The 239,417-nt window shown below is 43.2% G+C and overlaps 6 protein-coding genes across 8 annotated transcripts; 1 reads left to right on the top strand and 5 right to left on the bottom strand.

Annotated features, from left to right (window-relative positions):
- Window positions 1-13,650: 13,650 nt before the first annotated feature.
- POU6F1 (POU class 6 homeobox 1) lies at window positions 13,651-49,850 on the bottom strand. The gene is made up of 11 exons (XM_063119728.1): window positions 49,535-49,850; window positions 32,620-32,713; window positions 30,092-30,296; window positions 27,222-27,343; window positions 23,924-24,149; window positions 21,616-21,854; window positions 19,319-19,447; window positions 18,327-18,548; window positions 17,336-17,474; window positions 16,206-16,380; window positions 13,651-14,627 (listed from the first exon to the last, which is right to left on the bottom strand). The coding sequence occupies exons 2-11, from the start codon at window positions 32,665-32,667 to the stop codon at window positions 14,282-14,284; spliced, it is 1,851 nt and encodes a 616-aa protein (XP_062975798.1). The 5' UTR covers window positions 32,668-32,713; window positions 49,535-49,850; the 3' UTR covers window positions 13,651-14,281.
- Window positions 49,851-60,977: 11,127 nt separating this feature from the next.
- On the top strand, window positions 60,978-71,788 carry DAZAP2 (DAZ associated protein 2). Of its 2 annotated transcripts, none has more exons than XM_063119698.1 (4): window positions 60,978-61,176; window positions 64,874-64,995; window positions 66,700-66,942; window positions 70,275-71,788. In XM_063119698.1, the coding sequence occupies exons 1-4, from the start codon at window positions 61,164-61,166 to the stop codon at window positions 70,401-70,403; spliced, it is 507 nt and encodes a 168-aa protein (XP_062975768.1). In that variant the 5' UTR covers window positions 60,978-61,163; the 3' UTR covers window positions 70,404-71,788. The 2 variants fall into 2 exon arrangements, with proteins under 2 accessions (XP_062975768.1, XP_062975769.1); XM_063119699.1 differs by lacking the exon at window positions 70,275-71,788 and adding an exon at window positions 69,142-69,440 and having other exon boundaries at window positions 60,982-61,176.
- A 1,962-nt stretch (window positions 71,789-73,750) lies between these two features.
- Window positions 73,751-94,162, bottom strand: SMAGP (small cell adhesion glycoprotein). 2 transcript variants are annotated; one of them, XM_063119762.1, is made up of 5 exons: window positions 93,977-94,161; window positions 80,017-80,067; window positions 78,398-78,490; window positions 75,803-75,883; window positions 73,751-73,996 (listed from the first exon to the last, which is right to left on the bottom strand). In XM_063119762.1, the coding sequence occupies exons 3-5, from the start codon at window positions 78,423-78,425 to the stop codon at window positions 73,821-73,823; spliced, it is 285 nt and encodes a 94-aa protein (XP_062975832.1). In that variant the 5' UTR covers window positions 78,426-78,490; window positions 80,017-80,067; window positions 93,977-94,161; the 3' UTR covers window positions 73,751-73,820. The 2 variants fall into 2 exon arrangements, with proteins under 2 accessions (XP_062975832.1, XP_062975833.1); XM_063119763.1 differs by lacking the exon at window positions 80,017-80,067 and having other exon boundaries at window positions 93,977-94,162.
- Window positions 94,163-96,648: 2,486 nt separating this feature from the next.
- Window positions 96,649-134,106, bottom strand: BIN2 (bridging integrator 2). Its single transcript, XM_063123125.1, has 13 exons — window positions 134,016-134,106; window positions 125,495-125,575; window positions 123,614-123,668; window positions 122,321-122,415; window positions 120,336-120,431; window positions 118,967-119,074; window positions 115,887-115,972; window positions 113,645-113,720; window positions 111,593-111,675; window positions 110,420-111,299; window positions 104,283-104,354; window positions 103,888-103,983; window positions 96,649-98,336 (listed from the first exon to the last, which is right to left on the bottom strand). The coding sequence occupies exons 1-13, from the start codon at window positions 134,091-134,093 to the stop codon at window positions 98,226-98,228; spliced, it is 1,917 nt and encodes a 638-aa protein (XP_062979195.1). The 5' UTR covers window positions 134,094-134,106; the 3' UTR covers window positions 96,649-98,225.
- A 4,035-nt stretch (window positions 134,107-138,141) lies between these two features.
- CELA1 (chymotrypsin like elastase 1) lies at window positions 138,142-151,127 on the bottom strand. Its single transcript, XM_063123126.1, has 8 exons — window positions 151,088-151,127; window positions 148,894-148,976; window positions 147,030-147,130; window positions 145,287-145,412; window positions 142,474-142,610; window positions 141,856-142,001; window positions 140,193-140,342; window positions 138,142-138,213 (listed from the first exon to the last, which is right to left on the bottom strand). The coding sequence occupies exons 1-8, from the start codon at window positions 151,125-151,127 to the stop codon at window positions 138,196-138,198; spliced, it is 801 nt and encodes a 266-aa protein (XP_062979196.1). The 3' UTR covers window positions 138,142-138,195.
- Window positions 151,128-156,810: 5,683 nt separating this feature from the next.
- On the bottom strand, window positions 156,811-204,068 carry GALNT6 (polypeptide N-acetylgalactosaminyltransferase 6). Its single transcript, XM_063119700.1, has 11 exons — window positions 204,012-204,068; window positions 198,843-199,424; window positions 188,827-188,999; window positions 179,712-179,861; window positions 176,895-177,129; window positions 169,901-170,018; window positions 166,702-166,902; window positions 164,936-165,067; window positions 161,896-161,997; window positions 160,986-161,138; window positions 156,811-158,950 (listed from the first exon to the last, which is right to left on the bottom strand). The coding sequence occupies exons 2-11, from the start codon at window positions 199,328-199,330 to the stop codon at window positions 158,837-158,839; spliced, it is 1,866 nt and encodes a 621-aa protein (XP_062975770.1). The 5' UTR covers window positions 199,331-199,424; window positions 204,012-204,068; the 3' UTR covers window positions 156,811-158,836.
- Between the last annotated feature and the right edge of the window lie 35,349 nt (window positions 204,069-239,417).

A 239,417-nucleotide genomic window follows, 5' to 3' on the forward strand; every position in this document is an offset into this window, starting at 1 on the left:
TGCTAACCTGAATCCACAGGGGGCTCTGACTGTCCCCCAAGCCCACTGGGGCTCTCTGACTACCAACCCTCAAGTAGAATTCCCCGGGCCCCCAATCTCACCCCACTTCCCCAACAGCTCCCCTCAGAAGGGCCAGGCACCCTGGAAGGACCCTGGAGTCCCTCCTCCCGCAACCTAGCACCCCGCCTCCGGAGGGGGGCAGCCCAAGACCACTCGCCCTCCCGTCCCCCAGCAAAGAGAACTCCAGGAGGTGGGCTCTCTCAGCGCTCCCCAAGCAGCAGCGCCACAATGCCCAGCCCGGCCCCCGACCGTCCCTCCTAAGCACTATGCCCGACTCCAGCAGCCCGGCTTCCCTGCAGACCAGGAACCCCGCCGCCGCCCAGGCCACGTCCCTTGCGCCAAGCGCGTTGGGCGCCCTCACACCCACCCCAGCAGCCCCGAGGCCTCCTCAATATGGAGGCGGCAGAAAACAGAGAGAGGGAGAGAGAGAGAACTCCGCTACATGCAGCAGCCCGGCCGGACAAGCGCGCCGCGCCCCGCCCACTCCCCTGGTCCCCGAAGCCAATCGCGGCTCAGCTGCTCGCCCATTTTCCCAGCCGACCAGTCGGAATGCGAGAGTGCTGGCTCGCCGCCTGCCCCATAGGCTGAGCCTGAGCCCGCGGGGTGGGGGTAAGGAAAAGGGGTGGGGAATAGGAGGAGTCCTTGGGTGCCAGGCGCAGGAGCGTGGGCAAAGTTAGCCTTTTTCGTGGCGCCGGGATGGTTGAATGGGCGAGGGGTGGCGTGCGATGGCTTGCCTGCCTGCCTGCCTGATGTTCCCGGTGCTTTTTACGCTGGAGCACTAGTAGGCGGGGGTCGGTGAAGACCAAAATTGTGCAAATCGCTGCAGAGCGGCAGGGATGTGCCTATGCATGCTTATTCGGAAGTAAGCCCCACGGCTGAGACTTACTCCAGGGTAAGCGTGCATAGGATTGGAGCCTTACATTACTTGGATAGTGCGCATACATGTACATCACTTACAACCGGATCCTTCGCGTTATTACTCAAAAGTAAGCCCCACTGGTTTCAGATTTGTTCCTAAGGCTTCCATCCCCTTACACACTCACTTTGGAGTAAGTCTACTTGAAATTACCAGGACTTCTTAGTGAATGACATTGGACGAACTACTAGTGCGAGCAGTAGGGTTCGTTGCTCAGCATTTTCACTTGCATCTGAACATATGAACTGATTGTGAAGTGATAACGTTTTTTAAAAAGCATGATATAATGTATCAGAGATGATATGGAAGTTCTGCATATGCAACTGGAGTCTGCGTTGACTCATTGCAGCATGCAAATCGTCCCTGGATCCTGTAGTCAAGTGATACTCAATCCTATCCATGTTAGCTCAGAAGTGAGTCGCAATGTGTTCCAGGAAAGCTTATATGCTAGCATTGGAGCCTATAATGCTCTATGTGAAACAGCCATTGTTGACGAGTTTCCACGGAAGTGTGATTGGTTTCAGCTGAAAAGCATTGCGTTTCAGCATTACCTTCGGATCATATGTCTGTGGCTTATTCACGGTATTCACATGATTCGCATTCACCATGTCCAACATTCAGTTCTCATTGTTTGTTTTGCTGAGAAAGCTCTCTGCGTCCTTGCAGAACCACTGCTAATCAGGGTCAATACTGGGCTAGTTGAAACAATGGTCTGACTCAATATAAAGATACTTTCATATGTTCACATGCAAGTTCATGCTATAAGCCGTCCATCTAGCTCAATATTGTCAACGCTGACTGGTAGCAGCTTTTCAGAATTTTAGGCAGGAATTTTCCCTGCCCTACCTAGAAATGCCAGGAATTGAACCTGGGATCTTATGTATGCAAAGCAAGTACTCTACCACTGAGCTATAACCCATCCTCATTGCTAGTATGTGATTAACACATGTGCACTAGTCTTTTGGAGGTGGAGCTGATGTGAGGCTGTGTTCATCAGGGATGGCATCAAAAAGTAGGCATAGTTGGCACCTGCCAGGATCTACACCCCAGTCCCCAGCAGGGACACACTGGCTGAGTTCAGATGACATGCTAATCCACATGTGTGTGTGTAATAGGAACAGAATGGGAAACAACCGGTGATTAGCGTGTCGTCCAAACTCAGCCACTGATAACATACTCTTGGAGTTTCTCCTCCTCTTCCCCACTGCAACCTGCTTGTTCTCCTGCCTCTCCTTCTGGCTCAGACAATGATGGAGGTGAGAAGGAGGAGTAGGGGATGCCATGGCCTCTTTTGCTCACTGCTTCTTTGAGTGTTAAGCAAGAAAATAGTAGCAATGATGAGAAAGATGATTTCATTATGTTTTTAAAATGTATTTCAATGAATTTTAATCTTTTTTGTAGCCCTCTTACAGATCTTTTAAATATGTTAAATGGTATATTGTTGTTATTCCTTACAACAACCCTGTGTAAAGTGAGTCACGATTATTACCCCTTATGAGGCTGAAAGAACAGCTTGCCTAAGGCTACCCGGAGCTCCATCAGATGAGCATTTTATTGCATGCTCATTACTGGGCACTCTTGATGTTGTCTGCCTCCTGCCCTTTCTAGCCTTCTTTGTGGCACAAAAAAAACACCCCAGTAAGTCCGACGGAAGTTGCTGCTATCTCCTGCTGTGTGCAGAAGAAGCAGCGGGATCAAAACGGCCCACTAAATGGGCCATGTGGATGTTGTTTATTTCCTCTTTCAAAAGAGGAAGTAATGAGGGACAAACAGGTGGCAAAGCAATGGTAAGCAAACGTGATTTTCCCTGTGAGAGATTTCTTATAGTGGAGGTCAGTGGCTCCTATTTCAGTGATGTTGTGAATCCGCTCTGGGTTTCAGTCAGAACTCTAAAGGAGCTATCCAAGGTGCTGAAGGGTTCAGCACCTTGGATAGCTAATTTAAAGTTCTAAGTGAAACTCAGAGCAGATGCAGAGTTCAACAGAAATAGGCGCCACCACCTTCACTGACTCAAGCATAGTTCATTCTTTGAGCCCCCTAGTTGAGCGACATCAACTTTATTGATAACCCAGTTATCAAGGTGAGAATTAAAGATGTCTCACCCACTCACCTGCCTGCTGCTACTCTTTTTGGAATTTGCTTCTAAATATGGAATTCTTCTATGTTTTGGCATCTCCTTCCACAGCTTTGCAAGGGTAGATAGATCTTGCTGAACCACAATCGTTTGCACAATGCTGCCACCTATTGGATGTTGACCGCCTTGGATTCACATTCCCCAGTGGATGAAGTCAGAAAGAGAAGTACAATGTGTTAAGACGGACAAATTAAGGACACACTGAGCTTAAGCAGAAGCTCCCAAAAAGCAGATCCAAGAATGTTAAGAAAGTAGCACTCACGGCCCTCAGCTCTTCCTCAGTTATGAGAACACCATTAGCCTTCTCTGAGTTTCTGTGTCCTATGGATACAAGAACTGCTTTGCCAGATGAAACCAAAGAAAGCCAGCGTTCTTGTTTCACATAGCAGCCAGTGTTGGTAGGCTGCTTGGCATGAAAACCTGGGAGACACTCTGCCCAAGGATTTTGCATGACTTTAAGAAGTGTAGCCTGGGAACAGGCCTATGTGGCTGGAATGGGTCAAGAGGCCAAAGCAAGCAAGCATGCCGTGAGATTATTAGCATCTGGTCACATACTCTGGTCAAGATTTAGCTATGTGATTCAATCAACCACACTACGATTAAGGGCCTCACGAATAAATTAAGGCACATCAGGAACTAGGCATCAATACACCCCCACCGCAGAGGTGTTGCATGATTAGTGATAAGTCTAATGGTCCGGGGAAGATTCCCACTTTTGGGTGCAGCAGTCTTGGGAGATACTGGCTTGATTAGATTTAGACCATCCTGAATATGATTTGGGAAAAAGGATCTGCCTTATTTAGACTGTTGCTTGCTCTGGCCAGAGCTGTCTGTCCCCCTTTTGCCTGTTTTATTTGAGAGTCACCTTGGTTGGAGTGTTTATCGCTTTTATTTGATTTTGTTTAGAAACACTTTAAGAATTCCTGACTGTTAGAGCAGTACGACAATTGAACCAGTTACATTAAATTTGTAATTTTGCATTGCTGCTGTTTTTATCTGGTTGAGCTTTTATATTGTATTTTATATTATGGTTTTATACTGTTGTTTTATACTTTGAATGTTTTTAATTTTTGTGAACCGCCCAGAGAGCTCCGGCTATTGGGCGGTATAGAAATGTAATAAATAAATAAATAAATAAATACCTAGGGAGGTTGTGGGCTCTCCCACACTAGAGGCATTCAAGAGGCAGCTGGACAACCATCTGTCAGGGATGCTTTAGGGTGGATTCCTGCATTGAGCAGGAGGTTGGACTCGATGGCCTTGTAGGCCCCTTCCAACTCTACTATTCTATGATTCTATGATTCTAAGGGCTATGCTTGGGGCCTGACTGAAAACCTCTGGGGCAGGATTTGTGTTCCACGTCCCTAATTCCCTTAAGCAGTGATGCAGAACAGAGAATCTGGCAACTGCTGCTTCTTATACAAGAATAATAAAAACTGCAGTTGCTGAAAGTCGCTCTTCTGCGAAAGGATTAAAAGTACAGGAGTCTGCTAGGTGCGGTAATCTGCACATGCTCAGAGGCGCTCTCTTTTTCTGTACACTCTAGGGATCAGCCCTAGTATTGAAATATGGTCTGGAGAAATCCTGGTCTGGCGTCAACGCTAACCACTGGAACAGACTGTCTCGTGAATAGGGAAGAAAGGCGCGGGAGCCAAAAGTAACATTCTCGTGGAAGGGGGGAGCCAGATTCCAGCTGGACATCAGGAAAAACCTCCTGACTGTTAGAGCAGTATGACAATGGAATCAGTTACCTAGGGAGATTGTGGGCTCTCCCACACTAGAGACATTCAAGAGGCAGCTGGACAACCATCTGTCAGGGATGCTTTAGGGTGGATTCCTGCATTGAGCAGGGGGTTGGACTCGATGGCCTTGTAGGCAGGCCCCTTCCAACTCTGCTATTCTATGATTCTGTGAATTCTGGAACCAAGTACTCAGTGTTCCCATGATCCTCACCAGTCCCACTGGCTCTTGGACTTTTGCTAAAATCCTGATTCCTCACGCTAATATCTTTTCAGCCCTGCAAACAAACTATGGTGACCTCTCTATCCAACAAATAAGATGAAGGCTGCTCTTTGGGAGTTGTCCCCTTCCTAGAGGCTTCACAGACATTGGGAGCAAGTAATGTAGGCACATGTCCAATGCCACCCCCCAAAAAAAAGTAGATGCAGGGCAGCTTCACAAAGAAAAGGCAAATAAGCAACATGAGCAAGCACATGGATGGTCCCAGGGGTGATGGTGCAAAACTATGCTTAATTTTCAAGTTCTTTAAATGTTCACTGGAGAATCTTCTCCTACTTCTGTCAACATGTGTGAGCACCATTCACAATTTATGCTTCTCCTGCTTTAAACAACATGTTATTCTTCCAGCTAGTGTAGGAGAAGACCCTCTTGAATCTTGGCTCATGCTTCCTTTTGAATGGAGTCTTGGATACAATTCTGTCATGATATGTTTGGCAAAACACAGTATGTAAGTTCAATCTTCAAATGGAAGTCTGCCACCACCACGTCAGTGGACCTCTGTACCACTGCAATTCCCTTTGATTCTCCTAAATGAGGTTAGTCATTTTTGTAAAAAGTCAGTAAATTTATCTAATTACATTTCTGTGTGGCCTTAATCCTTAGAGCCCTCTTTGAGCACTACTATTAGATCTTGGCACACTGATTGTCTATTGCTTGATGACCCACAAAACCTAGAACCTAACTAGGACAGTGATGCGATTTAATGCATGACCACTAATTTAGTGGGGTCTTCTTAAAGCAGTTCTGTCCAATATTCATCTGAATATTTCCAGCATTCCGGAATAATAGTCTTTTAAAAACGGACATTGGTGACAGTTCTGTGATGGAAATGGAACCACTTTCCCCAGAAATAGTTATAGGACATAGCATCCACTGGATTCCTTCCTTCACTATGTAAGAATATGTAGCAATTGCCTTGGTAGATCAGAACATGTAACTCAGCCTTCCCCAAACTGATGCCCCCCAGGTGTTGGATTGCAACTCCCATCACCCCCTAGCCAGCATGACTGGGGACAATGGAGGCTGTAGTCTAACACATCTGAAGGTCAGATACCTCTGGGAAGCCCACAAGCAATATATGAAAGTGATTATCCTCACCAATTGTTTGTCCCCAGCATTGGGGATTCAGATGTATGCTACCAGCTCTGTAAATGTACTCTCCATTCAGCCATCACAGTTAATAGTTGTTTACAGACATATGCTCTCTTAATTGGTCTAATTCGTTTTAAACAGCCAGCTAAGTTAATGTGGCAGTGAACTCATCATGCTAAATGCCAGAAAGCAGTGAAAATAAACATGGTCATTCATGCAAGTTATCAGATCATATGAAATTACACACACACACACACACACACACACACACAGAGAGAGAGAGAGAGAGAGAGAGAGAGAGAGAGAGAGAAAGAGAAAGAGAGAGAGAGAGAGAGAGAGAAGAAAGTACAAAGGTCCACACGCTACTATAAAGAGGTCCCCACTGTGTTTGTCAGGAGATTCCCACTTCTGGGTGCAGCATTCTTGGGAGATACTGGTTTGATTAGATTTAGACCATCCTGAGTATGATTTGGGAAAAAGGATCTGCCTTATTTAGACTGTTGCTTGCTCTGGCCAGAGCCAGAGCCCTTTTGCCTGTTTTGTTTGAGAGTCACCTTGCTTGGAGTATTTATCTCTTTTATTTGGTTGTGTTTAGAAACATTTTAAGAATTCTGGAACCAGGTCCTCAGTGTTCCTGTGATCCTCACCAGTCTGTTTAAAACAAAACAGTTTTGTACAGTTCTTGCAACAAAAGAAATTCATAGCTTCCTTCTGGCCTCCAGCAACTGGCTTGCAACCAATGAGATGGGCAGAGTGTGTCCAGATGGTAAGATCCTGCACTCTGCATTTGTGAGCTAAACTAGAAGCAGGGAAAGCTGGCATAGTACTCACCTGCCAAATGTGAATACTTTGTGTGTGTGTGTGTGTGTGTGTGTGTGTGTGTGTGTGTGTGTGCATACTATAATTCTGCCCTGGCCATGAGGAATGCATGATTTACATTGGAAGGTTATAAACCTGCAATGGTGGACACCAGTTCATGCAGACCTCCAATGGTGGAGACGATTATCTGTCCTGTCCCATCCCCACCCCAAAGTTGCCAACCAAAATGCCATCAGACATGCATATTCTTTCCCCTCTTCTTTGTATCACAGAACACAACCTTTGAGGCTGTTCAGATGAGCAGCTCTGTGCAGTCTGCTCCACTGGTATGGATATTCAGACTAGTATGTTGTACTCTTACTTGTCCATGAACAGAGTTTTGTTTGTTTGTTTGCTTGTTTTAAATGATCAGTGAATTTGCACCATTGCACTAAACTAGGCTGCTTTACAAATGTGGCGTCTGGGGATTTCATGTTTCTTTTTCAAGATCCACTCCCACCTTTTGCAAACTATCAACATTTTAGTAAGGTCTGTATTGGTGTTTAGGTGCTTGGATGTAACTGTACAAATAGGGCATAAAAGCCCAAGCTTGCAATTCTGGGAAGCAGCAGCAAATATATAAAGGAACTGGTCAAGATTAATACAGGAGAGGCTAATGAGGTTCAAAGGGAAATGACATATGAGAAGTATTAGTCTGAAAACACTGCTAAGGCTTGTTTGCACAAGTGGCATTTCATGTAATCTGCTACTGATGATCACATGAAGTTTTCCCACACACTAAAACTATCACCATTTGCACTCTCTTTTTGGTTATGTAATCTTACTTTCATCTCTTTGAAACTGCCCTACTCATTTCACTCAAAAATCGGAATCTCCTTCATATTTGATTTTATCCCCACCCTCCCTGCCCAAATGAAGCTTCATCATCATATCTAGGTGAACAGATGCAATTATGGAAATCCATTATTATTATTATTTTTAAAAAACTTACGTATTCAATTTTGAAAACAAGAGAGGGAATAATGCTCATCAAAATATGCAAAAAATAAATAAAAAATGATACCAGAAGAGTGCTGCTGTGAACCCACACAGAAGTTGAGAGTGTGCATGAAAGCGGAAGTCAATGAAGGGCCCACTTAACATCCAACTAACCATGGTTGGTTGGCATCACACAGGAGTGCTGCCTCCTGCCCACTCACTTCATCTGCTTTGCATCCAACTTAGAAAACAACCCAGGAGTGCCGCTTTGGTATGATATGCAAACTTGGAATTCTGGGTTGTTGAGGGGGAAACAACACAGAGTTTTAACCCATGGTTTGTTGTTAGATTCAAACTCTGGATTGTTTTCCCCTCGACAACCTAGAGTTCTGGGTTCACACGTCATGTCAATTTTCTAAACCAATGCAGAGTGGCAGCGGGTGGGACTCAGTGCACTTGCTTGGTTCTGTGCAGCCCCCACAAGTTGCCATTACGTGCGAACCAGGTCAAGCTCTACCAGTGGCATCACGTTTCCCTAAGAAATACCTCTTCTAGAATTCCCTTCCATGAATAAAAGGACTATGCCTAGCAATTTTGGACCTCAATCCAATGCAAGCTTACCTAGGAAGACATCCTGTTGTATTCAGTGTAACTTATTTATGAATAAACACAGACAAAGCTTCGGCTAATACGCCAGCTACGCCCCTTCCTAGAGTTAGAAGACCTAAAGACGGTAGTGCATGCCCTGGTAACTTCAAGGCTCGACTTCTGCCATGCGCTCTACATAGGGCTACCTTTGTGCCTAGTCCGGAAACTTCAACTAGTTCAAAATATGGCAGCCAGGCTGGTCACCAGTACACCTAGGTGTGACCATATCACACCAGTTTTAAAATCTCTTCACTGGCTGCCAATTAGTTTCCGAGCGAAGTATAAGCATTGGTCATTACCTTTAAAGCCCTACATGGTTTGGGCCCAGGCTAACTGCAGGATCGCCTTCTCCCATACAATCCACCCCGTACACTCAGGTGCTCTGGGAAACAATTTACTTCAGCTAGCAAAAACTAGATTAACAACTGTTACCCAGAAGACCGTCTCTTCTGCTGCTCCCAGACTGTGGAATGGCCTGCCGGAGGAGACTCGTCAACTTAACAGTCTATTAGCATTCAAGAAAGCTATAAAGACTGATCTCTTCTGGCAGGCCTATCCAGTGGAATTTTAAGATGTTTTTAGAATGTTTTTAGGATGTTTTAAACAATGTATATTATGTTTTAATTCAGTTTTATGAATTTTATCATTTATTGTTGTTCCCCATCTCTATCAGAATGGAGAGACGGGTAACAAATAAAACGACAATGATGATGATGATGATGATGATGATGAGTGTGCATGCTATTTTCCAGGTATGGAAAACCAACTAAACATGTGTGGTTAACACTACTTATGATGCATCCCCTCTGCAACGGGGATAACCAGGCCTAAGGACTGTCCAGTCCAAGCTGGATCCAAAATCATCACCAAGACCAGAATGCATGGAAGAAAAGAACAGAACTAACTTAAGGGAAGGATGAAAAGTTTTGGCAATGAGGATTAGGACTAGTAGGATGTTGTTGTTTTTTAAAAAAAGAAGAGAGCAAAGACCTGTGTTTGTATCGAGCAGTGCTCGTTGCTTAGAAAGATAACCTGTAAAGGCAGAACCAATATACATAAGATATATATGTGTATATTAATTGGTATTTACAAAACAGCAAAACTACCCTGCATTTTTAGTCAAGTCAAAACACACATACACACAGCCTATACAAATAGTGGAATGGATGGACATCAATTTAAAAGCAAACACACATATCTCCTCTCCCTTCCTGGAGCTTGCAATGGCCTGAAAATTATTTGAGATTTATGTTGTTAAAAAGTACCTGTCAAGATTCCTGCATTGAGCAGGGGGTTGGACTCAATGGCCTTATAGGACCCTTCCAACTCTACTATTCTATGATTCTAAGATAAAGCAGTCCCAGTAGGAAAAAAAAAACACTGAGCACATTCTATCCTCTGCAATACAATGGGCTATTATGTTAAATGAGAGGCCCATCAATACCTTTCATAGGCCCCATTCAGAAGACACCTTAAACCATGGCTTTAACCATGGTGATTAAGCCAAAAAGCCAGGCTGTTTTCAGAAGACACCTTAAACCACGGCTTTAACCATGGTGAATAATGCAAAAAGCCTTATTCGCCATGGTTAAAGGTGTCTTCTGAACACAGCCTGGCTTTCTGGCTTAGCCACCATGGTTAAAGCCATGGTTTAAGGTGTCTTCTGAACGGGGCCATAGTATACTCTAGCAGGCCTCGCCAGGCACATGTATCCATCACAGGGCCAACCTGAAGTGTAGGCATAGTTGAGCATCTCCCAAGGGCCCATACTCTAGCAGGGCCCCACTGACAGGTGTCGGCCTGGAATTGCACCTGTTCTTCCATTACAGCTTGCTTGTTTACCTGCCTCTCGCTCTGGCTCAGACAACAGTGCTGATGAGAAAGACGAGCAATAGAAACCACTGCCTACTTTCTCACTGGCTCTCTATCTGTCAAGCAAGCATTAGCAATGATGAGAAAGGAGGAGTAATAGCAGCTGGTGACACAGGCGGTGAGAAGGTAGACTGAATGAGGGAGGAGGCCCATTCACAGTGTCTTGCCCAAGGTCCCTCAAAAACCGGGAGCCGGCAGTGACATAGTCAATAATATATGAGGATCTCTTGTCAGGACCATGGGAAAGGACAGATTGGGCCTCATTCTTTTTAAAAAATATATTTAATGAATTCTAACTGATTAAGCAGTTACATTTGCATATGAATAAAACAATTCTTATGAAGAAAAGGCTTATGAATTTGTTGTTAGATGAATGCAGACACCTTAGCAACCGGATTAATAAATATTTTATTTTAAAATGAGTTGTTTGATTAAAGGGAGTACCTTTCTAATTAATCAAGATGTTTTTGATTAATCTTAGCAATTGATGGATTAAATGTTACAGTGTCTCTCCACACACACACACACACACACACACTCCATTATACCTACAGGTTCAGTTCCAGGAGACATGACTGAAGAATGCCTTGGTTCCATTTCACCCAGGACAAAGAACGGGGCTTGTTTGAAAAGATGATCTCTAGCCCCCACCCATCTGTCTCAGGAGTCAATTCACATGAGCACTAGGTCCAGGATAGGCTGTGTGCAGCTGCCACATGCAAATTAAGCATGGTGCATGTTTTGGAAGATGATCAAAACATAACTTTTGTGTTGGCAGAATGAGGTTGACCATGCATGTGGTACTGGTGCTAGAGTGACCTTATGGAAAAGAGGACATGGCTCCTAGAAAAGGGGATTTCAGCAGGTGTCGTTTGTATGCATGCAGCACCTGGTGAAATTCCCTCTTCATCGCAACAGTTAAAACTGCAGGAGCCTTGCCCTCTTGAACAGATACAAAAGAGGGCAGGGCTCCTGCAGCTTTAACTGTTGTGACAAAGAGGAAATTTCACCAGGTGCTGCATGAGTACAAACATCACCTGCTGAAATTCCCTTTTCTCTACAACTGTTAAAGATACAGGAGCCCTGTCCTCCTTTCTGTAAGTGGTGCACACAACTGGCTGGCCATAGGCAGGGAATCATCTCATGCTTTTGGCACTCAGTGATCTCCTTTGGTGATGCAGCAGAGAGCGGGGAAGTGAAGTAGAGAAACTGGTAGTTTCTTCCCAAGAAAACGATCCTCATTATATTGTACAATTGAACCCATCAACATTTAAACAGCAGATGAACAGACATGGATTGTCTCAAAAGGCTTGGGCAGGGGAAGGTGGGAAGTTGAAATAAGTCTTAGGAATCCAAAATGAGATTAACACAGTGTGAGAGACTGGGCCTGAGTGGAAACTCTGCTAGGCTTGTTGTTCCAGCCGAAGACAATTGTGTCATTCCAGGAGGGACCCAGTGAGCCCAAGCCACAGATAATCAGATGCAAATGGTGTGGGAGAGAAAAAGGGGATGGAGAATAGCCAAGAAGATCTGTTGGTGAGGACGTCCAAGCAGTCAGGCAAGCATTGTTTCTTGTCAAATTGCTAGAAACAACAGGACTGAGGCTGCTATCTTGTTCATATTTAGATAAAAAAAAAAGAAGAAGTCCTACAACTCATAGAATTCTGGGAGTCAAAAGGCTTTTTTCTGTCTAAACGTGCATAGGATTGTACTGTAAGAGGTGGATCAATCGAGCTGGGGAAGGTCTATACTACAAAAGCTTCAACCTTTGCGAAGAGCTAGCTCTCCCTAGTCCAAAGTCAAGGCTGGAAAGTATTTGGAGGAATGCAGAGTCGTTGACTTATGCAGGGGAGATGATCACGGTCAGGTTCCAAATTGTGATTATTATTATTTTGCCAAAGCCCAATTGAGGATTTCGCCATACTCCCTCCAACCCTTTTAACTATTAGCACCACAACTTTCAATGCACCCTAGAACAAATGAGCATCTATGCACACACCCTGCTTTTTATATTGCACTGCTTGTGTTGCTGGAGGAAGGCACGGCAGCTGCAGACGGTCACTGTCTCCAGATCCCTCTGGCAGCAACTCTTCTGATATCGAGTCGGGATCATCTGCCCAGGACATTTAATAGCGGTACAATCTGCTGGACCTAGAAGTGCCCAAGTTTGGGAAAACCGTGGATTGCAAAGGCCTGCCTTTGCTAGGGTGACCATATGGAAAGGAGGACAGGGCTCCTGCATCTTTAACAGTTTATAGAAAAAGGAATTCCAGCTGGTGTCATTTGTATGTATGCAGCACCTGGCGAAATTCCCTCTTCAGCACAACAGTTAAAGATGCAGGAGCCCTGTCCTCCTTTGTATCTGTCCAGGAGGGCAGGGCTTCTGCAGCTTCAAATGTTGTGATGAAGAGGGAATTCCATCAGGTGCTGCATGCATGAAAATAATACCTGCTGGAATTCCCTTTTCTATACAACTGTTAAAGATGCAGGAGCCCTGTCCTCCTTTCCATATGGTCACCCTAGCCTTGGCTAGATTCCCCTTGCTTCTTCAACAGTAGGGTGACCATATGAAAAGGAGGACAGGGCTCCTGTATCTTTAACAGTTGTAGAGAAACGGGATTTTCAGCAGGTGTTATTTGTATGCATACAGTATCTGGTGAAATTCTCTCTCCATTGCAATAGTTAAAGGTGCAGGTGCCCTCCTCTCTTTTGTATCTGGTCAAGAGGGCAGGAGTCCTGCAGCTTTAACTGTTATGATGAAGACAAAGTATCACCTGGTGATATATGCATTCAAATGACACTTGCTGAAATTTCCTTTTCTATACAACTTTAAAGATACAGGGGCCCTGTCCTCCTTTTCATATGGCCACCCTAGGCTCTCATATCTGAAGCTGGCTCAGTGTTTTCACCACTACCATACTGACCTGCCGTTCCCAAGGAACAAAAGTTCAAAGGATCTTTTGTTCCTTGGGAACTGCGTCCTCTTTCCCAGCATACCTCTGGAGGAGAGATGTTAAACTATCCACCAAATCATGATCTCTAACCATCAAACTGATGCTTAAACAAGTACTGCAGTAAAGCCAACAATCCTAGCAATAAAAAAACTAGTAAGTTTTCTTCAGTGAATAAAAAGTCTTTTAGTTTAATAGTGCTCTGAATAATAATAATAATAATAATAATAATAATAATAACCACAAGAAAAAGGAGATATAAATTATGCCACTATTCTGCTTAGATACTGTTAACTGGGCCTATTACCGGGTATGAAGAGGTAAAAGTGTCTATGAAAAGAGGTTGAAATGAAATAGTTTCACAGATTTCTTCTTGAAATGAAACAGGATTTTCTGGTGGACGCTATTCCGGTGGCTGTCCTAATGCTACAGTTTTGTTTTTTTTGTTTTTTAAAAAACCAAACAACACTGGAAGTCCTTAAATAATAATAAAAAAAACCAGACGATGTTTTGTCTGACACAGAAAGAAGCTAAACGCATATGCATTCCTAATCCCTTCACAGCTCCAGTACGACACTCAGGGAGGAAGGACACAGCCGACACATACACGATCGGGTCACGTGAGGAAGAAAGGCCGGGACACATCAAAACGCGAGGAAACTCTCTCTCTCTCACTCCTTCCACACCGGTCATCACTGTAAAAGGGTCGGCAGGTGCAGGGGGAAATTAGCCACAAAGTGCTCACAGCAGCAATGCAGGGGACGCGAGTTGCTTGAGGCTCGCTCTGGCCCTTCAAGGGATCTGAAAGACATTGAGTTTGCTGGTGTTTTTGAGCGTCTGTCGCCGGTTGCAGAACCAGACCCGGACCACCTCGCGATCGTAATTGAGCTCCTTGGCAATCTCTGTGATCTCCTGGCCAGTGGGCAGGGCGTTCTTCTCAAAGTAGGCGTTCAGGGCCTCGATGGCCTGCGGCGTGAAGGACGTGCGGCGTTTGCGCTTCTTGGAGGGCTCGCCGCCCACAAACTCCATCAGGTTCTGCTGGCCCTCCTGGTTCCGCAGCTCAGCCTCGCTCAGCCACTTCTCCAACACGGGCTTCAGCTTCTGGGCGCTCTTGGGAGTGATGTCCAACTTTTCGAACCTGCAAAGTCAGCAGGGATCATTGAGGAGCGTTGGGGTAGGTGGGTGGCGGGCATCCGGGGCAGTATCCAACTGTGCCGTTCCGTTAGTGCAAATGAGGTTGTGTTAGAGGAAACTAGGTTCTGAACTATGTGCAAGAGAAGAATCCAACTGAAGTTACATTTGTGCAAGCACTTGTTGTGTGGCATGTTGTGTAACACGTTGCGCAATTGCTCACACAACAGGTTGCACAATGGAAAGATTCAGTGGGGTTCCACCAGCGCTATTTGGGTTGGCGGAATGTCACCATTGGATACTGCCTCCTCTTTCTACCTGATTAGGCCAAGCCCAGATGAAATAATGCCACCACACACCAGAGGGCAGCCAGGGATGGACCTCACAGCCCAGGGCCCCCCAAATTTATATTAATGTATTTATTTATTTATTTATTACATATCTATATTGCCCAACAGCCAAGGCTCTCTGGGCAGTTCACAATGAAAATCACAATACACAAAGGTTTTTGGTTTTTTTTAAATTAAATTTAAAAATATCATATAAAGCCAGAAAAAGTTACAATCCAGGGAAAGCGTGTCTAAAAAGATGTGTTTTCAGGAGCCGTTTGAAAGATGTTATATTTTCGGCCTCCCGAACCGCACGAGGGAGGGTTTTCCAGATGACCACCCAGAGAGTGGCGGATGATGGGGGCAGCAGCAAACAGGCCTGGTGACAGCACCTGGGACCCACTGGGGCTGATCCCCCTTGCCACAGCATCTTCTCTCTTTTATTATGGAATTTATTTCATAAATACATGTTATAACCTGGAGATAGCCAACTGGGGGCCCCCTGTAAGAAAATTAACTCCAGGAGCTAAAACTAGCTAGTCGCACCACTGCCATATACTTGCCCTCAGCTTTGGGGCACCAATCCTTTAGCCCAGAACAGAGCTCAAAATGGTTGTGCTCTCTATTGTTCTGTAAAAATTAATGTTAAGACCTTCTGTGGGCTGTCTTCACAGCGCCGGGTTGGCACCACCTCCCTCCTCAACCCTGCAGTTCCTGGGGAGGCGTCAGGTAAATCCGATGCTGAGGAGGGAGCGAGGGGTTTCTGGGCAGCCATACGGGTGCGAGAGCTGCCCCCGCCCTCGTGGAAGGTGACCAATTGCTGGTCGCCTTCTACCAGGCTCCACCTCTGGGCTGGCCCCGGATTGGCTACGGAACGATGTCACATGATGGAAGTGCCATGTTGATGTCGCTCTCTTTGACAAAGTCAGGGTAAATCCCCGACTTTTTCAAAATGCAGCATCATCACAGGGAAGCCTGAAGCTGCAAACCTGCGCCTATTTCGTCTAACTGATGGGGCGCAAATCCACAGCTTTCCCCGTGTGTAGACATCCCCCCCGGTGATAAAGTGAATTCAATGAATTATAGATCAACGCCCCGTTGTTCTGTTTTAATGGGCTTTTCAAAAGAACTGGCAAAGCGTTCATTTAAAATACTTCATTCTGGATTCCATGCCTGTGTAGCAACGACACAGACTCAATTCTAAGAAGTAAAATGTTGAAGGAACTCTAGAAAGACCTCTGCGTCTTCCGGCTTACCTGCATATAGCAGACTGGCTGTAAGCAGGTCCTTCCGTAGCAGTCAGCGCCTGCCCAACCTGTGTCTGTGTCAGACCCAGAGACAGGCGTCGGATCTTGAAGTTCTTGGCAAATTCTCTTATTTCCTCCAGGTTTATTCCATCTTCATCACTTCCACTGTTTGGAGGCTGAGGTTCTAATGCGAGAGAGGAAGGAAACGGCAACTCGTTAGATAATGCCACTGGCTCTCTATTACAGCAGCCAGCTAAATTACACGAAAAATCCTGACCCCTCTTCAGCAGTAGTTCCTGCAGTTGCACATGCAGTAAATACTGGCCATAACCATTGGGGGTGCGGGGAAGTAGGGCACGTACTTAAGCATCTAGCAACCTTTTCGGTCTCAAAGTCGGCATCCAGTGTTGGTGGGGGACTGTACATGTGTGTGCATGTAAATACACACTTTCCCCCCCACTCCCATCTCTGTATGTAGGGATAGGGAGGTTTAAAACTCCCCCTCCTTGCCCACTAAGATCTATGGATCATTGGGAATGGAAGTCCCAACCCCCAGTAATCCTGCTTCCAAGAAAGTTGGCACCAGGAAAGTTTCCCCCTGCAGTCCAGATGATCATGCAGCCTGCGCACTCCTGATCTAGTACCACTAAGCTGCAACGGCGGCGAAGAGCCCGATTCGTGTGGTTTGGGTACTATGGCGCTAGACCTCTGTTACTGCTTGTAAGCGGCCTGTTTGTCAGCATCCATGAACAGCATCTTCTGCCAGTGCAATGCCGACAGAGGCTTTTGTGCAGGTGTAGAGTAAAATGCTTTCCCACCTTAACAATCACGGCCTTTCTTTCATTGGTTTCTACTGGAATTCCGCTTTGCCCTCCCCCACCACAACTAGTCATGAGTTAAGATCATCAACCACTGCCCATTAGCAGAGACATGGCATCCACCCTCTTTCTAAGAAGTGCCCTGCTGGATCAGACCAAGGGTCCATCTAGTCCAGCACTCTGTTCACACAGTGGCCAACCAGCTGCCAAGTAGGGACCCACAACCACCCATGTCCCCCAGCAACTGGTGTATATAGGCTTACTGCCTCTGATAACTGGAGGCACCTGCCAGAAAACAGAAGTGATTGAAGAGATGCTTACTGGAAACCAGCTGGCTGACTGTCGGGGTCTCCGAGCAGGTGATGGGGACAGGAGCAGAAGCTAGTTTAGCTGCAGGGGGAGGGCTTGCAATGACCACAGTTGGCTGTGATAAAGCTGGGGCAGGTTGAATTGGCTGGACCTGACAATGTAGCAAAAGAGAGCAACATTCAGATGGAAACTGGGTGGGCTGTGGTTTGAAGAACGACCTCTGTAAAGTTGTGCGCCGTTAAGTGCAAGGAAGGGCGAATTACACAATCAGAACGATGGCAAATTAGCCACACAAGCCTAGATTTGTTTGTGTTGCCTGATTTATACTGTTTGAATGAAGCCCTGTCTCACGGCATGAATTAGGATGAACACAGATGAGCTATAAAGAGATGATATCACTGCATCCCCTGGAGCTGTGGGGTGCATCCCACAACCTTCCACTTCACGTTGGAAATGGCAGACATGCATATTAGCCAACTAAATACTAGCTCAGCCATCAGCCTTCCACCTTCCCCCATGATCTGTTTCAGGTGTTTGGAAGGGGGGATTTCTTGGGAGACATCACAGGTACTAGCCAATCAGTGCCATGCACAGTTAGCTTCTCCTGAAAAGCAGGGGGGCACGTTTGCCTCTGGACCGGAAAGGTACATTTGAATCAAAAGAAGTGAGGGCATATCCAAATTAGCCCTGAGGTTATTTGGGCCTGGTCCATTTCCATCAATTGATAACTACTGCACAGAGAGATGATTGGCAGGTGCATTTGAGATACCACTAATTAATTGATACAGACAGAACATTCGTATTATTTCAATCAACACTTTACAATGGATCCAGGCTGGCGCGAGACATTTTGTTGCCTGAGGTGGAGCGGCAAATGGTGACATATTATATGCACTTTTCTCTGTATATGGGGAGCCCCACACATGCATGTTGTGTATCCTGCTGCAGAGTCCAAGGATGGTTGTGCCCTGTGATGCCGCGGCCCTTGGCAGCCGAGTCTCACCTCACTCTTTGCTGGAGATTCTGGCGTGCTGGGTTTCCTGACAGCTGTTGCTGCCTGGATGGTGCTGCTAGCCAAGGTGGCAATGACCTGGCCTTGGGCATTCAGAAGCAGCTGTGGCGTCACCGCCTGCACCTGTAGACTCTGTGCTGGCAATGTGGCAGGGGCAGGGTTGGCCGTGGCAATTCCGGCTGGGTTCACCACCCAAGGGAGAGTCCCAATAACCTGGAAGAGAGGAGCAGGGAAAATGCACAGGTATGGAGCGTGTGTGTGGGGGGGGGGGAAGTCTTCTTCAATCTCCCCCTTTCCCCACTTCAACAGGGAGCAAGAATGAGTTGGTTGGACTAAAGTGAGAGATCTTGGAGGAACATTCACTCATTCATTCTCTTTTGATATTGCCCCATAGCCAAAGCTTTCTGGGTGGTTCATAGGGTGACATATGAAAAGAGGACAGGGCTCCTGTATCTTTAACAGTTGTGTAGAAAAGGGAATTTCAGCAGATGTCAACTGTATGCATGCAGCACCTGGTGAAATTCCCTCTTCATCAAAACAGTTAAAGCTGCAGGAGCCCTGCCTAGCGTGACCAGATACAAAAGAGGGCAGGGTTCCTGCAGCTTTAACTGTTGCGATGAAGAGGGAATTTCACCAGGGGCTGCATGCATACGAATGACCCCTGCTGAAATTCCCTTTTCTATACAACTGTTAAAGAGTCAGGTGCCCTGTCCTCCTTTCCATATGATCACCCTAACTTGCATGTATTTTTTAGTGTTCATAAGCTGTCTTGTTTATAATTCAAAGAAAGGTAGCACTCAAAATTACATAAAATGTAAAAATATGTAAATTATACAAATAAATAAAATATCCTTTTCTGTAAAAAACAAAACAAAAAAAACAAAGCCTGCTAACACCACCCATTCTTGTGCCCCTTATTAGTGGAAGAAGGCTGGGCCTGTTGTCATACTTTAACTGTTTTTCTGGAGTTGAGTGGCACTTACTTGTCCCTGAGCATTGGTCAGGATCTGTCCAGTTATCCCCTGCACGCTGGGAATGGTGTTTGCGATCACTGGCGTGGCAGCCAGGGAGCTGAGGAGCTGCGTTTGGGCTCCAAGAGAAGCCGCACTGATCTGCAGGAGAAAACAAAAGCCAACGATCAACCGCTAGGTGACTCTGCCTTCTCTTTTACAGTGGGATTTTTCCCTCTGCTTCAGCTGCCTTCCCCTCTTTTCTTCAAAATGGTGAATCATAATACCGGCCTACCTAACAGGGCTGAGATTATGTATGCCAAGTGTTATCAACACTCTAAAGCAAGGACAGCTGACTGATGACCCGCTGCCCATACACAACACTTTGAAGAAATTGCACCTGGCAATGATGATGGGAATGGCTTAATCAAGCTGTGATAAATTGCTTGTTTCTCATTCGTAATAACCAGGGCCGGATTAAGACTTGCTGAGGCCCTAAACCAGGTCAAGATTCAGAGGCCCCATGCCATAAAAATGAAGAGAGAAATTTTTTTTTATTACGTTATAATAGAAAGGGTAATGAAAGGGTACCACCTAGGGTTAGATAGCCTTCTCTGAAGATGGCCATAAAAGCATGAATAAAGTATGTTGGTTTGAACTGCTTTTAAACTTGCTCTAGTCTGTGTTTATTGCCTCCAATACTTAATGCTATGTTACCACACTTTCTCTATATAAGGCAACTCTGCTTCAAGTCACATCAGACTTTCCAACTTATTAAAGCCAAAGCAATTTCCATTTTAATGCCACTTAGTTATCTCCAACGTATTTAGAGGCCCCTCGTGACATGAGGCCCTAAGCCATGGCTTACTTGGCTTGTTCCTAAATCCGGCACTGATAAGAACCTTTTAAAAAATATCTTTATAAAGTATTAACTGTTCTCTTTCCTTTTTTGGTATTTTGTGTCTAATGCCCCAGCTTTCTGCTCCATAAATGAAGCCTTTATAGAGCAGCCTGACTACTCATGAGGTCAGTTTGTGTTGTAATTACCCCTGGTCTACCATCTGGAGAAGCCTTCCCCGACCTGGTACCCTCCAGATATTTGGAATCACACCTTCTAGCATTCCTGACCATTGGCCATGCTGGCTGGGGCTGATGGGAATTGTAATTTAAAACATCTGGAGAGCACTAGGTTTGGGAAGTCTGATCTGGAGAATACGAAAGCAGGCCATCCTTGCTCTAAAGCAGTACATAAACTGTGATAGTGGTGGTGGGCTGGTTCACACAATCACCATGGGTTAAAAAAGCCACAATAGCTTGTTTAAGCTGCAGCATGTGCCAGGTTCCATTTGTCTAAACATCCACCTGGGCATGGGTTGTCATGTCATTAGAACCTGGGCAGCATGGCTTATTGAAGGGGGAAACAGCCCTCAGATAATCATGGGGACCATTCAGACTATACGTTAACCTACATTCAATGGTTGAGTGTAGGTTGTAGTTGAGCCACAGATTATTTGTTAAACCGTGGGTTAACATGTTGTCTGAATGTTCTCAGGTGGCTTGTTAACCACCCTGAGCAACCCAATAAACCATGGGTTCTCAAGGTGGCTTGAGAAAATAAGTATGGGTTACTGTATTGTCTGAACAGGGATATTCTAGGGTTGTTTCCCCCTCCAACAAGCTATGCTGCTTGGGTTCAGACAACACATCAAGCCGCATCTGGGTGGGTATTTGGGCAAATGGCACCTGGCATGAGCCGTGGCTTAAATAAGCTACTGTGGATAGTTTAACCCATGGTGATCATGTGAAGTAGGTTGGCGATTGCTACTTAAGACAGAACGAAGTGACCTTAAAAAGTTGGCTAGCTGTAACTCTCCCTACAAATGTCTGTACAACATGGTTTGTTCAAGAGGAAAGCAGCTTTCTGGGTGCTAAAAGAAGGAGCTAGTCAAGTATCATTCAAATCACCCAGTCTGCAATGAACACAGAATGTGGGTTGTGATTAGGGGTTAATGCCAGAATTGCTACAATCAGTGTAAATGTATCACATAAACAGATATTCTTCACCATTGGAGTAGATTCTCTGATATTTATTCAATACGTAGCTAAACACCCCAGACGTTGCTGCTCACATTTATAACGGAAACCTATTGAAGAACTTCTTCTTTGAAAAGATCAGAAGACGAGTAGCCTTAGGGCCAAGCGACACAGGAGGCGGGAGACCAGACCAGAAATACATCCATTGAAATCTTGCCCGTCCACACCCACCCTCAATCCCTGAACTTCTGAACTAGCTAGCCATTTCTCTTCAATGGTGTTTTTCAGTTCCTTACTATTCCAGGGTTAAAGGCAAACCCGGCCGGTTGGACTGTGATCTGAGTTTGAGTTTCCAATGGCTTGGCCACAGGGGGCGTGGATGCCGTGGCAGGCTGCGGCAAAATGGCTGGCTGAGCTTGAGGCTGGAATGCAGTCTGTGTTTGGACTGGTGGTCGGGGCTGGACCGTTTGCTGTGCCTGGATAGGCTGGGCTGGCTGCAAAGGGGCTTGTATTGCTGTGTTCAGCACTGCAGCAGCTGTGGGAGCAAGACAAAAACAGAGACACTAAATATTCCCATCAGAGACAGTATGGTGCAATGGTTAGGACTTGGGAGATCCACATTCTAGCCCCTGCTTGGCCATGAAGCCCACTGGGTAGCTTTGGGCCAGTCACTGACTCTCAGCCTAACCAACCTCACAGGGTTGCTGTGAGGATAAAATGGGGAGGAGAAGGATTATTTTAAAAACACATTGGGTTCCTTGGAGGAAAAAAGTGGGGTATAAATGTAATAAAGAAATACAAATAAACAAAATAAATATAAATGTAATAATAAAAATTGAATAAAATGAGGCTATACTTTCCTTTCTCCTGTCCTGGAAATTAAAATGCCTGTATTGTTCCTTGTTTTGATCCAAGGAGTAGGGAACGTTATACCTGTACATTTGAGGCATGGTTGGGAATGTATGGTCTTCCAGATGCTGTTGCACTGCAACTCCCATCATTCCTCACCATTGACTATCCTAGCTAGGGCTGATGGGAGTTGAAGTCAGACAACAACTTGAGGCCCACATGTTCCCCATCCCTGAATTAGGGCATCTAATAGGCACGGAAGCATGCCTCAAGGCTAAAGTACAGAAGCTGATGCTTCATTATAAAGACAGCTGTTGCTTCACAAGATTGAGATAAAAGATATATAATGCACACTGTGGCAACTTTTTTATATACCAAATTATATTGGTGTAAGCATGTGAAAGCTTTTGCGTTACACAGAAATCTGTATCTCCTGCTGCAGATAAAGTCAGGTGCTGATGAAAGCCAGCAGGCAGCAGCACTGAGAAAGGACTGGACACAGATGGGCTCCATAGTTGCTGTAGCAGCTGTCACAGTCGACAGCAACTACAGTCACCAAGAGGCTTCACCTCACAGGCTCCGGTGTAAATTGACCCCTAGTGACAAAGTGAACCTGTAGAAGTAATTCTGTTGACTTGATGCAAGCCTTATTCAGGTGTTCTAAATATGGGTAAAGTAAATCACGAAGAGGGGAAGCAAGGAAAAGATTGCCAGCTCCATTGTTTTTATCTGGGTTTGAAATCATCCAGAGAGCTTGCACAGATAAAAGAGGCTCTCCCATTGAGAAAGTCACCCTCTGCATGTAGAGAGTGATGGAAATGCGTGATGAGGGGGTGAGGTAGGTAGGTAGGTAACCAAGTTTGGCTCTGATCCCCCTCCTCGCAAGTTTACTTTACCCATATTTAGAATGGCTGATTAGGACAGAAGTGTCCCTCTCTTAGTAACCACTTCTAAATTTAAGTTATTTGCAGCGATTACTGGCTGGAACAACAGGCTCTCTTAAAAAGTAGCCCAGTGAAATTAACAAGCGTGGACTCTTCCGCTGTGAAACTGACTAGAGACAATGCAACATCATCTATTAGATATGCTAATAGACTACCACTGAAGAATTTCCTCTGGTGCATGCAGGCACCTCTCATTCATTTCAGTGGAGTTGCAGATATAAGGGTGTAACCCTCTGTGCCAGTGGATCTGATCCCTCTAATAAACTGAATGAGGGACACTCATCCAGAGTACGCACAAGGCTAAGGATAAGAGCAATGGTCATTAATATAACTGATTGATTGATTTCTATACTACCTTTCTGGAACCTACCAACGCAGTTCAGAAAACAAAAGCCATTAGCAAATAAAGACATAGTAAAATATTTAAAATGTTATATGCTCTTTTAATTAATTTTACATATTTGATTTATATTGTATTGCTGTACTAATGTTGTTCCCCGTCTCAATCCAAAGGGAAAGGCAAATAAGAAATAAATATGTTCTTCTTATTATTGTTGTTGCTCTAAAAATTGCAACAATTTAAAAAGTCCAATTGAAAAGATGTGTCCTGAATGCAGAGAGCCTGGAAACCAGCAATACCCTGCTGCACTCTCTCCCTTTTCAGCTAAGGAAGCTACAAATATTGCCAGAAACTCTTTCAAATTAGTGCCTCCTTCTTAAATGTGTGCTTCTCAACTGGTATTGCATTGCACAGAGAACACAGAACATGTCGGGACCCACCCAAAGCAGTTCTGCACAAGCAATGGGTTACCTTGCAAATTGGCTATAGGTGATTTGAAAATTCCCCCAGTAGGAGAGGCAGCCGTCAGTCCTGGGAGGGCAGCGACCGTTGCTGCAGGAAATGTCCACACAGCCAGCCCCTGCTGACTTGCCACTTGACCTGCAATACTGATGGGGATAAGAAGAGGTTGAGTAACTGCCCCTGCTGGAACCATTACGCCTGTCACAACTGTTGCTAAGTTTTCCTGAGTCAAGACCTGCAAAAGTAAACGAGATTTAAAAAAGAAAAGGGAAAAAAGAAATCAACGCCACTGCAGACAGCATCAGCGCGGCAGCCACGTTAGCAAGCCCACGGGAGGCCCAGCCCAGCCAGGAGGCGCCTGCCTGAGATGTGCCAGGTGTGGCTTTGCGCCCCGTGCCAGCAGCTGGGCAGATCCAGCTCTGTAACACCCAAGTGGGGGCTGGTTGCAAAGTCAACAGTAAAGCGAGACTGGGACATTTTTGACAGCTCTGACAAATCACTCTAGGCTGCCTCTGTATTAAACCTTTCCCACCCCCAAAGCATGCTGCCTTGTAACAAATCACAGTAAACTCTAGTTGCCAAAGGGAATGTCTGCACCAGATTTTGTTTTCCCCTGGATTATGTTCTGGGGAAGGTTGGCACAGCTGTACCACATCCTTGGTGGAGTCATTGATCCCTGCTTCACCCGTCGGTGTGATTAAGAGGGAAGGAGACCTCGCTTGAAGAGGAACTCATTTCCCTGCAACATTCCACAAGGTGTCTGAAATATACATAGCAAGCAGTCTTGGGTTTGCTCCCAATGAAGCTCTGCAGAGCTTCATTTCAAGAAGGAGAGGGAAGCTTCTCCTCACCAGCGGATCTATTCATTGAGTATGTACCAGCAGGCTGAGAAGCTTATTCAATGAGTAAAAGAAAAAAGTCTGCTTCTCTGTGCAGGTGCAAACTGCACTGTAGAGTGAGAGCTTGTCTGTCCTCATCTTGAAAAAGAACGGGGTGATGTAAACACATCTAATGCAAAGCCATCTGCCTCATCTGGATGGAGAACCATCTAATTCGCAGTGCCTCTGTCTCACTTCTTATCTCCTTTGCTAACAAAATGTGCGATGGCTGGGAACATTGCTCTCTGGGTAGTGTAAGTGCCCTGAGCAGCGAAGAGGATGACTTAGCACTGAGATGGCTTACTGGGCTGACATAACAGCACTAAAGGCCTTTCTGCACAATCAAACCAATTGCATTTTATCCTGACTGTGATAATCCTACAAGTCCCATTAGTATGATATCTCATCCCAATATAACAAATTGGGACAATGCTTTGATGGGTGTGTGAGCTCAAGAACAAAACCAAAGGATGAGATCAAAAGATGCTATAGAATGCCAGTTTTATTCTTTTAAACACACACACACACACACACACACGTTCTTCCATTCTTTTGCAAGGATATTTTCCTTTTCCTGGAGTCACTCAGGATGGTTTGCAAGTAATGGTGGCAAACCATGGGTTAATCAAACACGGCTTGACACAGTGTGTGTTGGGCGGGTACCACAACCTTTTTGAATACTGAACCTCCAGTGGGGCCACTTGGGTGTTGCTATGTGACATCCAAACCCAGACACAGTAAGTTAATCATGGATTAAACAACCCACAGATAACCTAACTACTGATTGTAGGTTAACTATGGGTTGCTTAACCCACAATTTGCTGCCATTATGTGTGAACCAGGTTAGCAAGTGAAGAAAATGTGCTTTCCTTAAATCTTTAAATGCATACAGCCATTTTTGAGAATCAAACTAGTATTCTACAGCATCTTTGGATATTGTTCTTGCAGATTGGTGCAGCTCTATCCTTTCTGAACAGTGAGGTGCACAAGAAGCCATGCTGCTCTTCTCTTAAAAATGTGGAGATGTGAACTGAGGGCCCTCCCCCCAGATTAGAATAATCAAAGTAACAATTATTATTATTATTATTATTATTAATAATAATAATAATAATAATAATAATAATAATAATAATAATAATAAATTATTATTATTATTATTATTATTATTATTATTATTATTATTATTTAAAAATCAAGGAAGTTCACAAAATGGGCTGGAGACTGTAGCCTTGAGCGCCTTTGCATATTTTGTACAGGAAGGGTGTACACAACCACCAGAAGGAAGTACATTTTTCTTATTTCCTTAGGTACAAAATACTGCAGATCGAATGCTAAGAAAATGTGATATGCCCACAACAAAAGTGCAACTTTGAGGAAGGAATGTGTGGATCAAACTCAGTAACAAATGCCCATTTATTCATTAAAAAAAACCCTGATTGTGCAGAAAGGCCTGAGATATCTTTTTGTTTTCCTAAGCTTGGACATGAACAGCACTTTGGTTATTGCATAGGTTTGGGGAGCATGTGTCCTTAGACCAATTTACCTGCAAATGAGGCTCCGAAAGAGCTTGCAGTGAAAAGAAGATATAGGGGCATAGGAACCCAGTTTTTACAGTACAAGGAGAAGCTTCTCCTTACCAAATATGTGGCCTGGTTGGCATGTAACAATAAGCCAGGGGAACTTTGGCTCATCATTTATGAGTAGTGCATTCATAAACATTGCCCGATCCCTCCCACTGCTAGTGGGAAAGGTTCAACAAGCCATGGTCCGGTTAGCATTACATGCGAACTAGGAACTCTTGTCTCTCCCCCAACAAGTCAGAGCCATAAGCCAACAACAAACTGGAAGCCTGGCTTATTGTGATGTGTGAACCTGGTCGCTGAGAGCTCTGCTGTGTAAGGCTCTGAACAGAGTAGGACTCACTATATTTATTATATGCTGACAAGGGATGGCACACTTTTGCATATACCCTGCAACACTCCAGGCATACTAAAAAAAAAGATTAAAAAAATCAGACACCCGCCAAGAAACTCTGGAAGAGTGCATTTGATTTCTACAAAGTGTCATCAGATGAATATTTAAAAATACGAACACATTCGAGAGCACCAAAGCCCCAGATAACACAATGGCCTGGTTTAGACAACACGCAGGCCAAAGAAGTTTCCTGGATTCCAGGACCCTTGAGTGCCACAGTACCCTACGCAGATCATACAACACAATTCCAGACCATTTTGGAATTTTCTTCTGGAGCTCTAAAAATCCCACAAGAAAGGATCTCTTTGCTTCTGTGTAATTACGATGCCCAGCTCTGGCTGCTCCATTGCTGGAAACTCCCCACCCCACTGCAGAAATTGAATGCACTATTTCCTCTGTTTAGTGGCTGAGAGGCCACCTCCCACATGCCCAATACAGAACTGTAGGGTAGTTACCTGTGGTGCAGCTTGCACTGTGACAGGAGTTAGAGTTTGTGTTTGCTGGCTTGTCACTTGGCTGAAGGGGACGGCTCCTGGGATAGGTGCAGGAGGTAATTCAGGCAATGTCTTTACTTCACCTTGAGAAGGAGGAAACAAGCTATTTTATTTACCCATTCAGATTTAATCCAGAGAATGTCAAACCATGTTAGTACCAATGGGTGAAGATGGATGTATAACTGGTGGGCAGGGCTTGAAACCATCTTCCGTGGAAGGAAGAGCCAGTGTGGGGCATGGAAATACCACGCAGAGTAAAAGGGTAAACCCTCCACCCCACTTCTCCAATCCTGATTTGTCCCTCTGGAAGAAGATTTTCCTGTTTAAAAAGGACCGATGGGAAATCTGCATGTAATGTCAACTTTGGCTCTGAAGGTCTTGCATGTCGTAGTCTTTTGGGATGAAAAGAACTTCCTCAGTTTACCACCTGAAGCTCATAGATGTCCAAGATTTCCTTGCAAAATCTGAATCAGGTGAACTTCTTTATATAAATCTGGGTGACAGTTCTCTACTAACAACAAAGAGTCTTGTGGCACCTTAAAGACTAAAAATTTTATTCTGGCATAAGCTTTCGTGGATGAAGCCTTAATCTGAAATAGATAGATTTGTGTGTGTGTGTGTGTGTGTGTGTGTGTGTGTGTGTGTGTGTGTGTGTGTGTATTTGGTTTTGCTGCAATAGATTAACATGGCTACTTCTCTGGAAGTTCTCCATTACTAGATTTTGAACTGTTTTGAACATGATGTATTTTGGCACAAAGGACACATGATCACAGAACTTGCAAGACATTATTTATGTAGCAGGGTGCATACCTGTATAGTGAGTGTGGCACATGTCAGGACCACAGATCCTTGAATGTTAACAGGACACCCGGAACAGCTGAGGGCCCAATTTAATTGTGATGCCAGTTATAAGGAATCCCGTATGGACAAGCTACTACAGCCTATCCAGCATCACATTTAAATCAGACCTCAGAAAAGAGGACAACAAGGAACTTCAGGCCAGTTAGTTGAGCCTTCTAGATAGAATCTTTCTAGTTGGAGTCAGATGATCAGGAAGAAATAAATCATTTCCCATTTCCTCCTATATAACTTGCAGGGTCCATTTCTATTCTGCAATCTGAGCAACTTTTTCCCAAGGGAAGCTGTTTGACTTGTCCTTGGCACCTCTCAGGCCATGCCCCACTGCTAGCCAGCTGCCCCCATCTATCTGTTCTTCAGTGTGCCCTTCTTTGCCAAGCCTTGCCACGTCCCTTTGCCTACAAACAACTATTCTGGCTTTGACATTTTGCCACTAGGGTGACCATGTGAAAAGGAGGTCAGGGCTCCTGTATCTTGAACAGTTGCATAGAAAAGGGAATTTCAGCAGGTGTCATTTGTATATATGGAGAACCTGCGGAAATTCCCTTTTCAATACAACTGTTAAAGATGCAGGAGCCCTGTCCTCCTTTTCATATGGTCACCCTAATTTTGCGACCTGCAGACTTTGCAGCAACTTGCCCCCACCTACACAAGCTGGTTTGCAAAGGCACCTGACCACAGACTGTGGACGAGCACATTGGTAAGTGACTTTGGTTGATGAAACTACTCACCCTTTGTCTAAAACCCCTCTGACATCTGAGAGCATGGGAGTAAATGACAGGGTTTCCACCCCTCTCAAGTGTCCCTCGGCAGGCAGGACATCCCTCTTGTGTTTTCGTATGCTCTGTATTCCCTCACCAGCTAGGGAAATATTGTTTTCTCATACCTTAACCCAGGGGTGGAGATGTTCTAGCTGCCATACTCCATGGTCAGTTTTCTTACATGTGCCGTCTGCTTTCCTCTAAGGCCATGGCTAGACCTATGGGTCTAACATGACGGAGGAGGAAGAATCTCGTGATATGGTTATCGTGAGATCTCCCCGTCTACACATGGCACGCAACGTCCTAGGAGGAAGAGGACGCCACACCTGCCATTTTGGGTTTTTTTCTTAAAGGAGAAGGAACGAACGAGCACTTGATTGCAAAATGTAAGTTGTTGTTGTTGTTTTAAAAAATTCCCCGCTCCCCCTACCCCACCCCCGATGGGCACAGAGCTCCTGAGCCCGTGCCTGGCTCCTCACGGTTACTCACGAGGAGCCGGGACAACCTGCGACGCCTGCCCACACGTTCCGCGGTCTCAGGATCACAGAAAAAGTGAGGGGAAAGGCTATGCCGATATCCCGGGGGAAAAGAGGATCCCTCCCTGCTCCCGGGATCCCCTGTGTGTCATGTGAACCACCTAGAGAGCTCCGGCTATTGGGCGGTATAGAAATGTAATAAATAAATAAATAAATAAATAAATAAATAAATAAATAAATGTGAACGCACAAAGATGATCCCAGGGTGATCCCCGGGATATCGGCAAGTCTAGTCACAGCCTAAGTCAGCATCCCTGTTTCTCTCAAGAGGAACAAGACTATGAGAGATGCTGATTGGGAGCCAGGAAGGAAAATGCAGGACAGCCCATCATGGAGTCTCATTAGGTGGCAGTGTGGCATGAGGAGACCTTGGTGGTCTGGATTCTGAGGCCTTGAGGCCTGATTCTAGATCATGGTCTGCTGGTTCTCCAACCATGTTTTTAGCATCCCAAGAGAATATGGGCTTTTTCTGAAAGCAGAATATATCTTACTGCAAAGGAACACCCAAGAGGCCGATGGGTCTCATTGACTTATATCTGGTACATTTCTTTAGAAATAGTCGCTTGGTGCAATGCAGTCAATCCATTTCTTTTTCTTATTCTTTTTTGACAAAGTTCTTTGGGGCATCGGGGTAGATGGAGGGAAGAAAACCAATGGAGCACAAAATGCCACTTACCACCTGACTCTCCGCATGCCTTCTCTTGGGTTTGCTCTGCCTCTTCCCTTCTTGTTTCGCTGGACTCTGGGGGGCAGCTCACAGGCGCCTCTCCTCCAGTCGCTGTTGTTGTTTTCAGAGTTTTCCCTTCGTTATCCACTGGGAGTGGAGCATCCACCCCCACCTCCAGGACCCGAATTGTCTCATGACCTGACATCACAATCACCTGAGAAGAGACAGCAAAGAATAAGAGGGACACAAGTGGTCCCAAACCTTCAGCACAAGCTAATAGGATGATCTAGACAACAGATACTCAAACAAGAAATGAACAAGAAATGGTCATAGCTCAGTGACAGAGCACCTGCTTTGCATGCTAAAGGTCCCAGGTGCAATCCCTGGCATCTCCAGGTAGGGCCAGGAAAGATTCCTATTTTGAAACCCTGGAGAGGTGCTGCCAGTCTGTGTTGACAATACTGGGCTAGATGGATCAATTGGCTAGATGGACTCAGTATAAGGCAGCTTCCTACGTTGGGCCATAGAACGCGCATGGCGGCCACAGGTCAAACAGACCATACTATAATTATGTATATATTAAATTGGTGATCTGTAATCGAGCTCCTTGTTGTTGTTTATTCGTTCAGTCGCTTCTGACTCTTCGTGACTTCATGGACCAGCCCACGCCAGAGCTTTCTGTCGGCTGTCGCCACCCCTAGTTCCCCCAAGGTAAAGTCTGTCACCTCCAGAATATCATCCATCCATCTTGCCCTTGGTCGGCCCCTCTTCCTTTTGCCTTCCACTTTCCCTAGCATCAGCCTCTTCTCCAGGGTATCCTGTCTTCTCATTATGTGGCCAAAGTACTTCAGTTTTGCCTTTAATACAATTCCCTCAAGTGAGCAGTCTGGCTTTATTTCCTGGAGTATGGACTGGTTTGATCTTCTTGCAGTCCAAGGCACTCTCAGAATTTTTCTCCAACACCACAGTTCAAAAGCATCTATCTTCCTTTGCTCAGCCTTCCTTATGGTCCAGCTCTCGCAGCCATAGGTTACTACGGAGAATACCATTGCTTTAACTACGCAGACCTTTGTTGTCAGTGTGGTGTCTCTGCTCTTAACTATTTTATCAAGATTTGTCATTGCTCTCCTCCCAAGGAGCAATTGGTATGCATGAATTTGATAGGGATAGGGGAGTAACACCTGTCCCTCCCACTTGTTCATAAATGACCTAGAATTAGGAGTGAGCAGTGAAGTGGTCAAGTTTGCCGATAACACCAAATTATTTAAGGTTGTTAAAACACAAAGGGATTCTGAGGAGCTCCAAAGGGATCTCTCCAAGCTGGGAGAGTGGGCATCCAAATGGCAGATGCGGTTCAATGTAAGCAAGTGTAAGGTGATGCAATTTTATCTGTACGCCGCCATGAGATCTTAATGATATAGGGCAGGATACAAATGTTTTAAATTAATTAATTAATGAAAAAAAAAACTTCAAGGATAACCTAATGGGATCTGAGCTGGCAGTGACTGAACAAGAAAGAGATCTTGGGATTGTGTTGGACAGCTCAGTGAAATTGTCCACCCAGTGTGCGGCCACTGTAAAGAAGGCAAACTCCATGTTAGGCATTATACGAAAGGGAATTGAGAACAAAACTGCCAGTATCATACTGCCTTTATACAAATCTTTGGTGTAACCACACTTAGAATACTGTGTGCAGTTCTGGTCACCACACCTAAAAAGGATATTATGGAGCTGGAAAAAGTGCAGAAAAGGGCAACTAAAATGATTAAGGGGCTGGAGCATCTCCCTTATGGGGAAGGTTACATCAACTGGGATTGTTTAGCTTGGAAAAAAGGAGGCTAAGGGGAGACGTGATAGAGGTGTACAAAATTATGCATGGGATGGAGAATGTGGATAGGGAGACATGTTTCTCCCTCTCTCAAAATACTAGAACCAGGGGACATCCCATGAAGCTGATTGGTGGGAGACCCAGGACAAATAAAAGGAAGGACTTCTTCACACAACACATAGTTAAATTATGGAACTCATTACCACAGGATGTAGTGATGGCCACCCATTTGGATGGCTTTAAAAGGGAGTTGGATAAATTCCTGGAGGCAAAGGCTATAAATGGCTACTAGCCCTGATGATTGTGTGCACAGTATGCAAGGCAGTGAGCCTGTGTGCACCTGTTGCTGGGGAACATGGGTGGGAGGGCGTTGTTGCACCATGTCCTGCTTTGTTGGTCCCTGGCCGACAGCTGGTTGGCCACTGTGTGAACAGACTGCTGGACTAGATGAACCCTTGGTCTGATCCAGCAGGGCTCTTCTTATGTTCTGACCAAATTCCTTACAGCGGCATTCCTACGTACATATATCAGGAGATCAATCACTGATCTCCTGGATTACATATTGCTTGGTCCTCAGTGGTGCAAATCAATGTGGCCATGCTGATAGTGGCCATTTTTATGAAAACCTGCCTCCACAGCTCCACTGTGCCATCAGCAGCACCCCCAGCCCCGCAACCCTGGGATACAAAGGTGTGGAAAAGGCACATACTTGCTCATTGACTGTCAGGGAGGCTTCTTGTGGGGACACAGTGTCCATGATTGACTGGTGGAGGATGTGGGGGCAGCCTCTGATGTGTCACATACTGCAAAAGCAAGAGACACAAACGTCAACAGGGCAGCGGTTAGTAAACTGGGAACGTTCACTGGTCCCCATTGACACGGTTGAGGACTACACATCTTACTGCATGCGCTGTACCTCTAGACCTAGCAAAGCCTTTCTTAAATCACTGTACTTGGTTACTCCATTGCTATCAGACCCTGCCCTACCCGGACTCAAACTTTTGATAAACTTTTCAATCCCTGCAGGACTGAATCCCAACACTCATACTGCTTCAGCACGGTGGTGTATGATTATTCCTTCATTTGAAATGTACTAACTGTAACTAGGTGAAGGTTGAGGGTCAAGAAGAGGTGAGGTTATGGTTGGAAAAATCCCCGTGTCCATAAGAACAGAGAATTAAGTAGACAGTTGACCACATAAAAAGCAGAAGTAAGGTCCATCTTTGACGTCAGAAGGGATGGAATATTGTGGGGAAAGGATGATCTACATTTATGACGTGGACCAATAGATTTAGCCACTTCAGAATAAATTAATATGTATTAGGAGGGAGGTCTTTGTCTTTGAGAAGGGTATTTAAGTCTGAACACAGAGGACAAAGATGTCTTCCCTTCCCTCAGGCATGACTTGGTCTTGCCTGGGAGAGATGGGAGCCCCTCTGTGAAGAGCTCCTTTTGCAGAGTCAGTATGAGTGGTATTGTCACGTTGTCACTGGGGGTGTGTTTATCTGTGTTTGTCTTGTTCTTCAGAAATCTGCCAGAGTTGTACGTTCTTTTAATTTGCTTTGCTGAATTGAGGTCCATGTGTCTGTTTAACTTTAACTTTCTTAAATTGTTTCAATAAACGTTTTAAAGCTATAACAGTTTCACTAAAGTTTGTGAGTCTGAGTGAAGTCAATCATTCTGGGTGTCTTTCTCCGGTTCTTCCTTTTCACCTACTATAGTGGGGAAGTTGAGGAGTACTGATGCAAGGTACTGCAGGAACCTCATGCTTCCAAGCAGCTTATGTTCAGTGTCCCTTAAAATAAAAGTCATCTGAAAAATCTCCTTACAGTGGGCACCCTTTGACTTGGCCATCCCAGACGGCTGCCTTGTCTGTTTGAATGGCAGAGCCAGCCTTGAATCCCAGGTCTCCCTTTTCCATCCCTCATCTTCACCATCTGTTGCAGACTGTAAGCTCTCCGGGCAGAGACCTGTGTCACATTTCTATGTCTAGTATCTAAAATACAGCGAGTGCTTAATAGATGCTGAGCAGCATGGCACGGCAGAGCTAGCCCTACATTTACCAGGGAAATAAGAGCCTGGCTGGCTACTGAGTCACATTTATATATAGTTTGGGGAAGTGGCTATGACCTAACTTCCTCCCTGAACAAAGCACCAATGGGAAAGGCCCTAAGGCCTCTATCAGGAGGATTAGTAGTCCTCCAATGTGAACTGAGGTGAATGGGAAGTTTGGGGATAAAATTCTGACAGAGCTTTCCTTGCTTTTCAAGCTGGAGGGGAAACGGTGGGTACAAAAAGGGGGCGTCATTGGGATCAGGGACCATGTTTGGGCATACACAGAAAACCTCATAGAATCGTAAGGGTTAGAAGGGGCCTTGTAAGCCACCTAGTCCAACCTCTTGTTTGATGTAGGACATCCAGAGCTAGAATATTCTCAACAAGATGGCTTTGTTTCTCTTCTTGAAGACCCTCCAATGAGGAAACACTACCCCACCTGGTAATTGGTTCCATTGTCGAATTACACTTACCATTAAGAGATTTCTATTAATGTCCACCTGAAATCTACCCTCCTGTAACACATGCCTTCTGAGGCAGCAGAGAACAGGTTTTTGCCCTCTTATAAGTGTCTGCCCTTTGGGTATTTGAGGAACGCTATCCTCTTCCCCCTCAGTCTTCTTTTCTCCAGGCTAAACATAATGGCTTCCTTCCTTTCCTCACAGGACTTGTCTTCCATAACCCTGACTATTTTCACTGCCATCTTTTGGACCTATTCCAATGTGCCTACACCATTCCTGAAATGGAGTGCCCAGAATTGGACACAGTATTCCAGATGATGTCTGACTAGTAAAGAATAAAATGGAAGTATTATTTCCCATTGCTTGGAAATGAAGGCTCTAAAATCAGCCTAAAACCACATTAGTCTTTTTTGCAGCTACCATCAATCACACTGCTGACCAGTTTGTAAACATTTCATTATCCTTACTGAGCACCAGGCTGACCATTTCTTTCCTCTTCCTTTGAACATACCTGGAAATACCCGTTTTGTTGCTCTTAACGTCCCTCAACAGCCTCTGCTCATTCTGAGCTTTAGCTTTCCTGATACTATTCTTACAAGTCTGGGCTACTCATTTTTATTCATTTTTTATTGGTCCTACCATATCTTATGGTATTCGGGAGGAGCCAACTTTAGCATTCTCTGGACGCCTACTAAAGACCCACTTCTCTACCTGAGCCTTCCCTGAATGAGTGTGCTGCTCAATCCACTTGTAATTATAAATCGTAGCGGTTTTAATTAGTTGTAATGTTTTTATCAATGTTTTATATTAAAGTTTTAGCAATTACTATGTACTTTACTTGTATTTTAATGCAATCATAATTATTTTAATGTTTTTAATTTTCTTGTCAATAGCTTAGAGATATTATTAAATATGGACAGCGGTATATAAATCTACTAAATAAACAATAAATAAATCTTATGCCTTTTTTATTTTCAGATCCTCCCTAAGCTGAAAGTCACATTGTGCACTTTATGCAGTCACATTGTCTTTTTTTAAAAAGATATCTTGCATTTTCTCTCTCATTGGAATTGTTTGCGATTGTGCCTTTAGTAACTTTTCCATCTGAGTTGGGTTCTTTTCCCCATGAATATATCCAATGGCAGAATCCTAACTAGCATTTATTTGAGCTTATTAAAATTAGCTTTCCTGAAATCCAAGGTACATGTTTCACTATGCTCATCTTCGGCTTTCCATAACGTTATGAATTCCAGCATTACTTGGTCTCTCTCTCACAAAGTTCCTGTTACTTTAATTTCATTGTCCAATTCTCCGTATTGGTTAAGATCCAGTCAAAGATAGCTGATCCTATTGATCCTTCCTTTTTAAAGAGAAAGTTTGTTAGCAAAGCATGTCAGGATTTTTTTGGCAGATTTCATGCTCAACTGAGTTTGTTTCCCAGCAAATATCAGGGTAGTTGAAGTCCATTCTTGCTTCTGGAAATGGACTGGGCACCTATTGCCTCTTTACTACAGCATAGGATTAGGCAAAAGGGCCACTTTCCTGATTCAATGATGCTACAGGTGGCATTGTACTACTGGCTGGACTGAGTCAGAGTACTTCTGGGTGCTGTTGCACTTACACAAATCCCCAAGGTGGGAAATCATGCAGGCTGAGTAACGGCATCTGTCTTGCCCTACCTGAAGAAGGATTTGTCTGATGAAGAAGAGTGGGAGAGTCAGCAGAACAGGCCCCAGCCAGAGCCAGATGAGGAACTGGAAGCTTCAGCTGGCAACCCTCCCCTGGAACCATCAGAAGAGCAACCTGGCTCTTCCAGTGTCATTCCTGAACTCCCCCAAATTCAGGAATCAGAGCCTGACATCATTCACACCTCTGAACGACATAGGAACAAATGCGAGCAGCAAAAGACCAAAAAGAAGCCACAGCCTGGGGCCTCCCTTAAAAGCACATGTTGACATAATTGGCCAGCTGTGCTGTTTAATAAACAACTATAAATCTTCACAGCAGAAGCAAGCTCTCTGCTGCAAACAACAGTGACTTAACCTCCTTGTTTTGCTTTGTTATTCTGGACCTTGCAGATTCCTAGACCCTCGATGATCCACCTGGACCACTCTTTTGGACTGACTGGCCTTGACGCTTGGTATGACTGACTCTTGTGGACTGCCTTGAACTCAACTCTGCCCTCTCCTGCTAACCATACTTGCAATCTCTTGTATGGCCCTGTCCTGTTCTGTCTTTTTTATTCCTGGAACTATCTGAGCATTGACTGGGGCACTTGCCAGCCTCGAAGCATGACAGCACCAATCACTATGTTAAGGGTCTTTTTGGTCCCAGCAAAGCATGTTTTCAAAGGTTTGTCCAACAAATGGCCTACTAGGGACTGGATGCTGGCTGCCACCATAGGACTGGGGTGCCCACTACTGTGAATGAAGCTGAATAAGGTTTTTCCTCTCAGCTTGAAGAGGCTCACAAGATTTGAGAACTGATGTACAGGGACAAATTTATCCAGTGCCACATTTCTTGGAACATCAAGGCAACACAATAAAGGACTATATTCTACTAACATGTGCCTCAAGCAGCAAGTGTTGGTTAAGACGTAAGGATTATGAAATTCCCCAGAAAAGGGAATATGATAATGTAAGACTGATTTGGTACCTCATAGTCATGCTCAAAGCAGGCAAAAGCTGATCACGCAAACTGATACACAACAGTTTCTGCAGTGTTCTTAGATTTTTAATGAAGTCTTCCCACCTGGGACTCATAAAACACCAACTTAGGCAGTTCCTTCTTTTTTATCATCTGCATTTCTTTTTAAAACTCCGTTTTGGATTTCACCCCACTTTCTTGTCTGCTCCAATTCATTTGGGTGGTGGGTGGTGGAAATATCTCTGGTGTACTTGCTGAGAGAACTAACCCTGTTCCTCCTAAAGTTTTTCATTAGCTCATTGGGCCATGTATTGTCCCTTTGCTGCCCTGTAGAAAGGTAATTGCCTTTAAGAGTATTATGCATTTTTTATAAGGCATGTCTCTGTGATGCACTGAGCTGGCTTGCCTGGATGACATTCAAATCTACTTGATGCATGCAGAAAGGCATTCTTATTTATGCGATTACACAGGAGTCCACAAGTTCCAAACACTGAAATTGTTAAAATATTGAAGACATTACCTTGGGTTCATAAGGGCAGAGCTAGCTTTTAGTAAGGTTTGAGTTTCCTCTACCTTCCAAACCAAAACGGCTTTCGTTAGCCCTTTTTCCCATTTCCCCAAAGCGCATATTTTAGAAATATGTCTTGGCAAGATGTTGTGTCATTCTCCAGCTGGCCACTCTTTCCCCCATTACCTCTGTCCAGCTCAAGTTCATGCAGCCTTTGTACTTAGTACTTGTGCTTAGTACTTTTCTCAGATCACAATTCCTCTTCTGTGTATATGGCTGACATTCTTCCAGTTTTTGATGTGTAAAGAATTATTATCTTTAATATGGAGGAGTATTCCATTACGTGAGCCCTATCTGCAGTTTGAAGCAGCATAATGTAATAGAAACAATTATATCATCTCATCTGCTGTTTGTAAGAACTGGGATCTAGATGTGCAGCCCCTTATACAGTTTGAATCTATAAAACTGCAGTGCAATGCCCCTCAAGGCTCACTTAGTTCAACCTTCAGTCACTTGAGACAAGCGATTAAAAAAAATGCATGTCAGCTCTCTACCCCATTTTTACATCTTCCATTTCTTGCATGAAGGATATCTACCAACATTCAATGGCTTAAGCAGGGAAGCGTTTTTTATGAAACACCTTGCTACTGTCTCCCTTTGGAGTACCCACATGAGTTGATCTTCTTTAAGTGGCTTTGGGATGAAGAGGATGGATAGGAAAGCAATAGCACATAGAGATATCCTGTAACAGCTATAGTTAAGAAAGGAAAATTCAAATCAGCCATTAACTCAGAAGAACGCTCTTATTTTATTTTAATTAACTAGACTCTTCCATTACACATGAACACACACCATTATTACTAAGCATATGCATTATTATTATTATTATTATTATTATTATTATTATTACTATTTATTACATTTTTATACCGCCCAACAGCGGAAGCTCCCTGGGCGGTTCACAAAAACGAAAACCATTCAAAATATAAAACAAACAGTATAAAAACATGATATAAAATCATATCAGTTTGGGCTATTTCACAAGTTATAATATTATATGTACGGTCATCGTCACCATCATCATCATTGTGTACCCCACTTTTTATTTTAAAAGGAAGCCCAAAGCAGCTGGTAGTGGTAATATTATGCAAAAGCAATTAAAATGATATCAAAGTACAGTGTTATCAAATGCAATGCCTGATTGTATTGTGATTGTGTGTGATACAGGTGCTACAGATGTTATGCCTGTGGAGGCTTACAGAGGCTCACTGGTACAAATCTCACTTGTTCAGAAACTGGGTGGATGACGTATCAGCCTTTTCAACCAGCTATAAGCCTCTGCACAGATGCATTTCCTCAGTTCTTGAGACTGCACAAACATTAACACACACCCCTCTCTAGTGGTGGCAGCTGCATCACTGCAATGGCAGACAGGAAGTGCAGTGTGTGCCCAGTGAACACCCTCCAAGAATCCACCTTGCCAATTGTCAATGACCCAAGGTTCCCTTCTTTGGCCAAGATGCCAGCAGGACCACCAAGTGAATACAGACTGCCAGTATGAACTTTAAAGCCATCCATTTGTCAATGGAGTGGCGGTGCTTGAAGCAGTCTTCAAGGCCTGCACCACTACATAATGCTCATTTCTGCCACTTTGTTGGAACAAGTTATCTGCCTGGGAGCTGTCCAATTAGTTCAGACCTTGTGGTCGGCTGATGTGACTACCATATCTCGCCTTGCTTTACTGTTTGCTAGCTCTGGCAACTCTAACATGGACTTCTGTATTCACTTCTGCTGCTTGGCTCTTCATGGCTCTATGCCTTGCCTCAGAGGTGTCCATGGCCAAGTTCGGACACTGGGAACTGTAATTTGGTGAGAGTGCTGAGAATTCCATAGCCCTGCATAGTGCTATAGCTCCTAGGGTTCTCTTGGGAGAGGGAATGGTGATTAGATCTGTTTAAGTCTGTACTGTAGATATACCTTCACACGGGGGAGAGAAATAAAGCCATACCCTTGTCCTTTCAAAAGGAGGTTTCTCTTTACACAGAGCTGCAGTAACAAAGCCAGTGAAAGAGCTACGTTTAGAACCTCAAATTCTCGAATACGAAAGTGTTCTTGGAAGCCTGAAGATAGCCACAGTATGATAATGTTCGCACAAAGATATTTATCATTTGCAAAGAGCCTCAGATCTTTTCAGGCCCTCCCTGTGGGACAGAGTCAAGCAGAGAGCTATTTTTCGATGCTGTGCAGAGACCAATTAGCAAGAGAGGCTATTAAAATAGACATTTCATAATGTCAAGCTCTGTGCATGTTCTGCGGCTCGCAAGTGGGCTGGATCTCATTTAGCAGACATTCCGCTGGCTTGTAGTAGCATTTTTGTTTTGCTTCTTCACACATTTTTGCAATTAATGGGACAAATAATTTTGCCCAGATGGCAATGTTAAATGCGCACTGCAAGAAAAAACAGCCATTTCACAGCAGATGGTGACAAAGAAATGAAATGCGCAAAATAAAAAAGAAAAGAGGATGATTTGCAACACTTCAAGCCTCACGGTGAATATAATTACCAAGTTTAATTACAAGTGCCGATGAGTCAGAAATATAACTGTCCCAGATACCATTCCAGGGGGAATTTTATCTTGAACACGCCACAGGTGAGAAGCACATTGCCTGCAGAGATGCCCTTACATCATCAGATAACTGCCAGGAATTAAGCAGTGTCCCAGATCTCTAGTTTAAATCCCCAGTGAACTGGCCTGTACCTATGCAGAAATTCTTTTTAGGCTGGAGAAAGATGATAGTTTTCAAGACTGCTGAAAGTAGTTTGAGAGGCATTACTTCCTGCAACACAGTGCTTCTGGTGTAATGTGTGAAAAGGAAACTCTCCATGTGGGAAGAGTTTGCCTTGCTCCCCACAGAGAAGATGCAAAGATCCGACTTTGCAAGTCATACTGGAATGCAAAAAGAGGGTGCCCACTTGCAATTCTTTTCTTGTCCTGTCAGAGTAAGAAGCAATGCTGCTCTTAGTTGATACTATGTTGGAGTATTATCCCACAGCAACTCCCCACCAGGATTCAAGCATGCAGGAGTTCTTGAACTCGTTCATATTGGATGAGGACGGTGAAGCCAAAAAAAGGGGGAGAACTCCACAAGGAATGCCAGAAAAACCAAGGGCAAAGGATAGAAAAAAGGATACTTAATGCGTTTCGGACCCTCAGGTCTTTCTTCAGGGTGCTTTGCTATGGTAATCAGGTCTTTCTTCAGGGTGTGTGGAGTAAATGATATCCATTACATCCTAACAAATTACCCTAAAGAAGGACCTGAATGTGTCCGAGTTCTTTTATTGAATGAAACATCATTTTTTCTACCTGTTTGCTGTTGGATTTTCTGGCATATGAGATGTGGAGCCAACCTGTACGTCATTACCCAACTCTGGCTAAAGAAGAGAACTCCAGGGTAACTAGCCAGGCCAGGCTTCATCCTTTTAACTATTCTTTGGCATGCTTGCTTTTAGGACTGAGAAACAAGGAGAAACTGCTGGCTTTTGCCTTGCTCCCTGATACTTCTTCCTTTTTTTTGGCTTGGCAGGAGGAGTCAGATTTGCCACTGATGCTAGGTGGCACTTCTGACATGGCAAATGAGTTCAGTACTTTGAGAGTTCTCCAAGACTAAAACCCTTTCCAGATGCACTGGGCACTACAGGCTTGAAAGGAGAAGTCTCCCAAGTTCTTACTTGAAGAAGGCCCATTTCATAAAAAGCTGCATTGCAAGGCTCCCCTCCTACCCAGCAGTCTTGCAGTGGGCCAGACACTCTCTCCCATTTCCTTACCCAAAGCATAGTCTGCTCCATGCCGTAGATGGGAAGCAAGGCTACTGGAGGATATACCTGCAAAACATCTCTCTTCTCCAGAGCTTTTCAGGGGACAAGACACCATCTCTACATTTGGAGATATCAACACCAAAGTTATGGAACTCAAAAGCATGTATCTGCATTGTTACTGCCTTTTAGAGCCCTTTTAATCCGTTTTTAACTTGTTTGGGGCTGTAAATATTTGCAACTACTTTATTTTATTTTTGTGTGTTCCTATTTTTATTTTAAGAAACCTTGAATTTCTTTTAGAAAGGCAGGGTTTATATTTTTTGAAGAAGACAAAGTCAGTGCAATGAGCTGTAGCCCTTGGTTGTCATCTGCACCTGCTCTTTCTATCTCAGGCTGCTGGTTTTATGATCTTCTAGTGTTGCTGCTACAATTCTATTTCAAATTGGAGACGCTTGGTGAAGAGGAATCATGACACACTGCAGAAGAATGAGGCAAGATACAAGCAGAACTGACAACAATGTTGGGAGGAGAAGTCTCAAGAAAATTCTCTTAAAACAGACAGCAAAAAACGATTTCATAGTCTCTTAATGTGAATGCTATTAAATATTCCCACTGATAGTTGCTGCTGGATGTAGGAGATTGTTTTTTAAAGAATCCCTCAAAGTCAAATTTTGAAAAAGCAAAACTCTGATTATTATTATTTAATTCTAAACTTCATGTTCAGAAATGTGGGTGAAATTTAATTTCAACTCTCTGTATAATTAATTTTGATTCCACCCCATCATCCTGTCCTCTTCTGAAGACTGACCCTCTGTGGGGTCAGCATCACTGGGCAGTTACAGAGGCCCACACTGCTGCAGGGGTCTGATTGCCACCTCACAGGGCTTCTTCTATTTCTCCTCCTTGCTCCTGTGGCCTGTTCATCTGCTCATTCTGAGCAATCATCAAGCCATTCCAAAAGTGAGATGGACCACCACCCTCCATTTGCCTTTCTCTCTCTCTCTCTCTCTGGGAGGTCCTGTAGGTGGGCAGTCATGACAATAAAGAGGAAGAGGGGCAATCTATTTAGAGGAGGAGGCCCACTGAGGGCATCTTTCCTAAGAGCCCCCTAAACATGGATCTAGCATCACCTCTCCTGGATAAAACAAGAATTCCTGTGTGGATCCTTCCAGAAAAGTATTTGCAGCAGGGCTACAATCTTTAATCATTTTGATTGGTTTTGGTTGATGAATCACTGCCTTTAACTTTTAATCAGACAGACTGAGATCAAAAGGCACACCTGTCAATTTCTGAAAGTCTCCATCTGCAAGTGCCTGAAATCTCCTGCATTTTGAAATATTGGCATCTATTTGTGAATTGGTGTGGTAGGGATTATTTTAAAGTTAAATTTATCACATAGACATACTCTCTGTAGTACTAGCTGCATTTGGTGTTTGGAACCCAGAACGTGGCAGAATAAAAAACAAAAACAAAAAGGCTCAAGGTAGAACTATGTTATGGCTAGCTGTAAAAATAACCACAACAGATGGAAAACATGGTGAGTTCTGCTACTGCAGTCTTTGGATCATACCTGGCTACCCCCCAATATTCTCAGTTTCTAATCTTATTCAAGATGACTCATTCTCGTTCCTGGAAAGTGTGTGCTGGGATGGGCCAGCTAACAAAGGCCTTTGTTGGCTGATTCTCTAAAAACACATTTACAAAACATAAGGACAGATACTACAGCATTTGCTTAAAGCTGTTTGGGGTGAGAAAACCTGGCCCAAAGCTATAAAGAAAGCTGCCATCAGATCTAGCAACTTGGCTCAACTATTAGGCTGTTCCTAAAACAAAACTAAGTGGCTAATAATAGCTGCGCATTGCACCAGACATGCATAGCCGGTAAGAAAGCTGCAAGGAAACTGGGAGTGTTTCACTAGGCTTCTAGCTCAACATAAGCCAGGGGAGCAACATTCCATATTTACAATGAACGTGCAAAGCGCTGCTAAACATACTCCCCCACCCATCACCACCAAGAAATGGCAGCAGTCAAGGTATTCCTACATGCAAATGTATAATGGGGTTATAAGAAAGCTCACTCAATAACTCACATTCATACCTAGTTTCCAGTTTTGTTTTGTTTTAAATCCCACATCTATACAGTAACATCGCTTTCCATTCTAGCCATGACTTTTCCCACTCATATCACATCAGCAGCAATATTAAGGAAACAAGGAAGGAACCAAATAACTCAGTGAGACTTACTTCTGAGTAAAGAAGTTTAAGTCTAGAATTTAAAAGTCTAGAATTCTGTGCCAAATATCCCAGATTTTGTAGCTAGAAGACTCAAATCCTATACTAGAGATGCAAAAAATTGAATGCACAGTCTTCATTTTAATATATTTAGAAGAACTTAGACTTTGGGGCGGGGGGGGGGGTCATCATTACAATGATGATGACGATCAGAACTCATGAAAGTGGAGATGCAATTGACAACTAGAAATTTCACCAGTAAGCTACAAGGCTCAACTTAGCTAATGTGAATTTGGATCTCTCACATCCAATTTCAGCGCTATCCTTTGCCTCTCTCTGGAATCCAAAGTTTATAGCAGAAGCAGACTACAATTATTCAAGTTTCTCTTCTGTCCCCCTGCCCTGCCCCTATAAACATGAACCCTAGAAATGTGTTGTGTTTTTTTTAATGAAAGCTGGCACTCTTAGTGCTCCAATTTCTGCACTGGAAATGAAATTCTGTATTCTCAAGAAAATTAACCATCATGCTGATTCATAAACAGCCTGCTTATCTACATTTCATGTTCATGTCAAAATGTTAAATTAGTTTGTATCATCTCCATGACTCTTACCTTCGCTGAGTCTATTTAGGTGATAAACTCTTCAGAACTGGACTGTGTGTTACAGTGGTCAGTATATCATGGCCCTTTAACAAGCCAAACCAGGACACATTGGGCTTGTTCACACAATAAAATAGCCCATCGTGGTTTACTTAACCCATGGTGAGGATGCAGTGGGGGGAGCATGTGTGGACACATTTTGAGTATGCAATTCCTGCTTGGGGGTTGTTGTGTTTTGTGAACCTGATGAGTGTGAGTTATGCAAGGGTTATTTAATCCTTGTGTAACCCACGCTGACTGGATTCACACAACACGACAATCCCTGAGTGGGTGTTGGATATACAATATGGTGCCCATTGGCACCGCGGCTCATCCGAATCTAGTCATTATGTGGAATTGGGTTTCACTGAGTTTAGAATTGGGTACCTGATCTATTATACTGTAACAAGTTGTTACCTACCCTGAAACTGGGGGAGGTGCAGAAAATACAAACTGAAATTACATATTCCTATACAATGTAAAAACTAAGATAACAGATTATGGAAATATTGCAAGGAGAAAAGAATTATTTTCTACATCATAGACAAAATAAGGTTCTGTATTGAAACAATACTGAAATCTTTTGAATCCTACACTTGGTTATTTACAGCACTTGTCTACTTTGATGTTTATCCAGGTAAATATATATATATATAGTATTGCACCCTTCAGAAACACATGTCTCACATTTGGCCTATACTTTCAAGCAACTGAGGTTTCCTGGTGTGGATTTAAATAAAATGAAATACACCACCAAGTTGTGATTTCATTTAGTAGCACTTAACATCCTATTATTGCTGATATATATGAAAAAGAACATCTAGTTTTTAAAAGACATTTACCAGGCTCCTGCCTTCCAGCAAAGCACAGAATCACATCTCAGGTTTTTACTGTAATTATTGCAGAGGTGTTTTTTTTTTTTTTTTTAGTGGCAAGCAAAATTCTATGATTTCTGTTGTATAGCAAAAATGTAGTTATTTACCAGGCTTCTGTCTTTTAGTAAGACTGAAAACACTAAAATAAAATCTCGAGAGTCTTTACCAGCTTTTCCCAACTCTCAACAGGCACCTACTCTACAAAAGTGGTTAAAGAGGAGAATGAGACACATTTGTGATGGTAATTTTATGAAAATGTATCTGTTTTGTTCTGATTATTTCAGGCATAACGACATTTGTTCAATTTTGCAGCAAAACCTGAAAGGGGAATGGGGAGATAAAAGCTATTTCTTGATCTCTGGAGACAAGGCATGGGAAGAAGGGGAGAGAAAGAATGCTTGCAGCGCAGAATGGAAGGCAACACGCTAATACAACATAAAATTAAATGACGGTAATATATTCACGTTCCAGACTAGAGAAGAGAGAAGGTGGAGTCTATAACATTATGGTCTACTATCCATGATTAACAGGTTTTGAATGTCAGTATGCAAATCTGCTATAACTTTCATTTCCTCCCATGTAAATGAGGGGGCTGATCCAAATGTTACTGAACTGAAGTCCTGTTGCATTTAATAGTCTTTTGAATATACATTTTTCAAAAGGCAGATAGATTCCCACAGGGCTTTTTTTCAAAGGTACACAGGTTGGAGAATTATCACACTGAGTCATAGACCTGGGTATGTGGTGTTTTTTAAAAAGGTATTGCCCTAATATGGAATTAGCAATTAAAAGTTAATCCTAGTGACACAGGAATTGGTTTTAGATGGCAAATCCACCCCAAGGAAGTGTGTTTAATAAAACTTGATATAATATTACCCCCAATATCTCCATAAAAGAGGGAAATACATAGTGCTGGACTATATAGACCCTTGGTCTGATCCAGCATGGCTCTTCTTATGTTTTTAAGTAGCAACCTATCCACAGCCCAAGAATGTTTTGCCCAAGGTCACCCAAAAACTTGGAGCCAGAACTGAGTGCAGGTGCTGAGGACAGAGGGAGCAAAGAACGATCTCCACTACTACCAACCCCTGCAACGGTTCATTCTTCCTTTTCCTCCACTGATCATATTTAAAAGGGTGCAAGAGCTTGCTTTTGCATTTCTACTGTTACTAGTGGAAGGAAAGTCAGCAGAGCTGGATAAATCTAAAAAAAGTGGAGAAAGCAACTTCTTTACGTGGGAAGAACCTCACAAAACTGCAAGTGATTATTATTTATTTATAAGTGTATATCCTCCCATTCCTGCAAAGAGTCCAAGGGTATGTGTATAGTGATCAATCTCCACAGCCATTTTATCCTTACAATAATCTAGTGAGGTAAACTAAGCTTAGAAACAGTTATTGGTCCAAGGTCACATAGTGAGTATCATGGTTGTGGGGATTTGAACTCAGGTCTCCCCAGTCCTATTCCAATATGCTAACTACTACACTACACTAAGACTTCACAGGTGCCATAGGGAGGGGGATCCACCACCACCTATCTGACTGTGTGTGAAAATGTGTGACACAAGCACTTCCATTCAAACATAACCACCCAACTCAGTTCAGTTCACACAATCAACATGACGTAAATATAGACTGACTAGAGTTCAGCAAGCAGTGAAGAACTTCTCAGATTTCTTCATTTCATGCACACCTTGTCCATGTTTTTAGTGTTCATTCCAAATAACTATGGAATGAAATTTGTGCAGTACTGAATGGTACAAAAGGCTATATAGATTGCATTAAGCCCCCCCTCCCTACACAACACACACAAATGCACACATGCACAAGTGGTTGTCTCAGTGACTCTGAGCCAGTTCCTTGACTTTTAGACTAATCTACACCACAATGTTGTATGATAAATGACTATATATTACTAAATATACTGATGGACAATGATCTCCCAAGTCTCATGCACAGAATGCTCCCAGCTGTTTTACCTGGCATCATTTTAAAGCTTTTTTCATCTACGTACAACACCTCAAACTAAATCTAAGAGGTGTCAGGGATTGAACTTGAGTCATAATATATGCAAAACATGTGCTGACCAGCAAGTTCTTTCCAAATCCATGTATGTGTGGCAAAAAAAAAGAACACATATCCCCTCGTGCTGCACTCTGTAAGTAACAGTGTAGACACATTTACCCACACAGAGATTATATTTGTGCCCATATGAACCAATCCTAACAAAAAAAAGTGCAGAGTAGCAGTTCCCATATCCAGTCACATCAGTTCTGAGGAAAATTCAGCTCCCATCATCCAGTCAGGTTAGGGACCGCTTCTTCCTGTCTAAAGGCCCTCAATGAAGTGCCTCTCTTCCTACCAGTTTTCTGGCCTAGTTCTTCGTGCTGTGGTAAAGCCCTGTGGGAGGAGGGGGATTAAACATAACTGAAACATGAGAATTAGTAATTCAGGGGAGAGGCTAGGCTAGAATCCTCCTCTTTGACATCTAGTTTTCTATGTGGTGTGGGGGTTTTTTTTTTAGTACACATTCATTCATAAGAGCCTCCGCCTGCTATCTGAAGTGGTATAACCTCAACACAGTTACCAGCTCAGGCAGTTACCAGCTCAGGAAGAACCAGGTCATAGTTTGTCCATTTGTGGCTGAATTTGTAAAATGGAAGTGAGAAAGAGGAAGGAAGGACCAAAAGTGAACCCATCCTGAACTTCATATCCTCTGACCATGGGCCTTTCTACACCTAAGGAGTATTCCAGGTAAATGGATGGATCATCCCTGCCTGCTCCCGGGATCCCGTGTGTCATTTGGATGTACAGGGATGATCCTGGGGGGAAAAGGCAGGTGTAGAAACGGCCCTTGAATCCCCATTCCATAATATCAGATATGAGGGGAAATAAGCCAGTTTCAAGACCAAATATGGCATGGAAGATCTATAATTGGATAGATTTTTTTAAGACTTAAAGACAGATGTGGGGAGGGGGAAAACTGGATGGCAACCAGTGTTGGGAGAGTAGTGAGGCCTAACCCTTCCCTCCATGCCATTTCCACAAATTTAAACCATTTCATTGAAGCTCCTCTAAAATTTGTTAGCCTTTCAAGTGCCAGGAGACACCGGCTTTGTTACAGAAAGCAGCCATCCTTCTGGAATGCTCTCATTACTTATGTATTTAGGGCTGAGCTCCAGCATGGCTAAGAGGCTGCAGGGCTCAGCTCTGGCTCAAATTAAGCCCTGCCCAGTTTCCCGCGTCGAGGCACAGCCCGTTGCCCAAAGTTTCCTTCCCTGGGTATCCCCAGCAGCCCTCTTTAGAGTTGCCTTCAAACTCTGCTTCCCTTTCCCACACACTGCAGCCCTCTTGGCCTCCCTCGGCACTTGGGGTTTAGTTTTGTTCCAGCTGGCCTCCGAATTACTTCTCTGTCAGCCTCGCCATCGCCAATTTAATCCACCCTCCCTCCCAGTCTTGGACCCACCTCAGGCTGCCTCTCCACTGCGAACCTGGATTTCCCTCCCAGCCTCTTGTCCTGCACTCCTTTCGCTGCTCAGCCCAACCTCTCTGCAGCCTTCTTACCCATCCACGCCTCGGGTTCCCTTCCCCATGCCCGTCTCCTCAGCTCCAGATACTGCCCCGCAGGCTGTACCTCCTTGGCTCCCACACACCCTGCGCATCAGCCCTTTGCGAAGCTGGACTAAATATCCTTTCTAGCTGCTCCCCCAACCCAGACCATTTCACGGGGCTCCCCTACTCTCCTTTCCCCAGTAAAGCTGTAGCCCCCACCCCCACGTAAAAGCCTCTTGCAGCTCGCCCGCCTCCCCGCTAAGGTGCTAGCCCCATCCCATTCCTCCCTAACCTATTTCCCAGCACAATTCCCACCACCTTTTCCTCCCGCAGCCAACCCCAGCCCAGCCAGGTTCCGACTTCCAGCCGCCTAATCATCATCTTCCAAAACCTCCTGTCTAAACAAAACCCTTTTATTTTAGGGTCCCCCCCTCAAAGACCCGCTTCGTCTCTCCTACCAATCCCCCAAATTTGTCAGTTACTCGATCCAATTTTCTCCCCCAACCTTTCCCCCTATTCCTGTAACCCGCCTTCGCCCCCCAAACTGGCTCTCCTGGATCCCTCGATTCCTTCCCAGCGGCTCCGATCGGACGGTCCCCAACAGCAGATCGGATGCCTCCCCCAGATATGTTTGTGTCCCCAGCCCTGCTCTGACCGTCCAGGGCTTCTCCAGCCCCGTCTCCCCCGTTCCCGAGCGCCCCGGCCCCTGTTTTTTCCCCTTCTCTCTTTATCATAAATATATAAATTATGCTAATTAAGACCATTGCATATTCACTGAACCGGGTCCCCCCCGCCCCCCAGGTCCACACCACACCGGCCCCGCGCCGCACCCCCAACTCACCGCTGCGCAGCCGGGAGGGACCCGCTCGCCCCCTGCCCGGGCCGGGGCTCCTCGGAGCCGATCTTTTTCTTTTCTTTTTTTTCCCTGGGAATAATTAAAAATTCATCTCACAGCAGCAGGAGCGAAGGTTGCTGCACACACAAAAAGGGGGGGCCGGGGAGGCGGCGCTCCCCCTCCCCGGGCCCAGCAGGGCTCAAGCCCTTCTGCAACCACAGCCCCCGAGGTTTTGCACCGGGCATTTCCCCCAGCTACAGCCACCCAAGCCCCTGCCCCGCCTGGGGGAAGAACGAGGGGGCAGATTTCGAGACTCGGGAGTTTTTTAGCTGCTGCGTCATGAACATAATTTATGCAAAGGCCTTTGCCGCATCCTGCAAAGCCCCGAGAAGGCCACTAGGGGGAGCAGAGACAGCCCCTCCCCTCCCTAGTCTGCTTCCAACCCCCCGTCCCATTTCCCCACCCACAAAGTGCAAAGTATTTCTACTTGGGGCGCCCCTGTTCCTTTCTCATCGCAAGAGAGAAAATAAAACGAAATAATCTAAAACAGAAGAAGTTGCTGAAGACGTGTGTAAGCCCCTTCCCAGTCAGGTTCAAAGTCAAATACCCTTTAAAGGCAGATTTAGTTTCCTCTGTCCTGCAAAATGCCTTGGAGAACGTTTGGAACACAAGGCGTTCAAATACATTTCAGCAGTTCGTGTGGCAGCGGAAGGAAAGCGGAGCAATTGCAAGTCTGTATCTAGCGAAATAAGGCTGCAATCCTATACATTTACCTAGGACTAAGACCTTCTGAGTAAACACGCATAGGATCGGGCTGCACGTGTTTCTTCTCATGAAGATGTTCGTGCCACAGCTCAGAATAACCATCTGGCCCAACCCTTGAATTTATGTCCCTGCAACCACTTGGAATATAGATTTTGATAGGAGGGGACTCAGGGCAGAAGCTGTCTACATGTGCTTCTTGTTTGGCAAAAACGCCAGTGTTGCTATTTGTTTGATAAAATAAAGGGATAAGTCAGAAAAGTCGCCAGGGAAGTAGAAGACTAAATTTTTATTTTTTTAATCTCCAAATTTCTAGACAGGTTGTCACACCCAAAAGCCACTCTTGGGGCTTTTAATTGCTCTGTCAGTGGTTCCAAAATGTGTATTAAAGGGCTCCACAAATCAAACCAGAATAGTGTTTCTTTAGGACTGAGTTTCAGGAAGCTGAAAAGAGTTTGGTCCAGCACTGCCTCTCAATGAAAAGGGGTTGACACACTCTACTACTATTCTTCTCGGAGTGGCTGGAAATAGGGTGGTACTCTGCATCCTAAATATGCCTTGGGAAAGTGTCAGGGAGGATCCTGCATTTCCGTGCATGTGTGTGTGTGTGTGTGTGTTTACATTTTGAGAACCAATCTATTTGCAAACAAAGAATTCCAGATATGACATTAAATAAAACAGATGAGTGAGCCATTTCCATAAAGTCAGGTTAAATGCCATAGAAAATTGTCTTATATACCTTGGTCCATCTTGCTCAGTATTGTCTACTCTATACTAGTCACTGGCAGTGGCTATCCAAAATTTCAGATGGTGTTTTCCCAGTCCTACCTGGAGTTGACAGTAATTGAACCTGGGGCCTTTGCATGTGCCCTACGTACTGCTAAGCTATGCCCTGTTAAATAATTTGTTAAATATGAATTTCAGCAATATGTATTTTCCACCTGTACAAATCATAACACACTTTTTCGATGTCATAAAGTACCTGTCACCTTTGACCTCCTCAACCCAATGAGCTTGCTTCACATTTGGAGAACCACTTGACCCAAAGAATTTTCTAAGAAAATAAATGAGAGTGTGAAGGTTATACACAATTTACTGAACAAAAAGAACTGAAATTTGAACCCATTATGTTCACAAATGAAGCCAGGTCCCCAAGTGTAGTTACCACTCCTCTAAGTGTGAAAGTAGACCCACCTTTTCCATCTAAGCCTATGCTTAAATGTCTGCTTGGAGAAAAATGCTTGTCTGAATCAGGCTCCAAGAAGCAGATATTAATACCACGCGCGCACACACATGCTCACACTCTTAACATATACCCAGCTAACACTGTCAACGTTTTCATTAGCAACTGAATCCATTATGATAAAATGCCTTTGCTCTAGTACAGCTGGTTTTGAGACATCATACTGCAATTCGGCTGAGAACTTAGTTTGCATATGCTGCATGGTGATTATGAATATTTAAATACTTCCATCTTGTTGAATTTCAGGTTCATTTACATACATAGGCATACTATTAATATAATACATCTAGGAAAATGGAGCACATTCTTTTAAAGAATTCTTTTAAAGACATTGGTAGATTTTTCTTTCTTAGCAAATAGCTTGTGGAGGCGGGGAGGGAAAGGGGGAAGAATTATACTCAAATTAATGGCTGAAAGAAACAAAGCTCTTTTTCTCTGAGATTACTATCAAACACTTTCTGTAGAACTCCTTCATGGGTTTCATTACTCCTTTGTTGATAAATCAGTATTTCAACTTTTACATTTCCGCTCTCTTTTTTTGTTTTCCATTGTTGAGATGACTTTCCTTCTTATACTGTAGTCAAAGCCCACCCTTTGTATCAATTTTCTCTTTGTATTCGTTGACAGTTATCATTCTTTATAGCTATGTTTTTTCACACAAAATACATACACCCATTTTCAAAAATTCTAACATTATTACCAACCCACATGTGCATATGCACATTAGTCCCAAGATACACAGCTAAATTTGCACTAAAATGGCTTTTCATTTAAGTACTATTGCATGAGAGAGAAGCAAAAAAGCACAAATTAACAGATTGATTTTAAAACAACCACCCATGGTTAAATGGCACCAACTGGAAAGATAATAGTGAAAGTGTACAGAAGCCAAATGCATGAAAATAAGCTCTCCTGCCTGCTATTGCACACATCAAAACCTAAATCTACACCTGCAGAGATGTTTTTAAGGCCAGACTTCCTGTAATCTGAGAAAAGATGGAATAAGTGGGAGGGAAATACAGGAGGACAACACTTTGATGATGGTGCCATTATGTAGGTGCCCCACAAAATGTATGTGAACAAAGTGTGTCAATTCCACACTAAACATCAAGTTTGGAAACACCCTTAGTAAATGTGTAACTCTTTTAATAAGACATCCCTAAAGGCAAAGATTTTCCAAGGACAGGTACCAGAAAACAGGGACTCTCTTCCTTGTTAGTGAAATTGCAATTTACCTAAAGAGCTTTTAAGGATTTCCATTCACCATTGCCTGAACAACCAGGATATTGTAGTTGGATATGTACAGAGGAGTTACTGGAAAGTTGTTCTTAAAAGCTTGAGAGTGCTGGAAATTGATTTTGAAGCAGCAGTAACCATACAAAATCTACAGCCTGTGTCTACTGTAAAAGCTTAGAATAGTCAGTCAAAAAGATTTTGCTCTTTCAATTCCCATGCTCACTAGCATAGTTTAAAATAACTGTTCTTTACTGATTTAACTTGGTCTGGGTTGTTCTGAAATATGTTGTGTGCCTTACAAGTGCCTCTCCACTTTGGTTAAGATACACTCTCGGACGGCAAGAATGCTGCTTCAGGAAATAGGCCCTGATTCAGGGCCAGCTCAAGCCATTTTGCTGCCTGAGGCAAAAGACAAAATGGCACGCCACCCTTACAGAAGTTGAGTGGACTATTTCAATACTGGAATCCTCCACCTGAAGCAACAAGCTAGTTTAGTTAGCATCAGGGCATATGGTATACACACCTGTGTCCTCTGAGGGAGAGAGATAGCCAGGGGACCCACAAGTAATAGGGGAAGCTGTTGCTGCTCTTCAGCATGTGCTGCCTAAGGCAGTCGCCTCACTATGCCTAACGGTAGGGTCAGCCCTGATGACATTGATGAAATATCAGAGGATAAAATATCATCTTCAAAGTGGGGGTTCTAGGTTAGAGAATCTACTCTAAAAAGTACTCATAGTGGGTTCCACCCATGCCTGTGCCTTCCATACACACTTAATCACCTTACTTGCTATGGGATTTACCTGAAAACAGCGGCTGGGTGCAGGAAGCACCAGTTGCTGGGGAACATGGGTGGGAGGGTTCTGTTGTGTCCTGCTTGTCGGTCCCTGGCTGACAGCTGGTTGGCCACTGTGTGAACAGAGTGCTGGACTAGATGGACCCTCGCTCTGATCCAGCATGGCACTTCTTACGTTCTTAAGCCACCCACTATTTTTTGTGCCCATAGCAATGCTATGCCAGCCTAAAACACTGTGGGGGATTTTAAATGATGGACAGCTTTCTAGCCATTGCCGCTCATACCAGATAAGGCTATAGCCAGGGGACCAGGCAGGCAAATGATCCAAGCATCAGCACTAGTGGACCCTGCAGGAGTGCTTGTTCTTTAGCAGCTGCCTCAAGTTATCAGATGCTGTTACCGGCCCAGTTCAACACATTTCCCAAATTTACTTTTGCTTGGTTGTTACCAGACACCATTACCAGTCTGGGGGCTTTGCGGCACTTGCTTTGAAACTGTGTCTATTTTCAATTGGGCAGGTTTCGCTTTAGGACCTCTTTCCCACCTCTAAAAAAAAAAAGAAAAGATCGGGGACATTTTACACTCATGAATGATTTAAGTTTCATGCCTGCATAATAGCCTCATATGCATATTCATCAGTGCACTGTATGTACACAAGAGGTTAATTTAAACAGCAGGCAAAGGCAGCTGTTGATCAGGAGGCTTAAGAAAAAGAGATATTTTCAAATCCAGGAAAGTTTGTACACAATATGATTGCGGGGGGTGGGGGAACCTGGCAGTTCCTGAGTTTAGTACAATGTTTTCATGCATTTTCTTGAAGATTTGAACTGGCTTGAGAAAGATGTTTACTCAGAAATATGTTCTATGGTGTTCAATGGGGTCTACTACCAGTTAAGTGTGGACAGGACTATGTTGTAAGAGAGTGATAAGTTATAAGACCCCAGTTCATGCCTATTCAGGTGTGCCATTTAGGAGGAATAAAAGGTCACCGCTATACCAAATTTGACAATTAAAATAGCAAAATCTGATAGGTATAGTCAAATGTAGAGCAAAAACAAGCATACATTACAAGGACAAAAATACAAACAATTAGAACAACTTCTTTACGACAAAACAGCAATACAATATTAATAATACAATCCATCCAAACATAAACGTTTATTTGTACAATCTTTACAAGAAAATCCAAACAAGGGCAATGATGATTTATGCAAGTAGTTGTGTCAGAGGCTAACACATCGAACTCAATCCCATCTATGGTAATGCATGGAGATAGCTATATCAGAGGGCAAAACCCCTCACTCTTAAAGCACAAACTGCTCAGGTTCAGCTCAGCTTCACATTGCAAGTTCCCTCATCTATACAATTTTTTATTGTAATGATTAGACACACATACACACTCTTAATACACAAACAAGGCATACATGTGAATAAATTAATATGGCTGCCTGTTCCCATTACATCTACTTTAGCCTTTAAGTAGTATCATGCTCTAATTATATATGAACCACTCACGTACCTAATCTATCTTTAATGCACCACATGCAGCCCAATCTTACTGAGGTTTAGACAGAAGTCACACTGAGTGCTGGGCTTACTCCTAGGTGTGTATGGGATTGCAGCCTTAATAGTATCAAATACATACATTGGGGGTGGGGGATAGATTTATCTTTTATAATGTTGTTCAAATAAATTTACTCCAGGAAATCCCATTGTGTTATTATATTTTAAAAAAATCACCCACCTGTTTTCAACAATGAAACAGTGCATATTGCTAGACTCTAGCAGTTATATTAACTGCTATATTAAAAAGCAGTCATACTTTAACAAGATTAACTGAATGTCAATGCCAATGCTTAACCCACTCATATTCTAAGGGACAATAGCCTGAAAACATTTGTATACCAAGCTGCAGATCAAATAGACGCATTGCTTGACTACACTGATCTCACTATTATCCAAATTATAATTGTTACCAATATCAGAAAAGAATACATGCTGGTTTTTACTATTCAACAGGGGTGAGCAGAATGTAGATCTCTATCCACTAGAAGATTGCTGGATGATTTGAAATACATGGGCAAAGATTCTTGACTTCCAAATGTTTAACAAAATGACTTCTCACCCACCCAAAATTACATTGTTGAAATGATGAAAGGTTGGGGTTTTGTGTGGAAAGAATTAGAGCCCTGTTCTGGTACTCAAAATTGTGGGGCTTGGAATTTTTTACTTCTAAGTGTAAGGTTTTTGCATCAAGTTCTGGATAAGGGAATCTGAGGATTTTAGCAAAAAAACACAAGTTCCCACAAGCCGGAGGTATGTCCTTCCTTGCACTACTTTTATATATCCTTTTTATATTTTAAAAGAAATTGATCTAACATAAGCATGGGAACCAAAGATCCCTGGTGTGTTGCAAAGGTTTCCTGGACATCACATATGATACAAGCTTACTTCAAAATATAACTCCTGGCCATCCTCTTAAAAATTTAGATCTTAACTTTTTTGCATAGAGTATTGCTGTGCAAAAGAGATCATACTGGCTGTGATCTAAAATTTGCGTGTATCAACTAACCATTGGTCCTTTAACCCTTGGGTAGTCAGGGCTGTCTGGGAGCAAGTAAGTGTGCTGCCTCCTGACTATTTGCCTCTTCCATTTTGTTCCTGGTTTAGAAAACAGCCTAGGAATGCTCCATTCCTGGGTTGTACTCTGTGATGTGCAAACCCAGAACTTCAGATTGTTGTGGGAATAATAACCCAGAGATTTTATCCAGCAACAAATCATAGGTTGAAACTCTGAGTTATTTCTTCCTCAGTAACTCAGAGTTCTGGGTTCACACATCTAAACTGGAAACAAAAGAGAAGTAGTGGGCAGTCGAGGGTCACCGCGCTCACTCCTGTGCAGCCCCAGCTACCAATCAGTTAAACAACCATGGTTATGTTACATGCAAACCGGGTCAATGTATTCAACTTAAGGGTTCAAGGGGCTTTCCACTGTGATAAAACTGCATCTAAAACTATATAATTTGAACCCATACTTCTGCTTCTTTCTAAAGGAAAACACTTAATTTTTGAGTGTTGTTTTTCCTCAATGTATCAAGACTACAAAGCCCAGCACACCTTGCCAGTGACCTGAGGGAAACAAACGTTCACCATACGAGATGTCCCTCAAACATCTGCAACACACAGGGGTACCCCAGCCCAACTGATGTGGAAAGGATGTCACAAAGGTGAAAAGTTTGAAAAGACAGATACTTTTTCCTTGTTCTTGTAGTGAACACAGAATGCCAGTTATGGAAAACATATGACCTGTGTTAATCTGAAGTCTATACAACCTTACCTAGGAGTAATTCCTACTGAACTCAGACAGTGTGACTTACCTTCTGAGTGGACAATAATAGGATCAAGCTGTTAGTCCAGGTCTGCAGAAAGGACCAGTATGGGGTGAAGAAACCCACACATCTGGATTACAGGAAGTGGGAGTTCTTAGACAGCGTTAGTTATTTATTTGTGCTATTTTATTTAAAAGATTTTTAGGCTGCACTTCAGTAGAACTATCAGGTTAGCATAGAGCAAAAAAACAAAACAAAAACAAACCCCAACAACCCATGTTAATATAAAACCATACTTAAAATAAATACGCAGCAGTACAGCAGCATAAGCATTCCGCATCAAAAAGCAACTGAGTGGATCAAACCATTATTCAGTCAACTGGTATTACATACTAAAAATTGTGGTTGAACAAAGATGTCTTCTCCTGCTGGTGCTTGGGATGACATCACAGTTGGCACTAGGCAAGCTTCCCTGGGGAGGGCATTCCATTTGTGGGATGCTGTAACAGGAAAGGATCTCTTTCCGATCACTACCCGCCTGACTTCAGATAGCGGAAAGACCTGAAGGAAAGTCTCCCGTGGTGAACAAGATGTCTGGGCAGGCAAGTCCCAACCTGTCTAGGGCTTTATAGATAAACACCAGTGCTTTGAATTGTGACCTGAACTGACCAAGAGCCTATGTAGTTATTTGAGAACCGGTAACCTAGGAGCTGCATTTTGTACTAACTGAACTTTCTGAGAAGTCTTCAGAGGCAACTCTATGCAACGTGCTGCAGTAGTCTAACCCCTTGATCCCAGTGGCGATGAAAACATGTTTTCAAGAACTTACACCATATTTTTGATGTTCCTCCATCCCTGTCTATTCCTTCAACATTTCATCGTTGTGGATCTCTGAAATGAGAGCCTCTGGGTCCTAAATGTGAAGTTAGGCTTGTGTGGCCTGAATTTCCAGCACTTTAGGTTGGGAAATACAGTACAGCCATCTGCTGGATGATGGAGACTAAGCATAGTAACAGCTAATGTCAGTTGGATTTTTGAAAAATGTTAATATTTTAAGGACTGAAATCTGACCGGCTGCCTGATTTGAAGATCTGGTTCCTAGAGCATGGATAGACTGAATAAGCAATTGGAAATAAATTTTTGCAGGGTGGGAAGCATAAATCAGACTGCACTAAGAAAAAGGCAGCCTGAAGCATAGATCACCACACTCCCTTTCTCTTATGATAACATCTAAGAGGGCAGGCTTTAAAATAACTAACATAACCTAAAGCTGATTGTGAAATAACTAACAAAGCATTAGTTAAATGCTAATGAGCAGAGCTCTTTGACTGGTACAATTCTGACAGCCTTAAGGCCTAATTAAACTTAAACCATATTTGCAAGTTATCTGTTCTTTCCATTGATCTCTTATGCATGAATTTGGACGCTACTTATTTTTCCAAGGTGCAGCTCCTTGGCAGAGAAAAGTAATTCCTGGGAGATTAAAGATAGTCCCCTTAAACAATTTTTAAGTCACCGGAGAATTTTGGTTCATCACGATGAAACCAGATTTAAATGGCTATATCCATTATGCTATAGGGTAGGGGAGTGTGATATTGCGACAAAAGGACACATCACTTGAAGTAAATTAAGATTAATTAATATATATATAAAATATGTTAATATAGAATTTACGGACCACATTTGGCTGATAGAGGACCACTAGTTGGGTCACTAATTAACTAGACCAGATCCAATGTGATGCTATAACTTGGAGAAGGGAAGCCAATCCTTGCTCAAATATGAAACTCATCATTAGGGGTGGCCGTGAGCAAATTAACTCTCAGCTGGACCTCACTCAGCCCTCACAGAGGGCTGTTATGAGGATGAAATGTTGTACTGAGCTCCCTTATGGAAGGGGTGGGATACAATTGCAATATACTGTATAATAGGAGATTCTAATGACTAAAATATAAAAAGGAGCATTTGATAGTTCTTAATAGCTGGCACAAGGAAGGAAAATAAATTATTAGAAACAAATTTCCTGTGATCTCTGTAAATGCTAACCAGGAGAATCTTCATCCCCTATTGACTGGAATCATTAGTAACTTCAAGGAAAGAAGAGTGTTAGGTGATTGCAAGGCGGTGATTCCTTAGCTTCTGCTAAAAATATAAAAATGGAAAATCTGGATGCCCACTCCCAAGCAAGTTCCTAACCAGATTCCAACCTTCCCCCTTTGTTGACCAAGCTTTAGTTACATGAGGAAACACCACCTTTGTTATTGATCCTTGTTGGTTTGGCTCTTCTTCTGAATAAGGCACTGGAATTGCGCTTACAGCTTTGGGCTACTACAATATTGGCTCAGACAGTGAGTGATATGGATAATTGCTCAACTGAACCTATTAGATCTTTCTGTAGCCTTTGATACCATTGTCCATGAAACTTTGGTGACATTATGTCTGCCAGACTTGGCAAGTGCTTGTTGAATTGCTCTGGGATAGATTCGTTCAGTCTTAGTAGGGAGATATTGGAGGGTAGAAGTGAGCAGCTGTTCATCCTCTCCACTATGGGGTCCTTCAGGATTCTGACCTATCCTCATTCTTGTTCAAAGTGATATGAGGCCATATTTTATCACTGGTATACTTCTGATGAATGATTCTCCACTTCTGATTTTCTTTTTACTGAAATCGTGCAGTTCTGGGTTTACCCACTGAAATGCCAGATAGGCAACTCACTATGCAACCCTATGCACATTTTCTTGGGAACGAGTGCCACTAAACACAATGGAACTCACTTCTGAGTAAATATGACGATTGCATTGCATAGTATTTTGAAAAAAAATGAATTTAAAGCACTCTTACCTTTGTAATTTCTTTTGCATGTTTTGGCATTTGGGATTGCATGTTTTGAGTGTAATGTGCGTTTGATTGTTCATATACCAATTTACATAAAATACATAAATATGTAAAGGTATAAACCTATGCAAAATAGTTCTTCCTACTGTAATTATTGCATCAAAATGAGCCCAGATGCACACCTGGCTAGGAGTACTTTCCTAGAAGAAAAATAGCCAGAAATAAAACACATTCCCCTTCCTCAAGCCAACAAAACACCATTAGTATACAGAATTCACTGAGCCTTTGTTATACTTTGGGAATAGATTTGCGTTTTTATTCTATTTTTTTCTTATTCTAAGATGTTTTTGGGGTGTTGGCATCTTTTGTTAAAAAAGTTTAAGATGTTTAAGTTTCTTGGTTCTAGCATCCGAGGTGCACTCAGAAGTATACTGCCTCTGCCACATTAGGATGATATCTAAGGTGAAGCAAATGGCTTTTGGAAAAAGAGTCTTTTTAATGGTGGCATCCTGATTAATAGTTCCTGCTGTCTACTGTAAAATTATTTCAATTCCTGGGGGAAGAGCTTTTAAAAACATTTCCCCAAGCCTTTTATAATCTCATTTTATTTTAACCTTTGCTGAAGGTTTTAATGCTGTTTTTAGATCACAGAATGGAATCACAGAATCCTAGAGTTGGAAGGGTCCTATAAGGCCATCGAGTCCACCCCCACCCCCGCTCAATGCAGGAATCCACCCTAAAGCATACCTGATAGATGGCTGGCAGAGGCAGTTGGACAACCATCTGTCAGGTATGCTTTAGGGTGGATTCCTGCATTGAGCGGTGTGTGTGTGGACTCGACGGCCTTATAGGCCTCATTCAACTCTACTAGATGCGGATGCTATTTGGTTATTTGGATTCCACCCCCCCCCCCATCGTTTGTTATATTTTTTATTGTATTTTCTTCATTTTCCTCGCAAGTCATTTGAGCGTCAGGGTTAATAATAACAACAACAACCATCATATTAATTAATTAACGTAGCTATCACAGCCAGTAACCCCTGATATCCGCTCTATCCTCTACAAAGGTGCCCCATCTTTTTCGGGAAGAGGCAGCAGCGTCGTCTTGAAGCTCGCAGGCCCAGCGAGGCCTCCTTCTACCTGCTTAGGCTTCCTTGTAAACACCGACCGCAGCCTCAGAAGCAAGGGCCACGCCCCCTCGCCGTTATGGACACGCCCCCTGGCACTGCCGGTCCTTCTCTCGGCTCCATTCTTCGCGGCAACGCTGCGGAGTGACGTCACACGCTTCAACGTAACCCCTCTCATCAAGGCTGCAGCGACAACAACAAGGAAGTGATTGAGCGAGAACAGTCACCGCCGCCAAAGCCAGCAGTCACCGGAACCTTCCGTAGTCGAGTGAACCGTCCTTTCTCTTCGCTCCTTTTCGACGCCGCCATTATGAACAGCAAAGGCAAGAGACTGACTCCCCCTCCCCACCGTACACAAACCCCACCCAGTCGCCTCACCTTTCGCAGGGGCGCTGTCTCTTTAAGGCTGGCGCCGCAGTCCTGTTATCTGCGGGCCCAATCCCTAACTGGCGGGAGGCCTGACCAATGGGAGGCCTTGAAAAGTCGGGGTGAAGGGCGGATGTTAGGTTGCTATGACGCAACTCTCCTGGCCAGGGTGTTAACCCTTTGGCTGCCGTGGAAGCGGCAAAAGAAGCCGTCCTTCCCCTCTCCCCCCCCCCCTTCCCGGTTTCTCTTCCCCTAGAAATTAAGAAGGGCGCTGTGACACCTTCGCGATAATAGTTTGATTGTGGTATAAGCTCTTTTGGACTGGAGCCCACTCCGTCAGAGCCGTGTGAAAGCTTTGGATTTTGATACTGCAGACATAGATAAAGGGAGAAGGGTTGAGATTGGACGGCAGAGATTTGTGGGAGGATCGCACTTGCTAGTACTGGCTGGCGAGTAGGAAGTCTCTTGGGAGGCAGGTGACTGGGTGAGATCTTCCCTTTTTACAAAGTAGATCAGGACTGCAAGAGGGCAGAGGGCCTCTTTCCCCTACTCCCCTCCAAACATCCCCAAATGTCAGATTCCATCCTACTGTTCCAGAATTATTATTCTACCACTCTCTGGTTCTGTGTTTACTGTCGCTCACCTAGTGTTCAAATTGCCTCCATGCAAACCTACATTAAAAATGTGTAAGAATTTGCACTTGTCCTGCTTGCATGGAGCCTGTTGATATTGTATTCACATGCATGGGCCATTGGACATCTTTCTCCACTCAAACTCTGTTGGCTCAAAGAATGGTTATGGGCCTGATAGGATCATTAGTAATGAAAATAATAATATTCCTTGCATCTCCTATAAATATCAGGTCTGTAAGGCGAGATATGACAGTGAATTGAGGAAGGACTAAAAGGTAGAAGAAAAATTGCACCTGATTCTTAAGGAGAGGGGTGGTGGAAACAGTAGCACCTGTTATCAGGTTAAGATCAGATAAGAATTAACATCGGGAATGTAGAGTTAAACCCCCAAATCTAGGTACCTCCTGCCTAACACTAATACCTTTTCTTGCTTCCTGGTAGGTATAGCTCTGTATTTTGCCTTGCTTCCTGTATGACAGGTGTCATGCCAACAAAGTATCCCCTGACTTGCTTGACTGGAAGGGCAGATCCTGAATAGGAAGGAAGCAAAGTGTGTAGGAACAGAGGGTGATGCTTGGATAGTGACAGTGGGATTGTGCAGGGCCAGCCCAAGGCATTTTGCTACCTGAGCCAAAGAACAAAATGGTGCCCCCTCCCATACCATGGTCAAAAGCCAACTGGACTGGCAGATGAGTCTTCCTTGAAAACTGGCAATGGGACAGTGCTCTCCTTCCAACTAAGATTGTAGTGCCTGAATTTGCTTTCCTTTCCCCCCTCCTCCTCCTCCGTCTCAATCATCTTTCCTTTTGTGTCATGTCTTTTAGATTGTAAGCCTGTGGGCAGGGACTGTCAAGAAATACTTTTGTAAGCCGCCATGAGAGCCTTTTTTGGCTGAATGGCGGCATAAAAATCTGTAAATAAATAAATAAATAAAGCAGCTGGCCTGCTTAGGAAGTGTAGGGTAGACCAGGTGGCTCAGAGCTCTCTCCTACAATAGCTTGCTGATACCTCCCAACATCTGCCACCTTGTGACCGGCTCTCTCTGCCTATTAGTAGGGGTGGCTCTGTGATTGTGAGATTATAAGAACAGTACACTGTCCATTCCTGTGCTCATTTATCTGTAAGTAAGGCCAACCAAGTTCAAGGCAGCTTACAGTTGAGTGACAATATATAGAATTGTCACAAATCTAAGAACTGGAATTGGTGTGGTGCATCATGTAGTTCAAGTTCAAATGGGTTATCCTGTAATTGTACTTAAAGCTTTCCCTCACAATAATACCCGTTCAGTCTCTTTCTTTAAAAATATCCAAGAAATGAGAATCCACATTATTTACTTAGTACATTTATATATATATCTTTCCTCCAAGGTAGTTAAAAGACTAAGACAGAAAATATACAAAAGACTAAACAATAAACCAGAATAAACTTAGGGCTTTAGCGATCTTTTCAGGAGCTAGTAGCATAAGCTGTCTGTGCTTTTCTAATTCTGCCCCACTCTGCAGCAGAAAGTGTTTAAGTAGCCCCTGGGAAGGTAGAGGAGGAACTATCCCAACTGAATTCACAGGTTACTGGTGGTGTCTTCACGAGCTGGTGGTATGAACTCCCTGTCCTAGGCTTTTCCGTTTTTACTTCTCAGGCAGCTTATTTCAGGCATGAATTGATCTGCTGTAGCTAGAGAGCTTCCTAGCTAAAGGAGATCAATTCAACTCTTAAACTGCTGGAACAATTTGACTCTTGAGGACCCCATCCAAACTGAGGCCATTCCCTGCTACAAATACCTACTGAGTGAACAAATACAGAGTTCCAGCTATAGGAGGATGGAATTCAATGCCTAACTTAACTCTAGCTTCCAATAGTTGTCCTGCATATGCTTACCCACAAGGTATTTGAAGCAGTTTGAGTGGCCTCCATTTGAGATAGGGGTACTTGAGCTGTCAGATTGCTTTGGTGGTATAAAAGAGAAGACAGCCTTACTGGAAAAATAGGGATAATCTGGCCACTGTGATTCATGCAATCATAACCTCACAATTAGATTACTGTAAGGCACTGTATATGGGACAGAATGCTGTACTCTAGGTACTGAGTAGAGTGCCTAGTCACACAGATATTACACCTGTGCTGAAAGAACTGCACTGGCTGCCTAATAGCTACAGAGCCATGTTCAAGGTCTTGTTTCTAACATATAATGCCCTGAACAACTTGGTCCCAGATTACTTGAAGGACCATCTTCCCTTAAAGATCCATTGAATATCTCAGGTTGTCTTAGGGGGTCTTTTGACTGTGCCACAACCCATGGAATGTCATCTGGCAGCAATGTGGAAACAGACATTCTCTGCCCCATTATTTGTGAGGCGCTGAAAGCAATGTGCTTCCAATGACTATTTAAAAAAAAACACCTCTTTACTTGTGCACTCCCTGACCAGTAGCACTGATTCCAAAGCTATGTTTTGGTATATAGGTTTTATTGTTTTATGGGGTTTGTTTGTATTTTGGGATGTGGTTTTAATGTATGTTTTTAAGTCCCATTAAACTTGATGGGGCTTTCTTCTGAGTAGATATGCATAGGACTGTGCTATTAAGCTACTAATCACAAGCTTCAGTGTTTTTGCTTTCTTCACTGTTAAATCAGGAGGTTAGCAGATGAGAATGGATTTTATATCAGGCCATGGGAATAATGATTATTTTCTTGCGAGCTTCTGAAATATATTTGTAGTCCCCACGAGATGGCACTATGTTTTGTTTTTTGTTTTTATTACAAAAAGTCAAACCTAATCAATAATTTTATGATATCAACTGTGCCTCTTTCAATGAGTTTTCTGTGTTTTAGGTACCTTACTGCAGATGCAGGGTAGCAATGTTTTGTGGTCTTTGGACCCTCTACTCTTTAAATACTTCTCTTCTTGGAGATCTGTTTTCTTTCTTTCAGATAAGGCTCCTAAAGGAAGGAGTTTCCCAGATTGCACACACTTCCTGTGCCTTTGGAGCAAGGAGAATTGTACTAACGTTGATTAACTTTTCTTAGGTCAATATCCTACACAGCCGTCTTACCCAGTTCAGCCTCCTGGTAATCCATCGGTGTTTCCGCAGACCATACAGCTTCCTCAGGCTCCACCTTACACTGAGGCCCCTCCTGCTTACTCAGAGGTACATACTCTGCTCTCCTCCTGTTATAGCAACAAACTACAAACCCTGTTGAATCAGACTAGAGGCCCTTTCCCCCTACAAAAGATTACAATGATTAAAAATGATAATTATAAGGGGGGTGCTAGTTCCAGTAGAATATTATCAACGAACCCACCCAGTAACATTTTGCATGTCCAAAATCCTACCTTAGTGGTGCTCCTGTTAAATTTGTGCCAGATTTTGGTTGTGACTTCTGCCGCATGCAGAGAATATTTGCACATCCGAACGATTCATCATGATCCAGGGACTTGGGTGGCAACGGAGACATCTTGTGTTCAAAGTTTGTGCCAAAATCTGTTGATACTCTAAGGGTTGTTGTTGTTTTGAGAGGGATCAACTCAGCTAATTTATATGACAAACGACAGCTTCCCTGTTTCATGGCTTAAAGCTGAACAAAGCTGTGTTAGAGGTGACCCCTGATGACATGCTTATTTGTATATAACATCCCACTGTAGTAATAAACTGTTGATCTGGTATCTCTCATAAGGGTTTTGTTAAGTTATGGTTATTCGTTACAGACCGGGAAAGAAGGGGGGGACTTTTCCTCTTAGTGGACCCCTTCTTTATAAGTGTTCTTCACCAAGAATTTCTGATAGGCTGTCACCTGTCAGGATAAACCTCCTCACAACCCTAGTTTGTCCAGCTCATTGGGGAGTTTCTGAGTTCTTTTGCAAAGGACCTCCCTTTCAGCTCAGCCCTAGGGAAAAAAATAACATGAAAGGTGATTTGGATTTTCTTTTCCAAAGCCCAGAAACACAGAACTTAAAAAAACCCTTTAAAACGCCCCCAAGACACAAGCAGTAGCTTGTAACTATGTGGTCCTTCATGTGGGGAAGAGTTTAGTGAGAACTCCCTTTTAAAACTACACAGTCAAATGTTCAAATATGTAAAAGGAGTGCTCAGTGCCAGAACACCTGCTATGCACATATACGTTCTCTGGTTCAATCCTCAATTCAGATGACTGGTTCAGAGCAAGGATGAACTTTCGGACAGCATTCAGCCGTGTTATTCTGTTAGCGCCTACGATGTTGCACTAGCAGAAACCAGGTTCCGAACTATGCGCAGGAGGAGAATCCAACTAAAGGTACATTTGCGCAAGCACTTGTGCATTATGTTTCTGCAGCTCGTTGTGCTATTCTTTGCACCAAACTCTTCTGCAATCTGTTGTGCACAATTGGTTGTACAAGCATAATGGTCAACAGCTTGCACAATGGAAAGTTTTTGGCGAAGCTCCTCCAGCGCCATTTGAGTTTGCAGAATGACACCATTGGATACTGCCCTATGTCAAATCCTGAAGAGCTGCTGGTTCAGTATAAGGTAGCTCCGTCCACATCTTACAGCTAGGCCAAAGGCACCATAGGACAAGGAGAACAGGTGTTTAAGACAAACAGGAGAAGGCTTTCATCTTTGCATCTCCTGCTTGTGAGCTTCCCAGAAGCAAAAAAGTTGGCTACTGCTAAGAATAAAAATGCTGGATGAAAAGGATCTTGGTCTGTTTCACCTACTCAGTTCATATAGTCTTATGCTGCTAAAATGTATTTGTTGCCGGTGAGAATCAGCTAGGAGGAAATGTCTTCCTAAGTAGATCTAGATCCTTTCAGATGGAAGGTGTCTGAATATGTCACTTTGGAATATGTCACTTTTTCCTGTGCTGTCTCTCCTCAGCTCTACCGCCCAAGCTTTGTGCATCCTGGAGCCGCCACTGTACCCACCATGTCTGCTGCTTATCCTGGTGCTTCACTTTACCTTCCCATGGCTCAATCTGTTGCTATGGGTCCAATGGGTTCTTCAGTTCCAGTGGCTTTTTACCCCGTAGGCCCTGTCTATCCTCCTGGATCCACTGTTCTTGTTGAAGGTGGCTATGATGCTGGAGCAAGGTTTGCAGCTGGTGCCCCTGCTAATATTCCTGTAAGTAGGAGTGTAATGTAGTCCTTACTGCTTGTTTGTTTAAAAAAATAGTCTGAGAAAGGGTGATAGATAGGTATCCCCACCTCAAAAATATTTAAGGGTTTGCTTATTGCTGAGAATCCTGTGTATAAACTTTGTACAGTATCTAACCACGTATCTGCAGTGCTCACGCATTATTCAGCAGTTTCTCTTTGAAGAAAGTTATAAGCATGAAGCACTCTGTAGGGATAATAAGGTATTTCAGCTACAAGCTGAATATAAACTGGAGTAGAAAAGCCATGGGATTAGACAGGGAAAGGCCCACTAGCCTGATTCTCCTGGGCCTTTACATACATCCTCGGGAGTTGGTGAGAATGTTAAAATACTTATTTCCTTGAGTTCAGGCCAGCACTGGGCCTTTCTTAAGGATGGTTTGATCTCAGACAGGCTGCCAACTTCAACAGGAGATTACCTGCTTCTGAAATGGGGAGCCCCCCTTGTCTTCTGGAAATCTCAACTTTGTGCTGGCAGCAGAAACAGCTTAGGCGAGTGGGCAAGTTTACATTGCCACATGTACTGTTGGTGTGCATTTGTAATTCAGCTCCAGTATCTTGCCACATAAAGGCAGTCAGGGAGGAACTGCTGTGGGCAAGAATCTTGGAGAGGTGACACTTACATGTGTGCTTGACCCTTGCCCTTCCTGCCTGATGAAAGCAGTCAGGGGGCTGGCCAAGCGAGTAAGGGTAGTGGTGAATTCCATCATGCCTAAAAGAGGTGATGTTTTAACCTTGGTTTAAAAACCCCAACCCTCCCTGAATTTCACCACACTGGATAATTTCTGACCAGTCTCCCAATATTCCATTCTTTGACAAGGTGCTAGAGCATGTGGTGGCATCTCAGCTCCAAGGGTTTCTGGATGTGGTAGATTATCTAGATCCATTTCAGTCTGACTTCAGGCCTGGTTATGGGACAGACTGCTTTGGTTACCTTGCTGGAGGATCTATACCATGGGGTGTCACTGTTGATTTTGCTGGACTCCTTGGCAGCTTTCCATACCATCAACCATGATACCATTCTGAGGCTACTCCCTGGGGTGGGACTTGAAGACACTGGATTAAGGTGGCTCCAGTCCTTCTTGGAGGGGTAATCTCAGGAAGTGGTGCTGGGCAACTCCTGTTCAGCACCATGGCCATTGGCCTGTAGTGTTCCTCAGGATTCCATTTTGTCCCGCATGCTATTTAACTTCTAGATGTCACATTTGGGAGAGGTGGTCCAGAGTTTTGGAGTTCAGTGCCACCAGTATGCTTATTACACACATCTGTTTCCCCATCTACACTGAAGGAAGCTGTTCAAATTCTAAATCAGTGTCTGATGACAGTAATAGACTGGATAAGGGCAAACGAAACTTAATCAAAACAAGACAGAGGTGCTCCTAGTCAGGCAGATAAGGAAGCAGGGTTTCAACCTGTGCTGGATGGGGTTACACTCCTTTTGAAGACTCAGGTTCACAATTTGGGTGAACCTTACTGGATTCAGCCCTGAACTCCCAGGTTTCAGCAGTGGCCAGGAATTTGTTTGCACAGCTGAGACTAGTGAACTAACTGTGCCTGTTCTTGGAGATGTCGGATCTGCCCATGGTGGCACATGCCTTAATTACATCCCATTTGGAATACCGTAACGCACTACATGGAGCAGCCTTTGAAAAACTGTTCGGAAACTTCAGCTGGTCTGGGATGCCGCAGTTAAAACTGTTGACTGGGGTTAGTTACAAGCAGCATGTGACTCCTTTGTTACAACAGCTTTACTGGCTACCTGTTGTTTCTGAGCACAATTCAAAGTGCTGGTTATGACCTAGAAAGCTCTATACTGCTTGGGACCAGGCTACCTGAAAGACCACCTTTTCCCATGCAAGCCTGTCTGGGTTTAAAGTTCTTTGGGGCAGGTGCTTCTCTCAATCCCACCACCATTGGAAGCACAGTTTGTGGGGCCCCGAGAGTAGTTGCTCCTAGATTCTGGAACTCCCTGTAAAAGAAGGCCAGGTTGGCTTCCCTCTTTGTTGTCCTGCTGGCAGGTAAAAACATTTTTATTCTGGCAGACCTTTGGCGTATATGCTGGTTTGTTGCTGAAAGGGGTTTTAACTAGTTGAGTGCTATTTATTTCTTATTGTGTTTTAAACTGATTTGTATTTATGTTAAGTTTTAATTGAGATTCTGTTTTTAGGGATTTTTGGGGGGATCCCAACAATCCTAGGGGCAGCTGCAGGTCCAACCTGTAACCATCACATGCCCTGCAAAGCCTAATTTGAATGTCTGCAGACCCGTCCTCCCCCACTTCATCTTGGAACTCTGAACATGCAGACACTGCGACTTCACCATCGTCAGGTTCCCCCCCCTCCCCATACCCTCCAACCAAACCTGTTTTTTTGAAACATCTTATCTGATGATGAGATCTCACAGTCTCGGAACTTGCACATTTTTTTGTGATCTTTTGGTTGGCTTAATAAATGTATTACACCAATATGGATTTTGGAATTCTTTTTACTTTGTATTTGATTGTTAGCCACCTTGAGTGCCATTTTTGACAGAAAGACAAGATATAACTTGAGGGCAGTGTCCTTCTGTGCCTGTGTGTGAGCAGGAGCAACCGTTCTGTGGTTATGCAAGCCACCTGGAATGAATTAAAAACGCTCGTTACTGGAACAGGTCAGGTCAGCAGAGCTTGCAGAAGTGAGCTCTGCTAACCTGTCCCAATTTGGAAATGAGCACTTACGCTCATTTCTGGGATAATTTTTATAACCGCAAATCTCATTGCGCAAGCTGGTACAAAAGAAACAGCGGGAACGCAGCAGCCATACAGGATACTGCCCTAAATAAATAACTAAATAAATATCCAAGCAGGCAAGCTCAGTGGATGGAACACTGGCTTTGCATGAAAAAGTCTTAGGGTCAATCTGGCATTTCATTAAAAGGATTGCGGGCAACAGGCCTGGGAAATGGTCTGCACCTGAGACCCAGATGAGCTGTTGCTGGTTGGGAATAGACACACTGTTCTATGTGGATCGATGGCTTCAGTAGCTTTGTAAGTGCAGAATAGTCTCTGTGATTCACTTGTAATTTGCGATATCTTGCTGTCTATAAAATACCTTTGTCAAGCTTCTTAAACGCACTGCCCACAGACTGACTGTACACGGTCCAGAAGCCATGTAGCGCAACGCACCCAATGCTTGTTCAGCCGTTTTTGCCGCCCCACCTGACAACCCACATGCAGTCTGGGGGGCTGCACATTTGCCACACCTTCTGTAAGCATCCAGCATCCCTCCCCTCGCCTAACAGGTTGTTCTTGTTGTCTTCCAGCCCCCTCCTCCTGGCTGTCCTCCCAACGCGGCCCAGCTGGCTGTCATGCAGGGTGCCAACGTGTTAGTGACGCAACGGAAGGGCAACTTCTTCATGGGGGGCTCCGACGGCGGCTACACCATCTGGTGAAGGAAGGGGGGGGCTACATTGGTGTAAAGGAACGACATCACATACTGTCAGCACTTCTCACAATGTAACCGCTTTAGTCGTATTAACCTGGAGTTGCAGTTTAGACACATGACGATGCGGGGTGTCTTCCTGGTGCCCTGACCCTTCAGGCACTTTTTCTTTTAAAAATTAAACAAAACAAAAGAAGCAAACTTTAAATACAAAACCATGCAATGGTAGGAGTGCCTGTCTTAAACCTTGGGGGTTAAGTTGTGACATGAATGCGAGCTAAGCTGACCCACGAATTTCTCCTTTAATTCCACTGGAGAGTGCTTTCACCACAGCATTCTCTCTTTCTCTGTCTTTGGCTTTTATTAATCAACTATATATAAAACCAGGTGTTTGGGGTTGGGGGAGGGCAGAAGGGCAAGGGTGGGGGGCAGAAATGGAAGTTTGGAAGAAAGCTTGGCTTCCAAGAATCAAACATATAAAGCTTGCAGATATAACTGTTGCCAACAAATAGGACTAAGAGAATGCATCTTCTTTCCTCTTCCATAGAATCAATGGTGCTGGGGAGAAAGGTAGTCAGACATAATTTTGTTTCTTTGGGGGTGGGGTGGGGGCATCCATGGTGGATGCCTATTAGAGGAGAAGGCTGGGGGGCTCTGTTCTTGATTTCAGAACCCCTCAACCAGTTCCTTCTACTCACCTTTGCTCTCTATTCCTTTGCTAGGAAGGTATGCAGCTAGAGTGTTGTTCCAGGATGTTCTTTTTATACACTCTTAAGTGAACTTTGACTCCTTTGCACATTAAGAATCTAACTGAAGCCATGTTTTGGTGCCAGAAACACAACATTTCATTAAATGCTTCCTGTACGTTTCAGAAAAAAAAAAAAAAAAGCTTAAAGTGAAACCATTTTTTTAAGAGAAAAAAAAAAGCAACCCGGTGTCTTGATAACAAAACTCTGTGTGGAATGTTATTCAGGCTAGAGAGACAGGAACATCTGGTGGATATCAATCAGTGTGCAAGTTTGCTGAATTTGATGGTTCTTTTTGTTTTATGGGTGTTTTTTTGTTTTTGTTAAAGAAACAACTTTTAAAAAGCGGCTTGGGTACAATGAAGTCTTATTAGGATTAAGAAGAATATTTCAGGGATCCTCAATCTTTTTTGTTGTTGTTGCTTTTGTTTTTATGAATTAAAAAAAAACAGATTTGGTGAATATATATTATCTTAATTTTCTGTGTGTTGTATGTGTCATTGTCAACCATACAGCTGACTGTTAATGAAAGGTTGGGATTCTAGGTCTCTCTGTAAACACTGTGGTGCACTTAACTTGTGGACTTTTTATACTAAAAACAAGTAGAATAAAGGCTATTTTGAAAATTTGAATAAAGTGACAAACTTGAGTTTAGCCTCTTAAATTCCTGTCCATCATGCAGCTGTAAGTTTTTACAACGTGTTTTGTGTTTATATCCATTTCTCCGTTCACCTTGCTTCATCAGTATGAAATATTTTAGGTTATATGACTTTTAGGGGGAAACTATATCTGATGCTAAATGTATCATGAGGGAGTTATACAATTTAAAGTTAACAGCAGGAGCAGGTAGGATTAACCCTTTCCTCTGGTTTTCCTTACACTGCTATTACCCATTGGTGCTAATAAGAGATTTCTTCTCCTGGTGTAATAGCAGTGCAAGTATGATTTTGCTGGGATTGCAGAAGGGAGGAAAGGGTTAAAACTCCCTTTCCCCATGCACGGTACTGAAAGTCTGCTCCCCCTTGAAAACTGCTGTGAATTAAAAACAACAGCGGATGGGTTTCCTAATGATGCATTTAGCATCACATCTAGTTTGGCCCTTGTATTGTAGCCTTGAGCACATTTACTTGGAAGTAAATCCTGATTTCATTCCCCTTCTAAGTCAGTATGTTGAAGAGTGCAGTTTACCCCTTGGTTCTATTGAAGGCTGAACTAGGGGCCTGTCTTCCAAAATGGCATTCCCATGTCAAATTCTTCCTCTCCCCTTCCGTAACATGTGGCAGCATTCCCCGCCCTCACGTGCTGATGTCATCAGATGCTTTCCCATATAAAATGCTCAAAGCAAGGTGCAGAATTTAAGATAAAACTATTCAAAATACAAACAGCTTGTTTAAAACATACACATTCAAAAACATAAAACAGTGAAAACACGTGAAATTTACAATGTACTTGCCAGTGACTGTCAGTGATGTGGAGTCTGCAAATGTACACCATGATGCCAGGATGAGGATGGTGAACTTTGTGTTAATAGAGCTAAGGTAAAGAACTTCAACATGGGGCTGCTGTTTTCCACTGTTGCAGAGAACCTGAGTCCTCAAGATACTGCCTAATACTATGACACAGCGGCTCTTGAAGAGTGAAGCAGAATCCATCTATGTATCACAGGATCCCTGGCACATGTGTTTCGGAAAGGAGGAAACCAAACAGAAGCGATGTGAAAAATTCCATGTGTTTTGTCTTTGCACACTACAAATGTTGGCGTATGCCTCCAAAATGGGAATGGGGAATGTGTGGCATTTCACCTGTTGTTGGACTGCATGTTCACCACCCCTGATAAGCCATGAGTTTCACAAAGTGTCTGAACCTATAGGAATTATAGAAGGATGTTCTTCAGAACACCGAACTGGCTACACAAACTCTGGGTTTGTTGCTGTTGTAGAATTTGTGAAAGTATGGGCACCATTGATAATATAGTACTAAAGGATGCAGGCTAAAATAGAGATTGCTTTTTACTCTGGGCTTGTGATGTTACTGTTTGGAAAGTAGAAGTTGCTCTACAGAAGCCAACACAGGGAATGTTGACTCATAAGGCAGTTTCACCCAACACTAAAAGTATATTTAAACCTAACTTGCTTGTTTGTTACTGCAGTATAGAAAGTTACAGAGAAGCATTTTTAAATGTAAATATGCTACACGTTCTCGCCAATGTAGGTTTTACATCTGCTAGAAATGTAAAAATAACTAGCTGACATTTAGGTCAACCTTTCCCTCATATTTCCCTACCTACATCACAGGTATCCAAGTATAAAGGACTTAGGCCCTGCTACAGTAAGAAGGGGGGGAAAGGAGTAGTCAGTACTCTGATGATTACTTGCCTACTCTAATCCAGTTAAACAGAATCGAGACAGGGAGAATTCATAGAAGTATCTTTGTGTTGGAACATGACTATTGAACACCCCAGGGCCACACCTCCACAGTCTATAAGGGAGCAACCCCTTTGCGGTCAGAATCTGTAATTCATTTTACTGCACAGTATAAATGTGGACTTCTCAGATCTCAGGACAGGGTGTGATACAAAATTAAAATAAATAATGTAACTTTAATTCCTTGATTAAAAGTTTGTTAATAAGCTGTTTACTTAAGATCTTTGTGTCCAAAAGCTGACAGCAACATCATATCTTCTATATAAAATATTCCTCCTTTTCACCTTTACAGGGGAGGTCCTCCATCTGGACTGATCCCTCTCTATCTGCTGCAGGTTGTTCATAGGTGCGGTAGCTGCCTTTGTTCTTGTACAGGTAAATGACGATCAGCACGACAACTGAAAGGAGAGTGACGAGAACCACGGCAATGACAGCTTTAAAAAAGACGTAGAAGAAGAAAACGTTAGTGCACACAGGCTCGGAGCAGATGTAACACACCACTTCCTTAGCTGTGGTTACAAGTTTGGGAGCAGGCTGCCTACCTGCAAGCTCCCTTCTTTCACACAAATTCCTCCTCTTCCCTTTTCAACATGGTATACAGTGGTGCTTTCACTGGCATTAACTGGCTTTTAACCAAAGTTTGAAATTAGGGTTTGAAGTTGGCTTGTTAACCCTGGTGCTGTGGCCAAGTGAATGGTCTCAGAGCACCTGGTGTTGTAGACTGTTAAATTTAGCAGATGAGGATCTGGTTAGTCCCCTGGATGGGAGACCACAGGATATAAAATTACTTATCTTTAAGAACATAATAATTGATTGATGAGTAAGGGAGGGGAAGAATTTGTGGAGGAGCAGGGAGAGTGTACAGCCCATTCCTAATCGCTTAACCATAACTAAGAGACAAATAGCAAACATCAGAGTAAACATCTGGCATGCACTAGCTTTCTAGGCAGGATCGAATACCTTTTTGCACTGTACAGTACTCATTATGATCCACCTTGAGCTATTATTGGTGAAATAAATGCATAGCCAGTGGGTTTTTTAAAATGTAAACAGCAATGCTGTATCTTTAACATATTTGCACCAACACTGCTTTTGCCTATCCAGCATTTCCAAGTTACACAGTTGTAGGTTTTTTGTTTTTTTAATCTATGCCAGCTTTCACTTTCCAGTCTCATTTAGGGCAGCACTATATAGTTTCCATAACAGCATGATGCAAGACCGTGCTGAAATTGGCATTGAGCACAGAATTCTGTACCATGAGAAATACAACTTTAATTTTCAAAAATCAATTTTTAGCCCTTAAGAGTCAGAAGGTCTTGTCCCCAACTTTGGAGTTTAGGTCAATGGAGACTAGAAAGGGCCTCTAATGTAGTGGCACCACAACTGTAAAAACCCTGCCCAGAGTTGTGCACCTGATGCCTTCTAAGTATAGTAGGGCATAAATGTTTTAAATAAAATAAATGGGTCTTGAGAAATATGGTCTGATCAGTGCTTGGTGAAATGTCAGAAGTGGGATAAAAGAGGGGTTCTGTGCAAGATCTCCGCTGTTCAAGACATGGAGCTTCATTCCCTTGCACAGCTCTTTGCCATTCTCTATGACTTGCAGAGACAAAAAGCATTTTGTAAAAAATAAGCAAACGGAGACAAATTAGCTTGATATGCATAACAAACATGGGTTGCAGCAGTCTTTTTTGGCATAGGATGGGGGTGATGCTGGTTCAGAATCCTTTGGGTTTTTTTCGTGTAGAGCAGGGGTGTAGAACCCCTTTCAGCCCGAGGGCCGAATTCCATTTTGGAAATACTCTTGAGGGCTGCATTCCAGTGATGGGTGGGGCCACCCCCCTGCCCCAAATACCAACCTCATTTTATCTTAAAGCTCTTATTGCCACTAACTAAGCATTAGGAGAGGCATTGCAACCTTTTAGAATGGGGAAAAACTGCACAAAAGTTGGGAAACCACCAAGTTGGAGAAGGAGGTGGAACCAATGGAAGGGCCGTGGCCTTCTGGAGAACTCGAGGGCCAGATTGGGCCCCTAGGCCTGAGGTTCTGCACCCCTGGTGTAAAGCATTCACAGCCCTGATCTACAAGTTTGTCCAGAGGGCTTTATTTTAGAGGGTTACAGGTGCATTATTAGCATTGCTGCTACATGCATTCTGCACTGCAGGTGTCACATTGGAGCACTATGACTGGTTTGGAGTGCATTAGTTCTTTCTGCCTGCAGCTGTACTACCAATATTACCTCCTATGACAGCCACATTGGTATCCTCTTGCGATGTTGGTGTATTCATCTTCTTCATAAATGCACTGGTTAGTAGCTCTTCTTTATGGTTGAGAGAAAAAGAGCAAGGTGTCAAGGACATCTGAAGACAGTGTGGTGTAGTGTTGGAAAGAGCATTAAACTTGAACCAGGGAAATTCAGGTTCAAATCTGCAATATAATTAACTGGGGGTCCTTGGGCTAGTCACTTTCCCCCCAAACTTGCTTTACCTCACAGGGTTGTTAAGAAAATAAGAACAGGGAGGCACCATGTATTCCACCCTGAGCTCCTTGAACATATAGGCTTACAATGTAAAAAATAAAGAGTAGTTTCCAGAAAAGGGCATTTGCACTTCACACACTATGTGCTCCCCTTGCATACTGCAAAAAAAGAAAAAAGTATGCTGCACAAGATGAAGTAGTGGAGACTTAAAACCTGTTTGGGAGATTTACAGGAATTGCAGGGGAGGGGAGGGGATCTCCAGGATAGGCTGCCACCTTCATTAAAATGATTATGGCCAAGTAGTCTTGATGAAATAACTAGGCAATTGAGGCCAAAATGCTGGTGGAAGAAAAAGAGTCATTGAAGCTGATGGAAGATTTGCTCAATTAAAGACTTCAACGTTTGGCTCGGGCAGAAACGGGTCTAACAGTATCATTTCATAGTGTTTTCAAGGCTTAGGTAATCAGTCTCTCTCTCTCTCTCTCTCTGTGAGTATCTTATTATGAACAACAGTGGTGTTGCCAGCAGGAGCAAATGTTCTGCCAGCAACTCATTTCTAAAGATCTCCAAAACTTGCCAGTATTCAATACCTTTTTGGGCCAAACTCTTTACAGGAATGTATGAAGTTAAGGGATATTCTGTGCTTAAGAGCCTTAGGGCCAGCTCAAGGCTTTTCAGTGCCCTGGACAGAGGCCTGTGTCATCTGGGCTTGGATCCTTTCCCTGGGACCCAGCCACCTACCCAAACTTAAAGAAAAGTCCTCCAGCATTATATGAGTGGAGGTCAGCAGGCATTCATTTATACCAGTCTCCCCAAATCTGGTGCCCTCCAGATGTGTTGGACTACAACTCCCATTATCCCAGCCAGCAGGGCACGAGTTTGGGGATGGGAAACTTATACCCTGCTCATTCTATCAATGATTCAAAGGAGGTAAAAATAACATATCGTAGCAATTTATAAATGTGTCCAGTCAGTTGAAACCAATTCTGTGAAGTTCTGGCTCTACTTCATGCTGATTTATTTGTTCCCACCACTCCTGGAGGGTCTCTTCCCAATCATCTTTTCATGTTACTCATAATTCCTACCTCCATCTCTGCTTCCTGTCAACACAACACACAACACTTACAGGTCCTGTGGTGAGGTTTATCTCCCAGTAAACAGACCCCTCGCTCTGTGCACAACTTACACTTTTTGCCAATTTTCTATTGCTCCAAACTTTCTCCTGAGATGTTAGAATGATTGTTACCATTCTGTGACTTCACAGCAGCTCAGATAGTAAAGTTTTTAGCCATATAAAAGATGCATGTTTCCTGTGCCTGATTGGGCACACAACATAAGCTATGTATGTTCATAGAAAAACAACAGATAGCAAAATGGGAAGGTGTGAGCTTTTCTACATTAAAAGGAAACAAATGCTGCTTTCTGCTTCCCTTTTCATCCTGAGATTGCAATTGGCTCATTACACGAGCAGCCACATGGTTTGAATGGAATACTTCCTATCTCCGCCTTGAGTTTGAATTTCCATTCAAATCAATTAAACATCACCATCTAGTGATGGAATTATAGCGCCATACCTCTAATACATGGGGCAATAGGGTGGATTTATTTTCTAAAGCTGATTATCCTTGTGTTTTCTGACAGCAGAATAAGGTGGGAAATGTCCTGCCTAACGACGTCGTGAAATCAACCCACAAATTTCCATAAGTGGCCAGTCACAAACGTGCTATAAATCGCTCATTTAGATAGAGTAGCCATATAGAAAAGAGGACGGGGCTCCTGTATCTTTAACAGTTGGATAGAAAAGGGAATTTCAACAGGTGTCACTTGTATGCCTGCAGCACCTGGTGACAAACTAGCACAACAAGCAGAAGTGGTTCCAGGTTTGAGAAGGCCCATGGCAAAGTTGTCTCGTTAGCCACCTGATTGCTAGCAGCAAGAGGGAGCTGCAAACCCCTACTTTATATTTCCCACAAGGCCCTGGTGTGACATTATATCAGTGCATTTTGGGAAATTTAAAATAGTGGCTTGTAGACCCAGTTGCTCAGTGCAGGGGGGCTCAGTCAGGTGTCAGCACTTGTGGGTCCTCCTGGGGTGCTGCCAGTCTCGGCAGTAAGGGGCAGGCTGGGCTTAACCTCTTCTCCCTGGTTTGTGTTATTGTTTTTTCTTTAACATGGGAAAACAGGCTGAGAAAAAGCACACCTGTGATGTTTTTTTCTGTGCCCAATAACCAATTCTCTCCATCCATCATCCTGAAGATCAGCTAAATCTTCACCGCCTCCAGTGATCGATTAAGTGCAGGTCCTCTATGGCATATAATATTCCCTAGTCCCTCCCCTTACTCCTGAGTGCACTCACCTGTGGGTGGTGTTGGAACATCTGCCATGGCATCTATCACCTTTACCCGTCCCCTGGATTATCTGACTTTTAAAATGTCTGAATCTTTCAGAGCTGGGGGAGAAATAAATAAAAATAAGGTCTTTCCTGATAACACTGTTAACAAAAGTCTACCAGATTCCTCAGTGCTGATGTGGCTTCAAAGTTATCAGAGGGGTTTTTATATCTTACTTACAAAATCAGACTGATTAAGTCAAATGACTAATAGAGGCTGTAGTCCTACTAAGCACACTGTTTAGAGAGTAAGCCCAATGGAACTCAGCGAGACTTACTTCTCAATATACATTAACTAATTAATGTAAAATATTTACATATCAGTGATTTCAAGGCGACTTACCAAAATTACAACAAGAAGTAAAACAACAACAAGCGACATAAAATAAACAGCAGAGAAGAGCACAATTAATAGAGGGTTGGACAAAACAGGGATGGCAGTAGTGGATTTTCCTGCTCCATCCTCCCCACAGAAGCCCCTCCAGGCCCCTGAAAATGGTACATGGAAAGTCAGGGGATCCTGCTAAATGGAGTAAACTGTGATGTGTGGGGGAGGTAGGGATCCCCCAAAATGGGGCACAGGGACTTTTCATGAGCCCTTCATTTGGCAGAAGTCCCCTTCTTTTGATGGAAGGCAGATCCTGGATCCAATCCAGAGGGTTTAAAATATTTAAGATAGGAAACATTTTTAAAATGTCCATGTGGACTTTTTTTTTTTGGCCAGGTGCCCAAGAAACAATAAAGTTGATGCTAGGTGTATCTCCCCAGGGAGGGCACTCCGTAGCTGAAGCGTCGCACCAAAAAAGATCTCTCCCTCGCAGATGTAAGCCTCACCCCACAATAGCGATGGTAAGTGAAGAAGGGTATCAGTTGATTATGTTAGCATGCAGGCAGATCGGGATGAGAGAGACACTCCTTTAAGTACTTGGCTCTCAAGCCATTTAGGGCTGTAAGGGTTAGCACTAACTCTTTTGAATTGGGCCTGGAAGCAAATAGGCAACCAGTGTTCTTTTAAGACTAGTGAGATCCAAGCAAGCAGAGCCTGCTTTTGAACTCTTTTTAGAGGCAGCCGGAATGCATTGCAGTAACCCAGCTGGAATTTTGCTGGGCATGGATACCCATGGCCATACTTAACCAGCATAGAATCGGGCTGCACATCTGTATGTTAGTTGACACCTGATTTTTAATCACTAACTTGCTTCTGTTTGGGTCAGGGGACATGGCAGTACTCATGTTTTATGGCTGTAGCATTGTAGCAAGCACAATGGATGGAACACTTTGCAAGAGTTCAGCTCTCCTATCCTGGCTCACCACTCCTTGCCCCGCCCTGCCCTGCCCCAACTTTCAGCAATATAATTTGGCAGAGCAGGGAGGGAATCAGAAATCCTTACTTATCTACTGCAAATCACTCAGAGATATACCAGTAGTTCCAGATCTATCTTCTGCCAACCCTTGGTTTAAACACTAACTCACTATTCAAATGAAGGAAGCAAAGGGATAGATTACATACATCACCCACCACAGACTCAGGCTTCATCTGACAAATATAAAATACTTCTAACTCATTGAAATGCTTTTAAAATTACCTTATCATGCAATATTTCTGGAATGCTTCTGAAGGGGGCAGGATCTGTGGGCTGCAGGTAACACAGAGGAGCAAGAAGCACAGTGTGGGAGCGTATGTGGGAGCAATAGGAACCAGAGAAGATGATTGGTTGATAGAGGGAATTGCTCAGCAGACAGGTCAGAGACAAAGCAAATTCTTAGATAAGACAAGATCAAGAGCGTGGCAGTAAGTGACAGACAGTCCAAAGGCTGAGGTTGAAGGCGGAAGTTGGGAGACAGATGACAGAAACCGCCTGAGTAAAAAAATAACAATAGCATGAATGTTGAAATCCTCAGAATGAATTGTGGGAATAACGTAATAGGAGAAGGAAGGAAGCCAAGTATCGGTGTTCGACTTTAAAACAGAGAGTGAGTTGTGTTTAGCTATGATGCAACTGAACAAAGCAATATGGAGATGCAAAGTGGAATAGAGAGGTACAAATGGAACCTGTAATTAAATGTTGCGTTGTGGATCAGCTCCTGTTCGCTGTTCCAGCCATGCATGCTTTCATGGCACTCTCCTCACCACAAAACATGCTGGCTAGAGCTGATGAGAGAAGTCCAAAATGTGGAGGGCACCAGGTTGGGGAAGGCTGCTTTATTACATTCTCCCATTCTGCCCAGTTTTCTGGCCCCACCTCCAACTGTTAGCATTCTTAAGATACTGTACAAGCCCTGTTCCAATTGGGCTTTTTTTGGATCCCCCCTTCCACCTTATTTCATTTCCCCCTAAAGATTTTTGTACTTCTGCAAACCTTGGGGAACTCCTGAGCCTGATTTCTCATTTTTTGCACATGGGTGATGCCATTTTGCCTACAAAAGCAACAGCACTCACACCTGGACATCCGAAATAGAGGGAATGATGATGATATATTACACTTTGAAGGTAGAGGAGCAGTTGGATGGAGTTGTGTGTGTGTGGATGGCAGGAACTGGACTTGCACAGTTTGGCACAGAGCAAGCCAATGCTGCCACTTCAGCCTTCAGGGAAAGGTGGGTGAGAAAAGGAGCGATCACTAAAAGAGATGGGAGCCACAGTGGCAGTGTTAGGTAGGGTGACCATATGAAAAGGAGGACAGGGCTCCTGTATCTTTAACAAAAGGGAATTTCAGCAGGTGTCATTTGTATATATGGAGAACCTGGTGAAATTTCCTCTTCATCACAATAGTTAAAGCTGCAGGTGCCCTGCCCTCTTTTAAATCTGGTCACTCTAGTTTAGCTCCTGCAGCTTTAACTGTGATGATGAAGAGGGGATTTCCCCAGGTTCTCCATATATACAAATGACACTTGCTGAAATTCCCTTTTCTATGCAACTATTAAAGATACAGGAGCCCTGTCCTCCTTTCCATATGGTCATCCTATGTTAGGGCCAAGCAACACATTACACACAAATGTATGAGATGGCAAGAGGGAGCAAACTGGGATTGAAGAAGTAAGGGGGATGGGTGGGTGATATTTAAGTGCCCCAAATCACCCATCCATCTTAGGGTGACCATTTGAAAAGTAGGACAGGGCTCCTGTATCTTTAACAGCTGCATAGAAAAGGGAATTTCAGCAGGTGTCATTTGTATATATGGAGAACCTGCTGAAACTCCCTCTTCATCACAACATTTAAAGGTGCAGGAGCTATACTAGTGACCAGATTTAAAAGAGGGCAGGGCACCTGCAGATTTAACTGTGGTGATGAAGAGGAAATTTCACCAGGTTCCCCATATATACAAATGACACCTGCTGAAATTCCCTTCTCAATACAACTGTTAAAGATACAGGAGCCCTGTCCTCCTTTTCATATGGTCACCCTAATCCATCTTCCCCAGTGGCAGTGTGAGGGGAGCCATCTTTGAGTGAAGAAATCATGTTTGTTAAAGCTAACTGCTTTCTGGATGAGGAAGCTTCAATTGAAGCAGCAGCAAGAGAGGGGAAGAAATGGGAAGCGACTCCATAGAGAATAGGACTGACAAAACGAGGGCAGGGGGTTCCCAAGATAATATTAGAAATAAGCTCTGGAAAGATACGAGTCAGGGTGTGAAGTACCAGAGAACAAGACGGGCCCTGAGCCAGGAAGGAAAAAATGAACTAGGAAGAGAAGGAGAAGACATCTGCCTACCACAGCATTTTAGGCCTCTGCAGCGTCTGGTTGCTTCAGCAGTGCAGGAGAGCAGTTCGGTGGGGGCAGGGAGTGGGGAGGAAGGCATTAATCAATTGAGTGGGGCAACAGGTAGAAAACACCCACACACACAATACCTCCTAATTTGATGCCTTCTCGTTGTGGAGTCTCACAGTCCCAAATGGCCAGAAGTACCATCCAAGGCCTTAGCTGAGTCTGGCAATGTGTTAATGGAGTCTCTCCCTCCAGGCAGTGTAAAACAGGCCACACCCCTTAGCCTAGGCCCAGCAGGGAGGTGGGAAGGTTGTCAGGAGTAGCCAAGCAGTTCTTTGGTCAGGGAAGGGTATCTTCTTCAAGTGAATTAGAGTTGCTTGCGACTAGAGTTGCCAAGAGCTCCAAATTAAGAGCTCTGAAGTAAGGCCTAAAGCGCTCCAAAATGAGGAACAAGCTGTGAAACCATAAGAAAATGTAATATTGATGTCTGTCAGAACAGGGTTTTATTAGAATATATACCATCCTTATAATGCATTACATTAAAGTTGCTTTTTGCAGTTATGGAACAGCAAAAGTTGAAAAAACACTACGTATATACTAAATAAAGAACAGCAAGCCTAGTTGCCAGACATTCGTCATTCTCCCCTCCCACTCCAACTGTTTATACTTCAGGAGCATATGTCCATTTATAAAATTGTTGTGCTATATTATTAATAAGAATCAAAACCTCAACCACAGAAGTTTCACATGAATCGTGAATCTGCAGCAGGCTGAATTAGTAATAAGCACATTCTCTTACGATTTGCAACTGGTCTCATTATCACTTCATAGGTTGCGAGGCGAACTGCAGAAAGTGCTTAGAAAACGAATGTCGCAGCAACACACACATGGAACTATGTAATCCCTGCATTTTGTATGTGTAGGCAACCCCACCTCACCCCCACCCATAATCTTGGTTTAGAAGTTGTCTGCAAAATTTCCAGCAGTATTTTGATAGAACACATTTAAAGGAGTTGTGGTGTATGCTCTGTGGAGGGTTAAATGGAAATTAGCTGCAGCTACCATTCCTCTCATAACTCAGTGGGTGGGACACGTTCGAGGTTCTTCTCCCTTCAGTCAGTCCTGTGTTCGTGAGCCTCACAGCATTTTACACGAGGCATTTATCATGCGCTCATGATTGTTCACTCACAGAAGCTTGTTGTTTTCACAGCGTTGTTAACCTCCAGTGGCTCTCTTGCCATTGTTTAGGTTTATTCCGCCATTTTATAAATTTCTGAAAATGCAGTAACCCACCCACCCCACAAAAAAACGCCATCAAAGAGGTGGTGTAATTCACAAATCACACGATATTGTAGAAATCTTGCAGTGCCATCTACTAGCTGTATAAATGAAACATATGGAACATGCCCACAAAGAAACGGGAAAACAAAGGGAGAGGGAAACTGGTGTATTGTGCTCATCATAAACCCACAAAGACTCTGGAAGATAAAGCCCCAATAAGGCTGCAGGATTTTTCCTTAACGTAGAGAAGCCCTCAGGACCAGTTGTATTTCTTACCTGTTTAATAAAGCTGTTCAACTGTTCTCCAGAAGTCTGCTATGGTGCATTATCAACAGAGAGATGTGCAGTGGCACAAGGGATCCCTACAAGAATACTACATGATATCAGAATCGGGCCTGTTCTCCATTGATATCCCAGCAGTGTGGTGATGGCACAGTTAGTGCTTTAAGGGCACTGTGGCCAACAACTGGAGAAAGTGGAAGCAGGGCTTCCAGTTATACTGCATCATGTATGGTGCGGATACAGAGGATGAAAAAACAGACTGCTCTCTTTGGGCATGCTAGTGAAGAAAAGGCCAATGAGCTTTTCAATACCTTTCAGTTTACTGAAGAGACTGATAAGCAAAAGATCACAGTTGTTACGAGCAAATTTGAGGCCTACTGTTACTGTATGCTCCAAAACACTGTGATTTGTGAAAGACACAAATTCTTTATCAGAGCCCAGAAGGAAGGGAAAAGCATTGATCCCTATGTTAAACATTTGAAACTACTGGCACAGACATGTGAGTTTGGAGACTTGTATAAATTCCTCATTAAAGATCGTATTGTTTGTGGAGTGAGCTCAGCCAGGCTGAGGACACAGTTACTAAGAGAGCATGATCTGACCTTAACTCAAGGTCTAGACATTTGCAGAGCAGAAGCAGCAGAAGCACAGCACTTACAAGAACCTGGATTTGCAGAAAGACCCTTGTCATCATGCAAAAGAGGCATGGGTGAGTGAGACCCCAGTCTAGACCCCAATCACCTTAACAAGGCAGTCAAGAAGCAACATTTCTTCATCCCCAACAGTTGTTGATATGCAGACAAACCTGGCAGGGGAGAAAATCTTCATCATCCTTGATGAAAAAGATTGCTCCAGGCAAGTAGCACAGGACATTGAGTCAGCTGAATTATGAACATTCAACACCCCGTGGGGGTGATATCATTTCAACAGACTCCCTTTCAGCATCAAATCTGCCAGAGAGGTTTTACCAGCAGAACTATGAGTGTTTGGGAGACATCCCAGATGTCCACATCATAGCAGATATGATCATCGCTGCTGTAGATAAGGCAGAGCATGACACCATTCTGATGCAAGTCCTAGAAAGAGCCTGTGCCACAGGTATCAAGTTCAAAATAAACCAAAATATAATACTATATTTCTTCGATTCTAAGACACACTTCCCCCCCCATATAAACATCTCTAAAAATGGGGTGCGTCTTAGAATCGCGGGTGCGTTTATTATTTCTTAGAATCAAAGCTTTTTTTCTGTTGGTGGTACTGAAATTAGTGTACATCTTACAATCGATGGCGTCTTAGAATCGAAGAAATACGGTATATCTGGTTGATCTTGTCAGATATATGGGTTACATCCACTTGATCAAGGGAATGACACCAGATGATAGCAAAGTGGAGGTCATCAATAAAATGCCTACATCTGATGATATGCAAAGGCTCTCAGGGACAGTCCAGTTCATTTCATTCCTAATGAATCCAGCCTGGCAATGCCGCTTAGAACTGTGCTGTGCAAAGATATTGTATGCAATATCTTTGTATATATAAATTGTATATATAAATTTTATATTGCGTGCAAATAGCTTTAAACAAGTTCAACCAGGCCGTTATTTCAGTTCCAATGCTACACTATTATGACCCTACTCAACTGTTGGAAATTTAGGCTGATGTATCTAAAGCAGCCTACAAGTGTGTCTACTACAGCAGAATCAGCCAATTGCCTTCACTTCTAGGGCCTGATCAGATCAGAACAAAACTATATACAGATAAAGAGATGTGTTTTGGTCATTGTCTTTGCCACTACTAAGTTCCACCAGAATGTTTTTGGCAATAATGTCAAGGTTCAGTCAAACCACAAGCCAATGGAGGCAATCTTCTTGAAGTCCACAGGGAAAGCTCCTGCCAGACTTAAAAACATGCTTGTTGCTGTCACACTATCCTTTATGTATTTATTACTGATCTGGTTGCAAAATTCTCCTTAGCTGCAAGTAAGTTGAGAGCTAAGGCACCAAGACTCCCAACAAGTTTCATAATGGAGAGCTGAAGATTTCGTTCTGGTATATTAACTGATCTAGTTCCCCACTTGCGAGTTCTTAATGTATGTTAATGTGATTTTTATCTTTATATCCCAATTGTGTTCATTATTTTAATTTTACTTTATATTATCCATTTTAACATATTTAACTTATTTATTTTAGCTTATCTTTTTACTTGTTTTTATTATGACAAATTGTGATGGCTTATCGCTTTTAGCAATAAAGATTTCATTCGTTCACACTATCCAGAACAGTAGTATTCCCTGTGTCTGAATCAGAAGACTCTCTGCCTGAAGACAAAGTGGCATACAGCCCGACAAACACAGAATTATTGAATCCTCACCCACTTAAGCACCTACAAGAATACACCTAGGCAGACACAGAACTGCAAAAGCCAAAAGCCTTGCAAGAAACTGGATGACCTTGCTAGAGGAAGCAGGTACAGCTTGTTCTGCGTCCTTACTGGCCATAGAAAGTTCACATCAGAATTGAAGGAGGAGGCTTGGTCCTGGTGGGTCGCAGGATCATTGTTCCTTGTGGAGCCAGAAAGGTGTGTTAAAATCCTCCACACCAAGAAGTTCAGTGTTCCAAGATGCATGCCCTTATTGTGCTGTATTGGCCCACTATGAATGTCCCACATTGAACAATGGATTGATGACTGCAAACTGTGCCAAAAGTTCCAGCCTAGAAGTCATAGAGAGCCTATGATTTCCCATGCCATCCCAGTATTACCGTGGCTTAAAGTTGCAGCACATAGTTTTGAGTTTCGTGGACATTCATATCTCATCATTGTGGATTTTTCTCTAAATATCTAGAGGTTTTGCACCTTCAGAATAAGATGGCTGCATCTGTAATAGTCAAGATGAAGGCTACTTTTTCACACCATGGCATACCTAAGGCTTCTCCACATGGGACTTTTATGGCTTGGGACCGCAATACCTGATGGAACGCCTCTCCCGACATGAACCTACTCGTACACTGCGCTCAACATCTAAGGTCCTCCTCCGAGTGCCTACTCCGAGGGAAGCTCGGAGGATGGCAACAAGGGAGAGGGCCTTCTCAGTGGTTGCCCCCCGACTGTGGAATGATCTTCCTGATGAGGCTCGCCTGGCGCCAACGTTGTTATCTTTTCGGCGCCAGGTCAAGACTTTTCTCTTCTCCCAGGCATTTTAACAGCATTTAACGTTAAGTTTGTTTTTAATGAACCCCAGAATTGTTGTTTTTAAATGGCTACTGTTGTTTTTATACTGTTTTTATGTTTTTTTAATTTTTGTATACTTTTAATGTTTACTATTTTTAATTGTTGTAAACTGCCCAGAGAGCTTCGGCTGTGGGGCGGTATATAAATGTAATTAAATAAATAAATAAAAATAAATTATCCTGTGATTGATTATTTACAGAAATTTGCGGATCCTTTACATCACTTCATCAACTTCCAGTGCCTCTCCCATCATTTCCATGACTTTATTTGAAACAGAAATAATGAGATAATAAAAAGACCTAGTTTCAATTTGTGGGTATTAAGGTGAGTTATGCTACAACAGCACCGCCATCTAGTGGTTGTATAATGAAACATATAGAACTTGCAGATAAAGCTGATCACTACAAAAAAGCCAGGAAGTGTGTGTGTGTGACAGTAGTTGTTAAACCTGCAAAGAATTCAGAAGCAGAACCCCTGGTAAAGTTGCGAGATAATCATCATCATCATCATCATCATCGATGGGGAGAAGCCCAGTGTGTGATTACGTGCCTTTTTGAAAGCACACTCATGTTACAATTTTCAACTCACTGGGGCATTTAGTTGATCCACTCCAAACCAGGTTATCCACAGACCAATGAACCAGCTGTCAAGCTTTTGTTAAAAAAATCTGCATTGGAAGATTCTGATCCCTACTGTGCCCCATGGCCCAAAAAGATTGGCTACCCCTGCCAGAAACTATGCAACAATCAAGACACTGCATTATTGCTATATTTAAAATGCCCTATTAAAAAACACCTGCCTGCATAGCTATATTATATATGCTCAGCTGATCACATAGACACCTAGGGCACTCCAAGTAATTTGGAAATTATAGTTTTGTGAGGGTGCTAAGTGGGTTGCTGGAGATGGTGATAGCGCCTCACTTGTGGAATGCTCACCCCAAAGTCACTTGCCTGGCATCTAGTTTTTAAGTACAAGGTGAAGACTACATTATTACTCAGAATCTCTAGTGGATAATATTTTATTGCCTGTTTTACTGTTTTATTACTGGCCTAGTTTTACTGTTTTAGTTTTTATTGCCGTATTTGCTTTGAAGTCATTGTTTTATTTTTGTTGTTAGTCACTTTGGAGGTTGTTTTACTGAAAGGTGAAACAGACATGTTTTAAATCAAATTAAAGGAAAAATATTTAGTGATACCAGGCTATCCAGCTCATAAAATACAGTTTCCAAGGTTCTTTGCTTGGTGTTTGAGGTAGTATCAGGGAAACAAATCAAATTGAGGCTGTTCATACATAATGTTGGCAAATTGTGGGTTAATTAAGAGCACACCTTTTCCCAGGTGAAACACATTAAAGTTGAAACGTGAATGGGCCTGTTCAGACAACATGCTAAGCCATGGTTAGGCCGCTAACCCTTTTTGCAGCAAATGGTTAAGTGAGTGTGTTCAAACTGTGTTTATGTAGCCACCATGGTTAGGAATGGTTCACTTGACATGCTAAGTTATGGTTCACATGACACTAGGGTGACCATATGACCAGTTTTGCCCGGGTTTGTCCGGGCTTTTGATGACAAATCCGGGAGGGGAAATCCGGATTTTTCCGAAGAGCAGCTCTAATGGGAATTAACAAAAATGCTTAAAAAATGCATCATTTTTTAAGATAAAGGCATGAAACTTGGCATGATGGTAGCTCTTAGGAAGGGCTTTAGTCATACCAAATTGAAACAGATCCGTTCATCCATTGATTTTTTAGGTTTTTTTTTTTAAATTAAGGTTTTAAAATTATTATTTTTAAAATCGTCATTTTTAAAGATAAAAAGATGAAAGTTGGCACCATGATTGCTCTTAACAAGGACTTTAGCTATGCCATGTTTGAAACAGATCTGTCCATCCATTGAGTTTTAGGATTTTTTTTTTTTAAAGTTTGAGGTTTTAAAATAATTTTTTAAAAATAATTTTAACATGGCGACTATGTTGTCCTCCTTTTTTGGTTTCCAAAATATGGTCACCCTACATGACACACTAAACTGTAATGCTTAGCTCAAGATGCTTAACCATCGTGGCTTAGTGTGTCTCCTGAACAGGGTCATTGTTTCACTTCCCTTCACAGTTGTACATCAATTAACAACTGTGGCCTTAGCTAGATGGGGCTTTATCCTGGGGCGATCCCTAGGATCGTCTCTGTGTGTCCACAGGTTCCTCGTGAGGAGCTGGGACCCATGCACAGGGTGCAGAGCTCCTCAGGAGCTCTGCGGCCATCAGGGGTGGGGTGGGGTGAGTGACGATTTTTTTTAAAAAAAAGTCTTACCTTTTGCACACAAGCGCTCATGCACTGCTGCCTCTTTAAAAACAAAAAACAAAATGGCGGGTGTGACGCCTCTTCCTCTGAGGTCATCATGCACTGTGTGTGAACAGAGGGGGAGTTCTCGCAATAAAAATATTGCGGGATCTTCACCCCTCTGTCCCACTAGACTGTTAGGTCTAGCTGAGGCCTGAGTATTCAAAATCACAAAAGACACATTTACTTTGTGCGTGTGTGTGAAGAGGGAAATCACTTAAACTGATAGCATTTTCACACATGAGGCTTAAATTGGTCTAGCCTTAAATCAGTTTAGAATGTGAGCATAACATTGGCTAGTACATATATTTTATTTCCTTTACACATTCTATCCAGCATTAACAACCAGTTCTGGAATGCTCTCCCAGAGAGGTTCATCTGGCATCTACTTTAATTTCCTTTTGGTGCCAGGCTTTTGGTATCCAACTCTTTATATGCAATTTTAATCCTGACTGTTTTATGAAAATCATTTTTGTGCTTATTTTATTTTTTCTATTTGCATTTTTATTGTTCTCATTCTATTTTGTGAGCAGCTATGGAAATATGATTGGAGAGCAATATAAAAATACATCTAATTAAATAAATGAAGCATCCACATGTGGGAGAGCGAATGCAAAAGAGGCTCAAAAGTGCTTTTAGAAGAACATGTGAAGATTCTCTAAAACAAGTGTGGGGAACATGTGGCCCTCCAGATGTTGTTGCACTGTCTGTAACTCCCATCAGCACTAGCCAGCATAGTCAGAGCTAACTGAAGACATTTTGCTGCCTTAGGCAAAGGACAAGATGGCGGCCCTTCTACCATTCCACATACAGAAGCTGACTGGCTCCCAATAGAATCTTACTTCAACATTGGTAATGGATAGCTTTCTCCACCTCACCTGTGGGGCAGCAGGTCGGCAGGACAGGTTACACCAACACTGTTCTCCTACAGAAGGGAATGGTGATGGTGGCGGCGGTCTGTTATCCCCCCCCCCGCCCTTAATACCTGCTATCCTTGGGCTATCCAAAATTCCTAGTCAAACCTCAGGGTCCAATTAATGAGCTCTACTAAGAGTAAGGATAAAAGAGAAGGGAGAAATAGCTGGGCAGCAATAAAACAAGCAAAAACAAGTTGCTCACTGTACTATACAATGAGATTCCAAAACGTACAAGAAAAGTAACAGATCATCCAAGGTGTTTCAAGCTGACAATGGATGGCAGCATGCACTGGGAAAAGCCTTTCCCTGTCCCAGTAGTGATGCCACTCTTCCACCTGCCCACTATACCTGTATGTAGGTAACTAAGTACTGATTTCACACATACCAGTCCTATTGGACTCCTTAGCCCTCAAAGTTGAAACTGGTGGTTGTAGGGAGGTTGGCTGCTCTTGTGACCACAGCTCCCCCCATGACTGTTTCTGATACTGGCAATGTATATTGTGCTCATTTAGAGCTTCTCTACATATAGGGAAAAACCCACAGTCTTACCAGGGCTTTCATCTTCCACAGTCTTTCTCCGGTCACAATGTGCTTCTTTCCACATGACCAAGTGATTTTGAATTGAAAACTTCTCTTCTTGGCAAGGCTCCATTGTGTTTAATGAAGCACTGCCATCTAGTGGTAGAATTATAGTGCAACACCGACGTTGCACATGGGAGATTCCTCAATATCCCAGCGCTATCTTTAAATACTGCATTATGTCCGATCGTTTTTAAAAATGAGATTACCAAGGGGTAGCGCAGGAAACATCTTGGAAGTTGATGTTGTAGTGTAATGGCCCTGCAAACTTCTGTGAGTGGACAATCATGAACATGCAATAAATTGTTCGTTTTGAGAAGCCCTTAATCTTCACTTGCTTTCGTTCTATGAAGTCACAATGACACTTCACTGTTTAACATGAGATGATGTTCGGTTTTTGAGTCATATTCAAAATACACACAACTTTAACGGCATCTGATCGGTAAGAAATCACATATCAACCTGAGAAAAATATGACCAATCACAGTGCAAATTTGTGCTAGACTGCCCTTTTTTTGACCAAGTACACATTTCCCTTCCGCCTTAAGTGTTCCCCAAGACAGCTGTAATCACAAATCTTTGTATGTCTTTTTAATCTGCAAAATCATGCATACATGCATGCAATCACTTCATGCATATAAAGTATGAAATTTGGATTAGTAAAAGAAAGGATTAAATAGCCTGCAGTCAATGCTATAATTAAAAGGCTGAATGGTGGTGATGGGCTGAAGTGGAAATCGATGCCACAATATATTAAAAGAAATTTGAACAGCATTACTAACTACAGTTCAATATGTCCACAATTCATTGACATGCAGGTCATCGTCTGTCATCCAAATGCAGTTTAAATCCTTTCCATTTAGGATAGGGACTTACATCACCCTTCACACTGTTCTGAATAGCAGCTGATCTAACCCATGTTCGTTTGGTGCGGTTGTTTTGTAGTTGGACAACAGGTTGTGCATTTGGGCATGGGGCTGAAACCAGAAACAAAGGACTGATTGGTTCTGTCAGCCTAGAGTAAAAAGATGAAAGAAGGCTGTGATCTAAAAAGGGGCCAGAGGATATTACACTACACTAACCAAGAAAAAGTGGGTGGCGTGGAATCATAGAATAGCAGAGTTGGAAGGGGCCTACAAGGCCATCGAGTCTAACCCCCTGCTCAATGCAGGAATCCACCCTAAAGCATCCCTGACAGATGGTTGTCCAGCTGCCTCTTGAATGACTCTAGTGTGGGAGAGCCTACAACCTCCCTAGGTAACTGGTTCCATTGGCGTACTGCTCTAACAGTCAGGGAGTTTTTCCTGATGTCCAGCCGGAATCTGGCTTCCTGTAACTTGAGCCCATTATTCCTTGTCCTGCACTCTGGGAGGATCGAGAAGAGATCCTGGCCCTCCTCTGTGTGACAACCTTTCAAGTATTTGAAGAGTGCTACCACGTCTCCCCTCAATCTTCTCTTCTCCAGGCTAAACATGCCCAGTTCTTTCAGTCTCTCTTCATAGGGTTTTGTTTCCAGACCTCTGATTTATTTATTTATTACATTTATATACCGCCCCATAGCCGAAGCTCTTTGGGTGGTTTACAACAGTTATCTGATCATCCTGGTTGCCCTCCTCTGAACACGCTCCAGCTTGTTCTTCTTGAATTGTGGAGCCCAGAACTGGACACAATACTTTAGAAGAGGCTGACCAGGGTCGAATAGAGAGGAACCAGTACGTCCTGTGATTTGGAACCTATACTTCTATTAATGCAGCCCAAAATAGCATTTGCCTTTCTTGCAGCCATATCACACTGTTGGCTCATATTCAGCTTGTGATCTACAAGTTGCTTCCTGCATCCTGCCCTAAAGCCAGATACTCAACATCCCCCAGTTAAACACCTGCTTGGGAGTTTGGTGGCTTTGGGTGAAGAACCAAATTTGCCATTTATCAGCTTTTTCAACATAACAGCTAGGAGGCTTGTACACCTCACAACTAAGTATTACAGCCAAAGAACTGATTACTGATTAAATATTTATGGTTTTAAATTTTGTATATTGATTTTTAATGTCCAGTCTTTTAAACTTTGTAAACCACCCAGAGAGCTTCGGCTATGGGGTGGTATATAAATGCAACAAATAAAAAATAAATAAAAATACATCCACACAATTTTAACAGTAGACTGAGGGCCTCCCCACCATCAACCTTGAAAAACTGCTTCAAGGGTGTGATTTTGAGTTGAGAAGAGGCATGGGGAGGTGTTTAGCTCTTTCACTATCTGATGTTTACCTGTTTCCAAATGCCCTTCCCCAAAGTGGTTTTTCAAGAATGGGGGGAGTGTATTGGAGAGGGGGCTAACAGACTGCCACTGCACACATTTCCATGTAACTATAATTTGGCCAGCAATGTAAGGGACCTGTGGGGGAATGAAATTTTATTCAGTTAATTAGACACAAATACTAGAAACCTAGCTCAAATACAAATATTAGTTCTGCAGTCAGTCCTGATCTCATGATTGTATTGCTGAAAATATAGTCTGGGGCTGCTGTATAGTTTAGTATGGGGGTGGAGAAAATTGCTGACAGTGACCAATGCGAAATGAGCATATATGAAGAGCCTCCTTTGCTCTGGCCCATCCCCTTTTTGAATCTTGCAGAATAAAGTCATGAGAGATAGCCTCACGTGCTTTCAGTTTCCTCTTTTTGTGTTCTGTATGCTTTATGCTCCTCTTTCATTCTCAAAATGTCAGTTGAGGACTTGCAGCTTGCTTTTATAAATGTCAATTTGAAGAAGGGAGACAGATTGGCAAAAGGAATACCCATGATTTTCTAGAAACCCTTTCATAACACACACAGAGAAAGCCATTACAAAAATGTTTTACGTTGCATCTCAACCCTCAATTTTGTTTACACCCTGACAGCTTTTAAACCTTCTGGCTCATTTATTGGTGCATCAAAAGCCCTTATGAACCTTTTTACGAAAATTCTCTGTGGATGCCTTTAAGTGGCTGGGGTTGATGAGAACTGTAGTCCAAAACATCCGGATAGCACAAGATTGGAGAAGGCAAGCACAGAGTACATTGGATTTGCACTGGCCCTATCTATATGGTAGAATCATCCAGAACTTTTAAGGCTCTTATTTCGTATTCCCAGATGTAGGAATATGAAATAAGAGAAACAGACCTCCATTAATCCCAAGATTAGAAACTGGTTACCTACTGGTTACCTATCCCTCTTACCTGATTAAGACGACATTGGAGCAAAAATGTAATTCTCGATAGCTCCAACTTGCCTTGGTACTTCTCCCAGCTCCAGCTTCCTCCTGTAGCTGCCTAGCCTTCTGGTGACTAGGCTAAGGCGTTCCCTTACCCATCTCACCATTCCAGTTTCACTACATTGATACTAAACAGTGGAGTCATCAAAATGCTTACTGCTCATTAACTCTTTGTAATGCCGATGAAAAGCAGGCAGGCAGGCAGGCTGACAGTATTTTTTGTCTGTGTTCACAGACTGTGTACATCCGGGCTCGCTTTATTGAAAGATGGTTTTACAAAAAAAAAAAGAGAAGGGGAAAGAGAGAAAAAAGAGGGAGGTGTCAAAGCAAGCAAATACAATTCATGTGGTACGAAACCACCATCTTCCTGTTTATCTAATTTAGGTTCTAGTGAGTTACTAAACCTTGAGTCAAACCATGAGGCCGCTTAGTATGATACTAAACTCCTATGCTGCAAAAGCTTCTGTGAAGGACTTAGCATGATGGTCAGTAGGAACATCCAGAGCACAGGGGAAGACCTCCTCTTGTCTCTGCTGGAAATTTACAAACTGCACCAGAATAAGAGAGTGGAACGTGAGAGAGATTGGTGATTGCAGGGTGTAAGAAATCTGCAGTTTCCTTTTGTATGTGTGTGCTTTATTTGGCCTTTTGAGGGGAAGTGGTTATTGGGTGTGTGCTTGTTAATACCTTAATGCATTGGAAAGGTTGGGTGTATTTGTCTTTGGCTTATCTGTTACTGATTAATATAAATTAATACTGTCTTAATGGTTGATATTGCCTATTTTATAATTAGAAATGTTATGTTAGTATTAATGCAACGAATCGTTTGGGTTTCTATGGTAATGATATATTATTGCTACTGATGTATCAACATGCATTCTTGATTTTGCACTGCTGTACTTCTGTTGTGAGACGCTTTGGGCACAATGTGTGGGAAAGCGGCATACAAATTAATTGGTGGTGATGATGAAAACACATGTAGGTTTATTTTGTTAAAACGTATGTGCAAGTGGATACACACCAGGAAGTTATGACCAATCATGGCTTTCCACTATGTAAACAAACTGCAAAATACAAACATGACAAATGTTGCATGTTCATTCTTATCTGGAAGTGTTTCCTATGTACTCCTTGTATAATGTAAGGTGTGGCCTTTATATATAGGGGAGTAAGGAATGGACTCCCCATCACTACCAAATAGTGAGGAAAATCTCATGTGTGATCTTTGAGTTCCCAGTTTAATTTTTCATATTTTTATTTAAATGTTGAGCCTGCACCATCCCTAAACCTTTAGGGCAGGTGAGAACAAGGCCTTGTCTGAACAGTTCCTATTTCATAGAATCATAGAATAGCAGAGTTGGAAGGGGCCTACAAGGTCATTGAGTCCAACCCCCTGCTCAATGCAGGAATCCACCTTAAAGCATACCTGACAGATGGTTGTCCAGCTGCCTCTTGAATGACTCTAGTGTGGGAGAGCCTACAACCTCCCTAGGTAACTGGTTCCATTGGCGTACTGCTCTAACAGTCAGGAACCCCTCCTGGAAACTGCTGTCAACATGTTGCTTTGTCTATATTGGCAGAGTCAGCTTCCAGTACATGGATGGAAGGTCCAACAGAAAAGGTACCTCTGTGTGTGTGTGTGTACACACACACAAAATATGGATTTTCTTGCAACGTAACTGCCATGGCTTCTCCCTGAACAATCCTGGGTGTTGTTGTTTGGTAAGGATGCAGAAATTTCTGTTACTAGCTGTCCTCACAAAAGTCCTAGGGTTCTATGGAGAGAGGGAATGAAAGCAGTTTAGTTTGTAGTACAGATGTGTCCTACACTTCCCCAGGAGACTTCCTTTACTGTGGATTAACTGCATAACAGTGCCCAATCTATTCTCTGGATCAGCTGTCTGTCCCAAAATTTCAACATATATACAGGATTTAAAAATGTATAAAACAGAAGACCTCGGAAGTAAGCACAGGGCTGCAGAGCACTTCTTTCCAGTTTGCTGTTGTAGACTTAAAAAAGAAAAAAGCATCTGAGTGACCACACTATTAAAAGTCTGTTCTATATGTTTACGCAGAAGTAAGTCTCTCTCTGTTCAATGGGGTTTACTCAAAGGTAAGCATGCATCTGATTTTAGTATGACTTGTAAATGCAGTTGATATCAATGGGATTTACTCTTAAGTAAAGGAACCAGCAGATCTGTAGTTTATGAACTCGGAGATGCACTACTTTGCATGATCAAAGGAAAGGAAAAGTGGTGCTTCGTGCTGGTGGACTATGAGGAAAAAGGTTTAAGAGGGGGAAATTAAGAAATTCCTAAAAAATCAAGGGATGAACCAATCTGATTCAAACTTGACTTGCTGAAAGCCCACCTTAAGAGCTATCACTGTGCCAATTTTGATCTCTTTAGCTTTAAAAATGAGGGAGCTGCAGGCAAGAAGGGTGCATTTTCCACATTTCTTTTAAGGTGAAAATGCCTACTCAGGAGTAAGAACATAGAGTTAAATGGGACCTCTCTCCCTCCCCCTTCACGGTTGAGCAGAGAACCGCCCCACTCTCCTCTTTTGTTAGCGAGACTGCCCTTAGACACGCCCACCCCCAACAAAGAACGGGATGGTTGGATAGAATGCAACGACAGCAATACATGGGAGAGAGGAGCACATTTATTTTGCAGGGAGGGAAATTAATCCAGACTTTCCCTGCTCCAAAAAGAAACCAAACTTGGAGGGGAAGAGGTGAAATGAGTGCAGGACGTGGATGACATCATGTGAGTACGAGACTGCAAAACCACATACCAGGCATGGCGAGTGTGTGATAAATCACTGGTGTGATGGAGCTCTAAAACTCCTTCAACAGAGCACTTCAGACTACAAAAAGAAGAATGACATGGTTGAATGCTTCCCCGTGTGGGATAAAATAAGCTTCTGCACATACAAAACTATTGTTATCAGAGAGAAAAACTTGACCTCTTTTTCTTTAGTTTTCTTTTTGCAGGGAGTATCTACAAGCACTCAGTCACGATGAAGTTCTCCTATCTGTAGTCTGAAATGGGACAATCCAGCAACTATCACCTCATCTACTGTTAGACCTAAGCATCCTTAGGTATCTAGGGATTTCAAATCCTCTCTTTCACCTTCATAAAGCAGAGACAAATCCCCATTCTTCCCCTTTCCTCTGGCCTCTGGGCCAACATTCCATTTAAGCCAAGCAGAATCACCTCATTCTCCCGTAGGGCTTTTATAATAATTCATAACAAACCCTTAAGTACAATGTCACTGTTTGCAAAGCATTCTGTGGTTACAATTATTAATGTGATTGATTTTCAATAGATTCATACAATACCTCACATAAGAGTGCAATCTTATACATGCCTACTCAGAAGTAAGGCCTTCTGAGTTCAATGGGGGCTGCACACAGGTAAGTGTATATAGGATTGCAGTCTTAGCTGAACTGGCACATGGGGAGAGTCTTCACAGGACTGAATTGGTGCTGTTCCGCCATCAAATTCCACAGTTTTGCTGGTGTGGGGTGGCAGCAAGTTATCCAGACAGAGGAAGGCAGCGTGAGCATTTTGGTGGGCCTGTCCCCTCCTCCTACTGTGGCTTCCAGCAACTAATGGCAGGTCGCCTTCTGCCTGGGAACGCCCCCCCCCCGAGTGAAGACAGACGGGGAAGAGTTGCGCTGACCTCGCTCGGGCAGGAAAAGTCGGGGTAATTTCCCAACTTTTCTGTTCCGCATCTTCAGCTCTTTACCCCTGGTGGCTCTGAATTGGTAGCTGTGTCATATAACTGATGCAGTGCATATTCGAACCACCCCAGGGCAAAGACAATGTATAGACAGGTCAGCAAGTAGTTCTGACAGAGGCCAAAGACCCTCAACCCCATCCTGCAGCGTAGCCATTCCTGCAATCATAGGTCTGATTCCCTCCATACCCTTCTTTCACCTCAGAAAAGTACTGGAAGAGACCAACCTCAGCGCTGGATTTGGCACAAGGAGCTGCCAGTTGTTGACCTAGAATGGGGAATATCCAAACCATTCAGTGGTACACAGATACCAGAAATACTGAAATGTACATAGCATCACATTGGCAAGAGGTTTCATGAGCGAGGAAAAGGAGCTAATTAACAAGGAATTTTGGAAAACCAGTATTTGGACAATAGGAGATTCCCCGGTGTTGAGTTTTCCTTTCATTCCGCTTCTATCCTAACTTCTGAGTTTATTCCAAGGGGATAGATTTGATGAGGTCTTTGGGGAAAATGCCTTTCTGTAGCATGTCCTGGTTCTCCTTCCAGTCAGTCTCCTTTATACCCATCAGGAGTCCTTTTTCCTAGAAAGGAAACCACATCTTTAGTTAGTCACGGCTTTCCCATAACCACAGGCAGCAGGGATGGTCATTCTCAGCATATTGAATGTATTTAAAAGAGGTGACTCAATTTTTTGCTTGTGAATGGCGGATGAATCCACAGAGGTGCTGGTTGTATTGCATGTCTGCAAATTATACAGCAAATTGAACCATGTGGCTTCCAGAGAGGCATCTAAGGCTCACCATCTAAAATAAAAATCCAACTGATCCCCTACAATCACCCCAACAAATAGCATCTAACTTTTCCAACCTCAAGTGTGCATTTAGAACCTCACTCTAAACTGCAAAAAAAGAAAGAAAGAAAAGAAAGAAAGAAAAGGATTTCAAAATCTGATAATTTGAGCACTGTATTCTGTGAAAGAATATTTTTGCTGCCAGCTGTTGGAGGCAGAGTACTGGGCTAGACCAGTAGTGGGCAGAAGGTGAATTGGGATCTACTGGTAGATTTCTGGCTGATTTGCAGACTTACTAACTCCCAATGTTTCAAGGAGAGCATGTAAAATTATAAGGAAAAAATCTCTAGTAGGGGTGGCCTTGTGCTAATCTCTCAGCTTCAGTGTTTCTCATCTATAAAACAAAAGTACTAATTGGTTGCTTTACGCCAAGGTTTTGTTCAGTTCTGCTGGCCAATTTTAGAGGGTTGTGATAGAATGCCTGATCTCAATAACTCACATGAAGATGTGTATATGGGCTTCTCCGCACCAGGCTTTTTATCCTGCCATTTACCAGGGCTTCTGCTTCCAGATTCTTTACAAGATTAAGATTGGCTTAAGTGGATTTAAGTGGATTTACATTTATTACTCCATTATCCCTGATCTTTTAAAAACCAGGATAAAGGCCAGAAAGCACGGGAGATGCCCTGGAGGTTGACAACATCATGTAAAAGACCCGCAAACCTCTGTGAGTAACCAATCTCAATCACAGGATAAAAGCCTCATGTGGAGAATCTCCTTGGATATGCCATGGTTTGAAAAAGGAGCCTTCATCTTAGCTATTACAGATGCAGCCTCATGTAGAAATGCTCTATATCCCAGAGTATGGTTCATAGGGTCCAATAGATAACTGAATCTGTCCGTCCCCCCCACGAGCCCCCAATTCGTGTATGGCTCTGGATGGTAGTCCTTGGCAAAACAAAATAGATCCCATTAACCTGAAATCTGGCCAGTGCTGATCTAGACAGACCTTGGCCTGTTATAAAAATACACTTCTTATATTCATATATGGCTACAAGAAGGAACTCCAATTGCCAGAAATTTGCATTGCGACTCCCTACTGACAGATGACCACAAGCAGCAACTTTACTACTGTTTGTTGGATGGATTTGCTGCTGTCCAGGTCTGCTCCTCTAGGCTGTGTGCACTGAAAAAGGGAAAAAAGTGCCTCGCTCCCAGTATGTGTAAGTGGCTGACCTGAAGCTACAAGTGTGAAGGACAACAGCCAGGCTCCATCCTTAGCCAAATGCATGCTGGGAGTTCAGGGCTCCTCCCTTGCAATAAAGATTTCATCGGCAAAAACAAGATCAGCCTGCTCCCAGACAGTGTCTAACAGACCAAGAGCTAATGGTTGATTGCTCCCTCTTCTCCTTTGCATATTGTCTGTAGCCTGCAGTCAAAGGGCACTGACTGGCTGCTGTGGAGCTATTTAGGGAAACATTTTTCTCCTTTGCTCTTTTACTTTCCTGTTTACAATTGGGCATATTTGTATGTCACTCTGGGGCAGAGTGGGGAAGTATTGTCTTCTGAATCAGCTCCCTGTGAGTAGCCACGCGTGTCAACAAAAGAAACACTCCAGTGGTGGTTTGGAAGAAACTTGACTTTAGGAATAAGCAACTTTCCATCCTAGGGTAGGATGGCTCAGTTCAGCCATGTGGTCAGCAACCCCTTAGAGGCAGGGAACAACCAGAAGAAGGAAGTAGAGGGGAGGAGACAGGAAGGGGAAAAACAAACGTCCCAGCAATCCCCTCCCACCTTGTTCAGGTACACATTAACTCTTTAGCTCCAGGTTCAGTGACCTGTAGCCTGAGTTCTGCTAACAGGAGGAACAACGATATGTAATTTGCATGGAGCACTTCCAGGGATTCATAGTGGTAGGGTGACCGTATGAAGAGTACAACTGTATTAAAGATTCAATACAACTGTATCTTTAACAGTTGTACTGAAAGGGGAATTTCAGCAGGTGCCATTTGTATACATGCAGCACCTGGCAAAATTCCCTCTTTATCGCAACAGTTAAAGCTGCAGGAGCGCTGCCCTCTTTTGTATCTGATCACTCTAGTATAGCTCCTGCAGCTTTAACTGTTGCGATGAAGAGGGAATTTCACCAGGTGCTGCATGCATACAAATGACACCTGCTGAAATCCCCTTTTCTATGCAACTGTCTAAAAGATACAGGAGCCCTGTCCTTCTTTCCATATGGTCACCCTATTCATAGTGCAGTTACATTAATCATCTCTGTAATGCTTAGAGCAGTCTTAGGAAACTGACCAGTATTACACTCAAAGGCTATAATCCTATACCTATTTATCAGGGAGTAAGGCCAGTTGAAAACAGTGGGAAGTACATATGAGTAAACACGCATAGGATCACAGTGTGATTATGGCAGGTGGGTGAGGTGGGGAGGATGAGGGTAAATGCTGGGGGATTATGTTCACTGGGTCATGTATATAAGGTCTTCCTTATATCTAAAGATGTGGCATGTAGCGTGTTACTTTGCCTTTAAATTTTCTATTTTTGTAGGAAATGACTGGTCAGTGTGGTTAGTGTGGAGAGAAGGGTGTGAAGGAGAGAGTTAATGATTGATAGAAAGCTGTGGGCATATTTAAAAACAGACAGGGAGGCAAGTAAATAAACTTAACACATTGCAGCAACAGCTCTGCCTGCAGTTCCTGTTCTATGCTGAGAACAAAGACGGCAACAAGGTCAAATCATACTTTTTGTGAAACAAAAGGGTCGTGCACCACAGCGAACAAAACCCCCGAACAAAGCTATGTCGTTTACACACAACAAAAATTTCCAATCTATACCCCACCTGGCATGAACCAATCACTCAGCACTAAAAAATGTCAATATTTCTGCGCCAAAGGAACCCAAATTCTGAATGAAGGGAAGCTGAGTCCCAGGATGCATTATGAGCAATGCAAATTAAGAATGGAAGGTAGGCATACTCTGCGTTGCTGTTCAGTTTTATCCTGGGTGTGCTTTTATGTTGTATTTTTATATTGTGTTTTTGTTATGGTTTGTTTTATATCTTGGATTGTACTTGATGGTTTTAATTTTTGTGAACTGCCAGAGAGAGCTTTGGCTATTGGGCAGTATAGAAATGCAATAAATAAATAAATAAATAAATAAATAAATAAATAAATAAATAAATAATTTTTTTTTGCTAATGAGCTCTATCATACCTACTCCCCCCCCCCCGATAAGCACCCACCATTTTGACCTCCATTTCATTAGCACAACAAGCACCGATCACTTTCACATTGTGTGTGTTGCGCTATTTCATCTCTTTCATTCATTCATTCATTCATCTCGTGGCTTATTCGCTCTCCCACTCCACCCTACCCCTTCTCCTTCCCCCTGCATTTCATTGGTTCTTGTTCTTGATGGATGTTGTGAATGATGTGGCGTGGCATGGCTGCCTCCGTTCAGTTTTTGGATATCTGCTTCATTATAGCTATAAATGGTTTTATTTCTTTTCTTTTTGAGGGGTATGTGTGAAGGTGCAGTGAAAGCCCATTTGACCGGCTCAGTTCATTGGACATGGTGTGCTGGAGGAGAACCACCCCACCCTCCTCTTTTGTCAGTAAGCACACGTTCAAAGCACACACACACCCAAAAAGAAAAAACGTGAGGACAGCAATACACGGGGGCGGAAGGGCACTTTAATCCCGCATGGAGGAAATAAACCAGACTTTCCCTGCTCCAAAATAAGATGGAAAAGGGAGGGGAAGAGGCAAGATGAATGCAGGACAGTGATGATGTCATGTGAGTACCGTGTTGCTAAACTACAAACTAGACTTGACGGGAGTGTGATAAAATGCTTGTGTGATGGAGCCCTTGTTCTGATGTAGATGTTTGGGTAAATTTAAACATAAAAACGTAAGCGGAGCTGCGCCGGATCAGACCAGGCTCCATCTAGTCCAGCACTCTGTTCACACAGTGGCCAACCAGCTGTCAACCAGGATGCTCTTCACAATGCACCCATCCCTTGCTTTGTGGGGTGGTTTCCACTGCTCAGTGACATGTTTTTCCTCCCCTGGACTGGGAAGCGACAGGAGAGGGAGCAACAAAAGCAATTCCCTGTGTTGAACAATTAATTTCAAGAATTCTTCAAAGGGTCTGCCTCACCCCATATATCCCTGTTGCCTTTGCATCTAATAAAGAGAGAGCATTGAGCATGGTTGCACCAAGCTTATGAAACTCTTTACCGAATAATATTATGCAAGTATCCTCATTGTTGTTTCTGTGTTTTGCTCAAAACAATTCTTTTCATGCAAGGTTTCTCTGACCTGTCACCATTGTTTTTAAAGGTTGGTTTTAGCGTTGCCTTATCTGTATTGTACTGGACTTGTTTTTGTTCACAGTTCAGATATGGATTGAGCAGCATATGAATTTAAGAAAAGAAAAGAGAAGAGATAAAATGCAGGGACAGAGTTGCCCAATTTTTGTGACCTGGTATGGAAGCAGTCAGAATATGGTGGGTCAGAGAACAGCCTGCCAGAACATGGCAAGTCAGTGAAGGGAGATAGGGCAGAATGTGACGATTTATGGGCGGAGCTAGGGAAGAAGGTGGAGAGTCATGAGCGGAGCCAGGTGGAATCCAGCCTGGTGCAGTTGGTAACAAATAGTCCTTTAGAGCTGCCTCTGATATTTACTGCCTTTCCAGAGCCCAGTACTTTTGAAGTAGTGTTTTATCAGACACACCAGTTAAATAATGGACAGTTCCTGTCCAGTGCAGTGCAGTGGTTAGTGTTAGACTAGGACTGGGAAGACACGAGTTCAAATCCCAACTTGTTTATAAAGCTCATTGGGTGACCTTAAGCCAGTCCCTAGGTCTCAGCCTTAGGTACCTCACAGGGTTGTTGTGAGGATAAAATGGGAGTGAGGAACACCATGTACACTGTCTTGAGCTCCTCAGAGGACACATAGAGTATAAAGTGTAATATTGAGTTTGTTCTGACTCTATACTGTTAGCTTCACCCTACCCGGTGCCTGTTTACCCTACCCTGTGCCTGTTTGCATTCTCTTTCCCTCCTTATTGTTTACTACAACTTTATTAGCCTATGCGGCAGGGTCTTGCTATTTACTGTGTAATCTGTACAGCACCATGTACATTGATGGTGCTATATAAATAAATTATAATAATAATAATATCCAGGAGTTGCATGGGATTTATGCATGTGTACCACAAGCAAGCCATTTTTGCTATCTAGGGCATCCTGTATCACAACATATATTATCAGTATTTGCCATATTCATTTTGAATCAACAGTACCAAGCCAGTCCCCTGATGTTACCTCAGCCTGTGCATCCGAAAGCACCAGTATGATTGCCCCTTGTCCAAATTGAAGGTGATTCTCAACATCTGAGGCATGAGGTTGGATTGCCTGAGCCTGGAACATGAAGCACGATAGCAATAAATCAATGCATTTCTAGAATGGACAGCTGGGCTGCTCTTGGAATGTCAGCAGTCCTAGGTACTTGGGGTGGGGTGAAGCAGCATTCCCAGTTCAATAGTACAGAAAATGATGAACTTGTTATTTGAAGTTAAAAACAAATAAACTAATAGTCCATCTATCACTCAGCACAGGCCTAATTATCTAAAAGTTGTGGCTAATACACTCTTTCCTTAATCCAGACCTAGGTTTCATGAGTCATTTAAATCACCCAAAGCACAAGGTGACCTTCTTACCTTGAACATGAAGCCCAGGGGCCGCTTGCCAAAGTTCTCTTTATTGTCATCTGAGAAGAAGCTAGAGATGGTCTGAAACAAAAAGGTCTTTCAGTCATTCACAACAGAGTTACCCCACTCATGAACACACCTGACATTTGACTATAGATCTCCAGATGCCTATAGGAAACTGAAAGAGGATACAAATATGCATACAGCGGGAATTCCCTTTTATGAAGTGTTTTTCAGAAGAGATGTAAACATTTTTATTCAACTTGTCTTTTGGGGGGTGGTAGTGGCTAGGGATAGAGTGAAATGAAGGTTTAGGCAGGATCTACACGACTGCTTTAAAACCGTTTATAACAGCAGTGACAACTGTTGGGGCCCATGACACACTCCACACAGTTTTCAAAACGTTTTCAAATGGTTTCATCCTGCTTGGTGTAGATCTGGCCTTAGTACTTGTAACTGGAGCCTCCCATAAAAGGCCTTGTCTGTTATGAAACATTGGAAGACTGACTGGTATCCTTCAGCTTCACTGAGTTCCCCTCGTTTAAACTCCTTATGTTTTTGGCTGCCTAATTTGAATTTATAGTGAGACACGGCAGTATGTATATTAATTATACATGACTGAAGTGACAAATATCTTTTAGATCTGAGCCATAGGCAGGAGTTTACTTTCTCACACAATTAGAATCTCATGAGGGAAGTGCGCTAGCTAGAATCATAGAATAGCAGAGTTGGAAGGGGCCTACAAGGCCATCGAGTCCAACCCCCTGCTCAATGCAGGAATCCACCCTAAAGCATCCCTGACAGATGGTTGTCCAGCTGCCTCTTGAATGACTCTAGTGTGGGAGAGCCCACAACCTCCCTAGGTAGCTGATTCCACCGTCGCACTGCTCTAACAGTCAGGAAGTTTTTCCTGATGTCCAGCCGGAATCTGGCTTCCTTTAACTTGAGCCCGTTATTCCGTGTCCTGCACTCTGGGAGGATCGAGAAGAGATCCTGGCCCTCCTCTGTGTGACAACCTTTTAAGTATTTGAAGAGTGCTATCATGTAAATCAATGATAGCTAGCTCCATCTCCTCTTATGGACTCATCACCACGTTCCACATATTGGAGGAGAAACATCTGCAGAAACTTAAGTAGAGCAGGCTCCCTGCTACAGATGTTTGCCTTCCAGTATGTGGCTGGCAGGGAGGATACAAAGGAGAGGGTGGAGCTTGATGGCATGCTTTTGTACTCCCCTCATGTGAGGATGCAAATGCCTACCCAGGACTCCTGGGGCTTGTCTATACACTGTATATACTCCGTCATGTTGTGCAGTTGCACACCATTGTTTATTTGATGCAGTCACCAATTTGCAGCCACGTTGTCTCATTCCCTGTAAAGCTGTGCATTTACTGGGAGCTTTTACTTTGCTCTGATGTCAACACGATTGTTTGTGCATGTGTCAGTGGTGGCTTCATTTTGGATTAAGAGAATGGGCATAGTCTACGTGGGGCTGCCCTTGAAGATGACTCGGAAGTTGCAGCTAGTGCAAACTGCAGCAGCTAGACTGCTGGTGGGTACATCTTACAGAGACCACATAACACTGGTCTTAAAGGAATTGCACTGGCTGCCTATATGCTTCTGGTTGGAATTCAAGGTGTTGGTAATGACGTTTAAAGCCCTAAACGGCTTGGAATCTCGATACTTGAGGGAGCGCCTCTCCGTATATCTGCCTGCCCAAGACTTGAGATCTGTTGGAGAAGCGCTCCTCCGCATCCCACCAAAGCAACAGATACGCTATGGTGGGACATGGGAGAGGGCTTTCTCTGTTGTGGCACCCTGATTGTGGAATGCCCTCCCCTTGGACGCTCAACTGGCGCCAATGCTGACTTTATTCCAGCGTCAAGTAAAAACATGGCTTTTAAACAAAGCCTTTAATGGTTAAATTCACCAAGCTTGCACATTGTTTTAACTGTTTTAACTGCTTTTAAATTATAATTGTTTTTAACTTGATTAATGGTTTAATTTGTTTTTAGCTGTGTATATTTATTGTTTTATATTGTATGATTTTATCTGTATGCCGCCCTGAGATCCTAGTGATATAGGGTGGGATACAAATGTTTTAATAAATAAATAAATAAATAAATAGGGGGCGCATATCAGTGCAGGGTAGGTGCGATAATACAGGGCAGCGGGCAGACTTCAGGTGAGTGTTTAGTAATGGCTGCCAGGGCAACATTAAAGTCTCATTCTGGAATGAAAGTAAGGTCAGTTATTATGTATAACACACACATTCAACAAACTATATCTGCGCACCTGCGGGCTTTCAAAGTTAGAATCTTGCACAGAGTTGCCAGAAAACAATAAAAAAAACCTGCTTTTGGAGGTTTTCAGTCACTAGATATTTGCTGCCCATTACTGCTGTGTGACAACGGCGTTGTGAATTTTCCTGCCTGGATAGCCCGTTCTCACTCCTGCCATGTAACCCTATTGTTGTCACTTCACAGCAATGATGCTGCAGGGTTTTGGGGATTCATTAGCTAAAGCAACACCAGATAGACACTCCCCTAGGGCATGTCTAGACGGGGTGATAGCCTGGGGATCATCCCTGTGTGTCCACACGATGCACAGGGGATCCCAGGAGCAGGGAGAGAAGATCCTTGCATTTCCCCGAGATATTGCCCTACACTTTTGTCCCGGTTTTTCCCACAGTCCCGGGATGATCCTGAGACCATAGGACGTGTGGACGGCTGTCCTGGTTTGTCCCGGCTCCTCACGAGTAAATGCAAGGAGCCAGGAACTGGGGCTGGGAGGGGGGAGCGGTATTTCTTTATTTATTTTAAAAACCCTACCTTTTGCAATAAAGTCCTTGTGCTCTCATTTTCGATAAAAAACAACAACACCAAAATGGCAGGCACGACGTCCTCTTCCTCCCGGGACATCACATGCCATGTGTAGACTGAAGGGGAGGATCTCGTGATCACCATATTACAAGATCCTCCTCCCTCCGTTGGTAGGTCTAGACATGCCCCTAGTTTCTGGGATCCAGTATTGGTTCTTCTATGTGCCCTGGAGGCTCAAGGCCTAACTAATTTACTTGCATGTATTCTGGAAATCCTATCACCAGTGCTGGCTTCCGGTGTCCCTGTGTCTTAAAGACCCCTAATCATTATGGTGCCTATTCCTCTCTTCTTCTGCTAGTTGTTGGCTGCCACACCCACTTAGCTCCTCCTGCTGGTGCACAGGTAATGCTAAGGAACTCTGGGGGCCAAAACAGACATTACTTTCAATCTGTATATAGCAGGTATACCCTGTTCTCGTTTATACTCTAGAGTGGGTGCAGGGCCTCCTGACCCAGATCTTAAAAGCCGCCCAACCTCCATGCTAGTGTCCCAATTCAGATCAGCTCCTACTATTCTTACTATAAAGTAAAAAATGAAGAAAAAAAAAGGAGTCATGGCTGCTCGATACAGACTGAAAGTAAAAAGTAATTTCTGCTTTGGCCCTGGGACTTGATTAAAGCATTTTAAAATTTCATTATGACCTTTGTGCCGCCCTGAGATCCTTGTAATATAGGGCGGGATAGAAATGTCTTAATAAATAAATCAGGACATGGTCTACACCCCTGCTGATGCTGTTGCATCCTGCTAATTCAGTTGCACAAGCAATGGGTGCTGTTTGCGGAAAGGAATTGTTGGGGCACAACAGAATTGCTGGGTGTATAAGCACACGAAGAGTCCATTTCCACAGCATTGTTTATTTCAGCAAGTAGTGCGCAGGAATTACTGACACGTGCACATCTTCCACTCAGGGAAACAGTTCCCTTATGAAGAAATCTGCACCATCCCAGTGCTCAATGGGTGGGATATTGTGCCATGCTCCCCTCCCACTTAGGCCCATTCACTCAGTTGCCTTAGGCAAGTCACCATTCCTTAATCTCTCAGCTCTCCATCTGCAATATGAGGGTAAAATACCAACCTATCTACCCCACAGACTTGTCTTAAGGGTTACTGAGATCACATGCACCAAGCTCTCTGAACATTCTAATAACACAATGTATATACTAAGGTTGCTGTTACTGTTTCAAGCATTAGCATCCCCCAAGATTGTATCATTGCTTTTAGGAATCCACACTGGTTTTTCCAGCCTTGCAGGATTGCTGCTGCATTATTATTTTTTATGTCTGGCATCTGTGATATAAGCAAACCTTTCAAGTGAGAGGCTCTGGTTTTGGAAAACTTGTGCTGCTAAATAGCTTTTGCAGGTGTTGCCTCAGCAATTGTGCAATGCAAGGATGGCCTTGACAGGATAAGAGGTAAACCTTGCCTTAAAGCAGGAGTGGACAACTTGTGGCCCTCCAGATGTTTTGGCCTACAATGCCCATCATCCCACACCATTGACCATGCTGGCTAGGGCTGCAGGGAGTTGTAGTCTAAAACATCTGGAAAGCTACATGTTGCATACCCCTGCCTTAAAGGAAGGGACTCAGAATAATCTGTTGAACAGTAAAGACAGATTATGCTGGTCTGTTTCCTTCATAACCTGCTCATAAACTCTCTCCAAAACATCTTCTAGGTCAGCCTTCCCCAACCTGGTATCCTTCAAATGTTTTGGACTACAACTCCCAGAACATCTCACTATTGGCCATCCTGGAAGGGGCTGATGGAAGTTGAAGTCTAAAACACTGGATGCTTAGTTTAGATCAAGGGTAGGCAATCTGCTGCCCTCCAGATGATTTGGACTACAAGTCCCACAATCTTTGACTATTGACCACGTTAGAAGGGGCTTATGGAAGTTGTTGGCCCAAACATCTGGAGGGGACCAGGTTGGCTACCTCTGCTTTAGATGGTCAGCGCTGGACAGAAAATGTTGGATTAGATGGGCCTTTGGTCTGACAGAGCTGTTCTTATACTTGCCCTATATAGATTATGGTCACCCCCTCCCCGCCCCAAACACACAGTCGATTTCATGCTGTATGTATCCATCACTAACTAGAAAGACAATTAAAAGAGCCATCAGGTAGGCCCAGTATCATCAGATAGCCACTTTGACTTGCTATGGCCCACATGGCTAGCAAACATAATGTGGAACATGAGGCAGATTTGGGAAATGCAGAAGGATACAGCATGTGACAACCTAGAAGAGCCTGAGCACTGGTGACTCAAGGGTCTTCTAAAGTAGCAGCCCTTCTTGTTCAAGGCAAACATGCCTTCAGACATCACTGAGGTAGCCCAGTGCAGTCCCAAGTTTTTGAAAAGAAAGTGATTTATTTTCCATATCTCTCTCCCACCTCTCTTCTTTTGAAAGCAAAAGTTAAGAGAACTCACACAAGTTGTATCAAATATACGAGGAGGTCAGAAGCTGGTAAATTGACTCCTTCATTTTACTAGCTGCAGTGAGTGTTCTGTGAAGAGAACGGCCAAGTCAACAGTTGGTCCCAGCAGGCCGAGGGAAGGGGCTTCACTGCCTTACCCTCGCCTCCTGCCACCTACAGTATGACAGGCTGCGGTTGTGTCCCTGTCACAGGAAATTGCTGAGTCATTAGTAGTTGACTCAAACAGTAACAAACACCACAACTCTCCTCCTCTTCCTCTGCCATGCCATTAAATGTGTCCCATTTAATAGTTCTCACACAAGAGTCATCATCTGTTTGCTTTTTGAGAAACAATATTTTTTTTTAAAAAGTTTGCTTTTTAAGAGAGTATATAAAGTAATTTTGATTGTAAGCTTTCTCTTATTAATTACTATGTAAAATACATCAATAGCATTATATACATAACGGAAATAAAATAACAATAATAATGTCACCTCAGGTATAACAACATCAACAATATTAATGTTGTCCAAGGTTTCCCATTCTGCCAAGAAGTTTTATTGTTTGCTGCAGGTAGGTAGACCTGAGCGGAACAGCCAACTGCAACGGCCTTGTCCGAATTTCCCCAGTGGCTATCTCCATTCCCTGTTCCTGGATGCCCTTTTTCAACCATACTATTAAGAATTTGTATTAAAATACAAAACCACAAGAGAGGCATCCTTCCATGGCATCAATACAATCATTTTGCTTGTCTGTGAGAAGATTAAGGCTACAAAAGGCTTCATTAATTCTACATGCATAGTGTGTAATTGGCAAGTGGGGAGAGGGGGGCAGAGCTCCTTGATGCCTTTTACCTGAGTGTTGGTGACCTTTGGGGAAAGGTCTATTTCTTCAATGCTTCCATCACTGCTGCTGGCATCTTCCGCATCCCTGTGGTCCTCCTGACAACTCGCTCCCCCTGCCTCTGGCTGCTGCTGTTCGATGGCCTCTGTTTTGGGTAGTGCAGAAGTAATGCAGCCATTGGTGGTATCGGGTGCTCCTACTTGGACTACTTCAGCTTGGGTGGAAGATGGATGATCTTGGGGATTTCCTTCAGGGAGAACTGAACTCCCATTGAGTGACAAGCTGTTGCCCTGGTGATCGGATTCTTCAATACGAGCTTCATCCTGGGTGTTTGGGGGTGGTTCAACTTCCTGTTCCATCACCAGTGGAATTTTCTCACTTGTCTGGGGTAGAGAACCTTGCTCTTTCTCGCAAGGACCACTGATTTCAGCAATATTAACCGAAAGGAGCTGTGCGGTGTCTTCTGAGTCTTTGGAAACATTTGGGCCTTTGCCAGTAGCTTCAAGCATTGCCTCTGATAAAATCTCTACTGCTATATTATTTGCAACCTCCTCAACTTTCTGTGGGGTGCCTCTGGAAGCACTGATGGGCTGTTCCTGTTCTGCTGCTTGGCTGTCATCTTTGGGTGTGCTAATAGCTGACGAGTTGGACTCAGCTACATCTGCTGTCTCACTTTGCAATTCTGTGGCCAAAGATGCCGGGATCTCTTCCTGTGTTTCGCTGGCACCACTGGATGTGGATGCGACCTCAGTTGCCGAAACAACATCTCTTTCTTGGTTTGAGGAAGTGGCAGGGGGAGATGCTAGTGTCTCGCTTATGCTGTTCCCTGCGTGCATGAAAGAGGCACTGGTAGGACTAACTGGAGATGAGATGACCAAGGAGCCTCTGTTACTGCATTAGGAGAAACATAAACAGTCTTAGAAGGTTTGAATTGCACAGCCTCCAAAGTCCGTATGTCTGTTTAGCCTCTATATATGGAAATGGAACCTCCATTTTCAGAAGTAGAATACCACTTGAGTCCCAAATAAGAGGGGCCTCCTGTCTTATATCCAGTAATGCACCATGCACACTGGAGGGCCTATGTAAATAATAATGAATTATATATATATATGCTGGGGACAAACCACAGGGATGCTGCTTAGAGCCCAGGAAAAAATGCCTAAAGGAAAGAGGAAATAATTTACCTTGATATCCCTTTAATAATAAAAACTTTGTTGGAGTGTTGCTTTTCTAGTTTGCTCATCACATCATATAGGTCATGGTTCAGCTGGAAGCAACAACAATGGGAAAAAGAATTTATCATTCCCAACAACAACAACAACAACAACAACTAACCACCACCACTACAACAGATGCTGCTGCTGCTGCTGCTACTACTATGGTTACTACAGTTTTCACTTCTTCACATCAAATAATTAATTCTGGCTACCTGTGCTATTCCTCACAAGTGTTTGGGGTTGTCATTAACTACCTTACATCCCCTTACTCTTTAATTTTTCTTCCTTTCCTGTTTTTATTAATCTTTTCCTCCCAGTAATAATGAGACATGGTAATGGACAACTACCATCACTATGCTACTGAGATAAAATTCAATGAAATAACTGGTGGATGTGTAAAGCCTTCCATATGACCAGTAGAAAAAAGGTGATATGTGTAGTTTTTATCTAGAGCTTGTAAGACTACTTAGTCTTCAGGTATAATTCGATGTTATGTGTTAAATCATCAAAAATTTAAATTAAGAGGAATGCCAATAGAAACATTATTCCCAAAGCCTTGGTCACCCATTTGCTGGTTACAGCCAGGTGGGAAATTGCCCAATTCTGGAAAAGCGGCAGACCTTTTGACCATCAACGCTGGTTTGATAAGATTTGGAAACTAGCTTTAAATGATAAATTGACACAACATAGCAGGTTAGCAAGAGGAGAAATAACATCAGACACATTTGTGGAAAACTGGTTGGACTTTTTCACATTTATTAATATGAATCCTAGTGAACCTAGACCCCCAATGACTCAGGAATCCTTTTGGTCAGAGGTTCTAACTTAACCTGCATCTTTTTCTGTACCAAGTGCTTATTGAAGGAATGAACACCCATGCTTTTTTATAGTGGTGCTGTGGGAACATCTATATTGTTGTTGAGTGTTTTCTTTTACTCTGTGTGTTTATTGTATTTGTCCTTACTTGAAAATCAATAAAAATAGTATTAAAAAAATTAAATTAAGTTTTTTTTATGCTTTAACGGTATGGATCAGTTATTTCATTCAATTTTATCTCAGTGTGCATCGTGGTAGCTCCATTTGAACCTTGTATTGCACTAATTTTCTTAAACCCATTTTGTTGTGAGCATTGACTTTGCTTTAAGACACCACCTTTATAATATTGTAATAGACAACTATCATTTCATTTCTTTCTGAGATATAATCATCATCATCATCATCCCCTATATGTAGCACCAAAGGCAGTTTACCAATACATGCAAAATTGGTGTGTGTGTGTGTGTGTGTGTGAATAATACACACACAATGCAACTCAGCTAGCTATTGCAGTGAAAAGAAGGCCCATGTGCTCCTCCCACAGAAGAATCTAGTTGGTCCACTTCTTCTCTGGGCCCATGTTCACAGAGCGCAGGAGGGAGAAAATGGGTTATGCCCTTCTACGTTCAGAGATGGATGTAAAGGTAGGCAGCCCAGGTGACCATGTGGAACACCAGATCTGGGAGATGCCAGGCTCAGGGCAGGGGGCTATCAGGGACTAACAATTCAACTATCTACTCTACACCCAAAGCAAATACAAACTGCTCATCTTGATTTATAATGCTGGCAATAACTTCCTTTGTTAACACTTAAAAAAATATTTACAAGAATTTTTCACCAAACGGAATGTCTGTGCATGCAAGTCACTGTGAGCAATTGTGGTCAGATCCGTATGCATTTCTAGCCACTGGCATTGCAAGATATACCTCTGAGTTTGCTGGCTTGCAGTATGGATAGCCTTGCTGCGGGCTGCAGCAAATTTTTCTTGCTCCTAACTAAACATTTTAATTCATTCCCACAGGATTACAAGTGCTATACAAAATAGCATATAAGTAATATTTTTCTTGCCTAGAACATTCAGATATATGTGAAATTATCCTTGTAGAAATTCTAAACAAACAGAGTTTTGGAGTCGGGGGTGGGTGGGGAAGGGATCAGAATCATGTTAAGATCCTGGCTTGCCTGCCACAGTTGTTTGTGTACCTTGCTCATTTCCTTGTAGAAGATGTCTCGCAGATTGGAAATATTCTGAAATATTGTCACATAGCAAGCAATTCGACTGGGGATGAAAGGAACAAAAGAAATAAAATGAAACCAACCAACCCCAAATGTTAACTGAGCTGAGCCATGAAATAAGGAAGAACACTATAAGACACAAACCAAGATTGGTGGGACTCTCTAAGAACCTTTCTACACATACATCAGAATCACAAGACACTGCTTTTCCTGCACTGCACCACTTTAGAGTGCGGGTAAGTTTGGCTGCTCCACCATGAAAAAAAAACCACATTTCACTAAGAAAAGTAGAATACCAGGGTGAAGGTTAGGATAGAACATTTTGCCCTGATTTACTAGCTTTCTAGGTAAAGGGAGCTTCCTCCCCACTGCTCCCCATGGGAGAGTGTTTAAACACACAGTCCTTAATTTGAAGTTATACATTCCAGGAAGAGCTGCACCTTGTGATTCTGCTGCATTTGTAAATTGCTCTCAGAACCAATCTACACAGATAGATGATGTAAGATGCTGCAGTGCTCTCCCACAATCTCCCCACCCATGGAAATCCAAAATACTAGAGAGGGGTGGTGGTGGGTGGTGGTTAAAGGCTTCCTCTTGATAGGCTTGTTTGTTATGTGCATGTTCTTTGTTTACATGTGGGAGCAGCTGCGACTGGAAATGGTATAGTTTAAGGAGTGTTATACCTCATGATTGATGCAGATCAATCATGTGGCATAAAATTGTAGTCATTTCAATTTCTTCAATGGAAAAACATTTCTTGGGAGTTGCAGGACTTTCTTCAGTCTAAACTTGCATAAGATTGCACCCTTAATAAAGCATCTCCTAGCATTTTCCTTGCCAGCATAAATAAATAAATAAATAAATAAATAAATAAATAAATAAATAGTAACTGTGTAGTTGCATGAGGATTTGAACCTGAATCTTCCCGATTTAAGACTGATCCCTGAACCACTAGACTGGAATCTCTCAGAATTTGAGACTTTAATCTGATGAGCCATAACATTGATTACTTATGGGAGGAGGCCGTGAAGTGCGCAACGAGATGACATCACGCGAATCAGGAATGAAGTGTTACAAGGAGAGTAGTGGGGAACGGGAAGCAGGGTTGCTGTTTTCGGCAGCAAACCTGCATTTGGTGTCAGGTCTAATTCCACCAAAATCACCATTCATTCTCTAAAGGACAGAGAAGTCAAAATTCTGTTCCCTGTATTCTGCTGCCATCCTGTGGTCACCAACTCACAGTTCTTTTCCAGCACCATTACTGAAAAACCCTCTGGGCACAACTTAACAGTTATTATTTAACTCTGCTGAAATCTTGGCAGGCACCAAGGCTGTGCCTATATGCTGCAGCTTTGTGTCCTGATTCCCCCTAAACTCTGTGGCATTGCTGCCATGAAGTTGCATTGATTTATTTAAATGGTAGGGCTAAGCATGGGCTAACTGGATAGGGAAAACCTTAGAGCTGTAGTCGGACGGCAGGAATGGGCAGCAGATCGAAAACCACCATTTTTGTTTCGTTTTCTGGGAACTCTGCACAACTTTGAAAGCCTGTAGCAGAGCATCTCCACTCCTGCAGTTTATTGAATTGATGTGTTAGACACCACTATGGTCCTTACTTTATTCCCCAGACTGTAATACGGCCATCGTGGCCATTACTCGGCTTGTCCAGCCCACTCCCTGCCCTGGTCCCTGTGCCTACTCTGCCCTGGGAAGTGCCCCTAGCTATGCCTACTTTCCTAATCCAAAGTGAAGGCACCAGTGACAGACAGAAGAAACAACATGGTGACATCGGGGCAATTGAAAAAGTTGCTGTAAAACAGCATCGCAAAAAAGCGCAGTTTCGGGAGGAAAAGCCTGATGTGGCTGCGAATTGGTTACACATCATGCTGCGTCATATAAATAATACAGCACAACTGCTGCATAGACTCCCCCAGGTGCCTTTTTGCTTCTCCTGAGATATGCTCTGGTTTTGGTTTTGAAATAATCTGTAAACTGGACTTTAGCTCTAATGCTTGTATGTTTCTACACCCCATTTTTACCTTTGCTAACAAGCCCAGAAAGGTAGTCCCAGAGTTTAATGATGAAAATCCTCTCTTTGGTATACTGTGGATATATCTGTGGATATATTTAGTCAAAAGCATGCTCCTTAGATTCAGTGTTCTTATCTAAGTTCCTCTGTATTTGCAGCTTGGGTTTTTGCCCATGTTACCTGTTGTAAAGGTCCGGCAACTCTTCTCTTAATTCTTTGTTGAGTTCCTCAAATACAGCTTGAGCTTTATAGAACTCCTCTTCAGCCTGCAGTACCCAAGAGTTTTATTAGAGGAGTAGAAAATTAAGCATTAACAATGCAGTCAAACGAATGGAATCTTAGCTCAAATCCTGGTTACACATCATGCTCTTCATGATATGTTAGCAACATATAAGCCATGCTCCAACTGTTGAGAATCTGGAAGGTTCCTTAATGGGCATCTCTATGTGAATGATTTATTGCACGCTCATGATTGACTACTCATGGAAGTTTGTGGGTTCTTTAGGTAACATTGTTAACCTTCAAGACTTCTCCCGCACTCCCCCCTTATTCCACTTTAAAAAACACAGAAAAATAATCCGCTATTTTTTTAAAAAAAAATGCTCAAAATCAGCCATGTGTAAAGTTAGCAGTGTGCTGTAATTCCACCACTAGATGGCAATGTTTCAATAAAGTGAATGGAGCACACAAAGAGAGGAAGTATTCAATTCAAACCATGTGGCTGCCCCTGTAATTGAGCCAATCGTAATTGCAGAAAGAAAGTGAAGTAGAAAGCCTCGGTACGGCAGCAGGATTTTTCTAAAATGCGGAGAAGTTCATAGAGATAGGAAGGGAAAAATTGAAGGGATCACAGAGCCCCTGGTCACCTTTCTCCACTAGTCATTTATCTATAGTTATATCTCAAGCAGTTAATTTTTCCTGCTCCTCTCCCTTCCAACTTGTGGGTAAATTAACTGCTAAAGAAGATAAGCATGGGTAAACAATGGAGAAAGGTAGCCAGCAGCTCTACAATCTCCTCCATTTTTCTATACTTGTCTCCACGAGGAGCCTTTTGGATTTTCCATAGTCAGAGCCTGGCTTACATATTGCTACTTTTCACAAGCTACACAGGGAAGCTGTTGTTTACATCTGCTTATCTTATTGCTCCTTTAGCAGCTAATTGTCCCTGCTCTTCTCCCTCTCTATGCCTAGAAACAGTTCACCTCTTTGATGAGAGTTACCTCAAATTATGCAGTTCCAAAAGGTATGGAGCTAAAGACATTTGTCTGTTGCGAAAATAGTTTAGGGCAGGTTGGATTAACTTTATTTTTAGAACAGGTTGCGGTTTTAAGGGCTTGAATACCGTAGATATGGCTGTGATATTAGCACCACCTGTATGCTTACTTCTGCATCTGCTTAACACCTGGTCACACTGTACGTTTGTAATTATAGACACTGTAGATTCCCCTTGTGCCCTCCCTCTCCTCTCCAGTAAGTTTACCCTGGACTGAGGAAATGTGATAAACAATAGCTTCTTGCATTCACAGCTGCAGCCCAGACAACTTGGAATGACCTTGCCTTGGGCAAGTGATTGTTCTGAATCAGTGCCTGAGTGTAGTAATGGCCTGGATGAAGGCTAATAAATTGAGACTCAAGCTGGGTGAGACAGAGGTACTGTTAGTGGGTGGTTCATCTGCCTGGCTGAGTGGCGTTCAACCTGTTTTGGTGTCGGTTGCACTCCCCCTAAAGGATCAGGTTCATAGTTCTGGGATCCAGCATTGTCACTGGATCCCAATGGAGCACCTTTTATCAACCAGCTAAAGCTCTATCTGGATAGTGATAGCCTAGCTACAGTTATCCATACTCCGGTAACTTCTCATTTGGACTACTGCAATGCACTACATGTAGGGCTGCCTTTGAAAACGGGCCAGAAACTTTAGCTGGTCCAAAATAGGGGAGTGAAAATGTTAATAGGGACCAGCCAATTTGATCATATTATGCCAGTCTGTTGTGTTCTGCACTAGTTTCCAGTCTGTTTTCAGACCCTGTTCACAGTGCAGGTATTAACATTTAAAGCCCTAAACATAGGGTGACCCTATGAAAAGGAGGACAGGGCTCCTGTATCTTTAACAGTTGCATAGAAAAGGGAATTTCAGCAGGTGTCATTGGTATATAAGGAGAACCTGGTGAAATTCCCTTTTCATCACAACAGTTAAAGCTGCAGGAGCTATACTAGAGTGACCAGATTTAAAAGAGGGCAGGGCACCTGCAGCTTTAACTGTTGTGATGAAGAGGAAATTTCACCAGGTTCTCCATATATACAAATGACACCTGCAGAAATTCCCTTTTCAATACAACTGTTAAAGATACAGGATCCCTGTCCTCCTTTCCATATGGCCACCCTACTAAACATCTGCTCCTATCTCTCTCTCTCTGGACCATAATGTCAAGGCCCTCCTCCAGTGACTCCTGCCAAATGTGATGAGGTGGGTGGCTATTAAGGCGAAGGCATTTTCAATGGTGGCACCCCAGTTGTGGAATGCCCTTCCCACAAAAGCTCACCTGGCACCTACATTGCGATCTTTTCGGCATCAGGTGAAGACCTTTTTATTTTCCCAGGCATTTTAGTTCTTCAGGTTTTTTTTTTTTAAAGTATGTTTTTAAATCTTGGCAGAGCTGCTGGCTTTTACTACAGTTTTTACTTTGGCATTATTCTGCTATAAACTTGTAAAATTTTTTATATTATGTTTTATTATATTGTTGTATTTTATGGTTTTAAGTTTGGTGAACTGCCCAGAAAGCTTTGGCTCTTGAGAGGCTTAGAAATACAATAAATAAAGAGCTCAGCTTTTATTTATTTTTAATAACATTAAAAGAGGGGAAGGAGGATGAAACAGGATTAGGAGTAAAAAAAATAACCAAGACAGTGTGATACAGGAAGGAAAGGAACAGGGATTGGGACCTCTGCTTCCTATATACCTATTATAATTATTTTAAGTAAAATTATACCTCTCTCCCAAGTACTGAGCAATTTTAGTTTCGGTGCATTTCATATAATCTGCTCATATGATTTTGGGTTTTCCTCAAATGAGAATTAGAAACATGAGCCTCTCTCTCTAATTTGGACTCTCAAGGTCTGAAGACCGTCTAATTGTAGGGCAAGGTGGCACTAGCCAGAAGCTAGAATCTAAGAATAATCAAAGATGTAATGGGAATTACATTCCTGGTTGTAAGAATAATCCTCGGTTTGAGTCTAGGGCTCTCTAAGGCAGCCTTTATACCTTTACAATTTTAGCTTCATCTTTCTTCTTGGCATTCTGCAGGGCTTCCAAGTGATGCCTGTTGCTATCATAATCTACTAGTTTCCGTCCCCTTTTAGCAATTCGCTCCTGTGAAGAAAGACAGCATATAAAAGGTAAACTGGAGCCAACACTTCCTCTTTCTCCATTTTGGCTTTGAAGTGCCGGAATCTTTGAAAAGGAAACACCACTCCAATCCAGAGACTACTAAGCAGCACGGTCACACATAAGAATTTGTTAGGAGTGCAAGGTGACAATGACGTGAGGATAAGAACATAGGAAACTGCTTTATACTGAGTCACACCTTTGGTCCATCAAGCCCAGAATTGTTGACACTGACTGGCAGCAATGGTTCTCCAGGGTTTGAGGCAGAATGCTTTCCTTGCCCTACCTGGAGATGCTGGCGTTCGAACCTGGAACCTTCTGCCTGCAAAGCATGTGCACTATCACACTGAGTTATGGTCCATTTTCTTGTACAATCCATTTTAAGATAATTTGGAGAGTTCTTGCTGAAGGTTCTTTCAATTTGTGAGGTAAGAAAGCAGGGTCTTTTTAGTTGTGGCCTCAATGCTATGGAATACCTTTCTAAGAGAAGCCTGCATAAGCCCCTGTCTGCAGAACTGGTTTGGATTTATTCATTTCATGATGTAGTTTTATTTGCAGGTCATGTAGTCTTTTGAATCTGGAATTCTGGTAATTTATTTATTTATTTTATATACTGCCCCATAGCTGAAACTCTCTGGGTGGTTTACAAAAGTTAATTTGTAATTTGTAGCTTAGCTTTCTGTATACTTACACTGTGAAAATGCATAAAGGGACTAGCATATTTTTATTTGAGTACAGTTGCTAGCATATTATAGGGACTTTTATAAATAATAACTGTTGACAATGGTAGCTAGAATTTTGCACTTGACCTGCAGGGATTGGGATTGAAATCTTTCTACTCTCATTGTTCATTGGAAGACCTCCTTCCCTGAAAACACTCATCTTATATTGTATCATCATCATCATCATCATCATCATCATCATCATCATGCATATTCTCAGCACTTTAGAAATAAGTACTGTATAATACAGACAAAAAAGACACAAATCTGTTGCAATCTAATAAGATATGAAATACTAAGAAAGAGTTGTAGAGGGATAGGGTGAAATTTTGCCAGATGGTGGAAAGAAGACACTATATTTTTTCATGTAAAAACGAGAATGGTGTGTAGGAAAGGTGCAGAAAGAAATACTTTCTCCCTTAAAGCAGGAAGGCTAAAGAGATGTTTGTGAGTATTAAAAAATATATGAAGATGAAGAGAAAGAGAATACTGGATATCACATAGCAAAACCTGAAAATGCATACCTTAATTTCATTGAACTGAGTCAAGTAGTTCTCCATGGTCCTGACTGCCTGGTCTGCCAACTTCTCCTCATAATCTTCCCATAGGAGGTCATTACTCTGCATGTAAAAACAAATGGAGACATTTCAAAATAGTGCTGGAATATAGGATCCTACCCCATGAGGTCACCATTTTCCCATGGAGCCCCAGGGGTTTAGGATCATCATTCTTTCTTTTCTAGAAGCTGTGAATAAACAAAACAGGATGAACCAGTCTAAATTAATCTTGCAGCTTCTTCAGATGCACCTGATGTTGTCTGCTGCTGAAAAGGCAATGGGGTAGATAGGTTTCACCTAAACATGCTGTTTTGATGGAGCGTGTTCAGAGGAGGGCAACCAGGATGATCAGGGGTCTGGAAACAAAGCCCTATGAAGAGAGACTGAAACAACTGGGCATGTTTAGCCTGGAGAAGAGGAGATTGAGGGGAGACGTGATAGCACTCTTCAAATACTTGAAAGGTGGTCACACAGAGGAGGGCCAGGATCTCTTCTTGATCCTCCCAGAGTGCAGGACACGGAATAACGGGCTCAAGTTAAAAGAAGCCAGATTCCAGCTGGACATCAGGAAAAACTTCTTCACTGTTAGAGCAGTGCAACAATGGAATCAGTTACCTAGGGAGGTTGTAGGCTCTCCCACACTAGAGGCCTTCAAGAGGCAGCTGGACAGCCATCTGTGAGGTATGCTTTAGGGTGGGTTCCTGCATTGAGTAGGGGGTTGGACTCGATGGCCTTATATGCCCCTTCCAACTCTACTATTCTGTGATTGTATGATTGTATGATGAAAATGAGGTGAACATATTTGGCCTACTGGTCAGCTTCTCTCTCTCTCTCTCTCTCTCTCTCTCTCTCCCCTTTTTCACTGGGGATAGTAAGGTTCATACAAATGGGCTTCATTATTCAGTGACTACAAAATCAAGTGGTGACTTGCATATGTGAAATAGGCACAGAGGCACATTCAGAAGAACAAAAACACATGATAACAATCAGAGGCCCCAGGGCACACACACAGGGCCAAAGCAGACATGATGTGGGAGATTTGTAATGGAATCACTCTTTATTTATTATAAGTTTTATTAGTACTTGAATTTAATATGCTGCCGACTGATTAATTAGAAGTACCAGCTTAACTGATTAAAAAGTTTAATTGATTAATCTAATAATTGGCTAAATACTGAAATTGTACTTAAAAGAAATTGCAGGGGTCTCCAAATTAATCAAAGCAGTGGCACGGGGGAGGGGAGTATTTAATCCCCTCCCTCCCATACCATTTTCTCAATCTAAATCCCTCTCCCAAAAAACTTCTCTTAGTCCTACTGGTGAACAATGTAACAGTAACTTGTATTGTGCTTTCCCCAGCTGTGTGTGTGTATGATTTTGATTGGAAAAACTGTACAGAGTTGACAGAACTACTGTTAAAGTATGGATATGCCTAGAATCTTTGCAGGAGCAACGAGGGAAGATTGGATAGTTTAAGGAAGTCAATCTCAAATCTTGAGAGCTGGTGTCTTGTAATAGGTGAGTCTGTGGGCTAGGGAAAGCTCAAATGTTACCTCATGATAAAAACAAACAAACAAACAAACACAAGATAGCACCATGAACAGGTAAAAGGGGTGTGTGTGTGGGGGTGGGGATTTATGTGTGTGTGTGAAAACTCTAGATGCTGAGAGAAGATTTATTGGTAGGCCTACCAATAAATCTTCCTTCAGCATCTGGAGCTTCCTCCAACTTCCTCCCCTCCAATTTTACTTCAGCCCAGAGCTCACTAAGTCACCAGGGCCAAGCTATCATTGCCTCAGCCCACATCTGTAAGTGGAGATGATAATTCTGGCCTATTTTACAAGGTTGTTGTAAGTATTATTTGGACAAATATGAAGTGCTGCATAAATGCTCAGTCCCTCAATAACTAAAAGCCCCCTGATAACTAGGTATAAGAGATATATGACACTCACATGCACTATGGCTTTCAAGTCTTCATACCCTTCCCACTCCTCACAGTAAATTTCTTGCAGGGTTTCGGACAGTTTCTTGGAGCTTTCGTGCATCACTGCGAAAGGCAATCGAGAGAACATAGCAAAAGTTATACCACCTCTCATTTATCATCATCATCATCATCATCATCATCATCCCTGCCCACATCCCCACTGAGTCAGTGGCCCAGTTTGCATGTCACAACCACTTAGGTTTTGTTGTTAAAATAAACCCAGGTGGTTTGTTTTAATACTGGCTTGTTATTATATGTATTTATATCCTGCCTTTTGCCCAATGCAAACAGCGGCATTACAAGATTTAAAACACATACATTTAAGACCTATAAATAAATATAATAAAAAATAATCCTGGGTTGTTGTGAATGAGCAAGCTTGTTGATGTATGCTGCCTGATCGCTCCGCTGTTTGTCATGACATGTGAACTAGGAATTCTGTTTTTTCTCTCCACTGACAAACAAGAGAATTAACCCATAGTTTGTGGTTACATTTGCACATCATGACAAACAATGTAAGGACAGAGCATTAGCATGCTTACTCATTCACAATGGTTGTTGTGATGTGTGAACAGGACCATTGATTGGAGTTATTTGAACTCTTTAGTCTTTAAGGCTGTTCCATTGTGTAAGTTCTTTGTCTGATCAGTTCCTCCATGCTCTTGTAACTATTTTAAACCAAGCTACTGGCACTTCCCTTCTTTTGGGCAGTTTGTGATTGCATGGTGAAAAAAATCTACCTATCAGTTGTGATAAAAATGGAAACTAGGTAAATAACTTCTGGGACAAGCAGAGTTTCTTAAACTCTTAGATGCCTCATTCCCATCCTCTTAAAAAAGAGAATTCTGGAAAAGAGGTGCATAAATTGTGGTAGAGGAGGACTCTTGGGATCATCAGTGTGGTGTGGTGTAGTGGCTATAGTGTTGGATTTAGACCAAGGAGACCCAAAAACAAATCCCCTCTCACCGAGAAACTTTCAGCCTGTCACCATCTCTCAGCCTAACCTACTTTGCAGGGTTGTTGTATAAAGATAAAGAGGATCATATATGCTGCCATGAGCTTCTCGGAGAAGAGGTGGGATATTTTTTTTAATGGTCCCGAATAAGCTTGGAGCAAAAAGATGGCAGAACAGATGGATTTTGAGCAGATAGGAGAAGCTCTTGCCCATCTTGGTCTTCTGCATTACACAATTGCACCAGGAAAGAAACCGCCTTAAGATTGCCTGGGACTGAAAATATGGGAGTTCTGTGGCTTTCTGTACCTTTCACAGCACTGAGGAAAACCTTAAGCTCCTTGTAGAGTTTGTGACCTTCAACCTGGAAAAAAAATAGTAATAAGAGGAAAGGCAGAAAGTAATAGTGTCTGTACATGTCTGCATACTGTTCCCATTAGTCTCTCTAGGGCACAAACGCAGAACCTCTTTTAGCCCAAAGGCAAAGCTCACAAGGGCTCCACTTCAGTAGTGGGATGGGCTCAAGGCAAAAGGGGGTTGGGCCAAAATACCAGCATATTTTATCGTAAATCCTTGACTGCTGTTGGTAACTAGCCTTAGCAAAGACACTTCAACGTTTAAAAATGGGAGACAAAACTGTGGAAAAGCCAGGAAACCACTAAACTTGGGGGAAAGGGGGCAGGACCAAGGAAAAGGGGCATGGCCATCTAGGGAGTCCCAGAGGGCTGGATTTTGACCTCCAGGTTACCAGATTTGGTCCCCAGGCCTGAAGTGTTGCATTCGTGTTTTAGGGGATTCAGACAAACCACACAGCCACTCACGTTGAAGATAGTTGGTGAGCCAGTTGTAAAGTTGTGTGGGTTAGCCCTGCCCCATATGTGTGCTGCAGCCATGCCCCCATGTGTTTGACTGCTATGTGAAGGGGCTGTATACATGTAGACCTGCTCCCCACAACTGGAACCCTAATTGGGCCTCCTGGATGTACATCACATTCACACAGAAGCCAAATGTCTGGATAGTAGGGGATGTCTGTCTGTTGTGCGCAACAGTGGAAGGAGGCAGGGCTAGCCTCACTTGCTCCCCTCACATATTCTTTTAACATGTGGGGAGGTGGCTGCACCCCCTTTGGACATTCTGGACAAGGAGGGGAAGAGGAAGAACAAAGGATGAAGTCTGGGCCCTCACAGATCTCTATTGCTGGGGCCACGTAACGTATATCCTCACTGTGCCTCCATTCAAGATAATGCATCAACCCTCTTCTTCAATGCCTATTAAAGAACCCCAAAGACCTTAAGTTGCTTTACCCTGCTTCCCCAGATGTACATATCAGGAGACTGTACACATTCTCTCCATCGAGAATTAGGGGATTCAAATGCCCCACACAGAAGACGTTAGGGGGATTGTCCATGCTCCACTCCTGCTGATGCTCAGAGCAGCCACAGCCCTCGCTGTTCATGTTCAGCTGGCACACAAAGAAGTTCTGTACGTGCAGAGCTCCTCCATGTGATGGAAGACTTTTGCCCAAACAGGATCCCGTCTTACATAGAGGAGCTCTATGCATATCAGTACGGACATAGAGCCCCTTTGTGGTCACTGCATGCTGCAGAAATAGGTCTAATCAGGGCTGGCCCTACCATGAGGCAAAGTGAGGCACTCGCCTCAGGCAAAAGATCTTGGAAGGTGGCAGCAAGGTGTGGTAGGAAAAACCTGTGTGCCATGCCTGCTTTGTCCCCCCTAAGTTAGACTGCTGCCTTCAGTTGCAGTAGAAGATGCTGTTCCATCGTCAGCGCTGAAGTCAGATTCATCTGGCAGGCAAGTTGGCTTTCATACATGTAATGGGAATGAGAGCCATCTTGTACTTCGCTTCAGACAACAAAAGGTCTTGGGATGGCCCTGGGTTACAATACCCCATATGTGTTCTTTCAGCACATGTAGAGAAGTAATCTGAAATCCCTTTTTTCAATAACTCCTTCTTTTACCTTTTTCTCCTCTTCCTCTTTAGACTACTTGAATCTTTTAAGGCTGCCTAACTAGGGCTCACTTGTATAAAGAGAGTCCTCAATTAAACCTGGGTCAGGGATACTTCAGATTCTAGTATGCTAGGAAAACATGGAGTGGACCTCTAGATGTGACAGCCCTCACTACACCAAAATTTGCCAAAAGCGGAAAAAGTATTCTATGAAATACAACCTGCTGCTGTTGGAAATTGTATGCACTTTGTTCAAACTGTTCATCTTTTGTCTCCACGGTTTTCCCCAGTTTCTGCAAAACCTGGGGAGACAAGGAAATAAATAAAGTTAATACAGCATTATCACCTTGGCCCCTAAATATACAGTGAATAGGTTATATATTCCACAGTTGAGTATGTAAGCAGCTACGGGTGCTCTGACCTTAGCTGCAGTCCTCACAGTAGCTCAGAGAAAATGAATTTTCCCAGCAACAATATATTGTTACAAGCTATCCCTGTTGTAATGCAAACTATTTTGAGGTGGCTTGGTCTTGAATTGGCAATTAACACCCATTAGCTTTACATTGACCTTGGCCAGCTTACTATTCTATGACTATCAGAGGTTCTTAATACAGTAAATTGGGTATTATGCTATGTACTGCTGCTCTTTGTGTAGGCAATTTGGTGCCCACAGACACCAATGTGCCCCTGGACACCATTCTTGGTGCCCACCAAGGTGCCCCGCCTCTCCCACTTATTTTTTTTTTTTTAATTAACACATTTTCGTACTGGCAGATGGGATAGCTGTGAATTGGTTTCTGTTGTTGCTGAAAACTGTGGGTACAATTGAGCTGTTTGGTGTGATGGGACTTGGACCTCACCTCTGCTCTGTAATGAAGTCTTTTGGCAGTTTACTTGTCCTTTGCAGCACCTCCCATTGCAGCCATTTTGTAGTGGTGGTCAGAACAGTTTCTCAAAGGTTGTTGCCTGCATTTTTGGACTCTTCCGGGATACTAGAGCTACAGGGATTGTCATGATAAATGCCTGCACTTCAAAAATTTTCACAGGTTCTAAACCTTCCACATGATGACGAAGAAAAGGTTATAAATCATGTAGGAAGCCTACATGAGCGGAAGCTGACAGGGGAGTGGAGCTAGCACACAGTGCCTGTTTTTAGTCCTCCTCATTGTCTGGGGAATTTAGAATAACCGAATAATGGATCCACCAGCTCATGGGGAGAGCCTACACATGTTTGGCAGTCTTCTCCAGTATAGACGTTTGCCCCATCCGTGGACTGTGTGTGGGATGTGACGGTGGGTGGGGCACAGCTCTCTCTCGCTCTCTTATGATGCAATACCCTGTGTATGCTGAGAGTTGTAGGATTTCTTTCTCTCTAAACATACATAGGATTGCCCCTGTAATCACATTGACACTAAGAGCTTTATCACACCAGCAGACTGGGCTTAAAGGAGCAGAAGGCGGCTAGTGGTGCGGGGCGGGGGGAAGCTGATGGGCGCCACAATAGGCTCCTCCGGCAGTGCCGAGGCTGACGGACAACATTGCAGGCACATTTGAGGGAGTCATCAGAGTGAGGAGGCTGAGGGCATCCGTCACAGGCGACGGGCGCCTCTCCTGCTGAGGGAAGGGACAACGGAGGGAAAAGTGGCGGCGGTGGCAGCAAGCATGTCCTCCAGCTTCGACTAAGGCAGGATAAGGAGGCGCCCGTTGCAATATTCTATTTAAAACTAAACTAACAAAACCACAACCACAAACCCTAAAAAACCTGAACACACCCTTCCTCATGTCCAGAAGCAAAAACCAATCAGCAAACACAGGATAACAGCAACATGCTACAGGAGAGGTGTAAAGAGGTTTGGAATGTACAAGCGCTCAGTCTGGTCTGTAAGTGTCAGTTAAGCTTGCCCACCTGACATGACTCCAAAACACTTCTGCCTGGAAATAAAGTCAGCTTTTCAGCTGTAGTTGTGTCAGCAACTCCATCTGCAGGTGGTGATGCTTATCTCAATTCTGTGAAAAGCTTCTGTTGCTATTTCCTTCATATCAAGCCACTGCCATCAGCACTGCTATAGAAAGCAGCTGAAAAGTTGGAAGAACCCTTAAAAATGATGGTCAAGAAGCTCATGATGGGTGTTGGGTTCCTCCTGCAGGTGCTAACGGCTGCATGACAAGTAGGAATTTGACCACAGAAGCCCTTCTCAGATTCGCAGCAAAATGTCACGGGAAGCTTCAACTCCAGAATTACTGCTTGTCATGCAGCTATTAAAAGCACAGGAGCCGTGCTAGGAAAAAAAGGCAATTCTAATAATTGCACTGGGATGAGGCTGAAGAATGTGCTGTGACATCTATGGCACCAGGTGAAAATTACAAACCAGTTCTCAAATGTTGCCAAAAAGTTCTGGATTTGCCAAACCAGCCAGCAGTTGCCAGGATAATCACTGTGGAAAATAACCCACACATAATGCAAAATAAGGACTTCTGAGCAATACATTTGGAAAGGGCCAAAATTTAGTGGTACAGTGCATGCTTTGCATGCAGAACATTCCAGATTCAGTCCCTGGCATCTCCAGGTAGGGCTGGAATAGACTTCAGTCTGAAACCCTGTTCAGAGTTGACGGAATGGGCATCGTTCATCGAAGACAACTCCCACTATTGCAGCTAAATAGGAGCATGGAAAGTATGTTGGGTGGGAGGCAGGGCTGGGATGGGGAAGAGAAGAAGCTAATTTTTGCCCAACTCGTTCCACCACTATCTCCAGATAAAAAGCATTTAGGACTGCAAGGTTTGATTGCATGGAAATAATATGCCCGATCTCCCAAATTAAAAGGAGAAGTGGAACACATAACAATACCATGATATTTTGTTGGCTCAGCTACCATTTCCTTGTTTCTTCAGGCTTGAGTTCTGGGAAGGGGAATGAATCTTTATAGTACTTCAGTTTTTTAAAGTTACTGCAACAATGAAGGAGCCTGCCTTTCATGTCATGTCAACAACAGCCTCCACACCCTAAACGAGAGACATGCTGCCCCTTCAGGAACATCCCTTTTTGTGGTTTCCTTCTCCTCTCCCTACCCCATTTGGTATTCTCAATAATAGTTACATAGAAACCAAACCAAACCAAAAAAATAAACAAAAAACACCATAAAAGGGTTTCCTTTAATACTTATCAGGACCAACAGATTGGTTTCTGGAAGGTTAAAGGAAACCAAAATGTTAACTTGTCAAATTCATCCTATCCGTATGGCTCACTGAGGGCATGGTTGTAGAGCAGCCTGGTGACATCGTAAGAGCTGCCTTTTTAGATCAAACTAATGACTGGTTTGGACAGTGAAGCAACCCACTGTGAGTTGCTTAAACCATGGTAAGCTGCAGCACATGTTGGTGCATGTGGGCCAGCAGTTTGCACGTTAAACCCCAGAATGGGGTTGTTATGCCATCTCAACCGACCATGGAAGAGTTATTCAAGGGTTAAACAAACCTTGCATAGCCCAGGGTCTGTTGTCAGGCTATGCGAGGTTTGTTTAACCTTTGAATAACCCACCCCACTGGGTTCGGATGACACGACAACCCCTGGTTGGGTGTTGAATATGCAAAATGTCAGCCAGAATGCACTGTGGCTCACTGTGGTTTAAACAAGTAACATTGGGCTGTTTAATCATCCAAACCAGATATAAGAGACCATTTAGTTCAGAATCCTGTTTCCATCATCGGGGCAGACACATCCGTCTGCCTGCTCACAAGTAAGGCACGAAGTTTGTAGCCTTTCCTGTGATCTGTTCCCAACCTGAGTTTCAGGTTGTCCTGCTTCTGAACATGTTGGAGGTTTTATTGTGCTAACATGGCTATAAATGGGCAGAATAGACACGAGGGAGAAGGAAGAGGAAGAGGGAGGAGCCCCCTATAATAAATCCGGTAGTCTTTATGGGGCCACAAACATTATTTATTTATTTATTTATTTATTACACTTATATACCGCTCCCATAGCCAGGTCTCTCTGGACGGTTCACAGAAATTCTAAAATTAAGATAAAACCGAGTATACAAAATTTTAAATTCTAAAACACAGAACATACACACATAAAGCATTAAAAACTGCTAAAAAACAACAACACTAAACATGTGGGTGATTAAGATGTGCCGCCATATGCCTGGGCAAAGAGGAAAGTCTTAACCTGGCGCCGGAAAGATAGCAGCGTTGGTGCCATGCATAGTATTTGCATGCAACATCAATCTGGTGTTGCCCTCTGAAATTAGCTATCTGAAACAGACAAGAAGGCAGCCTCATGGCTCTCCAGTCCTGAAGTCCCACATCCTCGGTGCTGCCACTGAAACAGCTGTCTCTCGTGCCCCCTGTCTGACCTCACGAGCGGACAGGAAGACGAGACTACTGAGGCCATGCTGTTTAAATGGGATGTTATTAATGAACACTATTAATTTTGTGACATTAGTCACAATATGTCTCTTAGCAGTCAAGTGAGGAGTGTTCAAAAATACCAGAGGTAGAACAGGGAGGAGAAATTGCAGGAGCTGCGTTTCTGCAGCTGCACTGGGGAATTTAAAATTAGAGCTTGGATCTCCGGCTTGCCACCTGGCAAACTTATTCACAAACTGTGCAGCTGTGTAAGTGCTGCTCTTTAGCCCTCTGAACAAAATGTCACCTGTTTTTGTGGCTGAGAATAAAACAAGTCGCTTTCTGCAGTTTCCCACATCCTAACTCTGTAGGCGGAGAACAATACTAGCTAGATGCACACGGGCTGGGAAACACACACACACAAAAGCCAGAGGTAGCCAGCATAAATATGTGTGAACAACTCTCTAAATTAATTCTGTCTTGGTTTACAACCCCAACAATTCTTATTTTCAATGTAGCAAACTTTGTGGCTCTTAATAAGCTACACCCATTATTTGGCTGAAATAAGCCACTCTGATAATCCATGATCTGCAGAGTGGGTTATTTAAACTGTCATGGGTTATTGTGTGGCGGGTTATTTTGGCTGCTCGCATAGCCACTCAGTAAGAGCAGTCAAAGTTGCTCCTGCTGATCTCCTCAAGGTGGCAGCTCTCTGTTCCAAGCTGTGCCTAGCAACTAATTACCTGAAAACAGCAAACAGTTCTAGAGCTGGCTGCACACAGCCCTGATTGGCTAACTACTTTGATGTCACCAAGAAACCTTGCCTCAAGGCTGGCCCTTGATTAAATACTGTGGCAGGTTGAAGACATCTTCAGCGCTCCCCCCCCCTTTTGTTCAATTTTTAAATAAACTGATATTTTCATTGCATTTGTAGCCAATGTCCCAGTTATTCATAGGTTTCAAGAAAAGCAGACCAGGGATCTACACTACTGCTTTAAAGCGCTTTAAAGCGCTTTATAACAGTTTTGAGAACTGTTTGGGCCCAGGACACACTGCATATACAGTTTTCAAAATGTTTTCAAAGTGCTTTAAAGCACTTTAAAAGCAGTAGTGTAGATCCCCCCAAATATCCATGTATTTATCCATGCAAGTGGTGTCTATATACCACCTGTTCAAATGTTGATAGCTTTGTTAAATCCTCAGTCTATTGCATTATGAGAGGTGAACATTTATCCTTCCAACGTAATAATATCAGTCTTTTAGATGTCATAGTAGTCTTTCTTAATTTAAAAATCTATAAAGACGGCTCTCTTCCGGCAGGCCTACCCAGTCGAATTTTAAGATGTCTTAAAGGACTTTAAGATTTTAATAATGTATTGGTTTTATATTTTAAATCAGTTTTATGTATTTTAGATTTTTGTATTCAATGTTGTTCCCCGCCTTAATCGAGCTGGAGAGGTGGTTAAGATGATGATGATGATATTATTATTATTATTATTATTATTATTATTATTGGAAAATCCATTTGCACTGACCATGTGTTAACTCCCAAGAAACCAGTAAGTAATTTAGGACATGCACATCATTCCATATTAAAGACAGTTTCAATACAAAGTTTATCCTTATTATGACCTCCTCCCAAAAGGAGGCAACTATTGGGCATTGCCAAAACATATGGATAAAAGAAGCATTAAGTGTGTTACAGCTCCAGTAATTATGCAAATTAGACAAACACTTATTAAAGAGGTGTTGTGGAGTCCAATAAACCTGAAACCTTTGTTTTTGCTGAATAAGGCATAGCCTAAGATCATTGGAAACTTCAGATACAGACGCTAAGACAACAATCCATTGATTAGGCAAAATAGGACACTCAAATTCTCTATTCCATTCCTGTCTTAGACCTTGGGTATCATATTTAATTACTATTACTAAGTACTTATATATGTGGATCGTAGGTTGACATGCCATTTAAACTGCTATAAATGCTTCCAACAGTAATGTAGGCTCTGAAGCTGTAAAAGTGGCTGCACCAGACCTAGGGCTTATCTATATGGCTTGTTTTTATCTATACGGCTTGCGCATATTTGCATTTTAGGTTACATGATGCACCCGTCCATTTGCTGCAGCGCCGGGTTTTTAACTTGATAATGCACATCTTTGCATTTGCGATTCATCCCAACTTTTAGATCACGTCTGAGTTTGCACTGCATTATGGCTATGTGTCTTTGGGGGAGTTAAATCAGATTTTGGCATGTGGGCAGAGCTTTGAGGGTAGGACAATGTGATTGGCCGATTTCCCGATTTCACTCCTTAACTACATTCGAATCAACAAAAAATTGGGTTTATATTTAATGAGGAGCTATCCCATTGTCGAATAGACAGGGGCCTAGATTCCAGCAACTGTTGCAGTTGCAAGTATTGCCCTTCAGCCATAGTAGGTAAATTAACGTGTAAATTAGAAAAAGACAAAAACTCATCATCAGGACCTTTTAATTGATTCAAAGTAAAAAACATCCTATCCGTCCATGTTCTCCACAAGTACACTTTCTTTCCAATTCTTAAATCTGGATTTCCCCATAAAGTCTATTTTGCGTGAGAGAATGGATCAAAGTGTAATTGATGTGATACTAACAGCCAAAATGGTTTCCTGTCCTGTTTTGTTAAATTCACAATAAAAAATAAAAAGCAAATGTCTCATTAGACTGTGTCGCAACAGACTAAATACAGCTACAATTTGGAAACTGATTCAAAGAATGAGCTCACTATTAGTATTCAGAATTAGCTGGCTTTTGGGATGGATGGGTAGGATCCAAATTTTATTGGTTGTAATCTGGCTTGAACGCCTCTCATCTGTGCTTTAATCTCAAGCCTTAAGGATGAAGTGACCAAGACATTTAAGCAGGATCAAAAACAGGGGGAGGAAAGCACTCAAATCAGGTGAAAAAAGGGAGAAGCAAATTCTCAGGATGCTGAGCTTTTTATTTGTAGGTTGAAGAGTCCAACATGTTTCAACCTATATCTTTTCTAGGCCTTCTTCAGGGGGCTTATTATTTAAGTGAAATAAGGACTCAACAGCCATCATCGGCCAGCTTGGACATGAACAAGAGTCAGGAAGGAAAATTCAGGAGAGGAAACAGATGCTGTGGGCTTTGCAGCAATTGGGCTACAAGATGTCAGATGGCCCACTCTCGGTTGCTCTACTCTGCCCTGCCCTTTCATGGATCCTACGCTTGTGGGGCAAACGTGACTGAAGGAAGCAGGGTATCTCTTCATTCTGTTTCCCGAGCTCCTTCCTGATAGGGTACAACCAATTTTGTCTGATTCAGCTTGACTGAATTTACTCCTTTCCAAGTTAGTTTAATATTAACTGATCTCGTCTCTAGAAATCTTTATTTAGTAGTGCCTAGAGAGACCGGGACGGGGAAGCAATATAAATTTGGCCCTTGTTCTGGGGGATGGCGTTTTGTTTTTGTTTTCCCCCATGAAATTTAATTTTATTTGGAAATAAAATTTAAAAACATAAAGGAAACAAAAAGAACATACATAATAATAGAACAAGACCAAACAAGTTAAAATGTCCTTATATGTTGAACTGTGGGCAAATGTTTTACCAAACCTTAATTAAATTTGATATGGCTGCTAGGGGTCAAATAAAACGTGTGTGTGTGTGCGTGAGAGAGAGAGAGAGTGAGAGAGAGATCCCAGGCATTATCTATTGCCTCTTTGTGTCCTCTGAAACTGAAGATAGCAAAGTTTAGCACAAACGTTCTTCCTTGCAATTATAACTTCAGAGAGTTGACCTGCCTTCCCTAAGACATCTCCCTGCAATCTTTGTTCATTTGAACAATTAGCCTCCTGACTCATACCAAACATCTCCAGATAGAACAGACTTCTGACCTCCTTCACAAATGGGTAGTTACCAAAATCTCCTGGAGCCATAAAATGACTATTTAAACAGTAGTACTAAGTTTTCTGTGGATTAATCTGTTTAGACAAAGCCACCACTGATTAAATAGTCACAATTACAAACATCGGTTAGACTCACCATGTCATATGCATTGACTGACCCAGTGGGAAACCTAGCTTTTAACCAATATTGATATAATTCAGAGCAAGAAGACACGAGGCAGGCTAAAGTCTGCAATGGGATAACTCATCCACACTAACCAATTTTTAATACCTACAGCACAGACCAACATGGAAGGCCTTCAGAACAATATGGACGCGATCCAGGCGAATGGGTGAATCACTTCTCCTTCCCTTCCAGCTTTGCCTAACCACTCATTATGGTGGGGCATTTTCTAAGAACTGAAAGGACAGGCTGTGTGTGTACATCCCATCCTGGACACAATAAAGCTGATACATTGAAAGAAAGATCGTTCTTAGCACCAGTACCTTCTCTTGGGCTCGGCTGAGTTGCTTTTGGACCCGCTTTGCGAATAGCCCAGCGCCTCCGGTCTTGCCCTCTGCCATGGCTGCGTCTTGTTTTGCAATTTCTCTTTTCAGCATCAAGTTGTGGTTTTAATTTTTTTTCACTTCTGTGGAAGGAAGTTAAAGAAAGGAGTGTCAGCTGTCACTGGGTTTGGTATCCGCTTCATCATTGCATTGGGGGCGTGTTTGCGTCCTCGGCTGAATGCTGGGTAAGCTTGACTTTCTTGAGAGAGACTATAAAGGAGAAAGAAACGATTTGTTAGATCAGAACAAAGCCAATCTAGTGCAACGTTCTGGAGAAGGTTTTGTGCCTAGAAATGCCTTTCTGTAGTATCTGCATGCAATGCCTCCAAAACTGGATTTATCATTATATTGCAGGAGCTATAGAATAGGGCTATGGGACATTTTCTACTTAAATGTAGCATTTTGCACTGTTTTTGAGTGTTCAAAGCACTTGACATATGTTATTTCAGTAATGCTTACAACAAACCTGCAAGGTATTTTGATTCTCATGTGATGGACAACTTAGGCTGCATGATAATCACTTGCTTGAGGATCACTGCTGAGCCCATGTTGAATGCAGGATTTCCATTGGGAACTTTCTTGTTCAAAGCTCAGTTTCTTAACCATGGTTTTAAATTTTGTATATTTGTCTTTAATGTTCACTGCTTTTAACTTTTGTAAACCACCCAGAGAGCTTTGGCGATGGGGCGGTATATAGATGATGATGATGATGATGATAATAATAACAACAACAACCAGTAAAGCAATTGTTTAGTGTTGTTGCTTTCTGAAATACATGAGAATTTGACTGCTTCAGTCTTCACAGCTGCTTTATTGCTCATGCAGCAATTTTATTAATTTACCATGATCAAACATGCTACATCCCAAACCACTTTTACTTTACTAAAAGCTTTACTTCTATATTATTTTACTTTCTTTACATTTCTATGTGCTTTACTGCTATATCTGTTTTAGCAGACTCAATATAATAGAACTTCACAGAGTAACATAAATTTTAAAAGACAGGTCTGTCTCCCAAGGGCCCATACAGTCTCTATCAGGGGTGAAGAATCTGGCCCTCCAAAGTCCCCAGTCCGGCCCACCAGGTATTCCCCCAAAGACCATGCCCCCTTTTCCCCAACCACCAACCATTTGCTGACTTCCCACATGTTGTGCAGTTTCCCCATTCTAAAAGGTTGAAATGCCTCTAAGGCTTAGGATGTCTCTACATTAAGCACTCCCCAACACAAAATTCCACATCCTTACCATGGCTTTCTGTTTTCAGGTTCTTTGCAGGATTAGGATGGGCTTCTTTATACAGCAGACACCTCTCTCCCTGTCTAAACTTGTGCTGCACTGTTTCCTCACAGCCAGGACTTACTTCTGAATAAGATTGTGCTGTAAGTCTATAACCCACAGCACACTTACTTGAGAGTAAGCCTCACTGAACTTAAAGGAATGCTCTTGGTGGGGTGAAGGATCAGATTTGCCTCCCTTTGTTGCATTTTACCCTCTTCTCCCCCGATTGCAGACAGGGCTGGCCCTACAATTAAGCAGGAGGCAGTGGGCACAGCAGGCGGTGTGGGCTGGAAAGAGTGGCAAATTTTTCTGCCCTCCCCACCCAAAGGGCCTGGTGCTGCTTGGTGGACCACTCTCTCCCTCCCACTGCTGCTGCTTCCCTTCCTAGCTGCCTGCTTGCTTGCCAGCTGGCCAACAGCTTCTCCTTCCCCACCTTCTTCCTACTTCTCCTTCCCCACCTTCTGCCTAGCGGCAACTTCAGTTGGGCTGGGCCTGATTGCAGATAGGGAAAGTCCTTTGGCAAGTTCATAGTGCAATGCCAGCTTTACACAGCACCAATTTTGTGTCATTAAGGGTTTATTCCAGCTTATTGCTGATCTTTTTGAAAATGGGATAAGGAGGGGAAAGCTTGGGGGATGTCCTGTCCATTGACGATGTCATGGAATTGACCCACAAACTTCCTTGAGTGACCTGTCACGAGCATGCTATAAATTGCTCATTTTGAGAAGCCCTTCATTCCTGGCAGTACAGCCTTTAAAATAGGCTAGTAGTTTTGGTATTTGCCCCATCCCTTCAGCCCTGCCCACTACTCAAAGATTCTCTGAAATGGAATTTGGGCCCTTGGACTGAAGAGCATCTTAGCCCCTGGTCTATATTTGACAGTGACAGTGACATCAAAGGGAAGGAAGGGAAACAAGGGATGCATGGGAGCAGAATCACTTACACATATTCAAGATTTGTTTGAGTTGGGATGAAGACTAAAAGTGTTCAGATTTATGGAAAAGATGAAGAGGAGGATTTGGAGGGAGAGAGGAGGTCTGTGTGAGGTTTCAGTCTCAGGCAAACTGGCAAGTGATCCTCTGTCTCCCAGCATTCAAAACAACTCCACTGGCTCTCAGCAATTTTCAGCTCAGTTCAAAATGCTGGTGCTTAACTTTAAAGCCCTACATGGCCTAGGGCCCAAGTATGTGTAGCACCACCTTCCCCTGGACCTCTCTGCGGAAACACCCAAAGCCACCATTTTGGATGCCCCCACTTTCGCTTCAGCGGGTAGCAGCCCCTTGATCATTTTAGTTGCCCATTTCTTCACCTTTTCCAACCCTGAAATAGCCTTTGTTAGATGTGGTGACCAGAATTGTTCAAAGTATTCCAAGTGTGGTCACACCTAGATTTGTAGAAGGGCAATATTTTTTATTTATTTATTTATTAAAACATTTATATCCTGCTCTATTATCACAGGGATCTCAGGATGGCGTATAGATAAAATCAGAACAATATGAACACAGATAATTTACACAGCTAAAAATGTAAACCACCCAGAGAGCCCCAGCTATGGGAGCGGTATATAAGTGCAATAAATAAATAAATATAAATAAATAAATAAATAAATAAAAATTTATTAAATTGTTAACAAATTAAACCAGTAGAATCTTTTAAAAAGCAATAAAACAATTAAAACTACATGTAACCATGGAGAATTTAGTGTGTAACTGTGATAAAAAGCCATGTTTTAACTTGGTGTTGAAATGAAGCCAGTGTTGGCGCGAGTTGGGCCTCCAAGGGGAGGGTATTCCACAAGCAGGGTGCTACAACAGAGAAAGCCCTCTCTCATGTCCCATCGTAATATATGTCTCATGTTTGTGGGACACAGAGGAGGGCTCCTCCAACAGATCTCAAACCTCGGGCAGGCATATATAGGAAGAGGTATTCCCTCAAGTACTGACGTCCCAAGCTGTTTAGGGCTTTGAATGTCATTGCCAACACCTTGAATTCTGACAGGAAGCGTATAGGCAGCCTATGCAATTCTTTTAAGACCGGTGTTATATAGTCTTTATATGATGTTCCGGTGAGCAGTCTAGCTACTGCATTTTGGATCAGCTGGAACTTCCGAGTCATCAATCCCCCTCTGCTAGATCGTATTAGCCAAGATGGGCTAGGGTCAAGCTTACATGTGGTGGGATGGACTGATCCAAGCGTCTTGTCCACATCATCAGGCTGCAACAACTGGAACTGATTCCAGGAAACATGACCAAACATGATGTTGCCACTTTTATTTTCAATTCCTTTTCTAATTATGCCTAATATGGAATTTGCCTTTTTCACAGCAGTCACACACTGAGTTGACATTTTCATCATGTTGTCCACCACAGCCCCAAGATCTGTTTCTTGGTCAGTCACCATCAGCTCAAATCCCATCAGCTTATATGTGAAGTTGGTATCTTTTGCCCTACCTGTAGCCCTCCCATTGCTAAAGGACTACCCATAATCTCTGACCATTAGCCATACTGGTTGGGGCTAATGGGTATTTGAGTCCAGCAACTTTTGATGGGCTACAGTAAATTCCAGTATTCTGGGAAAGGAGAAGGCAAGACAAAACTCACCATAAAGTACATACGGATAACTTCATAATTACTTTTTGTTATTGATTTCTTGGTCTTGTATACTAAATAAAACCCAATCAATTATATATAAAAAAGAAAGAACCAAGTAGTATAATGTATAGCTTTATTTTCTCTAAGGAATGCAGACACCACAACATTTGACTAACAGAAAATATGCAGCATGTTCTGACCAGGCAATGACATTCCCATCTGAGGTAATTAATTTCTCCTTTCTAGCTCATTCAGTTGGAGGAAATTATCTGAAAAAAGAGTTTAAAAAGGGGGAAGTGGGGAAAAAGTTAGTCTTATGAGAACGAACATTCTTTTAAAATAAGAAATAAAAAGAGTTCTTCTAGGCAAAGTCATATGTGAATGCAGTGTCCAAGAAGGGAAAGTTACAGCTGAAGAGCCTTGGTAGGGTTCCAGCTCCTATTATTATTATTATTATTATTATTATTATTATTATTATTAGGTTGCTAGTACACAAATTCAGTTTCCAACTAACTATCCATCACAGTCTAGTATAAGGAAAAGAATGGAGAATGAGGCCAAGGAGACATTAGCAGACTTCTTTGCCAATAGCTGAAGTTACTTGAATTAGGTTTACCTTTTCCCAGTGGTGTCCTCTAGTCTCCATCTTTGTTTGCTTGTTTACATTTGTTTATGACATTGACATCTGCCTTTCTTTCATGATGAAATTCAAAGAGACATACAATGGATACCCAGTGGAATCTCCCATCCAGGCCTGACCTGCTGAACTTCAACCAGGAGGCTGTGTCTCATGCCTTTAGAACATGCCCTGGGACCATATACTTTTCTTTCTTCCATACCAGTAAATGGTTACCATTCATGGCTACAGGGAAAAGTAAAAGGCTACACTCGGGCACACTTTTTGGGGCCAGGCCAACACCTGCACTCCACCCCTGCAAGTGGGTGGCCAGCAGATCCTACAGGGATGCTGTGTGCCTTTGTGCACAAGGCAAACAAAGACGTGCTCTTTTCCCTGGTGGTTCTTGTACTATATAAGCCTCACACGCCTATCCCATGAGAATTTTGATAGTAACTTATAATTTTGATTTATTCATTGTGATGAGGAGCATATATGAATTGATTTATTAGTCATAACTTATCCCCAAATGGAACTCTAAAATTTTAGCTTTGCAAGAACACATTTACAGGGGTTGGGATGGGGGGTCAACAGAGAGTTTCCCAAGGGTCAGATGAGCCAATTTAATAAGCACCCACTGGTCAACCTAGGACCGTGCCAATCCCATGGCACGTAGAGGACTGGAGGATCAGTGTGGATAGCAGAGCCCCAAAGAACATCCTTGCGCAACTTTTGTACAAGAGTTTATAATTTAAAGACCTTCTCTTCTTTGGGATACTAGTTGAGCCTTTCTTAAAAAGGCTGTTCACACAACACATTTAAACCATGGATCATTTGTTACAACCATAGGTTATTGTGCTGTCTGAACGCAGCCAGGGTGACTTCACTGGCTTGTTATCTATGCAATGTGGCCTATTTTTCTCGATCAAGCCACCTTGAGAACCCATGATTTGTTGTTGGGTTGTGTTTAGGGTGACTAACAAGCCCCCCTGGCTGCATTCAGACAACACAATAACCCACCCTGCAGAAAATGTGCTGCAGTTAGACAACACACTAACCCACAGTTCAACAAACAACCCAGAGTTCAAAACAACCCACACTCAACCATTGAATGTAGGTTAGCAGGTTGTGTGAACAGCCTCAGAAGGCCTAAGGTCACATGGGGCTGTGGGAACACAGAAAGGCCTGGAAGTTCTGCTGTACAAACTGTTGACTGAGTCTGGAGATTAAAATGGTATTTTATACCAGTAGCCACTCAGTAGTTTATATTATTGGATTTAATAGCATTACAACACCACACAACTCTTTCTGGTGGTACTTTCCTCCTTCATTTCTGGGGAAATGCTGTGCGGAAAGACACCAGCCAGACAACTTTTCAGCACAACATAGTGCATTCATAAAATTGGTTATGCGAGGATAAATCATAGGTACAGCTATGAGCCCTATTTTTAGTTGAAAGGCAGGATATATATATATAATAAAATAAAATAAAATAAATAGGTAAACGGGGCTAAGTGTGTAGTTCAGAGACACTCTGTGACAAAGCAAACCCAAACATCAGCTGTGCAAACTCTCCTATGTGTCTTGTCTCATTCCTTAGTGCAGTCCCCTCAGGAGTATACATACACTTACATTATTGATCCAGGAAATATAGGCAGAGACACGGGTGAACACCGTGGGTTTCCGATAGACATTGCACCCAGAACTGGAAACAAAGCTAGTGACTCCATGTACATAGTATTTGCCGTTCACCAGGCAATGCAACGGCCCTCCGGAATCACCCTGGAATACAAAGCAGAGATGGAAAACATGCATCACCAGCATTTCTGATGCATTTTTTGTGTGTGCTTTTTTTCTACAAAGAATGAAATATCTGTTTAAGTGAATGTGTGGCTAAGGCCAAACCAGCTGATAGGTGAAACACATGATTGCATTTTATGTTTGTTTTAAACTGCGGGGGAGGGTTCAGTAGCAGAACTGCAGGGTGTGAGGATGGAGATTTAACATCCACCCCGCCCCATACTGTAGCCCTCACAAAATCCAGCCCCAAGCTTCTGTTCTCTGCAAGAGGGAAGCTGCCATAGTATCAAAGCAACTTTCCCAATGAAGACTCTCTTCTTTTTCTTCGTTTTTTTTTTAAATGCCATTCAAGGAATGGATGGATGGTGATGGCCCTTGTGAATCTATACCCAACCAACTGAAAAATCTAGGAGTATACAAGGAAAGGAACTGTTCACCAAATTCCAAATGAAAATTGAATTGACTTTTTAAATGAGTTGGAATTTCTTTTGGAATTAAACAGGAAGGATGCAAATTCAGCAATATTTGAGTATCTAGGCCATATCTTCTGTCGATACATATGTTGGGAATATTGCACCCTTGGAGGCTATTTGGGATTTAGCTAGTTAATGCATGGGCATAGCTAGCCTTAGGAAATCTCTCCTTCCTGCTCCGCCATTCCCTCTCTGTCTTCACTAAAAAGGGTGTGTTTTGTTTCTTTTTCTAAGATAGCCAGTGTGCTTGTGGGACTGGTAAATGCTCATTCCATTTTGCCTCGTTTTTCTCTCTGCTAAATCGCCGTTCTAATGAGAAACAGCAATACCATATTAAACCTGTCAACATATTATCTTGGTGACCGAGAGAGCATATGCCCTCTTTATATTAGTGTTTTTATGACAGCTTTTGACAATATGGTTAAGGAAAGATGCATTCTTGGTGTCGGTTTCTCATTTAAGGAAAGGGAAATCACAGAACAATATCCTACATTTGTATGCCTTTTGTTTAGGATGGGTGCAGAACTACTTTTGGTCCAAGGGCCAAATTCTATTTTGAAGGAATTCTCACATTCCAGTGTTGGGTGGAGCTGAAGGCAAAATGGGCGCACCCAAAATGTCACCCTATTTTGACTTAGAGCTCCTATTGCCAGTTAACTAAGTCTTAGGGGAGGTATTTCGACCTTTTAGAACAAGGAAGTAACAGCACAAAAGCTAGGAAATAGGTGGGTGGGGCGAAGGGGGGTGGGGCCTTCTGGAGAACACTGGATGCCCAACTCGGGAACCCCATTTTAATAATTTCTTTCTTTATTACACTTCTATGCCACCCAACAGCTGAAGCTCTCTGGGTGGTTCAACAGCAGCAGAATGCACAGCACTGCATACAATTCAGATCACAGTTTGGGAATCTGTCTGAGAGGTTTCACTTACACACTTGAGGGGGAAGCCTCTCCCCTGAACTAGCTTCCACTCAAAAGCACTTGTGATTTGCACAACATGTTTTTCTAGCACGGGGTTATTACCTGGCATCCTGAACGTGTCCCATCACCTCCTGCACACACCATGGTGTTCTTGACTGTGCTGCCCCAATAGGATGGATTGGAGCAGGTTGCATAATCCACGACAGGGAGGTAGGCTTCCTGAAGGACTGATGCCAGCTGCCCATTAGCTGTGCAAAAATATGCCGAAGACTAGGATTCAGTTTATCCAAGGAAGTAACCGTAGATTTTCAACACCACTAGGAGCAGCCCGTCTGGCATAACTTCTGAGGTCCCATCATGGGGCAAAACAAGATGGCAGGCCTACATTGGTGAGCATAACACCAATTGTTTGGATAAGGCCCTTGGCATGCTAAGCCTTGAGAGTTGTTAGACTTCATCAGATTCTAACCCCCTCTGTTTGCAAATACTCAGTCCAATTCTCATGACATTTGTCTGCTATGCAATGGCTATGATATTCGTCGTCATCATTTATATATACAGTCTGCTAAAAAGCCATGAAGGCAGTGTATCTGATGTAGCCAGGTTTGAATTCGGGACCAATGAAATTAAAAATGGGAGCATATACAGCTTGAGCTCAGTTAGCCAGAGAGGCAGCATTGATAACAGGTACACTGCGGGAGCTATAATAACACCACTCACTTCGTGTCATGCCCCAGCCACTGATATAGCACGGATAATTGTTGGCCAGAATCTGACCAGATGGTGGCAAAGCACCGAGCTGCACATAGGTGTTCAGGGTTGCACTTTGAGAAAGACGGAGCAAGGCAATGTCATAGCTGTCAAGGAACGGAGGCACAATGAGGAGAAGAGGGGGGGAAAAGAAAAAGAATCAGTTGAGCTCTCCAACAGTGCAAGAGTTCTGCTGTCCACTGGGCCCTCCCTGACATCGGCACATTAAGCACTGACTCCTGTAAAGGGGAACCCATGGCTCAGTTCAGACAACACGTTAGTCAACGCAGCGTGAAAACTCCATTAAACGGTTGAGTTTTTAGAAGGTACTCACCACACAACATGTTCTAACTCCCCTATTGTGTGACTGTGGGCTACCATGGAGTTGAGTAAAATTCATTGCGACGTTTGATTGATCGTTGCTCCACCCTTTCTCCTCCCCTGGTCCTCCTGATGGTATCCCATCAGCCATTGCTGCAAAAAAACAATCCCGGCAGCTCTCCTAGAGCAGCACGCCCTCCTTTCGCTGCTCTTGCCAGGGAGCTCTGTAGCCAGTGGGAAAAGTCAACTCAACATAATGGAAACCTCCACAGAGCCCTCCACACAACACACAACACACAACACAAATGTTGCGCAGGAACTATCCTCTGCACAATGTGGATATTCTCTGTGGAGAATTTCCCCCCCAAAAAACCCTCCACTGTTGTGTGGAGTTTTCCCACCAGACAAGACATTTCTCAAAGGTTGTGTAAAAACTCCACTATGGAGTTCTAAAACCACCATTGAGAAACATTGTCTGAACTGAGCTACAGATGTCTGTTGGGTATGGTGCCAATGATCTGTGTAACTTTGGGGGCCAGGGCCAAGAGGGCTGGTCCCACAACCACTCCATGTGGAGGGCAAACTTCTGAACAGGGCTAAAGTCTGGCGCTCAACTGGGGCCCTTTATCCTTCTTCAACCACACTCTTCCTCCCAGATGAGCTTCTGAATAGGTGTGGATCTACACTTCTGCTTATATCGATTTTTTGAGCCTTTGTAACATTGTAACTTGTATCGCTACCTTGTATGCTGTTGCTCAGTAGCGTTACTTACTGTTCGTTGCCCCATTGTCTGTGTTGTTTCTTCTTCTCGTTTCTGTGATCCTTGCAATTCCCAGACTGTCCTTTCTCTGCACCTCCCACTTCCTTGTTTTTGTATTTTCTGTGCCTCTCTAGCTAACATTCCTTTATGTGCATGCTCTTAATTTCAAATCTTTGTGGCGGGAGTTCTTCAGAGAGAGTGGTTTGTGGATTGTCGGAGTTGTCTGTCTCTTGAGGAAAGTGTAGGGATGTCTGGTGAATGGAATGTGTTAGATCTTTCTCATTTTAAAAACATGTTTTCCGTGGCATTGCTGCAACCTACCTCAGGTAAAAACTTTTTTAAAAAAATTATTAAAGGATGCACATATGCACATCTTTAATTTATTTATTTTTAAAATAAATTAAATTAGAAATTGGCTACGTGCATATGCACATCCTTTAATATATATATATATATATATATTTTAAAAAAGTTTTTAGCCGAGGTAGGTTGCATGTAATGCCACGGGAATAATGTTTAAAAAATGAGAAAGATTTAACACATTCCCATTCACCAGTTCGAACAACGGTTACTGAAGGCGCATAGAGGAAGTTACATCAGACAGGAAGCCTGGTGAGGGATCATGTGACATTAGTTTCGCAATGCGACACAGAAGACATCGTAACAATGGAGCACATTGAAAGAAGTCTAATGATGCAGAAGTGTTACAATGAAAGGTAAAACGGTACAAAACCTTTCTGTATAACGTTATAAGGAACACATCACATGATCACTGACGTCATCCAGAGCTATCTATAATGTTACAGCTACAGTAATGTAGATTCTTGTCAGGGCAAGTGGTCTGCTTGGAGCTATCCAAGGTCCTGAAATCCCAGCTTGACCCCACCTGCTACCTGACCACAGGTGCTTTCAGATAGAGCAGTCAGAAGGCACTGTGCAGCTATTCTTATTTTTCTCCTTAATGGATTGGTTTGTAGGAAGAAAAAAGCAAGGGAGAAGTGGTGGGAAAACATAGGGGGGGTATGATGTGGTCATTCCCTTTCCCCCCCTCCTGTCAAATTCTGTGAATGAGGCAGGGCAATGGCGTGATCAAACCCTTGACTGGAAACACCCCTAAGCCACCATCAGATGTCCATTTCCCCAGTGGGCTCCTGCTCATGGCCAGACCCAAAGAACATGGCAAACTGGTTTTGGAACTGAAGGAAAGGAAAGGAACCTCTCGTGCAAGCACTTGAGTCATTGCTGACTCCTAGAGAGACGCCTGCTTTTGCTGACGTTTTCTTTCTTTGTAGCGGGGTGGTTTGCCATTGCCTTCCCCAGTCGCAGTTACCTTTCCCCCAGCTATCTGGGTACTCATTTTACCGACCTCGGAAGGATGGAAGGCTGAGTCGACCTGAGCCGGCTGCCTGAGAACCAGCTTCCGCTGGGATCGAACTCAGGCCGTTGGGAGAGTTTCGGCTGCAGTAATTGCTGCTTACCACTCTGCGCCACACGAGGCTCCTGTGCCACACAAGGAACTGAGCAGACTTCTAAAAGCAGGTTGGAACATGGAATTGCGGTTTGCTGTTCAAAGTCCAAAACCTTACTGGACCTTCTCAAACTCTTACCTAAAGTAGCTTTTTGGATCTCAGACATATTGCGAACCCTGTTTAAATGGTACAGCTTTTTGCAGTTGGGTAATTTTTTTCAGAACCATACTTACCCTCCAGCAACATTGTTGCTGTTCCAATATTCATGCACAAAGATGCGCCCCACACTTATGACCTGTTCCGGGCCTTCATACTGATAAATGTCGTGGTCACCAAGAACCACACGAAAATTCATGTTTCTGTAGATAAGAGAGCAGGAAAATGGAACTGAGTTATATTGCCAATGTGAAGTCTCTCCACAAGCCCTGATGGCTTCATGAATAAATATCCTCCCACATTGGACAGAAGATACAAACTATTCAGAAACAAACATGAACTTCATTGTTGTGTACTAAGAGACCCCATCCTCCCACATTTCCACGGGGTCTGCTAGACAATGGATATTCTCTACCAATGGTTCTTTTGAAGTGCAAAATAATCATTTTCACTTTGGAGATCAATGATTAAGGAGCTTATACTGAAGTAAAACATTATAAACATAAGGACCATTAAGAAGGGAAGCTCTGCAAGCCATCTTTTTCTCAGACAGATTCAGGACATGGACACTTTAATATTTTGCACTGGAACATGAAGGTTTTCATCAAGAGAACTCAAGAATTAAATCAAGCCATTGCACAAGCCAATGTTGGAATATTCGATATGAAGAGTTCTCATGTTTTTCATAGAATTTAGGCTCCTACCATAACCTTCCATGGAATAGCATCTGGCAAGAGGAGAGGTATGGGTAAGGGACGAACCAACAGAGGGAGAAATGACTGGATGCAGCAAGGGACAGCCAGTGTGGTGTAGTAGCTAAGGTGTTGGACTGGGAGCCAGGAGATCCAGGTTCTAGTCCCCACTCAGCCATGGAAACCCACTGGGTGGCTTTGGGCCAGTCACAGACTCTCAGCCCAATCCACCTCACAGGGTTGTTGTTGTTGTAAGGATAACATGGAGAGGAGGAGGATTATGTACGTTGCCTTGGGTTCCTTGGAGGAAAAAAGGTGGGATATAAATGTAATAAATAAATAAATTAATAAATAAGGGAGAGACAAATACTTAATGCAGGACAAAGCAGCTCCACCTTCTTCAGAGGGTGGAACTTTCTGCAGAGCCTTCTGCATGTTTCCAGGCAACTCCCCAAACAATGAGGTCTAGAAACTTGCTTTAAAAATGAACAAGAATTAATATTCTCAGGAGTGTATAGCAGGTATTAAATTATTATGGTGTTGGGTTATTTTTCTCATAAAGAAGATTCCCCATGGTCCATACAGCCAGAAAAGACATAGCCAATATCTTTTTATGAAATCCCACATGACATGCATGCTACTCTCTCTGTGATTCAGAAAACATAATGTGTTTCAGTGCAGCCAATAATACATGCCATAGCATAAAGAAGATTTTTTCATTATGGCACATGATGAGATGATGTAATTGGAGGAGCTATCCAATTCAAACAATTTATGAACAGAGACTAAAAAGAGGAAATTTTGGAAAAAGCAAAGCAAACAACGTTAGTTTAGCATTGCTCTTGTATTCTAGGACCATCATGAGCTGTTACCTCCTTTCTCAAGTGCAGCTCATTCAATTTGATTCATTCCATTCTATCCCAGAGGCTCAGCCTGGCTTTCAACTTCAAGAGAGAATCCCGAAAAAGAAAAGATACAATTCCCCAGTGCTTTATATCCCAAGAGAAAGAAGATGAAAGATTTCTGCACAAAACTTCTCTAGCATTAAACCTTTCATCCCATTCTTTCTCTTCACCTGATTAAAAGCACATGAGCTCCCAAGGTAGTGAAGATATAGCTCGCTGTTACCTGTCTACGCAATGAGCCGCTGTCATCACCCAGTTTTGTTTCACCAATGTCCCGCCACAAGTGTGATACCAGCCGCCATTTGCATAGTACTGGAGGGAGATCTAGATGGGGAGGTAAGAGAGAGAGAGTTGCATTTCTTGCCACCAAAAGAAGCACCAAAGGCATCTATAGCCAGATTAATTGCAGTAGGCGGTGGTGGTTCCAGGTTTCTGTGGTGCGCAGCTCTTCATTTCCCAAAATAATGTAGAATTCACATTATGAGTTGAGAATTAGCTCTGATGTTAAAAAATAAAAATGGTTGTGGATGAGAGTATGTTAGCAACAGAGCTCCTAAATTTAGCTTCCCCCCAATACCAAAAAAACAACCAAAAACCGTTTGGGGGGGATTTTTCAAGGTGCTGGTTTTAACCTATAAAGCCTTACACGGTTTGGGACCACAGTACCTGACGGAACACCTCTCCCGACATGGACCTACCTGTACACTGCGCTCAACATCTAAGGTCCTCCTCTGAGTGCCTACTCCGAGGGAAGCTTTGAGGATGGCAACAAGGGCCTTTTCAGTAGTGGCCCCCCAATTATGGAATGATCTCCCTGATGAGGCTCACCTGGCGCCAACATTGTTATCCTTTCGGCGCCAGGTCAAGACCTTTCTCTTCTCCCAGGCATTTAACAGCATTTAACAACAAATGCTATGTTTGTTTTTTAATGGACCCCAGAACTGTTGTTGTTTAAAATGGATACTGTATACTGTTGTGTTTATATTTTTTGATGGTTTTAAATTTTGTATACTTTTTAATGTCCACTGTTTTTTAACTTTTGTAAACCGCCCAGAGAGCTTCAGCTATGGGGCAGTATATAAATTTAATAAATAAATAAATAAATAAATAAATAAATAAATAAATAAATTTAATAAATAAATAAATATTTTTGGGGGGGCATGAAGGAGGGGGGAAGCGTTAAAGTCCCCCTCAACCCCTTCTGTGGTCCTGATGCTGCCCATCTCCCTGCATGGCTGCTCTTCACATTTTCCCAAAACATGTGCTTTCATTGCGCTCATTCAATTCATGTCACATTTAGTTTGGCTCTCAATGAAAGGCTCTGAGAAAACAAATGCTACCTCTTATACTTGAATACTATGACCTCAGAGGCCCAGCATTCTGCATTGTTTTCTTCACCCAGATGCCAAAAAGAAAATGATAATCTTCCAGTCAGGTCTGGAATATTTTTTCATTTGGCAGCAGCACAAACCCTGCGTGCACCAGGCTTCCTGGTTTCTTCTTAGGCCCTCTCTCTGTTTTGGTACCTCGCGGGTCTCCTCTGCTGTGCTCTGGCTCAAATGAAGCTGTGTGGATGGGGTAGACCTGTAGGTGGAGGGGGGCACCAAACAGCTGCTTGCATTGCTGCAGTGGAGAGAGAACCCTGCATCTCAGATCATCTATACTCTAGAATTTGCCTGCTAATCATCTTCTTGCCAGTAAGGGCAAAGCCTTGCAATTAGTTTTCTGACTGGTATGTACATAGTAAGCCGTTTTACTGCCATTTTTCAGAATTCTGGCCACTCAGATTTCCCCGTTTCCTTTGCAGCACCGTTTGCTAGAATGAAGTGGCCCAAATTAAACATTATAGGCACAGCCTTAACATTAATAAAAGAAATAGCTACCAGGGGAAGGTGCAGCATTGAGCAGAGGACTAGAAGTGGGAGAGGGAAGAGGAAAAATGGAGGCTGCCAACCTTTTTCTCCTTGTCTCATTCCCCCACCCCCATCCATTCAGAACAGCACTCCAATTACTTCCCTCATCCTGTTGAAATGCAAAAGAGAGGAAGAAACTTCATTTTCTGGAAAGAAATCATGGTATGTATGTACCTGGCTTGGCCACCCATGCTTCCTTGCCTCATAGCCCCCAACGACGCGCCCATTTTCCTTCAGTGACTCCTCTGAACAATGTCCTTCAAAAGATAAAACGGTGTCAACAGCACAATCTCAAGGGAACATGGCCATCAGATACAAGAGGAACATCTTTCAGTGGCTACTGAAAGAACCCAAGAACTGGTTATTTTTTACCACTTCCTATGTGCATCGCGGGAGGCAAATTTTAACTGGGACCCATGTAATGTATTTGGGTGGGAAGACATTTGGTTTGCATTACATTACTTTCAGTGGGATATGGCCCCATTCAATCGTCAGCTGCTTTCGAGAACTTTCTTTGCTTTCTTAGGAAGGGAAATACAAATGGACGAACAATGTAATCTTGGCAGGATCTACACTACTGCTTTAAAATGGTTTATAACTAGGGCTGTGCACCAGCCCATCGAACTGCTTCATGGCCCGATCCAAAACTTTCAGATTGGGTCCGAACCACTTTGGGTTGATTTGACCCTCCCCCGACCTGCTCCAGAACTGGATCTGGAGCGAGATCCAAGGGGTCAGATCGAGATTCGCCCCCTTCCCCACTTACTTGCCTCTGCGGCGGAGGCAGGTAAGTGGGGAAGGGGGGACAAAATGGGGGGCGAACAAGCCCCCTCCGCCTTACCTGGCTCCGCCATCTGCTGCTACACGGAATGCGGCGGGCGGCGGAGCCAGGTAAGTCCCCCTCCTCCCCACTTACCTGTGTTTGGAGCTCCGGATTGAGGTGAAGCGATCCGCAGTGGAGCGATCCGCTTTGCCTTGATCCACAGCTCCCCCGACCCAATGCGGATTGGGTCGCTCCGCTCCCGATTTGGGGATCCGAATCGGAGCAGAGCACAGCCCTATTTATAACAGCAGTGACAACTGTTGGGGCCCAGGACACACTCCAGATACAGTTTTCAAAATGTTTTCAAAGTGTCATATCCTGCTTGGTGTAGATATGGCCCTTGTCCAGACAGGGACTGTATCCCTAATATGGGAAATGACTCTGTCCCAATGCTAACACACAGTGAGAGTCTGGCCCTGGACTGCTTGTAGCTGTAAAGAGGGGCTTGTGTGCGTGTGTGTGCGTGCGTGCATGTGTGTGTGAGAAAGAGAGAGAGAGAGAGACCCTTGTCTATATGACGCCACTTTGCCTTTTGATTTCCCCAAAACCCTGCAGCATAGCTTCTGTGAAGCAGCAACAATAGTGAGGTGGACTATCCAGGCAGTAAAAATTGCAGCACCATTGTCAGACAGTGGTAATAGATACCAAATCATAGGCATGTGCAAGGGGTGTGCTTGGTGTGCCCAGGCACACCCTAATACCTTGAGTAATAAGCGCCAAATTAAGTGGGCCATTGAGTAGGGATCCAGAGGGGGATCCAGATGCAGTGAGAATGGTTCTCTGTCTGCTCTCCAGCGTCTCAGCCTCTGCACTGACGATCTGCTGCCCCTGAGAGATCACCATTGCTCCCGGCAGAAGGAGCAAAAAGGAATCTCTCTGCCGGGAGCCACACCCCCTCAGCCACTAGGTCTCTGCTAACGCTTATGATACTTATGACAGAGTATTCAATAAATGTTCACCTTTTAAAAAGAAATAATTCCCTGGGAGCACACCCTAATGAAATGTGCTGTGCATGCTTATGAACCAAATATTGGGGGATTGAAAACTGTGAAAACTTTTTGTTTTCTTTTGTTTTCTGGAAACTCTTTGCAGCTTTGTATTTATGTGATATTCATCATACCTGCCCCTACTTTCCTTTCCCAGACCTTAATATTGCCATGACGGCCATTACTAGTCCTGACGTGCCCACCCGCTGCTTCCTGCTTGCACCAACCCTGCACTGCAATCCATCCCTAACTATGCCCACTCAGGGAGACGAGTTCCAATTTTACTTTCTCCCCAGTATGGTCATTTTCTATGTATAGGAAGATTTTTTTTTAATGGGGAGTGGCATTCCTTCACATTAATCCTCATCTGCAATTTGAAACGGTGAAGCCCAGACAAATCTATCTCTTCACTTGTAAACACGACCATCTGTAAAGCAGCATCATATATGATTTTTTTTTTTTGCAGAGCAGCTAAAAACACTTTTGTATGTAATATGGTGGGGTTGGGAACGCCTCTCATTTCAGCCCCACAAGAATGTTCTAGCTCAGAAATACTTACCATAGAGGACCGTTGTGGCAAAGATGAGAAACGTCAGCATGGTGAATGAATGGTTGGGATTTAGTTGCATGAGAGCTTTTTTATATTCTAGCTTATCATCACAGAGATAGCAGAATTTAATACTGCCAATCTTGGCGGGTGGGGGGAATGGGAAAAAGCACAGATGACTTGGAAACACAAATACAAAGGACCTTCTCCTTTTACTGGTTGGCACTTTTTTTCCATTCTACATTCTGTCGAAGGACAAGGGTGAAAATATCTACTACATTGATTAAAATTGCACGCTGTTGTTTTCTTTTAAAGTGAAGATATAGTATTTCCTGCGAAGCTGCGACTTTAAAAAGTTGGGGACTTCCCCCGACATTTACCCCTTAAAAATAATAATCCCTGGGTGCACACCCTTATGAAATATGCTGCAGATTTCTCCCCAGAGCGAAGCGAGTATGGCACATCCGTTGTCTATCCTCACTCCAGAGTCATGGGGGAGGTGCTCCCGGGCGGATGGCGACCCCTGACTGGTCACTGTCCATCTGGGCAGAAGGCATGCCCAGTGTGCCAATGGCCACCAGAGTCCCTCTGTGTTGGGATTAACCGCCACCCCCCCACACCGCCCGCTGCAGAGGTGTTTTGCTTAAGGCAGCCACAACCCCACACCGTATAGGCAGCCCCATAATCATCTGGCTGGGGAATGCTAGGTCTTGTAGGATTCTTTCCTTTCTAACCATGCATAGGATTGCACTCTGTGCTCGGTCTAAAATTCCCTGCTGCACCACAATATGGCTGTCATGCACACGCACACACCTGTGCTTTGTTATTGTGAACCGCCCAGAGAGCTTCAGCCTATCCAGTGAAATTTTAGAGTGTTTTTAGGATGTTTTAAGGATGTTTTAATCAGGTATGGTATGGTTTTAATCAGTTTTAATGTGTATTTTATATCATGTTTTTATAATGTTTGTTTTATACGTTGAATGGTTTTAGTTTTTGTGAACCGCCCAGGGAACTTCGGCTATTGGGCGGTATAAAAATACAATAAATAATAATAATAATAATAATAATAATAATAATAATAATAATAATAATAAAAATAGTTTAGTTTTTTAAGAAATGACTGGCAACCCCCCAGAATCCTCTGAAATATCACATAGATCACAAGTATATGCAGAGAGCTGCTGGAACATTGTAAAGGATTCTGGGGTGGACTTCTTAGAAGACATATTGCTTCTTCAGCAGTTATCTCAAATGACCGCTGAAGTTAAAGAAGGGGCCATAGCCTTGAGGCAGTCACAGCACTGCTTTGCTTGCAGAAAGCCCCAGTGCCGATGCCTGGTGTCTCTATTTAAAAGGATCATACGCCAGCTGATGAGAAAGAGCTCTATCTGCTGCCCTGTGAGCATGGAAAGTTGCTGCCAGTCATAGCCGACAATACTGGATTAGGCAAACAATGGTCCGAGATGGTATTCGACAGCTCCCAAGCCAGCCTTTTCCACATCCAGCTGTTTTTATTTTGTAATCTAATGATGTCGGCTGTACTTTTAATTTATAAATCTTAACGTATTCTTATAAGACGTTGGCTTCTCATCCGGCTTAGTTAAACATGAGATAATGGTTACACATCCATGGAATAGGCCCAGAACTGGCCTCTTGTACTTCCGTCTTTGTAACTGGAGTAGTGCACAAGAGAAGCAGAATGATCAAGCTTTGACATGTTTTAATTTAAAAGCCAAGTTCCTATAGGATGCACACACTACAGCTCACTGAAGCTGGAGCACTTAGTCAATTTGAAAAGTCTGCTTCTGCAAAACTGCTTCCCCACACCAGCTGTATTTCTTCTGTTATCTTTCATGGTCTCTTTCCCTCAAGCATGCCAGGATTTCCCCCCCTCTCCCCAAGAACAAACACCACTTGGCTCTTTTTGCCAAGCATCAACCCAGAGTCTTTTACATAATCTTCTCCGTGTGTGGGGTGGCGTGGGTGGGGTTAGGCTGCTAACCCTTTTGCAGCAAATGGTTAGTGAGCATGTTGAAACCATGGTTATGTAGCCCCCATGGTTAGGAATGGCTCACATTACATAATAATGTTTAGCTCAAAATGCTTAACCACCATGGCTTAGCGTGTCATCTGAACAGGTTCTGTGTGTGCACAAAAGCAAAACTAGTTTCCTCTTTGTTGAGAAATCCATTTATGGTATTCCACAAACTTAAGATGGCTTTAAAAGGGGATTAGACACATTAATATGAGGATAAGGCCACTAGTCATGATGGCTATATGGATCCCCCATGTTCAGAAGCAATATATGTCCCTAAATATAAGCAGATGGCTCTTGCCTTCCAGCCATGCCTGCTGCAGGCTTCCTACGCCCATCCTTTGGAAGCCAGATGCTGGACATTTGCTCTGCAACTACACAGGAGTCCATATTTTACAAGATTGTAAAATTATATAGATTATAGCTTCTTTTAAGGTAGAACTGAAATTGCAATTTGCTTCATTTTCTAAGCATTGTTAGAATGTTATCTCACCTTTCCTTTCCTCCAAGGAACTCAAGCTGGCACCCAGTTGATTATCCTCACAAACTTAGGCCAAGAGTCAATGGCTGGCCCAAGGTTACCCCTGTCCAGGTTAAAGCAGGAGTAGGGAATGTGGCTCCTTTGGGCTCCAGTGTGCCATCAGATATCTTTCTTGATGCCTACCAAGATGCCCTCCTTCTCCCACTTTTTAATTTTTAATTAACCCATTTTCTTACCAGCAGATGGAATTGCTGTTTCTGTTGTTGCTGAAAACTGGGTTCAAAGAAATTATTTAGTTTGCTGGACCCCACCTCTGCCTTGTACTCCATCTTTCGGGCAGGTTACTTGTCCTTTGCCACATCTCCTGTGGCAGCCATTTTGTGGTGGTGCCTTGGACAGTTCCTCAAATGGCCAAATGTACTTGTGGCCCAAAGAGGTTGCTTATCCCTGGGTTATAGCTCCCCCGCCTCCTGCGATCAAGATTACTGCTCCCCGCTGCTAATACCAGCGTGGGGACTTTGATCTGTTCTCCATCACCCAGCTGATGGCTGGGCAGTGGGGAAAGTGAGCTGAGTCTGGCTGTAATCTTAAAGCACACGTATGAGGGAGCAATCCCCTTTCAGTACAGTGGGGCTGACTTCTGAGTACACATGCATAGGATTGCACCATGAGTGAAGCTTAAACCTCACTGAACTCGATATTTGAAGTCTCATTAATTTAAATGACACTTGGAAACAAAACTAATTTTCTTTGGATCGGGGGTATGTTTTTCATCGAGCAGTCTGATACTCTGCTTTTTATTCTACGTTTGCATTCTACTAAATGTCACTCTGGCTCATTACTAATACAAAAATATAAAAAATGTGGAACAAATACAAAAGTGGAATGAAATGGGCGCTCCAAAATATATTGGAAAAGGGGGTATAGTATAAACTAGAGATGGTCCATCTCTATATTCTGAGGGGGTTCTGTATCCTTCAGACTGCGGTCTTGGAACTAGAGATATATTATGCAAACTGACCCACTTCTGCCCGAAATGAATGGTTCAGCTCCATAACATAAGGATAAGGGTCATTTAGCAATAAGATCTTTCTAGTTTTGGAACACAACTACTCAGACATAAGTGTGTTTGTGTGTGTATGTATGAAGCTATTGCACATGCAACGTACATTTAAAAAGCAATAAAAACATAATATTAAAGTATGGAATATGTCTATTTCTTACAACTTGAAAATGTGGTTTTATTTTCCCCTTATGTGTTATAGAAAATGGAGATAAATTTAATTGAAATTTGGCAGGGCCACTTAAAATTGCCCCAGGGCCTGGATCTGCCCTCTGGCTCTCTCTTGTATAAACATTGCATCTTCATGCACATTCATTGCTCATTAATTTAATTTTGCCTCTGCTGAAAATTGGGATTTTACTTTCAAAGTAAATTAAGGCTGCAGTCCTTTTGCCTGTGAATAAACCCTCTTGATGGTGATTCCGCCTTTTAGTCAAATGGGGCTTACTTCTGAGTTAACATGCATAGGATTGCAGCGTAAGATCTTTAAAAGTCCTGTTTTATTATTTAGCGAGTGCATTTATATCCTGCCTTTCTTCCATTATGGAACTCAAGGCAATGTTCATAGGGTTCCCAGGGGGTCTCCCATCCAGGCACCAACCAGACCCAGATCTACTTCAGCAAGTTTGTTGCATTATGTACCCTCAGACATACCCTGGGATTTATGCTCCAGAATTGCAAAGGGATATGAAGGATTAAGCCTCCAGCTACTGCAAGAAAATGGGAGACTGGCTTGATGGGATGTACTGGGCAGGCTTGGGGGAGGGGCCACAGTTCAGCAACAGAGAACCAGCTTTGCATGCAGAAAGTCCCAGGTATCTTTGTTAAAAAGAAGGATCTTTTAACCTGCTGGTGTTTTATTATGGTTTTAATTTTTGTGATCCGCCCAGAGAGCTTCAGCTATTGGGCAGTATAAAAATGTAATAAATAAATAAATAAATCAGGTAGTAAAGGATGTGAGAAAGACCCTCCCTTGACAACAGGCTGCCAGTCCGATAGTGCTGAGCTGGCTGGGCCAATAGTCTGGCTAAGGAGCTTCCTTTGCTTCTACCATTTGTCCATCTCTGATTTGTGGTGGGCCCATTTGAACAGGAGATGAGGCTCGTATGTTGGCCTGCCAGCAAATCATTCACAGAGCAGGCAAGCAAATGAGGACAGCCAGGACTGCAGGGGAAGGATTTGTGGGGGATTTGTCCTAAGGATTGCTGGCTCCCGCATTCCATACATTAGCCATGGTTTATATATAGTTTATTTCTAGGGCCCCAAACATGTTGGCCATAGGCCTTTCGTTGTGGCCAGCAGGCTCCCTGCCCTTCCTGATTTTAAGTTGGTTGGTTGTTTTTTTTAAGGTGTTAAAGACAACTGGGAGTATGCTGCAAAATAATGTCAGCCGCCAGTATGTGGGAACCAGAGGCATCCTTAGAAAATAAAAATGGTAGGCAGCTGCAGCCCAGTATGTTAATTTTGAAGTGCACCCAGATGCCCAGGAAAAAAGAAAAGGAAAAAAAAAGATCAAGGGTAATTTGGGGGAATATGCTGCATGGCTAGGGATTGGGGGAGAGCATTCTGGAGTGGGGAATGTGGTACATGTGTGTGTGATTTTTCTCTGTGTGTGCATGTGTGTATTTTTGACTGTTTTAAAGGTGTTTGTTAGCTGATTTATTTTGGTGTGGTTTTCTGCCTAGGTGTATTTGATGTGTGCGCGTGTGTACGCACACGCTTTGCCTGTTAGTGTTTGTGTTTTGGAGCTCAGCCCCCTGCTATGCCTTGCTTTCAGGTTCTTGGTCAAGTACTTTTTGTTTTAGTGTCATCAGTTTATCTTCTGGGAAATGGATATTTTGTGATTGGCTACACCCATCGCAGTAGCTATTTTTTGGGAGGGCCCACAACAACTAATTGTTGTGAACTGCCCTAAGAGCTTCAGCTATTGTGTAGGATTGAAATGTAGTAAATAAATAAACCTTGCAAAATTCCAGATGGGGGCCCACTGTCCCCAAAAGGTTGGGGATACTTTATTTGATTGCCATTCCTTTGTACTAAATATTATGCCAATGCAGGGACTGAAAAAGTAGCAAAAGAGAGAGGCGTGTTTTTAAAAAGAGTTCTACTGTTGAAAAGCAAATTTAAAAGAACCAGAGACAGGCATAATTCTCTTGTAAAATAATTTCAGTTTTATTGTTTCTAATCAAGTTCACAAGGGCAGACCTTTCCAACTTAACTGAAGCCTTCCTGGAAATGAACACAATCACTTGGGAATAGGAATGCCAGCTTTCGCATTCAAAATCTAGGAAGAGTCCACATCTCTGCTCTTTTGCCAGTCATCTTTCTTCAAAGATGCTAAAAATGGTACAGAAACCAGCAGTGCACTTTAAGAAGGGAAAGTAGGAGCAACCTCCCATGGTCAGACAATTTTGCCTCCTATGTCAACCAAACAGCTTTTAAAGTGTAGTGTGCTCCTAAACACCCAGTTCTTACATATCCAGGAATCCCCCCCCCCTTTGGATTCATCTATGTTTTACATTAAACTGACAGTGCAATTGCTAATCAGCTACAGGTAACAAGAGGTACTAAGGTTCACGGTCAGTCACAAGGAAGGTGCTACTTTGTGGATGAGAACAACATATCAACCTTGTCTTTAAAAAAAATTACTCCCTTCCATTGAAATCCAAGGATAAAGAATATCTATTTTTTTTCCTAACGGCGTACAAAACAAAAAATGGGAACAAAGATTTGCTCCGGCAGGCAAGTGTAACTAACAATATCCAGTGACAATATACTCCACCACTACTCTTGGTGGGTGTTTGTGCGCACAAACACACTCACTCACTCTCAATTTTTCTCCCCCTTGGCTTTGCATTGTCTTAACTCCTATTCACCGAGGTGATTGTGCAGGTTTGTACACAGCACCCATTTCCTAAAAGGAGGCAGCTTCCTATGGTCGTCTCTCGTTTTTATTTATTTAAGAAAAAGGCACATTAGCAGCATGCCTGGTTCTTGGCATTGCAATGAGGCTACAAAAGTATCCAGGGGAAAGGCAAAGGCCTTCTTCCAGTACAGAAAGCCAATCCATGCTGAATACGAAACCTGGGCTGGCCCCCATGAATCACACAGACAGGTGAGGAATCAGGCCAGGTTGAAGCCTTCTAGACGTCTGGACTGCAGGGTGTAGAAGGGCTGAAGTGGCACAGCCAATCCCTGGCATCGGGGTCATAGATGTCGTCCAGCAAATCACCAGCCTACATTATTCCTTTGCATGAATCCAAGAACTGACCTCCCTTCCCAAGTCCATGTTTCTTTGGTAGAGGGTGAAGCTGCCTAGAGGACGCGGGTTTTCTTCTTCAGTGGAATTAGTATTTCTTTGCAGGGTGCTGGTGAGAGTTCCCACAGCTTGAGGTAAGGCGCTGGCCGCAGCCTGTGCAAAGAGCTGAGGGTTTCAGTCACGCAGCAATACCGCACTCCAGTGTTTGCTATTTTAAATGCAGGCTAACTTAGTGAACCTTTGGGAGCAGCTGTTATTCACAACCCACCAGCATCTCTGTGCAAAGACCTTTAAAAGAACTGCAAAAGCACGAAGAGTCATCTTCCAGGCCTTTGCGATGCAGTTTCTCCCAAAGCCCAGTGCTGTCCAATTATGCATTTCCTATGTAACAGAGATTAAAGTCGTTATCTTTGGCATCGGATGTTTTCTAAACTACCCTGAGGACAGGCTCTGTAGCTGGTTTCTTCATCAAGGTGCTACTTTCCTACACTGCTCACCGCATACGAATTAGGGGATTTGCTTTCATGTCGCATTGTACCAACGTCCACTTTCTATTTACCGCAGAATAAAATCACCAATGTTCATCTCGCAATATGGACCTTTGATTAACAATTCTTACGGTACTAAAAAGAACAAACGTACCAGCTTGCAACTTTTACTAAAAAAAAGAAAAAGAAAAGAAAAGAAAAGAAAAAGTAGATGCACCAATGTTTGCTGGGTCTGTTTAACCACTGCATCGCAAAAGGCACGTGAGTGTTACAGGCATGCGTGTGATTATGCAGCCTATTTGAAGGAGTCCTTTTCTCTTCTCCTTGAATCTATCCTCTGATTTTTGGATAGCAGCGTTAAGAAAACAGAAGCCTCCACAGGAGGTCCCTGCAAACAGGCTTTGCTCCTGCTGCTTTGACCTTTGGTGGGATTGCTTAGCTGAAGTACCAAAGTTGAAAGGGATCTATAGGACTGCAGGAAGCCATGGAGGGATGCTCGCCTCTTGCGGACAGACACTTGTTAGAGGCCATATTTTTAAGCAGGTGATCCTAAAAAAAAGAAGAAGGTAAGAACATAAAGAACTGGTTCGCTAGATCATGCCAAAGTCTCCATCCAGTCCAGCCACCAGTCATCATACCCCCAGGGTCTAACAAGGAGGACATGGAATTGATTGTCTTCCCCTATTGTTTCCTCCCGGAGTGTGGTATACAGAGACACTGTACTTGGGAGGTTCCATTAAGCTCACCAGGTTCCTTACTCCTAGTGGGAATATGCATTTCTTTAGGCTGAGCCAAACAGCCCTTCTGAAATTCACCTTCCGTTTGCAGGAGTTAAATTTGGGACATCCATTTGATTGATTTTGGGGTTGGGGAGAACGTATTTGCAATGTTAGGGCAGCAAGGAGGCACACTTATCATGGGGGCCGCTTCCTTAACACCCCCTTTTTTATCTGGGGAGGGGAACATTATTTCATTGACAAGAGAGGAGCCTTTTTGGGTGGCCACCATTTCTCCACTGCCCTTCTGAAGAACTGCATCATGACGAGGACATTAAGGGCAGGGGGCAGGAATGGTGGCTGATTTGACATTTGCCCCCAAATCTGGACAAGGGATGTTATTTTTTTAAAAAAAGAAGTCTCCATTCAGCCTCAGCACATGGTAAGCATCCTCACCACTGCCAAAACATGACAAATACACATTGCCCCATTTCCCATCCCCCACTGAATTAAAACCATTATGATTTTTTTTAATGATGATTTCTTAAGTCACCTACGGTAGTGGTCAAGATCACCCCTTGTGTTAGTAAAAGAGGAACTCCCAACTCTGCTGCCAACAAGCAATGAGCATTGTAGAAATACACAGCCCTCTTCTCCTCTCACATTTTTCCTTTAAGGTAGTAAGGCCAAGGGCGCCTTCAATGCCAAAAAGGTATTCTCGGAGCTTCCACAGGAACAGACTCAGCTGTTGCTGCTGCAACCTTTTATGCAGCTGCTTGGTTTGCTAATAGATCCCAGGCCCACCCGCAGGTGCTGTCATCAGAAGGAACACTCGGTTCTCCAACAGAAACAGCAGAATGGTACTGTCGTATGGGCACTTTGGCTAAGCTAGTCTATAGCCATAGCAGGAGGAAGAAATATCCGGCTGCTAAATAAATATCCTCCCTCTTGAAGGCTCTTCCTTCCTTAATTATCACTACCCAGAGCCATTCCAGCAGACCATAACAAAGGGAAATGAGTGAGAAGTAGGACAAAGCCTCCTTTACATTGGCTGCATTCAGACAACACAATAGACAATGGTGGGCTAATAATCAACTCTACAGTTATCTAGGGGGTACTACCCACACAACATGATAATAATCAACCGTGGTGTGGATTAGGATCAGTGTTGAGTTGACTATTAGTCCATGCGGAGTTGGCTCACTCACACCTTCCACTCACCCCTTTAGCCCTCCTGCTAGTATCCCATCAGCCATTGCTACCAAAAAATATATCCTGCTAGCTGGATTAGAGTGGCAGCCACCGCTTTGACCTATCTTGCCTTGCGACTCTGTGGCTGACAAAACAACCAATGTTGGCTGAGGAAATAACCAATGGTGCCCTCCACACAACCAACAGTGGTTCAAATAGCCAACTCTGCACAGCATTGGTTATTTGCGTTGGTTATTTTAGTTAAAGAATACCCTCCACACAACAGAAAAGAATTCCCTCCACACAACAGAAAAGAATTCCCTCCACACAACAGAAAAGAATTCCCTCCACACAACAGAAAAAACTATGGTGGGTTAAATAACCAACCATTGACTATTTAAACCATCGTTGGTTATCGTGTTGTCTGAACCCAGTCATTCTCTTTTTCCCTTGTGTGTCATGTCTTTTTAGATTATAAGCCTCTGGGCAGGGACTTGCTTTTTTTTTTTTTAACTGATTCACATGTAAATTGCTCTGTGAGGAAAATTGACTGAGGAGTGGGATAAAATTATTTAAATAAATAGAGGAAATCTGGTGGCTGATAGAAGAGGTGTTCTGAAAGCAGGCAAGTTAAGAAGAGAAACGCATCACTCCAAAACCAATATATTAAAACTCACACTAGTTAGTTCCCATTCTTCATTTTCCGGCACACGGGAGTGTTTCCCTGTATAGTGACATTCTCCCAACTCAACGGGCCCCGTCTTGGATCGGAGGCACAGTTGCTTGCCAATGTTGTGCCGTAGGTCTCGTTGGGATGTGTATTCAAAGTACTGGGAGTAAAAAAAAGGAAGAAGAACAAACAGGGTCTAAGAGGTCTTCCATAGCGGAGGAATCAAGATTTTTATTTTTTAAAGGGGATATTTTTGTACTTCAAGAAATATCTATACTTAACAGCATTCCACGAAAGTTGCATATAATGCACACCATTTGGAATAAACTCTACAGGAACACTTGTTTGGCCTTTGTCCATGTGAACACAATGAAAGCTATGTAGTGGCTGTCGGAACTATGAGATATCACCGTAACTTCTGTAGTAGGAGCAGGGCCAGTGCCAGACTATTTTGCACCGTAGGCAACGCAAGCTACTTGCACCCCACCCCCCAAATTGCCAACTTTGATTCAGCTGTTCAAGAAGAGTTTCTGAACTATTATATTTTCCTTTTATTATGTTTTTTTTTCTTAAAACAGCTAATTTGTATAAAACTGTGACCCTTAAAGGGCATTACTGCGCCCCTCTGAGGTCTGCGCCCTAGGCGGCTGCCTAGTTGGCTTAATGGTAGCGCCGGCCCTAAGTAGAACTACACATACATAATGTTAGCTTTGGTAATTTACTGCTGGCATAACATATGGACAACACTTCTGATGGGGAGGGAGGGGGGAGAGAGAGAGATGCATCTTGGCCTTCATTTCCAAGTCTCCACTTCTTAAATTTGGACTTTTTAGCCCTTTTCAATGGGTAGGACCCAGGGTGTGCATATGCACGCACCAGGAAAGATTCGGACTACAAAATTCTCAAGAATTCAGTACCTGATTGCCTCCCATCCCATGGCAGGGGTACATAATCAGTGGCTTCCCTCCATGGTTGTTCTCTCCAACATCCAGACAGTGTTTGACACCTTCATTTCTAATCTGCAACCAAATGAACCCAACACAATTAGAGTCGCATCTCCAGTTCATCTTTTCTGTCGGACGTTGGAATGCTTGTGAACATTCGGTCATCAAAGCAACTCAATCAACGGCAGTGGCATCTTAAAGGTGAAGAGTGGAGGCAGGCAAACATACATTTATTTTATTTATGTTTGAAGTATTAGTTTTACTTTCATCCTGTTTGGAATTCATTTTATGTGGGCTATAATTTTTTTAAAATGTTTTTAAACATATATAATATGTATTTTAATTTGGTTTTTGATGTAAAGTACCCTCAGAATGTAGTTATAGGGAAGCATATAAAACTTTTTAAATAAGGGAAGCATATAAATCTTCTTAAATAAATAAATAAACAAACGAATGAATGCCGTCCACTGCATTTCATATTGCCACTCTTCCTGATTCTGGATGGAATGTTATTGCATCATAAATCATGCTGGGAAACAGAAGCTGCTCCTCATCAAGGTCACCTTTGCTACCACGCTTGATGTGGACACAAGCAAGGCATGCAGTTCGAGTGTTTCAGTTTCAACAAGTTCACCTGGAATGGAATTCTCCCGACTTTGCTATAAATGTATTTCAATCTTTGCCCCACCTCTTGGAATTTTCTTGAATCTTTATTTATTGCATTTCTAAAATCAGCAGCAGTGCAGAAATACAAATTTAAAATACAAATTTAAACCAGCAAAGATAAAATAAAATCTGTAGATTGTTAAAATGCTGAGAGAATAAAAAGGTCTTCACCTGGTGTCTGAAAGAATATAGTGTAGGTGCCAGATGAACCTCTTTAGGGAGCTCATTCCACAGCTGGGGTGCCACAGCTGAAAAGGCCCTCCTCCTGGTAGCCACCTGCCTTAGTTCCTTTGGCAGGGACTCATGGAGAAGGACCCCTGAGGAAGATTTTAGGACCCGGGCAGGTACATATGGGAGGAGGTGTTCCTTCAGATAGCCTGGCCCCAAGCCGTTTAGGGCTTTAAATGTTAATACCAGCACTTTGAATCGGGCCCGGACCTGGACTAGCCTAGTCCTGTGTCTAAGCAGTGGCAAACTAAATGACCCAAGAACTCTTATTGTGAAGTGCAATAGGTGGCTGTTGTTTCATCCCAACACGGAAAGAAATATTCCAAGATTTCCATTTGAAACTTCCGCTCATTGTTTGATTGAAAATATATTCTGGAGTGATGACTGAAAATCACTCCCTTAGAATGCCAGGATCTGGATTGTTTAGATATTAGTCATGTATGATCCAAATCTGGATCATAGGCATGTAAAATGTACATGTACAAATGTTTTCATCGTTCATATGTTCTTGGAATTTTCTTGAGCTGGAATGTCAACCACACACACAGAGTACACCTGTTCCTTTAGAGCATAGAAAGGAAGAAACCCATGGGATGTGTGCACATGCACACACTTGTGCGTGTGCAAAAAAGCCCCACTAGATTTCTAAACAGAATTCTAAGCTCTGAAGATAGTGAGAACGATTAGACTGATTCCATAGAAGAACTGAGATGGAGCAGGGAGGAGGGGAAGAAACACAGAACCAGAAGTCCACAAGCTGAGAAGTAAATATTGACAAAGCAGCCACCAGTGCTTTTGCTCTGGTTGTGCATGAAGTGCTTCTGCAGAACCAAAGTCACCTAGCGAAGCTAAGAGACACACGACTTCCCGTACGGTAGAGAAGTCTGGTTAGCACACTGAATTGGAGTCAGAAGGCTGGAGTTCTTACTCCATAGTTATAATTGATTACTAACTTTTGGGTTGCCCCCTCTCTGGATAGCTGGGCTGTTTGTTCCATTCTTTCTGTCAAGCATATCCCTTCATTCTACTCCTTTTCCTTTCATCTCGCCCTGCCTCCTGGAATGTTTGGGAGGGAAGCTTCAAAAATATATTGCCCCCTTCCTTACAGCCCATGAGCAGCCTTCAGAAAAGGGAATGTGAACATTGCTGCTTCCCCCTGGTTTATTCATATAACTCTTTCTTGCAGTCAGTGCACTCAAAGTGGGTTCACAACAGATATAGATACAACGATATAACAAATTCATTACAAAATAAAGAGGTCATCAAAACTAACGCCTTCTTTTACGGGGGCTACACTGTACAGTGTTCAAGGGTTGTGGTCAAGGTTTTCCCTCACTGTAACCTTGCTCCCAAGCACAACACTTTACTTTTCACTATAGGAACGAGTGACAGCTTAGATGGAAGGAAGAAAAGGAATACTTGTAGTGGGGGATCAAACCTGATCCCTGTCCTTGGGTGATTGAAAAAGGAAGTAAACAATGTGCACGTGGCCCATTCAGTGGGCTGTTTTTATCATGGTGCTTCTCCTGCAGAGCAGGACATAGTGGCACATTCCATTTTTTTTTTAAAAAAAGTCATATTTTGGGGGATCTATTTTGCAACGGAAAATCTAGTGGAAGAAGCGGAGGCATGTGGGAGGAGGATGTTGTTGGCAAAAGGATGCATGCACACCTGTAAGTGGGCAGTAGAGAGTGAGCGATAAAATGCTCATCCGATGAACCTCTTAGTCACGCCAGACTGGGGTGGAATGTTGGAAATGTACATTTATATAAGAAAAATGAAAACATTTATACATGCACATTTTACATGCCTATGATCCAGATTTGGATCATACATGACTAATATCCTGGCATTCTAAGGGAGTGATTTTCAGTCATCCCTCCAGAATATATGATCAATCAAACGATGAGGGGAAGTTTCAAATGGAAATCTTGGAATATTTCTTTCCGTGTTGGGATGAAACAACAGCCACCCAATTGCACTTTACAATAAGAGTTCTTGGGTCATTTGGTTGGCCACTGCTTAGACACAGGACTAGATTAGATGGTTCTTTGCTTTGACCTAACAAGATAGTACTTATGTATGAGAAAAGCAAGGAACAAAACGCATGTGCACTTACAGCTCCAAAGAAAGCTGGTGTAAGGTCTGGGATGAAGATCTCTGGATAAACGCTTTGTAGATACCAGGTGAAGTTTTTGCAATGTAACCGCTCCTTCAGCTCAAGACGCTCAGTGAGTTCTCCGTACGTTTTCTAACGAAGCCACAGCATGTGCATGTTAAAAAAATAAATCCCTAAAAGGCGACAGTACCACACCCAAAACCCACTGATTCATGGAACCCACCTAATCCCTAAAGGGAGGGTTACTTAATCCCTGGGAGGAATTACTTAATCCCTATGGATGGATGACTTTGAAACAGATCCTTAACTTTCTTCATTCCTGGATTAGTTTAATCCAGGGATTAAATCCAAGACAGATCCTGCCAAGACCCGTCCACTAGAACTGGCTTCCAAGGATGGCCCAACCTTGAAGTCTTGGACCCTCCAGACTGCTCTCCCTTCTAGAACGTTAGTGGTGCTTGAGGGGAGGTCCAACACACCCCATGGCAAACCTCCAGCAGATCTCCCCTGCTGCGTGCTCTGGGTACTAGAAATGCGGAAACTCTCAGTGTTTAAAGCCCCCTACCCTAATGTTGGAACAGTGGCTGGGAATTCTAAATATAAGGCAATAGGAACTTTTAATCCTTCGGAGACAACTTTCAAGGAAAGTTGGTCTAATACACATATCAGTCCTTGATTACTCTCTGTGTGGCCCATGGAGCCCCACCCAATTTTCTATTCTACCCGGCTGGTCAGATAGGTAGTGGGGAATGGATCACCATTTCCCCATTGCCTTTATTTATTTACAATATTTCTGTACCGCTGAATATCTATAACAGATGCTGGAGTGGTGAACATAGGTATAAGCAGTAAAAAGAAAGAAGAGTGAAAAAGCAAATTAAAATTGTCCAATTTAAAACAAAGGAACAGATGAGTAAGGCTTCTCGAAACACAGTTGTCTTTAGCTGGCGCCGGAAGCAGCCTAGCTTTGGCGCCTGCCTGACCTCCAGGGGCAGGGAGTTCCATAGAAAAGGGGCCACTCTACTAAGGTCCATGTGGAACCACCAGGAGCATACCCTCCAATGACCTCAGTGATCAGGGAGGTTGGTGAGGGAGAAGGCGTTCTCTCAGGTCTTCTGGTCCCATTAGCGGGGGGGGGGGGGGGTGCAACAGTGATCTTTATCCAGATTTCTAGTGGGGGAAAGGTTAATAGCTCTAACCTTTCCCCTCTCAGCAATCCTCATTAAGATTGGTGTTTCTGTGCTGCTAATTGCATCCCAATGGGTGTATGTTCATTCCCATACAGTCCGCCCCGCACACTCAGGTTCTCTGGGGTGAACTTTCTTCAGTCAGCTAAAACTAGGCTGACATCAGTTTCCCAGAGGACCTTTTCTTCTGTCTCCCCCAGTTTGTGGAATGGCCTGCCGGAGGAGATTCGTAAAATTAACTCTCTGTGTGATTTTAAGGCAGCTTTAAAGACTAGCCTTTTCCGGCAGGTCTATCCAGATCAATGTAAAATCAAGAATTTTTAAGATGTATTGATTCCTGTACTAATGTTGTTCCCCGCCTCGATCCAAAGGGAGAGGCAGGTAAGAAATAAATTTATGATGATGATGATGATGATTGGGTGAGAGAGAATGTACATGTTATGGCTAGTTTCCTGGCCGCACCCACTGCTGTGCCACTCGCCACCAGCAGTGCCTATTCATGCAGTCCCCAATTGGTTGGGCAGGGGCCAACCTGACCTCTGACTCCAAAAAAGTCCCCCCCACCCCCCGGCTTAATACCTCTCTAGCCATCTGCGAGGCCTGCTGGTTCCTCCTGTAGAAGATTTCCTTGTAGTCGTCCATCCAGACTTCTGCCAGGCGCACCTGGTTCCTGGAGATCACTTGAGTCCCTTTCGGGAAGGTGTGGGGGCTTTTGGAACGGAACACGTGGCCAACGACTGAGCAAGGAATGATCTCCAGCTGACCCCCACACTGCCAAACCTGTGGGAAAAGAGTTCCATCCGTGCCAAGAGAGAATGACAAAACTTGAAGCGAAAGGTTACAGCCCATCTAGGTCAACTAAAAAAAAAATCTGTGAAATGTGCGGCTACAATTCTCACCTCTCTCTTTAAAAACAAACAAACAAACCAGCAAGCAGTGGGGAAGGAATCAGAACCATGGTAGAAAGGGAAGATTTTTAACCTTCTTCTGCCTCAGAAAATCACCTTTCTCCACCTGGATTGGAGCTGTCGTAGATTGATATTGTGTGTGTGTTTCTGTGTGTGCTCCTATGAAGCTGAAATCCTTAATTGGAGATCCTTGGAGCTCCATCAGAGTGCAGGGCACTCACGGATTTTCGCTGATCCCTCTCACGTCGTCTGCCTCCCGTGCAACGAAAAAACCCACCCCAATAAGTCCAACTTATTTTTAAAGACGGAAGTTGCCGCTATCTCCTGCTGTGTGCAGGAGAAGCAGCGGGATCAAAATGGTCCACTGAATGAGCCACACGGACGTTGTTTACTTCCTCTTTCAAAAGAGGAAGTAATGAGGGACAAATGCGCAGGTGGAGAAGTGACAGTAAGCAAACGCGATTTCCCCCTGTGTGATGATGCTCTTGTTCTCGCTTAGGAACTCTTACTCTAGCCTCATCCTTTTCCTCACAGCCACATGGTGGCACTGCACGCAGCACTTAGCATGTGAAAGCTGCTTTTCTCATATTAGTGAGACCTATATAAAAATACACACACACACACACACACACACACACACACAGGGTCCACATGATCATCATCAAAGTTTTTCATTGCAGTTACTAACACACATACCTCCCCCACCTGATATGTATTTCAGTTAATTCCTTTCCTTCACGTAGTGTGTTAATTTTAATGTTTGCAGGAACTCAGATTCTCTTACACCTTTCCAATAATTATATCTATCTACTTAAATTTATTAAATCCTCATAAAATAATTTCTCTAGGCATGTTACAATCTTAAAACGAAAAATAAATTATCATCATCATTATTAATTAATAATATTAATAATACTACAAATAAAACCCCAAGATTTTGCAATAATGTGTAGTTGACATGCTTGCCATGATAAAATTTAGTACACATTCTTTGTAAAAAGAGAGATTCAGATTATAACCAGTTAATTTTAATGTCAATTAAAATTACTTCACACAGTTGTCAATCCAGCATTGGTAGCCACACCAGGGCCGATGCTACCATAGAGGCCACTCAGGTGGCCGCCTAGAGCGCCAAGCTAAGAGGGACACGAGGCACAGCACAGCACTCACGCGCGTTGGCTGTGAGGTGGCCCGGCTCAAGGATTCAGCTGGGCCTGGGCGGGCGAGATGAATGCATGTGTTCATGCGTGTGTTTCTTTGGAGTGAGTGATGCTGAGTGTGTGTGCGCGTGTGTGTGTGAGTTGGGAGGGATGATTTGGAGGTGATATTCCTATTAAATAATGCATTTTAGACCCATAGACGTTCCTTTCCAATTTCTTTGCTATAATTGGCATGATGTATTTCTTGCACTGTAAAATAAATTTAGCAGTTTCAAGTTTTGTGCTTCTTATTTTTTCCAAGAAACATATGTTCTTAAAAATCAAAGTTGGCATTTTTGGGTGTGTGTGTGTGTGTGTGTGTGTGTGTGAAAGTAGCTCACCTTGCCTAGGGCGCAAAATAGTCTGGCACTGGCCCTGGTCACCACAACTGGATAGTGCTGCATATGGAGACTCTACTCATAATCAGGGACAAGCAGTTTACAGATTTTGCAGCAGCTTTGTGGAGAAGCCCAGTACATGCAAGCAATTGGTTAGTAAGAGTGGCCCACGGGGACTTGTATTTTACCACAGCAAATGGCTTCTCTGTGGCTTCTTTTCCATGCAACCCCATTCCTATTTGGTAGCTTGGAACCAGAGGGCAAATTGTGCATGGTCTTTCTCCCTGGACAATGAGCATGGCAAGGACCTCTGTGATGAGCCCTACCCTTGTAGGGAGTCATGGAAGAATTCAAAATGTAATGTGCCCTTGCAATAAGTTAAGTTTGTATCACTCTACATCTACATTACTGCCATTCAAGCATAAACAGCTTAAAACAGTGTAAGCACAATATAAATCACAACAAAACAAACTAATCACAGCAATATTTGAAACAGATTTTTTTTTTAAAAAAAAACACCCCTTATTAAATCATATTTATTTAAATATGTCCATCTGGTTGAAACTTGCAGTAACATCTCCAGCGCCTAGGGGAGACTTCCCTAACCAGCACATAGCTTTGCAGTCCATATAGTTTGAAGCTGCGGAGATTAGTAGGCTGAGAGATAGAGTTATACGCCTGCTCTTTCCCCACTGCTGTGGGGCAGCTTTCCTCAGCGGAATGGAGTGGATAGACGCCTGGCTCAGAGGCTACAGAGGTGCGCCATGGCAGGAGCTGTGCCTATGGGTAAGAACGAACGTGGCTTCACTCAGACGGGGCAGGTGCAATGTGTCCAACTCGGACGACTGTGTAAATTTGCTTAAAGGCTTTGCGGAATCAAGCACTAATAAGGGCCTTCTCTGTTGTGGAATGCCCTTCCCTTAGAGGCCCGATCGGCACTGAGGCTGGCTTTGTTTCAGTGCCAAGTTAAAACGTGGCTTTTTATCATAACCTTTGAGAGCTAAATTTACCAAGGCTGCACACTGTTTTAATTGTTTTTATTGCTTTTAAATTTTACACTGGTTTTAATTTGATTAATGTTTTAGTATGTTGTTTAGCTGTGTATATTATTTATTGCTTTATGCTATTGAATTGATATGATCTGTACGCTGCCCCCTGAGATCTTAATGAAATAGGGTGGGATGCAAATGTTTTAATAAATAAATAAAATGGTGGCCCTATACTATTAATACTGGTACAGTTGAGAGATATGTGGCCCTGTTCAGAGAGTTGAGAGGCACGGGGCCCATCCGTAGCTCTACTGCAAGGGGTATATTGTACCTTTCCTTCTTACCCGAAAGGACATCTCCACATTTTCCCCTCCCCAGATCTCCATCTGGTTGTCGTATGAGCCGATGTGTTCAAAATAGGACTTGGAGATGGCAAAGAGGCCACCAGCAAATGTGGGGGTCCTGCAAAAAGTGAGAATCACAAGAACGTTACATAAAGCCCAGCAAATCCAGTACTCACTGAGCAGGAAACTGATTGGTCAATCACCTCTCTTCCTCATTTCTGAAATTCCCAGTGGTTTGCTCAGAACCGTGTATCCATATAGGTCCAAGGCTTGTCCCTTCACAGCCTGGGACACACATCTATCAGGGGAAGCTTCTCTCTTTATGATCCCTACACACACACACACTGATTACAATCAACACATAAACAATGGCAACCTGGACTGGGTTCTCCCCAACCAGGTGTCCTCCAGAGGTTTTAGGCTTTGGCACAGTCAATGGTCAGGAATTCTGGGAGTTGTAGTCCAAAATAAATGGAGGAAACCAGGTTGTGGAAGGCTGGTCTAAGGAAATCAGATCTGTGGAAAGGAACAAGGCTTTTTCTCCAATATCTCCAAGGCTTTGAGGGAAGGTTTATGCAGTTCTGCAAGACCCAGCTGTCTAAGCGAGCTTTCGAGAAGTGCCATGCTGGTGTTTGTTTGTTTTTTGCTGTTCAGTTGCTTTAATCTTTTAAAAAGAAATTTATGGCTGCTGATTTTAAAATGGATTTGAGAACTGTGTTTGTCTGCTTTTGGGTATTTATATCCTACCCTTACGTGGGGGAGGGAGCTTCCATCCAATAAACGAATCCGGTTGCAAGCTGCTTCAGGGTACGGGAGAGGCAGAATAAACCATTATTAAATAAATAAAACTAAAGGGGTGAACAATTAACACTGCCATCCCTGCTCTTCTTCAGTCACTGTTGCTGCTGGAAAGAATCAGGAGCCACAGACTATCCTCCTGTCCAAGAGGAGGTTCTCCAGTCATGGGGAGCAGAGAGATTATTTTCACAATTCTCACAAGATCTCTGCAGAACCTTTAACAGAACCTTTAACAGTTGGCGCACAGAACTTTTTTCAGTCATCACCGCCTTGAAAAAACCCCGTATGTTTTCCATAAGTCAATTTTCTTTTATTGTAAGTTATCTTAAACAAACAGGAGGAGAAGCAGGTGCGTGTGTGTGCATCGCAGACAGGCATGCACACAAAATGCCAAACTCTTTGTTGAAACTAAAACTACAAACACAGTAAGCTGCATAAATTTATTTTGCTTTTAAGCCTCAGAGGGTGGGGCAGACATGGCTGGGAAGTTTTGTCCCTTGTTTTTCACTTCTGTGGTTGACAGGTAGCTGGATCTCTTACCTGAAGGAAGATAAGCAGCTGGGCCCAGAATTGTTGGGGGTGGGTGGGGAAAGAGCCAAGGTAGAGAATTTGAGGCATGCCTTGGCTGATCACATCAAAAGCTGTAGAAACAGCCACCGTGCTTAAGGTAGACCTCCTTCATTGGGAGCTTTAAGGAGAGCTGTTTAGAAGCAGACAGGGCCTTTATTCAGCCATGGGTATCATTACTGTAAATGCATATAGCTGAGCCAGAAATAAGAGCACTTGGAGATGGAGCTTTTCAATCTGCCCTGCTTTCATAAATCGGTTACCTCAGAGCTTTTTGTTTTTTAAGAGGAGAGAAGTGGAGATCAGAGCTGAAAACTTGCTTCGACAAGGCTTTCTCTGAAACACAGTTCTTTTCTTACCGAGGGGGCCAGTGGAGATTAGGAGCTGCTGACAGGCCAAATTTTCAGCCTCGCTCCCTCCCTCCCTCAAAATAAGCAACAAAAAAAGAATCCCCACCCCCTTTTCATTGGGGCAGAACAGTCTCCTGTCTGACCTTAGCACAAAGAGGAGCTGTACTTGAGGCCAAAGGAACGGGATTTTGTCTCTCTATCGCAATGACGAGGGCCAAAGGGCTGGTATTAAATGTCTTCCACTTTATGAATTCAAGGTCATTTCAAGCTTTAAGAGGTTGGGATACTGGTTACCTTAATGACTCTGCAGCTGCCCACTGCCAAAACAGACAAGAGGCTGGCAGGGTTTGAAAGAGAAAGGAACAAACCCTGGTTCTTTCATGTCATGGCCCTCATTATCCTGCTTTTGTACAGCAAAAAAAACAAAACAAAAAATCCCGCCATTGTGTGTCTAAGAACTTTGGGCATACAAAGTGCTTTACAATCTTTATATCGCAACAACACACTAGGAGGTAGATCACCTCCGTTCTTGTTTTTCCTGAAGTGGAGATGGGGAATAGAGAAAGAATGCGGTGGACTAAGGCGATATCTACACAGCAAATACATATTGGTTTTATGCAAGTTTAACCGTCACGGCTCTCTACAAAAGTCTGAGGATTCTTCGTACAGATTTCCAGCTCTGGCCCTCACAGAATTATAGTTATCAGGGCTTCTTGGGGAGAAGGAATATTATCCCAAATCGAAATATGTTTGGTGTTATATACTGCATGGCAGTTGCTGCATAAATAGATGGGTTGTTTTCCACATTCAAGACTCAGGACTGGGATACACATGTACATTCATTACTTGATGACTGCACCAAGAAGGGATGACATAAACGCAAGACCATAATAGCTCAGTGACAGAGCACATGCTTTGAATTTAAAAGGACCCGGGTTTGATCACCAGTATCTCCAGGTAGGGCTGGGAAAGACTCCTGTCTAAAAACCTGGAGACACACTGAGGGTCTCTACATTAAGGGGAAAGACACATCCCTACCAGGCTTTCTTTTTCTGGGGTCTTTTCCACATTTACTACAGCTCCTTTAGATGGCAACCAATGGCGAATATCATGATTTGTAATTGAAAATTTCCCCTCTTGGCAATGCTCCATAAAGTTCAATAAAACACTGCCGTCTAGTGGCTGTATTATGCTGACTTTACACATTGGGAATATCCAGCGATAATCTTAAATAGTGCTTTATCTTTTATCTTTCTTAAAGCGAGATTACTAGGGAAAGGTGTGGGAGACGTCCCGGATGTTGATAGCATTGTGTAAAAGACCCGTAAACTTCCACAAGTGGCCAGTTATGCGCATGCAATATATCACTCTGTAAACCACCCAGAGAGCCCTGGCCATGGGAGTGGTATATAAGTGTAATAAAATAAATAAATAAATAAATCACTCATGTAGCGAAACTCACTGTCAGTCTGTGTAGACCAGGGATGCAGAACTCTTTTTGGGAGGGGGAGCCGAAGTTCAGTCCCACTTGACCCTCTGCGGGCCGGACAATGTCAGTGCCATGCCCATGCTCATTGACATCTTTGCTTTGCCTCCCCACCCATTTTGCCTTTCTCTGTGCTGAAAGAGACACAGGGTCTCAGCAGAAAGAAAGTGACTCATTCCCTGGGAGGAGCACTTGCTCCTTCTAGCACCGGATGAATCCCTGATTCAGTTTGAAGCACTATGGATATTGGTAACCATTGCAGGTTAGGGGAAAAAATATAGTCAATGCCTGCAGTATACAATATAACCCTCCAAATTTTTCAAAGGTGGTTATCTGTCGACTGTCAGGGAGGGGAAACTTTTATTGGACTACAGCTCCCATAACCCCTATTAGCCATGCTGGCTGCGGCTGAAGGGAGTTGAAGCCCAACTTCATCAGCAGACAGCCTAAGACAACAAGGTTCTGGCCCTTTCCGGACTTGGCGTCAAACTATGGCTTAGCATTACACACACATTCAGCAGTCCTCTCTTCCTTCTCCTCTGGGGCAACTGTGAAGAGGAGAATGGAAGCTTCCACATACATTTTTAAATGCATAGAGTTCCTTGTTATGTCCAAAATCTGAGTAACTCTGGATAGTTTATAGAGTTCCCTGGAATTTGAAGCAAGAAGGAACTCAAATTAATTTAAAAGCAGAAGCAGGGGCCATGTTGGAAGAGGAGGAGGAAGAGCCAAGGCTTGCCGGCATTCATACATGTAACGCTAAATCATGGTTTAGCATTATTATTATTATTATTATTATTATTATTATTATTATTATTAATTTATTTATTTATATAGCACCATCAATGTACATGGTGCTGTACAGAGTAAAACAGTAAATAGCAAGACTTTGCATCTGAAATGGGCTTCAGCTGAATGTGTCAGCTGTTCCGATTCCCCTCACACCTTCTGTTACAATATAAGGAGTCTTCTTTGTTAAGTTTTGTTAAAACCGAACATAATGGCCAGTTTTTAAAAACCAGAACAGGCATCTGGATTGTATTGGAACGACTGAATTTAAGATAAAGAGCAAAAGATGAAAGGAAACAACTGACTTCTTAATGAGAAGCTTCACAAAATAACACAACCTGCCTGGAGCCTGAGGAGATGTAATAACTCCTTTCATTCGTAGGAATGGAGTTCATAATGACCCCCCTTCACTCAAAACTGAAGGAGGATACATCCATCCCTTCGGCATCCTATTCCCTCTTCCAGCCTTGGGAGCCGGCCTAAGCTGCAAAAAGCGTGTTCACCTAGCCACGGACCCAATGAGCAAGATGAATTCAGACGGTGTGATTTCATGAACTCTAGCTGAGGAACTTCATGCCAGGTACACCTCCAAATCCATCCATGGTCTTAGAAACATGGGCATCCTATGCAGAGCACAGAGGCAATCTTTGCCTCCACACTTCTCCCGCTCTGCATTTTGGCTAGATTGGCATTTTTGCCTGTCTAGCTATTGCTCTGTGGAGAGGGAGGGAAGGAGGCTGAGGATAGCTCGTATCCCTGCTCCCCCAGTCTCCTCCCCTCCCCACAGGACTACCCCCTTTCCCTGCTCTGAGGTCACGTTTGTGAGCTCACAGACGCAAGTGGCCTGGTTCTCTCTGTGCCAGCTATGAGCGGGGAGAAGACACCTTGGTCCGAGTGCTGCCACCAACTTTGGATCCAGAAATCTCTTAATATATTTTGCATTAAAGAAAATGGCAATTTGTATGACGGAATCCTCATTTGTTCATTTTTCATCAAAAAGTCACAGTCCTATGAAACAGAAAGTGATAATTCAGCCATTGGGGCAAATAGGACTTGTCCTCCAGGCCTGCATAGCCTCCCCCATACCCTACTCAAATAGCGGCTTTCAAATGGGAGCAGGAAGTACAGGCCATCATCACTCTAACCTTTCCCTTATCTGTCTGTCTATTAATTGTATTTCTTTACTGCTTTTCCGAAACCAACCAAGGTGATTTAGAAAGGTTTCAGAAAATAAAAAACACAATTAAAAAAAACACCAGAAAACATTAAAAAAAACAGCCTTAAATAGTCACAATGAACAACAATGTAAAAAGCCAAGTTAAAAAACACACGTTTCGATCCCGTTCCTGAGCGCAAAGAGAACAGGTTGAGAGTGGACATCAATTTTGCAGCCCAGCCTTGGGAACCAAAATGATAACAGCATAATCCATAGTGACCTAGTCATAGAGGCAAATGAACACGAAACCCAAGCATGTGATGGCTGACTTTAAGCTTTTTCAATCAGCAACTCCTAGCTCGTGGAGAGCAGTTTGTGCAAGAGAGCTAGGGCCTTGCTAGACCTACCTGAAAATCGGTGCTTCAGGCGCAGCGAGACCGCGCTAGAATTAGCACAGGCCTCCACCCCTATCTACATGTCAGACGCGACGAAGCCCCATCGCATCCGCCATTTTTTTTTTGTTAAAGGGGCCGCGTATGCAGGAGCATACCACTGGAAAGGTAAGGTTGTGGCAGCGGGACAGAGCGGCTTGGGACATCGGCGGTGGGACAGAGTGGCTGGGGACATCAGCGGCAGCAGGACACAGAAGGTGGGGACAGGGAGGGATCGGAGGCCAGGGGAGGTCATGGGGGGGGAATCGGCGGACAGGGAGGCAGGAGCGCTGTGGCCTGTCCGCCGCTTTTCCTGGCTACTCATGTGTAAGTGCAGTAGATGGGAAAAGTTGCAGAATGGTCCACACGCCCACGGTCCCAGCCTCAGCCCGCCCTGACACTGGGACTGCGGGAAGAACCGCGCTACAAGCGGTTCTGGTTAGCTCGGTGCCAGGGTGGCTCGAGCCCTGGCTGAGGCCGGGATCCCCTATGCGTCATTTGGACGCCCAGGGACAAGCACGGGCCTCGCACCACGCTAACCCCGGTCTAGCAAGGCCCCTAGTGGTGGGGTAAGAGAGTGATCACTTCTGCTGCCTCACTGGGATTAGATGATTGAAATTAAAGGCACAATTGTGCATCATTTGCCTACTGAGGACACCTCAGCCCAAACCTGCAGATGACCACTTCCCAGCAATTTTATGTAGATATTTAATAACATGAGGGCCAAAACAGACATTATTTTCAAGTGGCTACATCTTTTTCACTTTTATTCTAGTGTAAAACACAGGGCCCAATCCAGAATTTAAACCCCCCTCCCCATGCATCGTAATCCAGATTAAGCTCCCTGCACCTACTCTAGAATAAAAATGAAAAAGACATAGATGCTGAACACATATTTAAAGAAATGCCTGTTTTGCTTCTGAGACAAGATGGAACCTTGAGGCACCCACAAGCTAAAGGTCATAGCAGTCTCCCAGCAACACTTTCTGGGAATGACCCTCCAGGAATGAATGGAACCACTGAAGAATAGTATCCCATAAATCTATCCCTCTCAGGTGACCCAGCAGGATGCCATGGTCAATGGTACTGAGTGCTGCTAAGAGGCCTGGGAGAATCAAAAGGGTTGCTCTTGGAACAATTAGGCAATCTATATCCAGACAAAATTCATTGCTTCATACTTGTAGCAAATGCTGAAATATGATCCAGTTGTTTTTTTAATTAAAGTGATCAAAATTCTACTATGGCTTTTAAAAGGGGAGTGACGTTAATCGACCTCAGGATTTTAGTTATTAAAACGGATGTTTTTGGAAAACATGCAGTATTTCAGATTAATACAATTCCTTCGCTCCCACCCATTCTCTCCCTCGAATCTAGGGAAAGAAAGGGGTATCAAAAGGTGCTTTCATCGTGTACCTACTTGATAGGATAAGTCTCATCTTTCCTCCTCTGCCTCTCATGTTGAGGGATGGACTCCCATCCAAAAGTCAGACTCCAGTCAAAGTTCCCCCGACTATGCACCTTGCCATATTGAGTTGGCTTGGAGAACTCAAAGGTGTTCAAGTCGATTGTGGTGATATCTGGACTGACCACGGCTGTGGGCTCTTCAGCAATTCGTGATAAGAGAGGCTCTAACCACCCATGGAAACATTCACCTAAGGAAAGAGGTGAACAGCCATGTCAACTGATGTGGTCAATACACACACGTTTTCCTGTTTCCAAAATGCTGCTGGTCCGAACATTTTCTTGGGTCATTACTGGCTCCTCTGTCCTTTCACAGATGCTTTCCTCCTTGGCAACTTCCTCCCAGCAAATAGAGATTGATGCACACAACCACTTCTCTTTCCCCAATCCCCGTTAAGCAGAGCAACTGCATCCACAGAACAGGATTTTCATATCTGCACTCCCCTCATGGTTCCAATTTACCTGGAAAATAGTAGTATCTGAAGTTTTAACTCCCAAGACCTAAAATAGGGCCTAATTACTACTAGGCCTCATTGCAGATGCGCAGTGGCCTCTAGTGGTGGCATCAAGGAATAACTATGCAATGCATCGGAGATCATATTATACAGTAGCACACCAAGGGTGGGCAACATATGCCCACCCCCAGCCTTAAGTGTATCCCCTAGACATCCACCCACCCAAATTTGTCACTGTGGTAGCAGCGGCAAATCGGTAGTTTGCTGCCAAATTTCAACAGCAAACCACTGCTGCCGAAATTCAGCAGCATGTAGCAGCAGATGTGCACCCCCAGTGGAAACTGGTCCCCAGAGCCCTGAAGATGCCCACCTCTGGTATACGTAATCACAGCAGCCTCTGTGAGATCATGACACATGCTGAGGTGATTGTGCTTTAACTGTATGGAGGTCTTCTTGAGCTCCAGTTGTAAGGTGTAGTAAGGTTTAACACAACCTGGAAGCATCTAGAACCATTATAGAACTACGACAGGTACTGTTGTGCATTTCACCATGGTTCCGCCATTTGTAAAATCATGTTTGTGGCCAAATCCCACCTGCAGCTGCTTGGACACCAATTGAAGGACCAATTCTACCAGCCATTATGCACTGTGGGATAATCATGACAATTACATCCTCTTTTCTTTTCTTTTTTAAACCACTTTTTAGCCTGCTTCAAAAGGTCCTCTCCTACCAACACTCTGCAGCTGTTGTTATTATAACCAGGGCAGGCATGATCACATTGTGTACCTAAGAGAGTCAAATTTTACATATATATACACTAAATTAAGAAAAACCAAAACCAAAATATGTATGTAATTTTCATAATTAAGAACAGAGTATCTTAAATTTATCACATTGCAATAGTGAGTTACTTTTTCTTGGCAGAATTCATAACATGGGGAGAGATTGTATGGGACGTGGTGGAGGAATGGAGGGTCGGAAAGAATGGGCAGAAGTAGAATGGAATTAGTTGTACACCGAAAATTTCTGGCAATCAAGTGAATCTGACTTGTGTTGTTTGCATATTATTTTTTATTTATTATAAATTTTTGATTGATTGATTTATTACATTTAAATACCGCCCCATAGCCAAAGCTCTCTGGGCGGTTTACAAAAGTTTAAAACAGTGAACATTAAAAAGTATACAAATTTAAAACCATTAAAAACAAACAGTATAAAAACAACAGTATCCATTTAAAAACAACAGTTCTTGGGTCCATGAAAAAACAAACAAACTTAGTGTTGTTAAATGCTGTTAAACGCCTGGGAAAAGGGAAAAGTCTTGACCTGGCACCAAAAAGATAACTATGTTGGTGCCAGGCGAACCTCATCGGGGAGATCATTCCATAATTGGGAGGCCACCACTGAAAAGGCCCTCTCCCTTGTTGCCATCCTCCAAGCTTCCCTTGGAGTAGGCACTTGGAGGAGGACCTTAGATGTTGAGCACAGTGTATGGTAGGTTCATGTTGGGAGAGCCGTTCCATCAGGTATTGTGGTCCCAAGCCGTATAGGGCTTTATAGGTTAAAACCAGCACCTTAAATTGGGCTCGGAAGCGTATAGGTAGCCAATGCAAGCGGGCCAGAATCGGTGTTATATGTTCAAACCTCCTTGTTCCAATTATCAATCTGGCCGCTGCGTTTTGCATAAGCTGCAGCTTATTATTTATTATTTATAATAAATAAATATATTTATTATATTTTTTTAATCTGCCCAATAACTAGAGGATTGAAAAATCAGGACATAAAAGAGCATGTTCAAATATGCATGTACAGCCCTTGATTACTCTACATTCTATCATCAAATGATGAATATGCACATGTAAGCATGCCATTTCAGACAGGTCTATTGCCTTGCAACTCAATGCACACACATACTTTTCAGTGGAGACCAGTCGTACATCCAGGTGCCAGCCACCAAGGGCTGGTTCACATATGCAAGTAAATCACTTGGTTCCTCTACATTTGATCAGTGGCAAGTGAATTTGTGAACTGACTTTATCTATGGCATTAGATCTGCTACAGTCCATTCACACATGCAGTTCATTATTGGGCACTGCAGTCATCAAGTGGTGAATATGTATAAGCCAAATGCAATAATACCGCTATCAGTTAGCACGTGTGCATGTGTGAACTCGCCCCTTTGCGTCAAGGAAAAAATGCCAGTCTTGGAAATATCAGCATCTTGAAGTCCAACATCAAAGTCTGTACTTAACAGCAAGCAGAGAGAGAGAGAGAGAGAGAGAGAGAGAGAGAGAGAGAGAGAGAGAGTTATTACTTACAGTGAGCATCCAGGAACGTGAGTACATCTCCTGTAGCAACGCTGGCACCGAGCAATCGGGCTGTTATTAAACCCTTCCTTTCCAGCTGCCGGACGACCTTCACTATCTGCAATTGCTTCACATAGTTGTCTAACTCGTCTTTCAAGTAGTCTGGAACAGAATATATGGAATTGGTGAGTGGGGAGGGTGTCAGACTCTGGCAACTGTGTGGAACAGCAATAATACTAAAGTTGAGATTTAAATATTTCTTTAAATATTTAAATCCCAGCTTTATACAAATATTTAAATTTGTTTTATTAAACAAATTTAAATATTTGTTTAATAAAGTAGTTAACAAATTTTCCTTTTTGCTAGAAAACAGTACAAATAAAAACATGGTTATGGACTCGGTCTATGACAGCCAGGAGAAGGGGTGGCGAGGAGAGGGCAGAAGAAAGGAAAAAGTTCCAATGTTTGTAAGTCAGTCAAACTCAGATTTGCTGAGAAGTCCCACTGAGTTTGATGAAGCTTACTCTCGAGTATGCATAGTGACTTGGGAGCAAGATGCACTGAACTCAATTGAACTGACTTCAAATAGACATAAACAAGATCATGCTGTATAAGCGAGGTTTACCCAAAATTTTGAAAACAAATACAAAACACTCTGAGAGCAGGTTACTTGAAAAGGCCCTGTGTTTAACCAAGAGGTTCAAATCTGGGGTATCTCTCCCACAACAACACGGAGTTCTGTGTTCGAACAGCATGTTAAACAACCCAGGAACAGAGAGTCCCTGAATTGTTTACCTCCACTCATTTGCAGCGGGAGCGATCGGGCATCTGGGAGCCAGCATGCTTACTTGCTCCCGCTTGTTCATGACTTAAAAACCCCGGGAAGTCGTGATGGGCGAACTTGTGAACTGGCAGGTGTAGACAGCGAATTGCATAGAGTAAAGAGCAGGAAATCCTGAGAGGGCAGGCAGAGGAGGGATGGAGCGCTGACCAGGTCCCTCCCCTGTATCCAGCAAAGAAACCAAATGGGTTGCCAGAGGACAGAAGCCTTCTCCGTGCTCAGCATGGACATGCAGCAGGCTGATGCAAGAGGGGTGAGCTCTCCGCCTCCCCTTTGCCAGCCCTGAGCAGGCTAATGAACATTTTTGCAGGCCAGTAACTTGTGTGGGCTTATTTGCAAGGCTAGATTAACCCAAGGCTAACCATGTCAGCTAATTAAAAAGGGAAACTTTGCAATTACGCTTGCAAAACTATTGGGAGCCAGAAAACCTTGCCAAAATACAGTAGATATCACACAGAGGACCACTAGCAATCTACCTTCTGTCTGCCTCCTCCCTATTTCACTTCTCTCAATAATTGTGCAATCAGGCTTAAATATAGATATTAATGCATGGTGAGGAGCAGTAGACCAGGCAAATCAGGAAGTGGGGGCAGAAACCAGTGCATGTAGCTAGGCCAAATTGAGCCATAAGTAGTTGTGAAAGCTATGTAGTGTTGCCAAGTGGCTATTGGGTGAAGATCAAATTTCTGATTCAGGGCAAGAAAAGGCAGAAGTTGCATGCTGGCATCTACTGATTGAACCAGCATTAGTATGTTTTCCAGAGAAGTCAAGAAGCTGCTACTTTGAATCAGTGTTGACCCATGGCATCAATGTAAAACCAAGAAAGGGATAGCATGGCCCAGAGCTTATCAGGTGTCTTGACACCAGGGGCCACTTTATACTCAGTGATTGCCTCATGGGTACTGCTCAAGAGCACTGACATATACCAATGTACCACGTGGTCAGTTTCATGTTTCAAAAGAGCTCTTAATTTCTTTTTAAAAAAACAAGTTCTCTCTCAGGATTCCACCTGGCCAGTGTCAGCATGCTGGGCACACTCTGGGCTGATATCCACATGACAGCCAGTGAATGGGTCTCTTAGGCTGTAGTCTTAGTTAAAACACACGTGCAGTGCAATTCTAGACACATCTACTCTGTCAGAATTAAGTCTTATTATTTTCATTAGAGCTTATTCCCAGGTCAATGTGAACGGGACTGCAGCCTTAGTAAGGAACAGGCTCCCTTGAGCACAACGGGATTTACATCTGAATAAACATGTATAAGAACCACTAGTCTATACTAGCTGTAATGTGTCGTGGTCACTCGAGAACAATCCTGCTTGTTTCCAGGGAGTAAAGGAGGGAAATGGTTAGTTTTTCACTCTACATCTTTCAGCCTCTGAGCCTTTATTTAGCATGTGCGGTGAACGCACAGTACACAGATGTAAAGCATAGCAGGAAGTCTCTGCGGTAAGAGACTGATAGCTTTTACACTTTAGGAGCACTGAGTTTGGCTGCAAACATGAAGGGCAGTTCTCCTGAAGAGGCCACTGGCAGGAAGTGACAGCACAGTACTGAGAAAGTGCCAATTACGAAAAGGAAGCAACCTCTTTATCAGGTAGCTGTGCTAGCCTGTTCCAGTTACACACTGAGCATTTGGGGACATTTGAAAGACTAATCATTTTAATGTGCTATAAGTGCAATATATTATTACTATTATTATTATTATTGCTATTATTATTTATTACATTTCTATATTGCCCCATAGCCGAAGCTCTCTGGGCAGTTTACAAAAGTTAAAAACAGTTAAAAACAAATATACAAAATTTAAAAGCATAAAATACAAACAAAAACAGATAATATCTGTTTAAAACAACTATTCTGGGGTCGGTTAAAAAACTCAGCATATGCTGTTTAAATGCCCGGGAGAAGAGAAAAGTCTTGACCTGGCGCCGAAAAGATAACAATGTTGGTGCCAGGATAGCATCAGGGAGATTATTCCATAATTGCGGGACCACCACTGAAAATGCCCTCTCCCTTGTTGTGAGGAAAAGGGTTTTTGTGTAACTGTGCATGCCACTTTGAGCTCCTTGGAGAAAGGGCGGAATAAAAATCTGATTGATACTAGCAGGTCATATATTTTCTAGTGAGGGGACCAAACCAGGGGCAGGTGTGCGTGCAGAGAATCAATGCAGAAGAGCAAGCAAGAATCTAACTACAGATAGTCTAATATGTTTAAGCAATTATTATTTATTATTATTATTATTTATTGCATTTATATACTGTCCCATAGCTGAAGCTCTCTGGGCGGTTTACAAAATTGCATTCATACCATGATAAAATTGCTTTATAATGCATGCCAATTATCCCATTACCTTTGGACTCATTGGGCAGAACATGAGATGGTTAAATACTTACTGAGCAATTCGTACAATGCTGCCTGCACACTTTGTCCTTACATAACCACAAATAACTTTTTAAAAAAATTAGAAAGAGACTTGAAAATGCATAGGAAGGGCCCTGGATTCACCACAAGGGGTATAGGCCATTATAGACCCACTGAATATTAATAAGCAAAAAAGGCTGAATATTATTGGGCAAAGAAGTTAATACCTGCTGCTTTCTCTTGCATTTTCTTGGCCATTTGGCTTTACTGTTCAAAAAATGCCCCTTATTTCTATACCCATGACAGTGTTGTAAGACTAAGTGGGGGCAGGAAAAGATTAATGGATCAGAAGGACTGCTTAAAGTTTGCTTGAGAGCCAGTGTGGCGCTGTGACTAGAGTGTTGGACTGGGGGTCGGGAGATCTGGGTTCTAGTCCCCATTCAGCTATGGAAGCTCACTGGGTGATTTTGGGCCAGTCACAGACTCTCAGCTCAACCTACCTTACAGGGTTGTTGTTGTGAGGATAAAATGGAGAGGAAGAGGATTATGTATGCTGCCTTGTTTTTTTTTGGTGGAAAAAAGGCAGGATAAAAATGCAATACATAAATCAACAAATAAAGTTGGTCAAAGCTGCTGGCCAAGCACTTTTGTTAGGTAAACAACCAGCAACGTGTTGCCATGGAAACTAAATGGTTAGACAATTGCTTCTCAATATTGGATAGTTTTGGGGTGTTCTGAACAGAAAAAAACTCATCAGGGAAGGGGATATACATTCCCCTCCTTTGAGCTAAGGAGAAAGTAATCTAGGCATCTGTGTGCTCAGTATCGTGAGGTGTTTTTTTTCTGCCTCAGGTGCCAAAATAACTTAGCCAGCATTGGGTACTATGTACCTTGACAGGGACACCATTTGCTGTTCCACCTCCGGCAGCAAAAGGTCTTGAGCCAGCATTGGCTCTGGGATACATATTAAATTGCCTTCAGACTCATTTTATTTGTTCCTTTTAGGAATTTATACCCAATCCTTCAATCCAATTTGCAGGGTAGCTATTTTAAATCAGTCTTGCAGGGCAGCCTACCGCCCCAATTATTTCCCTCCATCCCACAAAAATAAGCAGGGCATGTTAGTAGAATACACACAAGTGACCCTTACGGTATCAGTGTTATTTATTGTCACAATATTGTGTGCTAGAATTTCTCTAAAGTTCAAGTTCAAGTTATACCAAATCGGCTAGAAAGCATACTTTTCAAACGCAGCGTTTCAAAAGCCACAATTGCTTTGCACAAGCTGCTTGTTATTGCTGGAAGTGAGATCTACTTAATCTAACAAAACAAGCAAGAAACTTTAGCACCGGCTATTCTAAAGGCCTTTCTAGTGCCTGATGTGGAACTGACACATTCCACACAAGCAAGATTTACTTGACTGGGCTAATCTCAGTTTTGAAAAGGACAAGCAGCATTAGTGGTGAGAAAAGTGGCAAGGGTGGAGATTCATGTTTGACACATGCAAAAGGCAGTGTAGTGTACTGGGTAGAGCATCAGACTAGGAGCAGGCTGACCCAGCTTCAAATCATCACTCAGCCATGAAGCTCACTGGTTGGTCTTCACCAAATAATTCTCTCTCTCAGCCTATCCTACCTCACTGGGTTGTTGTGAGGTTAAGATGGGAGGGTCCACGACACTCTTCAGAGGAAAGTTGGAAAAAATATACCCCTCCAGACAAGAGGGTTTTATTTCTGCCGGTTTCTTTTCCTCATGTATCACATATAGGTAGGGGTGGGCATTTCACGGGACAGATAAACGGCCCAGCGTTTTAAAGCACTAACTTTACTAGAACATCCCAAAAAGAAAAAGATACTTCAATCATAATCAGGTTTGATACTTAGCTAAGGTTGGTTTTGTAATCAGCATAGCTATTACTGTGAAGCAATGATTAAAACAAAACAAAATATTGCAACAGGGGATAAAACCAAGGCCCTTATGTAGGAAAGGGTCCACCTGAAGACACTGTGCTTAACCAACCCCCTCCCCAATATAGAGCTGTCCCTGGGCAGGGGGGGAAAAGGCTTGATGAAAAAGATTGAGGGGTTTGAAGTTTTCTAAAAGACAGAAGGGAAAACGTGCATTAGCGGGGGAGAGAACACCAAGCACAAGGAGAGACCAGGAAGAATGGACAAAGATGAGAAATAGCATACACAGCTGCAATTAAATAATTTCCTACACCAAACACATTGGTATGTTCAAAAAAAGTTCAGAAAATCTTTCACTGATGACTTGAACAGCGTTTAGGGAACTTTGAGCAGCTGAGGGAGTCAGAGAAGCAGACTTCCCTCCTCACTCTCCCCTACCCTCAGGAAGCCCTGATGTTTGAACTATGTCATTATCTTAACCTCGGCCATAACCAAATGACAGCTTGCGGATTCTAAACTTGCCCAAGTGAGCAATTTATTCTTGGGCGAAGGCTAAATATGGCTTGCTGCAACTGCAGATCATGAGAAATCTGCCTCCATCATTGCCCTGGGGCAGGTATAGGCAACACCCCCCTGCGCGCACACAAATACAGAGGGTGAAAAGAAAGCCAGCAGCAGACAGCCAAGAACATCATGAATGAAGATCAAGGAAGTGCCCTAAAAGTACATCTGAAGGGACAAGGCATCAGAAGCGACAGCCTGAGAGTTTTTAGCTTCCCTGGGAATCCAGAATAGCCTACAGCTTGACATCACCAGGTTTGCAGGTATGTGGCTTCGAAGGGAGGCCCTCTTTCAAAGCTGCAAGTAAGGACATGCTATGTATTTCTCTTCCGACAGCCAGCCCAAAAGCTGTGGGAAGGATTAAAGGGGCTGCAGAAACAGCAGGGCTAGCCATAGTTGGAGACACATTTCAATAATGGTCTGAAGGCCTCATTACGTATTGGCCCCGTTCAGACAACACTCTGAACCATAGGCATGCACAGCACATTTTATTGGGGTGTGCACCCAGGGAATTTTTATTTTTAAAGGCAATCATTTATTGAATACTCAGTCATAAAGGACATTAGTCATTTATTTATTAAACACTGTAGACACTGATGCCCTACTCTGCATTTGGCTTGCCTGGAGGGCCATTGTAGGTGAGGGAGGGGGGATGAGGAGATGCTCCTCAAGCCCCAATATTGGGGGGCTTTGTGGTGACACTGGCTGAAGGAGGGGCTTACAAGGTGATATTAGCCTTCAGGACTCTCCTCCTGGTCTCTTTGAAGTGTGGCTCCCGTCAGAGCGATTCCTTCTTGCTCCTGCTGCCAGGAGCAACAATATGCTCTCAGGGTGGTGGCAGTGGAGCCCCCTCTATGGCCCACTCAGTTCAGTGCTTATTGCTTGGGACATTAGGGTGTGCCTGGGCACACCCAGCACAGCCCTTGCACAAACCTATGCTCTGAGCTTTGTGGTTAGCTTAACCATGTTCAGTTGTGGTTAACGCTAATCACATGCGGAACACTAGCAGATGACACAGTTAACCCTTTTTGGTTAGGTTTTCCTTAACCACATGATAACCACGTACTGGTTAGTTGAGCACCTGAGTCCTCCAAATGATCCACCCTGTATCTCAGAAGCCCTAGCACTAAGAGCCGTGGCAGTTGCGCCCGCCATTTTAGAGCAGGCAGCAATTTCACCAGCCATTACTTACATGCCTTGGCCCATTTGGTGAGCGATTCCTGTGCTTTCTGCCTCACCATCCGAGTGCACTGAAGTAAATAAAATCCGCTGCTGTTTCAAAACGCAGGAGTTGTGTGGAGTCTATTCACCCCACCCCCCGCCCAACAACACGACAGTGCTGTTCCGCTCCCACGGCCATTTTGAGAGGGGTCAGAACGGGGCCATTATCTATACACATTGACCCTGTTCAGACGACACGCTAACCCACAGTGGTTAAGCATTTTGAGCTAAACATTATGGCTTAGTGTGTCATGTGAACCATGACTTAGCATGCCGTGTGAACGATTCCTAACCATAACTACGGTTTAAGCACACTCACTAACCATTTTCTGAAAAAGGATTAGCAGCGTTACCATGGGTTATTGTGTTTTCTGAACAGGCCCATTGTCACAAACATACACAGTGTTTTAAGAGAATATGCAAAAAAGGTCAGGTTCCCACTCCAAAGTTTTTGTGAACCGCCCGGAGAGCTTCGGCTATTGGGCGGTATAAAAATGTAATAAATAAATAAATAAATAAATAAATAAGTGCTTACAGTATGAAGGTGGACAGCGGCAAGTACAGAGAGAAGAGAGAGGCAAAAGATATCTAGGTAGGGATGGGAGCAAATTGAGTTAACTGTACTTAGATTTTCTTGCAGTCAGATATAAGAATGTACAAATATGAGAGACACACACTCTGTCATTTCTGTACTGTGAACCTCGTAGGCAGGCTATAGTGACTTAGGTCTGTAGCTGCTCAGCACTAAAGAGCCCGAAAAGCATAGAAAGAAATAGTAGTATGAACATTGGCTCCTATGATTGGTAGTCAGTATCAAACCACCAGACTGGCCAGTCCCGGAACCTGGCCTTCTGCCCTCACTTATAAAAGCAAAAGCTCAGACTTCTGATTCAAATCTCCAGTTCCAGTTAACTTAAACCCATCTAGGCCACTTATGCATTGCCCCCAAAAGAGGAAATGCATCACACACACACACAAAAAGGAGGGGGGGGGGAAGGACACAGATTTGCATAACATTTGCATATACTAATTTACATGCCTAGGTGCAGATTTGGAAATTATGCTATAATTTAAATAGAAACAACAATACATCTCGCCATAGTGAGGAAGACTGTAACCAGGTGAGCTGTATGCCTGCTCATTCAGCGGTTGTCCAGGTGCTCACTGAGGATGGGCCCCTCAAGGCCCCTCTTTCTGTTCTCCCTTTTTAGGGGTCTTTATTTTTAAATTGGACTTGGACTCCACAGCTCTTCAAATGGAGGACAGTCCTCTGTGAAGTTAGGCACACGGTCGCCCTATTCTCATCCCAGGACCAAATGTGGGCATTGGTTCCTATGTCCCCAACCAGCCTCTGCTGTGGGAGGAGGGTTCCATGTGATGTATTCTTAGGATGGGGTTAGGTAACCTTTCTGGGCCTGTGGCTGTTGGGAATATTGCAACCTCATCCTCAAGTTATAGGAAGGGGGCAATATTGCCGTTAGCTAGTTAATGCATGGGGATTTGATGCATAGCTACCCCTAGGAACTCTATAGCCTGCAGTGTGGCTTCCTGCTCCTCTGCTTCCTCCTTCCTGGGAGCACATGGCTTGCTCTCTCATTCCTGCCTGTGCCTGCATTTGAATGTGCAAGGATGCTTGTGAGTAAAGTTGTTTTTCTTTCTTCACTATAGAAAGATGTCTTATTTTCTTTTAAGTTGGCTTTTGTGTGCACGTGAGACTGGTAAATGCTCATTCTGTTTTGTCTTTTGATTTTCCTCTCCTGCCTTTTTAACAGGAGGCAGCAATATCAAATAATCCCATCAGTGGGCATATTTGGCAATTTGAGAAACTGTCCTGGACACCACCACAAAACGGCTTCTATAGGAGGCATGGCAAAGGACAAATAATCTGCTCAAAGGACTGAGAACAAGGCAGAGGTAGGGCAAAATCTCCAAAGCACTAAACTCACCCTTTGAACTTACAGTTTTCAGCACCAAATGAAAACTGTTCCACAGCAATCCCAGCTGCCAGTAAGAAAATGGGTTAATTTTTAAAAACAACAACTGGGAGAGGGAAGGCACTTTAGTGGGCACTAAGGAAAGTGTCCAGGGGTGCATTGGTGCCTGCGGGTACCATGTTGCCTACCCTGTCTTAGGACATATTAGTATGATTGAAATATCTGAACATACCCAATAAGTAAAACTCACGTCTTCCAGGGCAAAACCACACACGCAGCACCAAAGAGGCTGTACTTACCATCTGTACTGGCATCGTCCACAAGAATGATTTCTTTTAGCAATATAGCTGGGGAGGCATACAGAACACTGTACACAGTGCGAAGCAAAGTCGACCAGGCCTCATTATGGAAAACGATGACGACGCTGGTGGTCGGGAGGGGAGGGCATCGTTTGAATTTTTGGTCGATACACCTACGAAATGAACATCGTGCATAAGAGGAGGCAAGTGCTTCTATGCTCACCCTGCTAACTAAAGAGCCAACAGGTTTCTATTTAAACTACAGGGACTGGATACATGCTGGTATACACAGGGATTATTTTAATACACAACTATTATTTCAGTACATTATGACTTATTTATTGGAAAACTCCTATTGTAGATAGGCCCTTACTATTTCTGTAACACATAGGGCAGTATCCAATGCGGCACGAGCACTCATGAAAATTACTTTGCACTCGCATAAGGGGTCTTAGTGCAACACTAAAGCGTCAGCTGCTATGACAGGTTTTCCGGAGAAACCAGTTGTGTCAGCTAACACTGTTGGTGTTCTGCTAGAAATCCTTTGCTCTTGGCCAATGTAATTTGAGTTAGAGCTAGTGTTGCATTGGATATTGACTAAAGAAAACTATGGCTGAGAAAGTGACCATGTCTCAGCACAAGCTTAAGCAAATTTTGCCACCCAAGGCAAAATTCGTTTACAAAACTTATAAACCACTTCCCCCAAAGCAGTGTACAATTCAGACTTAACACAAAGTAAAAATCAAAATCCAACAGCAATTTTTTCTCCTAAATGCCCAACAGAAGAAGGCACTCTTGCTAACAGACAAGCAATCATCCTTAGAGGAGGAGATCCCTGGAGCAATGACAGACAAGGCCATGCTGTGTGTGGAAACTAACTTGGCATCCATAAAACATGGTGCCTGCAGCAGGGCCTTGTTAGCTGATCTCAGTGGGCTTACATGGGAAGTGGCACTCTGATTTTGTGCCACTCGACAATAGTTTCAGTATACCTTTCAAGCTTCCCCTCAGCTGTTTTCGCAACTGCAACCCCTTTTCAATACAAATGAAGGAAGGAAGGGATTTCCACCCTATTTACTTGTAAGGTGAATGCAGCTATAACCAGGGAGAAAGGGAACGGAGGGAATATTTATTCTCGTATTATGTTGTCCTACAGGTATGGGAGAAGACATTTGTGCCCCTCTTGCAAGAGAGTTTTCCTAATTAGCCAACAGTCTCTGGAATTCAGGGAGCTGCTTGTACTGTCTACTATGTACCCTAGAAGATGACAGCCAAGCTAGGACATGGGTATGGATTTTCTGGTTATAACATTTCTCATCTGCCAAATAATACTGGTTCCCAACTTAAAGACCTAGCAGCCCAATGCCATAAACCACTAAGATAATGGCTGCATTTGGACATAACGTTAAAAGACAAAGTTTAGGGCTAGTGGAAGGAGCTTGGTGAGACTCGGGCCTGCATTTCCCCCTCTGTCCCTGTGTGGCCAGAGATTGTAAACCAGAGATTGAAAGTTGGCTTGCTTCCCTAAACCAGGGGTGGGGAATCGTTTTGGTTCTACAGGCTGAATTGTACCCACCACACACACAGTTGTCAGTGGGAAGGCCCTCATCTGTGAATCAGAGGCGGGGCTCTTCCTCCTGACGTCAGCGGGGCCCTGGCCAAAGCATCGGCTGGAACTGCTCCAGTCGGCACCTCAGTTGGAGAGCCTACTTTGTTCTGTGTGAGCTTTTCCAAGCCAAGAAAAACCTGGGCAGAACAAAGCCCACCAAGCCATTGCCTCCGCCATGGCTCAGTTATTCTCCCACCCCTTCTCCGTACTGAAGAGGTGCGCCTTCAGGGAGTGTTGTGTGCCGCCTTGGGAGTGCTCCTGACCTGAAAAGCATCCAGGACATATTTTAAATCAACCAGTAACATTTTTGGGGTAACCTTATCAGCTGAGAGGCTTATAGCTTGTATTTCTGTGCTTCTCCTCCACCATAGTCAGCATGGAAATGCAGGCTATTAGACTTTTAGCAAGATGGTAAAATTTGGGATGCTACCAACTTCTGTGAGCTTATTTACAAGGCTGACATACAGAGAAGCATCAACACCTTGGGGGGAATCTACACTACTGCTTTTAAAGTGCTTTGAAAATGTTTTGAAACCTGTATATGCAGTGTGTCCTGGGCCCCAACAGTTGTCAAAACTGTTATAAAGCGCTTTAAAGCAGTAGTGTAGATCCCCCCCTTGAACCTGCTAATTGGATGACCAGAGGCAACCACACTTAGTGAGCCCTACATACCCCTATTCAGAAGGAAATCCCATTGACATTGATAGGACTGCGTCCCAAAGAAGTGCAAAGGGATTGCAGCCTTAGCACTGGTAGTAGTACCTTGAGTGCTCAAACAGGATTGCATAAATCATCTCAATAATCCTAAAACACAACCTGCTTTGGTGTGCAGCTTTGGTTTGCAGCTGTGAGCTAGACCGTAAATACATGTGGAAGAAGGAGTTTCAGCAGTTGCAGCTTACAGTGTAGCAGCACAGGAATGAGAAAAGCTACAGCTGCTAAAATCCCCTCTTCGCCCTTGCTTTTGAAAGACACAGGAGACCTAGGAGCTCTCTCTATTGCATCTAGTCACCCACCCTTCCTCCCCCCTACCTGACCTTGCCTCAAGTGCCTGTAGGTCACAGAAGGTGGTCACGGATTACATCCCCAAGCAGGGGGCCACAACAATGGTACTCTGAACTGGTTCCCTGCTACACGCCTGTGAATGGAAACACAGTCGTGCACGGAGTATAGGTTTACTAAGGGGTGGGGGAAGGTGGTGGTGGGGAGATAATTTATTCTCCTGAGGTTCAGGAACAAAGTGGCATTGCTTTCTGGCTTTGTTCACAAGATCAAGTGGGAGAAAGAACACAGTGAAGGTTTTTTTGTTCTGAGTGTATGCACATTCCTTTTGGACTGCTCAGGTCCTGCACAGAACAATCCATTCTTTGCAGCCAACATATACTGTGCCCCGCACCATCAAATCCAGGACTGTGTGCATATGTTCTTTTGTCAAGTATGTACGTCTGTACCCTGGCGCAAACACAACACTGAAACATAGTTTAGCACTGTGTGAATGAGCTTCAGGCTTGTGCGCCCTCTCGTCCCCGAGCACAACTATGGAGGAAGAGATTACAAGCATCTGCTTCCAGTTTTTAACTAACCGTGGTTAATCATTACTTCTGAAAAGGAGAAACTGTGGTTAGTTTAGACGATGGTTTACTGAAACAAGCCAGGCCCAAACTATGACCCTGGCTTGTTTCAACAAACCATGGTTTAAGCCAGATGTGGTCCACATGCAGACCTCATGGCTTGACCACCATGGTTAAAGCCATGGTTTGAGGTGTCTTCTGAATGGGCCCTGAATGTAATGCCCAACATCAATCATAATTGCTGACTATGTCCACTGCCTTGGGATCCTTGGAGAAAAAGTTGGATATAAATGTAAGAAATGATAGGTAGGCAGATGGATAGATAGAATACTGGCAGTGGATAAAAGAAAGCATTTGAGCCTGTCCCAGAGGCAACACTATCAACTTAACTTACATCCTCTGGTGTCAACAAGAAATGTGTAAAATAGTTCTCACAGTTTGTTCCCACACTCAAAACTCTCTCCCTCTTAAAGGTTGCCAAAGCCTCAGCCACAACTGCCCCCACCCTCAATTTACCACCTCGTTCAAAGTACAGAGCATAGGGGAGACCATTTCAGTGATTTTTCTACATGGCTAAGTAGGGGGGAAAAGCCATGGTGGTTCCCAACCAACAGTGCTGGGTCAAGATATTTTGGTTTCTGAAACCGAGCCCAAATAGCAATTCTCCCTTGGCCACTTTAAACTGTCTTGCTGCACCTTCAGCCACAAATACTTGCCTTCATCAAGGTGCCCCTCATGGTGTTGCCTGGGGGGGCTTCACTGGGCTGGCAAGGCAAGACCTCACTGCCAACCAACTACTTCATGCATGAATCCTGTACGGAATTGAACACTTTTACTACACATAACAAGCCTTGGTCTAGTATTTCCTGTACTTACACAACATTTCTAGGACCTACAAGCCACAACGGCTAGGAAAACATGACAGAGAGTCAAGAGGACTGAAATAATTTTGGTAGAGGAAGCTTCCACAGCCTCTTTGCCTTCCCACCGCTCTCTTTTGATTTCACTGTCCATACCCCTCTGTAAACTTTTCAGCAGGGAGGCAGACGGGTCCCTTACATGCCGCATACCTCTGGAGCACATCAAAAGGGGGAAAACGTTCCACATGGTAGGTCCCCCTTCTCCCCCGCAAAGCATTCAACAATAAGAGTTTCATTCATGGGCTCCCTCCATCTGAGCCAATTTCCCCAGCGCTCCGATTTATGGTTTCGGTTCTGGGAGGGCTTTGCACTTTAATTTAAATTGGTTTATGCCTCCTTGGTTGACTGAATAACATTCTTGCGCTCCCTGCCTAGAACACTACATTCTTCTATTGTGATATCTACACCTGCTAGGCAGAAATAATCGGTTGTGGGGAGGGCAGGAGGTAAGTAGAAGAGCGAGACTGTCTGCAAACCCAGCCTAGTCCTGAACTATTATTCAAGCCGCCTTTGTTGGCTGCCTTCTCCCCTCCCACCCGCCACAAGGCCTTGACTGACTTATCTTCCTTATGAAAAGCAGCAGTAGCCTCAGAAAGCCTTTGGAAACTACAGGGAAGGGGTGGGGAGAGAAACAAGGGTCACGTTTGACTCCTTCCTCTCCTCCCCTGCTGTACTGTAAGCCATGTCTGTTCCAGTTGGCGAGCAAAGTGAAAAATTAAGGGGGCAACGGAGCTCTTCGAAGCGGGAGGAAATGGACCAAAACCAAGGGCAGGCGGCAGATGGAATCAAGAAAGTTTTTGAACTTGGGTGACCTTTATTTTTATATATATAAAAAGAGGGCTGCAATTGTAAATGTTTATTGCTTTACAAATGGGGCATTAATGGGGCATAAAGGTAAGAGAATGTGAGACGAGGGAGGAGGGGGAAAGCAGACGATAATTAAAAACGAGAACTGCGGCCCAGGCCTTTTCTTCACCACAGATGAAAGGAAAGCAGCAAGATTTCATCATTGGCAGAATAAGTTCTTGTGAACTCCCCACCCCCTGACGGTGCTCACTAATCTGTGCAGGCAGCTAGAATCGGGAGTCTCTTGGCTGGTCTCACTTTAGGTCTTCCAAATGCAGCTAGGGAGTTATTCTAATCTGTACATTTCAACTAGACGGTCATTACTTCACAGTTGCTATCTTTTGAATACGTTTTACTTTAAATTATAGCTAAAATGAATTATTTGCAAAACTACCCAAAATTCTGAAAACTTTCCAGTTTTGAATACCAACTTCATATTTTCAAAGTGCACTTTTTAAACTCAACTTTTGAAAGCTGTAGACTTGGTGGAATCTCTGATTTTTTAAATTTTGGATATGAAATCTCTTGTTTGTCAGCTATCAAATATTATTATTACAAAACATTTCCTCTGAGGAGGCTTAGCCAGTGTACATAGTTCTACCTCTTGTGTTTCATCCTCACAGCAACCCTCTGGGGTAGGTTAAGCTGTGTGAGTGAGATAGAAGGAGAGAAACAGAGATTGGCTTAATATCACCCAATAAGCTTGATGGGGTGAGTGGGGATTTGAACTCAGATCTCCTTGGCCCTTTCCCAATACTCTAACCATTACACCACCCTAGTTCTCCAATACTAATGAATTGCATGTTGTCTATCAAATATATTATACCAACTATCTTCTAAGGAACTTGGGATTCTTTGGAAGGTTCCTCAACCAAAACACCTTCCTGATTGTCTACCAGGACAGATCTTCTGCAAAATGTACAAATATAGGACAATATAGAGAGCATTGCAGAGCACTTTCTAAGCTTACAATGGGCAAAGGTTTGGCCTCATGTAAATAAGGTGTCTGTACATGCATTAAGCACAGGTTGTATGGAAGAGGTACAAGAGTTCCTTGGCAGGCAATGCCAATGTGGAAAGTGTTCCTAGAAGAAATAAAGCGATCTACCATTGCATATATCCATTATGATTTCTCTCAGATGCTAAATAGCATTGCATATCGGATATCAAATGCGGTCCAATATCAACAGGCATATCAAATTCTGAAATCAAAAGCATCACTGGGTGACAGCTCTACTTTTAATGCTAACCTCCCTAAACTAGCTAGAATTGCCCAATCCTGCTAAGATTTGTAAAGCTAGAACTGTGTTCAATGTGCATCTGGATCCAAAGATTATATCAGCGGAAATTAGATGCATGAGAGACTAATATTTCTATCCTTGATCCTGGGCAACTTCAAGTCACCCTCTCTCAGCCCAACCTATTTAGGAAATGCAATATCTGTCAAGCTTTGTCTACCGATTCGAGCTGCAGGTAGGTGTTGGTAACTTTAACTGCTTTATTAACAGGTTCTTTATAGCAACCTGACAAGACCCTTTATGCCGGGGATGCAGCAGCAGGGTTCCTCCTAGGCAGAGGGAAGGGTCTGGAGGCTGGGCAGTGATGCTTAAGAGGATATGCCTGGACATAAGGCAAGAGGGTGGTGGGAGGTCTTTGGATAGGCTGCAATTAGATTGTAAGCCTATGCGGCAGAGTCTTGCTATTTACTGTTTTACTCTGTACAGCACCATGTACATTGATGGTGCTATATAAATAAATAAATAAATAAATAAATAAATAATAATAATAATAATAACAAAAGCAGCCTAAATCAACAGGGAAGCCATTTTAAAAGAGCTGCTCCTCTGCCATTATGGAGTATGTGTGACTGTTTCTGAGGAGAACTGATGATTCTTGCCAGTCTGCAGGATCTACACCCAATTAAGTGAGTGATATAGGAGGCAGGCTGCTGGTATTTTGGTGTACAACTCCCACCATCCTTGACCATTGTGGGACTGATGAGAGTTGTAGTCGAAGGGCACCAGGTTGGAAAAGTCTGGGTATGTCAAAGGCATACAACTTTTTGTTTAGAAAAAAGTGGGCAAGCAGGGGTGTGACTGTATGACCAGCACTGATCACGCTATTATTATTATTATTATTATTATTATTATTATTATTATTATTTATTGCATTTCTATACTGCCCAACAGCCGAAGCTCCCTGGGCGGTTCATAGCTATAGCTATGACAAGGTATTTTTAAGAAGTAAGCCCAACAAATACTTCTAAAATATATTGGGGTTTGCAATTTAATCTTTTTTTTTAAAAAAAAAAACAACAACATTGTTTCCAAACACCAATAAATAATAGACACTACAGAGCAAAATATAATACATAAAGGCAAACAAGACACGCAACCCCCCCAAAAAAACCGAAATAAAAACAAAAATAAAATGTGCTTCCAATTTTCTCCCCAGCTATAGTATGTGACAATATTTTTTTTCTTACTCTATAACTATCAAATCCAAATCTCTAATTTCTCTCTTAACATTTTCTACATTATTGATTGAATCCACAGATGTACAAGTCAACTTTTTCTTGTCCCTTCATAAAGATTATAAAAGGTGGTTTTGCAATTTAATCTTGAGGATATCCAAGAGAAGGTCTGTAAATCTTTCTGAGAATCTTGCCTCTCTGCCCCCACTTAAATCCAAAATGACACTCCTGAGAGGATTCGACTTCCGACAATAAAACCAGTGTTTCAATAAAGGCTGGCTCCGTATCCCTGCCCCTCCTCTTCCAGGGACAAGATGTTTTGCAAGAGCACTGCTCCACGGCAAACATTTCATTCACACAGTCAATACCAGTAGCTTAGATGGTTTTAAAAAGGATTAGACATATCCTCCATGGATTTGTCTATCAACAGCTGTTAGCCGTAATAGCTAAATGTAGCATTCATGTTTAAGGACAAACAGGGGAAGTTCTCCACTTTTATGTCCTCCTTGCTAGCTTCCAGAGCAGCTGTCCTCAACCAGTTGCCTTCCACATGTTCTGACCTACAACTCTCATATGCCCCAGCTAGCATGGACAAGAGTCACAGATGATGGGTGTGGAAGTTCAAAACACCTGGAAGGCAACAGGTTGAGGAAGGCTGTCCTGGAGGCATCTGGCTGGGCATTGCTGGACACTGAATGCTGGACAAGATGGATCTTCAAAGGATCCAGCAAAGCAATGCAAATGCTATTAAAACTTAAGGAAGGAATGGGGGCTGTTCCCCCATCTTCCTGTTAATAACAGAGTTGGGCTGTGTTCATGTGGCACCTTCTTACTATAGCACACATTTAACAAAAATGCAGGAAATGAATTAGGAAAAGGCAGAAACTTGCTCCATGGAACACACCTTCACTAAACCAGGAAGCCAGCCTCATAGACTGCATAGATACTGGTTCAGGCTATGAGCTAGGATGGTTGGTGGGAGACCAGCACAGTTTGAAGCACCTTATGCGTCGCGTTTGAAGGGATCAATAGCACTACAGCAGCTGTTCTCCAGAATTAGATCTGTCTGGGGACCAATACAGTTGACCACTAGAACATAGGCAGCTGCCTTCTATTAGGTCAGGGAATCCCAGGACTACCTATTCTGACTAGCAGTGGCTCTTCAGGGTCATGGCCAGGAAGGGGTGTTCCCCATCATTTGCTACCAGATCCTTTTAACTGGAGATGCCAAGGACTGAACTAGGACCTTCTGCAGGCAAAGCTTGTGGCCTACCACCGAGGTATGGTCCTTCCCTGCCTTTTGGTCCTCACTATACAGCTCGAGGTGCGCCACATTACAGTGCTGCAGTGATGGTAAAAGCCACAAACAGTAGAGTTCTCCTTTCTACGCTGTTCTTAAAAAGGACAACCATCTGTCAGGTATGCTTTAGGGTGGATTCCTGCATTGAGCAGGGGGTTGGACTCGATGGCCTTGTAGGCCTCTACCAACTCTGCTATTCTATGATTCTAGGATCCCTCTCAGGAGCAAGGTTTAACAACCTTATGCCCCCTAGCCTACATTCCCCCAAGCATTTCCCTCCAGCCCGTGTTCCGCCTGCCTTTCCATCAATTTCCTGTATCCACTCACTTATTCTGCGCCTTTGCTTCAACCACCCTTCCTCTAGGCCCCCTGATCATCCACCTGGTGCTCTGGCTGTTAGCTTCTGCCAAGCGCTGGCTGAGTGCGCATGCAACTTTGCTTGTTCTTTGCATGGAGACCGAGAGTCAGGAGGTGGTTCCAGAAGCTCTTGTAAGTGCTGGCTAAGTGCACCATGGCCCATCCCAACTGGAATCCCCTTGTTATTTACAATCTGTGGTTGGAGATAACAAGCGGATCCCCCTTCAAGCCACTTGTGGAGGGGGGCAGAAATAAAGTGATCAAAGATAATAAGGGAATTCCTCTCCTTGCCTCCTCTCCAAGCCTGCAGAGGGAGCCAAACCTGACATAGGCCAGATGGGGAACTCCATGGGCCAAGTGAGGCCCATAGACTGAAGACTCTCCACCACTGCTCTATGTGACTTTTAGGGTCTCTACCTTCTGGGAGTTCCTCCATCCCACTTTCAGACCCACTGCATTCCCCACATAGCCTCTGCTTCCACAGGACTTGTGCAAGATTTTAATCCTGGCCTAGCAGCCATCCCCCAGAGAAGCTGAACCACAATCATGATGCTGTGAACACTGAGCAATTAGAATGTTTGCAGACACCAGCTCAACCAATCAATGTCCTAGGACACCTCACTGCCACAAGTGCAAAACAATGTAGATAGCTTACTCCGGTGGGCCTGCAAACATGTGGGTAGTAGCCACTGTCAGCACTGCTAGCACCCACCAACACAAAGACTGGAATTTTACCATGCAGCTGCACCTAAATTAGAAACCCAGGTAAACAGGGGAGCAATAAAGTTCTCCACACCATGCGAGTAGACCCTGTAGATGATCCCTGTAATTGTATCCCCACTGTGGCAAGCTACTACTAGGCACATAGTCCCCGGTATTCATCCCGGATTTGCCCTCAATCAGTACTTGTTACAGTGAGTGGAGAGGAGGAAGATCTTACTCTGGAGGCCGGCTGTCTGGTCCTAAGGCCCTTTGGAGAGAGATCCGGTCACTGGCATAGGCATTGAAACAGTGCTTGTCGTAGCCACGTTCTTTCTCTTTCGTCTCCTCTGGTGTCCACTGGTCCTTCTTGAAAGGTTTGCCATCAGCGCCTGGGCTATTGGGGTCTTGAGGTGGACGTTCCATGAAGGGTTTCAGTTCTGCTGGTGTGTAATATCCCGGCAGGCAGGACTTGCTGTCCCGGACAGGCACCTCTTGCTGAACCGGAGCTCCAATCTGCAGCTTTGGCATGGAGTCCCGGATGTTGTTGACGGCTCCCATCATTATGTCAATCATTTGGTCTTTCTTGACCACAATGTTCTTTAGCCAAGGCTCCTCCCTTTGGTCCCCATTGCCCACATCCCTTTGCATGATGAAGAGAAAGATCACAAAGGCAATGCCCACCAAAGCCAGCTTCAGTGGGCCGTAATGTCTTCGGAGCAGCCTCATCGTGAGCGTGGCTTCGGCGACTGCTCCTACATCAAAGACGCAGCCTCTTCAAACCTCTGCTTATTCTGTGGAATCTCACCATCTTTCTCCAAACCTAAGGAACACATAAAGAAACAATTAGAAGTCTCAGGGCAATTAGAAGGATGATTTTTTCTTTGGAGGCACATCCATCTCTGTTGTCATCCTCTTCATTGTGCCAGGCTCAGCCACTGACGCACAGTTCAAAATGGCAAATGAGGCAAAGAGGTGGGCAAAGGCCACTGTTTTCTAGGGCTGTGCAAGCCTCGGGCCTTGGATTCTGAAATCCGAATCACCGAGGCCATTTCATGGCGGATACGCTATTTTCTTCCACAGCCCTAGGCCCCCCCATACAGCCTAAAACTCCCAGCATCCAGTGCCTGGGAGGGCTGTACTTACCAGGGCCCAGGAGCAGAGGGAATACAGGAAGTAACTGCCACCATCGCCAGGTCCTCTGTGCTATCACTGGTTTCCCTGCACAATCGCCGGCTTCCCAGGGCGATCGGCTGCTGCTGCTTCAATCCAGAAGTCTCCATTGACCCTGGATGGGTCCATGTGACTTCTGCAGGTACCCTACAACTGCCCGCTTCAGTTTAACCACTGTGGATTACCGTGTCGTCTGAACAGGGTCACATTTAGGGTGGGGACAATATACAACCTCATTTACTGATTCCTTGGCAGATAGATAACCTACATTCATATTTCTTGTAAATGTAACAAAGCCGTGTAAACACTGGGGAAATATCTTAATGGGCTCTGAGAGTTTCAAGATTTCTAGTGTTAGACCTTTAACAGACATATAGCAATAATACACTCGCCAGCTATGGATTCTCCATGTCACAGAACTTACATCTGCCAGACTTCACTGCTTCAGGAGTTACCTCTTTCTGGCTTCACCCTGGCTGCAGTCCTATGCACTTACTTGGAAGTAAAGTGCTGCTGAAGCCAGTAGGATCTCTGATTAAACATGCTCAGAACCGGGCTATCTGACAGGTTAGTGCACGCACACACACAAATCTGTCTTCTGCATTGTCGTAGAATTAACCGTTGCTCACCACTGTGCAAACTTACAAACAAGAAGAACAAACTGATAAAGACACAGTAAATAAGGAAGTACAGTGATATTCTCTAGAGTTCAACAAAACAGCAGTTTTGGAAGGGATGGCAACTTTCAAAAGGCGAAAGAAGCAGCTTTAAGAAAAGGGAGTTTCCTATTTTACTTTCTTTGCATACTTTGTACAATCAATCCTTTCTGGAACCAAGCAATAGAGCCAGGCAAAAACCATTACTGAAGTCACAGTGGCATGGTCTCTGAATCAAGTGTGTGCGTGATCCCCAGGAAATTGTTGGAATTCTGAGAATCTCATATTTCAGAAATTAGAAAGAAAAGTTTCTTGCCTTCATGCCCACATAAATCAATGTGGAAATAGGATATAAAGAATCTCCAAAGGATCAGAAAATGAAACAAATAATGGAATTTCTCCAGTTTCAGACAGAAATACTTCTTTCCAGAATGTCATCTAGAATACCATCATTACTGGGAGAAACTTGCAGAGGGACTGCAGACTATATGCTGTGTATATGTGCGTACAAGCGGTCATCATAAGGTGGACCATATGTGCAGGAGAACCCAAGCAAATCCAGGATGACCATCATTTGTATTTGCAATTGTTGAACATACAATCATTGCACATACTTTGAACAAAGTGGGCTTCTAGACCATAAACACAGCAATGAAAAGTAGTACAATTGATTATTCAATTGCTGTGGCACCCCAGTTGTGGAATGAGCTCCCCAGAGAGGTCCGTCTGGCGCCTACACTGTACTCTTTTCGTCCTTTTTATTCTCTCAGTATTTTAACACTTAATTTTAACTTAAATTTAAATTTTAATGTTCTAACTCTGTATTTTAATCTTATATCAATTTTGCTGCGTGGTTTTATCCTGGTTGTGCTTTTTATACTGCATTTTGTATTTGTGCTTTTAACCTGTTGGTTGTTTTATTAAGGTTTTAATTTTTGTGAACCGCCCAGAGAGCTTCGGCTTTTGGGTGGTATAAAAATGTAATAAATAAATAAATAAATAAAATTCAGCAGATATTATGCATTCCTGCAACAATTGCATTTCCTACCTCAACCCCACAGGGATGCGAACAAGGATAGCAGCCAGGAAATTGCTTACTTCAGTACACATAATCAGGGCCTAATCTACACCAAGCAGGATATTGCACAATGAAAGTGGCATGAAAGCGGTATATAAAAGGCAGGAGCCAAACTACTGCTTTATAGCAGTACTGAAGTGCACTGACAACTGTTGGGGCCCATGACACATGCCATATAACACTTTCATAATGCTGTATCCAGCTTGATGTGGCCCCTGCCTTTTATATACCATGTTCATAGTGCAATATCCTGCTTGGTGTTGATTATGACCAGGTGAACTGAACACATGAACAAATAAAGTGAATGTGTACACTACACAGTAAAGCCCTATTAGGGATGTACGGCTTTAAAAAAAAATCTGTCTGCATTTTGCGGATTGTCAGGTGCCTTTTGTTTTCCTGGTTCACCTTTTGTTCTGCCATCTGTTCGTTGGTGGAATTAGATTTTTTTCAATTTCCCGCACTTGTTCTATAAATAAATTGCATACAATTCCAGACACCCCCCTGCAAGTCTGCAGAATCTATGTGACTTGGGAAAGGTCAGTCCACTGTGTAATCGGTGGGTTGGATTCATAGAAATCTGAACTACATGGTAACACTACTCTTCATAGGAACATAGGAAGATGCCTTATACTGAATCAGACCATTGATTTATCCAGCCCAGAATTGTCAACACTGATTGCCAGCAATGGCTCTCCAGAGTTTCAGGGCTTTTCTACATGAGGCTTTTAACCTGCACCTTTATCAAAGTTTCTTTGCTTCTAGAATCTTAACGTGATTAAGATCGGCTCGGTCACACATGTTTTTCCCCCAGGGCTTTTCTTTGTCTGCCTTTCTATATGTTCTATTATACAACCATTAGGTGGCGTTTTGGTGTAGCAGAATTGCGCAATTACACAAGGGCTCTATAACGCAGTTCAGAAAAAAAATTCACACTTTCCTCGCTGGAGGGGAAAGTCCTGATAATGGTCACAAAGCATGGGAGAGGCCCTGGAGGAGGATGACGTCATGTAAAGACCCCCCAACTACCATGAGTGAGCAATTACAAGCAGACAATAAATGTGACAGAGGTCTTTCTCAGTTCTACCTGGAGTTGCTCGGGATTGAATCTGGGTCCTTCTGCATGCAAAATATGTGCTCCACCCATCTTGCCATAATGACTTTGATGTGTCATGGGCCCCAACAGCTGTCATTGCACTTCAGTACCACTATAAAGCAGTGGTGTGGCTCCTGCAGTGCACTTCAATACCACTATAAAGCAATGGTGTGGCTCCTGCCTTTTATATACCACTTTCATAGTGGAATATCCTGCTTGGTGTAGATGAGCCCGTAAGCTCTTCTAATCACATGAAGGTTTCCTTGCCAGTGCTCGATGTAGAACATTCCTCCTACCTCATCCCATTCTTATAGAGGCAGTGTTGCAGCAAAGTAATTTTACTTCCTGGACTTAATAGTCTTATGGGTGTGTGTGTCTCTTTTAGATAGCCATGGGTACTAATTCAGCTGTGAGGCACGCAACTAACATTTCTCTTTTCCACACCATGCTTTGCAACTGCTTCTTCATTTCTGATAAAGCAAAAAACAACAACCAAGCAAACACAAAACAGAGTATTTGCTAACCCTGTTTTAAAAAGAAGACATACTAAGCAGGTGCAGTTCCAGATGTTAAGGTCATTTAAAGCCTCATCATGATGACAGAGTTTGCTTCTGCTGCCCTAATGTGAGCACGTTTACTTGTGAATAAGTACCACTTTGTTGCAGAAAAGAATAATATATTAAAATGCTCCTGGCGGTTTCACGTGGGCCTATGGCCCGCTTGGAATCCACCTGGAGAAGAGCCTTCAGTGTGGGGGCCCCCTTTCTCTTGAGGTCAGGCAGGTGCCAACACTGTGTTGTTTGCAGTGCCTCCTGAAAACATATTTATTTCGGGAAGCCCTGCTTGACTGACCAGCCATGGTATTCTGTTTTTTTTTTAAATAGTAATTTTTAATATGGAGTTTTATTCTTTTATCTTCTTAGCTTTTATTCTTTTATTGTTTACCACCCCTCTGTCTAGATGTGGTGGGGTATATAAATGTTGTAAATAAAATAAAAATAATAAAACAAGCATCTGTAATCATGGGCATGTTCAGCCAGGTGCCCCCTGACTATAAACCTTTTTTAAAAAACGGCCATGCCAGCCCAAGGCGCTCATATAAGCCCTGCTTGCTGCTGCCCTGATCACTTGCCATTCTCTGGGTGGACATTTGGGGGGCCCTGGACCAGGCAGCCCTAGCTGCTCCACTGGAGGATAGGGCATTAAGGGAGATACAGAAGAATGACAGAGAAAGTCCTCCCAAGAACAGAAAAAATACTGTTTGTAACTGAGTGGCCACAATGACCATGGCAAGGAATAAGGAGAAACCAGCATCTGCCTTTCCTTCCCCTTGGCAGAGAACTCTCTTTATCTAAGCAACGCCAAAGCCCGGCAGCGTTAACATTTGGTTAAGCTGAAATTACCTACCCCACCTATTCCAAACAGGATGTCCTTTTCTGTTCTTAGATGGGAAGAGGAGATACACTGTCAAGGAGAATGACTTGCACGATTTGTAGATTGCTCTTCTAAAAATAAAAGCAAAAGATGCACCCGAGTAACACGCAAGGGGTAAGATGGGGTGAGGGTGGGGGGAACCAGTCCCTGCTGAGAGGAAGGCTGCTGACATCTTTCTTCCTGTTTGAAAAAAAATTACCTCTTAGAGACACTTTTGAGACTTGAGTCATTAGTTCCAAACTAAAAGGCAGAGATGCAAAAGGCTGATTTGCTCCTATGGAATTTACAGCCAGGAATTGATGCGTGCCGTTTCCTGGCTCAGCACTTTTCCCACGCCTTTTGAATGGAAGAGGACTGAACCAGTGTGCACGTGTGTGCACACATGTAAGATGTGATATTGCCATGTACTACCTGACCATTTTTAAAAACAGAATCCTACCAAAAAAATCCACACCAATTTTAAAAGGCACGATAATTCCAAACAAATACACATTCTGCTAAATTAAGAACACTGAACTCAGGTCCAAAAAGAAATCTATAGAGGGAGGCACACACAGGCCTCCCCTTCACTCTCTCAATGCCACTTGAAAATGTGCTCTTGTAATATTTCTTAAGTGGGGACCTCCTAGATAGCTTATGCCGTACAAGTTGACATAGCTCTGCAGGGTTGCCTTTAAGAATCAAGGGGGGGGGGGAAGCAACAGCTACAAAGAAAGTCTTTAAACCTCTACATGGCGAGCAGGATGTCAGCATGCTTTTCTACAACCGTGTTTGCACAGTCATATGAAGATAAGCGCTTTGCATGCCTCTGAGATCTAGCAGGAAATATCAGGGTAGGAGCTTTTCAAGGGGAGGAAATGCAGAGAGGCACAGCGAAAGACGGGTTGAGTGGACAGGCATGAATAAACATGATGTATGCTCTCCAATACTGTTTTGTAGCTGAGGCTAATATTGTGGTCGGTGGTGTTTTTTTTAAAAAAAAATTTGATCCATCAAGAACACAATAGGGCCCATTATAACTTTTCATCAAGTATGACTAGCTGCTTTCTTTCCCTTCCTGGATTGCAATTTGGTTGTGGTGCGCAGATCGTGTGACAGCTCCTCCGGGGACTCCAATCCCTGATGCCCTGTAGCAGATTTTCCAAGAGGTAGGTTGAGTGGAATTGCATGAGCAACCCTGATTTGTGGCTTCAGTGAAACTGTCACACAACCCATTTGCTGTTGCTTCTCTGCAATCCTAGCCAGAATATACACCCACACGGGGCAAATTATTCTAACATGTTCATTCTCACCTACGGTAATTAAAGCAATCTTAGACCAATGAGTGCAAAGAAGGAAATGTTTGCTCCTAAGATAATGACTGCCACCTGCAGGCTTTAAAAAAATAACTACTGATTAAAAACTACATTTTGCTTTTTTAAAACACACACACACACGTTGCCCGAAAGATAATTTAAAAGATTTTAAAAGCTGATTAATTTAACCAATTGGAGCTCACGGCCCTAATTTGTGCAGCACCTTACTGGCAATATGGGCTTAAAAGGTTGCTAGCAAATAATTCAAAGCAGCCTAATTTAGTTTCTTAAATTATCCAGTTTCAAGCGAGCACTTCAGTCTCATTGGTGGATCCCTTCGCAAAAATGCTAGGGCAAGGCATTTGCTGGACCCAGGAGATCTAATTAAAAAAGGCCTTATGTTAGGAGACTTCTTCCTCCACTGGGGAGGATGCAGGGCAGGCAAAGCACTTAATGAGCTGTTCCTTCTTCTAATTGGGAGAACAAGCAACATGCTAAGGGGAATCCCCTTATTCCATCAGAGAAGACAGGATACCCTGGAGAAGAGGCTGATGCTAGGGAAAGTGGAAGGGAAAAGGAAGAGGGGCCGACCAAGGGCAAGATGGATGGATGATATTTTGGAGGTGACAGACTTGACCTTGGGGGAGCTAGGGGTGGCGACAGCCGACAGAAAGCTCTGGCGTGGGCTGGTCCATGAAGTCACGAAGAGTCGGAAACGACTGAACGAATAAACAACAACAAAAAGGAAGTAAGAGGAGCATTCCATCCCTGGCCCCCTTCCCCAAGACCCCAGTAACCCCCTGGGGCTGGAGTTTGGAGAGAGGAGGGGCCCACAGAGGAGCCAAAACCTCTGTGGGGCAGATGTGGAACCTTCATAGGCCAGAAGAACACCATCCAAACATTTTGTATATTTTTAACGTTTACTGTTTTAAACTTTTGTGACTCGCCCAGAGAGCTTCGGCTATGGGGCGGTATATAAATGTAATAAATAAATAAATAAATAAATGGTACCCCCAAAACAAGGCCTTTTAAAAATTAGATTTCTTTGGCCCAACAAATGCTTTCACCAAACATTTTACCAAGGGATCCACTAAGGACGTTTTATTCTCCCAACATTTGACCTTTTTATTCATAAGACCTTTTTATTCTCCCAACATTTTAACAATCTATAAATTTTAAATAACATGGTTTTAAATTTGTAATTTTGCATTGCTGCTGTTTTTATCTGGTTGAGCTTTTATATTGTATTTTATATTATGGTTTTATACTGTTGTTTTATACTTTGAATGGTTTTAATTTTTGTGAACCGCCCAGAGAGCTCCGGCTATTGGGCGGTATAGAAATGTAATAAATAAATAAATAAATAAATAAATTTATCTTTGCTTTGAGAGCCCTCACCTTTAGTTCTGCACATTCAAGGTAAAACACATTTCACATTTGATGAAGGTCAAAGAGCAATCAGCAACAAGATGGCTCTCCCTCCCACAATCTCAGGGTGTGTCTTTCCCTCAAGTAATCTTACCTTTCTACAGCTCAGAGCATTCGACCAGGGAGACAATCCTTGTTGTCCTTTGTTTGCTGAACAGAAACAGCCTTGCCGTTACGCAGAAAAGCATGTCGGTACATGTAAAGCGCATGTTGCAATTCTACTCAGGACAAGTGGTGTTAGGGACCAAGGGCAGGTTCCAGCACCTATTTTGTCTGCGCGCATTCAGAGAATGGTCACTGTAGTTGCCGAGGGGAAAGGAATTCTCCCCCAGGCCTGATGGGCTCATGACCCTTGTGGGAGAGGAGCAAAACCAAGCCTCTGAGCATTGCAATCTCTTTGCAGATGCTGCTTGATAGAACCCACATGCATGAGGACCAGAAACATGATTTTCTAAATAAAAATGACAGCCAGGATTTTTAAGAGCCCATGCAGAATTCCACACACTAATAATAATAATAATAATAATAATAATAATAATAATAATAATAATTTCTTACCCACCTCTCCCTCTGGATCGAGGCAGGGAACACCATTTAATACAATGTAATACATATAACTAATTAAAAGAGCATATAAAACCAATACAATATTAAAATAACAATCACAACATCTTAAAATACTTAGGTTTAAAATTCATCTGGGTAGACCTGCCAGAACCGCACATGACCAAGAACAAAACTCCATCAGAAAGGATACCTCCCATTTATTTCAGTGGGATTTACACAGAAGAGCCCTAATTATCTTAGCAGCAGCAACCACCATTATCAAACATGTTCCAGGTTAAGGGGTCAAGAGAAAGTATGTCCCCCCCCGCCCTAGCATGTTGCTCAGTTCATTTGTTTGGGCCGAGTTAACTTATTTGACTGAGCAACACCCTTCTCCACAGAAACCTTTTGACATGACACATTACATTTGCACCTGTTATCATCTGAATAATATGTCAAAAACTGAAAGAATAGCTTGTTACATAAAGGCTGAGTTGTGGAAGACAACGTTCAGAGCTCCGATTTCTAGGTCCCTCCAAGGATGGTTTTTCTCCATATGTTCTAGTGCTATGGGTAATAATCGCATGTTGATGTAGAGACCGCTCCAATCTCCACTTGCAAAGTACACACTGAAGGTAGTAAAAGGGTATTTACATTCCAATTGGTGCTAGTCCACATGGGACTGGCAGGATCAGCATTAGGGGAAGAAAGGATTACTGTGCCACAATTGCTCAAAAAGCCCTATAAAAGGAAGCGACGGGTTGTTTGGGAGACTGTTCTGCCACCACTGTTCCTAGCACGAACGTCAAGCAGGTGAGGACATACGCAATGGTAGACAACCGCACAACTCTTTTGGATAAGGTGCTGATGTGACTAATGGTGACCAACGTTAAGTCAGGGTGTTTGTTTTGTTGAATTGTAAGTTCTTTTAGCTTTTAAGCCATTTCGCTCTTTTTATTGATGCCTTTGCTATGGGTGATGTTCTTAATGTTAATCACCCTAAGTTATCTTGAGTGCCCAATTAAGCATACAGGGGGGATTTAAGTGTTCTCTCAGGCTTATCGACTGGACTAGAATATATATGTGCACATGTTGTCTGGATGAGGCACATGTGCATCTCATTCTTAGGGTGGCAGGGTGTCCCCTTTTACAGAGGGCAGTCCTCTATTTGAAGGACTGCCAGGGGAACATCCTCTGTCTAAAGGCATCCTCTATTCGATGGCTGCCTGGTCCAAAAGCCAGTTTAAAGGTAAAGAACCATGAGAATCCGAGCCTGTCAACACTTGGCATCAGACTGAGCAAAGCACAGCCTTCCACACTATAGTGAGATGTACTGTATTTCTATTTAAGTTATATTAATTATTTCTATATTTGCCTCTATACATATTCCTTAGCACATGCAAATTTTATGCAAACCAGGGACCTCTTCTGTCCTCCATTTTCATGAGGCATGTCTTTTTTATTTTGGAGATTTTACAAGTAGAATAAGGAAGCACCTCATTCTGATCTGCCTAGCAACCCTCAGTCTTCAAAGTACTTTTATAGCCAAGGGCCAGTGTCAGGGGTCAGCATCACCGGGCACCTGCCAAGGCCCATACTCTGGCAGTGGGGCCACTTCCGACCATACCAGAGCCCCTTGACCTGCTGCTGCTCATCTTGCCATTGTGATTTAAAATGGTTGTATATAGTTTTTAAGTGTTTTTATCCTGTGTAAACCTCCCAGAAAGCTTCGGCTATGGGGCGATATACAAACGTAAGAAATAAATAATAATAACAATAACAATAATAATTGCTTCCCCGCTATGTCCCTCTGGGTCAGGGAGAAAGTACAAGCAAACAATGGGAGTGAGGACAAAGCATGGCTGATCACTCAACTGCCCTATTCTGGGGCAGCAGTAGTTATGGGCCCAGAGGTAGAAGGAGAACAAGTGGGCAAGTGTGAGAGGAGGTGAGGGGCCTCTAAAATCTGGAGCTGGCCTCCCAATACTATACAGATTTGGATGGGCTAAGCCCATTTCTTTTAGTGGGATTCAGTATAGCTAACCAGTGCATAGAATCAGGTTGCACTACTTCCTTGTTTGAAATCCGTTTTAAGGGCTGGACGCTGTGGGCCCAAGAAATGAGCTGACATATCTACATGCACACCGAAAAGTCAGAAGTAATACAACAAGACGCAATAGACAAGCTACAACCTAGCACCTTATATCCTGGGTTTTTCCATCATCTCTATTTCTGACGTTCATCAGAGAATCACCTAGTGGAGGATGATTCTTCACAAAGGTCAGGATTCATACTAATCTGCAATGTAGATCTGGATTCTGCTGATAAAACACAGCTCTTTAATTCTAACTGCCAATTACTCTAAGGAAATTACCACTAACACAAATGGTGAAAAAAAATCACTGCTACAAAAATACACACAAAGTGAGAATCTTCATCAGGTTTCTTTTAAATTTAAGTACCACAATTCAACTTGGCTGGTCTAAAAAAACACCCCTGAAGACTTGCAGACAGGCTGGCGTCAAGGGTGGGCATAGTTGGGTATCTGTTGAGGGCCTACACACCCCAACAGGAGCCCAGTGACAACAGCCTCTGGACTTGCTCCTGCTCTTCATCATTGCAACCTACTTGTTCACCTGCCTCTCGCTCTGGCCCAGACAACAGAGGTGGCGAGAAGGAAAAGCAGCAGATGCCACGGCCCGCTTTCTCCCTGGCTCTCTGCCTATCAAGCCAGCAAGTCGTAGCAATGATGATGAAGAAGAGGTTGAGGAGCAAGTACAGCTGGTGACACTGGTGGTGAGAAGACAGACTCACTGAGGGAGGGGGGCATTAAGAGTGTTTTGCCCAAAGACCCTGAAAAACCTGGAGCTGGCATTGCCTGCAAAGAGCCAATACAACTGCCAGAAAGCTCAGCATATCGGCTTCCCATCGCTCTCCCTTTCTCTGCGCGCATGTGTTTTTCCTTTACAAGAGGTGCTACGCATGTGTTGCAGTTCTAATTGTTGGCTTCAACTTCTTGTTCCCACATATCCCCTTCTCAGACTCGTTCCTGCTTGAAACGGAACAGAATTTTTATTATTGTTTCTTAGTGGAGTACATACCTATTAAGGAAACACGGACCATCCCAGGATGTCTGTGGAAATATACATGACTCCCAAGGATGCTGGTTGACAATACTATTGTTTATAGCAGCTTTTAACTGAATTTAGGACCTTCTAAGTACATTTCTGTTATTGGTTTTAAATGTAGCTTAAGCTGGCGTGGGCTACTGACTTTGTTTTTTGCTGCTACTGATAATTGCCCTGTTTTTACAGTTACTTTAACAGTTTATTTTTGTATGATTTTTTAAAATTATGTCACAAGGTACCTTGAGAGGTGGATATAGGCATTTAAGTTTAAATAATTAAAAGCAATAAAGAACAGTGAGGCGGCAGAAGACAGGGAAGACTTTGACAAGAGGAATGTTGCAATAATAATAATAATAATAATAATAATAATAATAAAATAATAATGGCCAATGCCTCAATCCAAAGCTAATAAGGCCCAGAGGAAGATGTAAAGGCCCCCCAAATTTCCTATCACTAAGAAAGTATCAATAACTGCATTTGTAAATATCAATCCCGTTACACTGGTCTCTCTATTCTCCACCTACCTATTTATTTATTTAATTACATTTATATACCGCCCCACAGCCGAAGCTCTCTGGGCGGTTTACAACATTTAAAAATAGTAAACATTAAACCTACTGAAATGTAACTTGTAACTTCCTTGGGGCAGGGATCTGCCTTTTTGCTTCTTCCATGAAATAACATGTAGATGAAGAGTACTTGAATAGGGTGCCTTTGCCAGTGGAATTTAAGCTGCTGGCTACGAGAGGGAGAGAGAGAGAGAGAGAGAGAGAGAGAGAGAGCCTTCCCAGTTTATGGAGGCTTGCTTGGCACCCACATTGCTATTTTATCAGTGCCAGGCAAAGACTTTCCTTTTCCCCCAGGAATTTCAGAGTTTAGTTGTTGTTTTATAGATTTTATGTCTGTCTTCATATTGTATAGTATGATTTTAGTTTTTGTGATTTTATTGTATTTTATTGGTTTAGGTTTTGTAATCTGACCAAAGTACACTTGTTATCAGGTGGATTTAAAATATAATACATAATAAAATAGGTGGGGCCCCGGCCACTGTATCCTCAATCAAGGAAGAGGAACGATCTGTTGTCTGAACCCAGGACATTTTCCACAGGGTGGCTTGTTAACCATGCAGTGTGGCGTATTTTCTCGAACAAACCACCTTGAAATACCATAGTTTGTTGTTGTGATGTTCAGGGTGGTTAATAAGCTACCCTCTGCAAAATGCCCTGGATTCAGACAACACGCTAATCCACGGTTCAACAACAATCCATGCTCAACTACTGAGTGTGGGTTAGCGGCTTGTTTGAACCCAGGCAATCTTTTCCACCACGTGCTACTTACTAGGGGTGTGCACGGACCCCCCGCTCCACTTCACTTGCAGATCCGCCATTTTTCGGATCGGGCCGCTCCGCCCCGCCCCCGCTCCGCCCACTTCCGCTCCGCTCCGCCCGGAGCTCCGGATCCGGAGCTCCGTTTCCCCCCCCCATAGGCTTGCATTGAAAGCTAAAAAATTATACAACTTTTTTTCTGTTCAAGTTAGAAACCTCATGTTTGGCACCATGACACCTCATGGGGATATACACACGCACGCCAAGTTTCAAAGCAATCCCATCATCCCCTGATTTTTGGCGAATTTTTGAAAATCGGGCACCCCACACACAACATCCCTGCGAGGTGTGTTAAAAAACACGGGGAAAAGCCCGTTCAGATGTAGAAAGAGAAGTTTCCCAGAATCCCAAGTTACCTGTTTTGCCTATGCCCTCCTCCAACTTTGGGATCATCATGACCGGGAGCTGACTCTGCCCCTCAGCCCTTTGAAAAAGGTATTTTTCCCGCCGATTTTTTAAAAACTTCTAGCCCGCGACCCGTACGATGCAGAAAGTTGAGAGTGGTCTCAAAATGACCCCCATCCACGACTCTCTGTGCACAAGAATTTTCAGAATGATAGCTTAAACCCCCCCCCAGTTATCCCCGATTCTTTCCCTCAATGCAATCCTATGGGCGAAAAGCCGAAAACGCAGTTTGAGCCGCGCGGTTGACCCGATTTTCACAAAAATATAGCCCGCGACCCGTACGATGCAGAAAGTTGAGAGTGGTCTCAAAATGACCCCCATCCACGACTCTCTGTGCACAAGAATTTTCAGAATGATAGCTTAACCCCCCCCCCAGTTATCCCCGATTCTTTCCCTCAATGCAATCCTATGGGCGAAAAGCCGAAAACGCAGTTTGAGCCGCGCGGTTGACCCGATTTTCACAAAAATATAGCCCGCGACCCGTACGATGCAGAAAGTTGAGAGTGGTCTCAAAATGACCCCCATCCACGACTCTCTGTGCACAAGAATTTTCAGAATGATAGCTTAAACCCCCCCCCCAGTTATCCCCGATTCTTTCCCTCAATGCAATCCTATGGGCGAAAAGCCGAAAACGCAGTTTGAGCCGCGCGGTTGACCCGATTTTCACAAAAATATAGCCCGTGACCCGTACGATGCAGAGAGGTGAGAGTGGTCTCAAAATGACCCCCATCCACGACTCTCTGTGCACAAGAATTTTCAGAATGATAGCTTCAAAAACAACGTAGTTATGCGCGATTATTTGCCGCAATGCAATCCTATGGCGAAATGTTTTCAAGATGGCAACCGGAGCGCTCCGCCTGAACTCGGAGCTCCGAAAAATGGCCGCTTCTCTTCGCCTTGCTTCTAGGGGGTCCGCGGTCCGCTCCTACTCCACCTCTGGGTAAGGCGGAGCAGGCCAATCCGCTACTGCTTCTACGCTCCTAATCGGAGCGGAGCACATCCCTACTACTTACTCCTTTTTTTTTTTTTTTTTTAATAATTTTTATTCATTTTCAACACTATATAAACATAGATAAACATTTCCAAAATATAACTGAAACAAACACAATAAGAAAAAAAAAATACATCAAATATCTGCTGCATACATATTGAATAATTGTTGAGTACAAATATCAAAAACTATTACATATGCCTTATCACACTACAACATCTTCATTCTTAACATAAAAGTGCACCCCCCACCTCGGGATCATTCTTGAGTCCAAAATCTAATCATTTCTTCTGCTGGTGGTTTCCCACTTCCCTTAGTAAACACGAACACTAGGAACTGTTTCCAGATTCCTTCGAACTCATTTATTTTAGTTACGCCTTTTCTCCACTTAATATTGCATGTCAGTTTATCATTAATGGCTATGTCCCATACTACTTTATACCATTCCTCAATAGAATATTCCCCTTGGATCTTCCAGTTCCTAGCTATCATCAATCGTGCTGCAACCAACAAACTCGATATCAGCTCTATAGTTCCTTTTCCACACTTTATATCTTCAAATAGTGACAGCAGTGCTATTTTTGGTGTTTGTTCTATTTTCATTCCCACTATTTCTTCAATTTCTGAGAACACCATCTTCCATAATCTTTGTACATATTTGCATTGCCACCACATATGTAAATACGTTCCTTTTTCCCCACATCCTCTCCAACAATTTGCTGAATGTTGATCACTTATCTTATTCAATCTAACCGGGGTTAGGTACCACCTCCATAAAATTTTAAAATAATTCTCCTTTATTCTTACTGATAAACTTCTCAACACTCTTTGTTTCCATAGTCCCTCCCAGCTCTGTCGCCCTATTTGTATCTTCAAATCTGATTCCCAAATCATTTTCTCTGTATTCTCTCTAAACTCCTTCTCTAACAATATTTTATATATTTCACTCATTAATCCTTTTGAAACTATACTACCTCCTTTTCCTTTCTCCTTACTTACTACTAATTCTTCAAACCTCGTCATCTTTCTGCACATTCTATTATCTTTAATCCACTTTTTATTCCATTGTTCTAATTGACCATATTCTAACCAAGATAGCTTCTTCTCCTTTAACAAATTTTCCATATCCTCTCTTGTTTTAATATCTCTTACCCAATCCTTTAATTTTATTTTATTTTTCTCTTTTAATATTTTACATAATCTACCCTTTAGATCCTCTGGGAAATTCTTTAACATTATTATCGGTGCTAAGGGAGAGTTGCTCGGAAGCAGCTTCCCTTTAAATTTACTCCAAATTTCCCATTGAGTCCTCAGGAGTGGATTATCTATACTTCCAACCCACTTTCTTCCTCCATCTTTAAAAAAAACATTCTCCAGATTCATCTCTACCTTACTTATGATTTTTTCTTCCATCCAATATAAATCTCCTACTCCCATAATTGCTTCTACAACATGTCTTAATCTATTTGCTACGTAGTATAATTTTATGTTTGGGAGACCCATTCCCCCCTTTTTTTGGCTTAGGTACCAATTATTTTTATTCACTCTTGCTCTCTTTTCTCCATTACAATATTTATTAATAATATTTTGCCAACTTTTTATCTCGGTTTCTGATATTTTTATAGGTAGCATCCTAAATACAAAATTAATTTTAGCTAATATCTTCATTTTTATCAAAGCTATTCTCCCAAACCAAGATAAATTTAATCTTTTATATTTCTCCAATTTCTCTAGTACCTCCTTCTTTAACCTCGTTAAATTTTCCCTTTCTAAATTCTCTAGATTTTTTGTAATTTTAATTCCCAAATATTTAATCTCGTTCTTAACTTTCAATTCCATTCCCTTAAATTCCCAATCCTTTTAACTCCTTTTAACTGGAAATGCTGAGAAACTCCAGCTAAAAGGAGACCTTCTGCATGCAAAGCATGGGTTTTACCCCTGAGCCACAGAGGCGAGTTTACCCATTACTCTTTATAATGGCCTCTTCAAGCTGCTTGCAGCTTAAAATCAAACACCCATTCTTAAACTGCTGCTACAACTGCTGCTTGTGCTACAACTGTGCCAATCATGTATAAAGGGTTTGGTCAGGTTTCCGATACCAGACATGCACACCCAAGAAGTACACCCAAGAGAAGGAAGAATGGAGCAAATAATGAGCGTCATTTTGGAGCATCATTTCAGACAAGCCTGCATTAGCCAACCAGCCAAGCACAGTAAAGCACAAGACGCAAGTCATACGAGGTAAGTAGTACCTACATCAGATCTGATACGCATATGTGCTTATATGAAATGAAAGCAAACAGTAAAAGGAGTGGGGAACCCTGCTTCATATATACACGCCCACACAATAGAGGTTGATCTGCTTAGAGTACTGGGTTACCTTGCATTTGTAAACCTTACTCCTCCACTGAAAATCTCAAATAAGGTACATTTGACAAGCAGATCCTCTGCTGGAATCTTCTGAGAACAGTACTGGGTGCTCATAACGAAAAAATCCCAGACAATTAAGTTTTTGGAATTTATAAACCAGACATCCCCAACCTGACGTCCTCCAGATATTTTGGATTTCGATTCCCATCAGCCCCAGCCAGCATGGCCAATGGTCAGGAGTGCTGGGGGTTGTAATCCAAAACATCTGGAGGTGTTGTGATTCCAAGCCCTCCTGCCGTTGAAGTGAGGGCACCAGGTTGGGGAAATCTGGTTTTATAGGCTCAGCTATAAATCATGACTGCCATGACCCTAACCATAGGAAATGTATGGAGTAGAATAGCAACCACTTCCCTCACTTTCAACACCAGTCACGAGGGCAGACCCTGAAGGGCCATATTAAACAGAATGCGATGCGCAGACTTTAAGAGGCTAGAAAGGAACAAGTCTCAAGACGTTGCTATGACAGAGCTACATCTGACACATTACCTATACCAAACCTTTGCGATACAGTGGCTGAACACAGTGACAGGAAGTGTGAAGTAGGTGGTGGTTGCAGTTTCCAAAATATGCTGAGCCTGAGCAGGGCTGGCTCAAGACATTTTGCTGCCTGAGACCAACAACAAGATGGCGCTCACTCCCATTCCATGTACAAAAGCCAAGTTGATTAGCAGATGAATCTTATTTCAGTACAAGGGATGGAACACCTTCCTCTACTGGATTTGAAGGCAGCTGGCTGCCCTAGGGGGCATAGGGGAAACCCTGTGGCCTACAGCTCTCTCTCCTTCAACACTTTCCTGCCACCTCCCAGGATCTGCCACCTGAAGTAACTGCCTCACTCAGCATAATGGTAGCGCCAGCCCTGAGCCCGAGCTACGTAGTGGATTAGACCTCCCACGTTCTTAACTGGTGGCTAAGAGTGTGACCTACATCAAGCAGGAAGTTCCTGGTTCAAATCTCCCCTCAGCCATAAACTGGCCTTAAGCAAGCTGTCCTCTCTCAGCTTCAGATTTCACACTTGCAACGTAGAGATAATCAGTATCTTGTATGCAAGGGTGCTGCATGGATTACACACGCAGAGTATTTTAAGCACTCAGAAAGCATCCACTTCCTTTCCTTGCCCCTTCTCACCAATAACTTTGCAATCATAAGTTGCTGGGGCAACGAGATGAGGAATTAATACCAAGGAAAGCCAATGCAAGTTCCCTGCAGTGATGGAATGAGAGAAGCTCAGAGGATGGCAACAAGGGAGAGGGCCTTTTCAGAGGTGGCTCCCCAATTATAGAATGATCTCCTTGATGAGGCTCGCCTGGCACCAACATTGTTATCTTTTCGGTGCCAGGTCAAGACTTTTCTCTTCTCCCAGGCAATTAACAGCATATGTTGAGGTTTTAACTGACTCAGAATAGATGGATATTGTATGTAATTGTTTTTTATGCTTTTTATAGTTTTAAATTTTGTATATTTGTTTTTTATGTTCCGTGTTTTAATCTTTGTAAACCACATAGCGAGCTACGGCTATGGGACGGTACATAAATGTAATAAATAAATAAAATAAATAAAAGTTGGGGCAAGCCCATTCCAGAGCCTGCATGCCATTTTCACCCCCTGGAATTGGCCTGGAAGACCCTTTTGCTGGCTGCATATGGGGTTTCTATCAGCTTCCCATGGGATACCTGTACATTCCTGCTGTGGGGCATGTAGCAGGTGGGGAATGAAAATGGGAAAGTAGCTCACAGGGGGAGGAAAGGTTATTGATCACCCCAATCTGATTCAAAACTCAGGAGGAGATCTTGCTTGCAAGATCACATGTGCCTCTGAGAGGCAGCCACATCAAATATTCCAAGGAGCCTCATCCAGTATTGAAGGGCCTCATTCTGGCACCAAAGAAGCACTGAGCTAAAAAAAAAAAAAAGCCTAACAAGGAATGGCCAGGGTTAGAGAGGCTCAAAGAGAAGGAAGACACACAACTACGGACACCTTCCTCAAGTTTCTTTCAAGCATGAAGGGCTTTATTTACCTTTAAAGATGAAATCTGAGAATGGCAGAAACCCACATTAGTGAACCGCATTCTCGATTTTAACTCTCACCCAGCAAAAAGAAATCTAACCATCGATCTACCTGGTAGATAACCCAGCCAAGACTATAGACTGCCACTACGCTTTCTGCAGTGGGATTTCATAAAAAGATCTCAGTTACGGTTGGCTTGGATTTATCTTTTTGAGAAATCAACATTCACTTGCAATCCTTTGTCTGCAGGCAACACAGATTGCATCTTCAAATGCAGCTCTGCCAACATTTCAGGGTAAGGGGTTTTGAGAGAACTCGAGTGACCAGTGGTGGCTGCTAACAAAAAGAAAACCAGTTCTCTCTACAGCACTTTCAGCACTAGCAGTCAGAGGTGTAGCCAGCTTATTGGTTTCACCCCAACCCTTGAGCACCTACGATATCAAGGACATTTCTAGTGATATCCTATTCATTATGTTTTAAACTCACCCTTCCTCCAAAGAGCTAAGAGGAACACACACAGTTTATTTTATTTTTATTTGTTGCATTTATATCCTGCCTTTTCTCCTCCAAGGAACCCAAGGCAGCGTACATAACCCTCCTCCTCTCCATTTTTATCCTCACAACAACTACCCTGTGAAGTAGGTTGGGTTGAGAGTCTGTGACTGGCCCAAAGTCACCCAGTGGGTTTCCATGGCTGTGTGGGGACTAGAACCCGGATCTCCCAACTCCCAGTCTGACATTTTAGCCACTACACCACACCGGCCCTCCCCACCACAGTGTTATCCTCACAACAACTCTGAGATAGAGTGAGCCAGTCATGGTACTTCAGCATAAAAGAGGTGGAGGATTTGAACCCGAGTCTCCCCCGACCTAATCTAATCACAGAATGAGCCCTCATCTGATGCCCATGCAGATTATGGATTGTTCAGCTCCATAAGCTTTGAGCGCACAGCCTATTTGCTGACGTAGACCTGCTGGTCCAGCATTTTGTTCCCACAGTGGCCAAACAGATGCCCATGGGAAGCAGGACGTGAGTACAATAGCACTCTTGCTCAAGTCCCCTAGCATCTGGCATTCAGAAGCAAGTCTCTGATACTGGAGGTTACAAAATACAGCCCACCCCCAGTCCCGCTGACAGCCAGTCTTAGGGGTGGGTGAGCTGCCTGGGACACTGAGCTGAAGAGGGTGCCAAGCTGAGCTCAGCGGCTGTGTTTTTTGAATGTTTTGTCTGCAGTGAGCAAGGGTGCCAAAGAGCAAGTGTGTGTAATGCTTCCCCCCACTCAAGGTTATATATGTTGTTCAGGTAACTAACTACAAAATTGAACTTCTTTTAAGTCGGGGCAGCAACAGAGATAAGATTGGTCACGCAGGCTTATGATTGGCCCAGGCCAAGGAGCCCTGCAAAGCTGACCACGGGGTGGGCGGAGCACCAAAGGCACTTCTTGCCCAGGCCGGTATTTATTCTATGCCTGCCCCCACCCACCGTGTGAAGTGTGTGTATTGTGTATATTACCTACACAAGCCATTTGAATTGAAGTTATCAGCAGGTCAAAGTACAAGTTATCAGCAGGTCAAAGTGCAAACACGCCACAGAGAGGTGTTAATCTTGTGCCACGTTTTATGCATTTTTAACTTCCAGAGGCTGTTATTAATTCTTCATACAGAATTTCAACATGCAGAGGGCTTTATAACCTGTGTCTTACTTTTGCAACTCTTCAGAGAGGCATGACATCACAGTCACTCCTGTTTCACACATGAGAAACTTAAGCTCAAAGAACAATTCCCTCCCAGGGTAAATTCAAGGGGGGGGGACTCCACCTGCATCAACTTTTGCACCCCAGGCTGCTGTTGGAAGTTCAGGAGCAAGGGCAGTAAAAGCATTGGCAACTTTGCTGCAAACCTCTCTTTAGCTCTGTAGCTTTTGCAGGACCTCATCAGAATCAACCATTCTATCATTCTTAGAAATCTCATAAATATCTATGTGTATCCATACACAAACACAATTTATGTGTTGCTTTACAACCTTGTTCTTCCATACAAAGACTATGTAAGGGGCAGGCAATCACTGTTCCATTTTAAAGATGAGCAACTGAGGCTGAGATAATGAGACTTGCTCAAACATGTAGCACATGTACAATGTCAAATTAAAGCCCCCCACACTTAAGTCTTAGTTTGCAATCCTAAATCCATTTACTTGGGATGCACTCCCATTGAACATAATGGATTTTATTGCTGGATAAACATGCATAGGACAGCATGGTAAACTATCTACTGCTACATCAAGAGCCAACAAACTGCATTTTTAGGAAACCTGGGGTTGCTTAATAAAGTGAGTAGATTCCTCTAAAGAAGCAACTGCAGTGGAGTGTTGGATGCATTCCAAGGTGCTCTTTCTCATTGCATCCACGACAAGAGTAAGATGCAGCCACACTGACCCAGTTCACATGATGAAATAATCCATGGTTTGTTAACCATAGGTTGTCTGAAAGCATGCAGGAGCAAGCAAGCTGGCTACCAACTACATTTCTGCTTCAAGCGTGTCTAACAGATGCACAAATCTGGACCTCTGGGTTGTTGAGGGAGAGAACCCCAAAACAAGCCATGGGTACCACCTCTGGAAAAAAAATGGTTTGCAGATCAAGGAGAACAAGCCAGGCACAGGTTGATCCTGGGTTGTTTAGTGTACTGGAAGCAGTAGAGCGGTCAGGAGGCTATTTGCTTGCTAACAAACCATGGGGAGTTTTTTTGTACAAACCAGGTCACTGATGGGTGCTCAGTTAGAGTAGCCACCAACAAAGTGGAAATGCATCCGCCCCCCAAAAGGACAAGAGAGAACCATGATTTGCATAAGATTTAAATATGCTAATTTACTATTATAATTTAACTAGTACATCTCACCATAGTGTGGAAGACTGTGACCAGTTGGACTATGTGCCTGCCTGTTCAATGTGCTGTCCAGGTGCTCACTGTTCATGGGCCACAGTTCTTTTGTTTCTTTATTTTTAAACCAGAATTAGGCAAGGCAACCCTTGAAATAGAGGGCAGTCCTCTGGCAGCCCTTGAAATAGAGGACTGCCCTATGTAAAAGAAGTCACATGGCTACTGTGCCCCCATGAAATTTGCCCCAGAACCCTGTACACTGTGTAACTACACAGCAGACAAATTGATGTGGAAAAGTTTCTGTGAGGGTAAGAAATTTTGAGAACCACTGCTGTATACAGCAGACTGGGGCCAGATCTAAATCTTGTGTCATATTGATAAGATTCCATCATGCTGTTAGCATATCCCTCTTACATAGCTATACCTCGTAGTGCACACAATGACATCTGTTGTGGTATTGTAGATAATAGGGAATAAAAAGCAGGAAATAACACTAGAAAAGCAGGATATGGAATGAGCCCCAACATCAGTACACTTTAATACTGATTTAAATAAGCACTAGTGTACATCTAGCCTGACTCCCAAGAATCATGTCTTCCAGATTCTGGAAGACATTCTGGAACTTTATAAATCTGGAGCTCTTAGCGATACTTTCCAGATTCAAGGACAAACTGTTCTTGAGACCCAAACACTTGCTCTCCCTGCCCCCCACCCCACCCCACGGTCGCTATTCTACCTTGATAAAAACTGTTTTCACTTCAAAGCACTCCATCACAAACAGATGACAACATTACAGCTTTAAGTTTACTACATGTTAAATATGCCTTGTAAAATATGACAGACTGTATTAATACTCCAGGCCTTTGCTGGAAAAGACGTTTTGCTCAAATGCTGGAAGAGGGACAACTTGGTCAGAGCTCACCCTATTGTGTGTGTGTGTAGAAAAGGCTATTCCACATCTGTACCCTTAACTCCCCCACCCCAATTCAGCACTCACTTACGGCAAGAACTACCATAATCAGACAGAGGATACAGAGATCTTTTCTTCTTCCATAGGGCACACAGCAGAAGTTACTCTGAGGGTCTGGTGCTGTTAAGCCACCTCTGCCTAGATTTTTGATTTTTTTAAAAAAAGTTTAGGGCAGGGGTGGGCAACTTGTGGCTGACAACTCCCATCAGCTCTAGCCAGCACGGCCATTGGTGAAGGATCATGGGAGTTGTAGGTCAAAACATGGAGGATCAACAAGTTGTCCACCCCTGGTTTAGGGTATTATGGCCATAACGCACTTTTCTCCCACAGCTCTTTCTAGAAACCATTTTTTATAACGCACACATTTTTGAGAATTGAGATCTTAAAGTATTGATTGAGAGACTGCAAGTGCAACACTTCCAAATGCCCCTGGGTATTCATGCTGTTGTACCGGCTGAGTTAACAGTCATCCGTCAATATGATAAAGGTAAGAAACTTAACATGTTTAGTCATGCATCAGCTAACTCCATGATGGCAGGCCGTAATCTTTAATCAGCTAACAGGTGCTTACCTTTCCACACAGGTTGGCTCGCTAGCATTGAGGTTACCCCTTGATGAAACTTTACAATCCCACCTTTTGGCTAGTTGGGAAAAGAGCATGAGAAAAGAGATGGAGGCTTCCTTCTACGGCAACATTGCTACCTGGGTAAAAGTCTTGAAATGGCAATGTACAAACCTTGCAGAGCAATCAAATCCAACATGCAGCCTTATCCTGTGCATGCTTGCTCAGAACTTAGTTCCATTGAATTCAAGGGGCTTCTTCAAATTAACACTCTCTCATGACTAGACACTGGGGAAATGTGTTCGGAAACTTCAGCTGGGCCGGATCTACACTACTGCTTTAAAGCGCTTTATAACAGTTTTTCAGCGCTTTAAAGCAGTTAAAGCGCTTTATAAGCAGTAGTGTAGATCCTGCCCAGGTTCAAAGAGCTGTAGCCAGAGTGTTGACCAGGGCTGGTTACAGGAAGCATACAAGTCCTGTTAAACAGCTCCACTGGCTTCCAGTTTGTTTCCGAGGACAATTCAAAGTGCTGGTAATGACCTATAAAGCCTTATATGAGCTTATCTGAAAGACCGTATTCTCCCATACAAGCCTGCCCGTACTTTAAGAGATTCAGGGGAAGCCCTTCTCTCAGTGCCGCCATCACAGGCGCACCTGGTGGGAACGAGGGAGAGGGCCTTCTCGGTGGCTGTTCCAGTGCTCTGGAACTCTCTTCCCAGGGAAGCTAGGCTGGCTCCCTCCTTGATGTGCTGTAGGAGGCAGGCAAGGACTTTTTTGTTCCAGCAGGCCTTTAGTGAATAATTGGGACCTCTGCCTGTGCCAAGGACTTTTAAAACTGTCATTTTAAAATTTTTAATATTGGAATATATTTTTAACTTTGTATATTTCTATTTATAGGTTTTAAATGTATATGTTTTAAATTCTGTAATGCCGCCTTGAGGCCCAGAATTGGAGAAAAAGCGGGATATAATAATAATAAAAAATAAAAATAAATTGGCAGTGGTATTAAACATTGTGATTCACTGGAAGGTCCCACTCTCATTAGTTTGGATTTGTCACATCCAACTCTAGATAAAGCAACAAAAACACATTGTACAATAATAATAATAATAATAATAATAATAATAATAATAATAATAATAATAATATAACAGAACAATCCTATGGGTATTTATTCAGAAGTTATCTCCAAAGAGATGAATAAGGTTTACTGCCAGGTAAGTGTGTACACAGGATTTACAGCCATGTTCATACAAATAATTTAGGCAATGCTTGATGTTAAGGCAGTGCTAGGCCAAGGGCAAAGTGATTTAGAAGCTCACTACAAGGAAAGGAGGAAGAACCAATGTTTGTGTACATGCAACAGGAAAGGCACTGAAATCTGTCTACTCTACATGTAGATTTTTGCAGGAGCAAATTGGGGGTCATACATGACACACACTCAAAAGCCAAAGGAAGCTGTGTTGGTTCACAGAAAAACAAAAAACATTGCCCACAGTTGGGCAAATCATTTATTAGGACCTGGACTTCAACAGACCACTTTTTGGGCTCCGGCGTTTTTAACTGGCCTCTTGGTTCTTATGGTTTGAACAACAGGCTGATCTGCAGACATTAGGAGTTGATAAAATTTATCTCCTCCTCCAGTGCCTGTTGACTTCAGCAGATTAAACTGCTGTTCAACGGCACAAGAGCAAGAAGAGCTGCATTGTGGTCAATGGTAACTCTGCTCACTTTTATTATATAGGTTGGGAAAGTGAACCGGAAAATTCCACTCCCCTGCCTTGCCTTGGATTAAACATCCCCCTCCCATCAGTATTTAATTTCTAAAATGAATGAGAGCTGTCAGGAAGTTGCATTTTCTGTCCTGGAAACCATTCTCCTTAATCTCAGGTTTATGGCATGTTGGTTGCAGTTACTCTCCATTGAGGGATATTTCATCATCACCATCATCTTAATTTGTATGTTTCTTTCTTACAATGATATGCCCAAAGCGGTTCACAATGCAACAGCAATACAAAATAAAAATAAAAATGCACAACAATTGCATCAATTGCAATAGTACATCATTGAAATAATAAACAACCCATACAATACAATTCATTAAATACTATCAAATTTTAAATTCATTATAAAATAGGCCATATCAACCAGTACAATATAATATCAGTTGTTATTACCGGTCAGAGGCAAATACACTGAACCTTTCCAGTGCACTAACAAATAAGAGAGCCTGCAACTATCTTCCCCAAAGTACCAGGTGCTTTCCTAAGTAGCAGCCAGATTTCTTACTGTTTACAGCAGGTGCTCTCAGCCATGCCCTACTTTCTCATTCTGGCACAAACTCCAAGAGAGACAAAAATATTATGCTCAAGAGACACTGTTTTTAATTTGCATATCCCCAAACCAACCTCTGCTATTGCCAACAGCTTCTAGTGTTAAGTCATTGCTCACGTTAAGCCTTATTTCTGTTCTTTAACTCACTGGGTCCCCCTGGCTAGCTATAAAGCTAGTACTCCAAAAGTATGGGAACTTCTTTTTCTAAAGCTCCTAGCTATACTGGGCTGGAGTGGGGTAACATTTTCCATTACCACTGTGGTTGGAGAGTGAATGGGTAAACCTCTGTGTACGATATCAAAATCATTCCCCCACACTCCTGTGATCTATTTAAGAAAACACAAAACACAGTCACACTACACATTTTGCATCAATGTGCAATCGAGCCCTGAGATGTGACCCAAGAGGTGCCCACTTTACATCCCACCTCTGGCATTAAGGGCACAATCCTATGCAGGAATACTATCCTACCTTACACGGTTGTAAGGATGATCAAAGTAAGGATTATCAAACTAATATGTTTAGTCCTCACTGCCCCCCCCCCCGAAATATGCTACATAAATTGTTGAGCATGTTATTACTCTAGTTAAAAAGAAATCTGATTAGTACTAGAGGAAACTATTTTTCCAGAGTCTCTTATTTTATCGGAGCACTAGGAAATTGAAGCTACAAGATAAAAAGAGATCCATTCACACTCTAAGCAACAGGAATCAACATTGGAATGTTTAGGGCCCCCGTCAAGCCTTCCCGAAGTTCGTGCAGTCCAGTAACATATTGAGGACCCAACAGGATTTGAACTCTAAAGCACTTGCAGGCCTTGTGTTACGCTATCTGGGTGTGACTAACGTTAATGCAGGGTAGAAATCAAGGCTAGAGACACAGACCACAGGGCGTGTGCATATGTGTCTGTTGTATAGGGCTGAAAGTGATTTGAGGGAGATATTGCTTCCTGAGGTGTACACATGCATTTAATTCCTATGCTGGTCAAGCAAGTTTTGTAGGTTTAAATGTTGTTTTAGAACTTAAACCTGCTAATGAAATAGAAAAATGGGACGAGCATGATGGCACTGTCAGGGCAGGGCTTTCCCCCCCAAATGTAGGACCCCACTTAGAAGAGTGAGCAGGAGGGGATGCAAACACAGCAGGGCTCAGGGCTGGGCAGAAGGGGGCCAGTTGGCATGAGCCTATGATTTTGAGGGGGCCTACTCCGAGTCCCCATGGGCAAAGTTGCTTGGTTTTTCTGTTGTTGTTGATTAATTTGCCTAAAGAAAAGCATGTAAAGCATTTCTGAATGCACATATTGAATAAAAGTGCTTGCCATTAACTTTTTTAAATAAATCATTCTAGTTCATATGTATTTAGAACTGATTAAAAAATACTTAATGAGCAGTTAGAAATGGGGCCTACATTTTCTATCTGGCCCGGGCCTATTACCAGCTTTGTCCGGCCCTGGCAGGGCTAGCTTTCCATCTAGAGAGCCCCCCACCCCCATAAGGCTATTAAGCCCCAAATTTAAGATTATCTAACTGCACTACTGGTTGAGCATACCTTCAAGTCAGCTAAAGCGGGCCTACCTATCTTCAGCTGGTGGGCTGGGTCCTAAAGGGGGTGCACTTCAATGGCAACACCCCCACCCCACCCATATTTCTTTTGTGTGTTTGTTCAGGATACTTTAAAAGAGCAGGAAAAAAAGAAAGTAAAGGCAAACAGTAAGAGAACAGATACACATGTAATAAGGACGACAGCTAGGAACTTAACGGAGGGACCTCAGGCAGTGTTCACCTTATAGGACCAGAGTTGGGAGGGACTTTGATAACTTCTACACGCCCCTTCTCCTGACTCCCCCAGTAGCTTTCTAAAAGCAGGGGCCAACACAGAAGGAAGCCACCCACCCCATAATTTGAGCAATAAGCCCAGGTTTCAAACTGGGGTTAAGACAAGACCGTAGACCTAAAAAACAACAACCCCCGAACAAACACAAAGTTTAAGGGTGCAATTCAATGCACGTTTAGACAGAAAAAAAAGTCCTACAGATGCCAACATTCCCCAGCCAGCATGCTGGGAGTTGTAGGTCTCCCTCCTCCCTTTCTGAACATGCATTGGATTGCACCCTAAGACGTTGTGGTGCATTAATGGTAAATTGCATATAAAGACCTACACGAGGCACGCAAGAGCATCCCAACACATTAACCCATTCATCCCCTACTCCGAAGAGCGGCATCCCTCCGCCTTGTATTGTCACTCATAAAAGCCGGGCTCTCCACAAACGCGGCTCCTTCCAAGACTAGAAAGCCCCCAAGCTGGGCTCCCGTTTGCTCAAGCTCCCGTCCGCCGCACACGCTCTCCTTTCCCCGTCCGGGGCGAGAAACGCGGCGGTTCTCCAACACAACTGGCAGAGCCCTCCTCCTGGGGCTCTTCCTCTCTCACAATCTGTTCAGCCGCGGACAGACTTGACGCCCCGCACCACTCAACGAGACGCACAAAAGCAGTAACGAGACTCACCGAAAACCAGCAGCTGGAAAAGTTCGGGTTGAAAGGAGCGACCGCACTCTTAAGGCGCACGATATTAGTACAGGCGGCCGCGGCAACCGGCAGGGGCGGAGCCAGGAGGAGGAGGCGGAGCAGCGACAACCCCCAGCCGGGCTTCTCACCTGCAGCCGACCTTAGGCGAGGCTGCAGTGGGAAACTCCGCGCCCTGGGCACAGGTGTAATTAGTAACAGCCCCGCCGCTGGGTCCTGCAGAGCGAAGAGCTCAATGTAGCGCCTGAAATTATGAACAGGGGTTTGAAAACAAAGCCCTGTGAGGAGGGACTGAAAGAACTAGGCATGTTTAGCCTGGAGAAGAGAAGATTGAGGGGAGACGTGATAGCACTCTTCAAATACTTGAAAGGTTGTCACACAGAGGAGGGCCAGGATCTCTTCTTGACCATCTCAAGAATGCAGGACACGAAATAATGGGCTCAAGTTACAGGAAGCCAGATTCCTGCCCTCTTTTGTAAATGGTCACTCTAGTATAGCTCCTGCAGTTTTAACTGTTGGGATGAAGAGGGAATTTCACCAGGTGCTGCATGCATACAAATGACACCTGCTGAAATTCCCTTTTCTCTACAACTGTTAAAAGATACAGAAACCATGTCCTCCTTTTCATATGGTCACCCTAACAAAGAATAACACATTTTTTTCTGGCATAGACTCCTGTGGACATAGTCCACTTCATCTGATGCTTCTGATCATGCATCGGATGAAGTGGACTGTGTCTGCAAAAGTGTATCCCAAAATAAATATGTTAGGGTGGAACCCTATGCATGTTAAATAGAAAAAAAAATCCTACAATTCCCAGCATGCCTCAATCTTTCTAAATATGCATAGGATTATATCCTTAATCTTCACAGTGCCACATGACTCTTTGTTGGTTTTGCTACAAAAGACTCACACCACAACCTCTGGAAATAATAAATCTGTATAAAAGGGCCAGAAGAAGATGAGTTTCCTTTTGCTACAAAAGGAAACTCTAATATGACTATCCTTCAGGAACATAATTCAAATTAAGTACATGCCACTCAATGCAGCGATATCAAAGAGGAACCAAAACAGAGAAATGAGAGACAGAGACAGGGGGAAATCTAGGTGGGTGGGTGGGAGGAATGAAGAGAAGCCCATTTGCAGTTGGTCTTCTCCAAAATATTCATTGACTGCTGAAAATGCCAATCAAATCCCATTTTTAAAGTCGACCATCTGTTTAATGGCTGCCAAACCACAATGTTTGCTTAGCCACTCATGAGCCTCACATGGAGTAGTTGTTTCCCAGTGCCTAAGAATAATTCACTGGGCTACTAAGAAAGCTCTGAAGAGCCCAGCTGCCTGTGAATCAGACACAGAATAATCGAGTCGGAGTGGGCCATGTCCACAGCAATAATAGGAGCTGTACTCACTTAAAATAGCAGGAGTTGCCTTTTTGTACACCTCTCCAAAGTATCAGAGCCCTCTCAAAGTTTGGTCTTGGCATACTTAAATTGGTGTTGATGCTTGCTACAAGAACAAGCCGTTTTCTAACTACCAGGAAGCCATTAAATGTGGGGGGACAAAGGGGGAGAATAAAATGAAAGTGTAGATACATTTTGGCTACCAGTGGAAAAATTTCTCTCCCAGATGATTCTTAGTGTACAAAAGGGGAAGGCCCACATTCTTTCCCTTCTGTGACACATGTCACTTGTCCCATGTTTAGATGTACGTTCTTAGCTGTCATTGCAAATCTCCCCACCCCCACAATCTGTGAAGATTGTCTAGATTTGTGAAGGAGGAAATCTCACCCCCTCCTGCTCTATTTTGTTGCCCTGTGTGGCTCTACTTGAGCTTTGTTTTGAGGTAAGTTTCATGTCTTATGTTGTGAGTGAAAACATAGAAATGCCTCCATTTCAACTTTTCTCCTAATGTCCAGGCCAGCTCTATCATAAGGCAGAGTGAGACAGTCACCTCAGGTAGCAGATTTTGGAGTCATGAAAGGGCAGCAAAGTGTTAGTTATTTAGCCAGTGTTTCATCTTCCTCAGTACAACTCTTCCTCTATCTGCATTCCAGTCATTGTCCCAACTGTTTCATCTTTTTACAGTCTCCAGTAAACTAAGGGCCAATCAGGCTTCCACCTGTGAATTTCTGCACATCACATTGATGTTAAAGACACAGCCATAGTGGCTGGTTGACAAGTTGGTGATTTTATAAGCAAAGGCTCCTGTGCCTTTAATAATTGTGTAGAAAAGGGATTTTTGGCAACGCCATTTGTTTTCAGGCTTGCATGCAAATGATGAGCATGCCAAAATGCACTCTTCTACATCAGTTTTTGCCACAGTGGTACAGGCATTAGTAACCTCAGGACTGGATTATTGCAATGTGCTCTACGTGGAGCTGCCCTTAAAGCTGCTCCAGAAGCTGTAGCAATGCAGAACACAGCAGCTTGGCTGTTGTTGGGAGCTGCCCCTTTTCAGCATGTAACTTGAGGAAACTGTACTGGCTGTCTATTGGCTACTGGACCCGTTCAAGGTTTTGGTACTAGTGTACAAAGCCCTAAACAACTTGGGATACCTAAGAGAGCACCTTCTCCCTTATCAACCTGCCTGGTCATTGAGGTCACTGGAGGGCAGGTTCCTGATGGTTCCACATGGACCTTTGGCTTGATTGGAATCCACCAGGAGAAGAGCCTTTAGTGTGGTGGCCCCTTCTCTTTGGAATTCCCTGTCCAGGACAGGCAGGCGCCAACACTATGCTGCTTCTGGTGCCTCCTGAAAACAAATCTTTTCCAGGAAGCATTCCTCAAATGACCAGCCATCATTTTTATTGGTATTCTGTTTTAAATTGAACAAGTTTAATTTGATGTTTTAATCTTTTTACTGTTTTATTCCTATGTTCACTGCTCTGGAATCTAGCTTAGATATGGAGCAGTATATAAATATTGTAAATATTTCTTTAAATCTACATAAATATCCATTGTACCTGGTCACCATAAGCATATAATATATACATCCAGAAACACAATATTTGTGGCATGTGTATCTTACAGTCTTACAGATACATGTAACTGGCTTTTGTGTATGTCAAGGACCCATAAGGGATATATACAGTGCAATCCTGTATATGTCTACTCAGAAGTAAGTTGGACTGCGTTCCATGGGACTGACTTTAGTGGCTGAATATGGGATTCCAGCCTGAACTAGTTTCTTCAGATCAAAAGCATTATCTCCAAAATTATGTGTAGCAAAGAATGCCATATTAACAATCAATGCCAATTTCTTACAGGCATCCAGATATACTTTAAGATGGTCGCTTCTCATTCAAATTTATTTATTTATTTATTTATTTATTTAAAACATTTATATCCCGCCCCATATCAATAAGATCTCAGGTAAACAGATAAAAGCATGATTGAGACACAGTTTTAATTTAAAATATAGCCTGTGAAAGCAGATGTTGCAGTAAATGCTTAACATCGTTTCTCTTTTCGTTCTCACTTTTTATTCCCTCTGAGCTCAAATAGTTCTTTAATTAGCTGTCTTGGAGCTATATTCTAATTTTGGAACATACAGGAAATGAACACTGGAGAAAAAGGTGTGTTCCCATTTAATGTGTTAACTGTAAAAGACTCTGTCTTAGCAAGTCTGAGGTTGCTGGGTCACAAATATAAATAATCTTTGACTCAGAAGCCTATTTTTGACAAGTTGCTGAGTTGCCTTTTTAAAGGTGTTTTCTTGATTACTCCTTGAGCCAGTTTGGGCAAACACATTAATGAACTGAAATATGCACGAATTTTTTATCCATGTATGCCATCCCTGCCTTTCTCCCTTCTCTGTATGCTGTGATCAAGCCAGGAAATATTCAATTAACCATACAGTGTCCTATTACTTCTGAACTGGGAAACTATGGTTACTCAGTTTGGAACAAGCTGCAATCTTAAACCAACTTCAAATTGTGATTCAAAATCCTGGGTTGTTCCAAACGTGGTAACAATTGTTCCATCTAAATGAAGGTAGTATTGGGCATAGTTGATTTTATGAGGGCCAACCTAGGTGAGACATCAGTCAAGCAATTAGCAATTTTGTGAACAGCTTTTAAAAAGTAAATTGCAGGTGTGGGGCCCAGATCTAGATGTGAGGGTATGGTTTGAGTGTGCAACTGTTAAAAGTGCAGGAGACCTGACCTTTTTTGCATCTGGCAACTCTAACTTTGTACCCCATAGGAATCCTTACATGATACAGGCTCCCCCTTCACATATATGAAACCTGTTCTAATGACTTTATTAATTAATCAGACACCACAGTTGCAGTTGTTTTGCTGTCCCCCTAATTTGTCTGGGATATCAGGAACACCCACAAGTATGGACTGAATATTGGGTGGCACATTATTGCTCACAATAAGATTTCTTTGGGCTGACCCTTCACGGATTATAACAATATAGAATATCTATATGTGAAGAGGGGGAGCAGGAATGAGCATGCTAGCTCTGGAAAATCAGAGTTTTAGATTGCATTGAGAGCCTCCACAGATAAAGGAGGCCCTCTAATGCAAGCAGTTGGGTTTGGGAGCTTTTTTACCTGAGGCATTTATTACAGATTCTTTAGACAATGTTATGACCCCGCCCCCATTCTGCTTTAGTGTCTAACTAGCACTTTTGACGAGTTTTCTTAGCGCAGGGGAAATGCAGCATTTAATTGTGAAAGTGAAAGAAAGTGCAGTTAAATGTTGTGTATTTGTGCTATTCCACTATACTACAGTGCCACCTAGAGGTAATATAGCAGAAAAGCAGGAAAGCAAATGCTCTTCATGTAATGTTCAATTCTGCGGTAAAACTGAAAGTAGATACAGTGGATTAATAGCTGATTAACAGTCTCATGTAGAGAAATATGTACGGAGCTAGGATGCTCATCCTCGCTCTCCCTCCTCATGGGTAGACCCTACATGCTATAATAATGATTGAAGAGGCAAAAGGTTTTTGCTGATCTTTATATATTTGTTTATTGTTGTTTTCAAAAATAATAATATTTGCAACTATAACAGAGAGAAAAAAAGGAGTGGTGGTGGGGGAAACTAATAAAGCAACACCAAATGAAAGGAAAAAGGAGGAACCTGACAAACCCCACTCCCACAAACTCCATTGACAATAGCTGTTCACAACACCATTAATAAAATGAAGGGCGAAAAGACTCAACATTTCTATTTCAAATATATACATTCATATAAGCAGTGCACACACACACATACTAAATATCCAGATGAAATTGACAACTGTAGGATATACATTTAAATGATGCAAGGAGGAGGGCCTTTGCTGCTGTGGCACCCTGGCTGTGGAATGAGCTCCCTAAGGAGTTTCGCTTGGCACCTACATTATATGCTTTTAGATGCCAGGTGAAGATGTTTTTATTCTCCCAGCATTTTAACAGTCTATAAATAAATTTTAACTTGGTGTTTTAAATTTGTAATTTTGCATTGCTGCTGTTTTTATCTGGTTGAGCTTTTATATTGTATTTTATATTATGGTTTTATACTGTTATTTTATACTTTGAATGTTTTTAATTTTTGTGAACCGCCCAGAGAGCTCCGGCTATTTGGCGGTATAGAAATTTAATAATAAATAAATAAATAAATAAATAAATAAATAAATAAGAGCAGGAAGATCTTCGCACCATTGAATGATAGGTAATGGGTGTTTATTCTTTCCAAGTTTGAAGTATGAGTCTTTTTGCAACTATTAGGGCTCTCAAAGTCTGTTAATCCTCACATCACAGGAATTTATTTGGGGAAGGAATTTTCCTTCAGGTTTAGTGACGTTCCCTATGCACCTGAGGCTTACTGACAACTAAAAGAAAGAAGGCAGCATAAAAAAACCACTAGTAAGGACAAAATCCAATGCATGTTTAAATAGAAAAAAAGTCCTGCAACTCCCAATGTTGGGACTTGTAGGTCTTGTATCTTTTTAAACATGCATAGTATTGTGCCAAGAGGAGGAAGAGGAGGAGATAAGACCGATGTATCTTTATAGCTGCATTCTCTTCCCACTTTGATTTTCACAGATTTGTCCCAAGAAGGCCTCATGGGAAAGAAAGAAGGGAGAGGAGAAATAGGAGAGGGGGGTGGGGTAAGGGAAGGGGAATGCACAAAAGAGAGGAAGGAGACAGAAACTGTAAAAAACAAAAGGTGAATAATGAAACAGTTTGTGTAGGGTGACCGTATGGAAAGGAGGACAGGGCTCCTGTATCTTTAGCAGTTGTAGAGAAAAGTGAATTTCAGCAGCTGTCATTTGTATGCGTGCAGCACCTGGTGGAATTCCCTCTTCATCACAATAGTTCAAGTTGCAGGAGCCCTGCCTTCTTTTGTTTCTGGTCCAGATCTTAGCTGCTGTGTCCTTACCAGGAAGAAGATACCAAAAACAAACAAACAAGTCTCAAGATGGTGTAAAATATCTGAGGAACTCTAATAAAAATGTTGAAGGTTATGAGGTACACAGCAGGATTTATAAGTATAATATTGGTGCTCTTGCAATGAGGTATTTTGTGAGCTTCATTCTTATAGTTTTGTAGTGAACAGTAAGTGTATATTAGATATCGTTGATGCTTTAAAGAAATTAGTCTACTATAAATTAAGGGCTAATTTCATCACAATATGTCCCATGTTTTTCAATGCATTTGAATATATGTTTTATTTGACTGCAATCTATAATCAGAATTGTTTTTAGTTTGGGGTTTATCTCAGTGACTGTGGCTGCAATCCTATGCACAATTACTTGGGAGTAAGCCCCATTGAACTCAATGAGTGTTAATTCTGAGTAGACATGTATAGGATTGAATTGTGTGCCTATTACATACAATTGGTGTCATAAATAAATCTTGTATAACAATACAGTTGTGTAAGGCATATTACTCGAGATCTACCAGACCAATTCTGCTCATTTTTTATTTGAACTGAAACGTGAGCAGTGTAGCCATGCAGAAAATTTTGAATTCAAAAAAGTTCAAAGTTTGAAAAAGTTCAATAGCCAAACAGTATGTTTCCTGGCCTGACCAGGAGCCCAATAGCTTCATCCCATGTACCTGTTTCCCTCAAATTATCCCCTACAGTGTTTAGTTGTCGTTGTTGTTGCTGTTGCTAGCTAAATCACAGCTCGGGTGGCAGGGCTCCTAAGATCCTTTGCATACCAGGAAATGGGTTTAAGGGGGGAAATGTAAAAAATCATTAAAAAATCAATGGATGACCCAATCCAATTCAAATTTGGTATGCTTAAAGCTCTCCTTAATATCTATTACTGGGCCAATTTTGATGTCTCGATCTTCAAAACTTACGCAGATGTAAACATTTGTTTAATTTTTCTTTAAACATATCAAATCCTGCTCCTGCGCCCCCAGTGGCTGCTCGGAAAACAACAAATGATTCGCTCCAAAAGTAGTACCAAAATAGGTCGGTTCTTTTGCCTTTGAAGCACAATTAAAGCAGGATGCATGGGAGTCCTTCACAGTCAAAGCAGATTATAAACTGGAAAACTTCGGAGTCCTTTGCACGCAATTCACAGTGATTGCACAGTATAACGCTGGTGTGATAAAGCTCCAAGACAATTGGGGGACTACAGCTCCCATGTAGCTCCATGCCATGCAGGGAGAAAAACACAATGGAGGGCCTTGGGCATTGCGAGTTGAGCCTGCTCTTGGAGTGGTCATATTGGCGGCAGGGATAGTGGTGGAGGCGGCGGAGAATGCTCTGAGGTGGTGGCTGTGGAAGAAAAGGCGTGGCCCTAGGAAAAGCTGGATTGTAAAATGTGGGGGAAGAGGGAAGGTGGTTGGCTTGAGGCCTGAGGGGAAGAAGCCAATGTTGTTCAGTGGTGATGGATGTGAGGAAGCGAGGGCTAAAATTTCTCGCTTTCATTGAAGGAAAGTAACCTCCATACAACTTCTGGAGGACTGATACAGTGGGAGTCAAGGAATAATATGTTTTGCCCTCATACTACTAGTGCCCATGGTGGCATGGGCTTTACATTAGTAATTTATTGTATGTAATTTGAATTATGGGTTATTATTTTAGTGACCTGAGAAACATTTCTAGTCACTTCAGGCAATTTAAATGTTTATGGATGTTCCTCGTATATTTTAGCATGATTTTGAATCTTACTTCGGTTTTCCCTTAAGATAACGAGAAACGTGAGTTCTTCTTTGGCTAATGCTTGGTTTGGACAGTTTGTAACAAGCCAACCTGGCATGCATCACTGAGACCTCAGTAGTTGAGCTGGGCAGTGTAGATATTATTGTTGTTGTTGTTGTTGTTGTTGTTGTTATTATTACATTTATATCCAACTTTTTTTAACTCCAAGGAACCCAAGGTGGTGTACATAATCCTCCTCTCCATTTTAGCCTCTCAACAACAACCTTGTGAGGTGGGTTGGGCTGAGAGTCTGTGACTGGCCCAAAGTCACCCAGTGGGTTTCCATGGCTGTGTGGGGACTAGAACCCAGATCTCCCGACTCCCAGCTGGCACTTTAGCCACTACACCACACTGGCTCTCACACTGACCCAGATTTGCCCACATGGTCACTTGATACACCCACCAAGGCTGGAGAGCCAGGGAGTGGGGAGTTGTTGTGATCCATTTTTACTGTTCCTTGTATTGTTTTTATTGCTATTGTTTTTAATAGAGTATTTTAGATAAGATTTTAATATTAAAATGTATGTGAACCGGTTAGAGAATTTATTGTATGAAGTGGTATATAACTATTACTAATAAATAAGAAGGTAAATATTCAGTGCTAATTATACAATGTCTCGTTCCCATGGAATCAATAACCTTCTGTTGCTGTTTAGGGAACTTCATTTCCTCACTCCTTTCCTGGTAAAGGGCTAGTGCTCTGGGAAGGGGGAATTTTACTTTCTTGCAAAAAGCACAAATGTGAGACACCTGAAGTGGTGTACAGCTATGATACAACAACAACAGCACAACTTTAAACACAGTAAACTTAAACCTCCAAGTTTCAAACCAATATCAGAAACAGATAAAACACAACTAAAGCACTGACAAAATGTCACTATGATTTTTTTAAAGAAAGGTAACACAAATGCCTTGAGTCTGAAAGTGTCCATGGAGTTTCCAATCTTTTTTAAAAGTTGGCAGCCCTATGATATATACATTACACAGAATGATGTGGAAGGCTGAGCCAGTTTAATACTGGATATTGTGTGTGTGTGTCATATTTTGAATGCTGCCCCATGCCAAAAAACAAAAACAAAAAACCTGCCTGCATCTTAACTAGCTCACCAGGAAATGAAGGCCAAGATGCATCTCTCTCTCTCTCTCTCTCTCTCTCTCTCTCTCTCTCTCTCTCTGACATGCTAGTTTACTACATGCAGGGTGGGTTCCTGGGAGCATTAAAATGCAGTTACTCACTTGCAGCTTGCACTGGTACAGACCAGAGTTCTGCCACCTCAGACTAAGGTTATCCTAGTATAGAGATGCAACATCACATTGCTTTCTTCCTGTTATACAACTGTTAAAATCCAAAGAGCCTCTTTTCATAAGAAAATGGCAACCTTAGTTACATAGGGGATATCAAAACATATGCTGGTTAAGATAGTTATTAAAGATATTATTTTAATTCCCAATTAAGGACTGCAGGGTTAAGACTAAAGTGTCAGTTCAAAAGTTAAGAAACGATTAGAATTTTCTGCCATTTCAGTGTTATGATTGCCTACATTATATTATTGCAGCTACGGTACAAAGGCCTTGTGAATGTCACAGTGAAAGATGCTGTGTTTTGCCAACCGTCACAATGCACAGGTGCTTAGTTGTTTCTCAATGTTTAAAGACCTGACATAGAAGGTCTGTTTCCTTCTGGAGCAGAAGAGGATTTGGCTAGTATGCTGCAACTCTGTTATGACACAAAACACTGACATTTCAGTTTCTCTTTAAACCCTTTCAGAATTTCCTCCTTTGCCGATAATAATGCAGACAAACCACTTTGTCTTGTTGGGCTATGTTGCAAAGACCTGACACATAGGTTCAAGAATATAGTCCAAAGTCCACGTCAGCCAGGGCATCCTCTTGACTAAATCTGCACAACTTGTGACGTACCTCAGTGCCAACTCCAGGTTTTTGAGGACCTTAGGGAAAGACAGCCTCAGTGGGGGCCCTCCCTCAGTTAGACCACCTTCTCACCACCAGTGTCACCAGCTGCTCTTGCTTTGTCTCCTCTTTCACATCACTTCAAGAAGGACGCAGACAAGCTGGAGCGTGTTCAGAGGAGGGCAACCAGGATGATCAGGGGTCTGGAAACAAAGCCCTATGAAGAGAGACTGAAACAACTGGGCATGTTTAGCCTGGAGAAGAGAAGATTGAGGGGAGATATGATAGCACTCTTCGAATACTTGAAAGGTTGCCACACAGACAAGGGCCAGGATCTCTTCTCGATCCTCCCAGGATCAAGAAGATGGGCTCAAGTTACAGGAAGCCAGATTCCAGCTGGACATCAGGAAAAACTTCCTGACTGTTAGAGCAGTACGACAATGGAACCAATTACCTAGGGAGGGCGTGACCTCTCCCACACAAGAGGCATTCAAGAGGCAGCTGGACAACTGTCAGGGGTGCTTTAAGGTGGATTCCTGCATTGAGCTGCTGGTTGGACTCGATGTCCTTGTAGGCCCCCTCCAACTCTACTATTCTGTGATTCTATGATCATTACTACCACTTGCTCACTTGACAAGCAGAGAACCAGTGAGCAAGCTGGCAGGGGCATCTTCTGCTCCTCCTTCTCACCACCACCAGTGTTGTCTGGGCTAAAACAGGTGAACGAGCAGGTTACAATGATGAAGAGGAGGGTTTTAACTTCAGGGGCCTCTTGGCAGTTGGTCCCTGCTAGGGTGTGGGCCCTGAGCACCTGCCCAGCGATGGCTACCCTTGGCAGCAGCCCTGACGTACCTAATTGAACCAATCTATGGCCTGGTCTATCAGTTGCTTTTGGAATTGCTTTGTAATAAGAGCACATAGAAAACGCAGACTGTTGCTTTTTCTTACTAGTACCCTGAATAAAATGTCTCTTTGAAATGCAATGGGCTGAATAATTTAAATTTTAACTCACCTTAGAGGTTCTCATCATTTTCCTGCCTTGGTGCTCCTTCCTCTTCCTTTCTGCCAGGTGGTTGACAACCCAGAGATTTATTGAGCTCTTGGAAGGTGGAAGTATATGGGTGGTGGATCTTGTTTAGCTTGATGGATCAGGTTGTATGGACACATCCTTTCCTAAGGTCTTGGCTCCAAAATAGCAGTCCTGTGCACAGTTGCCTACTGAACACAATGGGCTTTCTTCTGAATTAACATGGGATTGGGTGTCCATTAAAATCCATGCTGTTTTAGTGCATTCATTTGTGCAAACTAGGGTTGTAGCTGCAGTGGGGACGGACCCATAAGGACAGTCTTTCCCAAGCTGGTGCTCTCTAGATGTGTTGTACTACAACTCCCAGCATGCTAGGTGGGGAATGGCATGGTGGGAGTTGCATTAGGGGTATTCCAAGGCTCTTCTCTGAATTTTCAGCTGGGTACAGGCCTGCTGCAGTGACTGTTATATATGCAGACTGTGCTCATAAAATGGGCCCTTGGATGTCATAAATGTATGTGTCCACCCGTTTATTGCAATGGAACATCTTGCCAAACACTTAGTGAAAGCACACTTTCCCCCAAGTTAGACAAATCCTGTCATACTAGTCCAAGAGGCATAGCTGAGAGGTAGAGGATCCTTTACTAGTTGCAAATCCTGTATGCAATCGTAAGTAATATTCTGATTGGGGAAAAAGGCGCAGTGGCTAAGAGCATAAATGGGGAAGGCCCTGGTTCAAATCTCACCTCAAGACACAAATTCACTTGATGGTGTTAAGTAACCCGCTATTTCTCAGCCCCTTCCATCTGTATTATAGGGATAACACTGGCCGAGCTTGCAGGGCTATTGTAAATATAATGCTTTAATGTATGCTAAGTATAGTTGTTAATATATGCAGGCATCATTAACACATACATAACCAGGAGCACCAAAGGCTTCAGCCGTTGTCGAAATATGTTGCTCCAAGTGTGCGAGGCCCCTAATTTCCACTAGGTGGTGCAAATCCTTCTCGGCAAGAAGCAGCCTCCTTCATTCTTTCTGTTAAATGCAGGATATAAGCAGAAAACAAATAGTGTTGTGAAAGGCGATTGTCCGTAGGTGGAGGAAGTAATAAACAAGCAGTTGTTATTCCACTTTTCCTTTTATTATTTTATTGGGAGGGGGGAATACCGAGAAAAGGCAGCATGAGAATATAGGTTTAGACTTGGACATAGGGGGCCTTAAGCACATTAGTGCCTCAGGTGACACTCAGGACTATTCCCAGACATTTTGTTTCCTGCACAGTAACCAAGGCTGGCACCTGAGGCAGAAAATCCCACAATACAACAACAATAAATTAAATAACTCTTATTATTTATTTATTTACAATATTTATATACCGCTCCCCATTGAAAATTTCAGAGTG

This window comes from Elgaria multicarinata, chromosome 3 (assembly GCF_023053635.1).
Source record: "Elgaria multicarinata webbii isolate HBS135686 ecotype San Diego chromosome 3, rElgMul1.1.pri, whole genome shotgun sequence".
NCBI lineage: Eukaryota > Metazoa > Chordata > Lepidosauria > Squamata > Anguidae > Elgaria > Elgaria multicarinata.

Coding starts and splice junctions, on each gene's coding strand:
- POU6F1 (XM_063119728.1), bottom strand. CDS start 32,667: ATGGACACTGTGTCCCCACAAGAAGCCTCCCTGACAGTCAATGAGCAA. Junction 18,549..19,318: donor TGACCAATGCTCAGGGACAA/GTAAGTGCCACT, acceptor CCTCTCTTCCAG/GTTATTGGGACTCTCCCTTG. Junction 16,381..17,335: donor AGTCAGCCAGCTGGTTTCCA/GTAAGCATCTCT, acceptor CTCTCGCATTAG/AACCTCAGCCTCCAAACAGT.
- DAZAP2 (XM_063119698.1), top strand. Junction 64,996..66,699: donor CCCCTCCTGCTTACTCAGAG/GTACATACTCTG, acceptor GTCTCTCCTCAG/CTCTACCGCCCAAGCTTTGT. Junction 66,943..70,274: donor GTGCCCCTGCTAATATTCCT/GTAAGTAGGAGT, acceptor GTTGTCTTCCAG/CCCCCTCCTCCTGGCTGTCC.
- SMAGP (XM_063119763.1), bottom strand. CDS start 78,425: ATGGCAGATGTTCCAACACCACCCACAG. Junction 75,884..78,397: donor TGTTCCAACACCACCCACAG/GTGAGTGCACTC, acceptor TCAACCATAAAG/AAGAGCTACTAACCAGTGCA. Junction 73,997..75,802: donor CAATGTGGCTGTCATAGGAG/GTAATATTGGTA, acceptor TCTTTTTTAAAG/CTGTCATTGCCGTGGTTCTC.
- BIN2 (XM_063123125.1), bottom strand. CDS start 134,093: ATGGCAGAGGGCAAGACCGGAGGCGCTGGGCTATTCGCAAAGCGGGTC. Junction 122,416..123,613: donor TTTCCTCAGTGCTGTGAAAG/GTACAGAAAGCC, acceptor TGCCTTTCGCAG/TGATGCACGAAAGCTCCAAG. Junction 113,721..115,886: donor TTGCCGGACCTTTACAACAG/GTAACATGGGCA, acceptor TTTCATCCCCAG/TCGAATTGCTTGCTATGTGA.
- CELA1 (XM_063123126.1), bottom strand. CDS start 151,127: ATGCTGACGTTTCTCATCTTTGCCACAACGGTCCTCTATG. Junction 145,413..147,029: donor GCGGCTCATTGCGTAGACAG/GTAACAGCGAGC, acceptor TCTTATCTACAG/AAACATGAATTTTCGTGTGG. Junction 142,611..145,286: donor AGCAACAATGTTGCTGGAGG/GTAAGTATGGTT, acceptor GTTCCTTGACAG/CTATGACATTGCCTTGCTCC.
- GALNT6 (XM_063119700.1), bottom strand. CDS start 199,330: ATGAGGCTGCTCCGAAGACATTACGGCCCACTGAAGCTGGCTTTGGTG. Junction 189,000..198,842: donor CCAGACAGCCGGCCTCCAGA/GTAAGATCTTCC, acceptor TTCATTTCGTAG/GTGTATCGACCAAAAATTCA. Junction 177,130..179,711: donor CACGTTCCTGGATGCTCACT/GTAAGTAATAAC, acceptor CTCTTTCCTTAG/GTGAATGTTTCCATGGGTGG.